This window comes from Chelmon rostratus, chromosome 20, assembly GCF_017976325.1.
Source record: "Chelmon rostratus isolate fCheRos1 chromosome 20, fCheRos1.pri, whole genome shotgun sequence".
NCBI classification, from domain to species: Eukaryota; Metazoa; Chordata; class Actinopteri; order Chaetodontiformes; family Chaetodontidae; genus Chelmon; species Chelmon rostratus.
The window spans coordinates 14,903,718-15,190,014 of NC_055677.1; the positions used below are offsets into that span (position 1 = coordinate 14,903,718).

Genomic DNA, 286,297 nt, shown 5'->3' on the forward strand with positions numbered 1-286,297 from the left:
TTGGTTCAGTTTTCTTCTAGTTGAACGTAAGCCCACACTGACCTCTCCTTTGACTAACACGGCTGGTTTAGCCCCTTGTTTTCATGTCCTCAGTCCATTTTGAGACCCCGACTGCTCCTCTGCTCTTTCTCCTGGTCCTCCACTCTAACTCACCCTCCAACTCCTCGGCGTTATCAGTAGGCTCTCGTTTGCTGCTGTGCCTCTCCTCCTCTGTTTCTCCATCGTGACTTTCGACATGCATACACACACACACACACACTCCACACAAAAACTTTTTTGTATCATCATGGCCAATTTCATTCTCCCTCTAGCTGGTGTGTGCACTCCACCACTGCTGGACTCACAGTCCCTTCCCTGGCTGCAGTTTACACTTTTTAAACCACTTTATCAGTGTATATATACAGTATTATCACTTGACAGCTAGTGCGACCTAACACCAACTTATTTACCTTTATTGGAAAACTGTGTATTATCAGTCAAATACAGATGGATGACACACTAAAGGGAAACCAACTCAAACCAGCCAAATGTCTTAGTAAGGAGTTGGGCCACCAAGCCGTCACAGTGCTCCTAGCTTGTGCTTTTATTTGCGGCTGTACTGGAGGAATAGACACAATTCTTCCATGAGATATTTCTTTTTTTGGTGTTTTTAGAACGCTGTGTAACACATCCATCCGAAGTCTGTAAATCTGATGACCATCTTGTTGAACCCTTCTCTACTTCATACTGTAAATCCAACTATTACATTAACATTAACTAGCGTTTGCTTTTGTTTCCACTTTGCAGTCCAGTTCATTTCCGCCTCGCCTTAAAAATATCTAACCTTTGCGTGTCTCCCTCCTCAGGTACATCTGGGGCGGCCTTCTGGTGGTCTTCGGCATCTTCTTGAATGTTTACAGTAAAAACAGAGAGAAAATGAAGCTTCCCTCCATCAAGGACCTCAGGAGCTGGCTGCTGGCTAGAAGGAAAGTTCGACTTCTCTCACAAAACGTATAGAAGGCACCGATAGTTGTAGCGGAAGTCCTGCGCTGGCAGACCATGCGTCTGATCGGATGTAGAGTTGGCCCACCTGGTTCAAGGGATGTTCTTGAAACCATGTGCCCCGAGCTACAAGCCTCATCGCCACCAACAACGAGCCAAGGATGGGTGTACAGAGTTTGGCCACCAATCAGCCTCAAAAACAGCTGACACATGATTAAGTTTCGATGGGTGATAGAGTCTCTATCTGCCAGTACACCACCGGTGTAGAACTGACTGACATTACTCAAACTCTCTGCAGCAAACTGAAGGAACTCTAACTTTTTTTTTTTTTTTTTTTACAAGGGGATCAATGCTAATGGGCTCTTTTAAAGCAACGCTTCAGAGCTCCACAGAAACAGCCCCAACATGGAGGACAACTGAGGACTTTTAAGACTGTCTAAAGGGAAGCCAGCGCCTTAGCCAACCAAATCGCACAGTTTTGCACTGGAAATTACTTGTACACTTAAACCCTTGAGTGGTTGAGAAAGACTGAAATGTTGGAAGAAAAGATTGTCGTGTCTGAAAATGAATGTCCCCCCCCCCCCATGAAGAAAAAGTAGATCTTGATTTAAAAAGGCATATTTGCCCCCGCATGTGCCAGGAAGACAGAACAACATTTTGTTTTACATAACCATTGTCTTGATGAAAGTGGCTTTTTCATAGTTGATTGGTAATTTATATATCTGACTGTGCCCTGTTTCATCATGTGGGGTAATTTTGGGGAATATGGAGACATTTGCTCTCGTGTAAATCAATAAATCAAAAATGTCAACTGCCATGATTTGCTAACCATGTGTTTGGGTGAAAGGGTACCACTCTTTTTACATTAAAACAAACTGAGACGTTTCTCTTAAAGTCCAGTGTTTTTTGTGTGTGTGTGTGTATGTGTGTCTCACCAGCTACCCCTTATTCTCTCCCCTTGCACCGCTTGAGAGAAGAGTTGAAATGTTGCCAAACTGCGTGTGTGTGTGTGTGTGTGTGTGTTTTATCCATCCAGTGGCCTTAGGCATGTTTGATTAGGAGTCCTAAAAAAAAGATAGCACTGTTAGACAGAAAATAAACAGCAGTCTGCACTGTGCCTAGGCTGTCCTGTTCATTTGCATCCATCCTGTGCTTGTGTGTGTGTCATTCACAAATGCCAGTCTCCATCCGCACTAAATGATGATGCGATGAAGCTCACACCTGGTTCTTCACCAAAACACCACAGTTTCCTCTGCTGGGCCACTCAAGGTTTTTATTTTTCTTCTGTTGGTTGAATTTGTTTCCTCAGTGACAATAGTGTTTCTACCAATAGCACATTTAATTATTGTGTAACAGTAGGTGATTACAAATACTTTATTTTTTCCCCTTGTCTTTCACGCATACACCACCATCGCTGAATCCCTGCTTTTGGTCTAAGTATCACTTTGCATCTGATGTCAGTGGAAAACATGTAATCCAGTGCATATACAGGGCCCAAGAAATCTGTGCTTGTCCAGTCCTGTTCACTATATCATACAGCGTACAGCATAGCCCTTTTGATGAGCAATATAATTATGACTGGTGTCTTGATTATAGTTGTAAATACACATATCCACAGGAAAATCCATAGTAATAGTGTTTTATTATGAGTCGAGTCTATCACCTAACAATGAATAAGCCTCTGGGAGCACCAGCCAATGTTTCTCGGCGATGGACATCTGGGACAAGACTTCCTCTTTTGTGCACCAGCCGTTGTTTACAGTCCTATTAGCAACTTGATTTTCAGACACCAACAACAACCTGACATTTCAGCTAATCTCTACAAACAGATCTACATATGAATGCAGGTAAATTTATAAAAGCTATTAAACAAGATCATTGTCAGACGATAGCCGATTGATACACAGATTTCATTTCAGCCAGTGCACGACGCCTCTTGTGCTCTCCATGTGTTTACCTGCATGCAGCCAAAGCCAGCTCAAATGTAATTGGTCAATACTACTCAGACAGTGCAAACGGAGACCAGGACACTTGTGATACCAAAAACTTGTCCCTTACCTACAGCCTATTCATATATATGTATTCAGATATATGTTTATAGAGATTATTGTGAGCCTAGATATCCACAAAATCTTAATAAATGCTTGTCCTGAGGTAAGTGAGACTTAAACTGCAGGGCCGCCAATCGATTACTGACACTGTCCTTCAATCTGGGACCCAGAATCCTCTGTGTCAAAGCGCCCTGAAGCAGGACTCCAGCGCTGATGTCCTGTCTGCTGACCATGCATTCTGACCTCCTGCATGCAGCCGAATTCTCTTGCTAATGGAGATTCACAGGTAGCAAGAGAATTTCCCTACAGAGGTCAATAAAGTGTCACATTACATCAGCTCACATGTCCGGTGCTGAAAATCTCACAGCCTTTTTTTAATTGGCTTTGTACAAAAAATAACTTAATCTAGAAATATAGAGGAAATGTTTGAGAAGTCTTTTGTCCTTGATGATTGTCTCTGTGTGTGTGTGTCTGTGAGAGAGGGAGAGAGAGTGTGTGTGTGTGTGTGTGTGTGTGTGTGTGTGTGTGTGTGTGTGTGTGTGAGTGTCACTGCTATAGCATGGTGTGAAATGACAGAGACTTGCCAGCTCAGCAGGAGGTAGCTGAGTGTGTCTCTCTCTGTGATCCTAATAGAGGCCCAGATATTACAGTCTCACTTCTAGGCGGGAAACCTAACGCTGGGCCAATTAGTAATTTGGTATTTCATAAAATTTGGCAGCTTGTGTCTGATGACAAACTGACAGAGATCCTCTCTCCTCCAGGGAACCTTTGGCAGTACAGCAGCATACACACACACACACAGAGAGAGAGAGAGAGAGACACACACACACACACTGAGAACTGTTAAGTTTTTCTTCCAAAAAGCAAAGTGGCAACTGCTGAACATACTGGGAGCACGAAACTCAGTTGAAAACAGAAAATGACTTTGGATGCATTCTTGTTTTGGCTGCAGATTCAGGTTTCACACAAGCATGAAGTGGGAAAAAGATTTTCTTCATGAGGCCTTTTTTATGACGTACGGCCGCTCGCTAAACGGCTGTTTGTTATGATTGATGAGCAGCGAAACAGTCCATTAGAGGTTGAGAGGTCATGATGCAGTGTTAAAACATTAGTTTGCCATTATATACACCTGTGATGTGCAGCATACAGTACTCGCTTCATCGCTATGGGAATGGCTGCTCTCTTCCAGCTCCCTGAAAGGTCATTATGGGATGGGAAAGCCCAGTTGACCTAAGGCAAAGTACATCATTTGTCTTTTAGCACCAGGAGAACACACCTAACAAAGCAGGCTGACCCCTGTTAGAACGCTGAGGATTTGGACCATTTTTCAAAGCCACATAGGGATTTGCCATCCAGTGAAGTCAGCTGTTTTTTTATTGTTTTAGACAAACATCTTTCTTTTTTTGAAAATCGTAAGTGACTTTAGGTGTCGCATCTTTGTTCAGGAGAGGAAATGTGAATGTGGAATTGTTTCATTGTATTATTAAAGGATGTCCTTTTTGATATAACAAAATATCTTTAAAGCGATAAAGCTGACATGAAGGAACATTTAAATAAATTCAGATCGGCCTTCAGTACTCTTTTGTCTTTATTATTACCTTTTACTCTGTCTTTCTCCCTTTTCCTTCTGCCTCCTCATCACACACACACACACACACACCTGGTAACCTGGGCCATCCAACCTCTGCTCTCACATGGCTGCAGCCCTTCCTAATAAATAATGGGAGGTGTCCGGAGCTCATCATCCCAGCAAATAGGCTGCTATATAATATGCGGTCCACTTCAGATAGGTTGCTATATAATATGTGGTCCGACCTCGGATGGCCACAGCAGGGAGGGCTGGCAGCCCATTCATTATGGGTGCAATCGGTTCAGTGGGGGCAGCGAGGTGGCGAGGTGAGGGATACGACGGCGCTCTCACGGAGACATGTACGCACACACCTGCTCTCTCTCTCTCTCACACACACACACACACACACACACACACACATCCACAATCCTTGCTGTCGTTGGCTAAACAGGAGGCACACACACAAACACATATAGAGGTACTGCCGTTATCAGTGTTTCAATGAGTTCAGATTCACTTCTTGTATTTTTCTTCAGTGAATGAACATTTTAAATCTGTTTTCATGTTTTTAAGAAATATTTCAACCTTATGGCAAATATGCTAATTTACTTCCTTGCTGATTTAGATGAGAAGATTGTTACCACTTTCACATCTCCAGGATGAATATGAAGCTACGGCTAGCAGCTAGTTAGCTTTGCTTGGCGTAAAGACTGGAAATGGGGAAACAGCCAGCCAGGTTCTGTACAAATGTGACAAAACCAGCATCCGGCACCTTAAGATAACAAATGAACATTATGTCTCTGAATTAAAGCTGTGGTTTTACAGGGAATCGCTTGACCACCAGTGGCCGGGTTTAGTGGCTAGCTAGGCTAGCTGTTTCCCCCTGCCTCAAGTCTTTATGCTTAGTGTGGTGTTAGGTTATGGTACTATGCCAGTCAGCCATGTCAGTATTTTATACGGCTAAATGTGCTAATACTTTAGAAGCGCTGGTAGGTGGAGTTTGTTACCTTTAGACTGAACCAGGCTAGCTGTTTTCCCTTTTTTTCAGTCTTTGTGCTAAGCTAAGCTAATAGGCCCCTAGCTCTAGCTTCATATTTTACAGTAAATACAGAAGAGTGGCATCAATCTTCTCATCTAATTCTCAGCAAGAAAGTGAATATGTGTATTTCCCAAAATGTCGAACTATAAAAGAAATATTACAGATATTGCCAGAGGTACAATAAGAAGGCCTTCTTTCTTTTCCTCCTTATACTTATTTTTCCATTTTTCTTTCTCTGTCCATACATGTAGGTTAATTATTTCTATCCTGTCTTTTCTTCCTGTCCTTCATTCCCTCTCTCCTCCTTTCCTTCCTTCCTTCCCTCTCCACATCAGCCCCCTCCCCACCTCTTCCTCCTCCTCCTACCTCAGACTCATTACACCCCACCCACCCATACCCCTGCCTCAGCGAGAAGCTCTCCTCATATAATATGATGGCCATCTGCTAGGCTGAGCCACGCTTTCCAAAAGCCCCGGGGCTAGATGTTTATCTGTCGTCCCCCTCTCAAACTCCTTTAAGAATGCAAAACATATCAGCGATCATCACCACTACAATTAGCACAGGTGCTGCTGAGCTGTAAAGTGATCAGGAGAAATGGGAGGAAACATAATTGAAGTGGATTAGAGCGGAGAGGTGGGAGGGGGGGAAAAAAATGAAATAAAAATTCTGGAGGCTTGGACAGCGGCCCTTCTCTACACTGCTGTTTAAAATTCACTGCGCTGTGATTAAAACTGGTGCAGAGCGGTGGTGGAAGTCCTGGCAAAGATTTTTGGTTTTTAACAGCTGTCCAATGTTTTTCCCTCCCGCTGTTTCGGTGAATGTGGTCCTGACAGGTTGAAGTTTTAGGGCGCGTGCATTGTACAAGCAAAAATCTTTTATACATTTTCTGCATGTATTTTTGTGTGTGTGTGTGTCTGTGTAGAACCTGTATGTGCTGTGCATGCTTGCCACCATAAAGAATCTAACACATGACAAACCAAATCTTCTTGTAATTCAGCTTGTCAGCATCCCCTGGCAACATGGCAGCAAACATTTGTGCACACGCATGCGAACTCGTATAGATACCGTGCAGACACACACACCTCTTCGGCAGCTCGAGCCGGGCCGAAATATTCTGCAGCAGTCACTCATGAAGAGAAATTCTTAATAATAAATATCCAGCCAATAATGAATGTGCTGCTGGCTGCAGTTGTCTTGGGGGCATAATATCTAATTTCCTCCCAATGTTTCATATCCCTACTCCTGCATGTCGACACAGTCCATCATTACACCCCAATGCAGGTTCCTATCACTTTTATTTATTTTTCAAATCAATATATAAATCAAAGCCTGGACAGATGAGATCCAATAAATTACAGAGTGCCGGACAAATGCAGAATGTTAACTGTGTAGCGGTAGAGAGGATTCCCATGGGTGCTGCCTGCTCTGCACTGTGTGCTAGAGGAAAATCTACTAAATGTCATATTAAATCACAGCTAACTTGAATATTACTTAGTGCTGTTTTTAATACAAGTGGAAAAACTCATCCAAGGCCTGAATAAGTTTTGTAGAATTCATTCTTCTTCTTCACTGATGCTCTTCATGTCTTATGTCTTACTTCTCTGATATTTTGAAAAGAATCAAGACTGACACAAGCAAGCCGATGATGTGTTTGTGAAGACATTAAAGAGGAAATGGAGCCATAAAGCAGCATTTGCATTGAAAATGTCTCCCGTTTTGCATCCCTTCCCACCAGGCATTTATTTTAAATTGAACTGGGGGATGCAAAATAGAGCAGCAGGGCACTGATCCTCTATATACCGTCCACAGTGTGTGAGTCACCCCCTTCTATATCAAGCTCAGCCACATGGAAGAATGGCAGTGTTAGTGGAAGAAGGGGAAGAAACAGGGGCAGGAGGATGGAGAACCAGGTGAAATAGAGCATAGAGAGCAGGAGAGGAGGGTCGACAGTCTCATAAACCTGCAGCTGCCATGTTGAATCCTCGCTGCAGACTCATGTAGGTGCAGGGGGCTAACCAGTCAGCTCGGGTGCAGGCCCATAACGTGAAGGGCGAGCTCAGAGGGCACACGCACACACACACACACACACACACTCAGAGCTATACCTGAGCATGGCAATCATCGCTATCAGCGGGAAATATGCTACCATCAGGCCCCATAACATCAGAGTACACCTTGGTGCTGACACCACATGACATGCATATGTGCGGAGGCAGTGTGAGGCGATGCCAGGCCAGGCAGCAGCAGGGGTTTGAAGGAGATTCCCATTGACAGTGGTCCACTGGTGGGGGGGGCAGGGAGAGGAGACCTCCACTGCAAAGTGAAACAGCAGGCCTTCTTCACTACGTGGTAGGAACACAAAGACAGAGGGAGAGCCACAAGGGCACAGGGAATGACAGAAATGACTAAAGAATAGTAGAGTAGCACAAGTCTTGTTTAAGCCATATTACATATATACAAAGACAGATCCTGTACACTGTATGATTGAACAATGCTTAATATCAAAATGTTATATAACACTAAATTAGCATTAGCCCATGTCATGGAATTTTTGTTTGAAAAATGGCTTCAACAATTAATACATTATCCAAATAGTTAAATGATTAATCTTTTCAGCTCGAGACTAAAAGGCATAAGTAGGGCCTATGATCAAACAGGATGCTTTTTTAGCAAACTGATCTTGCCTTTTCTCATTTTTTCTTACTCTTTTCATTGAGTTTGAAGCTTCTTGGGCAACTTTCAGCTCTGAGCAGAAAGTCGCCTTATGCCAACATTACTTGGTCTCTAAAGTCTGCAAGTCTCATCCAGTGTGCTCGGGCTTGTGCAAGGTTGAATCCTGTTGTTTTGCTCAAGACTTTGGCAGCAGGATTTTGTATAACATCAGGATTAATTACGCTGTCGGCATGTTAGCCTCCTCACCAAAATGTGAGAGGGCAGGGTTGGTGACAAAGCAACACCTCTTGCAGGCAGAATCAGTGTCACATAAAGCATCACACCACCCAATCTTTGTTTTGTCCTTGTCCCACATTCATTAAGGGTGATGTGGAGCACTGAGAGAGCTGTTGGGTTTGCTCTGAACTGCTATTGATGAATTATGACTTCTCTTCATTTTCAGTCTAAAAGTTATCATGCAACTTAAAGCATGATGGCTTCAACCAGCTGGTGCTGCAAACAGACTCTGTGTTACCTTTTCTACTGATACTACATAGATATATGATCCTTTTCAAGCTGCATGCCACTGTTCATCTTATATCTTTCAGTGGTTTATGAAATCCTAAGCCTTTGGCAATCCACCACTTAGATGTTAAACTGGAGGCAAAATTTGGCCTTTTATTTTGCATTTCTATTTTGTATTTGAAATCAATATTTTGGGTCTAATTTCATTCAAAGGCCTTTATTCATAAAATAGGCGAAAGAAACTTCTGATCAAACATCACAAGATAGACTACCAAACCTCCAACCATGTGACGGTTAAGAAAAATTACAGTATCTTTTAACGCTACACTGGGAAACAAGATCTCATTTAAAAACAATAGCAAAGCAGAAGGCAGTTGTTCCAATATGGAGAATATAAAGAATAAATAATCCAGTTGTCTGCAGCGCCCAACGCAAAGCAATTTAACGCATCAGTGGCAGCCGCCTATTAATTTCCTGTAGAAGGAGAGGGGGGGGGAGTGAGGCTGGGAGCACTGATTGGAGGGACAACACAGCCGCATCATGTATCACTTCAGAGCCAAACAAGACGCGCACACACACACGGAAATAAATGCATAAACGTGCACTCACACACACACGCATGAATCCACGCGAGCAAACACATGCATGTCATAGTTGCAAATGTGCTGTTGTTTCCCACACTGTCAGTGGCTGCATGGGAGCGAGGTGGCACTATGTATGTCTGATGATAGCGAATTAAAAAGTGAGCCTGCAGATAGAGAGGCCCATATGTGACTCTTGTCCTTAGGGTGTTGCATCAATAATAGGCCCCCCAGGCAGCACCCTGCTTCTACTATGCATTCACTGGAAATCCCAGTCCACTTTAATTAGGTACCCGGCTTCCGACCCCTCCCCTGCTTCCCAAATAACTAAAGAGGGCGTGGCAGCACCAATATCACTGGCGCTGATCCAAACAACAACACCTCTTTCACCATGGGGGAGGGAGAGGGGGAGAGCACAGTGCTATAAATCCAGAGGTATTTGGACAGGAGCCACCGTCGGTCCCAAACGGCCACTGCGGTGGCAATAAGCATGCAGGGGCCACAGCTAACAAACGTGTGATCTTAAAGACATCGTAGCTGCTGAATGGGTGCTTCTTCAGTTTCACTGCAGAACAATATGTGTTCCCAATCCCACAAGCCAAGTCATCACTTCCCTCGCAGTGGCAGAGTGCTTAAAAGAAGAATTATCTTCACTAAAAGTTTTAAATATTTGCCTACAAATTCTGTTCAGCGGTGACATGCCAATCCCTCATCCCTGATAGAAAACAGCAACACTGGACCGTCTGTCTGCCACTCTGCTAGCTATTCATTTGACCTGTCTCATAGAATCAGTGTTTTGTTTGATGCATGGTTTTTCATTATCACTATGGCCCATCATTACTTTCCTCTTATTATAGTCTTGGGGACATTCGAGACGGTTCAGAAGAGCTGTAGATGAGGGACAACACACACACACACACACACTCATTTCTTTCTTTTGGGGGGAGAAAAAAAAATGTGCCCCACAGACATAATGTCTGTGTTTTCCTGCAATTAATTAATGGGTCCCCAGCTAGTTAGCAGTAGGCAGCACTTGTTTCACCGTGGCGACTGAGAGAGGGCGAAAGGGGTTGGAGCCAGGCTCGCCTCGGTAGCTGCAGGCTTTTAGTTGTGAGCCACTGGATTTGGACTATTTTTAACGAAATCCTTTTATGGATAGATAAATCTGATTTTATGCAAGAAGAGTCTCCTGGGTTTCAATTAACTGGGGGTCACGCTGCAGATCTATCACAAAAAGAAAGAGGGACGGGGAGAGAGAAAGAAGGGGAGAGAGGAAAAGATGGAAAAGAAAGAGAAAAGGAAGAGGAAAGCCTTTAATTAGTATGGTCTAATTAAACATTTGTGAAATGCATTATCTGCACTGTTTTTTTTATCATGAGCCATGGTTGCCTAATTGTCTGCCCCCCCCCAAAAAAAAATAAAAACATAAAAAAGTTGTTTTGTAGTTACATCATGGTTGTTAATAATGCAAAAGATGCTTTGGAGTGCCTTTTAACTGCAGTTTGTCTTTACACAATTGAGGATTCAAAGAAAACTTGTAATTGGGAATACCATGTTTCTCGCCCTTCAAGTCCTCTGGGTTCCTCTTGAAAACATTTGACTAACTGCAAGGATTTGGTGGCAGGGAGTGTGTGTATGTGTGTGTTGGGGGGTGCACTTCTACAGGAGACTCTGGAAACTAATTTGATTCCTAAAACATGCAAGATGACAGCTTCCCGCTGCACGGCGGAGGTAGATTTGACTTTGAATCATGACACACTGTTTAATCACGGGCCACGAGGCATGGCAAGTCGGTAGACCCGAGGAGAGTCACATAAAGAGTGTCAAGCATGCGGGGCGAGAGACAGAGAGAGGGCGAGAAAATCCATAACAGATTAAACAGTGTTTGGTCAAAACACACAGCATGATATGTGCGTCTATCACCTCACCGCTCTCTCTGTCTCATTGCGATGCATATTTCTTCCCAGCCAGCCCGCGCTCTCATTGTTAAACTACCCACAGGGCACTTCTTAATGTGAAGTTGATCTCAGGTTGTAGTCGCTTACATGTGCACACACACACACACACACACACACACACACACCAGTGCCACTCAGCACACTCCACCCCCATTGCTGCCATGACATTTCTCTCCCCATTCAATTCCCAGCATGTGCAGCAGTAGCAAAGCGTATTATGTCCATCTTTTTTTTTTCCTTTTCTTTTTTTTTCTTACTCTCTCTACATAGTGAGGGAATGATTCAGTTCATCAGAGCACAGAAATGCGCTCATGTGGTTTTGGCTGAAATGCACACACATGCCGGACCAGCACAGGTCTGTTTGACGATACAAGGCGCAGAGCTGAGCTAATGCTTATTCACACACGGGTGCTGATTAAGCGGGCAGGTTGAAAAGCATCAGTGACAGATCACCTCTTTCATTATCTGGAGGACGTCACACGTGTACGAACATCCAGCCTGGCTGGCAGTGGCTTTGTTGATATCTAAAGTACGCCACCAAGTCTTCTTTTGAACATCCAAAGAGTCTTCCATGTTGTACCCATTTCAATTTCAGAGTAGCAGTTTTCCGGTCTAGTAGCAGTCACCATCTTCCAATCGTTTTGTTACCCTCCATTAAAAAAACTCCCCAGTGTTTTAGCATGCTTGTGGTTAAATCATTCATTTTACATGAACAACATATATACAAAAAAGGGGTTGCTCATAAAAAAAATCAGCGATTGTGTTTATTTTCCAGAACTAGCTTTACTGTTTCAGTCGAGCAGCCAGATTTTCAATTTAAAAAGAGCTCTAAAAACCAACTGTACACTTCCTGCCCTGCACCAAACGTTGGTACCAAAACAAAACCAAATGCTGTGATGATGCGGGTAAAAGCAGGGGAGCCAGGTGAGTACCTTAACACGCAGTTTGAACAGAAGCGTTTTGCTGCCCATCTGGCCACAACCAACCATAACCACACCACGCTTTGACCTGTGGTCAAAGCGTGTACATGGTACCACACCCTGGAGTACACACATGTACTAGTTAAACCACTGGAGGTCAGCAAAAACGCGATTATTTATCAGATGAGTCCCTATTTAAAACAAAGACACCTGACTCACTCTATGTGTGGCACGGAAAAGCGTCTGCCTGCTCATTGCCTTTCAAATGTTTTATGCAGCTCCCTAATGCTCCCTTCACAAACGTTGCCTCCCCTCTCTCTTCTCTTTTTTCCACCCAGTTCTCACTCTCCACTCCTCCCACCCTCCACCTCTCGCTCCTATATTAAGCTTGTAATCTCTGGTTCAAGGTGCTCTAAGTGGTGACAGTGCTAAGGTGCTAGCAGGGTCTGCACTGAGCATGCCCAAAGAGCCAACCTAGCTAATTAGAGATCCATCCTTGATGAGTGCTCTCTCTCTCACACACACACACATACACACACACACGCGCACGCACACACACACTCACTCTCTCCGTCTCCATAAGCATGTGTATCTGGGCCCAGAAATTACTTAATATGATATATTAACATATTTCTGGCAGGAACGGCAGGAGGAGGGTGCTCGTTGGAGACAAATTATCCAAATTAATTTCTAATTTAAAATCCTATGCCTTTTATTATAAGCTGTGGGCGCCCTTGGTGCCAGACACACAGCAAGGAAGAGGGAATAAAGGCAGATAGAGAGCAGTGAGAGGAGAGTGAAGTCAAGGATGGAAGGATGGAAGGAGGAATGAGAGGATGCTTTAATAACCTAGGCCGCTTTTTGCCCACAAACCTAATGAATAAACGGAGGGGGATATGAAGACACAGGAAGGATTTAACTGTACATGGCCGGCTGAACTCGGCCCAGCTTAATTCAGCCATGAGAGAGCATCCCCAGAGAGGAAGAAGAGAAAAGAGGAAAATTAAAATGGGCCCAAAAGTTTGAGGCACACTTCAATCTCCCCTTTGCCCTAATTAGTGGCCTCATGTCCTCGCTAAGCCTGAGAGGGAGGAGAGGCCGGCGGCCGTGACCATGGGTCAGTCTTTGAGAAATCGTTATGAATCTGCACACAATAGCTCTGGGTGCTTGCGGGAAACGCGGACCCCGAAGCACGTCTACGTTGAATGGTACTGGAGGTTTTCAGAAGCTCAAAATGACCAATTAGTTAGTATCATTTTGGCCAGATATTATTCAGGAATGGGTCAACATCTTCTGTTCATAATTTATGCCTATTACTGAGGATTAGCTGCAACTCATCCTTTCAAGGGCTCAGCAGCTACACACAGTTAAATGATTCATTGAATCACAGGCATGAATAGTAATTACTGCACCGATCTGCAAAGGAATTCTCAGTTAGATTAAAGTGAAAAGTGTAAAAATGTCCACGTGTTATTGTGTAACATATAGGTCAACAGGCACGTGTTACACTTTGATTTTCATAAAACAAAGCTCATCTCTGGAAATCGAGTTAAAGTGGGAAACTGACAGAGCCGTCATGCCTCCGCTGAAGATATTATTAAACATTGTGATATATTTTTCTGAGTCGACCTCCTTCACTGTCACATAAGTGCCAGTGTGTATTTGCTGTGTAGCGTGATTCTAAAATTAAACATGAAACAGGAGCTCTGGATGATGATGTGCTGTCTGAAGTTGTCCCATTCTACATACAAACGTTTTGCTCATTTTAAAGCGGCGTAGCATCACATGACGTATTGTCAAAGCCAAAAGATAACATTTAAGCATCATAATACTGAAAAGAGGTTTCTGCTTCATGTTTTTCTGAAAGCAGTGGCCAAAATTTTAACGGCAAATGCTTCCCTTTAAAGAAGAAATCACAGGCCAACTTTGTTACTGTACAACGAAAGCAGGCACTTCTATAGTGGCTACATCTGTATGTAAATAGTGAGTGTATCAGTCATTATATTCCTTGTTAAGCTATTATCCACTGACGCACCGCGCGACACGCATGGACTTGTAACAGCATGTTTAATCACCAATCTACCCAGGAGCCTACAGCTTGTTTCAACTAATATCAAATAATAGCACAGCTCACCGTGTAATGAACAAACACCCTCTTCTCTACACAAAGACGCACGCACACAGCCCCACTGCTGCACCCTCCGAACATGGCAGCATAGCGGACACGGACATGTGTCTTCTATTTCGGCTCTCGGGGACGAAGGGGTTTGTGGCGCTTGTGTTTCAGCAGGGCTTTTGCTGAAACTCTGGGTGCCGCGTTGGCTCGGGGAGAGGCACAGCGCTGTAATTAAGGACAGAGGGAGGAGGATGTTCGTTAGATGTAGTGTCCTCATTAGTGTAAGTTCCACCCGGAGGTGGTGCTGAGCAACGAACACCTAATGAGACGCATATTGTAATGAAAGCGGGGAACCAACAACCGCCCAGATACAGGCATGGGTTCTCAAATTGGGGTGTGAGGAAAGACTTCTGATATGTACTGCATAATATATATATTTCTTGTTCTGTGGGGTGTATCGTTTGTATTGTATTCATGGGGCAGGTATAAGATGACAACTCTTAGGAATATGCTCAGCTCTAACAGCACTGCACAAGACTTGACCACATTTAAACGTGCACCAGTGCGTCCAGATTGTGTTATGTGATGAGCTGTTTGAGGTAAGTGAGCACAAGAGACTATTCTGTTCTACTTTGTCACTTTTTGTTTTGCTCCAGTCTATTCATTTAGGCCTCAGATGATAAGCACTGCATTAGTATGCCAGGCTACAAATCACTGTTACATACTGTAAGCAGCCAGCCAGCCATACAGACACTGCAGGGGCTCACCTGCCCTGTGGCTAAAGATGACTGTAGCTACTGTATCCCGCACACACACACGCACACACACACAAACACGCGCACAGACGAAATGTCTCACAGCATGCTTCTCGCCACAAGTACTGAACAGGTAATCTCACTTAATCATCTCAGAGGTCACCGCAAAGCGAGGTGGGGCGATAATTGCTGTGCTGAGCAGCAAAGAGTGAAGGATTGCAGCGAGAGAAAGAGGGAGAGGGAGGCAGAGATGAATAGAAGAAAGAAAGAGAGGGAGGGAGGATGAGAGAACAGAACAGAGATGGAGGAAAAGGGAGGAAGTGTGTGAGCGTGTGTGTGTGTGTGTGTGTGTGTGTGTATGTGTGTGAGACTGCTAGAGGGCAGATTCAGAGACAAAGCATACCGGCACTGCAAGGACAACTGTCGGCCCTGATGCTTAGACAGGAAATATACATACAATTATTAAAACTACTTTTTGTTTAGAACGCAGTTAAAAAGGCATAATGAGCTAATATGAAAGTTGTACTTGGGAAAGAAAGAAAGAAAGAAAGAAAGAAAGAAAGAAAGAAAGAAAGAAAGAAAGAAAGAAAGAAAGAAAGAAAGAAAGAAAGAAATGCAACAAGAGGGGAGAGTGATGTGGAGGAATAGGAATGGCAGAGGGAGAAAAGCGGAGGGGGGGAGAGTGACAGCCTCTCTCCCCCGGGGGCTAACAGGGCCTGGCCTCCCTCGGCCTGTGACAGCCAACCAAACAGGTACAGTGTGAGATGATTTAAGGCGATAATAACCTCCACTTTGGCGGATGGATGATGCCTCTCCGGTGGCTGCTGACGCTTAATGAATGAAACATTAGTAAACACCACTAAAAACATGATTAGAGAGCCCCCCTGCCGACAGCAGGCGAAGACGGGAGAAAAGAGATGAGTACGCAAATGTGTCTTCAGCACCAGCAACCACCCACAAACCCACCAGCACCACCCTCCCCTCCCCCCTTGTCACTCTGACTGGATTGTCCGATTCTTTCATTCCTACTCATCACTTTTGAATAAAAGATGAAAGAGAGGGAAGGTGACCTCAGGAGGCAAATATGTATCTGTGTGTGTGTCTGTGTGTGTGTCTGTGTGTGTGCGCGCACGTGTGATTTCCTCTGTCTTCTGGGACTGTCGCCACTAGACCAAATGATATGTGTACAGCAAGGTGTGCCGCCTGCAGATATGCACAAGCCATACAAAGTGGCTTTATATAGGCAAAGAGACAAAGCTCTCCAGATGCGAGGTGAAAAGAGGCAAGGACTCACTAAAATAGATGTGCACTGTCAGTGCCCTAGCTACCATTCAGCCTCAGCTCAGGAGTAACGGAATATCCCCAAGACTGCAGTGATCCACGGGCAAGAAAATTAGAGCTGCAATCTGTAAAAAAAACCAAAAAAACATCTGCATTAACTTTTGCGTTATTAATTCACTCAGGTGCAGAAAAACTAGAGAGTGAAGCAGAATCTCCCACTAGTTCCTAGAGGTGGCAAGCCAGGACACTTTTTAAGGAAAGACACATTGCTATGAACTTTTTAAACGGGAGAATTCAGTGCTTTCAGTGGTGTATATTGAATTTTTAATCCACCTCTCTTATGTTTGGCAGAGAAAGTCACTGTATGCACGGCAGGACAACTGTAGGCGCATGTTGGTGAGTGGATGACTCTACTCTTTAAAGGAAAAAATCAATAATAATAAAAGTAATTACTTAATCTGAACAATCATGCAAGGTGCCTCTTGCAAATCATTTGATGGATATGCATTGCACTGTCAAATGTGATCTGTAAAAGTACCATAAACAAATATCCGTTCTCACGTGTTTGATTTAATTTCATGACGTACACTTTAGTTGCAACCCTATCACCAGACAAGAATGTTACATGAGTCTGCAAAGCCCTTTATTACTGTACACTCAGTGACAACTCCTTTTACGTCCAATGGCAACGTTTCATTCTTTCTACAATATCTTTTGCATGTTAATTATGCTATCGTAAAGGTTAGGGAAAGATCAAGGTTATGCTTAATGAGTAATGACTGTTTATCGCAGGTCAGTGACAGGGGGTGAAATCCAGTCACCTGCATGAAAGTCAGGTATGCTGCATGTCCGTGCTTGCCTTCCACCTTGCCGCAGATATGGCGCACGAGTTCCTGCAGAGGCCCTGAACTTGGCATTGGATGTTAATCATGAGGTGCAGTATTGTAAATTGAATCAAAGAATGGCGTGATTAATGTTTCTCTGCAGACTGACAATATTCATTTGGATGATTTTTTGCCGCACACTCAGTCTTTCCTGTGTCGCGGCATTGTGTGCTCACACGCACAAACGTACAGTCACCTCAACAGCTCCTCTACACAGACACACAGACACAGAAGGCCAAACTATAAACTGCAGCCCGGCTCAGTGCGCAACAAGGTCGGCAGAAACAGCAGTTTACTGTCACCAAGGGGAAACACCAGAGTGATATCGTTGGCTAACAACACTAAATAGGACAACAGCAAGTCAGAGGGGACACGACTAGAGGAAGTGCTCACTCACCTATTTCTAATCATGGACACGTCTTTGGCAGAGATGGAGGGACACACAAGGACACACAAACAGGCCAGACCTATCTTTGACTCTGGAAGGGACGATAAAAACAAACAAGGGCAGAGAGGAGAGAGGGTGCACGGCAGAGTTTGGTACACAAGGAGTGGAAGTGGCGAGAGCGAGAAACTACATTTAGACTCCTTTACTACTGCACTTTTCAATCAAAATGTTAAAAACTTCATTAGATACCGACACATCTTTTAGGTCAGTTATTAGCTGCAGCTCTTATTGGTTTCTGTGTGCATGAGGCTGATGATAATTATCTAATGTGCAGTGGAAGAGTGTCAGTGCACTCATACGGTCTACACATACAGCTAATATGTGATTATTTATGGCTCGAAGGGACTCGCTTCTCGCAGATTCCACCCAAAAATGTCAAGGGGACTTTTTGGTGATACAGACATCCTGGAGAGTGATGTGAAAGTCTCAAGTTAAGCTGAATTAGCATCAAATCCATTAATAACATCAAAGATGAAAGATAAATTTCCACTGAACATTGATGGTTACCATAATGTTCATATGTATAACTCAGTGTGACTTCAGAGTCAAATTAAGTTCACTGGGCTAAATTATGCCAGGCTGAATTTACCCATTTATATGACTCTTTTTATGGCTGATTCAAAGCCGCCAAGCTAATCAACGCTCTATTACAAAGCTTCTCCATGGCGGCAGTTTGATTGGCTTCAATTTACATAATGGTGGAACGCTGAGAAAGTGAGGCCTCAACTGCTTTCCATTTCTCTGCCGAGCCGATTAGATAGGTTTATGGATTTGAAACATGTGCGAGGCATTGATTTTATTTATTTCATTATTCATTCATTGGTCTGTTGCACCCGGGAACAAGCTAGTTGTCGGGCTGTGACAATCATTTCTCCCGTCCTGGACTACGCCTAGTGCCGGAATCCAATTTGTGCGGGGAATGAGAAAACTGTTTCATCTGCAGGTGTGGACGTCTGAAAGTGACACAGATACACAATTCACATTCACACACATCAATATTGGTAACTTGTTACACCCATGTTATTTGTGCATTTAGATTATTTAACAAGTGAATAACTGATAAGGACTATAATTTGAAAAGTTTGCTGCATACATTTCAATGCCATATATCTCATCTATTTTTACATTGTGAATTTTCTTTTGATTTATCTGTTTTGCTGTTGTAAATAGACACAATGTTGCTTTTGAGCTAAATGCTAACATCAACATGCTAACATGCTCATAATGACAATCCTAATGTGCATGATGGTAGGCACGTGATGTTTCCCAGGATCACCATCTTAGCTTGGCATGCTAGCACACTGACATTTGCTAATCGGCACTAAACAGCATACAGCCGAGGATCATGGGAATGTCATTAGCTTTGCAGGTATTTGGGCAGAAACCAATCAAAAGTTACGCCATTGCTCAACCCCCCAGAAGAACAGTTTGCAGCTAAAGCTATTTTAGTAGTCAGAACGGACACAGAGGGGGCTAACAACAGGTTGACTATACTTACAGGTTGTAAAAACCTTTTAAGACATACAGCAATTGAGAAAAAAGACAAGGTGCAGTCGCTCCTGTTGCAGAAGGCCTTTTCATGCAAGATATGAAGTTTCTACACCAGCTGCTCCTACAGTGTATATTATGAACCAGTAAAGAAAACTGGGTTAGAGGGATAATATTTCAACAACACAGTGGTCTGAACATAAAATACAGTGTGTACGCATGTGTGTGTGTGTGCACGTGCGTGTGTGCACGTGCGTGTCACAAGCTGCCAGAGGCTCCCCAGCAGGAATCTCTGCAGTCAAATGATTTCACATTCCCTTTTCTCCTTGGCTGCCCGTGCTGCCATTTACAAAGAGCACCAACAGAGGACGGTCATACGTGCCTAGAACACACACACACACACACACACACACACACACACTTTACATGCACAAAGCAAACTTACACACACATGCAGTGTCCAAGGCAGAAAACGCACAGTAGTCTTTGATTGCATTGTTAGAAGCCTTGTGGCAATCAGTCCACAGGTTCATGAATAAACAAATGACATGAAGCCATATCCAGACACAGTCACAAAATCTTGAAAATCATCACTTTTATCATAATTAATAATCGTCTGTCAAAGGTCACAGCTTCCTCATCCAACAAGAGCATCCAGTATGTGAGCCTATACAACTTTCTCTTTCTATGCAACATCTCTTAGCAACACCTTAACTGTTTGCTTAAATTGTTTAATCTCTTTCATTAGGATCTCCGCATTTCACCGCAGCACACACACATGCACACACAGACACACGTGCACACACAGACACACGTGCACACACAGACACACGTGCACACAAGGCATCAAAGAGGGATGCCCCTAACGCAACACCTCTGCTTTGGTCTCTGTCTCATGAGCGAGCCTGAAAGTCAAGTGATGGAGGATATTAAACCAGGAGAAGAAGAGCGAGAAGATCAAAATTACCAGAGCAGCAGCGAAGCTGGGGGCGCAAAGCCCCGATGCGTTTCCCCCTTTCTCCCTTTCACTCTTCCCCTCTCATCTGACGCCACATGAAGCCTGGCGCAGGTAACTGCACTTTTTAATGATGCCATTTGCCTAATGCCTTCTTGTGGTTGTCAATCTATCTCACATTATCCCTCATCTCGCCTGTCTTGCTGCATCACCCGCACCCCTTGACACCAGCACACCAAAGAGCAGAGAGCCTCGCCTGAAACATCGCTGCAGCGGCCCATTAGGAGCATCCTCCAGACTAATTGGTGGGAGACGCCACGTAAAAGGCAAGGAGGAAACAACAACAAGCAACAACAAAAACAGGGGGGGAGAGGACGGTGATGGGCATATCTTTTATCCTGCTTCTTCCCAAACTTCCCTTTTCTGCTGATCCGGGAGGTTCCACCAGGGCACAAATTGGGATGAGGGAGGGAGTCAAAGGGGAAAATCTGTTCAGCCATAAGTTGACAGCTCATGTTCAAGCTCTCTCTGTAGCTTTCTCTGAGTCTCTCTTTCTGTCAATGCACTGTATCTGTCCTTGTCAATCTCCTCTGTACCCAACACTTTGTCTTAACCTCTCTCCGTCTATCTATCTATCTGCCTTGGACTCTCTACCTCTGTCTCCCACCAATTCTTCCTCATCACATCCCTCTAAGGTGTCTGCTCTCTGTCTGTTGCCTCATATCTACCTTTTACTTGATGCAACACAGAAACAAGTCAGCTGACAGCGTGGGTAGCTTTCCTTAAAACGGGATGATAATTGGGGATTTCTTTGAAAGGGCTGTCTGAAAGCACACGCAGTTATGACACGTGTATCCAAATATTGCCACCGAAGCATGTTTGGCTTTTCTTCAGTGCCACGTGAGCGTTGTCTGTCAAAATGGAGGAGGCCAAATGCTGTAAAGTCAAACGAGAATTTATCGAGAGAGCATACAAGTCTGCTTTCGCCCTCACACATCCGACAGAGCAGGTACACAAAGTTATAGACATAAACAGCAAACATATGCAAACTGACTTATCTTCATTGTTTCTCATACAAATGCACACATGTGCATGCAAAGCCATTGTTTGTGCCATACACAAATGCACAATGGACGTGTGCAGCTACACACACGTACACTCATACCTCTCTATCACAAGCACACACACACACACACATGCGCACCTCTCATCTGCGCAAACACACACGTCTCCAGCACACATATCCTAACAGAGGCTTTTATGACAGGGCCGGGTGACATGAAGTCCGCTGGATGAATAGTTTGATAGCCCCGGGCGGGCGAGGGGGAAAGGATAGGCCGTAAATAGGATTGAAGTTTAAATGGAATAATGCAGCCTGGAAAAGAGCTGGGACCTAGAGTGGGGGCAAACCCAGAGGTAACATAGAGGTGACGAGTTCGCCTGGAGAGCGACTGAAGCAATAATAAGACTTTTTTTTGGATGGATGGAAGTGAGAAGAAAGAGGTGTTTGAGACAAAGTTAGAATGTGGTACAATGGCACAGTCAGGAGTGCTGGTTTAGTTCCAGCAAACAGCTGAACCTCGTGCATTTGACAGATTTCTTCTATGTTCTTCAGGTTTATTGCACAGGGCTCGACATACATGAGAAGAGAGAGGGACAAAGAAAAGTAACTGTAGTAATAACGAACATGTTTTGAAAGGGGAAGGAAAGCTTGTCCTTTGGAACTGATGAGTGGACAGCCTGGTGTTCGAGTATGGGGGTGATCCCAGTAGGCCCACATTAAGAACAGAGCACTGCCTTCGTTACGAGTCATTAGACAGCCTTAGAGCTGATGGCATGGGTAGGGAGAAGATTAATAAGCATCAACGAAGAAGGCCATTTGCAGGATGTTTGTGCAGCATTTGCATGCATTATGCTGTATAGTTGACCAAACAATCAGCTGAACGTCACCTGACTGCACTAATTGTATGTACTTGGATGGATGCATGAATACTTGAAAACATAAGAAAGTTATTATGTACATTTTACAGTGTAGTGAAATATGGTGATAAACAACAAAGATGAGCAACACAATACCATGCAATGACTAAATTAATGTACACAGTATGAGTGTTTATATATATAATATCTGATTATAGCATTTTTTGCAGGTTTTTGCAGCAGTGGTAAACTGGGAGTTGGGACATGACGTCTTTTGCATAACTTTAAATATAGCTAGAAAATGACAAGCCAAATTAATTGCAATTCCAATTTTCCCATAGACTGTAAACATGGACCTTTGCATGTAAAGTCACTAATCTAGATCTTCCCCCTCTTTCCTCTGCTCTCTCCCCTACTTACGTCAATAAATAGCAAGCATAAAAACCATTACGGCTGCTCCCCCAACAAATGCAGCTTGGGATAAGCTTCACAGTAAATTAGCTACAATTAGCGCGGCAGCAGACATCGACAAGACCATCCCCCGAATGCTATTAAATGCCCACCCAATCATATCTGAGTTAGTACAGTCCACTGGATCATTTCTCAAATCAATGATCTCAGTAAGTGCTCGGTAAAAAGGCCTCCTATGCCTGATCAGCTGGATGTGGACAATTAGATCGGAGTTAGGGGACAGCCTTGATTAGCACTTCGCTCCAGGGCAGTGCAAGTCATTTATTATGCAACGCTGCACCACACCACCTTCGTACACAGCGACAGCAGCAACTTCAACTTCACGGTATGCAGGTTAAATGTGTTGTATTTAAGTGATTAGATTACTTTAAGAACTCGGAAAGAACTTTATTTTTTCCCCCACGAACCCTAATTCAGGAGTTATTCTGTCACCTTGTAGCGTAGCTGTTGTGCTCTTCTTACTGAGCATACTTGGTTTTTAACCATAGTGTATTTATGGCAGAGCTGTCAGTTTGATGCTGCAAAAGCAAACAAGCCGAAATTTAACCTGAAATGTCTGGGTCATGCGTTTCAGGCAATATGAAAAGCAATGCAACTTTTGCCATCAGTTATGGCCAACCTCAGCTTTCATTTTACCTTTGTTTTAATAAAGTGAACTCTTTCACCCACATGCCTTTTTCCTCAGATCCTGAGCTTTAGTTCTCACTGTTACCTTGAAATTCCAGTCAATTTAAGCTTGCAATCAAAGAAGACTAAACAAGATGCACCTCTTTTCCACACTGGTATTATTCCTCTACCATTTTAATCACAGAAATGTGCTGTGTCACAAGCAGCACTTAAAAAAAGCTGTGAAAATACTGTGTCACTCGCGTACTGCAGGGTGATGTCTCTGCAGAATAACAACGTGTGTGCAGGTTTAAACCTGCAGTATGCTCACTCACCCATGCCACCCAATGCCACCCACTGCTACCAGGTAATAGCTCCGGTGCCCAGGCAGCATCAGCCAGCCCTCACCTCCATGAAATTAAGCATAAAACATTAATAGAGGCAGATTAGGTTTTAAAACCAGACTAATGTAGCATGAAATGTTGCGGCCATGCTCTAGCGATCAGAAGCTCCGAGAACTGACCTATTTTTTACCAGCTGCATCTGAAGTCTCTTGGTTTTTGATGCCACACACACAAACACATATTCACATGCACAAACAGGACTACACAGCATCTTATGTGTCGTTTATGTATGCAGGCTCACACATACATACACACACACTTGCAAACACACATATGCACACACACACAAATCTAACAGACATCAAAAAAATGTATTTTATGCATGTGACAAAGGAGAAAATGATTATTCATTTGTAGAATATTGAATATTTGGTGTAAGTTTGACACATCTTTACAGTTTTCTATGTACAATATTCCATTCAAATGTACAATTACCCCATTCGAACAAATGTAAATTACAAGAAATGGCAAAAAACATCTCAAATTGTCACATGACTTGGGTCACATAGTTCTTTTCCCCATATACGAGTATGAAAAACAGTTCCCATATAGAGGTCAACAAGGGCAATGCATCAGTCAATTAGTAGACAAGATATATTTGAGGTTTTACTACATTGCTGGAACAGACTACATCTGGCAAATCAATTCAGGGGATAAACTGTCTCGTTCATATGTAAGAACTCATAGTGAAATGAATTGGAAAAGACTCCAAATGCTCTAAAGGGGAACAGCTAGACCGAAAAAGGTCAGGGGTTATTGATTTGGATGTTTTTATTTGTCAAGTGGATGTTTACTATGTTTCACTTTAGAGAGCAGAGTCTGGCCTACGAAAGCAAACTAAACAAAGACAGATAGGCAGTGAAGCAGGCAACAGCACTGTCGGATGTTGCTGTTTATGCTCCCCATCACACACACACCAAACACACACACGCACCGCAAACACGCCAACACACACATGAATGGAATGCACATCTTCTTGACACGCACACACACACACATACACACACATCCTCAGCAGTAGACAGCAGGGCCCTGTCTCCAATCACGACGGAGCATGGATCTGCAGCGTGGTGAGAGCAAACGATTTGAGGCATATGTCAAGTCCTTGTGGATTCAAAACAAAGCACTGTCAAGAACGCTCTGCCTTGGCTGGGCAGCCTGCTCCCTGCTCTGCTGTGCTCTGCATGCGGCAGGCGATACAATCCTCCAAGTCCAAGACGAAACCCATCATCATCCTTTCACATCGTTCTGTTCTTTGCCCCTACAGACTGCTGTAGACTCCGCGTGTGCTGCCCCCATCTGAGCCGCTGCCGCGGATTTGCCTGCGAGGCTAGAGAGGGGGCCACGACACCCAGGAGACTGAGTCCATTCACATTACCCACTGCGGGAGAAGCTGCATGGCGGGCCAGGGAGGGAAGGAGAGAGGAAGACGGGGAGGACAAGGAGGAACAAAATAAAAAGAAAGTGTGTTGGTATGTGTGTGAAGAAAGACTTATAGAACTTAGTGAGGTGCAGCGACTGTGAAAGGTTTCTATAAGAATCAGGTGTCGAGAGGGAAAACGTTCTCTGGTGCAAACATGCGGGATATGCTGCTGAAAACTCAAAACAGAAGCTTTGGTTTGTCTGTTTTGATGACAAAATTAATAGGAATACACTGAATGTGGAGCTACAGCACCTCTAAGATCACTAGTTAGCATGTTGTATTATACGTTCAGTCCATACAAAAAGAAGAGTCTATTACCACTCTTATCTAAATCTCAGAAAGACGGTGAATAATATTAATTTCTCCCAAAATAATAATATGAAAGAAAATCTATTACTTGAAGGTTTCAACTTTCAAGCATTGTTTTATGTGTGTTGTCTTAAAAAAGTGCCTCTTTTCTGCTTCACACTCCATCTAGTTACATTCAGATCATTACAAAATAAGATTAAGAGACACATTAATTCAAAATGTGACAATCACATAATATGGAAAACATAGCATATAGAGAAGATAAAATACAATTTATGGTGCAATTAAAGGCTACAAAAATATAATGGATTAAGAGATGCAGGCCCCACTAATGGCATTCTCTCTCTGTTTGGATCATAATGACAGTTGGCTGCTTAAATTAAAGAGCCCTCTGATAAAAGGGAATTAAATAATCTCTAATTGAAGTATCATAATAGTCTTAAACGTCTAATTCAATTATCAACACAAGTGGTGTAAAAAGTGGTGTGGAGGGGGGAAAGAAATCTTATTGAACATGCAGTGCCATGTCAAATGAGTCTCCCCATTATCCAGAGTCAGAAAGTATTTCCAGCCTGCCCCTGTTAAAAAACAAAATGGTAAAAAGAGCCTCTTTTTTTTGTCCTCTTTGCTCCGGGGCAGTGTTAGACTCTGGAGTTTGCCTTGTATGTAGCATGCTAACCTCGATAATCCTAATCCGACATAAGCAAATAAGCAGTTTCTCTATACGAGACCAAAGATGTTAGTCATAAATTATTTCCCTTATGAAAACAAATCCATCCATGTGTATTTATTCTTATCTGTCACTCCATTTTCCACTGGTATGAACAGATAACAATAGCATTTTGTATGCATGTGACTGACATGCATTGGGAGGGGAAAGAGAGGATATGGAGCATGTAAATATAAAAAAAAATTAGGGGAACAAATAATAATAACTATGCTCATTTTAAAGCATTTACATTATAGTATACATCTAATTGTAGCAGTAAAAAACATTTATATGTTTTTCGATATTATGATGATAAAAAAAAACAGCTTGAAAGCAGGAAAATATTCAAGGATCCTGCTATGACCATTCCTCATTTCCCTCTTTCCTCCAAAACATGATGGATGGTTTTTCTTTGCACCCCACAAGGAGATATATAATGGAGTTAAAACAAGGATTGCTGAGTTCCATATAGACCTCTTCTCAAGACCCTAGAAAATGACTCTCATAATCCTTCACAGCAGGCAGGAGGGATCCACTCAGTATGGACTTGTCGCTCCCTGAACCAATATGGCCGCCCAGACTTCCTCTGTTTATTTATCAGTCTGCAGTTTCCAACAGACTTGTAAATGAGCTTCAAGGATTTCATGTTTGTCAGGCGGATGTATGCACAGACACACACACACACACACAGGCACAGAGACACATGCATACAGACGCTTCGTCCACCATCCAAACCCACGTCGCACGTGCCCGCCCCCCCTCTCTAAACATGCTGCTATTGGAATTGTTCTTCCTTGGTCTTTAGTATGTAAAACTGATATGATAGATGATCACAGGAGACGCAGAGCAGGCTCAGACACAGTGGTGGTGGTGGTGGTGGTAATACACTACGCCCGGTTCACAACAGAGTCGACCCAAGGCCCCGGCTAACGACTCCTTGCCAAGCAAATGATGATAAACACCAGCTCTCCTTCCACCAGTGAGTGCGCATTACCTAATGATGTTCAATGGCAGTGGTGAGCGGTAAAGACAACAAATATATTATACCAATGCATCTTAAATGGGCATCCCTAAGGAAACCCATCTGAATTGTAAATTCATGCGCGGGCCTCATTTTTCATATGCGGCAAGGGTAAAATTCCAAACAACTGTGTACTTAATGTGCAATGTTTTTTGCATTTTTACATTTTTATAAGCACTTACTGGGGTGTGCATGTATTTATTTATATGAAATGTTCAGCACTTACCCATTGTCAGGAGTGGACTAGGTTTAGATTGATGTTTTTATGTAGTAACATGCCACAGGTCAGACTTCTAATAGTTTGTAACCATGAAGTCTAAGAAAAGCGTAGAAATTGAAATGCAGAGCTTATTTGTAATGGATGAATCTGAATATATTCAGGCAATACGACTGTCACACTCTAGATCGCCCAATAAGGAACTTTATTCATTCACAGCTGTGTTTCAAATTGCAACAGCAGCTTCTTTATTCATTTTTCCATTCTTCTATATTATTTTTGACAACTAACTTCAGTGTTGTCATGCCTTTCCAGTTCAGCAGCCTGTGGTTTTGGTATGAATCCCCTTTCTTAGAATCAAAGGTTTAGTCAGGATCCGTTTCAGTGTATTTTGGGGATTTTAAAGATAACTTGTGCACTCAGGTGGCCACAAAGACCCTTTATATACAGAGGCTAGGCTATTAGCCGCAACCAGAGACATCCTTTAGCCTCAATATGAAAGAATAGCTGGCATCAGGTCCTTTACTTAGAAATCAAGCTGCCTTTGAGAGACACAAATTGCAAGGGACGGCAGGCCAGGCAGTGAATGAATGCTGGCTGGACTTAAAATGATCGTGAGATGGATACCTGGCAGCTGCTTTGGTGCTGAGACAGGTATAGCCTGTTGGATGGAAAAGAGTGGGAAGGTGGAAGGACGAAAAACAAGCGTCCAAAAAGTGGAACATGATCTGATAAGCCTGGAAAAGACTCGGGCCTGGTGACATCTGTGCCAAGGACCTTTCAGCAGCTCCAACTTAAACTGCCTGGCCCAGCAGGTCTCCTGGGAGAGCTGGAATGAAGCATATGCACACAAGCACTTGCACAGACCACACACACACACACACACACACACACACACACACACACACACACACACACACACACATGGCAAGTGCACCTATAAACATGTCAATACCAGAGAAAAGATAAACCCCAAATTTCCCATAACTGGCCACTTGATGTCAAAGTAAAAGTATACTTGTGCATTTATATGTAAATAATAAGTCTCTTTAGATCTAAATACTCAAAGGTTCATACATATAGAGTATAAAGTTCTATTTGTACAACACATTTATCAAACTACAGCACCTGAAATAATTTCCCCTGAGGATCTTCCTTCTATTGTAACACATTCAGACAGACTGCTGAGTCGCTGAACTCTGATCATTCACAAGCCGATACTGATCTTCAGTCACTCGCCTCAGATCGAGGAAGAAGAGCAAAAAGGAGACAGAGAGAAAAAGAGAAATGTTTGATTCCCTCTGGGCCCACCCGTACTGTTGTAGGGACTGTGGATAAAAGCGTCCAACAAAGGGCATGTACATCTGCTCTGTGAGTCAAATTTGAGAGAGACTGAACCTATTCTATTTCTGAAATCGTGAACCGCGGGTTGTCTGGGTGGGTGTAGCACTGAGAGCCTCTAATGGGGAGGTTTAAGTGCATCTCACACACACACATTGCCTCATGGCTTAGCAGTCAAACACTGAAAAGTACCTTAGCAAATAAAAGACAGCTGCCAGGGCTGCACAAGAAAGATAAACTTGATCAAACAATCAGCAACTTTCTGCACAATTGTCACCACTTGCAAGGCTCGACTTATTGATTTTTTACAGTACACAAATGGAAATCAATGGTTGTAATTTAAAAAAGGAGAAATTCTGAAAGGCTTGTTTGTTTTCTTATATCTGTAGGCTTATGCTAAATGTGACCTCTGCCTGCCCGTTAGGTTAGTTTAGAATAAAAGCTGGAAGCAGGGTGAAATAGCTCTGACGCATAAGTTGGCTATTGCAGCTTTAATGTTTTTTGATTAAAAAATGAGTTGTGACATTACTAAACTAGATTGGTCAGGTGACCGGAAAGATGACTCCAAATAAATGCTGATATTGCTCCGTATCTCCTGCAGGTGTTAATCTGCAACTGAAAAGTCAGTGAATGTGCTTACAGTTTGGTTCTGCTGCCCCCTAATGGCCAAAAAAATCAGGTTTAACAGATGAGAAAGGTATCGATCTTCTCATCTAACTATTGGCAAGAAAGTGAATGAGCAAATTTCTAAAAGTGTCAAACTATTTCTTTAAGAAGCTAAAGCTTGCAAAAAGCATGGTATTCACAGACACCACTTCTGTATAGAAATAAGTCAGAACTTCAAATTCAATAAAACAATCTAACTGCATTTCCCTTATTCATTTCCCTTTGGTTGAAGAGACACGTAAACATACTCTACACACAGTCACCTCTCCATCTCTTCATCACTCCCTCAGGTTGAATGATGCAGTGTCTCAGTGCTACCGAGGGCATGTCAACAGGGGGGAACTGGTTTGTCCTGTTAGATTCAAGGGCTGCTGCGGGACTGTGGAGGATTTCAGCCACCTTGAAAGTGCTGAACGTCGCCCATCTGACACATGGAATAACATAAAGACACACCTCTGAACTTTTTGCAATCCCCATAGTTGAAGGAGTGTCAAAGCACGACCGAAGGCCTAGCTGCTAGCATGTCACCAGGGTGGACGTTGGCTGTCACACACACACACACACACACAAACTAACACACACGCAGACTGATGCGCCGATGCCCTTTCTGCTTCAATCTGGAGGCTGTATGACAGAGACCTCTACGCCGAGGAACAGGTTTGAATCTTTCTGTCACTGAGATCTTCGTAGCTTGTAGAGAAACCGCTGAGCTACAGAAAGAAACACGCATGCAGGACGTGTGTGTGTGCGTCTGTGTGTGCCTGTATAAAATGCTCCTTTTTCTATTGGTTAAAACACGTATTTTGCAGACTATCAAGTCACCGCATTTTGATTTACATGCGAGCGATAGCGATTTACATCATCATTCAATGATGAAAGCACAATTCTCCAGTGAATAATTGTAATTACCCGTGTCAACATGCAACATGAAATAAAAGGCTTCCAAAGTCAGAGGTGTCTGTACACAAAGATGCCTCAGGTAAAACTAGTAAGCAACATCATGTGAAGGGTAAACAAAGGGTTAATGAGAAGACACCCCACCCCCTTCATGGCCACCAGTTTCCATGCCAACATTTACTCCCTCCACCCACTGAAACATCCCCAGATGATGTCACGTTGCTCCATTTGATGTTTCCATCAATCTTTCTATAACTTCCTTCTTATTTGCATCTCAATGTCTCCCCTTTTTCTTCTTATTTGGACGGCACCAGACCTCGGTTGTCTCGACCCCTTTTACCCAGCCCTCGTGGCCCCTGGGTCTCCTCCGCAGCCCTGCACGGCCCCTTCACACCAGTCAGCCAGCAGCCATCTGTCTGTTCATCCGTCTCCGTGCCCGGCTCATTTGGCCGCTCAGTAGGACTGTGTCGATTCGCCATCGCTGGTGAGCTCTTCTTATCAGACCCATGCGGAGGGCCTAATTAGTCGGTGGGCTTTTGGAAGCGCCTGGCGGGTCCTGGAGCAGCCTGACATACGCCGTAGCTGGGGTTAAGAGGTGGCCAGCAGGGCCTAAGAGGTGGTCCGCTCCATCCCCTCCAGCAAAACAAAATGGGAGTGGAGTAGATTGATATGGGGAGCATGATTATTCCAGTGTTTGATAATGAAAGACACTCGTGTCAAACGAGTTTCCTCTTGTTTGTTAGAGTCTCTTTTTTCACTGTGCTGTAATGGGAGCTGACATTGTCTGCAGCACAAAGAACATGTTTCATTGCCCCGCAGGTAACAACATATTGGAAATTTGTTGTCAAAAGCTGAAAAAAATGTCAGCCAACAGTTTTTCTTTCTTTGGAAAGTTGCTTTTTTGTATCTTTGTAACACCAGTGTCTTTTTATGCAGCTAAGTTCAGCATGTGTGTGTCAGGAATTTCAGCTCTGATTGTCAGCGGGTTTTATCGAGGGGTGCCATCGGGAACCATCTGCATAGAGAAACTTTGGCCCAACATGTTGTTGCCGACAGGTACAGCAGGAAGCTTTGGGCCTGAAAATGAAGGAAAGAGTGGAGTGAGCATCTACAAACTGAATCGGTTATAAGAAAAAACACCATGACTACTAATTTATATAAATACATTTCAAGTTCACAGCAAATAACACAACCAAACAACAAATTGACAAGTTTCTTTTGCCCATTTTGATGTGAAAACTGACAGATCTGTGGGTAAAAACAGGTGAACAAATCAGTTAGTGCTCTGAAGTCAAAGGTCATGAGCTTGGATGAGTGTACACAACAGGTACAAAGACAGCCAACAAGGATAGTTAGATTGTATGTGCATACACACTGAAACACACACACACACACTTTTACCCTGCTGCTTCCTAATGTCACGTACCACAGTTGCAGCAGGGTGAACAATGAACGCTGTGGAAAACGACAAGGTGGCGACAGAGGAGAGGTAGGAAGCGAGTGGGAGAAGCGAAAAGGACGAGAGGAGGGGCTGGGAACAGAGCGAAGGAGCAATTATAGAGACGCAGAGGAAGAAGGGAGGAGGAATTAAGAGTAACAGAAGAAGAAAAGAGGGGTTCAAGGAGGAGGAGGCGGGGAATGAAGACCTCACTCAAACAATTAGGTCACTTTAGTGAAGTGTTATGTGGAAAGGGGTTTTGGGGTCACGTTGTGTGCAACGGCATGCTGTTCATACATCAGAGTGAGTATGAAGTATTGACATTAAAAGGAGTGGGAGGTTATCCCCAACCCAACCACCTCCCCTCCTGCTATTCCTCTCTCATCAGGTCACATTATAGCCTCTGAATGAGACAACCCACACACCCAAACAACCAACCACACCCCTTTCAAGACGTGGGCATAGCCAATCACAGACTGCAGCACTCCATTGCTTTACCTACCTTTCCAAAAGAAACCATGCATTCAATCATTCAATTCAATCGCGCATTTCCTTCCTTCTTTTTTTATTTGACAAAGAAGGTGCAGATCTCTCTCCCATCAGCCCTTTTCAGATCCGTTTTGTAAACAGGCTTTGACACAAATCCAACAGTATCATCATTAGCCTTCAACAGTGATACCTTGTTTAGACAAGATTTTGACAGGCCGTGCCAGCAGACTTTATGGAAAATGATTAGCGTGACAGAACTATATAAATTGGGTTGCTGATTTACAGTAGATAGATTGATAAATGAAATTAATAAAAGGTTGTACATTCCATCCAAGTCCTTTGATCTTCAGCATAAAATGCATGAAACTCTTCATCTTCATCCTCTTTCATCCGAGGTAATTATTTCTAAAACTCTGTGCAGCACTGACAGTATGTAGTGATATGAAACACAACAGATATTAATTCATTATACTTTACCCATCACGTGTAAAGGCACAATATGCCTACAGCAAAACAAACCTGACATAAAAAACAAGTATAAAATAGCATAATAGTATATACATAACATGTTTAATTGTGGATATATGGCGAAGCATGTTATCGACTTCCAGCTCATTGCAGCTCTAACTCACCCACTTAGGCGTGTTGAGAAGGAGCGCCTTATTGGCGATGTGAGCATTTGTCATACATTGAACAAATTATGAGCTACACACACTCACACAGGTAAACACTGTTCCTCCTTCGTTTCAGCCGGTCAGAACTGTGTTTGGCTTCCCACCGACGGGTCCCAGGGTGAAATACGACACTCACAAGCTAAATTAAAGAGATGAATGCGCGCGTTTTGGCTCGCTCAGTGACTTCCCCGTCTCACCGCCACCATTCATGTGGCTTTAGGTGTGTTTGTTCATGCAACGAGGTCGTCCAATTAGCCCGCTCTCGCTCTCTCTCTCTCTCTCCTTCTCCGTATCTGCTTCCATCTCTCTCCCACTTCCTCTCCCTCTCTTCTCCCGAGGCCCGTGGGCAGGTGATTATCAGAGACCAGTTCTTCCTCCAATTCCAGAGATTTGAAATGAAAGATGACTGTGGCTATCAAGCTATAAGTGATTCCTTCATCTCGGGAACAACGGGTGGCGGTTTTATAGGGACTTTGTGTTAGTGGTGATTGAATGATGCCATTGGACACGCTGTAGGGTGAAGGTGCTCATTAACCTTTCCAGGAGCTTTTTGTGTTGTAGCATGGCAAACTAAACAATCACAGTGAATTGCAGTAGTTTATTCTTTTGGCTGAGGCTTTGTGATTGTGTTGCCAAATCAGCACATACATACACCAGCGCTCAAGGCATTTTTCCTAGACTTTACTCATCCTCAACACCCTCTTTTCTCAAATCTTTTCTTTTGCAGTACGTAAAAGTTTGGTTCTTCAGATGTTTAGCGATAAAAGAGTCACGGCGATAGCGAGCTTTAAAGAGACTTGGTAGATTTTACCTGAGGAATGAAAAGATTTCTCACGCCTCAGCTCTGCAAGCTGCAGCTGTGAGAAGGACACGCGGGCACCATGCCGGCGAGGTGGGGATTGATTTGAAGGGAACATCTCCCTTTCAAGCTGTCTTCCACAAACACATGCAAACACACGCACACGCATACAGAAGCTCTCACTTCACACACACACACACACACACACACACACACACACACACACACACACACATACAGTAATCATTCAGCAGAGACGTGTGCAGGTGGCTCAGGAGAGGAGGCAGAGGAGAGAGTCAAAAGCCTGACTTAAATGAGAGAGAATGACCGCTGGCGCTGCTGTATGGTGTCGGGGTTTGACAGCAGCCTGAACAGAGGCCACTCTGACTAATTGGGCTAATTTGGCAGCAAGGGAAGAAAAAGAGTCTCAAAGGACCAAGTGGCTACTCTTTTCATCATCTCTCTCGCCTCATCTGAACCCACTCACACTCTCACCAACTCTCTTTTTTTTCCCCGCTCACTGGCTCGCTGGCTCGCTCTCCATTTCACTTTCCCTTTATCTCGCTTTAATAACCGCCCCTCATCCTCCAATCAAGGGATAGTCGAGCCATCTGAAGTTACCTGGCTGTCAAAGCTGTCGCTATCCATCTCACAGATGTATGTGGAAACACTACTCCCAGGCGCATTAGAGTGGGCCCGCAGTTAGGATATGCTGCTTGCAGTATATAGTTCTTGTCGCTTTGCGCTTATTTATCCTCCCCTGTTTTTTTTTCTCTCCAGAACAAAGCTGCCAGCGTGCCCTGCAAGCTCGGTGTTGAGTGAAAGATTAGCATGGCGAAGCCATCTAGTGAAACATGATACAATACAAAAAAAAAAATAAAAAATTAAACACACACACAGACGCAAACACACACCCTCCTGGAAAGCAGGAGCAAGTCAGAGTACATGCCAAGGAAAAGATAATCTGCTTTGTGAAGGTTCCTCAAGGCAGCGCAAAGACTATTCTCCTCCAATATCAATAAAACATACAGGCAATACATTACAGAGGCATGTTCGGTGGTGGTGGTGGTGGTACTCTGAATTTAATGCATTATGGCTCCTCTTCTGGGTTTTGATAGGGAGGATTCATATTATTTTGCTCCTCACTATGGAGATGAATGATAGTCTATGTGACATGTTTCCAGAACACTCTCTTCTTCCTCCTGCCTTCCCTCTTCGTCCTCAGCCCTTGGCACTGGCAGACTCACTGGTCATCTGCACCAGTGGGATAAGGGGAAGAAGGGTGAGTCTGAGACACAACATATGTTATTCGCTTTTCCAATAGTGTGATGCCTCGCAGGGAAATTTGTGCTATCGCATTATGACACAGAAAATGAAAGAGGCTCCATTGTGCCCCAAGATGGAGTACGGACAGCCAGAAATAATATCTAGAATGTAGACATTGGGGGCGGGTGACAGTCGGACTGCATGGAGACATCACAAACAATATATCTGACTTCAACTTCAAAAACAATCATACCAAAGATAGAGAACGATAAAAAAAAAAAAAAAACTTGCCGAAATATGTGTGTGTCTGCAGTCAAGGAGGGATGGAGAGAAAATTACAAATTGAGTTCTTTTGTTCTTCTTTGCTCTTCTGCGTCTGTCGTTTTGAATTTGTACATGGATAAAAGAAAAAATTACATATCAATATGAGCAGGAGAATAATAGATGATGTAAGGTTTTGAGATAGGGCTGGAAAATGCCTGGAGCGTAATATTCCCAGCCCCAGCCAGTCACAGTTTCTGGCAGATTGTCACTGTTTGCTATTCTTAGTGGTCGCTTCTCTAAAAGGCTAAGGAAGATTAGCCCACTTAACAAACAGACATGGATCTGCAGAAGAACAAATTACTGCATTTAAAGCATTAATTAAAAGCACAGTCCATATATCAAACAAGCATACAAAAATAAATATGTAACTAAATACATCAAGCAAACGCTGTCATGTGCTATTCTCTCTTCTTTGATGCCTCGGCCATAAAAACAAGAGAAAGTTCAGAGTTGAACAAAATGGCAGTGTGCCTATTCACTTAAAATTGCAAAGGCCTACTACAGCACACATGTAATCCGTGTATTTATGCACATATGTAATCACGCAGATACGACATACGTATGCTACATGCGGGGATTTTTCAGGATAATCACTCGTAATCACCCCATTTGCAAAACCTGGGGTGTGATAGTATATATATAACCTGAAATTATTCATGCTCGCGTATCAGAAAGCTCGACACCCGCATTGTGCACGTGTGCTCATAGTAAAACTGTAACACCCATGAATTTACAATCACTTAAACACACGGCACAGCGTGAGGAATGCACGCTGAATTGTTGTATGATCAGCGCAGGAGCATTCACAGCACAAAGGGGGAGGTCAGGAATCACTGACACGCATGCGTATGCACACAGATGCGCAAATGCACGTATACATTGATGACTGCTTGACGAGATACATGCAATGTGTTCTTAAAGATGCTAAAAATGTATATACAACTGTGCAAATGTCAAACAGCCATGCATTTTTCTGACATGGCTATTTAAATGTACAATATTTGTATACTACATACAGTGCCAACTTACATACTGTCAGTTTCCATATGAAATAATAGGCCCTAAAGGATTATTCAAGCCCTTTCAACAGCCCACCTGTCATGTGCATATGCAATACAGCTTTTTTATAATTTTGGCACAATTACAAGTACTGTTCATGTTTGCTGCTGTAACTCACATGCGACTAGGTATCTAGATGGATGTAAAAGGAATAAATAGCGAGAGAAGTGGAATCGGGTGGACCTCAGAGACGCTTCCTGACCCAACACTGAAATAACATGTTTGTACACTTGCAGCACTTGCAGCAGAGAAGGTCAGGCAGGACTGAGAGACACACAGGCACAACAACGCAGAAGCGCGCGCATAAATACACAAGCACAAGAGGCTCAGCAACAACGCAGGTCATCTGCAGCGATCTCGGAGCTGTGCGGCCAGGGTTCTCGCGGCAGGGGATCTGCGGGGCCAGTCAGTCCTCCACAACAGTGCTGCGCTGCCAAAAAGCCTTCGTTTAGTGTCACAGCTCTGAATTTAGCAGAGTCAAACAGGCAGGAGAGGAGGGAAGGAGAGAGTGAGGAGGAGAACCAAAGAGAGAACAAACAGAGTGAAAAGGAACAGAGAGCAGGCAGATTGGTTATAGTCTGGTAGTGAGCTTGTGGTGATAACAGGCACGTAAAGGATCAGTTAAAGCTGCTTTCACTGTGATATTCTCTGGCTCCCACGTTGGTTGTGATGCTTATCTTTTCTTTAGAACATACAGTAACGCCAGACTTGGATGCTCTGTTATCAATAATAACACACAGGAAAGCAATATCTCTCATTGTGTGATATTATTAAAAAATATGTTTATAAGTGATATATCAGCATAAGTGATAAGTGCATAAGGTCTCCCATGACCTATTGAATGCAAAAAGTGTACATTATTTGGCTGATGGGAGATCAAAACCACACATAAATGTTGAGTTGTTTATGTAAAATGACAGAATAATCAGATACTGCTCGGTAAAAAAAACAGACTGGATGTGTAAAAAATGACTTTTCTCCTAACAAAAAGGGCACAAAAAAAGAATTTCCACTTGCCCTGCATGATTTTGGCTGGTGCAAGACAAGAGTGACTGTGCTGTGCTGAAAAGATAAAAAATGGGAAGATCAGGAGACAAAATTTGGAAAGGAAAGGAGGCGAAAAGGCAGGAGAGGGGAAGGGGTGATGACACGGAGAGCAGAGCAAGAAGTCATCTGAGGGGCATCAGTGTATGCCCCTTAATCTGATATTAGTTATCCATTCTGGTATATTTGTCATTGTTCAGACAAATATGAACATGACAAATAAAGCACAGACAGTGTCATACAATAAAATTAAAAGTTAATGTCTTCTGGGGACACCTCCAACACCATGTCTCCTGACTTACCACCCACCCAACCACTAACCATCCGTAGCAACACCACTCCCACCTCTGTGCTGTGAAATCATTAGTAAGAGATAATAACCTGGAGTGTGTCAACTCACGGCAGGCCTGTGTAACCTAATATCAGTAGCAACACACACACACACTCTCGCTCAGTGAAGGCTGCAGTCGGTCCGACGCAGGCAGGTCTGGGTCACCCCCTCGCCTGTCTCTGCAGAGACGAAGGGGACAGATGCAATTGGCTGTGACAGATCCTTGACGAGTAATTGCTCTAATCACTGGACGTCCGCACCCCCCCCCTCGGTCCCCATCCTCGTCTTCCGCACTCCCCCTGTTCGTTTGCTTGTCGGCGTGGTAACAACACCGGGGTGTGGGCGGATCAAGCAGCGCAGGAATGGCTTTTCTGAGCTGCGATTATCAAGGCTTCAGCGTTGACACATTTACGCAAACGTCTACGATAAACGTGATCTCTTGGGGTGTGCTCCCCACTTTTTTCACCCTCCGCCTTCCCCTGTCACTCTCTTTTCTTCTTGGCCCATCTTCTGTTTTCCTACTACATCTTTCCTCCTCTTCTCTGTCAGTCTACACGTCAATTCTTGCTTTATTTCTATGGTGATCTCTGGTGTGTCTCATTCTCTCCGGCCAGTGGAAGCTACTCTAGTTTCACGAAGCACATCACGCAACCACTGGGTTAGCCTCCATCAAAAGGTCTGTAGTATATTGAGATACAGCACATTTATTCCGCTTCTTCCACTGGGCCGGCAACATGAGGTTTCTGACTCTCTCCTGCAGCCCGTTAAGAGACAAGAATGGAGATAGAAACAGGAAGATGGAGAGAAAGAGAAGCAGACTCTGTAGTAACTGTGCCAGCAGAGAACCAGGCCAGGAGAAGAGAGCAAGAGATGTACCAACTGGGGGGATAAAAGGGGGGCGTCTGGATACCCAACCACCCCCCAATCCAAGAACAGCCACCCCAACGCCTCCTCACGCCCACCCAGACCCACCCATCCCGGAATAAGAGACCATCAATTAGGGCCAGTGGGTTCGTGACCGTCCCTCAGCCTCCCCACCGCTCCGCTGAGCTGCTGCTCAACCGGTGCAGAGGAGCTGGAAGAGGAGGAGAAGAGGAGGAGAGGAGCTATAGGTAGGCCTCTTGCTGTCATCTCCACTCATAGGTAGCGCTGCATTCATGGCCCTTAATTATATGTGGGTTGTCAGCACTGGTAGAAAACCCCGGCCAGCGAGTGAGAGAGAGAGAGCCTGGGCCGTGGGAGAGTATAGTTAGTGAGATTGGCGAGCATGGACGAGACAGAGATGACAGGCAGGCTACCCGTTCTCCAACAGCGACGAGTCCTCCATCCTACCCAGCCCCCCCGCCTCCTTAACTCCAGTGCCATTGTCCCTGGCTCGACCGGGGCCAGTTGACTGGGAAGGTGAGGTGGAGGCTCCATGCTCCGTCTCGCCGGGTAATGATGGGGCTGTCCGTTTCGGTCAGTTACCGCTCCCCTTCAAACCAGAAGAGCCCCCCAAAAAGAGAAATCGATATAATGCATCCCCGTTTCATTTTTTTCTCAGATGATTTGTGTGTACTTAGTCACGGCCACTGCACACGTAGTCTGGTTGTCTTCAGACAGGTCGCGAGGGGAAATATGTTGGATTCTCCCACTCAGCTACTGCTTTATTGCTTCTAAAGTGCACAGAGGTTACCATTATTATTTTTTGTTACGCTCTGCCTCATTACATATAATACAACCCTGGATAATATGTGACTCGCACAGTGCACATGCACAGCTGTCACCTCCAAATAAGGAATTCTTAACGTTACGCTAACATGGAGCCCAAGCCAATAGAATAGCAATAGCAGAGCAGGTTAGAAGAATAAGAGCCTGAACTGCCAATTACCATTTTAGCAATAATCCTATCTTCACAAAATAAGCTTAAAACAGTGGTTATTTCCCTATTTTTAAATTGCTAACTTGTTTGATTGAGATGCTAAATTTAAGAAAACACTGTAAGTGAGAGGTTGAATATTCAAAGAGGTTCCTCCTGTACGATTCCCAGTGCACAGTCAACAGTATTACCTTTAAAGACTAAGTGTAATAACAAAGAGCTTGCACTGTATTTGACTTTCATTTCATGAGTGACAAGACTAATAAACAGGACATTCTGGTTCCATGTTTCCAGGAAGTGAATTTATATCTGGGGTGATACACATCTCAGCCACTCGCCTGTCTATAAGTGGATAATGCAGATAGGAAATTAACAGAGGCAGAAAGCCTAAATGCATGTGTGTTTGTGTTTTTAAGCTGTGTCTCTCTGTCTGGACCCCTCAGGGCTCCACCAAAATAGTCACCAAGTTAAGCCCCCAAAGCTGGTGCACCATACTGAATATACTGTATCTCACACTCCCTCTTGTCTGAGGTCAACTACGATCCAAAACACTTGACGTGGTAGTTGTGTTGGTTATTGTGCTTTGTTTTAAATTGTTCATACCAGGATTGATAGAGTGAGGAAGCACAATATTTTTCTAGCAGGTATTTCTATTGTGGTCTTTGTTTACAGACAATATAGCTTTAAATATCACTGAAGCTCAAGCAAAAGTTGATAACAGATGATGAGATACTCAGCTGTCTTAAAGAAACAGCTGGGAAATACAGTATGCTCATTGGCGATCTTACTGAGAGTTAGATGAGAAGATCAATACCACCACCAGAAGACCAAGACCAAGGTTCTATCAAAAGGGGAGAAAAAACAGCAGCACATCTAAAGCGCACTAATTAACATGTTATATCATGTTTGTTTAATCCATATCAAAACCAAAGTGTAAAAACTTCATTAGTGGGTTTTTAGAGGTGCTGATTGGGGAATTTACCTCATGAGCCAGCCAGCTAGCAGTCGCTTCATTTTAGCATACATAAGAGTGGTATCAATCCTTTTATCTAACTCTCAGCAAGATAATAAATCTATGTATTTAACAAAATGCCAAACTATTGCTGCAATGGTTTTTGGACAACACTGTCTACAGCACAAGGAAAGCTATATCAGACTTAAATAGATAATTATCTCCAGACATATCCTTTACAGTTAATCAGGAAATCAAATGTTGTAGGAATCATTTAGGTGGTGACAATGACGGTTTATTTTTATGATTGCTCAAGATTTTGACAGTAGGTAAGAGTCTTGACAACAGAAACAAATGTAATGTAGTCCAAATGTCTTGTTAACTCTGAACAATAATGTAGCGTGCAAAACTAGTTGAGCTTAAGTCCAGGAAAAAGTTAGAAAACCACAAGCACACACAACATCACTGTTTGGATCTGGTTCAGCAAACAGTTTGCCATGTTTTGCCTCAGGTATGTTCGGCAAACACCACAAGATCCTATCGAGAGTGACGAGTGTAGTGATTCCACCTCAGAATAAATCTCGGCGCTCAGCCCCCGAGCCCAAACAAAAGGCCCTCATCATGGCCTTCAGGGGCTTGGTCCCAAATAAAGGAGGAGAGCACCTGGGACCGTGCTCTGTACCCTGACAGCTTACACCCACAACGCTAACCAGGGTCAACACTAACTCACATGTGGGGTGACTGCGTTTCCAGAGTAGGCCACTTTGTTTGTCAAAGTGGTTGTTTATCATCATTTTCTAACAAGTGAGGCTGGTTGGACTGCAGGATGTAGCCATCAGAATTCATCCATCAGGGGTCATTTAAACCCAGCAGTTAGACCAGCCAACCATGTTGTCAGATGCAAATGAATATTCAATAAAACTGTTGAGAATCACTTGACACTATCTTGATTATATCTTACTCTAAATTCATTTGCTTCAAAATCCTGTTCCCAGGGAGGAAAACACCCTTTTAAATCAGAGCAATGAAATAAAATAATGCAGAATATTAGAAAATATGTTAAACAATAGGAAAGACATGTTGAGCGGCAAGCAAATACAAAAAAAACTGTATACTGTACTCTTCATAGCTCATGAAACAGAAACTTTAGATCAATGCAGCACTTTAAATTCTCTCTATTTATAATTTATTAATTATGGTACACCTGTCTATGTGTCCATTTTGGGGCCAATGGTTCAGAATACAGTGGCTGACATTGACCCAGATAGAGTCAAATGAAAGGTGTTAGTGCCGGGTCATTACACCGCTAAACTGGGGTGTCACACAGAGGGCTATAGGGGAGATGACATGGGTGGACATCTCTGCACACTCACTTTACGGCCATATTTATTCTCTGTCTATCTATCTAAAGTATCTATCTACCTCGCTAGAGTAGATAGTTAGCAAGCTAGCTAACATCCTAGCTAGCTACCTTGCTAGGTTGCTTTGTTGTTTTTCCAGTCTGCCTGGATGCTGTTTTTTTCTCAATGCTTGATTATTTCTCTCAATAGTGTCGGCGCTCTATCTATCTATCTATCTATCTATCTATCTATCTATCTATCTATTGTTATCTAGCAAGCTAGCTAGAGTAAATAAAGACATTTTTGTTAGCTAGCAAAAACCCCTGTTAGAAATCTTTTTGTTGTTGTTGCCTGGATGCTGTTTTTCTCTCAATTTGTTGTTTCTTAACAGAGAAATCTAAAAGTAACATGTTTAATGTAAAAAACCTCAGTCTTGTCATGTCATCTGATGCATTTAAACTGACGCTTTTAGTCCTTTTGGTCCATTTTAAATGTGGGTGTTTGGAAATGTTCAAGTCGAGAAGGCAAGGAGAGCTTTGGTACCTAAAAGTCAAGAAGTCATAACCCACTAACTTCACCTTATTGTGAAGTCAGTGATATAACAGCATTTCTCTCTTGGCCATTATATAACAAATAGCTCCCTCTCCGCGAGAAAAGCCTTGGAGTCCTATTAAAAAAAAAATCCCTAAAAACAGAGCGCCAACTTTCTAAGAAGAAGATTCCCCTCATTCTCCTCTCATTGTGTCTCTCCCTTTTTTTTTTTTTTTAGTTCCCCTTATTGCTGTTGTTAGTCTCCTTCGTTTGGTAGCTGTCCCTGTAAAGCCCTCAGCATGTTGGCGCTTCAGAGGCATCCCAGAGTAAATCAAGACCGCTCAAGATTAACGGTGGCAAATTATTCATGAACCCAAGATCTCCTGGCCGGGAATAGCACGGAGTGGCCCGGGCGACATGTCACAAAGCATCGGGGTTAAAGAAAAATGCACGCGCACGCACACAAAACACAAACACATCTCACTGATTCGGCTGCTGCCACCAACACAGCTACCACTTAAATTAAGTGTCTTGGTTATTCAGTGCGCGCACACATTTCATTCCTAACAGCCAGAGGGGAGGCAGGAAGGAGTGACACCAGAGGTCAACAACGCTGAATGCGGTTATACTCACATTTTTACAAGCATTACATCTGCTCACTGATAACCACTCACTGTTTATGTAATCAATAAACCAACGCGATTTCGAATGGTGAGGGATTTCGACAACACGATTACCGGCTGACTGGCTGGCTGGCGGACTTGAGCGGATGTGGGAACAGCAGCCTCAATAATGCAGTCAAGGCAGGGGGAGCTCGGAGGGAGTATCCGTTTAGCAGTGACCAGCTTCGGCCTGCGCTGATTCCCCCGTAATAGGCTTTGGGCCCGGCTCCCACCGGAGAGTTTGGTTGACAATCTGACAAAGTTATCTCAAGATAAATGGGTTACGGGTCGGAGGCGGCAGGAGGGGAGAGAGAGAGAGAGCGACTTGACTTCTCTGTCAGTGATGTTTTGATGGAGGATGTGTATAGCCGCGAGCGCCGGCGCTAGCAGGTCCCCCCAGGTAGATGGGAAGATTGTCTTTGGCTGTATCTGCAAACAGAGCACTGCTGTGTGTGTGTGTGTGTGTGTGTCTGTTTCTCTGTCTATTGGGAAATCTGATAGCTTTATTAAGAGGTATATTTGCAAAGACAGAACACAGCGCATGTGAAGCGCCACCAGCAAGCCGAGAGAAACCTGAGGCAAAGGTCACAAGTTCAACATTTTAGATAGACAATTTTTAGATGGACAACGTTGATAGGCCTAAACAAGCGGACGCTCCGTATCAGCCTATATCATGAGCCATTTAAGTAATAACTGGGCCTGTCTCTCACACTCACTGGAACACACAAACACACACATGCAAGCACAAAAGTTCTCTCTTCAGCCCCCCCCCCCCACACACAAACACACACACACACACACACACACACACATACACACACACACCGTGCAGGAGAGTACCTATCACCAAGCCAGGCCTCCTTTTTACCCTTTAATTCCCCAGATAAACAGACTTTTCTCTGATCCTGTCAGCCCGCGTTATCTGCAACGCTGGTCAGCCAGTCCGCAACTGTGGAGCAAATTAGGCCCCTAAATGTCAAAATTGCTACACTTTATTAAGTTAATTAGATGCCGAATGTACAGGGAGGCCGGGACAGGACGACAAACACAGACAGACAGAATGACAAACACGGAGGAGCGCTGACAGCCAGCGCAGAGTCTACAACACAATGGACACAAGCCAAACACATAGAATCATATACACCACATATAGTAGATTTTAGATGTATCATTGACTTGTATTGTGCATATAAACAGTCCAGCATGTCCCCTGCTGTACCTAAAAGACTGAATAGGCTGACTGCTGATGACTCCCAAAACGACAAATACTGTATGACCATTGGGAAGCAGCAATAGGTGTACCGCACCTTCGTCATCACATATTTAATGTTGTGAAACAGTCACAGTTTCCTTATGTTTAGACACCAGAACTACTTGGTTAACTTTAGGAAAATTGATTTGTGTCATACACGACACAAACAACCGTCTCTTCTCAGTGGAATTCCTGTGTTTGTTTGGCTCATCCATCCACATTTCTCTGGTGAGGACAGGCTAAAGCAGTCACACATACATACAGTGTTGCATACATAGTATTTGTGCAATGAAGCAGACACTCACAGGCACTTACACATTTAAACTTCAGTTGTGTAATATAGCTTATTACCTTCATGCATTCCACTGAAACTAAATGCTATAAGCCTGTGCACCTGCATGGCTGTCATTACTGCAAATAGCAATACACAGAACAGCACGCAGGCGTTTGCAATATGTCATCCATACATGTACAATATGCCACTCAATCAATCAATAAGGTTACGATGACAAGATTCTTAAAACTGCTGAATTGAAATTTCGTCATCACCAACACCACCACGAAACCTTCTTTGTAAGTTTTATTTTTTTACTGCTTTTTGCCTAAAATATTGTTTTTGCACAGCTGGAGCACAGTTGTTTCAATCAGAAGATGAACTTAGGATGAAATTAGGTCAATTGAAAGATGAAAATCCATGACAGTAGCTTCACCTCCTTGTTGTCTGGGGGCCTCACAGATGTCACTGTGGTATTTCTGACAATAATAGTAATTGGTCATTTTTCCCTTTTATATTTGTGTGTGTGTGTGGGTATGTGTGTGTTTTCTCTGACTATAGGTTGAAAAGTATTGTGTTTAAACTGTCCTTTTGCCACAAACTGCAAAATTCATAAAAGTTATAACATAGAGAAATTGACCATAAAGCATTGTTATTATACCAAATATGGACATATTAGTAAAAATAGTTATATGGGCTATGCACCAACAAACATATTCTCCTATTGTTCTCCAAAAAGTCATTTACAGGCAAAGAAATGTAGAGTATGTTATCTTACATTTGTGTTGTTTGTGGCCAATTAGACACCAAAGAGGTCTGACTCCCTGTTACACCTCTGATGAAAAATGGTTATAAAACTCCGATAACAGAAATTCACATAAACTTAATTGAGATTTAGGACTTTGGCAGGGTAGCGCTGGATAAAAATTACTGCAAGTACCAATCTATCTATCAAACTGACATAGAGCAGATCTCATATCGAATATCGGATAGAACAATGTGACATATGTTTGCTAAGTTAAAGGGTTACAGAACATTAAGGGTTAAGGGTTAAGGTAATAAAACTTGTTTTTATTTACACGGACACTACAATTAAGGAGTTAAAGTGTACATATACTATTCAAGCCATAATCTTAATTTTCTCTATTCTCAAAACTCTGTATTTTATTCAGACATTCAGATGGAGATTTTAGTTTCCTTCTTCCCAAACCTGTTCAATACCCTTAAATCTGTATTTTCTGAACCTCTCCACCATCCCAGCACTTGAAAGCAAACCACTGATCAATGCTTTGCAGACTGTACTAATCGATTAGGAGTGAACAGAGAGAGACGGGTCTAATGGCTGGTCCTGACTGAACAGGCCTTCTCATATGAGAGCAATTGTTCATTACAGGGCTATTTCATGGTGTTCGTCGCTTTGCAAGCTTCTGTCTTTCATTCAGCAGCGCGTTGGATGGAGGAATGGCCTCGGGATATATTGTCTGCTCAGAGCTTGAATGTTGTCATGCTAGTTCCCAGTGATTTGCCTCGTGCGATTCAAGACTTTGAAAAATGGGAAATGTGTTTTGCAGACTTGGGAGAGGAGGGCTGAATGTGATATCAGTGTTACCCAGTGCAGGATGTTAAGAAAAGTCTGTGGGAGAATGGAGTTATGTTTCAGTTCAGTCAGAATCTTAAAGTAATGTTTTAGTACTTATGGTGGCTTTAATGTTTTATTACAATCAGCGTTACATCCAGGTTTTAGAATGCTTTTTAATGTTTCTCAGCGCTCAGACAGAACAATATTCCACTCATACAGCACAGAAAGACTTTACATGGTTCACATGCAGTGCAGTATGTGCTTTCTTATGGAATACGCATGTTCCACAGCCGTGTTCCCGGGAAGCCAAAAGCAATAAGTCACTGACAGATTCTTGACTGTTGCTCTGAGTTGAATTATTTACCCTACATTCCAACAATATGTAAAGTATCCAAACCATCTCAATCGAAATCTGCCTGCAACACAGCTCAGTGATTCTCTCCATACTAAACGGAGACCTCTGGGCATGACAGCAGCCATACATTATTGCTACCACACACACACACACACACACACACACACACACACACACACACACACACGGCTCATACATCTACACACCACACATAGCTCCACATATAACCTCTGATGCATTATTTCTCTTGCCTTCAGTGCGAGAGTCACAGGTGAGTCCTGGGCGCTTTCATCATAGTCTGGCTGTCCGGCTGGCTGGCTGCAGTCTCATCTGTCCCTGGGTTGAAATTGCCAATAAAGAGGGTCTCATATAGATCACCCCCGACGGGGGCTGGTGACCTGTCATGCAGACCATGATTCCTGGCTCTCAGAGAGGGGAAGAGGGACAAATAACCCCCTGAATCTCCCTATATCTATCTCTCCACCCTCTCCCCCCCAACTCTCCGTCTTCTTCCTCAGTCGCACACACACATGCGTGTCCCTTCTACCCCTCTCCAGCAGGCCATAAAGTGCCACGCGAAGGGGATATAGTGGACACAGTCATAGGAGAGACAAGTGCCGGCCTGAGCTTTCACTTTCCCGCTCCAGAGGTAGTGAATCAAACTAATGGGTTAAAGACATGAAGACAGATGAGCGGGAGGATTAGGACCTGGGCGGAGGTTTCCCAAATGTGTTCTCATACGCCTGTGATTCTTAAACATTTCAAACATTGCACTCAGAGAGATGGAGTTTCATTTTAACCTTTTGAAAACTGACAAAAAAAGAGAGAATCATTAATGCGCCCCGGAGCACAGAGCTTTAACAAAAGAGGCCCCTGCAAGGTGCTGAACACCACACTTGAACCTGTTCCTCATCTGGTATTGTGGAAGATGATGTTACAAAGCTGCATCTTTTGCACGGCCTAGATATGAGGCCATGTGAGGAACATGCACATTTTCGTGTCAACACACAGATTTAAGTCTTTAAAATAATATTATAAAGTAATTCTAATGTAGAATTCTAATAAAAATGTTTTTAATAGACAGTAAAACTGGTCCATTGTCTTGGTTTCATTATGTTTCAAGATGCAGCTAAAGTGGTTTCAATACTTCTATAAGTTCCACATGAGCCCATCTCTTTTAAATAGTCACCTTCTTATTTCAGATTGAAAAAAGTTGATTTTTACAAGGCAGAGTCCTCTGCATCTGGACCGTGAATAGAACTGGGTGCTGGGATTTTTGAAAGAGCCACAGTGCTCCCTGCTGGTGAAGCACAAAAAAGCAAAATGACTCTGAGGCTGCACACAGAAGCTGCAGCACACAGCCAGCACTTAGCATGTGTATGTGTGTGCGTGCATGCTCAAACCTCACGTGAGCTGCGTGAGTTCAAACCTCCAACAACATGGGAGTCTCCCTCATCAACCTCCCAGCCACAGCATGAGCTCCGTCTCCTCCAAGATTTGGTCTGAATCATGGACGAGAGACACAGCGCGAGAGTGAGACAGAGAGAGAGAGAGAGAGAGATGGAGAGAAACCTGCATGGCCAGTGGGCAACTTCAATAAAAGACAATCTGACTTTTCAGAAGCTATAATAATCAAGATCCTCCCACCGAGGTTGTTTGTCTGAGGGGGACACGGATGGCTACGGGTAAGGAGGAGGAAATTCAGAGCGGTAATTAATAGTCCTAAGTGACTGCTGCTGGATGGGAGGCAGGGACAGGGTTTGTTGTTACTGTGAGCTGGTACTGTGTCCCCCAGCATGTCCCTCAGCCTTGTGGGTTGGCATGTAAGCAGAGGAGGAGGAAATGGAGAAAGTGCCTTTATTACTTGTTCGTTTGTCTGCGGGGCCTCTCCTGATCAGCCAGAGACTCCAACCACCCTCCTTCTGCACAAACACACACACACACACACTTATGAGCATGCCTTCCAATGCTAATCTCGTGTCACAAATGTTAAGGGAAAGACATGAAATGCCACAAAAATGTCACCACTCCACTCCTGTCACTGGCTCATCCAACCCTTCCATCCCCCTTGTAAACATATTCGAACATACACTCATTTGCATGTGTGCGCGTGTTTGTGCGCGATGCAGTGGGGGACCAGCTTGTTGTTTTTAGCCTTTGGGTGCCTGTTTCTGCATGGAGCAGCAGGGTGGTTCATATAATCCCATCACTGTTGTCGTCATGAAGGCCCAAAGGCCCCGCCTGGAGGTGCGACATTTCTGGCATCCTCTGACTCTCCTCCACTACAAGAGCCAGCAGCTCCGGAGCCAAAAGACACACTGTGCGGACTACCACTAGTCATATACTGCACTGGCTGAAAGTGACTTACTGTATAGGAGGTCTTGCTTGGAAATGAATGAGACACATGTCATGGAGATGAGGTTTAGGTACAATAACGAGCATTAAAACTAGAGCCAAAACAACTAAATTAACTATTTTGGTCACTGAATAATCATGTAAATAGATTTTTCTGCTAAAAATGGCAAATGCACTTTGGTGTGAGGATTTTATCCGTTTCATGTGATAGCAAACTCATATCATTGGTTTTTGGACTGCTAGTGAGACAAAAGAAAACATGTAAAGATGCCAAATTTGGCTTTTGGGAAGAAATTTTATAGCTCAAACACTAAACTGGTGATGATGATGTTGTCTGTGAGGATTCTCAGTCATCCAGGTCATGGTTCACCAAGGATGACTTGTGATGCTGATTATTTTCTTCTTCTGTGGCAGATTTTAAAAGCATCATGTAATGAGGACAAACCTCTCAAGAATTTGTATTTCACAGCTATTAGTTTGTAATTCTGTAATCTATTATCCATTTACCAAAATCTATTTTCACGTTAGCTTCCTCAAAAAGTTGACCATGCATGAAGCTCTTAGGACAGGATCAAATCAAAAATAAGACCTGACAGGGGCAGAAGGTGCAGGCAGCACTCTGACCCCCCCCATACATCAGTCTGTCTTCATCTCACAACTCGCTGCCTTCTCCCAAAGTGTCACCCAGCCGCCTGGCGCCCGTCCCCGTGTTCACTCCGCGCCGGGGATCCGACCTAGCACCAATATGCAATTTTACCAATCCGTGCTGACAGCGTTCATGTCGACCACTCAGAAGCAATCCCTTCCCTCTCCTTCTGCGAGCATCTGTGTGGTTAAAATACAGTATTCAGTCAGAGAGCTTTCACAGGTCATGAAAGGTAACAGAGGAGACAGGCGGGGCTGAGGCCCTGCATCCCAGGCCAGACAAATCAGCGTAACAGCATATTGTAAGCTACAGACTAAGCAGAGGGGGATATATCTACCAGGACTGAGGCTGTGTTTATGGCTATGCCTGCCTTGGGAAGCCCCACGGCACAATCGGTGACCCCCACTGTAGATTTCCTTACTAATGTGACCCCAGATTGTGTATCACAATCGGCATGAGAAAACTCCCACAGGCTACAGTTAGTCCTGGGCACTGGGGATCGTTGTCCTCAGCGCGCCTGAGTACAGACAGGATGTGGCAGCTTGGAGGCATTTAGTTAAAGGAGACGCACTTTAACGCTGCAGGCATGCATTTATGGAAGCCCTACTAGGGTAAAAGTGTATGACGTGCTGGAGCCTATAAACAAACAGCAAAAATGGAAGGTTAGATGAAAAAAATATATATACAGAGAATTAGCCTTACCTTGTTTCATGGCATCTAATCATTTGTGATAGTCTGTGTACTCATTCTTATAATTAATTTGCTTTCTGGGACAGTTTTTTCTCAACAAATTGGGTTTAAAAATATCATCTGTTCTTTTATATTAAGTGCACACAGAGAGGGGGAGAGATGTGGATACATGGGTACGTGCAAGGCAATAAACATCAATGAAAGCAGTTCACATGAAGCACGACTGCGTATAAGAATCAAGTGGTCTTACATACTCAGCGTTAATCTGACGAGCAAGAGGATTCATAGTTAATTTATTATTTTATCATATACAGTGAGCTGGATCTTCACAATTGCCTTGCTGTGATAAGTGGCATGACAGCACTGAAATGCTGTGTAATCTGCAGCACCGTAGGAATATTGACTCTACAGTGCGACCGAGCAATCACAATTACTATCTTTTAGAGAATCAGGAGAAAAATAGAGGGACTCTTTGTATTTTTTGTGGCCTTCTTGTAATTTCAAGCTGAACAGAACAGTGTAGCCTTGTGCACTTTGGCCCAAAAACAATTTCAGTTGAATTCCGTGATGTGGAATACGGACACTGTAGTCATCACTTCCCATCTTCTAGTGAAGAATAATGATTCACAAAAGTTCAGAAAGACGGGCAAACAAGGACAAATGGAAAATATTTTGACGTCACAGTAGGAAGAGCACAGGTGTAATTTAAGTACATTTACTCAAGTACAGAACTGTGCTGTATTTTACATGAGTATTTCTATTTTACTCCATTTATCCATTTACTCCACTATATTTATTTGACAGTACAGTAACACAAGATCGATTAAAAAACCAGCTACAATGTTAAGACACTATTTACAAGCTAGTGCATCAGTAGTAATAATCCAATATAAGAATATATAGCAGTGACACAAGCAGTTCTTCATGTGTAATGATTGTGTAGGTTTATTTTACTTTACTTTACTACTACAAATTTGGCTTTCACTTGCAAAGTTTAAATTGTGGCATTCCTACAGTGACTTACCTGAATACATTTTCTACTGTGGCATGAATCTGCCCAGTCACTGTCAGTAAATACTGTTCAAAGTAGTCACAGTAGGCTCAGTTTGGACTCCCCAGCCTCTGTCTCCCTTACTCTGCATCTCTTGTATATTTTATTGCAGTCTGAATAAGGTCAATAAAAATCCAAAATATGAATTTGATTTGTATTTCTACAGACATCACCTCGAGCCTTGTCATCCAGGTGTGCTCTTACAAAGTGAGACCGCTGGGAATGGAAAGGAAGCTTGTAGAGTGACACCTCAGCCCAGCTGTCACTGTCTGTGGTGTCACACATACTTGGACGGTATATATTTAATAAGCCCAGTTTTGACTGACAGGTGACATTTCATTATGGAGAAATCGTAGAGGCATGGCACAAATCCTAACAGACACGGCACACACAATGTCAGAGGCAGACAGACAGACAGGACAGGGAAACTTTGCTGCAGGACTTCAGACTGAAACTCCAGACCTTCCACTGTCATTCTGATTCCGTTTAAACGCAAATCCTCATGAAGAAGTTCTGCAAAAACAGGCATGTACTGCAAACTGGCAGGATTGCATAACACTCATTTTTTTTTATCAGTTCAGCCCACGCTTCTGGTGGGGGATTACAGAGTTGAACCCACCTAAGGAATGCTGGGATACTCGTACGCAATAACAGCATTCTGTCATGATACTGTGCAGTGTGAGCATTTAGTGAAGCCAAATTAAATAAGTAACTGGTGTTTATTTTGGCATATGGTCAAACATTCTCACAAATCACACCAGTCTGGCATATCAAATCAGATGCGGGGGGGGGGGGCGTCATTGTTTATTTGTTTTAATAGTCATAGGTACTTTATGGTAATCTGTGATTATCTTTTTATCTGCCATCCATTACAACCTTTGAAATTACAGCTTTGTAATATTGTGGCTGACATGTGTGAGAGTGATTTCCAGTGTGAACTAGAGATTTCAGGGGACTTCCCTTTAGATACAGGTGATATATTTAAAAAAAAAAGAAAAGAAAAGATGAATTGCATTGACTGCAGTTTATTAGATTTTTGCTTTAAGTTTTCTCCTATATAAAAATGGGTACTAACAAAATAAAAACTCTAGTCCCTGGTCCTATTTTTACTGATATAGCATCAAAAAAGGAAAAAAAATATTAATTTGTAAGTGCCAAAAGTAATAACGTAAATATTCATTACTAATAATTAATTTGCAGTTTCATTTGCCATTTCTATTTCACTGTATTTTTTATTGAACGGATGACAACTCATTCACTGATGCAATATAATGAAAGACGCGCATGCTGTCTTCTTATTGGTTTTCACTGCTGTCACTCAAACTGTACTGGGCGGGAGTTGAGACTTTCACCCAATCAGATCACACACACACTGCACTGCCCCTCCGACTGTCAGAAACATGGCGTTACGGGAGCTATCATCGCTGGAGAAATTTTTAGGATTGAAAAAGGCGAACAAGTACAGCACACAGGGGGACAAAAAGGTGACACGACCGTACATCTTTGCGGCGTCCACTGTTGCCTTCAAACCGCTATTTAGTTTCATAGGAAGCATGTAAGCTATTGTAGTTAACACACAGTAGCTAGCTAGATAATGCTAACACGCTAGCCATGTGTGTTGAAAGTATAGGGTTTGTGCCATATGTACCTTGTGTTATCAGTTGCTCGTCCGTGGTCTTTTTCACCGGTTAGGCTGATATTCAGAGCAAATCCAGGCAGTAACATTTGATGCCAGCTGCCTTATTTCCACAACTCAGCACAATGGAAATAGCTCCATGCTTTGCGCATGCCCATTCATACAAGTAAAGTAAGGGGCGGGGGGCTGTCACTGTCTACTGTTGAGTTATACTGTTAAATGAACTGCACCTGAAGTGTTGATGACTAAAAAGGGGAGAGAGAAGTGCTTTATTTAAGGTTAAAACAGCCTGATCTTTCAGGAAAAGGTTGCAAACAATTATTCCTGTATCCCCATATTGGGCACTATATTCAACCTCATTAATTAATCTATTTTATCAAGACGTTCCTGCAGAGCAAACAGTTTTATTCATGAGTGTGTGTCTCTATTGAGGTTTAAAGCAAATTTGTGTGAGCATGAATCAAAGATGAAATTGACACTTTTTTTCCCCTCTCTGTCTGTCTCACCTCTCCATGCATTGCAGGTACCTGTGCTACAGAATAATAATGGTCCTCCACTGGTGGGGCTGGTGACCATTGCCTGTCACCTGGTACAAGAGGCCAAGCGCCCAGAGCTGCTGGGTGACTCTGCAGAGAGCAGGGCTGTGGTGCAGCAGTGGCTGGAGCACAGAGTCACCAAGCTGGACGGCTGCACAAAGGAAGACATCAAGACCATCCTGAAGGTAGAGATGCTGCTGTCTTTGAAATCTTGTTCGTCCAAACTGCTGTTGTATTGTGTCTGCAGACTCAAGTGCATCTGCGCTTAAAGATTGTCCCAGATTTTAATACAGTTCTTTCTAAGCTTCCTCTGAATTAAGACGTAGCTTCCAGTTTTTTGGGGTTTTTTTCCGTTTTCATTCCCTACCTTTGAGAGGCGCCACAGCATCTCAGTTTTTCCCACATTCCTTTTCTCTTTTCTCTGCCCATCAGCTAGGCCACTCTGTGTGTGTGTGTGTGTGTTTTTCTTGTTAAGGCACAAGCGACAGGAATACAGACTGATGTATGGCCCTTCAGTGACATGGCCCCACACGACAGAGAAAAATGCTTTAATGTGCCTGACGCCAGTCAGCGTGAAATGGATCACCAGCCACTGGTCTTCTGGATGCTAGGCGCCTCTTGGCACTCTCATGTCAGCATGAAGTGTTTGTCTCTGTGTGTGTGTGTGTCTGTGCGCACTTCTCAGCGTGACACAGTGTTGTGGCATGGCTGAGGAGTCATGCTGTGTGGCAGCATGTTATCTGGACAGGCCTCTTAAATATTTTAATGGTGCCACTTACAGAAGGAAGTCGCCCTGAGCAGCTCGGCTCTGGTCCCCGGTGGCCCCCTGTCCTGTCCTGCTGCTTTATCTCTGACTTTAACACTCTTCTTTTCAAGCACACCAGTCATCTCCCATTAAATTATCCAGAGAGCAAAAACTGTCAACTGCAAGGGGTTCTTAAACTTTCTCACCCCGGGATGCAAAAGAGAAATTCATGGTTTTTCAAGCTGAGACTTGTTTCTGAGGTGAACATCTTGTCACTCATGAAATGTGATGATAAACAAGTAAGGCCAATTTGGCTCTGAACCCAAATTTAGCCGAATGTAGAAAATTAAACTAGAGACTTCCTGCTGCCACAGAAGCTGCCACTAGTTTTATGAAGCAAAGCTACAGCCAGTTATGTTTAGGTCAGTTCTCATTTTGTCTCTAGTCTCTCATCTTAAACTCCGTGTTATGCATTACAGGCTTCATGATTTCTGAGTTATGATTTCTCTCTGTTTTGATAGAAAGCTATGCACCATTCATGTGAAAGGCAGATAACATACTTTCGTCTGAGATTATCCTCACACTTTGAAAGGTGGAGGCACCGATTTTGGATAAAGAGTGTTGAGTCTCATTCCGAGGTTGTCAGATATGGAGCCACCAACCCAAAGTGTCGGTATTTGACGACCTGGAATTGAGACTCAACTGTATTTCTCCAGAATCGGTGACACCACCTTTCATGGTATTGGGTCAGTACATTTTTGAGAGTCACCATCACAGTAGTGGTTGTTGGGACGGTATGCTTGCTGTGAGGTCACTGTGTCTGGGTCACATATGTAGAAAGGCAGCAACAATAGTAAATGGTCTCTGGAGTATCCTGACAACAGTCAGCAACTGTTAACAGTAGTTACCAGTACATCGGAAAGAAATGGGCACAATTAACTGCAATATGAATATATCTTGTGTGTTATTCTTGGTTTGTAGTTCCAGTCTAATATACATATGAACAGCAGTGCTTTTCCAGCCTGTACATGACCTACCCACAGGGCAAAAAACAGTTTCTGAAAGTGTTTGCCTCTACCTCTGATGATGTACACCAGTACTCTGTCTGAATTCTGCTACGAACTTTGCTAGCATTGAATTTCCCAATGACAGTGAGTGCACAGTTAAGGCGGGGGCAGGTAGAGAAGAACCCAGGTTTGGAGGTCCATGTGTTGAGGGGGGGGTGGCAGGAGAGCTGCCTCTCCTCTGATGCTCGACTGGGCTTCAGCTCCATGGCTGTAGGCAAAGAAAAGCAAGAATCTGATTGTGGAAGGGGAGGAAGTCTGCAGTCTTCATGCCTTGTTTGGCATCACCCACTCTTGCCGCACAATAACTCCATTTGCCCCCAAGATGCTCTGTGTGCATGGAGTGTTCCCTTTGCACAATGTACAAGTGCTAAAGATGGTCCCTTCCCCTGGGACCAGCACTTCCATGCACGACTTTGCACACACAGACATAGACTGAGAAAAACACATCACGATGCCCAAGTTTAGGACAGCTTCATTAGATCTGCGGCGAGAGTTGCAGTCATTTGGTAGTCGAGTAAACAAATAGCCTGTTCTGTACAGCATCTGTGCTAAGTCGCCAGTCATGGAGAGAGATGCTATACCCCCTCAGGTTACATATTATTCCTATCCACATAGCACAGCACAGGCACACACGCAAGCTAGGATCCAGACTCGTGTACCTCACGCACCTACAGATATATAGGTTAACGAACCTGCCGTTACACCCTTTTAATGTTTATCAAGAGAGTAAAAATTTGTAGGATAAATAAAAAAATGAATTGTATTAATTTTACTTTTTCTTTTGTTTCAGTTTGTTTTTCAGCATAGCACAAAAGAGTCAGTCTTGACAAGTGATAATGGGACCAACAACAACAACACCTCTGTTACAGGAGGCTTCATTAGTGATTTATATCAATATTATATTATTTTCTCCCCTAATGTGTAATGTACTAATCTCTCATGTGAAAACAAGTGTGTTTACATAGAAATTCATGCCATAATGTGTAAATTAATGGCCTCATTTGCAGGTTTTTATGTTTGTTATTATGTTATTATTCTTGCAGGACCTCAACCTCTACCTACAAGACAAGGTCTACTTGGCCGGTAACCAGTTCACCATAGCTGATGCTTTCACATACTTTGGAGTCCATCCACTTATAGTAAGTCACCTTTTCTCTCATTTTGCACCTTTAGCTGTCATGATTTAGATGTCCTAGAGCTTAGTATCACTTGAACTGTAACGTGTCGCTAAAGCATCTGCTGAGTTTTAAGTGATACAACTTAGTGAAAAGAAAAGTGGAGAGATTTAATGATTAATGATTGGATTAGAGTTAATGTTAAAAAAATGTTTAGGTAAGGTTGGGGTCAGCGTTGTTTTTCATAAGTTGTGTCTGAAAAAAGAAAACTCAACTCATTTCTATCTAACATGATCATTCAGATGAACTATCTTTCATTTAGGTGCACTGCTAGGACACATTTAAATATTTTCGTTACTAATAATGACTGAAACTAAAAAATAAGGACATAAAACTTTTGAGAAGAACTTTTAGATTTTTTTTAGAGTTTTCCAAAGATGTGTGGGACTGCATGTTCAGGGCTAAATGTGATTGATTTGTTGCGCCTCAGTACCATTCTCACCACCATTTACGAAGGACTCACTCATCCATCCATCCCTTCATCCGTCCTTTCCCTCCCTATCAGTGCTCACTTCAGTCAAGCCACAACTTTAATAAGCAATTTGTCACAGTGCATAACACACAATTAGACCAGTCATTTGGCCAAAGGGCACCAAGAACAAGTTGGCAATAAACACACAGGTTATAAACATATTCTCACTTCTCTTCAAAGAAATAAAGTGATGTGGCATAAAGTGAAGTCTTTAGCCTCAGACCAGGGACAAGTAAGTTTGTTATGCCTTCCAGGATTCCAAAAAAGTGAGTTGAGAAATGGGAAAGACGGAATGAGACGGAGGGAGGGAGAGATCACATGTTGAGAGATGTCAGTGGTTGTGGCGGAGATGGAAGGTTGCCCCCCGCCACCAGGCAGAGGAGCGTCACTTTGGTTTGCAATCAGTGTGGTTTTTAACCTCGGGGACAAGGGGTCAGCCAGCCCAACCCTTAACCACAGCCTGTCCTGATGTTCAATTCATGGAAAACAACATTACACAAACATTAAACCTGACTGATGCTAGAATGGTTTTAGGTTGGATTGTCGTCTGTGTGGGGAATTTCCACATTCCAGTTAATTAGATAATGGAAAAGCTCACGCCTAATTTTCTCCAAGGACGTCCTGATGCATTCTGGTATTGTGATTCACCACCTGTGCAAGGGCAGGAAAATATGTGTTTGACTTAAACTTGTCAAACAATGGCAGTTTGTAGAGCGCTTTAATAAGCTTTGCCCCATAGTAAATGTATACTCTTTCTAGCATGCACTGCTACAGTCTGAGTGACTGGTGCAGAACCCCACATAGAGTCTGTCAAAAGAATAAGAGTCTGTGGAAGCCTGAGAAATTGTTGTCATCAGTTCAGAGGGTATGACTGGTTAATAGTTGTCATTACTGTCAGCGCCACATATGCATCGTCAGTACTTGTTTTGTAACTTGAAGAGGAGTACACCCTCAAGCTTCAAAAGATCTCAATAAGAGCAACTGTTTCTTTCACCTCCCATCCATTGATTTTTTTATGCCTCCACCCAGGCTACAGCTGTGGCCGGAGGCGTTATGTTTTTGGGTCTTCCGTCCGTCCCTTTCTCGTGAACGTGATATCTCAGGAAGGCCTCGAGGGAATTTCTTCAAATTTGGCACAAATGCTCACTTGGACTCAAGGATGAACCGGTTAGATTTTGGTGGTCAAAGGTCACTGAACTCACCAAATAAGTTTTTGGCCAGAACTCAAGAATTCATACGCTGATTGTGACAAAATTTCACACAAATGATGAAGCGATATCATTTCATATCCATAAGGTCAAAGCTCAGCTTCTCTGTGACATCACAGTGTTCTGCACAAACTGGAATCATACATGTCAATATAGTGATAACTTCCATTTCACAAAAAAATATACTTTATACCTTAAATTCCTGCAAAGTCTTCACTGCATATATTATGTGAGTCTGAACAGGCATTGATGTCAACTGCAACTTGACTGGTTAGTGGATGAACAGTACTCTGAGGCTGTAATTCTGTATACAAGAAAGACAAGAAATACTGGATACTGTGTTTTATAACAGTGGTAGCGTTGCATTTCTGCATTTCTTGCAGAAAAATGGCATTGTAAACAGAAACAGAACAAATCTTTGATAAGCTAAAATGTATTAGCTATGATCTGGTAACAGTGGACAGGACATTGTTCGGCTACGTTACATATTAAAGCTGCTCTTAAAGCTTCTGTCTTTCACAGCGAACAGCCTATACTGTATAAAACAGCTGTACTGTTGTCAACCTCACCTCCTCCTCTCTTACCCAGGTGGACTTGGCCATCCAGGAGAAGGAGCAGTATGTGAATGTGACGCGATGGTTCGACCACATTCAGCACTACCCCGGCATCCGACACCACCTCCCTCCTGTAGCTGTGCTCAGGAACAGAATTTACACCGGCAGACACCACTGAGACCTGACCCCACCCATCCCTGCCTCACTCCTCACAAGCTCGTCTGTCTTTCGAACCAGACCTGGGCAAATTATTTCCTAGAGTATCCAAGAGTACATCATCATCATCATCATCATCATCACAATTTGAGTCCACATAGTCACTTCTATCCAAGACCTCCCTTTTTCCTGGTTTTAGAATCATGATTCCTGCCTTTATGTTTTGTCCTGGTCACATACCTGAACTCTATGTGTTTACAACAACAAAGTGTTTAACCAGGAAAATCAGTAAAGAACAAAAAAAAATCCTAAAACTGTTTTAGTGTATGAGGTGCTGAAACTCCATGAAAGGGTTGCTTGCTAATACAAATCTAGTTCAATTCATATTCCTTAAAGAAATATCATTGTTTTTAATAACTATATTGCCCAGCACCACTGGCTTTTGACTTCATGAAGGGTTGGGAGTGGAAGCAAGAATCTCTGTTGTTCAGTCCTGCTAACACTAAGAAGTTTTATGTCTTAACCCTTATTCCGTAACTTGGGAGCACAGATGAGACATTTATGTCGGTCTCTTATGTTTTTTGGGACTTCTGGAGGTTTGCTTTTGTCTGGTTGTTTTCAAAGGGAATGCAGTACGGGTTGCAATGAAGTGAAGCGCTGCTAGCTTGTTTAAAAGGTGTTTCTATTTATAAATGGTTGTTACGTGGTTATTCTTTGTTTAATCTGAGCCTTAAACATGCAATGACAAGTATTAGAAGATGTTAAGATGTTACTTAACTGGCAGTACATCGTGTCCTTAGGAGAAGCAGCTTCCTTCATGCCATATCAATGCATTTTCAGCAAAAGTTTGTCCAAATAAATGCGTGGTGGATCACAATCATAACCCCATAATGACCACAGTCACTGCTGAGTCCACATTGTTTTGCCATCTATCTGCCCTGATGAGTCTAGTCGGCCTCTCTCAGCTCACATCTCTATCAGAACTCTGGTGTTTATGTTTTTCACATGCAACTTTCAGCCATTTTACTGGACACTTTAGTTTCTGTGTGTGTGTGTGTGTGTGCCCGCGCGTGTGTGTTTTCGATCCTGATTACATCCGCGCGCTCTGTCCCACTTCCTCACCACCAGTCGTGTGGGCAGCAGTGAGCAGTTGAGCGTCAGCCCCAGAGTCAGAGATCAGAGTGAGGCTCCAATCAGTCCCACTACCACCACTGTTGATGCTGCAGGCCAGAGAGAGGGCAACGGGCTCACCAGCTGCCACACAGATCCAGCCAGCCAAGGCCAGAACCCAGGCCCCTGGGCGACAGTCAGCCACTGTGTGTCATTTCAACCCTCACGCTCCCACGGGGCTGCTGGAGAGAGAGGGACGCAGCGAGGGAGGGGAGGGAGGCGGCGGAGAGAGAAAAAGAGCACCCAGAGGCCGAGGGATCTTTTTGTGACATGTGAACAATGATCCGTGTGTCTGAAAGCCTTACTGCTGCTGGCTGGATGTTTGCTATTAGCACCATCAGGTCAGAACCTGCAAATTAACATTATGAAGGTAAAGAGAAATAGACAAAGAGCAGCAGGAAAAGGAGGTAGGATTAGAGAAATATCTATCTCAGCCCTTATTGATCAAATTCCAATTTTCATTTATTTTGCTGGGGTATCAAACCATTATTTGCACGCAGCATAAAATAACACCTGTATGACGCTGCTTTTGTGTTTGCATCAATGCTTCAGTTATTCTTTACATCTGCTTCTGTTAGAATGTTTCCATTTCAGCCACACATTCAATATCCTCCATCCTAGCAGGCTATGCATATCTTCGTGTCTGTTTCTTATAACTTCAGTTCTTTTGTCATCAGATGTAACCATGATGTTGCCTGTGCCAATAAATCAAAGGGATTCACAGCTCATGACCTCTGACTTCCCTGCAGATTTTTCACTGTGTGCTTTCTGGTCTTCTCCAAGAATTTGTTTTTTGCGTAAAATCAGCCAGAAGACAGAGCTGTTGTTCAACGAGGCTTCGTAAGACGGCTCGCTCTATGTTTGTGGCAAGTGTTCTGAAGAATATGTGAAAGATAAAAACAGCTCGCAGTCATCTGAGCCAGCCTTGTGACTGGTGTGGGCAGTTTATGATGTGGTGTACCATTAAAGAAGCCCTTGTCCGCCCGGTTTTGTCAGCGTTTGTTTGGAATGCTGTTTCAAATGTGCAGCGTCAGACATTTGTACTTATTTCTAAGGTGTAAATAATGAAGCTTTGCTGGACAAATAGTTCTAAATTCACTCGTGTTTGTGATGATGCCATGGTTACAGACCAAGCAAAGTTCAAAATACGCTTATTTCTATGGATACCATTGAGCACCTTCTTGTTCTTGTTCTCCTTCAATGCTGTTGAATTTGACACTATTTTCATTAGATCAGGAATACTTTGTCCTGCACAGAGTTTCAAAAAGACGAGAAAGATTAGAAAAGATAGAAAATACATTCATAAAAGTGGACCTGCATTCAAATACACTATTAAACACATCACAACTGAGCCTCATCTAAACTATAAAGTAGATGAACTAATTTTTTCTTTATGTTTCACATCTTCATTCTCATTTATCATTTGTACTTCTGACAATTTTCCAGCAACAATTCATAACTCATCAGCACTTTGTTCGTATTTTTTGAGGCCTTAATCCAAAAAGTTGCTCAAGAAGGATTCCAGCTGTGAAAGATGAAACGGTGATTAGTCGGTCGTTTTGAAACTTTCCTTGTGTGGCTTTGTGCTGACTGTTGGCACAATCTCAAAACGCTGGTGTGGTGCCTCCTCCCTGATCAAACCCGACTGCAGTCAAAGTCGCAGACGCGGTCACGCGGCCACAGCAGGTAACCAGGACGGAGGCACCAATTAGAGGCGACCTTCCCATCGACTTTTGAAGGCGAGGGGAGCAGCGCTCTGCAGGGGTGGCCCTCCCACCTCAAGACCCACCCACTTTACCAACTGTGCCCCCCGGCCCCTGGCAACCCTACTGACCTTCGACCTCTCCCCACCGCCTGGTGAGGAAGAGGTCGAAGGTGTAATAAGGTAGGGTTATCATCAGTATTTACTGGTGACTTCATCTCTCTCCATGGAGCAGTGGCAGGGAGTGGTGCCTCTCCCTCTGTCTTTCCAGCAGAGCATAAAGGGCAGAGGTGGAAAAAAAAGTTATTTTAAAGTTAAGAATATTACACTTTTTTCCAGGATTTTAAAGCTGATATTTAGCAGCTGATAGTTCACGTGTCAATACAGCATCTATTATTGACCTCTATAATAGAGACTTCAAAGAGACACTGAAGATACTGTATCTGCAGAATTCAGGGATATTAGTGCTCTAAAGGCAACATCGCTCTTGGGGCTGTCCCAGGCAACATTTTTATCAAGTTTAACACAATAATAGTAAAAAACACGACAGAGATCTCTGAGATTAATCAGCAACAACACAATATGACGCAATAAGAGGTCACAGCTTTAGGTGGCCCACATCAGCAAGTCATCTGAGCATTACAGAGTCGGGATGAGGGGAAAAAGAAATGAAAGGCAAAAGCCAAAAAATCAAAACATCTAGAGGTGGACTGCAGGATGATACTGAACAATATGTCTATAGGCGGCCAATTTATCAAATAGTGACAGCCAGTTTCAGAGACCAGAGACATTCAGCATGAGGATTTTGAGGGTGTCAGGCAATTACAAACTAGCCAATCAAAGAATGGAATGAAATGAATTCACTGACCAACACAACACTCAAAACACATCATTGAATAAAGTTTAAATGATAAACAGGGTTATGGCCAATGCTTGTTTCTGGTTTTGCTGTGTTTACATTGTTCTTAATCTCTATAAACAGACTCAGCACGTATCAGCATATGACAGCAGAATCTGCAGGCAAGGGACAAGATTTTGGGAGCGTTCTGGTTTTCGTTTGTAGCCCGAGTAGTATTTACCAATCACATATGAGCAGGCTTTGTTTGCACGCAAGTAAACGATCCACGTGGAGAGCAAAAGAGGCAGAAGGCGCTGGCTATTGTTTTTTATTTATCTGCATTCATACTCCTGGTATGAACACCTGGAGCCTGGTTCTGCTCGATGTTTCTGCATGTTAGAAGTTTGTCCTCACCACTGTCGTCAAGTGCTCGCTCATGCAAAGTGTCCGTAGAAAACTGAGATAATCTGAGCTGGACTCACAGGTTCATTGGGAAAAAAAACAAAAAGCAGCAGCAGTCACTGCTCTGCTGCAGGATTTACCTCAAGCGGGTGTCACTGTTTGCACTTCACGATGAGGGAAAAGTGTTCAGGTTTTACCCATGCCGCCTCCACCTCATCTCCCAACACCTTTGTCACCTTGCGTTTACGAACCATATGAGATAGACAGCCCCCGCTCCACCCACGCAGCAACAAACAGCCACGCGGCCGCCACCACCCTTCATTAATTCTTATTAACAACATCAGGGGGAGGGAAAGGCATCGGCTGCGACATCTGCTAAGAGCGGGACTCCTCGTCTCTCGCTGACTGATTCAGTGGAACAATCAACACCGCGTGGTGGTGAGGGGAGCGTTAGCATGTCGTAAGCCCTTTTGACAGGCCCGCGCTTCATCGTGCCCTTACACATTGTGACAGTTGTACCATGCGCCTATAAAGATGGCATCTGATTGTCTATTGCAATTACACGAGTGTGTGAGCAAGGATGCAGCTATGACGGACACGGGGGGGGGGGCATGTGTTGTTCACAACATGTTCTTGCTGTAAAGTTATTCCTGTAGACACAAGGAAGAGAAGGAAATACTCATCATGTCCGCTGTATAACTTTATGGCTTTATATCTAAGAAATGTGAATAAATGAGTGTATCTCATGAGCAAATACACATGATTCTTTGTCAGTTTTTTTTTTTTCTGATGCAATTTGCGCAAGTTTAACACATGTAATGGTGATATGTAGACAGAACAGTCAGCTACTGTTGAACTGGGTGATTCGAAATGTGTGTCCGATGTTGTCAAAGCTATTTCCCTTCACTCATATCTACCTCTGCGATAAGGGGTCACGCCGCACCTGCTGCAGCTACGAAGGTACCACGTGGGGACCCAAGCTACAGCAAGTCTGGATGCCAGTGGAGATCGCTGAGAGTCAAAATAACACGCAGCATGTTTAACACGCAGCTAGCGAAGCCTTTTACTCTGCAAACCCTACACTCACCATGATCACAGTTCCCCATCACAGGCCTGGTCATGTACGACACAGCCATACAGTGTTAGAGTGAAATAAAGTTTGTCTGAACCGTTGGCTTGTTTACAACCTGTCTGGTTGGTCGGTAGTTCGATCCTCAGCTCTTTAATTCTGCATGTCAAAGCATCCTTGTGCAAGATACTGAACATCAAATTGCTTCTTATCTTAAATATGGCATTGATTGTAAAGTGCTTCAAGTGGTCGTTAGACTACAGATTTGCTATATAAACGTCGTCTTTTTACCTCGTGTTTCTGTGTCGGACTTGTCTTAACAATGTTTCCATGTTTGCCGCTTTCAGCAATTAACATGCATTAATTGTTATTTATGACAACAGTGATAGATTGATAGATTTGATGGCCAAAGCAAAGAAAATATGACTCAAGTTGCAATAAAACAGAATCACCCTTTAACATTTTGCAAATACAGATGCATGTACACTCTGATCTTCTCTTTCGTCACCATCTGTGGAAGAGTACATCATTATCTTAACAACTGAATCAGACATCTGTTTGATTGCTTACCTCAGAGGGTTTTATATCACTACTGTGAATCTACAAATACCAGTTTACCATATGTATGCATTTCTGCCAGCCGAACTTCACGAGTTGTTTTTATGCTCTCTATCTCCTGCAAGACACAGCCTCACCTTGGATTGCATAAGGATCCCAGGTGTGCAGCGAGATCAGAGTTTTACGAGACGCAACCACTCAGCTCATCAATCAGAGAGATGGGTGGCTGATTCGGCACGTTGGTGCTAAAGTACATATGTGTGACCCGGGGCAAGGAGATTGCACAAGATTGCACCTTAAGTCTCTCCTTCGCTCTCTCTTTCTCACACACACACACACACAGATAACTGTTGTTGAATTAGACGCCTCGATCGCTCCTCACCCCTTCTGCTGATCTACCTCAGCTGCAGCTTCCTCGCATTTTTCTGTGTGTGTGTGTGTGTGTGTGTGTGTGTGTGTGTGTGTGTGTGTGTGGCCATGCACCCATTCATGGGGTTATGGTTTTGGCCTGAGGGTAAGAGGTGAATTAAGGGTGAGGGAGGCAAAAAAAAAACAAAAAAAAAAAGCGAAGGAGAGGGTCGACCCACTCATCTGAACGAGTTCAGAAAACCGGCCTGTAGCAGTAGTTAAAAAATGTGAAAAATATTCTCCCTCGCACACTTCCACAAAATTGAACAATTTTTAACTCTCCTATTAAAATGATTCCCGGCTATAGTACACTTAGCCTCGGTTGAGTCAAGGACTTCTCATTTGCCATGCCGTCACATTGTGTGGCCCTGTCACAATCCTCATCCCTTTATTCAAATGTTCCACAAATTAGCCATACATTTATCCCCCCCTCCTGCTCCATCCACCCCACAGGTCATGCCACTTAACTTCAGCCTGCCCCCCTGCTGTAATAGGTTCTGATAGGAAGCCTCCAGGGAAGTTGACTTCTCACTGAGAAGTGATACTAAAAGTAATTGCAGCTGAAACCCTGTGACAGGAGGGTGTACTTTGAAAAAAAAAAATGGAGAGTGCAGCAGAGGGGAGGATGGCATTTGAAATAAGCATAGAGGATATTTGGAGGGGCGAGGGGTGAGGGTGGGGGCGAGGAGCAAATAGACAGACTCCTGGGTGGGCAGAGAGCAGAGAGCACTGCCCTCAGCCATTTACTGTAATTTGACCTCCATGGGAAAAAAAAGCAACAGTCTCCTAATTTGCATATTTCTCATCTGCATACGTCACCAGGATGGAGATTTCTTTTTTTTACTCTCCATCTTTTTTTATTATAACAGTTTGGTTTTAATTTGAGATGACTAATTTATTTAAACCTGGAGTTAAATGCCGGGTACTTTCTCTTTTTAACGCATCTCATTTCCCTAATGATTAAAAAAACAGGGGGCTGATGACAATGTAATGGAACATAAACAAGGTTTCATATCATTAACTTTGAATATGAGTTGTTAACTTAATGACCCCCACTCCCTTTATTATTCTTGTGTGAAAACCAGCTAGTTATTTTTAATGAGGACGTGGATGTGGTGCCTGGTGGTTATGGCTGACACAGAGGAATGCCGTGCAGAATGACCTGGCACAATGCTTTCACCATAAAAACAAAGGATTTTATTCAAAAGAGAGAGGAGAGTCCATCTGCAGACAATTTAAGACAAAGCGCTTAAGTTCCAGTAATTTAAATGTAAACTCCCCCTCAAGAATCCCCGGGTCCCCCTGGGCAGGGATTAATCAACCACACAGATAAAAAGTGTTTCTCTTAACTGCTGTGAGCTCCTCTGTTTCCATTTTAAAGATTACTCACCACGATTTGTCGAATTTCTTTCAAACTTTTGGACCATCTTTTCTTGAAACTGCCAACTATGATGCAACATCCCTACCCCACGTCTTCCCTGTTTATTTGTTGTTTTTTTTTAAACACGATTCACCCATTTTTCACTCAAATTGAAAATGTGCGCAGGTATGTTCAGGATAAATGTGAAGTGGCCGTGATCAGCGCATCGCACAGCATGGCCATGTGTTTTTAGCTGTTCCAAACATCCGCGCCATGATGAAGATGAGGGACAATAATCATTCAAATATGCAGATAATTACTGGAGCACACTTTCTTTGCTGGCAGGTATTCCAATTTTGCACTCGTTTGTACAAACAGTAAGTGATGGAAATGGTCGTGTAAAGGATTGAAAAGAGAGCAGAGAGCTTGAGGAAGAAGCTCAAACCCTGCTTACCTGCTCATCTCTGCGCGCCTGACCAACTGCTGCACTGAATTAGCTCGACTGATTGTGGGTTTTGGAGAGTGATATAGTGATATATATAGAGAGTGATATTCCTCGTCCTAATCTGATATTTTCTGTCGCTCTTCTCTCTCTCTCTAACACAACAGAAGCGCATTAAAGATCAATACACGGTTTTACTGTCTTCCATTTAAAATCCAATCGACTTCACACTTGGCTGGTGTATTGCTGAGGACCAAAGGAAGAGCAGCGTCAACTGTGAGCGCTTGAGATCTGCGGGACATGTGTATTAGGGTTGCGTTACGACCACCAGATGCACAAACTGTGTTGTGCACTAACAGAGGAAACATTTCTGAGGGAGCTACTGACTATATTCAAGAGCAGATGAAGAAAAAGACACCAAAGATGTGTGACAGTTTAAGCCAGAATGACTGATGGGACAGCCAGTCAACTGTTCTTTAATTGATTAATCTTAAAGGGACATGATTATGAACCAGAAACATACATTTTTTCTTCTCTCTTCTCTCTCTCTCTGTGTGTGTGTGTGTGTGTGTGTGTGTGTGTGTGTGTGTGTGTGTGTGTGTGTGTTAGAAGGGTGGCTTCACTGCTGACTGGTTATCTACTGGACTGAGGGCATAAAGCCACAATCTGGCACAGACGGTCCCCTACCAACACACACACACGCATGCACGCACACACGCACTCCCACACATACACACACACACACACACACACACACTGAAGCAGACATGCCAACCGTGCTCCTGACCAAGAGTCTGCTCAAATGGCTGCTTCCTTGTTCTCATTTAGTCCCACACACACAAACAGACAGTACATAGAGACGCGCGCATGACGCCGCACAGAAAAACTGGGCCGGACCATTATGACTGGGGGAGAGGAAGGGAGAGACGGGTGAGACATGCAGGAGGAGGAGGATGAAGAGGCAGCACTGAACCAACTGGTCTCCTGTATTCACATCAATGAACTCATTGAATAATGTCACAGACATATTAAGTATTCCTTTACAATAAATATTCAATACACATTGAGAAGAAATCACTGTGATAGTCTCATAATTTGAATCTTTGCATTTTTCACATCGTAGCCGTGGAATGATTTGCATTTATTAGTCAATTACAATGAAATGCTAAAATGGGAACCTATGCAAACTAGAGACTTGTGAGCAAGTCAAACACAATTTTCTCATTACGCCCATAATCCTCTGTTTCACTTTCATAGGATAGATAGATAGATAGATAGATAGATAGATAGATAGATAGATAGATAGATAGATAGATAGATAGATAGATAGATAGATAGATAGATAGATAGATAGATACATGCATCTTTAAAGTACATAATACCATTAGGTAGAGTGATATTTGGATGAATAAACAGTGTCACATCACAATATTGTGACAACCTGATAAGGAAGGATTCGCTTATAGGCAGTTCCTGAATCACTCTGAATCAAGAAATATATAGTAGATAGTTTGTGTTGTTTTATATTCTGCTCTGAAAAACACGGTGTCTTTGTGTTTCCTCTCTGACAAGGCTCAAATATAGTAATCCAAAGCAAAAACCTGATAAATTTCACCAGAGATATGCAAACCCCAACACTCATTAAGAACTCAAACGAGCTCAGCAACATAAATCACTAGAAAATGATTCACATTTTTTTCTTTAAAAAAAAAATCAGGTCAAATGTTGCACTGCAAGTTCAATAACCTTTAGTTTCAGGGTAGGCCAAGCGTTTTGAGCACACGGGCATGCATGTGTGTGTGTGTTGAACAGTGACAGGCATGGATAAGCAGAAGACAAACAGATCGCTCAAAGGTTAAAGGCAAGCTAATTCTCCAATTTGCAGGGCGTGGGCTGTTGAGGGCCGCTTTTATTTTCACTGTCCCATGAAATGAATTACAGCCTCTCCATACAATACAATAGCCAGTGGGCCTTGCCGTCTAAGCGAAGGGCCAGGGGCCTCGATTCACACCCTCGACTGGCACTTGGGTGCCAGCCTCTGAAAAGAAGACAGCCAGTGAGCAGCATGGTAGTTGGATTAAATAAATATAACTGATTAAGCTCAGGAGTATGCCCAAAAAAACAGTTAAGCTCCTTTCCACAGATACTGACCCAGAGGGACAGCGTGTTTTAGCACAGCGTTACTAGCATTTGATCTTGAGGGATGACCAGAAAACACTCCTTATTCAGACTAAATTTAACAGCACATGACAAACAGCTGATCACTGCCCTCTTTGAAAAGCAGCCGCAAATGAAGGCGGTGTGAAATCGACATTTGGACAGGAAAACACAAAGTCATCTCTGTATCTCCTGATCCTCTAATGTTGTGCTGCTGAGGTTTACACACACACACACACACACACAGTGTGCTATCTATCCATCTCAAAAGATGCCTCGCATTTCACAAACTTTGACCCATCCAAAACCACCAGTTTTTGAAGTGAAATCCTGAGGGTACAAACACACGGTCACACACACTGCCTGCCCCAGGGGTGAAGGTGGGAGGGTGAGTTGGCAATGAAAGATGCTGTTGATGCGGCGGAGGGAGGGGCGAGGGGATAAAGGATGTGGGCCACTGATGGAGTGCCGATAGGCTCTACAATAGACTCCAGTGTGTGGCATTTAGCTTCAGGATGAGCCTTGCACATGCAAACCGACACAGAAACGCACACAAATGCATATATATATTCAAAATGTTCTCTGTTTTTAAAATGCATAAACTACATACAGTACGACTATTATAATATATATACAGGGATTTACTGTATATGTCCACACGCTCAGGTCATAGCCAGAGGGAGGGAAACTTTGCCTTCATTACGGCGCCGGCGGACTCCCCTTGTGACTTTCACAGCTGTCATGCTCCCCTTTACAGCCTTCATTCATCCTCTGACCTCAGGGGAAGAGCATGTGATGACGCCTCACACACAAACGCACACGCACACACACACACACACACAAACACATACGTGGATAATGTACACAGATGCATAGATACAAGGGAAAAGTTAAGACACTTGCCAATTTCTGACATGGTGTTAATGTGGAGTGTTATTCATCATTTCACACTGTGTTCTGCCGCTGCAATGCCAATTATATGGACTGTTATCAAGTAGGTGTTCTATGTTAGGGCTTATTATATCATGCCTCTAATTATATTGTTGTTTCAGGGCTAATAAGTCTAGTTTGAAAAGTAAATTTGATCGGGAAACTGTTCCCCCTCTCAATAATCTGCCTGTTACAATGTCAATAATACAAATTAGATTCATTTCTGATGTGACTAAATCAGTCATGTGTGACTGATATGTTTTAGTCACTGCAAATAAAGGGGCTGCGTTCAGCAGAGGGGAGGATTTCATACAATTAAATGAGCCTCAGAAGCTTTCAGCACCACAACATTCTTCATCACGGCACAAAAAGGAGATAATGTCACCTTTCCACAAGGCTTTTATTTAAAAAGAGTCCCCTCCGCGGCTAATGTGACACCACAGTCTTCGCTGCTTCAGTGGTGAGTGTGACACAACAGGAAGACTAAAATGAAAATGTCCCCTCTCTCTACAGCAGCTGTATAGAACAGTTGAGTAGCTTATTTGATTTTTTTTTTTTTTTTTATCTCTGTAGCCAGGAGTGTTATGCACCCTGCCACTTGGCTTTTGTGCTTTTTATAGGTGACACAGTGTGATAGACCCTGCCCGCAAACCCTCCATTACAATCATATTGGTCTTCTCTCAACTGTGTTCCTATGGGGCACCGTCACTGCCAAGACTGGCTGAAGTTTAGTCAAAGACATTAGGAGAGCACCTCCAGGGACAAACATCAGCAGAGAGCAGAGGAGAAGAAGAAGAGCTGAATGATGAAGGTGCCTTAAAGCTGGGATCCGTAACTTTCGGCACGTTCAAAGATGACAGGGCGTCTAGTGTGGCGTTTGTGAAGCTGTTTCAACATGTTGTTGTTAGTGTGCAACGGAAAATACGACCAGGTCATATCAGCGCAGCAGTGGATGCAATGTGGACAGTATGGACACCGTCCACCAATCAAGTTCCAACTGCTTTAATGCTAGTTGATTCACATGAAAGCATGAATTACTCATGATGTTCAATGGAGCCTCTGGTCCGGTGTACGCTGCTTTGATAGGAGGCCGAGGTTCAGACAGAGGAAACGCTCATTTTGTGTTTCTCGTTTTCATTGTGATTGATCATTGCGTATTTTTAGCCATTTTGCAGCATCAGTATCTCTTTTAGTGGTGTTTTATCTGTTTTCTGCTTTTGTAGTGTTTTGTCTGCAACACTATCCAGGACTCCCTAGCAAGAAGCTTTCCAGCCTCAGTGGGGCTTAAATAAAGGTGCAATTAAGGTTAAATATATAAAAAATAAATAAATAAAATGCCTACCAGGAGAAAGCCACGAGGATTCATCCTCTGGGGACCATGAATGTCTGCTCCAGATTTCACAGAGATCCATCCTAATGAGATATTTCAGACCAACATGGCTAAAAATCTTAAATTAAGGTCAACTTACTAACTTTTCCAGGGTTCTCCAGAGACATCTCATAGTCTTCATCAGTGGGTGGAGTTTGCTCAGTTGTCATGATCATACTTTAGTTGACATATATATAGCATATCTGGTTAGTATGATACACATATGTCATAGGCGTTCCTCTTAGGCATAATGAGCAGTAAAAAAGTCCACTTTAACTCTGCTCAAGTGACCAGAAAGACCCCACATATTATCGAAGGAGAGCTGGTGCAACTGGACTTGGTTGCAGAAACCTGAAAACATTTTGCCTGTCATCCAAGAGGCGAACAGCTGCCCTGGATTCAACCCTCCTCGGACGACCATGACACCCCTCCTCATATCCTTTCATGAAAGACGTAACGAGAAACGCTTTTTCAAAACCACAGCCCCTGTGTCATTTTCAACCCACTTTTCCAGCCTGAAGAAGCTCAGCATGTAAGAACAATCACACGCCCACGCTCATGCAAACAAAGTAGAGTGACAGTATCTCCCTCAAGCAGGAGTGCTGCCATCTCTCGCCGTGGTGGTCATCAGCGCTAAACTCCTGTCAGGTCCCATCTTACACCCTAACGCACAAACACACACACTGGTCCGTCTCAGGGCAGGACGGGCTCCCCAAAGGGCTCAACATGTTGTCACACACACCAGGGGAGCAGTGTTGTTGTTGGCAGTCCCCACCTCCTCACTATTGTCCGTGTCACCTCACACACTGAAAACCTGCTGTGGCTATTAGTGTGCCAGCATGGCAGGGACACTCCGGGCCCAGGAGGACGTCACCCTGGCACAAAACTTGGCAGCCATCTTTCATTTATTTATTTATTTGCTTCTGATAAGAATAAGTGAGCAGCTCTTTCTCCCTGCTTAGTTTGCGGGCAGTGCCCTGTGGTGCTAAAAATAGAGTCAAAGAGACAAAATTGAACAAAACCGCTTTTGTGCAAATGAGTTTTTGAGCTAGGCACGTAACAGATGCCATGCCATTTTAATCTAAACTTGGAAGTTTCCTAGAAAGAATTATGCAATCATGTACTAATTATAGCGAAAAGAAGAAATATCTGTGTGAAGAGTTTAAAACCAAAGTAAATGTTAATTCATGATTCCATTACAGTATTATTGTTAAAATAATCTTCCATGCAGGTTAATTGCCTGCCAGCTAGCCTCTGTTTCAGTAAATAATTCACTTTATTTTTTGAAAAGATCACAGTAAGGGACTGCACAAAAAAAAGTTTTTTCAAATAAATTCTTCAAAAAGTCACATAAAAAATTGCTTTTGTCAAGACCACAGGTAACAAATTTGGCAATCGATGGCTACGTGAAAATAATTGTTCCATCAGCACATTAAGGTTTAATGAGGTCATCTTAAATTCTTAATGCTTTTTTCATTGTCAACATAAATATGAACCATTTGTCGGGGATGGTGCGACCGTGGCAAGAGCTCTGACTCGGAGAAGCTGTTTTTTATGATTTTTAATCATCTCTGTCTTCAAGTTGATTTGGTGAGTGATGTCTCCCTTCATGTTGCTGCACTACTCACAAACTAAATGTTTACAGTTTTTCACGCTAACTACATGATCTAATTTTGACTAAATGGACAGCTTCATCCTCGGGGCTTTCAATCATGCCCCCTTTTTGCGCGTTCAACAGTTGTTTCAGATCTCACTTTTCACACAGGCTAATTTCCTGTTATGTAAATGTTCACTGAGGAAACATTTGATGTTTTGTTTAATGCCATTTTTGATCATGCGCCTGACATTCACAGCTGTCTTACAACTGGGACAAGAGGAGGTTAAAAAAAAAAAATCTTGGTGGAAATGCCTTTCCACTCAAACATGGTACATCTCTCCCAGGTGACTGCTTAGCACTGGCAGTAATTGAAAACTTGCCCCTGGCCCTGTGTGTGTGTGTGTGTGTGTGTGTGTGTGTGTGTGTGTGTGTGTGTGAATGAGCACGTAGGGTGTGTACATGTATATGTGTGTAACAGTTTTTTTCTATGTCTGAGCATGTGCATCTGCTAGTATCAGCATGTATGTGCATGCATGTGTGTGTTTCTTGGTGTTGGAACAGTGTGTGTGTCTGTGTGTGTGTGTCTGTGTGTTTGTGTACAAAGCCTAGCCCCGCCACAGGTTCACACTAATAAGTCCACCTTTCCTACTTTTTATGTTGTTGGGAGTTGAACCATTTTTCCCAAAAGGAGGATGAATTAATAACATTTTTTTAATACCACCCTCCCTTCCCCCCTCTTTTTTGCTCTTCCACAACGAGGGGCCAAATCTCTTCAGCATTTCCAGCCCTGTGAGCTAATTTGACAGCTCACGGGGGTGACGCTGATTCCACTTCGCAGAGACAGGTACCCTAGGGCTAGCCAGCTGGATCGCAGCGGATGCTTACAGATTTGGCTTTAGCTTCATGCTGGGTGTCATCTGTCTCTTTGGTCTGGCGCGGGATAATTTTTGTGTATGCGTGCATGTGTGTGTGTGTGTGCATGTGTGTCCGCCCTGACATCATGTGCCTGAGCAGTTTGTGCCTGGCAGGCCTTGTCTGTCCAGGTTGGCCATCAAACACAGCCAGCATGGCCCTAATCTGACGAGGCACTGCTCCAAACATGCCACAGCAGCCTGGAAAGTGTGTGTGTGTGTTTGTGTGTGTGTGTGAGTTTATGTGCATGTGTGCGTGACCCCCAGGGCAGACCCCCTTTTTCCTACTCCTTTCCTTTCTCCTCTGCTCTGTCCCACGTCGAATATCACCGAACACACACACTCACACACACACAAACTGAAGAAAAACTTCAAAAAGCATCAAGTTGAGCTCAGTCGACGCCTCCCCTCCACCTCACAGTCTCAACTCCTCCTCTGCTCAAGTGTGTGTGTGCATGCATGTCCGTGTGTGTGTGTTTGAAATGCTGCAGCCAGGAGACGCCACAAACAGAGAGATCTCCTCGTCCAGCGCTCCCTCCACCCCAACATCTGTCACTTTGATTGCGGGCACTTTGCAGGACGCTCGGCCTCAACAGGTCTGGAGCCTCCCCCAGCCTGTTGCCCTCAGTCGACTTGGACACTGCCTCCTGCAGGAAGAGGCGATCCCTCCCCTCGCTGGGACGGGAGAGGACAGGGGGACAGCCCCCCATGGGAGAAATGACAGTGCTGTTCCCGTTAATCTCCGGGACGAGCCCCGAAATGGCGGCAGGGGCCCGCCGCGAACGCTAATCGTGGCCGACACACTGGTCTCCCCATACACACACACACACACACACACACACACACACACACACACTTCCAGTCCAGTGCCGATCTCAAGCTCAGAGGAAAGGGGCCAGTTCACCGTCATCGCAAGATGAGCCTGACAAGGTTTCATTCTGTTTTGCTGCGAAAGAGAAAAAAAAAATCCTTTGCTTCCCTGAAAAGCGCAGGATGATGAGTACATATGTTGATTTTCAGGCTGTGAGCCATGTACCGCCACTGTGTCTTCCCATCAGGCCTTGGGACAGAGTGACAGCGGGATAGTGTCACGCTACACAGTGACTTCTGAAGTGCCACTACTGAATGGCCTTGAGTGTGTTTATTTGGATCTTTACCGTCTTGTTGAAATCCATTCTACTTTTCTTTTTTTAACAGTCTACCTTTTATTGTATTTTGTACGGTGGTCGACAAGGCCAAGTGCGCTGCTTCCTCCGACGCCACCTCTCCACCCCTGTGCTTTGGAGCATCTTGCCTCCAGCAGGCAGAGGGACAGGAAAGTGGACCAGCGACCCTCTTGCAGCGCAGGGACAGACAGAGAGACAGAGAATGAGACGAGAAACTGGACATAGAGAGAGAGAGAGGAGAGAGGTAGGTGGGTTGCTGGGCAGCAGGTCCTCTCCTACCACCCCCACCTCCCCTCCAGCCCAGAGGCCTTGGCATCCAGTGAGTAACACCCCCCTCCTTCCCTTCCCTTTCCCCCCTTGCATCAGCACCCCCCACCTGTTCAGAGCCGCGGTGTAGTGAGTGGCGTTCAGCGCGCTGTGAACACAAAGCAGCGGCCCCGCGGCCCTCCGCCTGGACCTCAGTGTCAAGACCCAGCCGAGCTGAGAGAGAGAGAGGCAGAAAAAACATGAGAGAGGGAGAGAGAGAGGGGATGGAGAGCAGCAAAATGCAGAATAATTATACCCACTGGGTAATGCGAGCACAGTTACAGGGGCGGTGTGGTCGGGAGCAGAGAGACACGGAGGCAGGAGCGTCACCGGGGCGAGCTCGCAGGGCCAGTGGGCATGTTTGGTAAACCACACTCACAGACCTCCCACTGCACTGCTGAAGCACCGTTTGTGGAAGTGCTGCAGGAGATCATCTGGATGCTGGCGAGCACATACGCACAGGGGGTGAAACACTGCTGCTTTGGTCCTGCACTCTGTGCACTGATCACATGTGGACGTGTAATAAAAAGATGGGGGAGAGAGACTGTTTCTTATGTGACAAGATACAGAATAGACGCACCTGGTGACAGAGTTTGTTCAGGCACACAGCTCACAATAACGATGCATGAAAAAATCTTCAGTTGACTGATTTCAGTACACATCAAAGAGGCTGTAGGAACATGCATATTTATTATGCTTACATACAGTAAGTGATTCAATATGTTTATTGAACATATTGTTAAAAACTTGGATTCGTGATTCAGCTTTATTCATATTTTCCAAACAAGCCAACACCAAACAGTTAAATGGTATAACCTAAAATCTATTAGAAATACTACATGACATGTTTTAAATGATGTTAATACTGTCATTCTCTTTAATAAACTAATGAACTAATGTGTTAAACTGATGCTGAGCTTTAAACCTTAAATAACTAAACAGAATTTAAGTCTGAACAGAATTAAAATGATCTTATCTAATGTAGACAGCGAGTGAAAGGCATGACTGAATTAGGCGACATTTACCATATAAGTTTCTAACTTTTAACTTTGAACATAGCCTTTCTTTTTCTGTGACAATTTTGGAGAGTGTCCCAGAAAAGGCTTTGTGTGCTAGGCAGGGGTGTCAAAATGAAAAGCAGAATTCACTTAATAGACCTGTGGGACAGAAATACAGAGAAACACATGACGTGCTCGCATGCAACGAGCTCTCGCATGCAAACTGCAGCCGAACATGAGGACGCTCGCAGATATTGATGCAGAAGGACAGATTATTTCCTCGTTATGTTGATGTTGGCTTGGCCCTCCAAATTCTTTGGTACTGTGGAAAACGAAACTTTGGATAGATTTTTAGAGCGTTGGAGGTTTGAGCCTCTTTTTCTCCCTTTTCAACATCCCAACTATGTAAAGTCTTTGAAACACAGTATTTCCAACCTCAAGTTATGTGTGAAAAATCTAGTTTGAACTGCTTTTTAAATTTGTGAAATTTAAAAAAAAAATAGATGCTTTAAAACATTTGGTAGAGAAGTTCTGAATATGACTCCAAATGAAAACCATTGTGCTAAAAATGGAACATCAGTTCATTTATTAAAGAATACCAATTAAAGCATCTGTTATTACCGGCGTACAAGGTTTATTCTTTTTTAAATGATTTATAGTTATTTGCAAATATGCAATCTGTTATTACATAGTTTTAATGCTCTACAAAATAAATAATATACGTCAAGTATAAAATAATGCATCAGATGATTTTAATATATCCTTTTTAATTTTTTAGGATTGTTAACCATGAGTTAGATTTTTATGTGTCGCTGCTATGCTTTAAATATGGTAATGAATGCTGCAGTGAAATAGCCCTTCCACCATTCTCAGCGTTGATCTTCATGCTTTTAATTTCACCCTGCAGAGTCATAAATAAACAAAACAACAGGACGCACATTCCTGTCACGGAGGCCTTTGCTGGATCTGACATGTTCTGTTGTCGGAGATCCTCTCGTGCTTCTGCAGACAAACACGAGGCTGCAGCGAAGGGCTTGTTTTTTTGTCCCTCGGCTGTTGATCAATCACTTAATCTCTTTAATAGGCCCAAATCAAAACTAATGGTGCATCTAATAAGTGTTTAACTAAACACTGTGGACAGTGGCGGACTTAAGTGGTGCCTTAATGATTTTCTCTTAACTGAGCATGACAGTCTTAATGAATTTAGGGCTCACAAACAAACTTTTGACAACTAATATGCAACATTTGCCCCAAACAATGCCTCTTCTCACTCTGACTGAATATCTGCATGTACTTTGCTCTTGCCACAAGTGCTGTGTTTATTAATACATTTATGCCAATCTATTTGCATTTCATAAAGTGTAATAAAAGCATTTGCTAATCCAAGATAATTCGGTCACAAGGGTCTTTGCCAACCCTGGATTATAAAAATTAGTGTGAGAGACTTGGTGCCATCTTGTGGTGATTGTGCTGAAGATCATTTTTCAAAGAAACATAACATAAATTTACTGTATATAATATTTTATTCTAGCTAATTTCATTATCATGACATCTTGATAAATGTAAATGTCATATACACAAAACAGTAAATATAAATTTAACTTTCCTTCTTTAGATACGGAGAGGTCAACACTCATACTCATACAGAGATGATTTTTTTTGTGTTTTCTCATATATTAAGCAGTATTATTAAATGTCTTGGTATATTTATCTCCAGTGGCATCACTGCATGCAATAATTCCTTAATTATTCTCAAGGGCACTAATAGGCATGATGGATTTATAGTATTCCGCCACTACTGCATTATTGTAACTTAAATAATCTTTGGGAGTAGGATATCATTTAAAAAATCTTATCAAATGTCATGCACTATGATAAATAATTTCACTGTGTCACACTATATATATGACAAAGCCACTAAACATTAAATCACGCCAATCCCTGTGTAAAGATTAGACTGACATTTAATGATGATTGTAGAAATATGGGCTACCACTTTCTAAGAGGCCACTTTCTGTTAAAGGTTTATAAGTTGAAAGAAATGGCTTTATTAATGTTTAATACATTGTTAGTTATTAACATTGTTAACAGCCATTTTTTAGTTGCCAGATTGTGAAAAATCCCTCTGGCTGGTGTTTATCCTTTTTATTTTGTAATAATGCAGAAATTTGTTAATAAGTATGTGTAGTTTTCACACTTTCTCATAAACCAGGTTGGGTTAATAGCCATGAGCGTGTCAAGAACTAAAAGATCATGTGTCCTGCTGATAAACACCAGTTGCAGGGATGTTTCACAACATGGCAACCCCCAAAGTTATTCTTATAATTTATGTCTAAAGCACGAGTTCTTTTTCTATGAATAAAGTAATTAGTGTAAATGTATAACCCCCGGATTAAAGGTCCACTATTACAAAGTGGTAGGATTTAAATGAACCAGTTTGGGAGAAAGAGTTCAAGCAGAGTGCAGAATCCTATGTTATACCTATATGTATAAGTGGATATTCCCATCATGTTACTATCAGAGTATTTTGAACAGAGTGTGTGGAAACGAGTTTAAAAAGCAGGTTTTGATCTCACTTTGCTCTAGCACAGAGCAAGACTGACATCTGCTGTCCGAAGACACGCAAACCCTCAGTCTGCTACACCGTCTCTCATTCTTTCTCACACACACACAGACACACACACACACACACACACACACACACGCTTGTAGACATTTAAAAGCTCCAGAGTAAACAGTTAGTCAATATACGCCACTTCAAAGACCATAGAATAACGCATTTAATGTATATTGATGAAAAAATCACACCGCGACTGAACCCCTCACTAAACTGAATGTGACACCCCTGTTTCTGTCGTTTGGTTCAGTCCGCGGCCTTGGACCCGGAAGTAGTTGTAAATATTTACATTGGAGTCAGCTGACTTACCTTCATCTGACTGCAGTTAGCATCAAACCACTGCATTTTTCCCCAATGTAGCTGACGTGTATTACTATATTGTTAAAGTATAGGCTACGTTAATGACTGATGGTTTAGTTCTGCTAAGTAGCTCTTTGTTTTTCACAATTAGCTTCCAGTTAGCTTAGCATTTGAAGTATTTAGCAAGTGTTTAGCAGTAGCTAGCTGAGCTAGCTGCTTCGGAGGAGACACAACTTTGAACTGCAGAGTTTGTAAAAATGGAAAAGATTGCTCAAGGTAAGTGAAATTTACCACAGAAAAAATATTGTCTCTGTCCACATTTTAGCATGTTTATTTAGCATGCACAACATTAAAAGCACGCACAGTTCACGAAGGTGTGCATAAATGTTGCTTGAAGACGTGATACTAACTTGTCACAAGGATGTTGTAAAGATGTTCTCGCCTGTGTGTTCTTCCTGTTTAAAGAGATTTAATTTGAGCTCTGTTGGTCCTGCAGATGTTGGTGATATCCAGTCCAGACTGTTAGACCACAGACCAGTCATCAATGCAGAGATCCGCTACTTTGTGAGAGAGTTTGAGGTACTTGACATGAAATTATCATGCAACTCTGTGGCCTAAGCAAGGTGAAAATGACCATGGCCCTACGAACAGCTACACACACACACACACACACACACACACTTTTCACACGTTCACACACTCTGCTGTGGCTGACCCATATTTCAGACAATGGCTTTTGTTTTGTTTTTGTTTTGTTTTCATCATTTTTGTTTACCATTTTTGTTATGAACATGGCATATAAATGGTATATAAAAGGCTGCAAACCATTTTAAAACCATAGAATTACTTATAATTCTGACGCTGATGTAATACTATTCCTAACACAACTTGTGGGTCAGTGCTGCTGACCACAGCTGTTTGGAGTCTGGATTTTTATCCTTCAGCACTGCTGTCACTGTCTAAGTGCCATCACTTTCATGCCAGTATTAGAACAACATCAACTGTGGACATTAAATCTTGTAAGTACAGACATGCCAAAAGACCCACATCAGAACACCTGATATGTATACATACATACATACAGACATTTGGCTAAAGAGGGAGAAAAATGTGTGGGTGGGCATGGGACACAATAGAGGTGCAAACATCAATGTGCCATATTAGCATAAAGCACAGCACACTACATATTGGGTCACAGACACAGTAAAATGAAAAACAGTATTCTGTAATCCTGTACCTCAATAAATGAACTTCAGACTTCATTGTATTGTGTTTATCTCCACTATAAGCAGTTCCATGAAGTTCATAGTTTAGATTGTCTCATGAGTAAAAGAATCTGTCTGTTGTTCTAAGTACACGTTGTCTTGTTTGCTAAGCACTAACAGCAGTGAGCTTTCCTCTGCCGCTGTTTAGGAGAAACGTGGACACAGGGAGAGCAGACTGCTGGAGAACCTCAACAAAATTGTGCTGGAAACAAATGAGCAAATGCCGGACTCAAATTTAGAAGACATAAACCGGCAGCTGTCTGACGTCGCTAAACGGTGTAAGTCTCCTCTCTCAGATTCACGCCTGACACCAGACTTTTGTTGTGATTCGTGCTAAAACAGTGTCATTTCATGCTTGGCCTGACATCTGATCAGACACTTGGATTTGTTGCCGTGTCATCACAAAAAAATGCAATATTGTATTTAGGACTGGTCAGTTTAGAGATGTCACATAAGCCTGTGTCACCATCAAAACATTGTGCTGATACAGCTGGGTATTTGAACCTGGCTTCGTAGTGCTCATATTCAGGAAACAACCTATGTAAACATAGGCCGTCTTAAACATTTTTTTAACATATTTGTGTTGTGTTAGAGAACATGTAAAGTTTGAGTATAAATATTAAGAATGTCTCTTTCACTTTCTCTCCCACAGTGGAGGCTGCAAAACACATGGCAGAGAGAGTCCAGCAGAGGGAGCTAGAGGCACAGCAGGTAAAAACAACTCCAGGTTAAATACTTAACAGCGCAGGTGGACACAATATCAGTGTTGAAAAACAGATTGGATTGCAGATTGTACAGATGTTTATTATATTGTGTCCTCTCTGTGTATATACAGCACGTTTAGGCTGAATGCCAGTGCTCAAATGCCACACTGAGCTACCGTGCACCTTCATACATCATCAGCGCCTCAGTGTAGTGCATGAATGCTATCAAATATGAAAACTTAATCTCTTCCTCCGATCACGCCATGCTGTCAAAAGGAAGTATCTGCCTTTTCTACAGATGCAAATCAAGATGAGTGTGAGACATTTGCATAAGCTTTCTGTCACCGTTATTGCGTGCTCATCTTCTTGTGTCCTTCCAGAGCACCCAGCTGCAGGCGAACATGGAGTGTTTGAAAGATGAGTGGGCAGAGTTTCTGAAGGAGCAGCAGAGATTAAAGGAGGAGGTGGATGAGGAGCACGCCAAGGCTGTAGAACAACTCCGCACTCGCTACTCTGAAATGAAGAAGGACTTGACCAAGTTTACACCCCTCTAATCCGCTGATGCTTGTGAGGCTGTGAGGGGAAAAAACACACACACTCTCTCTGATGACATGAACACTTGTGTTTGAATGTCCGCTCTGCACGTGCAAAATGAAGCTATTGGCTTTGGTTGATGTACTCGCTGGTTGGCATAAAAAAGGTTTTGCTCCTGCACAAGACTTAACATTTTCTAAATCATGAATGCGAAAGTGTGATTAACAATGTGGCATTTTCACAGGCCATCAAACTCACAAGTTTCTGTCTTTAGCGCATGGAATTTTCACGGCACCTAAAAGGTCTGGAACATGTCATTTTTAAACAAGCAATCATTTGATTGCTCCTTGGCTGTGAAGTTTTCAACATTTCAGGATTGTTAATGGATGCCTGCCTGAAGGGTGCTGATGATAAATTTGCATCGGCCTCAAGTTTAAAAGAACCTGGTGTTTGGCACCAAAGCGAGATATTCAAAGCACTTAAAGCGAGATCATTCAGTGTTAGAAAAGCTCTTCTGAGCAGGTGTGTTTAAAGCACAGGTCAAGTGTTGTAGAAACGAGCTGAAACAGAAGAGTTTCCAGAACAAATCATCCCTCACCAGCTCTCCAGTGTTTGGAACATTTGACCTCTGACATTAACTTCAAGTAAACCAACTGTCTGTGAACTAACTTTCATTTTAAAAAGGCCTTTGCTGAAACCAATTTGAATGATCAGAGACAGCTGTTTTGTGTTTGCTGTGCCACCTCAAATCTGATTTTAATGAGTCACAAATCCAATATTTTCGTTGCCGTTTAAACAGACGAAACATAAATCAGATTTTGCTCCTCTGGTTTGAATTTCCTTCTGGATCCTTCTGGCTTTTGGTGGTTGTCGTGCTTTGTGCTTTGAGTGCTTAAAATGCACAGAATGACAAGCCGAAAACGTGTGTGACAAAAAAGAGTGTTGGTTTCTGCTGCTTGTGAGATGAATTGCACACTGAGGCATATGTTTCGGTGTAAAGTCCCATTTTCAGCACAATAATGTATAAAAGTTGTAACATGAAATAGAAAAGAAGTGAAATCACGTGTGTGGGTCTTGACACTGAACCGGAGAACCTCTGAGGGTGATGTTAGACTCCAGCACTTTGCAGTGTTTTGCTTTTGCTCCAGACAATGGTAGGTTGTTGGACAGGTTAATGGATGGGTGGGCACACTGGGTACATTCCTGGCATGGCTTAGAACAAAGTTCATCTCAGACAACGTAATAGAACAAATATGTAAGATACCTCCAGCACCCCTTAACGTCCCTACCACATACTCCTTTAAATTGCCCAGACACCCCAGCTGTCAGGCTTCACCTCATCCATCAGCTGAAGTAAAATAAATTTTCTGTATGAAAAATAAGAATAAAAGAAAACAAGCCAGCTGTGGAGTCCGTCCACTGTGTGACAACACAGCTGAGGTGAACTCAGCTCTGTATCCCCTTTCACAGAAGCTGCAGCTTTTTTCCATTTTGGCTAGCAATGACCTGCCCCCACTGCTCTCATGCGAGACCAGTCTCTGGTTGCTCTGTGTCTGCGCATATTCTACATGTGTGTGTGAGAGAGTCAGCGATGGCTGGCGTCAGAGCAGGACACGGTGGTTGGCATGCCATCAGAGATCAGAGAGGGCACAGACGTGCCTGCACACATACGTCTGCATGTGTGTGTGTTTGTGCGCACGCCTTCCCTCGGTGGCTGCAGCTGTCCAACAAGGAGACAGCCCATCGTCAGCTAACGAGGAGCGACAATACGGAAACGTGGCCCACCTCTGCCAGCAAGGCACCTTTTCATCTGCCCTTGTTTATTTTTTTGGTTTTCGTTGGAAAGAAAGAAAAACAGTCAGAGTACACGAAAGGTCACCGTCAAAGTCATATGAGTGTTAGCTATTCATGAGCAGAGGGACATAAGCTTATACTTAATACATGTTGGGCCAGATAAGTAGAGGATTTATATCTGTTATAATGAAGTTTGACATTGCCGTGTTATGTCAGATTTAGAAAAATTCAAGTCAGCAGATTCCGATAATTTTGTGAACTGATTTGTAAGTCAGCCCAGATTTTACAGGAAGTAAGAATTCCCATAAAGCAAAGGGAGCACAAAGAAGTGGTCTTCCAGGATTTAACACTGGACTGCAGAGGTGCACATGCAGATCAAGGGACGTAACGTTGTTTGTTGCCTAGGCTGCTCTTTGCTGGTTCAAATCCACAAAACCATAAAATACCTACCTAATGACCAGGCTGAGGCAGTGTGGGAAAGCCCCCAGGTCAGAGCAACCTCCCGCCATCCGCAATTTCACTGCAAGACCAATGCTGTCAATAGCAACATGCTCTTTGCCAAACTAAATTGACATTAAGCTGTCTGGGATTTAGATCATTGTCTGTTTGCGGCAGCGGGCTTGCAACAACAACAGGTTTCGACATTCATGGGAATTTTCGTTGTAAGTGAGAGTGCAGGCTGAAAAGTAAGAAAAGCCAGAGATCCCAGCATCTGGTCAAGTAATTGTTGAGTGACTGGTATTGATCAACAACTTTCACAGTGCCTTGTTAAGTGGTATGAAACAGGAAAAGTCAAACTAACATTAAGGGCTGAAGCTATCATACGTTTCAGGATAGGATTTTGTCACTCTGGATAGATATATCCGTCAAACAGGAAACTGTGGAGCATCCCGTGTACGTGGCTGCTGGCGCTGAACCGTTCCCTCTACACAGACCAGTAAGACGACTCCACGCACAGAAAAGGGTTGGTCACCGGCTGAAATCTCCTGTTATCATCGTCCTCAGCCTGCTGCCTCATGCCTCTGGACCCTGGTTGGTTTGCTTTTTGTCTCCAGCGTGCATCAGAGAGCAGTGTGTTCTTCCTGTTTTGCAGGGAGAGCAGTGCTCTCGGGCCAAGGAGCTGCCGTTCCCCGTGCCAACATAAATGGTAAAGGAAACAGGAGCACCCTGCTGGAGCCCCGCTGGGCAGTGGACAAAGATAAGGGGTGTGTTGGTTCATGCAATCTGATGCTCTGTCAGAAAAAGAGCTTTCCACATCCACTGGAAATATATCACAAGGATGAAATGTGCAAATCACACGAAGACATTAGCTAAAAAAGAACAAAAAATCTGATTTGAGTAATTCATGCTGGATTGAGAGTCCGTGGTGAACTGTTGAAGTTTAGCATTAATGACAGCGCCTATGCACAACAATACTCAGCACTAGCTTTCAGCATGCCTGAACCCTCCAAACATCTGCCAGAACTCAATATGTCTTCTCTCCATGTCCACGATCCTCACATGGTGCCATCATCAGCTACACAACCTTTTCCAACCTCACCATCCAAATGATAGAATTCTAAATAACTCTGTCGTATCACTATATCAAATCAGCTGCCAGTCATTATAATATAAGACTAGTTTGCTGCAGGTCGCCTTTATCACAAATGGAGACCAAAAGCAGAGAGCTGAAGAACATTTAAGAGCAGGCTTAAAACTTTCCTTTTTGATAAAGCTTACAGGCTTGCCTTGGACCAGCCCCTAGCTATGCTGCCATAGGATTAGGCTGCCGAGGGACTTCCAATGACACCCAAACCTCTGTTCTTCTCTCCCTTTCCATCTGTATGCGTTCCTGTCCTATCAAGGCATGTTACTGGCCTGGCTTCTTCCCCGGAGTCTTTGTGCTTTCTCGTCTCGCAGGTCCGAAGGGAGAGTGCCTGAGCCTGGACTACTTAGTTCACCTGCCAGACATCCACTGCAACTTTTATTGTTTTTAGCTATGCTCCTATGCTGCTTATTAGATCATTAGTGCCGTACTTTGTTCATATACTATCTGCTATGTTAATACATCACATACATAAACATATCACATAGGCATATACCATGCCATATGTACTTTGTGTACCTATAAATTATTACAGCTGTCAAAACTGTGATTTCTGTCCAACTCCGAACCTCCCTCTATCTCTCTCTGTCTCTGTCTCTCTCTCTCTCTTTCTCTCACTCACCCAACCGGTCGAAGCAGATGTCGACCCACCCAGAGCCTGGTTCTGCTCGAGGCTTCTGCCTCCTAAAAGGAAGTTTTTTCTCGCCGCTGTCGCCAAGTGCTTGCACATGAGGGAATTGTTGGGTCTCTGTAGATAAAGACTTTGGTCTGTCCCTGCTCTATATGTAAAGTGTCCTGAGACAACTTCGGTTGTGATTTGGCGCTATATAAATAAAATTGAATTGAATTGAATGTAACCTGCAGCTCACATCTTATTCTTCCCCATCAGTGATCCATCCGAGCTGAAGAGACAGTGATTGGACTGAACTACAACGGTGTGCTGCGTGGTTACACATTATTTATGCACAGACTCAACTTTATACACTTTACCAGAAACTGTGGCCTCAAGATTTAACATCTTTTGTTGAATCCATAGCTTTCTGATCTTACCAAGCATTGATATGATTATCTTAAAGCTTCATAAACATATGGGTAATTGTCATTCGTGTTCATGATTATGCATCCACTTTTTGTATATGTACCCAATTGCATCCATGTTTCTATCCCCTGAGCTTTGTCCGCAGTTCACTCTTGCATACATTCATAGCTTTGGCGTCTCTATCAGGACAAAAGGTCAAACGTACACCTTTATGAGTGTCAGACAGGTCAAGTGCAGCTCATGTTATGACTTAACATTTAAATGTCTATTCACTCTTCTTTACTGCTGTACTGTTTGGAAACCAATAAAACACCAGCAGAGCTTGAACTTCCTTGAAGAAACAAATAAAACACACATGACCCCAGAGGACTGCTACAGTTTCTACGCAGCTGACAGCAAACTTGGCATTACCAAACATTTTTCTTTTTGGCCTGATCACCTCTCATTTCAGGCGACTGATGAGATAAAGCAGGCCTAACAGAAACACAGTTTCACTATTTTGTGTTGGAACAATAGAAAGCAAGGTGGTGTTCATTCACAGTCGCTTTTCCTGAAAGCTTATGAGAACTTTCAGCCTCTGCATGCTCACTCGCTTTCTTTTGTGCTACTTGATGGGCCCCTGTTACTCAATTACTAAGGGGTCCAAAATGAAAATGCCAATGAACAAAAGCGCCATGCTTCCAAGTTAATAATCCAGCATAAAACCACCTCAGGGAGTCGGGGATGAGTCCTGGGTGGATTGAAATGCAGGTGGTAATATGAATTCTTTGGCAATAGCAAACGTTCACCCAGTGGATCGCTGAATGAGAGCGGGAAAGCTCTCAGAGCTGTAGTAAAACAAATTAAGAAATTGATATTTCTCTGAGGGAAATGCATGCTGGATAGTCTCAGACCATGGCAGTTTAGAAAATGAGCACTGGGTGGCATATAAAAGCAATCACTGGAAAGAAAAGGGATGGAAATTAAACGTCCCGCCTTTCACCATTAATGCCAGCACTCCCTTATTAGCAAGCTCCGATATGCTCCCTGGTGAAGGTTCACGCTGTAACACGTCAGTTTTTATTCTTTACAGTGAACAGAGTCAGTTTCTCAACCAGATGCCGCCATCAGATTATCTCTGCTTGAAAGACACGCACTCCATTGCCATCTTATGTGCAATAGAAGGTCTAATTAGCTGAACTGTACATGACGTTTTGCGTCTGTTCAGTTTCATCAGACAGCCTTGCTAATACAAGCCCAGTGTTCCTGCCAGGTCCAAGAAACACAGATAAGAGTCCAGCAACAACAAACACCTTCCTCAGTCAATCACAGGGCAAACAATAGCCAGAGAGGACGCGGAGGGCGGCCTGTCATCAGCAGTGGCCACCAGCAGCAACAAAGCTTGTTGTCGTCTAGATTCCTGGACCGTGGGGGAACGTCTGGCTTCACTGCCAACCACGTACCCTCTCAATGGACTTGATTATCCCTGTTTTCTGTACCAGACAGGTATTTTCCTGATGGTATCTCTTTTTGACTCTTCTCGCCCTTTCAGTGATACTCAACCCTAACACTACAGAACAGCATTTCTCACGGCATCCAAATAAGAACTTGCTCAAAATGTAGTTAAACCAGCAAGAACTGATTTACAGCCAATTGCGAGCAGCAGAAACACGCTGTAAACCCAACACTGACATATGATTACCTTTTTCAGTTGATGGCGAACTTGTTGGGTAACATAGTTTCCTATGTACTCATCCAGCACATGAAGCAATGTTAGCACACATTTGGAGTTGTGTGTCTGTCCGCCCAGTGAATGTAGGCTAAGTCCAATATTAACTCTCTTTAGCTCTGTTTTTGGTATCCACCAACATTTTCTGGAAATATCTGGCTCTTGAGCAGCTATATGTGCCACCTTGTTGACAAGCTAGTTGCTAATTTTGGTGGACAGGAAGTGTCTGGACCTTTAGACCTTTTTGCACTGAAAATGGCTGCAAATGTCACTATGAGACCTGAGAGAGTGAACCAAAACACAACAACAAAACAACGAAACCAGTGACGCAAAAGAACTTCGTAGAGCTGAGGGACTCTGCAAAGATGGGCAATAACTCTCTGTGGGTTTGTTGCTACGAGTGATCCCTTTCACATACAGGTAGTTATGTGCACACTGTAAATAGAAAAATATTTATTATAGCCTCTATACAGTAGCTTTCTGGAGTTTGAACAAGCTCAAGAGATTTAGCTTGAGTCAATTTACCTGACATTACCGAACTTTCTGCCAACTCATTTCACCCTAGATTTATATCTTCTTCCCTTGAAATGTCCCTGTTTTGACATTGTGAAATAAAGATTATGATTTAAATCTAATCCTCTGGTCATGAGAAAACCATTTGCGCCGAGCCTTTTTGATCATGTTATTTACAACTCATTGTCTGGGTACTGATTTAAGGAAATAAGTCATGGAACAGAGAGGAGAAAGGTAGGCAATATAAAGGATGATTCAAGGCCTTGGTGATTGAAGTAACAGAGATGTTGCAGGATACAGTATGTAAAGAGAAAAGAACTAGAAAACTGAAAATGAAGCGCTCAGAATTTCCATGTTGTTCATCAGCTCAGTGTTCAGTATGTTCCTGAGTGGGACTTACCCACAGGGCTTTTCCAAAGGAATGTTTTGACAGTGTGCATTGTTAGGAATCCGATAAAATAAAACTGATATATCTGTAAAAGTTCAAGCAGTCAATACAATCAGACACCATTGTCAGTGAAAAGGCACAGCAGGTGCTTTTCAGATCTGGGATGGATGGATGGATGGATGGATAGATAGATAGATAGATAGACTTTATTTATCCCAAGCTGGGAAATTGCAGTGCAGCAGCAGCATTATACACAGTGAAATAAGTAAAGAACAAACTATACATAATAAAAATATAAAGATGTCTTTTTGTCTCCAGCGTGCATCAGAGAGAAACAAAATGCGATGTTTGCAGCTGCCATTTCTTCCTGATCAGCCCTAGTTAACCATCAGTGACCTTAAATCTGTAGAAGGAAATGCCCAAAAATAATCTGTCAAATACATTTTCCCTGCAAACCTTGTCATTTTCATTGTCTTTTTTATTAGCTGGTAAAAGAGGTTTTACTTTTTGCTGGTGCTGGTCATGAAGTTTGTAGCAGTATACCCTGAAAATCTAATTACACGCATCAGAGATTATAAAATCATTGATGGTTGTATAAACTAAACAGAGAAAAATGTGAATCAGCTGAAAATAACGACTATAGGATTCTCCTTCCTTCCAGAAGCTTTTTGGATGCCTCTCAGCTCCTTATAAATGATAGCCATCTTCAAAAACAGGATTATCACCAAACATTGAGGCTAAACCAAGTGTAGTGGAAGAAAAAGACAAGCTCCCCAAGCAATGAACATTTCACAAAGCTAACAAAGCATTTCTTTAAAAAGACTTTTGTCCCATTGTCAGTTGGATCCAAGAAAGTGGAATTTCTCCCCTGTTGTTCTCAGAGCAAGCCCTTTGCACTCGCTGAATGATCTCACAATGAGATCTCAGAGGAGCATCTAAAATCCCACCTACCTCAGACCCCAAAACTCAATAAATCAATCGGCTGTGCTTTACAAGCCTGTGTGTGTTACCCATTTGGGAAATAGAGGATCCCTGCAGTGGATCACAGCTGAAAACCATCCTGACTGACAGAACAATGAGGGAGACAGGAGCTGGAGGAACAAGGTGCATGCACGGATGTGCGTGAACGCATGCTGGTTTGTGCCTCTGCGCAAATGTGATTTTTGTGTGTGTTTGCAGCAGCTCCAGCCCATGAACCCCTTGTGCATGTGAGCCAGCCTCTCACCCGGCTTTCTCCAGGGAGGCCCGGGCTCTTGGCAGAGGAATGCATGGGAGTGGGCTCCCCCAATAAAGGCAACTCTCTGTCAGGGCCCAGGAACGGCCCTGGGCTTTACTTTTCATGGTTTCCCTCCCCTGTCTCCCTGAACCCAAGTGGGCTGCTGCTTTTGCTACTGCTGCTGCTTCCTTTCAAACGTAATGGCTTTACCTTGAGGCTGAGAGAGAAAGACACAGAGGAAGGGAGGAGTCCAGACCTAAAATTATGACTCACCTACTGCACACCCATGTTAAGCACTGGGTGTCATGACATCTTTTTAGAGTTCAACATGGTTTTGTCTGCCGTTCAGCAGATAATCACACATTTAACCAGATATTTCAGGACACCCTGGATCAGACAGTGTCTTAAAGGCATAGTTTTGCTTTCTTGTTGAGAGTTAGATGAAAAAAAACTGAGCCCGCCCTCACGTCTTTAAGCCAAATATGAAGCTCCAGTGAGCAGCATGTTAGCTTAGCTGTTAATTAGTGAGCTTTAGAGGCACTGGTAGGTGGATTTTTTTTACTTACAGTTTCCACTTTTTATGCTAAGCTAAGCCATAGGGATGCTGGCTTTAGCTTCACATTTAACACGCAGACACGAGAGAGGTGACGACTTTCTCGCCTAATTCTCGGCATAAGTGAAGCAAATTTCCCAAAAAAAGTCCAACAATTCCTTTTAAAGGTTAGGAAAGACAACAGTTTCACACTTATTATCAAGTTGTTCAGTCTGAAGGAAGTATCTGCATAATTAATGAATCAGCAAAATGCCCCACGTGAGCAAATCCAAGCCTTTCCTACCTCAACGATGTATTGAATGCATAAATTCAAACTTGCATAAATTTAAAAGTGTCCTCATTGCTCTGCACCCAATAGTGTTGTTGAGGCCTGGCAGATGTGTGGCTGGAGGACAGCTAAGCTCTTTGACAGCTATACAGGGAGAGGAGGAAGTGGAAAGGGACACCTGAAAAAGGAAAACCTGAGAAAAATTGAAGGTAAGAAGGGCAGCAGATAAAGCAGAGGAGCAATACTTAAAAAGAGAGACAGACTATGACTAGAACGAATGGATGTAGAGACAACAGTAAGACGAACTGAGAGAGTAGAGGGAGGAAGAGGGGAACAAAGACAAGGAAGGAGGAAGACGAAAAGAGGGGGGAAAGGCACAGAGAAGGGAAGACTGGTCCCTGGCCTGCAGATCAAAGCAGGCAGTGAGCAGCAGCTCCAGGCCGGTCCTCCCAGCACCTGCTGCTGCCCCAACGCCAAGTCAAACACATTATTCCAGCAGACGCACTGCTTAATGGCTTCTGTGGAGAGACCTTTACTGCGCCCATGACTGCCTCTGCAGACGCTCAGAGTTACACACAGAAACACACAAAGGCTGCCTCAAACTCGTCCACACTCACTGCTTACACAGGGTGACACATCTAGGAGAGCGCACGCTCACACACACACACACACACACAGGCACAACTTTCCTACGTGTGATCCATCAGATCATTTTATTGCACATCTGCTTGAGGACGGATATATCCAGACACCTGTCAGAACCATGAACTCACTTGAAGTACCCGCGGACTGATGGAGCATGCGCACAGTAAAAGACTTTTATAATAAAACACAAACACGGGGTTCAAGCATTGTGCCGCCGTGTGCCCACTGTAATGCAGCGCTCCGTTAAAGGGACCTGGGTTGTAGTTGGACCCAATTCAATATTGAGCAGAGAACAAATCATCCTAAGAAAAACAGTAAACATCTGTTTTGTGACTTGGCCACCTCTCACTGGCAATGTCAGCCTGACCTCAACAAGGCTGGGCCCCTTTTACATTTTCCATGAGAGCAAGCGGGAGTACCAGTAAGTGGGTGACAGCATCTGTAATTTCTTTTTTCTTCAAAAAGCGGAGAAAAATAAAAACAAACCTTGACGCAATGAAGGCAGGTACTGGGGCACTCTTAACCTGTCTTGTAGTATGTCCAAAAAGAATAAAACCATGGACAGTCTTCATATACGGCTTCGGCTCAGGCAAAGTGAAGCCTCATTGGTTATTGGTGACGTTTATGGCTCGCCTCATATGAAATAGTGTCTGCTGAAATATCACTTTAGAGCCCGACTTTCCTTGTAGCTTCAAGCCTTCATGGCAGCCTCTTGATTTGTAGGTTGTCAATGATATTTGGAAGGGGCGCTCATGTAAGAGCAACCTCCCGTGTTCTTTTCTTGGACACAAGCTGCATGTCATCCTCCACTGATCTTTGTAGGGAAATTCTGTGTTCTATTTCCGAGGCTGGGCCCGGCTACAAAGCGGCAGCCATGGGGCTGTTGCATTTCATTTCATGTCTTGCTCAAGGACACTTCAGCGGAGTGGATGCTATCCAATGTGGGGGCTTCAAGGAAGTCTCTGCTATTATTTATACCATGATATTAATTTGTGTGGCATAAACCATTTGATAATGCTAAGGGGGTAGATTAATACTTCACTAAACCCGTTTAAAACTGGATTTAAGGGACTTAAAACATCTCAAACATCCGTCCATACATAATTCCTTTTAATGAAGATTAGAAATATCAAAGCTATATGATGTCGAGTTTCAAAAGGCCCTAAATTTGAAAAAAAAAAAAAAAATTGCGAGGTCCATTGCATAATATTCAACTGAGCTAAAAACTTTCCCACAGAGGCACCAGTGGTCGTATATGTTACATAATATAAGTATGGCATATAAGGTGAGGACATCATGTCTCTTCTCTTCTTCTCTCCTTATTCTCTACCTTCTTCTCACTCTCTCTGCCCTACCCCACCCCTCACAATCTGGTCAGTTGATCCTGATGGCTTTACCAGCAGGAAGTGGGGCTTTTACAGTGAGGGCTCTGGACCAAGAAGCGTCTGTGAAAGGCAGAGTCCAAGTCGAGGTGGGTCCTGTCACCACTTGTGATGTCTCACCCCAGGCGACATGTTCGAAAGTTCAACAAATTGCAGTGCTGTGCAACTTCTTTTATTTTTCAGACACTTGTTGACATGGATCAAGAAAATAAATGGCAAGTGTTAGAGTCTCATGACAGGGCTGCTTACAACTTTAGGATGAAACTACTGCACACTGCAAAAAATACTTTGGTGCTGAGGGCACTGTTTTGGTCACCCATTCATAAAAAGAGCACTTCTTCAATTTATTTATTTTTTTGCAAAAATGTCAGTTGAACTTTATTCACCCTTTGCACTGAGAAGATTGACAAAGTTGACAGTCAAGAGGAAATAAAAATGTTTATCATCATTCTCTGTGAGAAAATAATAAGATCTGCAGATCAAAGCCTTGCTACAAATAACTTAAAAATCAGCTTTTAAATTAACAAGACTGTGAGTCCACTTGCACTTACGCACAACATTGCTTTGAGCTAAATGCTAACGTCAGCATGCTAGCATGGTCACAATGTCAATGTCAACATGATGATGTTAGCCAAGTATATCTAGCACTTTCATATCTTAGATTAGACTGTTAGCAGCTAGCGTTTGCTAATTAGCACCAAATACAGTATAAGCGCGGTTGATAGAAATGTCATTTTGCAGGTATGGACACTATTCCTAAATGTTGACCACTGAACACCAGGTCCTGTGATCATGTGTTGCTGCTGTTGTCAGGAAAATGTGTCCTGTATAAAATGTTGATCATTTGCCAATGCTTGCATCAATTAAAACATTATGTAGCCTTTTAGGTGTCAATTCAATTTCATGATGGTTGAAGTCAAAGGTTATTTTTGCAGGAGCATGTTTTATCTCATACAACGGCAATTTCCAGTCACACCTGTCAATATCCAACTTGTTTACAGCTTCTGCGTGGAGTTTCCAGCAGTGGGAAAACAGCGGGACCCTGTAAGTACAGAGGCCTTGTGGAAAATGATGGTAATTCCAATACTGTAGATACCTCAGGAGACTTGGCACAGCTTTAGTCATCCGCCTGGAACCAGCAGAGAGCAGTAGAACATAAAAACACCAGGGATACAGAGGGAGTTGTCATGGTAATCCACAGCCACCATAACAATTTCTCATATCCCTCCTCCCTCATTTATCCAATTTCTCTCTCTGTCCACCCCTTTTTTTCTTTTTCTAAATAATATTTACAATTACCATTTAGTTTTTCGTTCTTTCTTTCTTTCTTTTACTTCTCACTTCCCTTATTTGCTTTCTTTCACTTTTTCTCCCCTCTCACATTCCCTTACTTCCTCCCTGCCTCTTTCAGCCACCCAGATGAAAAGACAAGGTGCTTTCCGACTTCCATCCCTTGACGTTTGCTTCTGGAGCTGGTCCAATCATGTGGGAGAGCCCTTTCCCCAATGTCTTTTCCCAGTACAGGTGCCTGCTGCAGTGGCTCAATGAGCTGTCTGCAAATGACATTGGTTCCCCTTCGTTGGTCACATCCTGTGTCCCGGATATGATACTGCCATGAGTCTCTGGGTTCCTAATGGAAACACGTCTCGCTTTGGATTGCATGATGGGAAGACGGCGCTAAAAGCATTTCTACAGAAAGGCTGAGTGTCCAACAAGGTGATTCCCATATGTTTACATGACAGAATTAGATTTAGTCAGAAATAGCCTTTGAAAGGTTCCAGAAAGTCCTCCTAAAGGTTTTCTCAGTGTGCTCCTTGGCAGTGTTGAAAAGCAGACCCCAGTTTGAAACAGATACTGTTTGTGAGAGGCAGTCGACAGCTGTTAGAGAACCGGGTTGGTATTAATGCCGCTATTTAGTTAAATCTGATGATGATCAAGTTACTTTATGAAGATTTTCATGTTCACTTGTGGCAGTGCTGTGAGAGCGATCAGTTAGAGCAAGATTTAAAACAAGCTTATTCGTCTTCTTGCTGAGAGTTAGGTGAGAACATTGATACCACACTCATATGTGTTTATAATAACGCAGCTGCTGCAGCCAGCAGCCGATTAGCTTAGCTTAGCACAAAGAAAAACAGCTAGCCTGACTCCGTTCAAGGGCTTAAAATCTGCCTACCAGCACCTCTGGCTCGTTTATTAACACTCTCTATTTTATTCATCTCATCGGTTTTAAAAAGTGTAGCAACAAAAACTTGTGGTTTTATTAAGAGGGTGATTTCTTTAAGAAGTGACTACTTCAGACCAAGAAAATAGACTGCCACTGTTAATTAGTAAAATTGTGTGCTAGTAGGTGGATTTTTTTCACTTTTGCACAAAGTATGGTTGGCTGTTTCCCCTGCAGTCTTTAAGCTAAGCTAGGATAATGGCTGCTGGCTGTAGCTTTATATGTACCAACAAGCATGAGAATGCTATCAATCTCTCTCTCCAAACTTTTGGCAAAAATATGAACATGCATGTCCCAAAAGTTTCAAACTATTGCCTTATATGATTATTACTAAACACGTGGGAAAATATTCAGAAATAGCTGACATTGTTCAACAATCCAGACAATAAAAAGGAAAGCAGTTTGGTCTTCTCTATATCTTCCAGCTTGCCAGCCTGAAAGATTTACTTATATCAATTAAATCATAGCGACACATCATGAAGAAAGTCTTACCACCCTGCTTTGAGTTACTGCTCACTTTCTAAACTAAGTGGCCTTGAACAATATCTAACTCTAGCGTGGACTGTTTTTAAATTCACACACTCCTCCTCTCTGCTATTCGCTGCCTCTCAGTTCTCACTTTCACCCTGTTTGCCACCTGCCGACTCTTGCACTCTCAGCTCTAACTTCAGGCAATTAAGAAAATAAACAGAATGTTCTCGGGTCCCCGGGGTCCATTAATCTTTCTTTTTCCTATTACAGCATGCTGTAGCTGGCCTGGCAAGGTGCCTGGCCTTCAACAATGGGTAACCAGTAGACACCCACAACTATGCAGCCTCCACTTCACCAGGCAAAATGTAAAATGTGTCAGCAGCAATTTGGTCATATTTACCACAGCTATATGACATGTTGAGATTAAATAGTGATGTGTGGTTATTGGCTTGCCATGGTAACAATAGAGCCCCTTTGGGAGAGTTGGGCCTGTGTGTAGATGTTATTTATAGTGTGCAAAAGTCAAGGAAAATAATCTCATATATCATTTTTCACCTCCAATTAACTATAAAGGCATTCGTGTTTCAATGAGTGAGCAGCAGCAGGAATGTGAGAGCGCAGCGAGAACTATGGGGCACGAGTGGATGTCGAGGCCAATAGCTCAAATAAACTTCAGTGGGTGGGAGTCCTCGTACTGCCGACACCTCCATGTCAGCCCAGTGGGCTAAATCAGAGCAGGAATATGATCACAGCAGTCATAACAGTCGAGACAAAAATACCTTTGATGTCAAATGGAGAGAGTTCAAGAAGGCAGCCCTCAGTGTACTCTTTCACTTCGTGGCATATGTGTTGAACTTTTTTAAATGAGTAGAAAGTTCGGGGAAGCTAGCCCAGCACTGTGAGAATATCAATCTTTCAGGGTAAAATTTAATGCAATAGTCTGACATTTTCTGAAATATTCTTAGAGAATTAGAAGAGATGATTGATACCACGCACATGTTTGTTGAAAATAAGGCTACAGCCAGAAGCCCATTAGCTTAACATCTTAAATTGTATGAAAATTGAGGTGCAAAATGTCAATTTTGCTATTTTCCTGTGCTGTCTATTTCTTGGAATGGCTCTGACCCCTTTGAAATGGCTAATTGTCCTTCTAAACCTTAAAGTAAACAGCTGCTGGCTAGCTTCATATTTAGCATCCATATAATATGACATAAGACATAAATATGAAGCAATCCTTTAGAATAGTTTAGTGTAAAAACTTGAAATGGGGAAGCAGCTCTGACTCGGTCCGTGAAGTCCACCTACCAGCACCGCTAAAGCTAAGCAATTATCGGTTACGTTTGGTAAGAAAGAGTTTTTGGCATTAACCGCCATGGTTATTAATTGTTCTGCTGAAATACGAGGTAAGTTGGAAAGGATTAATATGGTGCTGGATGCTGCCAGGAGATTCTTGAATGCTGTGGACATATTTGGAGAAAACCTTGATGCTACACTGAGGGAAGGATTTGCACTAACTCAGACCCTGGCTTAAAATATGAACAACGTTGTTAATGGGACCACATTGGGTGGACACTTTCAATAGCTTTAACTGTGAAGCTGCTGCAGTCCAGTGGGTGGGCGTAAGACAATTCATATGGGTGCAATAATAAACCTCAGGCATAGCACACCACAGAAGAAGAAGAAGATCTATGGAGGGAAGTAATACAGTTTTGCTGCGTCTCGTCTGCTGCAAACATTTAAATGGCTTCATATTAACTTATAGACATGAGAGTGCTATAAATCTTATTATCTAACTTTTGGAAAGAAAGTGAATGTGCATATTTCCCAAACTGTCAAACTTTTCTCAACCCTTTTCTGTATTTCTGAAATGCATACCTGCTCTGATGTGGCCAGAAAAATCAGTTTTGCTCCTATCGCACTATTCAAAAGCATTCAGGCATCTGCAGGCTGCTGACCCTTTGTTGCTTTATCCTTGTTCGGTTTCTGCAAGTGAGGTCATGGCCAAAGGGTAAGACATGTCAAGGTCTTCAAAGAGAAAGCACGTTTGAGTTTTTACACCCGAAGGTTAAAGATCGCCTCGTCAGGCTTGAGGTCAATGCAGCATCATCCGCCTCTGTGAGGGAGTCTCTTACAAGTAGATTGCTTCTCCATTGAATGTCTGTACTTCCTGTGGACAGAATGTGTGTGTGCGTGCCTGCATGTGTGTTTAACTGTGGAATTTCAATGGTTGTCAAGGGAACAGAGGGACAATCACCTGACTAAAGTTTCCTCAGAAGTACTGACACACACACAGGACTTCATAAACACCTCAGTCTGGAACGTATATATCTAACTGACTGTGTATGGTAGGATCATTTTCACCCACTTTTAGCATATAGACATTCAAAAAGGCCTGGTTTTATGAAAGAGCTGCAACAATCTGGAATAGTGTTATATACAGTAGTGCCGCTCTGGGCGCCACCTCTGTCTGTTTCCATGCTGTAACCTCTTCCTCTCCTCTTCCCACTCTTCCTGTTGTCCAGATGAAAGGAAAAAGGGGGATGATTAAAGAGAAATACTGTACATGTGAAGGCTGTCTCCATTTGGTTTCATGAAATCACGACTCTGTTCAAAGTGGAGAGGGGAGGAGAGGACTTTCCAAGGAGCTGTCAATCCATGAGGCTGGTAGGCAGTTGCTACTCTGGGAGCAGACACACAAACACACTCCGTTGTGGGAATTGATGCATGATTTATACACACTGTCTCCATTACGCTAGACTACAGCCCCCACGAGAGGCACTATTTATCCAATGTAATAAATTGGATTAATTATATTTGCCTAAAATGTTCTCACTCTCAGACATCGTTTCCATTATTGAGGAGGCAAGTCTGACTCATATCTGACCATCGGTGTAGAAAACCAACATCTGTCATCTAGACCATTATTTTTACAGTTTGAGCAAAATGCTAACTTTGCATTCTCTTAATCCTCAGTCTATTTTCATAATATATCATCTTTTCATGGATGTCTTAATAGATTTTTTACCATTAGTTATTATAAGAACGGCCAATTTGTTCTAGAAAGACAGCCTCAGGTGTGAAGGAAACTTAGACTGTCTGCCAAAGCGGTGCGGTCAACCAGAACTTACGAGACCATTTATATTCAACCAGTCTGGCTTTTCCTCACTCTACCAGAGGTTAATGAACTTTCCTGAACGTCTCTTAAGTTATATCCCAATGACATTCTTCTCACTGATCTTCCTAGTATGACTTCATTGGATTTCCTTCAAGGTTTAACATGATATTTCACCTTTGAAATTGTGCTCACCTCGTATTTGTCATCTTCAATATGTCACTTGTGTAAGTCTGCCTGTCTATTAAGGGTTACATACAATACTCATAATATAAAAGGGGATGTAGGATGTGGCACAGCTATCACCAACTATTTTGAAACGTAATGATGATTCTGTTTAAAACAGAAATGAACACCTATTTTAGAGCAAACTACAGGCTTTCGATTATCTTCTGGGACATGCTGTCTCCACTCAGAATAATGTCAAATCCAGCCAAGTCCACTTTATTTATATCGCCCCAAACCACAAATCATCAATTTTCCTCGAAGGGCTACAATCTGTGCAGCATATGACAACCTCTACTGTTTGATTCTGGGTTCGGATAAAAAAAAAATCTTTAACAGCAAAATGGCAATAAATTATATTATAGTGGCACTACGGTAAATTAAAGGTTAAGTGTACAGTTTTTGGATGTCCATACAGCCTTTGATACTGTAGACCATGGCAATCTCACTAAATGGGTTAGGGGTTAGGGTTAGGGGGTTGGGGGTTATGGGGTTAGGAGTTGGGCTATATTCCTTGGTTGGCATGAACAAAATGGAAACTGTTAGCGATTTCTGTGGACATGCTTCATCATGGTCAATATGGTCTAGACCTTTGTCATCCCCATCTCCAGCATGCAGCAGCTGCTGATTTACTGATGCTGAAGACTTTAGTGATCAATATTAAAGTGTTGGCATGTTTTCTGCATTGAAATCTCTGACCACTTAACTTTCTCAGAGGAATGAGTGACACTGAATGGGCTGCAAATAACCAACACAACACAAAGATTAATATGATTGTCAATGAAGTCGATCGAATAAATATTTTATTGCTGTTTGAGTCTATCATGCAGCAGCAAAAACTACGGGTCATAGCACGCAGGTACACACCATTGAAGGAACAATGCAGTGAATCCTCCCCAAGTAAGACAAGGTATTATGCATAATCTCCCCTCCAGCAAAGTCGCAGTTGCCAAACAGGCTTCCATACTTCTTCTCAGAATGGCATTTGCTTGAACCTGTCAGGTTGGATAGAGTCGCAAAGCGCTCGCGGGCTGCCACAGATCTACAGAACATCCTGTTTGCATCCACAGCTGCACTAACAGGAATCCCCATATGCATGCGTCCCATCCACAGTCCACATTCCACGCTGAAGCTGCCAGAGGGGCGTGCACGTCGAGCGTCTGTCTTTTCACAGCATCAGGGACACTGTTCGCCCACTGAGAGAGATTCACCATGGCCTCAGCACTGAATTGCAAACCTTTCGTGTTGTGTTTTATTTATTTATCGTTACTGTTTGCAAGCGTGTTTTGCGACGCCGATGCAGAAGATGAGCATGCCAAGCACTCGTACACGGTGGAGATGTTCAACGAGGCGGTGCCCACTGCACCCCACTTTGTCATGTTTTACGCCCCATGGTAAGTGAACAGTTAGTTATCAAGTTTTTACAGACGACGCTGAATAAACTGATTGGCACCTCTGTCTGTCTCAACACCTCCGTGTCCACTAAAAGTAGATAAAACGTGGTTGTTGGCGTGGAATTTGAGCTAACCGGCAAGTTAGCAAACAAGCTAGCTAGCCGGCAAGCTAGTTGCCTACCTAGCGTCCTCCTTTTGGTAAACCGTTGTGGTTAGCTTAGCGGCTAACTAGCATAGCCAAACAGTTAGCCGAGTGTAGTTAAGTGGAACACTTTTTATAAGGGCCTCCGTGCTAACAATGCTAGTACTTCGCTGGCCGTTGAAATTCAGTTGAAGACTTTTAAGTGGACGTTGAACGGTGAAGTTCAACAATTGAACACAGTTTATAACAGTGTGCTTTGTCACAGTTGGTGTAGATACAGTAAATCACAGCTCAAAGTTGTCCCGTACTTTGTGGAGCTGCGCTTACGTGGCACGCACTGATTGACTGATGTTATGTCAGCGGTTACAAAAGTGGGGTCTGCGGACCTCCGCAGGTCTTTGAGTGGGTTGCAGGAATTCGCGATATCAGAAGTCATGTAATTTGCCTGTCGCCCAATTTAGTTTAATATATATATATAGAATAACGAGGGAGAGAGATATATACAGATAACACAGAGATAATAATCTTAAAAGAACAGATCACTGTTTCCTCTGTTATGTCCAAGGCCAGACAATTATTCCCCACAAGTATCTGCAGGACCACATTTTTTACATGGACTGTGTGCATTGTCCACAACCCAAAGATATTCGGTTTACTGTCACAGAGGAGTAAAGAAACCAGAAAATATCCACATTTAAGAAGCTTCAATCAGATAATTTTATCTGTTTTTCTTAAAAAAAAATTACCTAACACCCTAACACCCTATTATTTGATTTTTAAAATAGTTGGCAGTGGTTGACAACTGGTTGATTAATCATTGCAGCTCTAATTATTTGTCTGTCTTTTGTTAGGGACAGCATGCTCAATAGTAAGGTCTATTCTTATTCAGTGTTACATGCTTATGTAAATCTAAAGCTCCATTCGTCTGTCAGTGTCAGAAATAACCAAGAGTCTTTTCATTATTCTTGTTGAACATGCAGAGGAGAGTGGAGGTATCAAATGCTTCAGTAGTAGGCCTCCATCTGCGTCATTCGGTTTCTGAGAATACAAGGCCTTAGATACACCACTGTAAACCTTAACGTCATATATGTCACATGAGCCGTAATGGATCTAATTCCACAGTTGTTTTTAAAGTGGGGTCAGCTCAGAGAAGTTGTGTGCAAATGATGCCTTTTTACTAGGTTTGCAGTTTAGTTATGGCCAAAGACGTTTTTGACCCGATCAAAAATGTGAAAGCTTCAAAAATAATGTATGTTGTACACTGACAGTATTTGTACCTCTGTTGTTTCCAGGTGTGGCCATTGTCAGAGGTTACAGCCTGCATGGAATAAGCTGGCAGACAAATACAACAGCATGGACGAGCCCCCGGTGTATGTGGTAAAAGTAGACTGCGTCAAGGATACCAAGTTCTGCTCCAGTGTCCATGGGGTTAGGGGTTACCCCACGTAAGTTACTGCCACATCAACCCTTGAATTCATCGATTCATATTAGTTGGTTGGCATGCATCAGATTGGCCTTGATATTTCAAATTTTCAACAAAAAAAAAAATCAGCAACTGGAACAAATTGCATGAAAAAATATTGCATTGGCTGCATGTAGAATAAAAACAACTTGTACAACATAGAAGTAAACAGTCTCTTTTCTTACTGATTAACAGAGAAGTGACACATTGACCTGCATTTAGTTGAATATTCTGCCCTTATCTTAATGACATCCTCTTAAATCTTGGATGTTGCTGACTGCATACTGTCCCTGCAAAAACAGCAGTCACCGGATAATGATTGACAGAACTTTTATAGCCATGATAGAGCTTGTAGTTTGTAATGATGATTGAATTGGCTAGTTAGAAAATTCTGTGCTCATGCATGGGAGAATGGGTCATTGGGTTTTAGTGCACTTTCTTGTGTAAGCTTGAATCATCGATCTGCCATGCAACAGTTCATTAAAAAATGTGTTCCTGTACAAATAGGTTGAAGTTGTTTAAGCCAGAACAGGAGGCAATTAAATACCAGGGGCCCAGAGATCTACAGTCTCTGGAGACCTGGATGTTGAAGACACTCCAGGAGGAGCCTTCGGTGAGTAGTGTTCCTCTAGTTTATAAATCGGTGACCCTTACAGTGCAAGAAAGGTGGTGTTCATAGATATTTTTGTTTGTCCTAAAGGAACCAGAGACTGAACTGGAGCCTCCTAAAGCCCCAGAGCCCAAACAGGGCATGTATGAAGTCACTGCTCTCAACTTTAAGACCCACATAGCCAAAGGTAAAGATCAATTAGAACATTTCTAATGCTTCATGAAAGTGCTGTTGCACCACTTGACTTAGGCAAGTGAATGGTTAACTTCATCCTGTGTGTTTATGCAGCTGCATCCTGCCTGCTACAGATGAATTGTCTCTGATACTTTCAGTTGTACTTTCAGTTTTCGACCACACTCTATTTCTACATCCCTCAGTAGAGAATGGAAACACCTCATTGCCTTGATTGACATAGCTGACATTTCAGCACGAGTAGCTGAGCCATAATCCACAACGTCAGTCAACCCGGACCAACTGCACAACACTTGTCTCCTCTCACCTCACGTTTCTGGATTTTCAGACAACGACTGCAAAAATAAGCAGTGCTCAGGATAATTGTCTCGTTGAAGCTGTGGCTCTTATGCTGCGCTGAAGTTGACATGTTTTGGTTTTGAAGAAAAATAAATCATTTCTTGTTTGGAGACGAAAAAAGGCAGGATATGACATACGAGGCATTTTTAAAACAGTGTTTATAGGTCCCACTTTCACATCTTGGCAACAGAGCGGCAATAAACGTTGTGTAATTGGTTGCGTGTAACCTCTGTGTAAGAGGTGTATATTTTCATTTACGGCAAGCGGTGCTGAGTTTGTAGCGCAATCAACTTTTTACATTGCCATCAAATCATAAATCTGAACACATAAACCCGCTCAGCCTCCGTTTAGCCCAGAACATCCATGTAGACATCGATATTTACTTATTGTGTGTATTATTTAATGTTTTTTTTTCTTTTCATGCATGTTTAATTTTCTTGGTCGTTATCTGCATCTTCTTTTTTTAATATGACTCTTCTCGTCTTGCTTCAGGTGCGCACTTTGTTAAGTTCTTCGCTCCATGGTGCGGTCACTGCAAAGCCATGGCCCCAACCTGGGAGCAGCTGGCCACCACCTTTGAGCACTCTGATGACGTCAAGATCGGAAAGGTGGGTCCCGCAGATTGTGTGCAGGTTCACGGCACAAATTCTCATTATAATCAATCACATATTAAAACCAAAACGTGCCACGCACTGTGACATGGGTAATAACAGGATGTAGATCAACAAATATTCTTTACAATCATCAGGTTGTCAAAAAAAAAACAGACATGAAATTGTGATGATTAATATTAGATTGTGGGGGGAAAAGCAGCACTGCCGCAGCTTTTCTCATCTGGGCCGCTGCACTGAATGCACGGCATGACAGACAAGAGTCACACAATAGAGCTTCTGTTCTCTGGTAATCGCTAGTCTTTTACAGGGAAAATCTGTTGAAGTTTAACATATTTCAATCTTTCTGGTCATAATGTCCAGTGAAAATATTTCTCAAGGTAGATTTTGAAAGGAGTCTGGCTCTACACACTGTTTCCTCTGCTGATTCTCTGATGTCAGCCCTCTTTCTCGCTCCACTCTTGATATTTTCACATCTGACCTGGTGAATTGACCAAGGTAGGCGGTGATTGTTGAAACAATGACAGACAAACCAAAAAGGTTTTAGTGAGTTTTATTTTGTTTCTGTTGAGTTTGAATGAAGTGTGTTTTACGAAGATAAAATAACCGTTTCTGTAAATGGAGTCTGGTGGCTTTGGTGAGAGCAACATAGCAGCTGTTTCTGGTTAAACAAAAGAGATCTTCTACTTTAAATAAGAGTCTGTCTCTGTAGGGATCCTCTCCATAATGTTGTCAGACAGGTATTATAACAATCTGAGCCTGTCAGTGTCAAAAGCAAGCGCTTTTAGTGGATGTACATTGACTGTGCGCAAACCCTCAGAGGATTACATTGCAGCTTGTTTGTGCCTGCCAGCTGCAGCGCTCTAACTCAATACTGGACCAGTTTCAAAAATTGTTGCCCCCATTGGACACAAAAACATGAGAAAAGAGAGTCTATAAACACAGATAACATTTGACCAGAATTTCCCCCATTTGTCCATGACATTGAAATCTTCCAGGACACCGGTACCAGTTTTTTTTGTGGAGTGGAAACCTCACACACAACGTCACTTTTAGTGGTGGCAGATGAAATGTTAAAAGAATAATTGATCATTTTGGGCCAGTGTTTACAGCCCTACCATCATGGCCATTCTGTTACCCGCTTGACAGAACAGGATGCTGGTCATATAAGAAACCATCTGTTTGCATACTGTGCAAATTTGCTGGCTCAGTGTTTGCAGTGACATTCCATTCTAGCTAATTAACACATGTTCATGTATTTATGACCTAGGTGGACTGCACGCAGCACTATGAGGTGTGCTCTGAGAACGGCGTACGCGGATATCCCACACTGCTTTTCTTCTACAACGGACAGAAGGTACAGAAAAAGTTCTGGACTGTTTCAGCCTGCCTGCCATTGAACTACAACAGCTTCGACGCTATTCCATTATAGTGGCACATTTAAATACATAAACAAATAGTAAAGTACGGGCATGTTAATCTCAAAAGCCAGGATGTGTATACATTGCTGTAGTTTAACAATGATCAATAAGGATCAGGCAGCAGTTTGCTTTTCCTTTGGCTGTTGTTGACTTTTTGTAAGGCACATGTAGTATTTGGTTTTGTTGCTTGTAGCCTTAGTGTATGAAAGTGACTCTCAAATATAGACTTCTCCTAAAGTAGGACCAACCCTTTGGGGTCAATGTTGACTTCCAGAGGTCCAAATTAAAAAAGAATTCATATGACGGTGGCACGATTCAGACTGCCTCCACATCTATGGCCACAGCAGCAAGGTATTTATTAGTGTGTGGGTGTTTTTGTAGACAGACCAGTACAAAGGAAAAAGAGACTTGGACTCTTTCAAAGACTTCGTGGACAACCAGCTGAAGGCCGCCGCCGTAGTCGAAGAGCAAGAACAAGAACCAAGCGAGGAAGAAAAAGCAAATGAGATCCCCACTGATGAGCCGGCCAAAGAGGAGGAGGTAAAGGTGAGTGAAAAACAAAAAGAAAACGGTCAAAACATTTGAAAAACAGTTCTGCAGTTGTTCCAGTGTGTTGAAATGACTCTGCCATGCACTTGAAAGACTTAATGGTACAGTAAAACCACTGATGTTCCACTGGGGTGGACCAAACATATGGCAGTCATCTTTACCTGCATATAAGTAAAGATCTCTGAGCTTAGCACCCACTCAACTATATGCCTCTCAACTAGCAATTATGGTTAGGCTAGCTATTTCCTGCTTTCACATGTCACATTTTTGTGTCACAACGAAATGCCTTTTAACGAGATAATGTGGGCGTGAATGCGGACCAGAAAGTCGGCGTGGCATCCGTACCCTTAGCTGCTCATGTATGCTCGGTCTGATAAGAATCGTCACAATTCAGCACAGTTAAATATCAGTTTGTTTCCTGCCCGCAGTCCGGCGTGTTGACCCTAACAGAGAGCAACTTTGACGAGACCGTGGCCAAGGGCTTCACCTTCATCAAATTCTACGCTCCATGGTAGGATCGTCATTTTTGGTGGCATTTAAGTAGCTTAGATATTACAGTTGAATGCATACATGTTTTATTATTGCCATCTTAAAGATCCTGTTGCTAGTTCAGCTCCAGCATGCAGCACTTGCGTATGAAGTAACCTCTGCTTGAATGTAGCTTTATGCATGACTTTGCTGCATTAGTTGAATGTTTTGTAGAAGTATAAGAGTAGCACAAAGGTGACTCAAATGATTTAAAATCAGTTATTAAGCACCTGCAAAAGACACTTACTAACACTACTTTTCAAATGTGTAAATGTTTACTAACATGACTACTCAGTCACTGTAGGTGATATAATCCCTGTTGTCAACTGTAGGTGTGGCCACTGTAAGAACCTCGCTCCAACATGGGAGGATCTCTCCAAGAAGGAGTTTTCTGGCCTCACTGATGTCAAGATAGCCAAAGTGGACTGCACTGTGGAGCGCACACTCTGCAACAAGTACTCTGTAAGTCTCTGGGTATCATCCACCAGTTATACTGCTACTGAGACACCGTCAAAACCGAACATGGAGCGCTCTGCGTCTCTGTCTTGCACGCACTTCTGTCAGCTTTTTTATGTCTTCAAGATTAAGTGTGTTCTACAGGATGTAATAAAACAAAGATGGCGGTTTTATCACTGAGCCGTAAAACAATATGACTGCCATGTACTCAAATTAGATGCTACAGACTGTAATCCTAAAGCAGATTGAACACATGGGTGAAGGAATGTAGACACACACACACACAATCAGCTTCGATTGGATGTAGTCTGAATGATGTTGAGAGGAAATCCCAGGGCATTATGTAATATATTAACAAGGTTTATGGTTGACCTGTATGATCAATCAGTTTGCATCTTTAACTTCTCATCTCTTCTTCTTCCCATTACAATTTAGATTTGTTTTGCAGTTTTGAAATCAAATGGATAATCATTAAGCCAGTTTGTCACTGTATACAATGTACGTTGCTCTGCACTGGAGAATTGCTGCGTCAGAGTTCAAGATCCACAGTTTCGTTATCTTTCTGAAGAGTGATGATTCACTATGATAAAATATGTTCTGCTTTTGTATACATCTTCACATCTCAAAATCAACCTGGTTTTCCCACTGCCACTGTAATTTTAACTTTAACAAAGTTACTTCTACAAAGAGGTTAATGATTCTGTCTGTAAGTCAGCCTCATACCTCAAAAGCTTGACTGTATTTTCTGTACAGAGGACTGAACAAGGAAGAGCTGAGAGGATTATAGGAGTGATCCAGGATTTCCAACCGGAGATTGCATGCAGCATAACAATTGAGTAGTTTTAGAAGATGACAATAAACCCCTGTTGTTGCTGTTCCCCCAGGTCCGAGGTTACCCCACCTTGATCATCTTCAGGGCAGGGGTGCAGGGTGACGAGCATCATGGTGGGCGGGACCTGGAGAGCCTGTACAACTTCGTGATGAGGCAGGCGAGAGACGAGCTGTAGAAACGGTCTGCACTCAACTCTCCACCACTCTGCTCGCCCACACTGCATACCTGGCCAGTAGGACACCACTCTCTCTCCTACAGTGGCCAAACCTCCCTCTATCTCTCTCTCTCTCTCTCTCCACTCGGGTTCTCTTCAGAAAGGAGTCAGCCCATGACAGACCGATGAAGTCTGTTCTCTCTCTCCAGTGTTCTAGGAGTGTTTTGGATGTGAATGTATTCCTCATTGCTGTTGCCCAACCTTAAATCTTAAACTATCAAATTGGTTGGGTCTACAAATGAAGTAATATGTTTGACAACCACTTTGCAAGCACTGCTCAGTCAATCAAAACCAGAATTCCTCGCACAAATTAAAGCTGTTGTTGATTAAAAGGGTAGCACTGAAGGACAGTCCCGGTTTCTGCCTGTTGGAAAAATAGTTTCAATTCACTTGTTTCTAATGAACTATGTAACCATTTGACTTTTTTGTAAGTGCTAAATTTTATACATGGGATCTGTTGTTAAATCACAAGCCATTAATGTTACGGTACTGTCATTCAGAAGTTTTTAAAGGTTGTGTTGCCCAAATGTGAAGTGGAGTGTTAAGTTGAGGGTACTTTCTATCCATGCCAGTGGCGGCCTATCTGACTTAACTCTCAGGGAAACGCCCACGCAGGCTAGAAGAAGCTGTGATGGAGGCATCGTTGTTAGCACAGGAGTCTGATAATGGCACACGGGACCTGATTATTTCCTGTTAATAATGATGAATTAATTAGGCTAAACATCTCAGTTGTGCATTTTCTGACTCCCTTGCTCTCAATCAGCCATCCCTCTCTGCTCCTCCTAGCATTCAGGGTCTGGACCATGTTGCCCCATCACTGAACATCTTTAGAGTTACTACTGCTTCAGTTTCATTGCTTCCTGTTTGTTCAGAACCACCCATCAGATGCAGCACATTCACTACAGCTTGGTGTGAAAGCTTTCTATAAAACTGGCTCTTTATCCTCAAACATAGTACGAAACGTGTGAATGTATAGCTTTTGTGCTATCTCTCAGGCCTGGATCATGTTCAGAGGATTTGGGAACCTTTAAGTGGAGTAGGAGAGGACACCTGGAGCCAGTGTTGAGGGTAAAACATGCATGAAATCGAGCTCTACTCTCTGGAGCTGTTCTCTGGATCATCTTTTGGAGGAAAGATTAGGTTTTATCAGAGCTTTTCTAAGCTTCCCTGCGTGGTTGGACGTGTTCGTCATAATACTTGTGAGATTGGAACTAAGATGAGCATCACACCACTTCTCTGACTACTACAGTGGAAAACCATGCTGTGAAGTGAACATCTTTAGGCACCAGAAACCATGGACCGAATAGATGGGTGTAGTTGTTACATGGGTAGTGGGGTGATGTGGTTGTAACTTGCAGCTACACCAGCTGCTGGTGTCTGAGTCTCATTAACCAGTAACTGATCGGGAAAAAGTAGCCTCATTTACCAAATAAACCATCATTTGTCTTTTTTTCATTTCCAACTTTGATGATAAACACTGGTGACAATTATTCAGTCTTTGTTAGTCTGCTGTATCACAAACCATCAAATCCACCAGTCACAGGCCAAGAAACCTTCACCTTTCACCGACCTTGTTCTAGTGGTATTTGCAGTTTTGGTAATAAAAGTTGGTCTTTTCAGCGCACTTTTCTGTGAGTCTACTCACCTGTCAGGCCATGCTCCTAACACTGCAAATGCTCTTTGACCCAGGTGATGTGAAAAGTATGTGCTGCATGATGCAGGGCACCGTTTATTGTCAACCCAGGTACAAAAGCAGTCACAGACACAGCAGTTTTTTCTCAGTAAAAGTTTTTATGGATAGCACATGGTCTAAGGAACTCCAGTGACAGAAGTATTTTTTCCTTGTGAGTCATGGGTTGTGACTACCCATGGGTTTTGTACAAAAAAAGAGTGAATAATGGCAAGTTGTAACATGAGATTTCATAATAAAATTTTTTTCAAAAATAAGTTTGTATTTTCATTTTGTTCTTGCATCTGTCTCTGTGAATAAGGTATGTGATTTCTTTTTTTAATAAAAGGTGCAATAAATAAGCTGAGAATGTACAAGTATTTACAAAAAAACAGTCGAAACATGATCACAAATGTAAACAGCAGCTTACCAGAGGTATATTTTGTAATTTATGATTGGTTAGGCACGTAAGGTATTTTGATTCTTGTTGGTATTAGTTTTTCATTAAAATATGTTCTCTAAAAAAAAAAAAAAAAAAAAAAACTCCACATCATTCAAAGCTCACAGTAACATGTTCAATTGGTAAGACGCTGCCACTGGACACATATCTCAACATAAATTTTACCCTCAGGGTTGAAAAAGCAAAGGGCTAATTTCAGAAAGCTGGCACAGGAACTGTTCCGCCGGCTGTTTTTGACTCGCTAAATGTTTTTCCACAATCTCTTGATGGGTTGTCAGGGGTGGAAGCGTTTGTTAACTTTGTGAGTGCAGCAACATGGAAATGGCCATTTGCGGTATGTCGGAGGGATAAGGCTGTATTCTTCGGTTCTTTGGAGAAAAACATCAGTTTAGCCACAACATGCATCATGTTGAACCAGCCTGGTGAATCGCAGCTCAGCGTGAGTCTGGCAAATATTGACACGGAGGGGATATTTGGAGCAGCGCGCTACTAAAATAGCCTGCGGTCACTTTGGTTCAGTCCATATTATATTTTAGGAGGGCAAATATGGCTTGAGAAGAAAATATATTAGGAAAGAGGAAGGAAATATGAATCTACTGACTCCAATGCATCACTAAGTAGTAGATTGAGTTAACATTTGCACTGAAAAGGACACTAGGTTTGTATTTTCCCATCTCACTCAAACCATTTATACACATTTTCTGTCATTTGACCAGGTGTCATCACTGACTACTGTTAGTTTTCAGGACTGAGTCAACTCCCCAGGGTCACGCACTGTTGGGAAGTTGCTCATCACTAAGTGTTCGAGCCTCTTCTGAGAACTGATCCACCGCGGGTTTCTGTCGGAGAGGGGACGGGAAGGAAAGCAGCGCTCGGACTGGTCCCACAACAGTTCAGTTTTGCCCTCGGCCTCTCAGTGAGGGGGAGGGTGCAGTAGCCTCTTAGGCACTCATACACACACATAATATACAAACTTCAACGCTCTGTCCTCCCCACACACACACACAAACACACACACACACAGTCATTCACTCAGTTGCAGACCCATGAACTGACGACTCCACAGCTAACAGAGAAGGTGATAGACAACTCGGCGGCTCAACACTGGAGTGGGATGAAGTTGCCTATAGATGACGCCCATATGGTTTGATGGAGACGAATGTTCACGTTATATGACGGATGTTTTGAATTGTCCAAGATTGTTGGAACAGAACATGGTGATGACCTTTCAGGGTGGCCGTTCCTTGCAGGCTGAGGATTTGGGCAGGAAGCTGGTGTCTAGTCGGAGTCACTGGTGCAGTTTCAGCCCTTTGCCAACCTTTCAATGGAGCGTTGTCAGCCCTCGGCGTCGGTGTCAGTGGCAGCCGCAGGCCCGTACCACCATGTTCTTGTACTTCTTCAGTATGACGTTGGAGTTGTCGTCGAAGTAGAGCACTGAGATGGCGTGGAGCTTGGTGGGGGCGCAGCATGGCTTCGGTACGTTTTCTGGGTTCATCAGGTGCACCTGAATATCAAGGAAATACTTTTTTTACAGTTGGCATACAGCACTGTTTCCATCAAACCACACAGTCCACATTCAAACAGTCTGTATACCTTTTACAGATTGGTTGTGTAAGATTAGAAAACTTGTACAAATTAAAATTAAAGTCGTTATAAGAAATAAGAGAATGTCTTAAAGGGGCCCTCAGGATTTAAGCATCAGATTTTAACAAAACAATAATTAAAATTGGGCTTAAAATGCATTTTAGGACACATGAGACTGTTTGACTGCTGTAGTTATGCCTCGAAGTCATTTCAGATCCCTCAGAGGAACTGTAATGAGCACTATCATCAAAACCTGGCAGGGAGGGGTGGCTTCAACTTAAAATACTTTCTCCTCCACCGTGTTAAGAATATACTGAGCATGGTGAACTCCTGTGGTTTGGTCTTACCAGTGTCTGTACGATGGCGTGGTTGGTGGCGTTCATGTGGGCATTAAGGGGGAAGGAGCACTCTCCATCACAGTAGTTGGCTGCGTAGCCTTCAGGAGCAATGATCCAGTCCTTAGAGAAGCACATGACGGTGAGCGTGAGACGGCACAGTCAGAGCAGATGGGGAGAGTGTAAATAAAGCATCTCAATATATTAATAACTAGTTATCAGAAAGGTAAGACTGCATGTGTTTGTTTTGAAACAGAAGAGAGGCCGTATCTGGTTTCAGCCCACCTGACTGTTGTTGGTAAACTCGCTGTTAACCTCGTCTCTGAGGACACATCCCTGCTCAAGCACTCGGGTCTGCGGAATCGCTCAGGGAAGCAATACTTCTCTCCTCCTTCCTTCCTTCCTCTCTCCTCGTACTGTTTCGCTCTGACAAATTCTCTGCATGTTTCACCTCTTTCTGACTTGTTTTGGTGTTTTTATCTAGTGTGCCTTCCTGTCTGTGTCAATAGTCTCTCTGTCTCTCTTTGCACGTCTCGTCTCGTCTGTCCCTCTCCTTCTGTCCAGCTCCCTTTCCTGTGTGTGTGTGTGGGTGTGCATTACTCACATTGTCAAGACTCACCTTCCTTATGGGGACAAAATGCAAGTCCCCATCATGTAAATGATTAAATTTTAGGGAGACTCCATGAAATGAATGTAAGTCTATGTATTGTCTGTGTCTGTGTCTGTGTGTGTGTGTGTGTGTGTTAGAGAGAGACAGAGCAAGTGCTGGCAGTCTCCCTCTAGATGTCAGTGCTGTGTTAACAGCTTGCTGCTTGTTTGGAAGTGATGTATGTGACTTTGGTCCTTTATATCTTCCACAGTCTATCTCCTCGTAAACACACACACACACACAGAGACTGAGGCTTCAGTCCACTCCCACCCCAAGCTACTTTAGCTGACTTCTTGCCTTATGAGCATCCTTGCATGGCGGTACTGGTGTCATATCAGCCTGACAGTGAGTGATGGGTCAACAGGTCTGCTCACCACATTATCTTTAGGTAAAGTGAGTAGAAACATAATTCACAGACACTAATGAATCAAGGAATCAAACAAACAAACATTTTTGGGGTGACACCGAGTGTAAACATAACTTTTTCAAGAAAACCTTTAAAGTGGAGGTTTTGAGGAAGCAGCTATTAGAGGAAATAGCTATTTGATGCACCTGCTGGAGAAAAAATGATGGACACATGTATCAGGACTTGTTTGGATGTACTGAATAAGAAAATGTTCAGTACCTGCCAGCCGAGCTCCCTGAAGCTGACGTAGAGCTCGTGTCTTCTGCATGCCGTCTTCTGATCGCTGCTGTTGTAATCTGAAACAGACAAACAAGACGGGCATGTTAACACACAGTCAGCAAAAATCTTCCCAGGGTGAATGATTTCTCAAAAATATCCCAACTAAACCTCCAGAAAGTGACGCATTACACTCAGAATCTGCGAGCAGAAGAACAACACAAATTGCTCACGTCATGCACTGGGTGGAGACACATGTGAGGGTGTAGACCAGAGCGGAGGCACAGATGCTCGTGACGGCGGTCGCCGCGCTGCACATGCGCCACATTCATCTGCTGTCTCATGCGTCCGAACGCACGCCTGCGTGAACTCGGCAGCATTCGAACGGTGCATTGCGGGAGTGCGAGTGGTTCGCGGGCTCGCCTGCCCTGCAGTTTGCACTTAATTATCTCTGTTCCACTCCAGGTACAGGTTTAGTTTTCACAGTCGAGGAGGTCATCGCTGGCATCGGTCACCACGATGAAGTCAAGATGGTGACACCGACATTCCATCTAGGGCTCCCGGTCCTTCACTCTCTCTGTCTTGCTTCGCTGATTTTATTGTTGAGACAATGAGAGGGAACAATGCAAGCTATTGCACGTGTTAGAGTCCTGTGTTGCTGTCCCTTAACAGACACGAACGAGCCAGTGAAGTCTGGCATCTCGGTGGCCCCATGATGCTCTAAGCAATACTTCAGCCTTGAAGTGATTTTAATTGTAGTTTGTTGCTGGTCTGCACATTCTCACATTGCAAAGTTAATTATAAAACTGCTAAACTGTTCTGGCAGAAGACCGTCTTCTATTTCTGATTTTTTTTTTTTTTGCATCACGTCACATCATGTTTAGCTAAGCAGAGTTAGCGCTTAAGATAGTTAGGCTACAATACACACAGCTAAAAAAAAATGTTTTGAGTCAATGTGCAACAGGCTCTCGCATCCAAAACTGTCATTTTTTAAGATTTGCTCATTGCACCATCGGCCTGTTTGGTGTTGCCACTTATCCTGTCAAGCGATGCAGACATGGCTGTTTGTCTCTCATAAGCAATGACCACAGAGGATCCGTCTGCCTACAGACATGGTGAGCACATTACTGCAGTCTGCAGCATTCATAAGACATAATTACCATATGATGTATGGACAAGCAAATAATAAATGTATAGATTTATGTCCGTGCATGCAAATCACATCATCTGATTTTTTTTTAAATGTGTGTGTGTGTGTGTGTGTGTGTGTGTGTGTGTGTGTGTGTCAGAGAGAAAAAGAGCCAGTGAGTCAGACTGCAGACGGGGATTTGTCACTCAGTCACAGCCACCACCCAGCCACTCACCTCAGGAACTCGCCAACAGCAGCCATGGTTAGTCAGCTGGAGTTGGAGACACACACACACAAACACGCACACACACACATACACACACACTATATACAAACAATTATGTAAGGGTCATTCATGTCCTTACATCTCTACGTCAATCATTCATTACCATTCATTACATTACATAAACAAATACACACACAAATGACCTGATGTTTATCTGTTTAACAGCCAAATCCACTTAGCCGCTCATTAAAAGGGAGAGTTGTAATTTAAATTCACCAGCGCTAGTTGCATTAAGATTTCATCATCAAATCAAATTTCATTTTGAACAGACGCACTGACCGCACTGCCCAGACCCGTGTGTTTTAGCTGGACTCCTCTCAAATGTACGAGAGAGAGGCAGACAGAGGGAGGGAGGGGGAGCGAGCTGGATTTGTCACTTGGATTCATCTCAGCTTGAAGTAAATGAGGAAAGAGGGAAGGAGGAAATAGACAGGGAGGACTCAGACAGAGCTAAGGAGCGCATGGTGCTAACACTGGCCGAGGCTGGGCTGCAGCTACCTTTGCTAAAAATGTGCAGGTGCTCCACAATAATAGGGCGCTTTGTGTAAGAGCGTCTCCCAGACGGCATCTAAAATTATACAAGTCTAAAGTGGGTTATACAGACTCATAAGGATTACTGACAACTCACTATAATGCCAAATATTCCAGAAAGGTTAATGGAAGTTACAACGATCTGTGCAGCGTGTAAAAATGTTCCCACATGCGGATAAAATTTGCCTTTCAGATGTCATCAAACGAATCACAGACAGATCAAGGGTGATTTAAAAATTTTCCCCGAACAACAATGGAGAGTTTCTTTTGCTTGCAGCAGAACATGAATACCTCATCTGAGTGGACCGGCTTAATTCTGCAAGAGACGGGAAATGAAAGGTGAGTCGCGGTGGTGAGGTCAAATGGTCATCCGTAACCATCAAATACAGTCAGGTGTTTCCCCCGTTTAGGGTTCCTTCCTTTCTAATAGGAAGGCCAGTTCACTGGGTGTCTGCTCATGTGGAAATACACTGTTTATATATATGTGTGTGTGTGTTTGCTGATGTGTACGTTTTTACGGATGCACGTGTACTCTGTGCATTCAGGCACGCGTCTTTGGCTCCATGTACATCTGTGTGTGTCTGAGTGTGTGCGTGTGCAGATGATGCACATGGACGCAGGGTCACATGTGCTCATCCTGCCTCCCTGTGGACAGACTGACCTGCCGTAGCAGAGAGCGTGCGGATTTAACAGATTTACTGTATGGAGACCCTCATAAAATGAGAAAACAGGCTGGTCCTAGACCAGCTACTGCAGGCTTCTGCTGATTTCTTTCCTATAATTTTTACAGCAATTTTTTTTCTAGCATTGTAAGGCACATTTGTAGTTTGTACAGTGTTTATATACAGGAAACATCCAAGGCCGGAGGAAAAGTGCCATTGAAAGAACTGAGCTGATTGGCTGAGTGACTTGGCTGACCTGATATGAACTTGAGGTGATGTTTATAGAAAGAGGAAGTGTGGTATTAAAGCATGCCGAGGCCTTCATACAGTTCATGTATGGACATTTAAGAGTCTGTGTTGGAATATATAACTTTGGGTTGTTGTCTGCATGCCAGTCAACATGTCTGTGTAAGTAACACCACATACCATAACGTACACACTGGCTCTATCTGCACACACCTATATTATATACACACACTCACAGAGACCCCCTGCTCCTTCATCCAGGTCTAGTTGATGGTGCGTGACTTTCAGCTTTGGGTCAAATCACAGCCCGGGGCGGAGGGTGAATGAAGCTGCCTGCACACGAGTCGGGCTCCTGCACCAGCTGCCATTAATATACATAGTTCCTCCTGAGGCATCTGTTTGCAGGCGGGGTGGCAAAACCTGATCATCGTTTGATTAATTTCTCTAGACTGCACACAGCTCCTTGTTTGGCAAGAACAAGATATGCACGCTGAGACGGGAAAAAAAAGCAAAGCTCGACTGTTGGTGTGCATGGAGCAGTAAATAGAGGGATTTTGGACATTTCAATTAGCATGTTGTCGTATTATCAGATGATGTAACTCCTGTAGTTGTCAAAATCTCATTTAACTCATTATGCTGAATGAAAGGTGGATACCACCACGCTGTATGCTGTGCAGCACAAGCTATAGCATTTAGCAACATATTCCCTTTTCCTCTCTTTCTCTTTCTCTCTCTCTCTCACACACACACATACACACACACACACACAGCTACACACAACTCATTTTCCTTGCACCTCGTGGCCTTCAAAGCCACCAGCATTTACAGTCTGTGCGGCTCTTTAAGAGGAATAAAGCTGATATTTACTGTGGGCTTTCATTGAGTGTAAAAGCACAGATTTGTGGTGCCCATAAACCACATCTCCCCTTCCTGCCTGTAAAAATTTAATGCCACACAGCTACCGCTGAGCTCCGGCTCCCATGAGGCTTCTATTCATTTCTTTTTCCTTCCCTCGACAGACCAGAGAGGTGGGAAGGAGAATGTGAAAAAAAAATGACACTGCGTATTATTACTAATTTGTATACTACTACTCACGACTATACCATTTAAAAGTCAGTGCTTACTACATTTCAGTTTCTGTTTTTTTAATTATTATTTTGGTATTTCTGCTTTATTTAGATGGTGACAGCTGGAGAGAAACAGGAAGGGTGGGGGTGAGGGGGTGTTTTATATGTTTTATATTGAGGGATTGTCACATTAGTTTTATATTGGAGTAGTAGGTTTGCACAAAAATAAAAAATTAACATAATTCAGATGGTTTTATGACACTCCTTCATTAATATTCAATCCAATATCAAGCTATGACTAGCAGGCTTTTAGCTTAGCTTAGCATAAAGACAGGAAACAGGGGGGAACAGCTAGCAGGTAACAAAATCCACCAATCAGCACCTTTAAAGGTCACCAAATGATATATTTAACCTGATATTTAATTTAAACAAAAGCCAAAGTGTAAGAACATGTTGTGGTGTTTAGATAAACTAGCTGGCTGTAGCTTCATGTTTAAAGGACAGACGTGAGCTGCATCGATCTTATCTAACGCTCGAAAAAGAAAAGCACAAGGCACATTTCCTAAAACGTCAAACAATTCCTTTAAGCGTCGGCAGCACCTGAAGAGCCGAGCCATGAAGTCTACTTTCACCTGCTTCTCGTACAGCTGTCAGGACCAAATATTTGATTATCGAATGGAGGCAGGATTTCCTTTATTGACACGGCAATGTGGATGGAGCCAGTGGCACTGAGCTGGACTCCCATATTACAGCGGCTTGCCTAACTGTGTTTAGCCTGGAAACGTTTCTCCTGGGCAGACAAGTACCCATTTGACCATGTGACGCTAAAACTCTCCCCTAAAACCCATTCACGTTGAACTGAGTGAGGTGGGGCAGCGGCTGCCGGTTCTCCACCCTGTCTATTCAATAGCAGGGGAAACACGGCTGAGTTTACTGAACTTAATACTGCACTGTATGAGTCCTGGGCTGATATTAACCCTTCACCACACTACCTGCCATTCATTAAGCCCCCGAAACACTTTCACAAGCACCTGTCAGGAGGAAAAGGCTATAAATTATATTTATCGCATGCTGTTGCAAAAATACAAGAATTAAATGGCGCCAATTCAGACGTTATAGCCTGGGCGTAGGAATTACGTGTGTGTGCGTGTGTGTGTGTGAGTGACATTAAAAACGCTTCACTATAATTCAAGAGCGAGAAGAGACTGCAGATTTTACAGTAGCAATTACATGAGCTCCCATAGAGGTGGCGGTGACAGAAACCGTGGGTTATATAGGCCCAATGTTTAAAATAAAATCTGAGTCTGTAGCTCAGCGGTCATGAAGACATGAAAGAAGAATGTCAGTGTTGTCCCTGACGTTTCTCCTCTCTCCTCCCTCCCACCGGCCACTACTACGACTGAAGTTTATCTTTCTTCCTGTCTTTCATCACAGAGGTTATTAAACCCTGCGAGGGAGCTCCGCCACGTCTAATTACTCCAACGGTAAACAAAAGGGGGTCGGGTGGGGAGGGAGCAAGGAGAATGAGGAGGTGGAGGGAGGAGAGGAGGGACAGATGAAAAAACACGGCTGGCCGAGTGCCGTGTTATTATAATTCTTTAAGCGATACTGTTAGCGTGGTCAGTCTTTTAGCTGTGCAGCTAATGACTGGCTAGGCCTAATTACAGGCCGCCTGTGCTGTGCCGGGACGTGATATTCCTTCCCCGGATGGTTGTTAACCTCCCCCCACAGCCAAAGCCCAGCCCGACTCCCATTACCTCCCCGGCCCTCTTCGCCCACAAAACCCCAAATTACCTTTAAAGGTGTCGTATTGTTCTTTTGGCAAGGTACGCAGCAGCGTTTTCCACTGTGCTCACATCAGGCACACCCAGAGGGGGTGGAAGCGTCACGCTAACAAAAATATTCATGCATCCAACTCATCCAACAAGAATTTATGAAAAAATGTAAACTGAAAAGGCCAATTTGCCCAAGACATTAGTCTACTCGGTCAGTCTGCTTTTGAGAGTGTAATGTGAAAAGCAAAGATGATTTATTACACATATAATCTCACCATTATCTCAAATCTAATGCTGCAGAAATTTATTTGGCTGAATTTGTCCTCTTTTGTCATCTGGAAGACATTTAATATCACATGTCGTTTTAAATCCAGCTCGCTAAAATTGTGAAAATGAGAAAATAACACGGCCCAAGGCCTCACAGGGGATACAGAGGGGAAAATAAAGTTTCAGAGTTAAAAGGTTGTTTTATATCCTGAGCAGACTCAGAGAGGCATTTTAGTGCTTTATGACAAAGCACTACAGCCCAATTTATGAAATGTGAATGAAAAGTGACACAAATAGCTCTTAACCAAGTGTTTTCCTTCAAATCGGGACAAAATGGTATCAAACTGATAAAAACCACACAGGTCAGGAGTGGGCGACTTGGGCAGAGGAGGGAAGCTATTTTTAGAAAACACACAGAGCAAAGAAACTCTTGCTGAAAAAAAAAAAAATTAAAAAGCCTCTATGTGGAAGCTTTTGGGCACCAGAGCAATTAAAAACAAACACATTGCTGCCTTCACACCTTAGATCTAATGTTTTTGGGATTTTTTTCTGGAAAATCAGGGTGAATTATCGGTGAAATACCCCTTTTAGCTGGAGCTGCGGTGGCCTAAACTGATGCACTGTAGCTCTGCGCCAGAAAGAAACCGGGGGACAACGTCCACATTTTGTTTCTCCCCATGAACGCTCCACAAGACGGATGCTCTCCCCATCCATCCTGTCCTCCTCCCTGTCTCTGGAGTGAGTGATGCGGTATTGAAACCATATGCCCTCCTGAATTCCTCACGGATCCTCCCATCCCGTCCAATCCCAGCCGTCCTCTGCTGGCCGCGGACACTCGGCTGTCGCGAGGGGGGCCTCCCCGCTTCCTGTGTAGGATCTAAATATTTACACTCCCCGTCGTCCCGAGTGGCGAGGCGGAGAGGTCTTGATGTTTTGGGTTATGTAAAGTCCAATCCTCCAGGACGCATATTTAACAGATTGTCCTTGTTAGAGCAGATTTTTGAGCAGATTCACCTCAGAGAAAGTCCTCTCATCCTCCTGATATAGACTGAGACACAAAAGCAGACAATCTGCCTTGTTCACAGATTGGTTTATAAAAGAAAGAGACAGTCTGTTAGCATCTAACTATTTGAGTACAAGGTGTGCACCCTCTGATTCACTAGTGTACCCCAGTATCACAGCGTCTTCAAAACATCTTGACTTAGGACATCTCAAGCCAAAGACAGCTGGGCAGAAGAAGTCTGGAGCCAGAACTGAACATGTGGTACACTCTCACTCTCCTGTAGCATAACAAATGATGAGTCTTTGTTCTCTGTTATGTCAGCCAAAGCTTTCATCTCATGCAATTACTGAGAAAAAGCCCTGCAGGAATTCAACTGACAACCTCTTGTGTTAACAGCGGCACACTGTTAACCTACTGAGAAAGTGAGACAGATGCACTGAACAAACAGGAAACACGGCCAACCGGTCTCAGCAAGGGCTTTTCAGAGCAGTAGTGAGAACAAACCCAACTTGTCCCACAAATACTTCTGTATACCATGCAGATGGTGGAGCCATTAAACGGGGCAGCAGAAGAAGCAAAGCAGAGGTAAATCCCTCGCCAGGTAGCCAGCCAAGGCGGGTCGTTTGCAGCTGTGCGTCTAAGTGCACTAAGCTGCGTCCTGGCGCCCGAGAACCAAATGTGAGTCGACTCTGGCCCAGATTTGTCTGGTTTTTGGGGTGCAGACTCGAGCCGTTTTGGGCTGAGAATCAGCTCCAGTTAGCGGCAGCCGGGCTACATTTGGGCCTGTCTCAGCCGCTGGATTTAGCACAAGTATACTTGGGCTGATTCTTGCAAGTCATTTATCACAAGGCTGACACGAGTCCAGCACGCAGGTGTGCCGAGCTGAGGCCGCTGTTGGGCCAAGCGGTTTTGGCTACCTGAAGCTCATCAGATACGCAGCCCTATGAGATAATTTAAATACAGAAAAAATATGTGCAATGTAAAGTGTACCACAGCATGTAAACATTACTATACTCAGGTTTACATATCTTTATTTATGGAATCAAGTTTAACCAGGTATTGATAACCTGATATTTCTGACATGAACCCATGGTACAATGGACTATATAAAAGTAGGAATACATGAACAGAGGTGGTTTGCTGGTGGTTATTGTATTGTATTTGCTGCATACAGGGTTCTCCTCTGATACACTGGAGAGTCAAAGCTTTGAGCCGTGAAGGCTTAATATCAACATGATGCTTCATCTGTCAAATTAGCCGAGGATCAGAGCGATATTAACAGCGGGCTCGCTGAGCGCTAGCTTTACGCGCCGCACCAGTCACACAATAGAGCCTCACAGGAGCGGCTCAGCTTTAAATGCTATAAAGTCTGGCCAGAATTACACAGCAGGTGAAAGTTGGGCGGATTAGGGTTTGATTTAATTTGAAAAGCTTGCGGAGCTCATAACATCAGGCTTATACCTGCTCATTACATCATCTGCTGAGTAAGAAGAGAAGCGGCGAGGGCTTGATGAGGAGGTTGAGGATGAGGTCACCTGTCAGGACGGATTCGCCGTCTCTGCGCTAAATCACTGAATATTCACTAGGCCACAATTTGTTGTCTCTTACTGTGCAGCACTGTCTACAATCTCTAGTGAGAATTATTACATAATTTATAGAGTACTCTGAAATATTCTCTTTGTTGAATACACGTTTTCTGTCTCAATTTGACCCCAGATTCTTAAACTCCTGCCTCTTCTGTGCTTTCTCTCTAACGCCACCCATTTATCTCATTCTCTACGCTTCACTCTTTTTAGTTCAAACCTGTAGCCAAATCCTCCATTCAGCTCGCTCGCTCTCCTGTCTGGAGAGGTGCCACTGAAATCCCCTTCATAAATAAGACGTCTTATGCATTGCCCTGAAAAACGCTATATTTCCTGCTCGAGATCTGGGTTTCAGGATCCACTTCACGGCCTTAAATCCATACAGAATAAGTGCAGTAAAAACAGAATTTGGACACCGTCCCTGAGCGAGGATTTTCATCTGACGAGGGCTGATTAGAGAGAGATCCGGATGAAGTCAGCTCCAATTTCTCAAGTGTCTCAAAGAGGAATACTTCAAACACATGCTGCCATCCCCTGATCTGCACAGGTTAGACGTCAGGTACGGATGTACTGAGGTCAGGCTGAGGTCAGTTTTGTGTCTGATTGTGTTCATGGTTTTACTGCTTGATGAGGTCAGTTGAGGTTTAGTGTTTGTGTAGGGGGCATCAGACTGACCTGCTGGGCCCAGGCCTTTGGATCCATCCTGCGGTTGCGTGGACCTGTTGCGGTTCTGCTGGCGACGTTTTCCTCCAGTAGAACGGGCGGTGCGGATGTGCACTTCGCTGACTTTGAAGAACGCCACCATGAAAGGCTGCTTCTCCAGCGCGCCGTCCCGTCCTACGAGCCCCGCCTCCTTGGAGCTGATACTCTGCCCTGTTTCAGAAGACACAGCACTTAAAATCTACATGATTTCCCATCCTGGCGGAGCTGATTTGCACATGTTATTGTTACATTGAACAGCAGAGGAAATCACTTACTTAACCTACTAACAGATGAATTAAAAACAGTTAAAAGTTTCTTTCAAGTATGGATTCATATTGTGAAATTGTGTAACTTTGGTGCTTTAAAACTTAAAACAAAAAACATATATGTGATGTAATCTCTTACCATTGCTGGTCTCCACGCTGACCTGCAGGCCCAGGTTGTGCATCGGGCTCATCACCCACAGGTTGCTGGTGGCAGTGATGTCAAACTCCAGCCAGCCCTCCTCCGCCGCCCACAGCCTGCGAGACTCCAGCAGGAACAGGTCGGCCTCTCTGGGAGAACATGGGAGATGATACAAAAGATGTATCTTAAGGAGACCAAGGGCAACACAAGAGCCATTGGTTTGTATGAGGGCAACATGCCTGAAGATTCCCAGTCATCCAGGTCATGCTTATCCAAGCAGGGTTGAATCAAGGGCAAACTAGACTTGGTCGTGGAAACTTGAAAATGCTTCGCCTCTCATCTGAGGGGCTTCTTCAGTTCTGACTGACTGGTGGGGAGTCCCAGGTATTCAACCTCTGTGGGGTCGTTATCACGGTCAGCGAAAGCACTCGGGTCGTTGGCGTTCCTGGCTCCTTCCTGAAGAAGAATGCTTTTAAGTCACTACAACCAAGTCCAGTTGCCTTTGATTCAATCCTCCTTGGATATGAGGGTAACAGAATCATAACAGAATGACAGAAAGATGGATAGCTGCACTTAACAGAAAATGCTGGGATACACTGTATTGTGCTCCACTGTAGCTTTGACCATACAGTCTACCTCTCTGAGGGACGGGAAAAAAGGAAGGAATTAAATTTTTGGTATCAGGCTACAGGCATGTTAATATCATTTACAATGTTCTGTGCGACGGAAATCAGGCTGCAAGATGGAAGAAAGTGTCAAACGGGGGAAGAAAAAGGCCGACGTAACACAACTGTGAGCTAATGAAGGGAGAGAGAGCAGAGGAGTTGTAAGAAAAAGACAGAGCGTGAGTGATAAGAGGGCCTGTCCTCCCACTGTCCCATTACAGTAGTAATAACACAGCATCGGGTCTGTCGGACCCTCCTCCAGAGCCGACATCAAAGCCTCACAATCATCCAGGTGTTCAGAGAATGCCCCTGCAGTCATGCATCAGCAGCCCCTCTTTATTGGTCATTAATGAGAGTGTTTCTGACAGCTTCCGTATGAGCCTCTATGCCTCGTTTTCCCTCGCACACACACACACACACCACCCCACTGCTAAGTTCACACGTTTGTCGCAGCGTGGGCCAGTGTTCGGATGTTTCCGCCTCATCGTCACAGCCGCTGTCCAGCTGACGAAGGACGGCAGGGGGTCCATCAGAGAGCCGCCTGCAGGGCAAAGGCTACTGAGAGCCTACTGTAAAACTTCTTATTGACTCTCTGCTTAAATGAACTGGAATAATAAGGTCAAAGGTGGGAGCTGTTTTTTTTTTGCTACAATAAATCTCCTTTATAAGTCTTGTCAGAGAGCGTTGTTAAAAATGTATTGCAAGGTGGGAGAGTGTAGCTCACAGCTGGCCCAGTTGTTTCATGTGCTTTCATCTTGTAAACTGCTGAAAAGGCATATTTGTAAAATTGTAAAAGAAATATGTAAGACAGACATCTGGAGGCAAAGGACGCAGAGGCTCTCATTACAGGAAGAAGACCAGTACACCTAAGAAACATTTTAAGAATCTTGATAAAGCCAATATTACTGTCATCGATCAGTGAAATACACATTTAAAGAAAAACAACTACGAAATCATCTGGTTAGGTGCAGTATAATAGCTGGGGAAATGCTGCTGAATGGGTTTTGGTCAGTAAAACCTGCCTTCTCAGCAACCTGCCCTTTCTCAATACGATGTCAGGCCTGCCGCATTTTTGCCATTGTAATCTCTCACATTCCTTGCCTGCTGTTAGCGAAACCTCCCCAATCAAATGAAAAGTACAAAGGGTGTCGGGCTAATTAAGCGCTCTATCATTACGGCTTAGAGTCAAAATAGGAGTCAGGTTTTTACGGGAAGGAGGGGCGCGGGAAAGTTAATAGGCTCCCCGCTGATTTGCCGATTACAGAGGTACAGTTTTGCAAAAGGCGGAAAATGGGCAAAAACAACAACAAAGACTGAACGGCATTTTCTTGCATAAACCGTCACACATCAGGCAATGCTGTCAGCGCTGAGGAGAATGAAGGTGAGGCTGTAAAATCAAAGCAGTTACAGCTTCACTGTCATAGAGACATTCCTGATTTTGTCAGCAGATCAGCGTGTTGCACCGTGAATTCACCCCCACAAAGCACAAACACAGCAGATTTTCCCCATGCGAGAGCACGCCGTCCAGGCTGTAATTTTCTTCAAGGTAAAAAACCTGTCCTACAATAACAGAGAAATTGGAGATATATGGGCCCTTTAATCTCCGAATATCTCCAAAAATAAAAGGCTTTACCACCAGGCTGCAGAGCACAAACCACCCATTGTAGGGATAAAGGAATGCAGCAAATAAGTAGCTCTTGATACCCTGACAAACCTTTTGACAGACAGAAAAATATACTTTGCCAAAATCTATAGCTGACGTTCTTATGCTTTTCCAATCCGTGGACCTCAGAGTGGATCAGCTTTAGTCTAGGACTGCCGTCTGAGAACGTTTGGTGTTACAGACCTCACCTGAAGGCGTTCTGCTTCCTGATGATAATCAACACAAAATATTATATTAATGACTGCTACTTTAATGTGTAATCACTGAGAAGCAAAATATAGCGGGCGACATCAGAGGTTAGCTTAAATATGTGGATCAGAAACCGGGCGGGCTCGATAAAACACAAATATCATTCAGAAATCTGACTGGATGTTTATCTGCCCCTGCAGACGTAATGTAAATGTTTGGCATGTATTAGCTGCGCTCATTTGGGGGACGGCAGGATTTTGAAGCTGTGCTATATCTGAAAGACGTGGTTTTGCTTGATTTTACAATATAAACATTGCAGGGCCCAGAGGCTGCATAACACACAGGGAGAAAGAGCGAGAGAAACACACAAGTAGAGGCAAGTTTGTTTTTTTTTTTAACAATCTTTACCTTTATATATCCAAAAAAAGGTCAACTGAGTATGCTTGCTGTTTTCAGGAACACCCTATCTCTTGTTGAATTGTTGATTCCCAGTGCAACCACAGTGCAACCCCTCTGCAAACTTACAAGATCCACCCAAGTGTGGATTAACATGTTGCATGGCCAAGCCCTGTTCAAATCCACAGAACTTTGTGTTAGCTTCTACTCAATAAGCCAAAGCTTTGTAAGATACCGAACAAGGCAGGTTGAATTACAGGGAAATCTGTATAAAATGATGAACATGGAAAAGTGAGGCCCTCGCCCGGCACAGGCTTGTTGTTGGCATGATTTGTGATTCATAAAGGCATTTCGTTGGCTCTCCGTATGTGTGGTTGGAAAATGAGCTGTGGGACAGGTGTTCCAGCCGTGTCCGGGCATATTCATCACTTTTAAGTGTCCCCTGGAAACACTTTCCGCTGTCGTCTGTCACACTTGCAGTGTTTCTGTATTTGGATGTTTTCTCGCTTTACGGCATTGCGTGCGTGTGTCGTCAAAATGATTGAGATGTTTTCTTCATTAACTTAGCTTGTGTTTGTCTATTTGTTTGTGTTTCCTGAAGCTGCAGCGTGTTGAGCTCTCATAATTATTTGCTGCTTTATCAGGCTATCAGGTATCAGGCTATGTGGTGTGAAATTAGAAATTTAGCACAATGTATGTTATGAAAGTATAAAGAAGTACATATAATGCTGTAACTGCTGGTTTTGTATACATGCTACTGGAAGACGTCTTTCTTGATGATTGACACGTATCGTCTTGTAGGATGATGATGATTGTTGCAGGGATTCAAACTAGTTATCTTCCTGCTCATAGCTTATCACTTCATGTGTGTGTGTTACCTGTCAGGGTGCTCCTTGACCACCTGGTAGACTTTGAGTAGGAAGGTGTCGTTGCGGAAGGCGCGGCTCACACACTCCTTGTAGAGGCGAAACTCTGCCGCGGTGACGGCCTCGCCCTCTGGGATCTGTGAGAGGTTGAACTTAAACTCCTTGTGGTGACGCCGCTGCGGAGAGAGCTCCCTGTCGTACTCCACTGTGGGATGGAAACACACACATAGGATCATGGCATTATGCACAAAGAGGAAGAGACAGGGAACAATGAGATAGAGAGTAGAAAAAATGAACTCTCCCTGAATAAAGTTACTGATATGTATGTCATCAGAAGAAATGAATTAGATTAGATTTGTACTTCAGCAGATCAATGCAGTATCACCTAATTATTGTCTTATGGGCAGAGTTGCCATTTTTGACCTTTACAATGTCTTTTATGTGGCTTGTCTCACGTTCATGATGCCTCCTCTACAAATAGGATCAAATTGCATATTTACAAACCGGGTTTCAGTGTAAATATACAGTAGTGACTGATGAGCGGATATCCTGTTCACAGACACTGTGCGGAGGTCAACCATAGAAGCTTTTAAAACCATCACATGTGATTTATACTTAAGGTCTAATAGGTTTCGTGGCCTCCAGTTTCCCTAAATAAACCCCTGTTATCTTCAGTCCGAAGCAAAAGCCCATGATTTTTTTCGGCGGCAGCAAACTTAGAGAGCCTCTGCAACCACTTCTGACGGCGTGAAATGACAAAAACCAACAAATGCGCTCCCTCCTATGCTTTTAAGTGCAATATGCGCCATAATGATAATGTGCTCTCCGGGGATTCGGTTCCTGTCTCAGCTGGAGGTTTTTCTCCCACAGCGCAGAGCCTGCAGAGTTAGTCTGTCCACGGTCGCACAGAGTGAGACGAGGGAAAATGAATGAAGTCGTGTGCAATTAGAAGGTCGCGTACAGAAATATCTATGCAGACACAAACGCTGAATGCTAAGCCTCAAATATGTGCCATATTCTGCAAAAACACACAAAAAACTAGTGACACACACATCAACACTTTCTTACTATTCTTAAGCCATCATACTCCTACTGATTTAAATACTAGCTGCATGCTACACACATACATCCACGATATCACCACCTCCACTCCAGTTTCCACTCAGTGCTGTGAGGTTGAACCCGCTGTGGTGCTGCCACCACGACTGGAAGTGCAGACTCACTGGGAACCAGAGCTGGATGTATGCTTTCATGTGCAGTGGAACCACACATACAGCCGATGTCCAACATCATGCATTTGCCAACATCTGAGAAGACAGATACGAGTCTGAAGTCTGTACGCTGAATACGAAACTGGAGCCATCAGTCGCTTAGCTTAGCTTAGCTTAGTGTAAAGACTGGAAACAGTGGGAAAAGGCTAGCCTTGGATTTGACGATTTTCTATGGTTAAATGTCAAGTTTGTTCACATAACAGGGGTTCAGCTAGTTTTGTAGAAGCAATAGTTTGACATTTCCCGAAGTTATTACTTTAAAAGTGAGAGCTAACATGAAGATACTTCCTCACTTGATAAATAACAGCAGGCGGTCCACAACAAACATAATGAAGTCTTCCCACATTAATCCAACTCCTGGCTTCAAAGTAGTGTGTGTCCAGAAGCTTCAGACATATTTAGGACAGTACATATCTGTGGTAGTCGTAAAAGTAAAGACCCCCTTTTTATGCCAATATTTTTACTTTTTCAAACAAATACTTCAGCTTGATACTTTTATAGCCCAAAGCTTAGGTAAGAAGAATTTAATTTTGTACCTCAGCCAAGCTTGTTAAAACTTTCTGGTAATTTTATGATGTGGAGACCCACCCAAAGTGGACCAATGACACATTTTGTTCCCCGAGTCACAGCCGAAGAGAAAATTGTGTTGATGTGAGAACACTGGAACCAATCAGACTCTCCCAAAAGTGCCAGCCCCACCTTGTACCCACACCCAGGAAGGTCAAGGCTCCCCTCATCCCCAGACATTTCCAAGTTACATAAATGCCGAATTTGAGTAACAAACTGAGCAGAAAAGGCAGGCAGGGAAGGCCGTCTTTCTAGCTTCACTGCCTGTCCAAGGAAAAGTCCAACCCTGAAGCATGCCGCTGTGACCTGGTCAAAACAAATTACAATAATTGAAGCCTCTCAGAGAGCCAGATCTGCCTCTCCTCAGTTCCAACACGTTCCATCGCAGCAAAGGAAACCACCTATACAGAACGAGATGTTATTCACATCAGCGTCACTGTGACTTCTATCAGATGTGACAGTGACCATTTCATCATCGTACTCCTTAAGCTGCCTGCACACAACACACACACACACAGACGTTGCAGTAACTGTGTGTGATAACGGGTCTGGTCTTGAGTTGTAGGGTGGATAGATCAGGCAGGCTTGTGCATCTGTGTGTGGAGGACTAAAGCAGAGGTCATGGTATTCTAAATGACTTTACAACACTCCCTTCAAGAGCCCTGGGCTTAAAGACCAACAGCTTGAAATTGTATATTCCCTATTTAAGAATTGACTGACTTTCTGGCAAGAAACCTCTTTGATAAACCGTCTGTAGGTGGTGAGAAGGTCAGGGAGAGTTTCATATGTATCAAATATTTATTACATCTGCTGCAATGCACCGCATGTTGAATGCACGAAATATCAGGCACCTGACCGCACGGAGCGGCTCAATGTGTTTGGGAGGCTGCGCCTGCGAGCTAAGCATCATACCAAACAAAGGTAAATCTTTATCAGATTTCTCATTGTGTGGGTTGTTTTGGAAGGGGTGCCTTTCAAACCTTACTGAGCATTCACACAATACGAGCAGAATGGGAGGACTGGGAAAACCGCCTGTTTCTCTGACTGAGTTCACACAGTATTCCAAGATGGTTGTCCCATTGTTAACCTGTTACATATTCACAGTGGGTCATGAGCAAATTAATGTTTTAGTCTTAGAGAAGCACTTTGCCAAATTACAAATAAAGGTGGGTTTACTTGTTATCATGAGTTCTGCTCAGCCTGTGAAAACAGCTGTGCAGTGTCTTCTGTAGCTCTGGGTGAGCTTTGTTAGTTTTGAGAGAATGATATCATGGCAATGTCATCGGGGTTATCTCGGCGTGGGCTTGAAGATTTCACATTTTTAATGAGAAAACCTGCGTTACAAACTGGAAGTGTAGGCTTTGAAAGATTTACCAAGCGGGGGGGGGGGGGGGTGTCTAATGAAAAGATGGTATTGGTTGCATTGTGGGAAACGAAGAATTTACTGTGCTCGCATCTTAACCCCATTTGATTTTTAGATTTTTTTAGCTGTGTATAATTGCCCATTTTTCTGACTTGGAATTGCAACTAGTGAATGATTGATGATGAAGATTAGGCTGCTGTTTGTATGATATGATTTGAATGCAGCATTAATACTAACTACTACTAATACTAATACTAACGTCTTAGCAGCCACTTTGTGTAGCCAGTGTATGATGCACAGATGGAGTTATCCAGTACAGCCGTGGTCTTCCAGGAAGCAATTGTGTTAACATACTGCTCCAAGAATTCAACTGGCAACTTCTTATACTTTGTATTTCCTGAAAAATATGCTGCAAATCTTCGACAATCATACAAGGGAAGAGAAAGAGGTTCTGGCCAAGGAGAAAATCGTTTTCAGTGAAGTGAAAAATGCATCCACTGATTTCATTAGGCTTTAATGAAATTTGCAGGACACATTTCTTGTAACGTTTATTTTCCCGACATCCGAACAGAACTCTCAAGGCACTTCTGAGCTCGCTCAACAACTCACCAGCCTGTCCATGTTCAAATCAATCTTTTTCCCTTATTTCTCGCAGAGAGGGGAGTCGTTCTGAACGGCGTCCAGACAAAGGCAAACAATTAAAACGATGAAATATGAAGACACGTTATCGCGTGCGCTTTATCAACGCAGTCCTCTGCGTTAGTGACCCTGGAGCCACGGCATTAGCAGCTGAGTAGCATTCCAGCTGCTTCTCCACCTTCTCGGCTTGAAATTCAATTGAAATCCGCCGAGGTTTCGCATCTCAAATCAAAGGGAAGTCTTCACACGGCGCGTACAGGGAGCGTAACCTCTGTGCTAATCTACCATGACGTGAGCTTTGAGACAGGAACACACAGAAGGGAAAAGGGATTTAGATCTGGATGATTCAGGGAGGGATACATTTAGAGTGATTCTAAAGATGGGAGCAGAGTGGTTATATTGGTGATTTGGTGCAAACAGTGCTCGATGGTAACCGCAGGAAAGGAGTGTTTATGTGTCGCGTGTGTGCGATTACTAATCCGTAGGTGTATTTTATGGCTTTTTTTTACGACAACACTCCCGTCGCTGGTCACCAGTTCATGAGAAAATAAACACAAACAGAAAAAAAGTTCATTCAAACAGTCGACTGTTTTCGTTTTCAATCTCACTGGACACACACACACACACACACACACACACAGGCAGCCAAGGTTAACCACAAAACCTGACAATAGCGGGGAATTTCTGTGATGATTCACCTAAACGCTGTGGGTGATTTCATCAGCTGCGAGAAACAGAAAGACACAAGAGACTGAAAAAGAAAGAAAAGGGTGATAATGAGTAAGGAGAGAGGAGGAGAAAGGAATAATGGATGACTGCTTGAAGGCTGTTAAAGGTACAGAAAGACAGAGAGCATGAATTAAAGTTTTGAGAGAAAAATATGGAAAGAAAGGAAGACGGTGGACAAAGAAAGACTAAGATTGAGAGAAAAGCAGTAAGAGAGGAAAGGATGTTTTTGTTAATGATGTATCAAACTGAATAACCTGCATGGAAAACAGCAATACAGCAAAAAAAAAAGTATGTCAATAGAAAAGTTTATGTCCTTAAGTCCTCAACACAGGTGAAAAAATAACTGTGGGAGAGGCGGATCAGATGACAAGACCAGATGAAGTAAGACAAAGTCAGTTGTCACAGAGAGACAGATGGAGAGACCAAAGGGACAAAGACGGAGGGAGACGGGAGAAAGAGACGGAGTCTGGGATGCAATGAGAGGAGGAGAGACGGAGACGGTCAGTGACAGAAAGAGAGTGAGACGGACGATTTGCAGATTCACTTGGACGCTTTGATAGAGGCTGTTCTCTCGTTTCCACCTGCGCAACATCTGGCGCCGCTGTCCTCTCCCTGCTGCTGTAGGTATTACGGCAACCCACACACACACGCACACACACACGCACACACGCACGCACACACGCACACACGCACACACGCACACACACCTTGACCCTGCGAATCTTTTGCTATCACATCTATACATATGGTCCTCATATTCACAGCTTGCACATGATGATTGGTTATCCATATACATGTCATAAATCATGGTATAAAACTGCTTTATATCCCTGTTTTGTGCCAATGACCTCAAATTCAGCACTCCATATTTTAAAATGTAGAAAATTACAAACTCAATGTCACAATGTGACAGGAAACAGTCGTAGTAGTAGACAATGTCTAGTTTGATTGTAATGGTATAAAAATTCAAATCAACAGGCTGTTGATCTTCATTAGGGTTGGACTGACGACACCATTTGAAAAGAAAAAAAACCCCAAATCCTCTACAAACCAGCTTTGGAAGCACTGAAATCCCACAGACAGGAGCTGCAGTGTGACAGGTTGGCTTTTTATAAACTGCATGCCCCTTTAAGAAGCAAAGGAAGGAAAAAGGGAAAAGGTGCTGAAAGAAAGACAAGTGAGTGAAAGTTTGAGCCAGAAGGCTGTCTGTGCCGGGGGAGGCGGGCGGATGAGCGCACAAACAGGCGAACAACATAGTCGAAGAGACAAAAATGAATCTGACAGTGATTGATAACCACGACCTCTGGAGTAAAAATAAAGACGAGCAACTGCCAGCAAGATGTTAAAACATATTAAAAGTTTGAGAGGACGCGATCGGCAATTTGATAGGATGGAAAAGTACCTATAAAAAAAAAAAAAAGAGCAGAAAGCGAGGTGAAATCTATAAGTGGAAGAAGGGAGATAAATTTAAAAGATAATCTGGAAATAAACTAGTTGAGAGGAGGAGTGTTCTTCGATGCAAAGCAGAAAAAGCAAGAGTGTGCAGGAAAGGCCCTGGGATGGTTGACAGGCTGAGTTGTCTGTGGTCAGTGGTCAGCGCTTTCGCTCACACTCCTAACGCCGTCCAGCCAATCCCTCGGAGGGACAGCTGGCGAACAGCCGCCTGCATCAAATCCCTCCTGCTTTCTCTCACACGTCCCGCAACCACAGAGCAAAACAACCGACAACCACCGTCCCTCACCAAAATACCTTTTCGCCCTTCATCAACACTCAGCCGGTAAAATTAACTAAAGGGAACATTATGGATGGTTTTCTCAAACCTACTTATGTTGTCAGATATTTCCCCATTTTTAAAGAGGGGATTGTTGAAAGGTTTTAGCCTCAAAGCTGGATGAGTGACTCACTTTTCCGTTGTGTGCTTGAGGCTTGTGCAAGGACCCACTGCAATAGGTGTGTGACACAGTTTTGGCCACAATATTTACAAATTAAGATTCCTAATGAGTTAACAATTAAACGCATCTTCTGAATCTACTTTAATGCTAAAGTATTGTAAGTATTATATGTTATAAGTGTTGTCAATACTGTGGACCTTTCTGTAGTATCCAGTGCTGCAGTGTAGATTATAGAGAACAGAGCACCTGTGACCCAGATAACAGAGTCTTAAGAGAAGTCTTATTAGATCTGTCAGTGAAATTTTTACTAAGTACCAGTCAGATGACAGACAGAGATTTGGTTCATACTGCCATTTTAAACAGTCAGGGGTCTCTGTGGTGACTTTTACAGGATATTGGTACGTTTAGTTTTCCTTCATTTGTTTTCTGTGACGAGCTAAAACATAGACATCATAAAAGATAACACTATCTATTTGAAGCTTGCTAACGTTGATTGACATTAGCTGGCGGAAGCAAGTGGTCCTACCAGACCAAGTATGGCTATGGCTGTGGCTGAAAACCCCCAGAGTGCACTGAAGTGCACTTTGTGAGAGGAGTCTTGTATTTCCTCTCTTAAAAGTTATACAGTATCACTTTAAATACATCAGAGACGTCTAAAAAGTACATCGAGTTCATATACCCATACACCTATATACTGGAGAAAGTATCATGATTGGGTATGAAAGGGGCATCCTGGAAAGGCTCAGTCTCCAGCCTGCTCTAACTTTTTTTTTTTTGGAATTGAAGTTGTAATATGTGAAAATTAGATTTGTGCTGAACATTTGCGCAAACCTCAGGATAAAGCAAAACTATAAATTCTTAACCTGAATACAACACAGTGATGTAATTACTGTATTGTTTCCCTCTAATGGAGAAATGTACTTGCTCTGCTGTCCTCACTGCAACATAAAGCTGCTCTGATGTGATCCATAAAGGTGTACAGATGTATAATGTACCAGGTTATGTAGCAGGCTGCTTTATTGATTCGGCAGCTGCACGCATTGACTGAGACTCAGAGAAAAACTCTACTGGAGCCTGGAGAAACCCAGAATTACATTCAATGCCAACATTTTTTAAAGTTCTCGCTTTCTACAATATCTGCACATTACAGTGTGGTTAAGGTCAGGGGAAGATTGTGGTTATGCTTACTAAAACGTGAACCTTTTTAATTGCAGGTTTGTGACAGGAGGTGGACTCTAATATCCTGCAGGAAAGTCAGACGTGGTGCAAAGCCCTCCACAACCTTTCCAGAAGAATCGGCCACTCCATGCGTTGCATTGGATGTAAAAGTTGCAGAATCGTCTAATAAGGATGGAGCTCCTGGAATACTGGACTGACTTTTCTCACAGCTATATCCCATAATGCACCACACAACCAGAGTAAATGTTGACATTTAGCTCGTGAGACAGGTACGGTTTAAGTGTGATTTAACAGACATCTTCATGCTCTGGCTTACTGTCTTTGCAGCGAGCGATGTTTGGTTTTAGGCTTTCCATTCAGTGTCTCTTGGAAGAAATAGGATGATTGCAGGCAGAAGCTGAACTTGCTGAACTAACATGGGAACAAGACGCCAGTGTAGCTGTGAAACAAGTGTAGCTTTTCTCTGCAGCACAGCAAGGATTCCAGTATCTTCTCAATGACCAAGCTTTGTGGGAGTTTTATGCATAGACCATGCCAAAACTGGATCCCGAAGACCCTCATAAAAATCTCTGCTTTCTAATTAAATCTGTAATTTACTATTTCCTCTGACCCATATTACATCACACTAAAGGAGAGGCTATGAGGGAGAGACAAAAATGAAAGTGAATGAGGGAGAGGAAAGAATAAAAAGAAGACATTTTCACAAAACACCCTTCAATTAAATTTTTGCACACCAAGAACCTGTCAACACTGTTAAAGACTTTGCGGATGGTTAAACCAATGAAAGAATGTTCTGGATGTCCAAGGCATGAGAAGAATCCATCTGTGTTTATGTAATTACAGCCCATAATCTGCCTGGTTTTTCTCTCAGACTTGATGGTTTCTGAGGATAGGTCGGATACGTCCATGTCTTCCATCAATCGTTAATTCCTCCCATCTAATAAGTCTAAGTCCCATCTAATTAAAAGGTTTGGCCTGTCAGATTGACTTTCACAGGGAACTTTTGCAGCTGATACAATCACAGCTCTTTGGCCTCATTGCCACATTTTTTTTTTCATTCAAAAAGAAAAACATCTCATTAAGTGGAAATCTTTATGCTGTAAACACTAGTCTTTCTGAAGAGGCTCAAGCCAGATTTTGTACTTCAAACTCTTTAACCTTTGGCACAGCTGCAGTGCAGAAAGATGAAACAGGGACATTGCGCTTGATTTTTGCAAAGCAGATAATTTCCTGCAGTGGTGTGAACTGTCTAAGGTGGTGCCACTATGCTTGGCTGCCACCGGGAGCTGTTTCCACCACCTGCTGAGTGTTTTGGCTCTTTCTAGTCAGGCAGCTGGCAGGGCAGCTCCTGGGGTCCAGGTACAAACAAAGGGGCTGGGGGTCTGCTGGGAGTCATCATTAACTTTTAGCAAGGATATGTGTGTGTGTGTGTGTGTCTTTGGAGACTCATCCTGTGCTCTGATCTTCTCCCCTGATCCAGCATCAAAGCCAACACACTGAGCGCCACAGGACCAGCCACGGGCCACTGGCGAGAGCGAGAGTTTACGTCCGATGCACGTAGGCATGCACACACACACACACACACACACACACACACACACACACACACACACACACACACACACACACACACACACAAACACACCCCTAGACATTTCATAAAAGTGCTGACACACATGCACGCAGGGTAGCGACACACATACGAGCACCGACATACAAGTGTCAAAGAGAAGATTAAAACACACACTTGCGTTCTCACACAAGTGAGGCAAAAAAAAAAAGAGCTAATGCTAACATTCCCACACACAGTTTGTGATGCACACGCAGTCCTCGAGGTCAGCAGTGTGAGGCAGGAGCACCAATCCATAGCGAGGATATGAGGCAGTAAGACCAGCCCTTTTGACTGTCAAGCCCCATTAGCAAACGCAGAGCAGCAGCCGACAGCTTTACTCTCAGTGTCCAGCAGAAATCAGTACAGTGATTTTAACACATTACTAATGACTGTTGTGTGTTCCTGACAGACACGCGAGAACAGCCAAGAAATGTGTTAAAAGCCCAGCAGGCCGGGCGCCTGTAAAGTCAGTAATATTTCAAGTAACAATGTGCAACAATTTTATATAAGTCAAATCGCTTTTGCCACAAAGGCAGTGATTCAGCCCACAGCAGGTTCATGAAAGCTTTATGTTTGCTGCTCCAAACAGCATGTGCTGGGAAAATTCCTCTGGCGCACAGGCTGCACAGTGAGCATGAACACGACCTTCATCATTGTCATCCTATCAGGCCCTTTTCATGGAAGACATTTCGATATGTCATAGGAAAAGCACACTTGTATAATAATATTAGAATAAAGCTGATTATCCCATTTTCTGCTTGGGTTTCAGGGTCCTGCATGCTGGCTCACAGTCACACTGTCATGGCTTACGAGGACCAGCCCATCACTAACGTTTGCTTTTCCTGCTATGACAAGCGAAAACCGCTGTGAAAAAGGTATGTGGTGAATAAAGATGGACAACAGCTGTGCCGTGCTTGATCGTTCACTGTTTGGACTGATCTTGGCTCTCTGCCACTTTCACACATTATCTTTTACAAAAACTGGCACAGATGACAAAATATGGCATTAAGTTACAGTAACCTTGATTTCTGAGCTGGTTGGATGTGACATTTTTGTGACCTGTTCAAAACGGCTATTTGCCAAACTGGAAACATAACAGCTCAATGACCTACTACAACAAATCAAAGCAATAAATTTAAAATGAGGAGTAAGATTTGTAGTGTTTTATTAACTTTATAAAGCTTTAATGTAATTACAGAAAATAAGTTTTTTCATCATGTCTATTAATAGACTTTTGTTAGCAATTAAATATTTTTAGATTCAATTGCTCAACTAATGTGTTTCCTTTCACATTGCACTCCTGCAAAGCATTAACACCACTGTCAAAGTACTGTTTTATATTATATAGAGCACCTCCTGAGAGCTTGACAGTTTTCTCCTCGTTCACACACACAGACAAACACACATTCATCAGTGGCCTGGATATCCAGCCTGCTCTTCTTGCATTACCTCCCACAGGTTACAGTACATAATGACCTCACTGGAGAGACATCCCCAGGAACAAAGGCCCCATTTGAACCATATAATCACATTTTTCTACAGCCATCATCCTCCGTATAATCCTTGAAAAACCATTTGGGTTTGTCTGCCCCTCCAAAACCATGACACACAATGTCAGGCGCACTGTTCCAGGACACACACAAACTCACACACATCCATTTGGTTTTTGTTCCCAACGTCCCGAGCGCTGTCACCACCGTGCCGCATTCCATACCAGATGATAAAATGAAGTCTGGACACACATCTATCTTTTGACATTTTGAGATTTTTAGCTAGTAGTGCAACACGTGTGGGTTTGTGTGTGCCTAGCCGAGAGGGTAGGCAGCCGGATAATTTGCTGTAATTGCCCCTATGCTGGGTCTTTGCTAACAGATAGATATCCGAAGTATGGCTGTTGGACTGCGCAGTATCAGTATTTTCCATCGACAGACTGACAGCTGAGTGGTAGCAGTCATCAGCTCTCTGCTGAGTCTCTAGTTGGCCTCCGGGTAGTTGGATGTGTCATACCTGTGTGTCAATAGGAGATTTTATTCCATCTCTTCAAGCGCTATTACTTAGGATTAAGATGTGGATCCAATGCAGGGGGCATTTAAGCAATGAGGGTGTGCCAGTGCTTGAATTTATCTGTTGTTCTGCCCCTACTCGTACACAGCAATGTATTGTACCATAAGGTAACATAAAATAACATAAGGTTAGGTAAGGTAACACAACAAGCCTGGTCTTTGCATTCAGTCTGTGTCTGTATGAGACGCACCAAACTTTCAGCTGACTCCAACATAAACCCATCCATGACAATATCAGAGGCTCATAGCAACTAGTTAGTCAAACATTGCTATGTACAACACAGCTTAACATGTTCCCATTGTGAGAGGATTTGCTTTTACCAGTGCCGTTGCTGCGCAGTTTGGCAAGAAGTTGATGTGACTAAGTTTTGGCTCTGCTCAGATCTAAATTACAGGCAAGTTAGGTAAGTCATCATCAAAGTCCACTACAAAAAAAACAAAGTATTGACAAAACCATTGAAATGTGCTTGTTGGGCAAACAACAGCATCCAGGCCCTGTCAAGTATCTAGGGGTGAAGAAAGTGTGTAAACCATGAAAAGGTGTATCAAACATTTAGTAGAATCAGAGAAGCACCACATAACAAATCAGTACAAGGAAAATATTTCAAAACTGAATTGAGATTATACAATCATCAAGGTCTACAACAAGCACTGCAGACAGAAACCACAAAGAAAAGTGGACTGATGCCTTGTTTTGGCTACAGTCATCTTGTATTTACGAAGTGTCCCAGTTTGTAAAAAACAATGGAAACGCAAAAAGCACCAAATGCTGAAACCTAGTCTAGGTTATGGAAAGTCTCGGGTCATGAGTTGTTGCATTTATGTAACTGAAGGCTTTTAGAAAAAAGGCTCTGTTTTTGTAAGAAATGCTAGTTGGGCTTAGTGGTTTAAATAAAGATTAAAATTGAGATTAGATCTTGGGGTTGAATTGAGGTTCAGCATCTAAATTATGAGTCTGGGACACAGTTCACACAAGCGATTTTGCAAGCATTGCTTCCAGATCATCACGGCATTGTTTCACAAAGGATTGCTTCGTGCAAATTGCAGCTAAAGTTGCTGCTAAAGTCCTGCAGGGCTCTTGCATACTGATGCTTGAGCCGCATATATGGCGCTTGTTTTGTGTTTTATTTAGTAAAACACGTCAAAATCTCATGTTTTAAATGCAGATGCATTTTGCATATTTGGTGAGATCCAAGTTTGGAGATAAGGATGTGTGTGTGTGTGTGGGGAGGAGCCTTTTGAGTGCATGTACACATTCGGACTTTACACCCACGTCTATAATCAATCTTTATGCAACATTTGTGTCTGTTCGAACACTTACAGCTCTAAATGGCCACAGAGAAACGCTCATTGACATTAATAGCCAGTTGCAATTTCCCCTAAAGTCCCTGTAAAAACAAGCGTTCGTTTCATTGGACATCAATTCGAGCCAGTGGGCTGTCAACAAAAGACGGTGCAACATCTTTTTCACATTTATAAGGAAATTCCATAAAATCAGGAAATAAATGACTTGGAAAAGAAACGCAGAAAATATTTCTTTCCACTTTATGGGGATGTGAATAAAAATGTAATCCTACAGCGGAGCAGCTGTCACAACAGCCTCTGGTCGGACTGGCGGTGGCCTACACCTCACTTCAACTTAGATCAGTGGTCCTCACCCAAGACTCAAGGCTCTGGGACGGAAGAGCCGGATGACTTCTCAAATCCTCAGTGTGGAAAGAGCACTACACAAGACGGCACGAACCAAAGTCCAGCAAAAAGCCACCTAATTACGGTGAGAGCAGTAAATCTCATTTGTTGTTTCTACTTCTACAATCTTCGGTCCTGCCTTTTTGGTCACGACATGACAACTGAATGGACTCATGCTGCATGTGGGGGTAAAAGCCCGAGATTGTTCCTGCTGGTTTGGTGCGTGAGTCCATTTTGTTCCCTCTCCAACATCTTGTTCTCTTTGGAGGCCGATTTGGCAGAAACACTTCTGGCTGTTTCATTTAGACACGAACAAGAAAATAAACGCAACCAAACACTGCAGTCATAAATAAAAGCCGTGACACAAACACTTCACTTTCTAACGTATGTGACTAACAACAACAACAACAGCCCTCAACCGGGATCATTAATCTCGCAATACGCTGCTGACTATAAGATACATTGTTTAGAATTGGTCAGATTGTCGGGGTTTGATGTCCCTCGGTTGCCACGGGATACAGGGGAAAAACATTTGTGTGGCCAGCGGAGGGGGGTTCGTCTGGGGGGTTCGTCTGGGTCTACGATTCTCTGCCACAAAACAGAAGCTGCCACGAATCTATCAGTGATATTTGGGAATAAAAGGATTTTCAGCTGTTGCTTGGTCACAACATAAAATCAGGACGACAGGTGGACGCGCAATAGTTTTCGATGAAGCCATTAAAGTCAGTATTTATTGGGGAAATCAGTGACCATGGCATACAGGGGTCTGATCATTTGAAAAAGGAAACTTCTGATCTTGTTCCTGTTTCCTGCGTGATTCTCTTGATGTTCGGCTCCATCTCTTCTGCGATTTATATGACAGAGGACGGTTACTTACTGCTTTCCTCTCGGGTCGCGACCACAGAGCCTCTCCGAAACGGCTCCCTCGGCAGCCTTAGAGATTCGCCACCATTCAGAGCTAAGTGAATATTCCGTAAACAGAGATGTACTCCCATGGTTTTTGAGCAAAACAAAACATTTCTGCGGGTGTAGGCCTCATTTTATTTATGCAGTGTCAATACCGGGATGATGGATGTCGAGAATTCCCTTTTATTTGCCTGTCAGGCTTTGTGGGAAACCATCTGACGGCTGATCACACAGGCATGTGTCTGTGTGTGTGGTAGCATTAGTAGGTACAATATGTAGGCTGTTCAGGTTTGCTTTGCTTTGTTTGATGGCATGTATTTGTGTGTCTTCCGTGTCCGTGTGTTTCTAGTGCACAGGCAGTAAAGAGGCCTGCTATAGTGATCTGTGGTTAATGTCTGCTTTTGGGCAGCAGGTGTGCATGTGTGCGAGTGTGTGCGTGTACGTGTGTGCCTGAGCTGAGGCCGGCCTGGTCCCAGATTTAGAGGAGGAAGCTGGTGTCAGGGCCAGGAGATGGATCTCTCCTGAGGGATCCGATAAATAAGGAAAAAATATCTTTGAAAAAGGGAAACGCAGCTGTTTCCAAAGGAGAAGTCAAAATATTGGTGCCGTTGCATTCCACAGCCACAAGGTAGAAGGCCGGCTCACTCTGTGATGCTGCTCGGTACTCCATTTTCCCTCCCTCTCGCTACGAACACTTTCCCCTCCTTCTCTTCCTCTCTGCACATCTTTTCTTCCCCCTCCACCACTATATCTCCCTATCCTCACCTCTCTGTCTGGCTTTCTTTCCCCTCCACTTTCTCTGTCATGAAGACAGTCGAGCCTCGGTGCGAATCCCTTTGGAAAGTCCACGGTGACCACGAGGCATTTCAGCGGCTTAGATGCAGAGCATATGATCCACTGATAAATCAGTCTGGGCCAGCTTCAATCTCCCCCCCGGGGCTGACTTACATGTAAGACCTCCTGCTTGTTTTACACGCAGGCACAGCTCCAAAAACAGCGACAGTAACCAGATACCTGGATATTCAAAAAACAGGTGGGCTTTGAGGAAAATCAGGAGAAAAATAATCAGTGTTTCTAATAATACATCTGTCACGATGTCAACACAGTGTGGGTGAGATGAAAGTGTGGAGAACTCTGTGTTATTTGAGTTTTCGCTGAAAGCCAGAAATGCACATCCAAACTGCCTTTCAGATGACGTGTTAGCTCAGTATGGGGGGCCCCAGTGGGAACTGTTCTTTAAACACTTTTCCCTAAATGTACAATGCAGTGCGCTAACCATGAGATCAGCCTACTGTAAAAAAGCATTCAAGAATAAAAGCGAAAAGTTGCAGCAATTTTAAAAACCACATTCATTAAAGTGTGTTAATCGACTTGATTATGTTTTGCTACTTGATTCATTTTCATTGTCTGTCATAAAGAAACAGTGAACGGTGCCTGATGGAAGATAATTCTGGTTCATTATAATTTGATTCTGATCCAGATGATCAGTAAACAAGCCTGCGGTTCAGCCAGATGTTCTAAACCACAGGACTTGGAGGTGAAACTGAAACTGGGCACACCCAAAATATCAGCGATGATCCTTCCTTTTACGTGCATCTATGGTCATCACGGTAGAACTAAATCAAACCTGGAAGCCTGAAAACTGTGACAGATGATTAAAATGGTCAGATCTGGTAATAATTTTACAAATTCACCTCAGTTTTCTCTTCCAAGAAGGTTTGGTTAACATGATGGTTATTTACAACCTTACAGCTGTCTGACCACACTTGTGTTTCTTGCCCCGTCACGTCTTTTTAGTGATGTTTCCTGATCTCGAAAATCGACTCAGTGAGTACAGTGCTGTTATTCCAGATAGAAATTATAGCCGAAGCTACAAAAATAAGACCCAGCATGTAATAAACACATTATGTTTTAACATGAAACAATCTCAAACCACACACACAGTAATAATGTAAAGAATCTGAACTTTTCTCAGTCTGATAAGGTATCCAGGAGACTGGCTGCTCGGAGGTGTGGAAAGTGTCCGTGCAGGAGGAAGGACTGGGCAGAGTTTCCCCTGCACATCCTTAGTGATAAGATCCTTTTATCCAGAAGGCCTCACGGCACTGGGAGTGGATACATTTTTCTTATGGGTGGCCTCATTGGGAGTCAAACCCCTAACCTCTGGACATATTATTGTGCTGCTGCACCCACTGAGATACAGATACGACAATCTTTCTTCTTACTTCTTTCTCACCTGTTGCTTACCTTTCTTTTCTACATTTGCAGTTTCTCTCAAAGCTCTCCTTCTCCTACTTTCCTCTGTCATCCTGTTTTTCTGTCTCGTTGATGCACTGAATTAGGACAAAAAGTGCAACTGCATGTGTTAGCTAAGCCATAGCATATCTTATGATTTTAACGTAACATGCTTATTATTTGCTGATGAAACCACAGAATATACAACTCTGTTCTCTTTTTCTCATCTCTCTCTTCCTCCCTGCCTCCCTCCATCCCTCCCGTCTCCGACTGTTTTCCTGTCAGTATCGTGTTTGGAAAGTCAGCCCGCGGGTCAGCCTAGGGCTCGTAAATTTGTCAGCGGCAGCGCGGTTGAAAGGGAGGCTACTTGCTCGGGAGGGTCAGGAGCATCTGCGCTCGCATGGGGCCTTTTTCTCACTGTGGACCCATGGTTGTTGTTTCAGGCACGTCCTCTTTAGAGAGCCGACCAGCCTGGGAACATGCGAGGGGCCGAGGGGTGTAGCTTTCTCTGTGACACCAGTATTTGATGAAGACTTCTTGTATAACGAGGTGGGGGCTCTTGTTGTCTAACAAGTACACACGCAGTGAATACACTCGAGTGCAGACATGCACAAGCCAGGTCACATATGTCTGCGTACTTGTAAAGACTTCATATGAGTGAGTGACTACATTCATTCCCTAACCCTTGACCTTGACCTTTGAGGAAAACTCCACCCAAACACACTTATCACTGTCAAATAAACATCCACTGTTGATCAACCTCAAGTTTCTGCGTCCATTGTGTTTTCATTGAGGTGTATTTTCTAATTTGTAAGAATAACTGGCCATAGACAATTCATTCCCAGCACAGGTGCAATAGATTTAGATATTTGCTGACAGTAAAAGTATCCTGGAAAAAAACACTGGACCAGTGTTCAGAGTGCAGTGCAGCCACAAGACACCTCGCACTTGACACCCACAGAAAATACTTTTGCCCTTTTTTCCAACCAATGTCCAAACATCTGACTCAATGCAAGAGATTCACATCTGTGTGTGCGAGGCATTTGGAAAATGGAGGATATCACAACACAGACGTAATTACAAGAGTTCAACACAAGATAACTCCTGGGAGGAATGGATCATCACTGACAGCTGACATGTAACAGCATCAAACATATATATTACATGTCTCACCTTAAAGCCATGTCCTCATGTAAATGACAACAAAACCATGCCATGCTAGCAGCTCTGTGAGGCTATACTTAGCTAAATGTTAATGTCAGCATGCTAAGGTGCTTACATTGACAATGCTAACATGCTCGTGTGAAGGTATAATGTTTACCATGTTCATCATCATGCTAACATTTGCTAATTAGCATTAAAGACAAAGTACAGCTGAGACTTATGAGCATGCACAAGCCAGCAAAGTCAACAAGATTCAACCTCTAAGAACAACAAACGTCTCTGTAAAATGTCTTGGCAATCCATCCAATAGTTGTTGAGATTTTTCAGTCTGGCGGACAGAGCGACCAACAAGCCTCTAGCGTGGCTAAAAAAGGATTTCCATCATGTTCCTACTTGTTCTTGTACCATAAAATATCTTCAAGTTGCACTCATATAAACACAAAGACATTTGTGTACACATAAATGTGTATATGAAGCTCCTAGAACAAACACACACTCACACCCTCCTTCCTCTGCTCCTTCAAGGTCACCAAAGGCTTTAAATCACCTTTCATATGTCCCAGAGTTTCTCAGCCCCCCAGCATCCTCTGGGTGTGCCTTTTTTCTGTCCTTTCTTCCCCTCCTTTCTCTCTCTTCGTCTGCTTTTTTTAGTTACTGGTGATAAATCCCTGCAGGTTTCCCGGTGGCTTCACAGAAGAATGTGACAGCAGGAATGTTTACCGTGACATTTACGCCATTCCTGTCGGCCGCGGTCATCTCCATTACCAGAGCGAGCCTCTGCGGCAGAGCAAACGACGGGCTCATTATGATAATGGATGGAGTTTGCTGGGCACACAAGGACACGCCGATTCGGAGTTCAGCGGTTCATAGGTTCACAACCTTTTTGAACACCGGGGTGGACCAGAAATTCCAAAGACACATACCTTGGTTTACTGAAAAAGCTTGCTTCCTAGGGTCCTCAAACGCATCATCATACAGATTTATACAATGTCAATCAACGAGTCATTTGAAGAGGGAAAATGTGCCAACGTTGATAGAACTTAAAATTAAAATCACTCCTAAAACTCCTGAACTGCTAAAATAACAACACTGAGTCAGGAGTGAAGCAAGTAGCTAGAAACCAGAGAAACAAAAGGTCAGAAAAGGAAGTGATAAGTGTTCCTGTTTAAGGGATTGAAGCACGCGGTGGTTCCCAAACAGATTTAGGCCTGGGCCCAAGGTCACTTTTGCATTAAATGTTGAACTTCAGATTTCTGCAGTGTAATTAAGTGGTGAAAGTCTTTGTTTTTATTAATTAAACATATTAGTAATTTGGTATTGGTGATACTTTGTACTGGGTCAAAACCAAAATTTGTATAATCTTCCATCCTTATCAGTGTTTCATTGAGCTGTGTTTATATACTTTAAATACTTCCATCGCTTTCTCTAACAGCCTGCGTTACTATAACAACTGGCAGGTATGAGCCATTATGTCACTAATCAAAATTCTCAGCTATGCTTCGTTCATATTTTCTTTAAAAACAGAAAATGATGGCCAGCTTCAAACAGATGTGTGTGGTGATTCCCATCTGTTTCGCATCAAAATAACAGCTGCATGTTGATGCGGTCTGCACTCGTGCCACCTACGGCATCAACACGCTCCTCTTTCCTGTAGCATCGTCCATTTCATTCTTACAGTCTCTCCGAACCGAAACTCAAAACGCAGGCAGCAGGTGTTTTTAACTTTCAACAGAATGGATTTTGTGGTTTTGGATGCATCTGTAGTCAGAAACGTAGAAATGGGGGGAAAACGCAGGAGTCAAAACAAAGAGGCACATTTGTTTGCATCGTTGCTTCTCTATTTCACATATACAACCGTCCTATATACAAGCTCAGCCTCGCACAAGCGCACACGCACTAATTCCAGGTTAATGATCTCCTCTGCGTGGCCGCCTCATAGACAGTTAAACACAAGACAAAGGCTGACAGTTTTACAGCACTTTTAGCAGGAAAGAGGGATGCAGCAGTAAAAAAAAACACACTCGCTCTTTGTTTTCAGCACATAGACACACACTCAGACTGTTACAAGGGTTACAACAATAACTTAAGATACCAGATATAACTTTTCACAAGTTCACAAAAGGAGAGACAACAGTGAAAAGTCATGATATATATGACTATTTTTGTATTTTCTACATTTTGCGCCAGATTCAATATCTTTAAATGGTGCTTTTTCACGCCAGAATTCTTTTCTTTTGTGGCTGGAAAAACCTTAAAACTGCACTTGGACCACCAGACTCTCCAGTGAAACCCCTACTATAATCAATATGTTTAATGCAGGGCCAATGGCCTAATATATCATGTGCTGTCTATTTATATGAGTTCCTGAAGGAGGCCATCATATCAACCTGTTTCTGATTAGGGGCTTCTTGTTGCCCAGCATGTGGTCACGACTCCCTCTGAGGTTTCCCAGGCCGATTTGACAAACCAAGTAAATGCAAGATGAAATACAGCAATAATTTGATACGTGTCAAAGACGCATGTAAAGACGGACAGATATGGAGAAAACAACAGATGTGTGAGAGGACAGTGAAGCATGGCAGAACAAACAGTGCAAATTCCTCCATGCCTGCACCCAGAGGTGATAAATGGGAGCAGCGGGCCCTAATCAGATGTTCCGCCTGGGTTATCGGCTCTGTTCGATAGATCGTTACCAGCCGCGAGTGTGCCTCACTTCACCCCCTTATCTCGTCACACTCCTCCATCCCACGGCACTATCGCTCCGACCTGGAATGTCCGACGAAGCCACGAGACTGGACGGGAGATGAAATGAAGACGGGGAGCGAAAACAAGGCAAGAAGTGTAATCTCTTTACTTAGCCCCAATCTCTGCTGCCGTCTCGTCAAGTCGGAGAGTTATGGCGTGAGGGGAAGAGATATCATCAGGGTGGGTGGGCGTGGGGGTGGAGGGGTGTTAAGAGCAGGGTGTGTGACAGGGATGACTTCAAGTGTAAATGGAATGCTCTCTTATAAATGGTTATCTGCTGACCTTAGGTCGACCAACTCCGTGTGTGTGTGTGTGTGTGTGTACACCTCCATCTATGCACCCACCCACAGCAAGAGGTTAGCTGCGTCAGTTCCTCCACCTACTGAAGACAATACTGTCCGGAGACACGCACACACTCGTGCTCAGTGTAAGGTCTGTAGATGGACAATAGAGCTGTCCTGTAACACCTCGTCTTTTACGACAGACATGAAGCTGGACTGGAAAAGACATAACCCGGTTAACCGGAGATGTTTCCCCCATCAACCCTGTTTGTTTCTTGACGCAGCTGTGTGTTTTGCCAAAGAGCTTGACAACCAATACAATCCAAACATCAGAAAAAGGAAGCACTTTAAAACACTGTAACTCAATAAGCAGAATTATTTGTATATCTTGGGCCATTCTTGAACATCACTGCAAGTTCAAGCGAACTTGTAGCGGCAGTGAAATATCTGATACTGTAAACAGATGAAAACAAACACAGAGGTTTGTAGTTTGTTAATGTAATTTTTCTCACCATTGCAGGAAGGCTTCAACTGCCAAGTTTATGTCTCAGAAAATATCCTTTATTCCACTGCAGCATATCTTGAATTCCTCGCTTAACTTCTGGCTAATACTGTTTACGGTATGCTCAAAGTCGAGGTGAAGTGACGGGTGGTCTTGTGTTCTGTTCTGGTCTCTGAGGTTTTGCAGGAAGTGTTTCAAGACGGTTTAGTGAAAAATTTCCAAAGCTCCCTTCTGCATCAAACAATTGACTCTTTGATCGAAGCCAACTAATTATTTGATCATGCTGGGGCTTTGGGACACGTTTCGGTGCAAAGGAAGTGGCTTACCTGGGCTTAGGCGCTGAGAAATGCAGCCAGGCATCATAAGACAAGGAAAACAGCCGTTTAATAAGGGCAGTTCATTTCTGAATAAGCCCAGGGCTGTCTGGACCCGGCTAATCTCCCGAAAACCCACTCCTTAAGGCTTCTGGCTTGTTTGCCTTTAAAGTGTGGGAGGTAGGCTGGTAGAAAGCTTGGCTGTTGACTTAGGTAAGAGGTCTAGTGACAGCTCAGCTATAGCCATGTAATGGGATGCGCAGAGACGGAGAGGAGAGAGGAGAAGAAGAAAGGAGGGTAGTTATGATCACAGACAAGTGCACAAATCATTTTAGAATATTTGTGTGATTCAACTGACACTGGAATGGCCTTAAAACGGGACGCAGTAACTTGGACCGCATCAACACGAAGCCACTATGCATCTTAAATGGACTGGTTTGCTGTCCAACATGAAAACAGCCAAGTGGGAACGCAATCGAAAAACATTCGACAAATTTTAATTTTCTGCCTGATGTGGTGATGATAACAACTGATATGACCCTGAACCCACACTGAAATGAGCTGCCATTCTCCCCGTCACATAAAGCTCTGATCTCTGATGAGTCCAGCAACTGAATGATCCATATGAGAGAACAGTGAGACTAAACCTCAATCCGGCCATGTTAAATAGTCGTAGTGCCAAATTTCACAACTTCAGGTGCAATAAAAGGTGCAAAAAAAACATCACCTGGATTGGAGTAGCACTCACCCTAATCCTATCACGCAGCCAGGGAAAACCAATGCACACAGCAAGTGTAGCTAAGTGTGAACAAAAGTTTGTAAAAACACATCTAAATTTTATCTGACGATGAAATACAATACAAAACAGCTCGCCAATCAAAAGAAAGGCAGGGTCAAGCTCACCTGTCAATCACTGAATTTAAGACAGTCGGAGAAGAAAAAGAAGATCGACTCTGCAGTCGCAGATGGATTTCCTGGATTATTATGGGACCTTCCCTCTGGTAAGACCCAGCAGACAAACAGCGAAGGATGGGAGAGCAAACAAGCACTGGGAGCTTTGGGCTGCGCTCTGAGCCAAGCCAAGCTTAGACAGGACTCCGCACCTGTCCGTCTGGCTGGCACGGGAGAGCACACGGCGATGCAAGCTCATCACAGTTAAATGCAGATGACACAGGAACAACATTTGGAGTTCCTGTTCTGTGACCTGTGAAACCAAAGCCATTTCTGTGCATCCCTGACTCACAATATCCACGAGGTAGCAGCTCAGCCACAAAAACCAAACCCGATCGGAATAGCAAATTTTCCCCTGCTGGCTATTATAGCCCTCACGGCGGCTGCGGGTATTTGTTCAACAATATGTCACCCATCATTAATTGAGCATTGACCTCTTCTATTTGTTTTCCACTGGGATACACCTCACCAACAGTGGCCAGTGTCTTCCCACTCACTCCACAATATATTACCTTGTGAGGGATTTATAGACGGCCTGTGACCAGAGCCCAGCATCTGAAAAGGGTAGGTCATCCTTTTTCCGCTACATGTGTCTCAACTGGAGTTCTCCTAAAATACAGGTATTAAAAAGATGTGACTGTACTATAAAACCTCACACAGCGTCTTCTCAGAGGGACTCATCACAATTTTCTGCACATATACTACTACTAAGTATACATATGTGTCTGCTAATTTATGATTATCTGTTACCTCTGACAAATAAAATGGCAAAATCATTCAATTTCATGTTGCATGTGTAAGCCAAAAAGAAAAAAATCTGCTATCTTTATGTGTTTGTGCATGAGACAAACAAAACGGCAACCCACTCATAAACAAGTGCATAGCTCTACTAGAGGTCTAAAAGTCTTTTAACAGTGACTGTTAGCATTACCCGAGGACCCTGCTGGGCATTAGGACATGTTCGGAGCTGCAGCGTGTCACACAGCGTGAGTCATTCCGCACACAGTGTCACTTCACTAGACCTCAGTGGAAAGCAGGACGTCCGCAGGGCAAACAGTGATGAACGTGCTATTCTAGGAATGAAGATGAAAAGGGAGCTGGAAAATATGCTTCTGGTCCCCCAATTTGAAGTTTTCCACCACTTGCTTGGCTTTTTTTTTTTTAATGGGTCATTCTGAACAAGTGATGAAAGCTAAGGAGAATGGATGACTGAACAAGAGGTCCACATGAATCATGCAGAAAGGGGGGTGGGGGGTGGAAGGCATATGGTTTGCAGAGAGCACACTTGAGACTGGATGTAACGCAGGGGCTCCTAAATCTACCCGAGCCCCAAGAGAGTACCCTCAGAAAATGAGCTCTCTTTCTGCTACTGCTGCAGCTGGCTGTGAAAGACATCAGCTCAGGACAAAGCTTAAATCACTGTCATCTTTTTATTTGGTCACTTTAAAGTCTGAGGTCCTCACATCCACACGCAGGGAGGATCTGCTGACGTAAAAAGGTGAATCGAGTTTTAAATCAGCGCATTGTTCTCCGCCTTGATTTGGTTTCACAAACACAGGTTACGTGGAGAAGGTGCCTTTTAATGAGTAACTCTGCTTCGGGCTCTGTCTGTTAATCCTGCTCTGTATTTTCCAAATCGCTTCAGACAGATTGTTTGGCTTCCCCTCTTTTCTTCCTTTCATTTATCTTGATCCTAATTTGTAGTTTTACTTCGGCCACACGTGATATCCAGATTTTTAGGCCGGTTTTGAAACAAGAAGGACCACCCAGAAGAGTTTCAGCCCACTTTCTACTATAGCTTTCTAAGTCACTCCACACAAACCGCTCCAATCGAGCAAAGAGACGCATTAAAAACCAATCGGATGGCGATGACACACGGTAGTCGTGCAAGGCCTTATTTGCAAAGCAGATGGAAAGCCTTGGCCTGTCCAACATTAATTACAATCACATTCAGGGAGGAAGCTGTCCCTCCTCCAGGGCGGTTAGGACTCTGTGTACGGCTGGAGGAGATGGCAACCTAATCCCCCGGTCACCGCAGAAATCTGAGGGAATCGTCAAAAGATGCACAGGACGCGATTAATCAAAGTGCAGAGCCAGATGTGCAACAACACAGGAGTATAAACCCAAACTTACACAGCACAGGAATACCAAAACCACAGACACACAAACACCACGCCGCCACCATCACACTCCCACACAGAAGCCAACAGAGGGGCTTCGATATATGATACCAAAACGACGGCCTCCTCCTGTCTGAATATCTGGTTTTCATCACTGCATGTTGCAACACCCATACTCACAGGACCAATAAGTAGAGAAACATTTGCTTTTTCTAACTCCAACCCTAATTCTCCTCTACATGTGTGGCACTGGGTGACTATTAAATGGTTTATAAAGGTGAGGGATAAAATATTTGAAGGCCTTCCTGTTTCAAGTGAAGCTGAAAAACATGAGACTACAATCTCCAGCAGTGATACACTCCCGCTGCTCTCATGGCTGGATCATGACAATGCCCTTCGTTCCCAAGGAGAATGACAATCAGTCTGGATTTAAGGCTCCTTGTCCACCAGCGTCTGACTCTGGCAGCGCCTCTGTTTATCTTCAGGCGCTCTGTTTAGAGTCTCCCAGTAAACACTGGAGCTGCTAATGGAAGGAAGGCCTTTTCGCTTTTATGTTCCAAACTCGTTATGATTAAAGTGTCCCTCTTTATCGCCACCGGAGCTAATTAAAGGCAAATCTGCTTGGGTAACACAAACAATGCGACGCAATTTACGCGCAGAAACCACAAATCGCTGCTATGGAGGTCAACGGCAGGAATAGCGCTTTATATACAAATACCCGCGGTGGTGGTTGATGGTTTGTAAGTGTATTTTCCCCGCGAAGACATAAATCATGCACGAGATTGCACAGCAGGACTGACCACAGAATTTCGGTCCGACAAATGAGCGGAGGAGGGCCAATCCACCCGGAGAGGGGACGTGTAACAATAAATTACTCCGAAACAATACATACTTCATCAGCTTTCTTAAACCACAGAAGAGACGAGGGACTATCGGGCCTCTGTGGGGTTCACACAATGAGACAGTTCATGACCCATTGCTGAACGCGCGTAATTGTGCGTCTGTTGTGCTAGTGTTCAGTGGAAATTAAAATGTGGGTCAACTAAGAGCTCCATGTTTTCAATGTAAAAACAAAAAATAAAATCAATAAATTGACATCACTTTGCTGTTCTTCCCAGCGACCCTCCTTTTAAACATTTGCTCGCGCCAAACACCTGTTCACCCTTAATTCAGTCTTGCAAAGAGAGATTTTCTATTTGATTCGTCCATCCAATAAAACCATCTCACAAGAGCTCAATTACGCACAAAATACGGCCGATAAAATGAACTAATTTCAAGTCTTACCTAGATTGACGAAGCTCATCACCATATCTGCGTCATTTAGAAAGGCAGTTTCTTGGTATGTGGCCAGAGGAGGACTCTGGGTCGTCCGCATGGTCTGATACCGGTCCAGCATGCCTTCCACTTGGCTTTTCTCCTCGCTGGATATGGTGTTGTATAAGTCCAACATGAAAAGTGGAGCGGAGTTGTACTTCCCGTGCGACAGATGCGGTCTCGGTCTGTGCGGCAGCCCGAGGATGGACAGGATCTCCTTCTGCATCTCCCTCTTCTCGTGCGTCCGCAGCCGCCGGTGGATGAAACCCGGGTGCACTTCGTTGTTTCCATCCAGTGAATAATTACTCCCTGCGACCAGGAACATGCAATAATAAGCGCTCCACCACAATCCGACCAAGGCAAGCCAGCAGCTGGTCATGGTGTTGTCCCGCTGTGCTCTCCGGAGTCCCAAGTGTGTCTGGCTTGGAGCTTTAGTCGCCTATCCCAATGCAAAATGTGCGTAATGGTAACCAAAGTCCGTCGCTGTTATCTGTCGCAGCCGCAGATCAAAAGCGAGGAAAGACTCGTGTGTCAAGCCATTTGAAATACTTTCTAAAGAGAAATGCGCAAAATAGTGTCGGTCCTGCTTTCATTTCTGATTCCCGTAGCGCGTTGTGCTGCTTCAGGATAAAGTGCACCATGTGAAACTTTATTCTGAGCGCTCCGGTAAACCGGTCAAAAGACGCCGTTTGATACGAAGTCCACCAATAAAAGAGTAACAAGTCCTCTGAACGAAGCCATTTTACTTAAGCGGATGTGTTTGCTCTCCAAAATATAAGATTTTCCAACGTTGCGCACTGACAAAAGCCGCCCTTTAACGGTTGAAGTGGGCTCAGTGACGGTCACCTACTTCTTACAGGCTGTGTGTGAGAGTCTAACAGGAATCCGCAGGTTGCAGTCCATAATATGCGTGCGCGCGCGTGTACGTGTGTGTGCGTCTCTGTGTGTATGCGTGTTCTGAAACCGCCCACTCCGTGCGCACTTAGCCAGAGGTGGAGCTCTTCAGGCTACAAGGACAACTCTAACATCATATTTCCATATTTTGTCCACAGCCTGTCCATTCTCATAAAAACACGAAGTTACTCTACTTTGCATTTATGTTGCTCATAATGTTCCTGCGACGTTTTTACAGTCTCTGTGATAAAATGACTTCATCATAATCCCAGTTTCTGATATTTTTGTTTAACTTGTGTAAGTTATTCCTCGTACTGGGGTGTACGGCTGGACAGTTTTCTGCAGCAGAGTACGTACAATGTGTTGCTAAAACCTCTGTTTTATACGGTTTCAATAGCTGCACTTTAGTTGTAGCTTCTTGCATTTTTTTACTCCTCCAAGCTGAAAAAGTGCGCACTTTAATGAACTCGTCAGATCTGCTGTAATGAAGCATGTGCTCCATCTTGACATCAACAGTCAAGTTGCGTGTCCACTCCGCTGAGGCAGAATAAATGTTGTCCAGTTGAGGCACGACCCCTGACGATGGAGTGAGAAACAGCAAGCCTTGACGCGCAGCACCTCCTGAGGAGGAGCGACCTGATCCCCTTCTTGGAAATAAACGCGCTTCAGTGTTCAAATCAACGGAGTCACACCTGAACTTTAAACCAGCTTCATGATGGGGCTGCGCCGTCAACTCATCACCCTTCCTGCTCAGTGAAAACCATGCACCTCGAAGTTTAGTCATTATGAAACTGACTTTTTTTCTGATGAACTTGGAGAATTAAGTGTTTCTTAACGGGCTGAGAAATGTCTACTTCTTGAGCTAAAAAAAAAAAAAACACTTCAAACTCCTCTTAGATTAGCTAGAAAATGCAAAGTCACAAAGCTCATGAAAACTCTTTGGAGATAGGTGGTTGCCAGAGGACAGCGACCCTACAAACATATGATGATCTTATAGAATATGATGCACTGTTGTAGATTCAAGTACACAACAGTGTACAAAGTAGTTCAAATGAGCTCAACTTCAAACATCTACAGCAGCAAAATGCAACATTCACATGAATGCAGCAGTAATATTAAGACAAAAATATCAGATATAACAATAAAACACAGACAGGCACCATTTTACTGTAAAATTAGAACTTCTTTTGATATTTTAAGTAACTTTTAACTGATAATACTTCAGTACTTTTACTTAAGTAAGGTTTTGAATGCAGGACTTTCACTTTTCACAGCATGGTATTCATACTTTTACTTAAATAAAGGATCTCAACACTTCTTCCGCCACTGATGCCACATAGTAGCAGAGTACAGCTGAATATGTCTCAGAAACCTCGATGTCACCAAAAAAGGAATTCCTTAAAATCCCCATTTCCTTCTCTTCCTCCCATGATGCCTTTCACTCTAACCTGTGTTATGTCTTCGTGGTCCCTTCAGACTGTGATGGTCCTGGTGATAAGGCCCAAAGGTGTCCATATCTCTGTGTCTCTGCTACTGCTGCTGCTGCCAGAGCCTATCTTATCTGCATGTGAAGAGTGAGAACCAGCATCAAAGCTACACATACCACGACCAAACACGCGCACGCGCGCACGCGTGCACACACACACACACACACACATAGACTTTACTGCTGGGTAGGTTTAAAACTAAATACAACATCTCACTCTAATACAGCTGAATTTAAATGTCATATTCTTTAGTCCTTTTACAGCATGTGAAGGACGCTCATGTTCTTGCATGTTATTGCTCATTCACTAAAACTGGTCATGTGGGCATTCATGTCATATTACTGCGACCACTCTGCAGGGCAAACCGAACCAGAGGAGATTTCTAGATTTTAAAACGTTTTTCCTGTCTGCCAAGAAGAAATCCAGTCAGCACACTATGAAGAGGACACACAAAGGCTTAAAACTGTATAAAACTACATGTGTATCTGTGTGCCTGTGTGCGTCTGTTGGAGAGGAAACCGACTGATCAAGCTCTAAAATAACAGAACCAGGGCTGAGGACACCATGCTGGGCTGACAGGGAACCAGTGCTCTCAAGGATGTCATTTATCAGCTTTTTTTTTTCATTTTTCTTGGACTCAAAAGTCCCATTTACTTAAATCCCTGATTTATAATACAGATTCAGTGGTTAAGCTTAGTTTGAGCATAAAAAAAAAAAACCCTCCTTTCACTGGCAATGATCCAGTCAATGGTGAGTTTCCTCAAGATGCTTTTTTGGCTCTATCGTTAAGCACAGAAACAGGGAATAGTCCTTTTGAGTATAAAACTATGAAAGGAAAAGGGTGATTTCAATCGCCTTGTGCGAGTCAGCTCATGGAATTCATGTTTTAAACACTTCACGGGCCATTAACCTCGGGCATGTGTCATATTAAACAAACAAGTCAGCACAAAAGCATTCACAGCTTCTTCCTCGTTGGTGCTTTCCAGTCCTGCCACAACGACCCAGTGATTAAGAAGCTGCTCGCTGTGGGCTGACAATGACTTAAAAAAGCACTTAAATACTTCTATATGTCCTCAACATTTTGCTCGACTTAAGCAAGTGTGTGTGTGTGTGTGTGTCCCCGGAGGCAGAGCAGGTGATGTGTGTGTATGCTGGGTGAACTGGAAGCAGAGGGAGGAGGAGGAAACATTAAACAGAGGTTCTGTGTCCTGTCATCACACTGTCTAGACAGGACACCTCCTAGACCTAATGAGGTCTTTGTCTGAATCTATCTCTTTTACTCACATTTACTGCAAACACACACACGTCACCATACATCTTGGTTTTAGTTAGTTTCGTCCTCAGTCTTCCTGTGAGACATTTTTATTTAAGAGCATTAAAAGGTCACCGGAGAACACAACACACACACATAGAGACTCTTGTATGTGTGTTGTGTTCTCAAGTATGACACACACACGTCCCTCCAACACGCAAAATTAAGGGGAAGTGTGCTCCAAAACCAAAGGAATGCTTACACCTGGCACAGTTCTGACAAAAAGTGCTGAATCCTCTGCAATAATTACAGTATATTGCTTTGGGTACTAGGTCACACTCACACACACACGCGAACACAGGTCTTATCCCAGTAATCAAGTCTTTTTCGAGTCAAAGGAACAATGGCGAGCTGCTGCAGGTTTTGTGCTTTTGATGCCTTTTTAGGCTTTTGTGTTGGATTAGTTTTGTGGTCACAGCCTTCCTATGGATTTGCATCCCCCACCACATAAACATAGCTCGGTGATTCTCCTCAGAGGTTAAAAATTAAGGCGCAAGACCATTGATTTAAACAACACATATATTTATAATTCACAAACAAGAACATCTGACTAATAGGCTGATGTTCAAATGAAAAACAAAACACTGGTTTGCTTTAATCAGCTTGGGTGAACGTTTTAGAGAAGATGGCTTGAGCTTTGTTTGTGTGTGCGTGTGTGTGTGTGTGTGTGTGTGTGTGTGTGTGTGTGTGTGTGTGTGTTTCGCATCAAGAAAATGAAAGTTAAAGCCCCAGTCTATACTTTATGCGGAGCAGCATTCCCTCCCAACCATCGGAGTCCAAACGGCCTTCATTTGAAAACAGCTGTGTACACGCTGCTACATGAAATGTGGCGCTTGGGGACTGAACGTCGGGAGGAAAAGGGTGCAGCACATCAAAGGCAAACTGTGACTCTAAAATACACATTAGACTAACTTTACTTCTGTGTCTTAATCTTTGTGGTATTGCCTCCAAAATCTGGATGTGTAAAAAATGTGTGTTGCTCACAGTCGTCACACCAAACCTAAACAATAACAATTAAAGCTAAAATTACAACAGGGGGGATAAAGTGAGCATTACACAGTGCACTATATTGCAGAATAAAGGCTTTGCAGTTGCACTACTTCAAAAAAAGTCAACTTAGGTCTTGTATTTTACACAACTGCGAGTCACTGTTATCTACTTCTGAAATGAGGGAAGTGTGATGCATAGCTTACAGGTCACGGTTCGGTAATGAGCTCTCATTTTCTGAATACAAAATCAACTGGAAGCAACATATTCTAAACAGAAACTGACTAGGTTTGCTCAGCACTGTTGAAGGGTCTGAAATCTACTGCATGTTTGAAATGTAACCGTTGTCCTTCAAAATGGGTGCAGCGAGATGCAATAGATCACCTGAAAATCACAATTCACGAGGCCTCTGCAAACTAAATTCTAGGAGAATTTTCCTCCTCTCCCTGCTCCAGTGGTGAACCTGGTTGCCCCAGCAACAGATTCTGATTGGATGACAGGAAGTCCGTAGTCCACCTCGTACTGCATGGCCTGAACAGAGGAGGACAGATTAAACCAATCAATAAATGACAAAATGTCAGCAAATCAATGAAAGAATCCACCTGAACTTTGCTAATCTGTTATATGTCATATGAAGCTGACATGTTGGTGTCGTAGATATTTCTCCGTCAGGTGTACCTGCGTGAAGGAGGGAGCGTCGTAGCAGCTGTGCATGGCTGAGGAGCGGTCGGCCCGCAGACACTGCTGAGGGAAGGAGCTGATCTGCTCCGCTAGCTGCAGAGCTTCCTGTAAAGCTGTGGCAGCACCATGAAGTAACACAGATGAACACAGGGAATAACAGGGAATGCGTAACATGACAGTGAGCAAATTAAACTTCATGATCATAATGAAGACGTAATCAAAGTTTCATCAACATGTTTTTAAGTATTCTGACTGGATAAACTCTACTGGAGAGAACAGGGTGGATTTGTCTGCATTAAGGTCACTAAATGTCTCGGGATTCTGTGAAAAATAAGAGGTTTTGTGCACATGTTTCTTCAAATATTACAGCTTAATTCATCTATATTTAACATACTGTAATATGGTCAGGTATTGTTCCAATGTATCTGTACAAAACGGAGCTGCTGCAAAAACAGTTTATTAGATTAGCAACTTTTTCCAAAGCTGCTGTAGCTCTCTTTTTTTAAACTGCAGGTGTGGACCATTTTTGATATCAACATTCTATGAATCTGTACATTTGTATACAGATTTACCTCATGGTTTAGATATTGTTTTGCTAATAATTCACAAGTCCATATTCAGCCAACTGGACTAGCTAACAATCTTCTTTTTCCTTTGTGTAAAACATCCCACCTCTGTCTGTTTTCTATTATTCTATGAGTTCTCTTGTGGGATGAGAATGTACATATAATGGATTCCACTGTGTCATTGTCAATGTACTAAAAGAGAATACATTAAAATGCACTGCACATTTGATTTGGAACAATGATGATCACTATGAAACCATTCATAATACAAATACAGTAAACACTCCTGCTCCTCTGCATTTCTTCGTACCATAATTCTACACTTATTTTACATGTGCAGTTTACCTTTTATATGTCCTTGGGTGTAGTTTTCATACAAGCTATTACAGGTTTCTACCACACCATCACACATACCTTCATATTTCCCTCATGTGTTTTGTGTTTATGTACGCGAAACAAATAAACAAAACCCTTTCTCTTATTACAAAAGCCAAAATCACCAGCCCGTCCACGCTGCCTTTCCCTGCTGCTGTGTCTCCATGAGCTTTACCCGTGCCACTCTGCCTCCTCGCCCACATGAAAGCACTGGACCACATCCAGATCAGTCCTATGGAAAGAGCTACGCCTCGTGATGCCAAGCTTTGATGCCCTGTGTGCGTGTATGTGTTGGTGAGTTGCTACTTCTTGGCTTCCCTCTGATGTTAAACCCTCGCTAAGTGATCATCCCTCAGAGAGGCCAATTAGGCCGAGGCTTGACTGTGGGAAGAGGAACTTCCTAAAAGAATTAAGCTAATCTTCTTCTAACGTCTAAGGAGAGAGGGGAGGGAATCTGAGATTTGCACATGGAACGGCTTTTTTTTGGGGATTTAAGAATACGGGAGTGTTCATGCATTAATATAATACAGGAAATGCCATATTGAAATGCGTGCATAGCTTAATACTCAGACTGCTGCTTGAATGAGTGAGGAGAGGACGGTGCTAATGTTGAGTTATGGCTTCAGCGTGGTGTTGGAGCCAAATAAAGAAAACAGATTCACTGGAACAAATTTAGATTATATATGATTTTTGTCTGATCTTACCTAAAAGACAGGCTCTTAAAAACTACGTTTCCTGAATGAAACTGGGTCACAGGCCTGTTTCTCTGTGGTGTCTACAGGACTGGTCTTCACAGTGAATAACGATTTCTACTTCCCCCCCAACAGACAGAGGACTCTCAGCTTCCCCCATACCTGCTCTTTATATCTCTACCATTTGCCATCAAATGTCCTACAATGCTAACTACAATACACTGTAAACCCACCATTAATCATATACTTATTTATGAATCGCACCATAATTTCCTGAATTTCTTTTCTCATTATCAATGTTGTAGAAAAGTCTGGCTACTACATTCAACTACTACTGGATGAATCTACAAAAGCACTGCAATGGCAGTCATGTTTTAGACTGATGATCATGACATTTTAAATTATATAATATGTACTGTGTTTTTACACAGGACCTCTGATCATAAAACTCATCGAATTATATAAAAACATAAACATTGGTGAGCTGCGTTTTCTCTAAAAACTTTCTCCATCTGCCCTTTTCATGTCACAGCACTGATAAAGACAGGACATAGACGACAATACCTTGGCCATCAGGAACAACTCTGTTAGCCAGTCCGTAGGCGAGAGCCTCCTGTGCTCCGATTGGCCGTCCAGTCAGAATCAGGTCGAGGGCTCGAGACAGACCGATGAGACGAGGGAGCCGCACCGTGCCTCCATCAATCAGGGGAACTCCTGAAAGAAGAGATGCTCAGTATCAGATATGCCTGTGGGTCTACTTGTATGACTGTGATGCGTGTACCAAGATGAGTACTGCAGAGTATCCAAAATATTCCATGCTACATCAGACCAATGCATTTATACTCACTAAAATCCCTCAAGAGCCCCAAATGATTAGTTGATTTATGCCCATTTTCTTGATTTTGTCTAACTGATAAATAAAAAAAAATGACAGACTGATTGATAATGAAAATAATTGTTAGTTGCAGCCCTATCTTAAATGCTAAAAATTAGTCTGTGTTGCAGACTGGTTGAAAATATCTACACCTTCCTGCTGCACTGCTGATCTAACACATTTGGAGATTCCTTTGTGCCAGTACAAAAATATCCAGAATATGGGGGTCTTTAGACAAAAAATATGGATTATTTAACTGTAAAAGGTGAGAGGATATGTGGGCCACTGTGCCAGAGTATTGGGTTCAGCTCACTTCAGCTGTGTGAAAGCAGCCCAAGAGACACATATCAATCTGCTGGCATTAATCTACCTCTACAGCTGTCAGGGGAACAACGTTTTTTAAACAATTTTACTCCTTAACTGTGACTCTGTTTTCTTTCCGACAGTGCGTGAAAACTCAAACTCCTCCTTACTCCCGGTCTCACTGGACACATTTGCATTATTTCTGAGAATGAGGGATGGGAGGGAAGAGAGAAACTAGAGGAGAGAGAGCACACTGCAAGGTACAGTAAGCTTCTGGCATCTGTCCTAATTTCTAAAGAGCACCAGCTGGAACTGGCATACTTTCTACCGTTCAGCGTTCCCAAGATCCTCGCCACAATCCCAACTCCCTAATTCCTCCAAGTCGCTGATTCTATTTGACCGCCCCTTATTGAGAGCACATGTGTCGGACATGTTTTCATAACCCCAAATCATCATGCTAGCTCTCGGTTTTTTCCTCCCTCCTCTGCCATTCGGTAGGGAGTCGTGGAAACACTGTGATTCTATTCATACTCTGCAAGCTACTCTCTTTCTCTGTGTCACTCAAATGAATGAAATTGGAATACATGGAATACCAGTGATAGTACATGTGCCACCAATCCAGGGGCCTGGTTTGGGTTCAGTCACCATATATGGCGTTCTGACAGAAAGGAGACTGTGATTAGGTGGGGGAAGGAGGATGTTACACTGTCTGGAAATACCAGATTTGACTCAAATTTTCAGTCATCCCCCATTACAGGAATATACTCTACTGAAACGTAAATTACAGAGTGTTTGGCTGAGCCAATGAAATGCAACATATGTGACGCCTGAATTCCTTTCTCGGGAGCTCAGTGATAAGAATAGAGCAGATCCTTGCAGCACAGGTGTGTGTGAGGTTCAAGGTCTTTTCAATATTGACTGAGACAACAACCAGGAGTGTCTGAGGCAAGGTTTTGCTCCGTGGAGATCTGTCGTGCAGCACATGTAACTTCACACGCTTACATGCATAAGCACATTCCTATACAAGTACGTCTGTACAGCGCACACACACACACACACATCCTACAGTGCAGTGGCTATAACCCTACATTGTCTGACACACATCCACAGCCCTATTAGCTGAACTCAAACAACCGTCAACACCACCTACACTGTTCCAAACATGTTCATTTAATCTTAAAATCACATTTAACTATTGATAGTATAAAAGCAGTTTGCATGTGTTTCAACCATTTGGCCATTACTTTTTGCTATTTCAGCCATTTTTGCAACACTTTTAGCTTTTTCACCATTTATTTATTATTTTCAGTTATCTATTTCAGTGATCTATGCACTTTAATATATCTGTTTCAACCCTTTATCCATTCCTTTTCACTTTTTCAACCATTTCTGCATTACTTAGAGAAGTATTGGAACTGCTTATCCATTACTTTTAGCTAATTATTTTAATCATTTAATTATCACTTTTAGCTAACTGCTCTCTAACAGTACCTAATGTCCAGGTGTTACAGTTTAATTAATATTTGAAAATAACTTTTAATCAAATTCTGATTTAAATGTATTCATTTATGTAAAATTTGTTGAGCCACTGCAACTGCAGAAGTACCCTCTGGGGTACATGTAGCCCTGGTTAGGAATCATAGTAGTTAGTGACAGGACTATCACAGCACTATCCATCTTGATTACAGCAAAAGACAGAAAGACGAATAAAAATGACAGAGTGATGCGGGAGGCTGGCTAGAAACAGTAAGAGGCACACAGAGGTGGAATGAGGCAGAGGAAGACAGAGCCTCACTCTTCGAGGATAGATAAAGAACCAGGTTGACCTCCAGTCTGTCTGTCTTTGGTGCTGCTGTTGGCACCATCGCTATCAGCAACCGGAAGGATCTCTCTTCTTATCCACGGCACTCGTCTCCAGCACCTCCAACCCTCACCCTTCTCTCTCTGTCTGATAGTCCTGTCTCTGATGTGTCCTGTTTGTGGGAATTTACACAGATCTGTGCTTTGTCCCACATGAATGGGAGCCTGGAGGTTGGGAGCACCTCCTTGAAGTAGTTTTAACTCAAAAGGCATGTTTGGCTTTAAAGAAGATGGTTGAGGCGGCGAGTGGTGGCTTCTGATCCCTTATTCCATGTTTCTTAGAGGAAAATGTTTGGCAGTGATCCTGATACAAGATAATCAGTCAGCGTCCGCAACACAGAAGTGCGGATTTGTCATCGCTGGCATAAACATTTGCAAAGGAGTCCTCAGCCTTCTTGTTCAAAGCAGATAAGCCCATTGTCAAGACTGCGGCTTGTTATTAACAAGGTTGAACATGAGTCAGCAAAGCCTATTGTTTAATAACTAGATAGGTGGTTCTCTTCCTGCATCACAGCTTATCTGACTGATGTGTAGGAGAAGTCTGGAGGAAAAAAAAAAATCTTGTATTTTATCTACTTGCTGCAGGGTTTGGTATGATGTGTCTGCCTGTGATATCAGCACAGCTCCGCTTTTCCCAAATCCTATTTGAGTCATCACAAAAAGTTGCATTTAGAAACTTAAATTTGGTATTTTGATTTTTAGGACCCTCAAATCAGCATTCACTTATTTAAAAAGACCATTTAAAAGTATTTCATCACATTTTTCAGCATAACTTGTTTTGTATAATGTTTGAAAAAAATTCTGACACATTTAATGACACAAAGTTTTTAACTGCTGTAACTTATACTGATCAACAAATGCTAACCAGTACAAGTGCTTTTTCACAGGCTGAAAGGACAGTTAACTACAATGTACAGTGACATTTTAAAAATTGAACTATGCCTTTATTTTATTTTTACAACAAAAGACAAAACATAATGTTCGGAATGGTTCCTTTAACTGTGCTAAAATGATAACAGCGTAAAATGAACATTTGAAAGGTTCATCTACGTTTTAACTGCAACAACAAAATGCTGCAGATCTTCTTAAAATCGTAAGAATCTATTCAGTATAAATTTAAGAAAGAAAGAAAAGGAGCTGGGTTCAACCCACCTGTCAGCTAGTGTTCACCCTGCTGAAATGTCAGATGACACTGAACCAGGTAAAAGACTGCTGATCTACAGCTGACCCCTGAACTCCTTGTGGACTTGGCAACCAAAACAGAAAAGGCATCATTTTTGTACCTGCTATTGGTACCAAGTCTGACAAGATTAGACCACACTCCATGGGGCATCACATCCACCGGCTACAGCTGCTAATAACCTGCGAACAGAGTGTGAAACACCACACACTGCGGTGTTCTGGTTTGCTGCTGGTGCTGCTGGCATCCTCACCACATCAAAGTAAGATCCAGTACAATGGCCTCCCATGAGGGTAATGCGATTAAGTTTGATGTGGATTAACAATTTCCGGACAACGGCACCGTGAATGGACAGAGGGAAAAGAGCAAGCCTTCAATCGGAGGCTCACTTTGAAATACTCACTGGGAATCGAGGAAAATAGCTCCCATTGGGCTGGGTCAAACACGAGTGCCACACAGTTAAGTTGATTTCGTGTATTTAGCCCACAGAGTTAATACCAGGGCTGTGTCTTCTCTAGTTTGTGGGGCACCATTATGTGAGACCACCAAGGCTGCAAACAGGCCTTGAACAATGAAAACGGCAGAAGACGTGTAGCACCTCAGTGCAAGATCACATGAAAGTATAAATATGATCAGATCCTATCACAAACCCCATCTGCCCCAAAGTCACTGAATTTGAGGTACAAAGCTGAACATTATTCTAATTTTTGATAAAGACATTGTTATCATGATTTGTATTTAGATTGCCCATTATTTGCCATCAATTTATCCACATCAAACGACTTCTGTCTGCACACAACTGCTTTGTCCATTCACTCTTTATGGAAAAGAAACCTGAAGTTTCAAAAGCAGTACCGGTTTTGAGGCGAGATGATGTAATCACTGGACTATGTCACTCAGTTTCAAGCTCACTGAGCGGGTGTTTGAATTGGCCGATGTTATGTCAGCTTTGGACTGAGGTTTGACTTGGATTCAACATGTGGCTTCTTCTTCTTTGGCGCTCTTTGTCGGTCCCTCGTCCAGGTATGAGACAGGACTTAAAACTGGGAAGAAGAGAAAGGGACGAGACGCAGACCTGGCCGATTGGTGTATGTGTGTTTGAGGGGTCTCCATTCAGTACTATCCTAACAATCCTTAACAGCCCCCATGCTCGCCTGATTTAGTCTCACCATGTAAAGAAAAATCCTTGAGTGAAACACTAGTGAACTATTTTAAGTTTCCTTTTCCGGTGCCAGCTTCTTTTTTTTTTCTCTCTTGCTTTGTGATGTTCCTCTGGTTTAAGAAACCAAAATAACATCAGGGAATTAAGTAAGCATGGTGGTTTTTCATTCAGGTCTCTCAAAATTCAATGAGCAGTAGACACTAATACCAGACCCTTGTGACGCAACCATCTCCTCCTTCTCATTTCCTCCTCGGCGGGGCAGAGGGGCCCCAGACAGGAAGCCGCAGGTTCGGCAGCCAATCACGTGCCAGAAAGCTGTCAGATCCTTATGGTTGCCATTGGCCCACATCAGAGCGGTGCAGCAAGCCTCTGAGGGTTTTTCGACTCCAAAGCCACCAGGGATTCCCTCCGGCTGCTGCTGCCATCTGTGCCCGACCCCAAAACGGTTACAGAATTCAACCATTAAAAGGAAATAATCGGTAAGAAACACAGAATCTTTAAATAAACTGTGCGTCCCACGGCGCAGTGCTGTGTTTGATGTAAATGGGCAGGGAAGTTTGGTTTTCAATTGTTTAATGTTGGTAATATAACTTAAGTTTAAATGCATGCTGCTGTGCCTTTTTCCACGGTAACGTCTGTTTTTTTCTAAACTTAAGGTCTCATATGGAATGCAGCCCCATTAAATCTTGTTAATGATCCCTCACCCACACCGGGATTTCAACTACACTAACTACAGGCTGAAGATGCTGGTTGTGCAGCATTCAACTACGCAGAGTATGGGTACAAAAAAGCAGTCAAAGTAATAATCACTCTGCTAAATGCACATCTGAATGAGAAACCACAGTGGTTTTAACTAAGCTGGGTTAAACGACGTGAATGTGTTGACAAACAAGCCTGAAGATATGTGGCAATCAAGACGCAGAGAATTAATTACTGGGAGGAAATGTGCAACTTAATGTGTCAAAACCGCAGTAATGCTCATTTCTGCCTCCCAAACATAGTTGTGAGCTGATGGAAGAGGTTTGAGTGCAGGCGTTAAATTAATAACATGCCTACAAACTGAGAGTTTTGAATCTATTGAAAGAAGTTTGCCAGTTTGTGTCCAGAGATGCACTAATAATGTTAAAATTATAACCCTGGCATTAATTTCTCCCACGTCTCTCTCCCCAATCTGAACCTCTGTCTTCACGGGTTTTCCTAATTCTCCTCTTTTTGTGTCTGGCAGACAGCAAAGCCTGTGCTTGAATTTGAACACTAACAATAGTCAACATACAGAATTAATAGTGGCAGACATGATTGTTTCTCTAGGTGCATTTTTAATACTTCGGTGAATCTTTTAACTTTTGGACTCTAATTGCACAATCAATGACAAGCACAGGATATATGCAATTAGATGTGGGGGAAAAAAGCTAGATGTTTACACACAAGCAGCCATAGAAGAGCTTTAACTATATAAACTATAAAAAAAAAATACTGGAAAAACTGACCAACTGATCAAAAGCGAACAAGTTTAACAAGTTGTGAAAAGACATTTCCTACCTAAAAAGTACTCATGTGAAGTCCGATAGCCAGCCCTGGTGGTGAGCTAATTGAACTGACTGAAACAATTAACACTTAACTATTAACATAACATAATTAACATGCTGGTGAAGGCTTGATCCCCATTCCCCATTACTATGGAGCATTAAATTGTGGTGTTTCAAAAATATTAGTAATCAATTATGTTTAGCTATGAGATAAATTATTTCAAAGTAATAATGATGTTGAAATGGCTCTTAAAGTGAAAAGTAACAGTGCAGAGAGACTGGAGCATGGCTTGGCACTGCAGACTTGCAACCAGACAGTCTGGGAGGACGGACAGTCGGACAGACACAAAGACAAGGGCACTGCCAGGATGCTCCCCTGTTAAATTACAGGCCTGAGATGATAAGCCCTGCATGTTTACACTCTAAATCTAGTACTGCCAGTAAATTATAGTACAACAGTTGTATTTATAAACACCATGGATGTATTTTAAACCCTCTGGCAGCATGGGTGAAGCAATGACAGCTATATGAGAGATGCTGCAACGGTCCAACACGAGCCACTTTTACATCGTAAAGCCAACAATGACTTGCTGGGATCAGGATTCGCTTTAAGTGTTTACAGCAGAAGATCCAAAGTACTACTTGTTCTTTTAAAACTACAGCTGAGTCAGCGGGCAAACTGTGCCAGTAAGCTACGAGACGCCAAAAAAGGAAAATGTTGTTTATGAGGAAACTGTGTGACATAAATAATATGTAAGCCCTGTTTGGCCCCGCAGTGGAAACCTGGCAGTCGGTTGCTTCCTCTCCTACTTATCAACACTGCCCAGCAGACTCTGGCTGCGATGCCAAAAGGTCACCGTCAGTGGTGTTATCGCACCATGACTCCGTCGTTACACACAAACAAGAGGAGGCTGGGGTGATAACAGAGGACAGAGTAACAAAGTTGAAAAATAGAAACGGCGTTGACTTCCTGGCATTAGGAGACAAATGATGTATGCTTGGATGCAAAGAAAAACAAGGACACTTTCATGGACAGACAGAAGGACAGTATAAGAGGGAAGAGAGATGGTCTGCTGCATATAGGACCCTTGGCTCTTCTTCAGCATCATTGACAGAACTATTCCTATCACTACTGCCAGTAGAGATAGGACTGTTTCAGCAGTATTAACGGTATAATTTAAAGGAGAAACAGTATGTTCATTAGCATCACTAGCATTAAAAGAGGAACATCAAAAAGCAGTAGCTTTAACTTACAGAAGATGAGTCAAATAGAAGCTACGACATGAGCACTAGCTGAGATTGTACTAGAAACAGGAAGTGGTAGTCATTGTAGGGGGGCTGCCATTTGTTCCCACAGCCCGTTATGCCAAAACCCCAATAGTTTGAAAAACCAAAAGACCCTCCCAATGTCTCTCTGATTGGCTAGTGTTCGTTGCTTGGTTACGTTAGGGTCAAAAATGTCAGGGTCAGAGCCAATCAGAGGCAGAGAAGAGGAGGGTCATAGCGGAGTAAGGATGGGAATAAAACAATGCAGGGAACAAGCAGAGAAAAGTGTTTCAAGTAGTGGTAGCTGCCGAGCAAGTGCTCAGAGGTATCACTGCTACTACTGCTGCTGCTGCAACTACGAGTGACAGCTGCAGGGGTACTAGACATACATGAAGTGGCCACAGTAGTTTAGTAACTCTTGCAGTTTTTAAACTAGTGGTTGTGTTCTCTGTCAGGGTAGTACTGCAGAGTAGCAGTCATAGTATCAATACTATCGATTTAAGGAGTAATATTAGCTGTAATAGTTGAATAATAGTAGTGCGACTAGTAGAAGAGGAGCCTGCAGCAGCAGGAGTAGAAGAGAAGGATTAAATGGATTTAAAATTGATTTCTCCATGAAACAAACTGTGTGAAGGTCGCTGGTTCAATCGCTGGTTTTGCAGGATAAACCCCGAAAGTGAACAAGATTAGATCGTTACCACCATTGGCCTTAAGGCCATAAACCTCCAGTATCTCAGTGAAGCTACCTTGAAAACAGGTTCAAAAGCTCCAGCGGTAATGGCACTTGTAGCATTTTTAAACAAAGAAGTAGTAGCACTGTCCTAACACCACCACTGCTGGTAGAAGGAGAGTGCAACATTACACGGTAGTAGCTGTAGTAGCACTAAAGACAGCTGTAGCATGAGGTGTCAGACGTACCAAACCTGCGACAGAACACCCCCATGATGGCGCTCTCCTCCACCACTCTCAGATCTGCCAGCAGAGCCAGCTCCAGCCCTCCAGCCACAGCAAAGCCACTGACTGCTGCTATCAGCGGCTTTGACAGCTCCAACCGGGATGGACCCTGGGGGGAACAATCGAATTAGTACACATACTATACATGCAAAGCTGTAGGACATGAGCATAGTGAAATCAACACAGAAGGAATAAAAGGCAGCAACACTTCTTCCTGTAGAATATAGAATATAGCATGTCTATGTGAATCTATATTTTCACCATCCATTTCAGGCTTTTTTTGCCTCTCTGATTTCCGTGGTTTATCTCCTAACAGTGTTCTAGATTTTATTTCCAGATTTCTTTCCAAAACTGGTCAAACAAAAGAGTAAGAAATGATCCAGGTTCTGGTTTCTGCTGAACAAATGAAGCTCTGTGAGAGATGCAATGCTGTAATTTTCTTCACAGGAGGTCCACTCAATCCCAAAGAGTTAACATGCAATCCAAACACATTCTATGTAGGATGCCGTTTTTATAGCTTACAGTACTTCATTTGTGCTATGGTCCTTATTCTTTGTGAAGCTTGTTTTGTTTTTGTTTCTATTATGGGTTCCTTTTGTTTGTTGTTTTCTGTGAAGCGTTATTTCTTGATCTTAATACTTGGTTTATATTGCAATTTCAACTTGTACTTTTTGTTTTACCCCAGGGAGACTAGCAACCACTTGGTGGAGGCTAATGGGGATCCATTAAAGAATACATAAACAAGTGATAGCAGAGTGCCAGAGGACTCACAACTATAGTTACTGAGGAATTTCCATGATTCAACCTTCATCCTTCCCTAAATCCAAATCTTCACCACTACCTGTCTTCCCAAATCCTTAAAAATACTCACAATCACTACAGGCCACATCTTCTGGTTTTATATTTTTGTGGAAACCTTTAACCTTCCATTAAGATCATGAGGAAATATAGATATAAGCCTCACCAGCGCACACACACAGACACACACCCCAAACAGAGCTCACCAGCGGACCGGGACCCTTGGTGACATCTTGCTCCAATTTGAGGGAGGCTGTGTGATTGGCCAGCTCTTTCAGATCATAACCAGCGCAGAAATTCCCTCCTGGAGGAGACCACAAAATTACAAAGTATGGCAGCTGGAACGTCAGAGAGGAAGGGAAAATGATGAGGATGAAAAAAACAACAAGTTGAGCTGGAGTCCGAGGGCTGCAATTTGGATAGCAGCTTGCTTTGGGCTGGCTGGCACACAAATGCTTCTCTTCCCTAAAGAGCCCAAATCCAATACATAGTCACAGATCATGCATGACACAATATCCTCATTAATGGAAGACTAACATACTCCGACCACAGCCCCTTCCGTTGGATTCATGTGGTAATTACAACATTACCCAAGAGGCCTACAAACACTATGTCACAGGCTCAGGCAGGGACTCATAAAATCCTCCTCTCTCCTTAATGTAACTGTAATGAAAATGATTATAACAAACACATGTGCCAGCAACACCCATCAACTGGGAGCTTTGATTACAGCTGTGGGTCAGTGCAGGGCAATTACAGAAAAACAGTGCGTCATGCTGTTTATGGGAGCAGCGACGTGACGGAGCTCCCTAAACTCCTTTGTCCTAGTAGGTAAAAAAAAAAAAAAATAGAAAAAGAGCAGAAGTTATGCAGAGCTGGTCCATTCCTTAAGGATGGTAAAGCATTATTGAAACTCTTGAGGTTTGTTAGTGAGAGATATTCTCTTTACTTATAAGTTGAAAATAAGCGGTGCAGTGATACCACAGACGCTGCTGTGAGAGAAAAGCAATGATAGGGAGACGAAGCTGAAGCCTTAAGGGATAATTTCACCTAAATCATGAAAAAAAAAAACACATTTTCAGCACACAGTAAATAGCTTTCTTCTGTAGAAACTATATAATGTGGTCAAAAGTAAGTGGACGGTCATATCTGGCCTCCAGGGGTAACAAGATTAATTTGAGTTGTGGTGAGATGATTAATAAAGAAGTGAAGCAGAAACAAACATGATGTGCTGCACAAAAATACATGAGATTTAGTTGTTTTGCAATTTTTTTGTGTGTGTTGGGGTTTGGGTTCTTGCGAATTACTAGAAAATTTTACCACCTGAAAAGTTTCTAAAAGCAGGACGCATCAATTTAAGGGGATACATGCCATAAACGTTGGGGTCCACTGGTCAAACAAACAGACAACTATGTGTTTAAAGACCCTTTGCTGTTTCAATATGATGACAGGGCTTTTTCACCGTAGAGATTCTGACTTTTATTGTCTGAAAACCAAAAAAGGAATTCATTAGACTAATGATAGCTGAATTCCATTTAGCTGCTTTAGTTTCAGGGTCCTGTTATTTTGCATGTCATTTGAACAGGCTGAACTGACTGTTTATAGTTTAAGTAGTAGTATAGTAGTAGTAGTAGTAGTATAGTTTAAGTTTAAGTTTGTCACATGATGATAATGTCAGAAACACAAATTTTAGGACTGTACAGTGTGTTTTAATAGGACTAGTGAGGCTTTACGGACATTAAAAGTGGTCTCAGCTCAGTTCAGCTGAACATGTGCCTGTAGTGACACAGCTGGGTTGACATCTAGATTGTAGCTGACCACAAACGCCTTCAGAAACCCAAATCCCGAACACTCCAAATATGTGCCAGCACACTCAAAACCTGCGGAAAGCAATTACTCTTAATTTTACAAGTTAAAAAAAAAAACATGCCGACACTGAAAAGTGAGAGCTGAGAGAGTGATCATGTTGGCGCTAATTTGAACAAAATGGATTCCTTATGTTTTCAGAAATACTACATCCAAACTAAAACCACCCTGCTTGTCATCTCACAACACAGACAGGCTGCTAATCACCAGCGAAGTTCAGTCGTCCTGTTGTAGGGGAGCAGCGATACAGGACAACCTGCTGACAGGAATATGTGAAGGGACGATTAAAAGCACATTACAGAAGAGCCACTTTAGCTGGAACGACGTACTGTGCTGCTGCTCCTAGCCCATTTACCACGAGCTAATTACTCTCTAACACACACCGTTTTCTGTTCGCTGAGACTGAGGCTAGTGGCACTCAGCAGCCGTCATCTGGAGAGGCTCCAACCTCTCAAGTACCAAACAAAGTATATACTTGTGTCTCTTGAGGCCACAGTGCACTTCATACAGCAGACAGGTTGATCCAGGTTGAAGACATTATTTCCACAGAGGGAAGGAGTTCATTCAGTGAGTGTGATGATTATTTTTAGAGGTATTAGGAACCGTGGCATGATTCTGGCTTTCGGCAGCTGACACAGTGCAGGCCACCTCACAGGTGTGTGTGTGTGTGTGTGGGTGGGTGTGGGTGTGTGTGTGCGTGCGTGTGTACTAGTCTTGCCTTCCGGCATGTTGGCTAGATGTAAGGACTCAATGGAGCAAAGGCTGGAAAAAAAGATGCAGAGGAGGAAGGTGATGGAGAGTAGGTAGGTCAAGTGCTGAGGACAGAGGAGAGGTGAAGGGCTGAGGAAGGATGAAGGAGTAAAACAAATAGGACATTTCATCGACTATCCCATCACTTTCCATAACTGCATCAGAGCACATCTACAACCCACAATGTTCTCCCTCTCATCACTGCAATGTTGCCACAAGCAACCAGTGGAGACTCCAGGAAGTTACTGCCCCTGGTAGTTTTTTCAAATTTAGCATACACACATACGGATGGTACTAACCTTCTCACATAACTCTCTACAAAAAGGATAGTACACATATTTCTCCCAAAGTCAAACAATTTATTTAAAAGGTCCAGAGTGTAGGATTTAGGGGGATCTATTGGCAGAAATGTATATAATATTCATAAGTGTGTTTTCATTAGTGTATAATCACCTGAAAATAAGGATTGTGTTCTTAAGCCCTTCATGATCTACACAGGGAGCAGGTTCTCTTTCACAGAGCCCGCCATATTGCAATAGCAGGCCGGAAAGGACAAACTAAACGATGGATCTAAAGAAAACACCTATAGCTTTTTTTTACGTTACCTGAAGACCACCACAAGTTCTCCTAAATGCTTGGAAAAGGGTGAGTGGAGGGGACACCCCGAAAACTTGGTATTTCACCCAAATTGGTGTCATTTTGCAGGAAGCAGTAGTAGTGACGTAGGAGTTTGGCGAGCTCTGTGATTTGTATATTTGTTCTCACAAATGCACATGAAAATTGATAGTCTGCATTATAAGCCCATTTGCGCTGTTATAGGAGAAGGTGGCCTTCAGGTCTGTTGGTAAGCCTTTAGGAAGCCAGGTGTCGTCATGTAAAGAAGGACAAAGTCCCTGTGGGTGTAGGGACTAGGTAGTGGTGCATGAACGAGTCAAACACAGGACTGTCACCTAAGAGACTGGAGTTTGAGTTCTGTGTGAAACCAGAAGTCAATGTTGAGTTTTTATTTTTGGTTGACTTATTACTTTCTTTATAAAAATACCAAGTTTTAGTAGATAACAAAATGAGGGGAACATAAATTGAGGAAGAGGAAAAACAGAGGAAAATGACTGATGCAGAGGGCGGCTGGTAGGCCTGTGAGTAGAGACAAAATCCCTCAACAACATTTAAAATCAGAGTTACTCTATGTAGTATGTCTGCCTTTCTCTACATCTGCCTGAATGATGTACCTATGAGCAACAAACTGAACTGAGAAGCAGATTTTCATCCATCCATTTTATCTCTTACCTTTCCCATGCAGGACAGCCACGTTCAAGTCCGGGTCACTGTCGAAGGCCTCCAGGTCTTCGAGCAGACGCCTCGCCGTCTCCTGGTTCACCGCATTACGCACCTCTGGGCGGTTTATCCCCACGGTAACCACAGACCCCCTGCGCACTGTGACCACAGTCTGTCCCGCAGCTAATGACAGAGGATGATCAAGATGCACAGACAGAAACCAACATGGACCACAACACTTAGAGAGAGGCCCACTCAGAGACATTAAGTTGAAACCCCACAATAGGAGGGATGGAGATGGAATGTAAATCGTTTTATGTGGACAGACTTGATAACAGAAACAGTGACAGACAGCGAAACAATGAAAGAGATGGCGTGGGCTGAGGTGAGGGCCTTGGCTCTCGCTCTGTCTCAGTGTGTGTTTATAAGTGTGTGTGTGTGCCAGTGATTGTGGCTTGAGGTTGCAGCAGGCAGTTGACCTGACATTGTTGGGGTCATCCCAGGGAATCCAACTGTCAACCGCAGCCAGAGGCGACTGCATCCAAGACAACAGCAAGCAAAACAAAGCTACTGGATGCATTAACCTCGTTCGCACAGGCTATTCGAAGGAGGAGGGACGGCTAACAAAACCCAGTGAAGTGAGGAAAAAAAAAAGGCAATTTGTCTCAGGCAGCCCTTTCTACTTTGCTACACCCAAAACAAATTATCACAGAGTGCAGTGTGCGCAAGGGAGGGGAACCACGTTTTAACTACCTCTGTGAAGTTATTTTCCATTTTATCTCACAGTTAGATTTTAGGACTTCTGATTGTGAGCGACACGCAGTGAGCCAGCAGGGCAAAGCAGATCAAACATAAGGAACGCATCTTAGAGGTGTAATTGTTTCTGAGGGGTTTCGCTTCATTTCCATGCATTAACAACAAATTTCTACACTGCAAAAACAATTCAGACTAGTTCTGAAATGACTAATCTATTGAAAATTAGTCAAAACCTATACTGATGACTTGCTATATTAATTTATTAAGCAAAGGGCAAAACAATGCTTCAAACATGATCATGTTTTGCTTATAATTAATCGATCATAAAATGAAAATAATAGGAGCAGCCTTCATTGGGAAAGCAATCATTTTCACAGCACACATTTTAACATGGTGGAAAATCTACAGGTGGGCCTAAACACATCAAGAAGGGCTGCATACCATTCAGGTTTACCACGTTCAAAGCGTTTCTGTTGAGTGTGCTGGCTCACTGGGTTACTTACGTGAACTGAGCCCTCATAAGATAATTAAATACACCTGTGCGTGTTCTGTTATGACCTGTCAACATGTATGCTGTGAAAAAGGCCTATTAATCACATAATGAGTGAAACCTAACTGCGAAAAGCGTTTATGTTGTGATGGGACTGAAAAGTTAACCTTCCGCATGTGTTCGTTACACAACAGTGTGAATTTTTTTTTATTAGCTTGTTTTGTAAGATTTGCCCCTTTTTCGTGTTCTGTGTTGACTCTAAATCATGTTATTGGTGACATCAGAGTATGTAGTACAGGTGTGTTATGGCGGTGCTGACAGTATGGCAGCCTCTGCTGCCTCCTACAGTCATCATGAAGTTACTGACCGTTTCCAAACATACCCGTTCCTGTGTCGTCTCCCTCCTTCATAGTACTGTAGGATTTTACTGGTAAAGAAAGACTCGCCTTTATCGACGGTCCGAAGGTTTTGCGTTGATAGGAAGCCCTTAAAATTGGCGTCAACGTCCGAAAAAGTTTCTGCGCCATTGCTAACTATCACTCAAGAAACACCACAAGCTCTAACTCTTAAAACACTCGACCAAGTAAGTGCTATCGCATTTATTATATTGAATGTCTTAAAACAAAAAACTATCAATGTAGAATGTAAACGTATGTTATGCTAGCTGACATAAAAACAAAACTTCGATATGAAGGCGCAACACTTTTATACTCCCCACTGAAACAAGGACAATACACACGGTTCTGGGACACATATTGGTGCATTGCAGTGGTAAAAACTACCACCATACAGCAGAGGGCGACATTGAGCCACTTTGCAGGTCAACCCCTGCAATGCAACGTGGCTCTGTGGTCCAGCAAATGATGACAGCAAACTCCACCACAGATTTTCAGTTTTTTAATAAAAGATTTCTCTTTTTTGTGTTGTTTTTACACATTTTAAGGCATCATGCACAAAAAATAAGCCATACTAAAGGCATTATGCTTACCCTCTACCAAAAATTATATGTTCTAACATTTGAAGATTTGCTGTTAAAAATAAGTTTGTACAAATATGGCATGTAAGCTGGCATGTCAGTGAATCTCGAAGCAGATCGTTCTCTGCTTTCACCGTTTTTGTAAACATGGCTTTGAGCAAAATAGGGCTGAGGAAAAGACAAGAGAAAGGGAAAGCATGCTTCAACGTGGGGCTAAATTTCCCTGAAAAGCATGCAACGCATTTTAAATCATATTTACAATGCATCATTTTTACTCTCAACTGAGTTATTTTTTAAGTGTGTCAATTAAAGTTAAGACATTAAAAACATTGTCGACAAGAACAGACAGACTGACAGACAGACAGACAGACAGGGTGTGTCCATAATATTCCCCAACCCCAACACAGATGTAGCTCAGATTGGTCATCGGACAAAACACTACAAGATTTTTTTTTTTAAATACATCAAGCATTGTAGTTGCACCTTGAGACAAGTACTGTCATATGGGGGGTATTACAACCCTTAAAAAAACACAAAGGTTCCTTTAGGTTTTAATCAATTGATTTTGATAAATTTGTGTGAAACAGCCCAACTGGGACTGAGAATTAGGTTTTGAAAAAATCTTGTAGTGTCCACCATGGCAGACATCCGGGAGGTGCCGGTAGCTTTGGCACAGTTGTGTCCAGTTGTGCTCTTCTGTGGTGATCCGTGTGCGTTATACTATATTGAAGACCATGGATAGATACTGTTCATATGAAACCTGGATCCAGCCATCCTGGTCTGTGTCGTACCGCCTGAACACGTCAGTCAGCCTCTGTGAATAGGAGGGAGAAAGAGTGAATGGAACTTTTCAAGCATAGTTATACCAAACTCTGATTTCTCATTGCTCCACAGTCTGCATTACAAGCAGATTATACAAGCAACAGATTGGGTTTTACATTGAAACATCATTGTTTCAATCACGATTTTACCTCATCATCATATCACATTTCATGCGTTTACTACCATGGTTAACAGACATTCATTACCGGGCCACTGAATAATGTAAGTTTTTGAATTCTTTATCATACACTTCTGTATTACTGCATATCAACACAAGGTCACTCATTCAGATCTAAGTCTGAAGTGGAGGCAGAGCTATTGTGATACCTTGAGCTCGGCACTTCAAAAGCGACTGTTATATTACTCTCCAAGTGTAATGAAAGGTTGCAGCCACACTTTGCACCTTGCGCTAGAGTTGTATGTGTGTGAAATTACTGAAACAGAACATGCAGGCTCAAGTGGAACATAAATAATGTAATAGCGAAGACTGTAATGTGTTTGCATAATTAAAACTCCCCTTTGAATCTTATGAATACAAGAGTAGCCTTGTTGTGATTCAAGTGCTAAACCAAAGGACAACCCATATTCGCATATGTGCATACTTTTGGGGGAAAAAAATCATACTATATGCAGTTTATTTTGATGTAGTGAGAATCTGTTACCTGTAGTACAATACAGCACTGGATGAAGTCATCGAAGGCAACCTGTCCCTTCCTCTGGCGGTCGAACTTGTCTATCAGCGTGCCGTAGAACTGATCTGATAGACGATAGCCTGCACACAACAGCGAATATGACATTAACAATATGCTAGATATACTGTGGCTCTGAGCACCCGAGGATCCTCAGCAATGGGAGGAAACAGCTCTTAGGTGCAATAAAGCCTCACCATCGCTTTACAGTGACGGATATTTACTACATGAACGCTGAGTATAAATTAAGGCTCAAATTCCAAACTATTGCTTTAATAAACAATTTCCAAACATATACAGTGCTACCAAAAACACAAAATCTGACCTTTTTGACCCAGACCGCTATGCCCTCCACCACAGCATTCAAATTTAAACACACAAGCATACTTTGCTGCTCACCGAATCCAGTCAGCGCCTGTCTGAGCTCGTTCTTATCGATGAAGCCAGAGTTGTCCCTGTCGTAGGTCCTGAAGATGTTCTGCCAGTCTGTGATGTACTTCCACACGCCGGCAAACTCGTTGAAGTTCACACCACCTTTATTTTCCCTGTCAAACATGGCTGAGGGGTGGCGGGAGGAGGTAAAAGACATTACTCACTCGCTGTTTCGTACACCTCATTTACACCTAGTATTAAAATGGAACCCGTTTCAGGATGAACCAGATCTTAAATGATCCGATCTTGCCTTGCCATTGAGATCAGATCTCTGCCCTCTAGAGTAAAACCTGCATGTGAGTAATTTGAGGTGGCACCAGATCAGCTCCAGGCTCCCTTAAAAATCACAGAGCTGTTGAGTTCAGGGGAACTTTGTAAACTTTGTGAAACACCATCTACAACACTTAAGTTAACAATTCTTCTATAATTATATTTTATATTATATTCTTCTATAAAACAGATTGTGTCAGTTTGCCCCGGCCACTCTGTGTCTAGATAAATCATAAACCTTGTTAACAGCAGATCAGCTGAACAGATGAGTGCAACATGTCGCACACAGTTATTTCTTACTGTACAGCATTAATTTCACACCCATACTGCTTTAATTTTTCACACAGTTCTGTTGAATAAAACATTTTTATTACAGCTATGTCCCTTTTGGGCTTCTTGTTTGCTCATTCTTGAAATGTGAACAACAACTTATATTTCATGTTATCTTAAAAACAAATATTTGTATTGTTGTTATGCTGTGTGCGGACACCAGCAGGTCATGCCGACAGCATTTACACCTCACTAGATCGGCACGCAATGCCAGTGAGACTCCATCCAGATGTGGTCAGGCAGATCGGATCGCATTCTTATCACAACATATTTACACCTTGCATTAACATGCAGTTTTCCTCATCCATAAAGATGGCATTTTAATACCAGGTGTACATGGGGTTATACACTCACACATATGCACACAACTCTAGATATGCTGGACTCCAGCGCGCAGTTGGGATGAATGCTGTGACATGAAAGGCAAAATTGTAGTTTTAAAGGGCTGTCAGAGACCAGAGAAGTGTAAACTGTGAGTCTCACACTTGACTAACTCCTGCCTCATAGGACTATGTGAAGAAAAGTGCTTCATCCTCCCCATCAATACTCCACTCCTCACCCCCGTGCGGTTCAATCCAATTACCTCCCAACAAAGGGAGTCTTATCACAGGATATGCTTCTTGCTGGGGGACTATTAAACAACGGAATTACTGAGTGTGGTACAGTGGGAAGCGGAGGCGATGGAATTATAGGGATTTAGTCTGCAAGTCGCACAACAAAAATGTGACAAAGTACATATGAGACCTGGGGAAAGATATTCTTTACATATTTTTATCTAAACTGGAAGCAATAGCGTAAAATGTGGCAGCAGTTTGGAGTTTAAAAAAAACAAATCAGCCACATTCTCTAACATTGAAAAGGAGAGGTACATTACAGTACAAAAACATATTTAGCTTTATATGTGCTGTGTCGACCTACAGCAGTACGGTTAAGAAGCTGCCAAACTAGTCCTCAACTACAGAGCAGAGTTTATAGTTTTTAACCCCAGTTGCATATTACAACCTGAGTGTAAATAGATCGATATTTGGAGTCTGAGGCAATCGGCAGCTGCCGTTTGAGACAAGCTTTCCCATTTCCTCCAGATGCTCTCCCCTCCTCCTTTTATTGATGGCTGCAGGTTTCCACTCGAGCAGCAGCAGCAGTAACTGAAGCCAAAGATAAGTTTGTCTCGGCCCTCAGATTGCTCAAAACGTAATGAATTTATCTGGTTGTCATGGAGAGGAGGAAAATAAACACCTTGCATAGTCTGAGAACAACGGGTGGCTGTGTAAAAATGAGTTGGACATGTCTTTGTCAGCAGCTACTTACATATGATGGAGCGCACCGTCACTGGGTTGAAAGGAGTCCATGTGCCTGTGAGACAGAACAACACCAGTTAAAAACATACCAGTCCGGTGAGATTAGTGGGCTGTTTTAGTATCTATTGTAAGAACAACAAAACTAAAAACACTTTTAACAACTCTTTTACATATGGATTCATCGCTTCATTATCTTGGGATAACAAATGAGAGCAATGTTAATCTTTTTGATATTATGTGTGGGATAATCTCTAAACTCTTAGATTTTTGCTGTGTCGGTTGAGGTTAAAAGAATGACACCATAATGTAACTGTTTTGCATAAATAGGCCTTTGTAATAGGCCGCCGCCTCCTCCTGCGATACTGGCTGGCATTTTGGAAGTGAGGTAGTAACAATCTGTGAGGAGACAAATGATGGGCAGGGGTCATGTTCCCACAAGCACCACCCACACATATAATGCACTCAAAAGACAGAGGAGGACAAATGCATTCACCAAATGGCAAAAATCACATTAAAGGAGGAGTGGATGACATATGAATGCATCTTGACATTTCATCCCAACGGTTGCTTCAAAAAAAAAAAAATGCTTATTTTTCATTCGCAGGACAAACTCTTCAATTATATGTGAATCTGCCCGTCACTTATATCGTCAGAAAAAGACTGACTGGGCCTTAGTTCAGCAGGGTGTTTATACTTTATGGCCTAATTCACACTCTCAGCTCTCAAGACGCTGAGATTTATCTGGGTATCTCAATCTTTGCTGACTCACCATCTCACTTTATTACAGAGAGGGCCGACAGTTCAGGACCAGAAACAAAGAGGAGTGAGCGTGGGAGGATGCAGAGAGGAGCGACCGAGAGAACGCATCAAAGAAGAGAGGAGAGATAACCAGATGAGCAACGGCAACAAAAGAGACAAGACCAGAGGAGACGATAAGGAGCAGAAAACATTTGCAGTTTCGTTTTTGTTGCAGTAACCTGAACTCTAGCCTACTTTTGCTGACCTAAGATCGCTCCCTGAAACTCTATCTGCAGACCCTAAAACAGCATCTGCAGGATTTTAACATCTTCTTGGCGTGGTGGGGAGCTTTTTTCACACTGTGCTGCTCCTGCTTGATTCTGATTTCCCTCCACAGTAAAGCTATGCCAGCAGTAAGCAGGTTTGCAGTGAGAGCCATAAGAGCTTAGATAGCAGCTCTTTAAAATAGAGAACCTCATTTAAATAAAAAGGCTGCAAGCAAAACACAACGTAGTAATTTAGTTTCACATTTGATTTATTTACACCTAGATTTCACCTTTGAAAAAGTCCAAATGTTCAAATAACTTAATGAATTTGGGACGTCAAGACCGCAAGATACCAAGCATGCTCTTCAGTGTTCAAAGAAGACACTCGACATTCCCTTCCTCTTCCTTGCTTTGCTTTATTGATAGGTGAGGCTGTCTGGGACTGTGGGTAGAGCTGTTCTGGGACCAGGCCTGAGGCTCTTACTGGAGCTGGGGTTTGGGCCAGAATCTATATTCTTACATTATATCTATTGGAGTCCTGATCTACAGCAACAAACATAAAGTACCATAAGTGTGCTGATGCTGGACCAATTTGTAGAACCAGCCAATGTTATTTCACTAAAACAAAACTGCTCTCTCAGCTGATAACAATATGTTGGAAACTAAAGAGTAGCCATGGAATATGTTTCACTAACTGTGGGTGTTGCATGTCTTCTCAGTGAGATCACACCAGGATGCGTCGCCAGCCAGGTCTTTAAACACTTATTAATTGGCATAAACCCTGCCGACACTTCCACCAACACGGCACTCTTGAGCCCAGATCCCCCTCACAACAGAAGCCACAACAGAACTAATGAGTTCCACAACAATCCACTTGTTTGGTCTTCTCTCTCCACAATGAAATTCACCTGACACGCCACCATTTCTTAATGAGAATAAAAGGCAGGGCCCTTTTTTCGTCCAGACTGAAGTATCTTAACAACTACATGATGGATTGCCGTATCAAGTCAAGTTTCATTTTGATTTCACCAGTACTTTGGTCTATGATTCTAATCAATCTCTGCTGTAGTTTGTGTTTAGTGCTAATTAGCAAATGCTAAAACGCTAACACGCTAACCTAAGAGAACATGGTAAACATTACACCTTATGTTAGGGTGCTGATGTTTGCATTAGCTCAAAGCACTGCTGTTCCTACACATAGCCTCTCATCACAAATCCAGTAAAAACTCAAATGTATCCACAGCTATTATCTTTAAGCTCAGACGAGAAGAGACTTGTTTTCCACAGAAATTACAATCGGAGCAATGTATTGTCTCTGAATTGTTCATATCAAAATGTTCAATGTCAAATTAAATCTGTAAGATGACCAGCCGATCAGACAGGCAAAGACACAGAGACATCAGAGGTCCTTTTGTAATGTCTGTATAAATGTTGCTTCACCATTAGAGCAATCACAAAAATGACCAAAGGCAGAGAAAAGAAGAACAAGCTGTGACCTTTCCAGCCACACTGATTCCTCTACACACACACACACATGCACCTACACGCACACACACACGCACACTTTTCGCACCAGTAGCTAGCTGTGAGGTCACCAATGTATGCCAGACAGACTGCGGCTGCCCAGTGTGAGGTGGCCAGTATGGTTGAGATGTTTGTGTGCGTCTGTGTGTGCGTCTGACGGCCGACTGGCACAATACACCCTCTGTCCGGTCCACACACTGGGCTCTCTCACTGGTGAGCCAAACTGCCAGTGGTGAGGTGGAGAGAGGGAGAGGTGAGGAGGAGGGGAGAGAGGGAATATGGGAGTCGAGAAGGGAGGCAGGCTGGTGGAAAAACAGAGTGAGGTGACCGCAGTGTATACACACGCATACATATAACGGCTGTGTTGGAGCTCAGTGAGACGCTTCAACAAACGCAAGCACAAATGGACGTGAACTTTACACACAAACCCAGAGTATTCGTAAACTTGAACCAAAACACACACATGAGCTGAACTTTGACTTGACAGGTTAGACTTTGAGATGTACAAGAAAAGAAATACAGTTCCCATTAAACATTAAAGCACCATCATCATGATTTGGGTAGGATTTTCACTTATGATGTACAATCTTTCAGAACAGCAGGACTGAGCCGAATCATGCCTTGATGTGTCATAAAAGATTAGAAATAGTCACTAGCCAATGGGTCAGTCAGCAAGTCATTCTCAGTTTCTGTTTGTTTTTACTCTTTATGCCAGCTAGAACTCATGATGTGTGAGACACACACCAGCAGGCTAGGATCAAGGAATCTAGTTACTCATATACAGCACTAGTGCCTCAGAGAATTAGCTCAGAATTACAGGGTGTAGCACAGTCAGTGAGTGCATGAGGCACCTCGCGCACTATTCAGCTATAATAGAAAAGGCTGAGCAATACTGAAGATTGATAACAGGGCAATGATTTCACGGGCTGACAAAAGTCAATGCTCACTGCCTTCCAACTCAACTCCAGTGGATGTATAACTGTAAAGGTGAGAGCAATCTGCACAGCAAGCCCTCCGGATCCCACAAACCTATCAGCAATTTTTTGTGGCTATTACTGCTCCTACACACTTAAATAAATAACCCAAGGAATATGTGTGCGCAGGAGAGTGGAGGAACATGATGGCAAGTTGGTATGATGTCTACTCACTGCTGAGCGAAGGGATGCCAAAAATTCCATATTTATAGCAAATGGCCCAGCTACAAGGCGTACACACAACACAGACATGCACATACACAGCGGCACAGAGCCAATCAGTGTCTCATCAGGGATGGTACATTGTCACACCCAGGATAGATAGAGGGATGGAGAGAGGGACGGCGAACAGAGGGGGGGAGTAGGCAAAGTGGAGAGCATGGGCAAGAAACACAGAGAGAAAGTTAGAGCGAGAGAGGACAAACAGTCAGAGGACACAGCAGGCACTGAGCTGCTTCCACATCCTCCTGAGGAATGTAGGGAGATGAAATAGGAGAGGAGAGGAGAGGAGAGGAGAGGAGAGGAGAGGAGAGGAGAGGAGAGGAGAGGAGAGATGCTGCAAAACAGTCTCAGTCTCTAACTTTGTTAGTGTCTAATTAAAACAAGGAAAAGAATAATCTGCCAGTAGGAGGAAGCAATGTCAAGCTTGTAATGGAGTTTGTAACACCAAAATGTGTGACATCACCTTCACAGTGAGCACAGAGCCTTGCATCAGAACAGTCTTTTCACTTTGAAAAACAAACAGAAACATGGAGCGGGAGGCGGACCGATTTCAGTACTGGAAGGGGAGATGAGGAGAGGAGAGAGCATGTGGTGCAGAAACAGCAGTGGACGGAGGAGTGTAAACAGCAACAGCAAAGCCCCAACAAGCCCTGCCTCGCCTCTCCAGCCTCCAGGGCCTCGGTACTCTCTGCACTCCGCTCCTCTGGGGGAGGAGAAGTAAAAAAAAAAAAAAAAAAGGAGAAAACAAGAGGTAGATGCTAGAAAGAAAGAAGTGGAGAGGACAACAGCAGCATGGCAGACAAAGCTTGGCAGGGCTATACGGGATAATTTAAAGCTTCATAACATTGACATTCAAATTCTAAATCAGCTTTCAAATGCAAAATCAATATTTCAAAATCTGGTGCTTCTGCACAGCTGCAGATAAAGATTAGGCTACACTAATATTATTACTATTACATTGTTTGTTGAATTAGATTCCAGGTGGCCGTGTAGGATCGTTTCTGAATCGTGGGATCCAATTTCCAATCGCTCCAGAGCACCATAAAGTCCATAAGTCAACATTTCTGAATGCGTACATGTAATTACCTATGTTGAGTTGAGTTATATTTATTGAACAATGCTGATTTAATTTTAAGAAATCACGCAATCTGATGAATCACGTTATTCCAATTGAGGGTTTTTTTGGGGGGGTGATGACATGACAGGTATTCAAAGCTTTATTCCAAAATTTCATTTCAAGCTTCAAATGTATGTATACATTGCAATGTATGCCTTGCAGCCCTAAAATTCAGCTGATGGTGTGAGATTGACGTAAATAACAGCAGTATTTGCATGGTCAGTAGAACCGCGACAGACAGACAGACTGACTGACTGACAGACAGACAGAGGCAGGGATGCTGGCTTTATCTTTAATTTCAGGACATAAAGCAGTGCAGTTCGTGTTCAGCCTCACTGGCTCTGTTTCATATCGCAGTGAGCCTAATGAACTGGCGGAGGCTGGACCGGGAAAACCTGTCGCGCACCACACGCACATACACAGCAAGGAGCACATACGCGCAACGCTGGAGAAAATGCACACATGCGCGCCAAGTCAGTGAAAACAAAAAGGTTACTTACTGACCCTTGGAATGAATGCAGACGAAATGAGCAACATTCACACATACTGTAGACGCACACACATTTTCACGCATGCTACACACACACACACACACACACACACACACACACACACACACACACACACACACACACACACACACACACACACACAAACACACTCATGCAGACTAATCGGTATGCTGAGCCAGAGCCACTGCGCAGCCTGATAACAGCTTCTTTCACTGCTGCTGCTGGCTTCAACGCTTCTTTTTCTTCCTCCCTTGGAAGAGCCCAGAAAAATGGGTTTCTGAGGGGACTAATCTGTTCAAAAGCCTTTGAAAAGCTGCCTGAGTGATTCGGCCATAAACTTGATGGGGCGCATATTATATTTTAATGAGAAGACAAACAGCAACCTGTGCTACAGTTCAGTTTCTGGGCAACCTGTGCTCTGTAATACAGGTCTCGTGGATCATTACTGTATTTCAACCACACGATCGCATTGTGAGCAAGGTCAAGAAGCAATGCTGGTGCAGTGTTGCGTGTGGGCATGAAAACAGACATTTTACCAGCCTACTGCTCCCCTTGCAAGAGTAAAACTGACTTCACTTGCCAGGATTCTGAGAGGAGAAGATGACCTGTATCATTTATTCAGCACCGCTCCCCAAACTGCCTTGCAGAATCACAAGTTGGTTATTTTTTGTTGCTGTTGCTGTTTAGAAGTCCCGGTGGGAACTGAACCCTTAATCCCGTTTGAATCCTGCTCCTCCTCTTGAGCTACACAGGACCAAGAGTGAGCACACTTCCATCACTAGCAGCTGTAATTCTCATGTTCCATCCCTGTGTCCTTTTCATGCTGATTCTTTGGAGTTATTTCCTCTCAGCCCTCAATCTTTTGCAGATGGACTCCCATTCTGCAGGACAGAAAACACTCCTCCCTGGATAACAATTTCAATAAGCACTGCTTCCTTAGTTACCGTTACTATGACTGCTAAGCTTTCAATTTTCACACAGTACATATGCAGTACGCAAGGAAAAGGTGGGCAGATTTACTTAAAATTCTTCTTTTTTGATACAAAAGGTCCTTTATTTCAGACACTCGTCTAAAGCAGAGATATCCCGAGCTGGACCTAAGCATTGAAATCAGGGCAGATCAGGGCATCCTTTACTGAACTCTACTGTGTTTTATCCATCTCAGCCAAAATCAAACAGCAGTTGGTGAGGGAGGAACCTCGACTCTGTAACACAGCTGTACATTCAGAGCGGAGGGAGTGTTTCTAACAACTCCAACAGGAGGAGACATCTTCTCCATAGTCAATATTAGGAGTCACTGCAGGTAATCTTTTATTAACATCAAATCAAATAATTGAAGCTTATAAACGTAATAGTTTTAAATCAGGACCTTCAGTATTCAGATCAAGTAGCTTGTGAACAATAAGGTGTGTTGGAGACTCAGTATCAGCAGATATCCAATATTTAAACACTCAAATTGGGACCGGAAAACAATTTCTTAACTGTGTAACAGTAACAAGAAAGCAGCTCTATGACACTTTGGACTGGTGTGGACTGTGAAAAAACAATTTCAACCACCAGCTGTTACAGTGTTGAGTCGGCCGTCGTCGCAGGGACGCTGAGGCATACTGAAGCATTCGCTTTGAAGCTTCACTGATAAACTTTTCACCTACTTCTCTGTTGTACTGTGACGAAAATAAAACTCCATTCATTTTTCATTCAGTTCACCTGCCACTCCGGGATAAAAATAAAATGACAATCCATTTCCTGCTGAGGCTCGGTAGTTGTTTAAATCAAAGAGCAATGGAGAGCGACGGTGTGCTATGAGGAGATGGGAGGGAAGCGGCGAGATCAAAAAGGAGGCAGAGAGGGAGTAATGAAAATGTGAAAAAGGCAGGAGGAAAGAAGACTGAGGGAGGGGAGAGAGATAGGAAGGGAGCACACATGGTCAGAAAGAAACAAAAAACAGGGACTGGAAACAGTCAGACACTGATACATACCATTCGATAAGGCCTGCTGGAGCTCTGAGTCCGAAATCACTCCGCTCCGGTCCTTGTCAACCCTGGGGAGGAAAATACAGATTAGATACCGCCTGCATTAAGCACTTCACACACCCACACGCTCCAACACACAATAGAAGCGGGCATCAACGCTCGCCATCTGAAACTTTATCCTCTCGAGCGCGTGTTAGTATTTCAACACTTCACCAAGAATGAATGGAGTTCTATGATCCCGACACACAAGGCAGCTTGTACGCCATAGCTCCCCTGAGACTGGTCCGACAAGCTCTGAGTGTGTGCGCAAGCTGATCCTGAGACAGCAAAGTGAAACTGAATGTTGGCAACATGCATAAGTAACTTGTAGGGCAACCAGCATAATGTCAGTCTGAAAGAATTTCTGACAGTCTAGCATATCTTTAAAGTGATATGTGAAACCAAAACTAAAAAGCCAACTGTTTCATAGAAGTGTTCCCTAACCGGCACAATTACATCAAAGATGTTACAGGGGTGTCTGATGGCATAACAGTTAACCCCAACTGCAATGTCCCCAGCTCTTTTCTGGCCAGGGACCATTGTTACATTTTGTAACCCCCCCTTTATTTCCTGTCTGTATCCTGCTTCACTATCAATTAAAGACAAAACCTAATAAAAGCAGCTGCAAAAGGGTCAACATAAGGAGACATTCACGAGTGTTTGTCATGATGATAAATAAACTTAAATCTTTACACTGTCCTTCACTTTGTCCAGGTCTGTGGTTTAGATCTAAAGCAATTACTCAATTAATAAAAAATAATCTACAACAATTTCTATTGAAGCAAAAAATGGCAAACATTCTATAGTTTCTGACTGAAATGTCAATATCTGCTGTCAGAAATTGTGATTTTTCATTACTGTGTGCCATTTTATGACCTACATGATCAACGATATTCAGTTTACAATGATAAAACTAACTAGTTTACAGAAAAAAATATTTTTACTTGTGTTATATAAAGGGACCACAACCTGCATTTCATTGTGTAACCCTGTGGGAATGACAAATAAATGTACCCTGAACATTGATATAAAGCAGAGAAAACATTCACTTCACATTAGAGAGGCTAGAACCAGAGGATGCTTAGCATTTGTGCTTGGTAAATTATTTAAATGACTATTCGCGTCTCACAATAATAAAAATAATCAGGATTATTGGTGTGGTGATGATTTGGCGCCGCCTTCATTAAGTGAGTTTTCAATTCTGTGTCAGTATTTTAAGATACAACTGAAAAACACTGAAGTGCACATCTATTCTAGGGAGGGGGTGGCTCACTGGCTCACATCAGAGAAAGGGAGGGAGAGCCACACTTCAGTACATAAAGGTAATGATATGAATAGGCTGTCAAGTTATTATGGAAAAATACTTAGTGGTTTAAAGTGGCTGCCTATGTCTTTGTCTCAAAAGGATCTCTAAACACCTCCTGTATTAATAGGTTGAATACATGCCAATAAACTCACGTAGCGAGATGTTAAACCACTAAAAGTTATGTTTTTTTCTTTTTGTGTTTAATGACGATCAGAGTAAAAGTAGATCTTAGAAATACTTTCTGGACATGTCATCATCTCATGTCCATCATCCAGAGGTTTGGGATCATGAAAAACACATACTGCTAGTTCAGAATGACCAAACATTAGGGAAACCCATTTCCAATTAAAAGGCATTACATGACAAAAATATCTGAAAGCTATAAGGGAATTTTTTTTAATTGATGATTGATACCCCCCCTAACTCCAAGAAAAGAGGCAGAATTCTCTGAGGTGCAGAGACGTTAACAGGCTGGACGATGACACATGTAACGGACCTCAGTTTGAAATGTAGCTTAGTCAAACATCCAGTGACTCCGTTGTTCCTTAGCAACCTGCCTGACCCAACCTGTTGACACAGAGCATGCTTGACAGTCTGAATACCAGCGGAGTGGAGGAGGGAGGGGAGGAGACAGGGGAACCCCCACACAGGACCGGCCCAGTGCTGACTTTGTGGGCTGGGTTTCCGCTCGCAGCCGTGACGCTTTATGTGCGGTCACATCTCCACGTCTGCAGTCGCCATTGCTTTCTACACGGTGATCAGCTATATGTCTGTGTACCCCTCCCCCCCAACCTAAATAAAGAAAAACAAACATAAGGAGACCTGCCTGGTCTCCCTGGGGAGAAAAATCAGCTCTCAGTAAGCCTCCATAAATGAGAGCTTTGTCACAGTGAAGGTGAGGAGTGGTTGGGTTTGGGCAGGCAGGCAGTGAGGGTACCCAGCCTTTACCAAACACTGATACATTAACTCAAATTAGTATGCGTGTGCAGTATGAGCCCCCTTTTCTCCCTCTGTCTTCCTCTACTAACACACTCACTCAGCCTCAGGTAGAGTTACCTCGCCAGACTTTTACGTAAAGCGAGCTGAAAAAGAGAAACATCATTAAAACTCTCTCTCGCCTTCAGCGTAGACAGTCAAACATCTGGCATTTCCATCTTTCACACTGTCAAACACAGAAGTAAAAACAGCCGGACGGCATAAAACATCATGGCTGAGTCGACTACCCTGCTCACATTTTCCCATGTTTCACTGTTTCCTACTAAGCAATCAGGTTGTAATATGGCTTGTGGAACAAAGGCCGCCCTACTTTCCACATAAACGATCCAAATATAAGGCGATGTGAGTGTGGCTCTCATAGCGGAAAAGAGAAACTTCCAAATGAAAGCTGCATTCACAAAATCTTCCAAGGAAATCCTGATGTCCAACAGTCAGTTTCCATTGCTACTTTTTGTATTTGTAAGTTTTTTCAGTGATCAGTGATCACATTTACTGTGTGTGCAAAGAATCATGTGTAAAAAAAAAATCTCACTCACTCCTTTGTTCATTTATTGCAGATGAGCCAAGTTCCCTTCCTACAAGTTCTGATTTGTTACTAACGAGGCTGAATGTGCTGTCGTTCTAAAATGTTCAGTGTTCATCCAGCAGCAGCAGATAGTCGGCGAACATGTTGTTGTGCTTGCCTAGCAACAAATCTGCATTGTTGACCTAAATCCAACACATCTTGACTCTTGAAGGGTTGGGTGCAAACATTTTTGTCATGCTAACATCATTCTTGAGAAAGCAGGCAAAACAAGAGTGACTTCCTTGTGGTTCACTCAATGCCAAGTCATGGAAATTAATACATCTAAAGAACAAATGAGATAAAATTAGACCGCAGTCTGCCGTCACCATTCACTGTGAAACACCTGGAGAATGAGTGACTTCATTTCTTCCTCTGCTATTATCAAACAGGATAAAGAGAGTTTAAAAGCAGGCGGGTGAGTCACAGTGTGTAAGTCACTTAGACTGAGAGGCCTCCCGTGTCAACTATGCTCTATTGACTCAGATCACATGACTGAGGGAATTCCAGCGCCGCTCTGCCAGATATTCACCAAGAGGCAGCAGATGAGGCAGCACAATGCTCATGTGAGCGAGGTCACCTCGTGTTCGTGAAAGCCATACTCGTGTATTTATATGACCTAAAGATATATGCGTACACAGTCATGATGGTCATGAGAAGTGCTGTGAATGAAAGACTACGAATGTGTGAGAGATTTATCGAGAAAGAGATATAGGAGACAAAATGTGTACATCCAACCTGATTTCTAAGGGGTTTTGCGCCATACATAAATAATTTGTTAAGGGTGTTTCAAGCCTTGAAATGCGTGCAGCATGCCAATGTTGTGAGAAAGCAAAGCAGCAGGAAAAAAATCCTCTGCAGTATTACATAACTCTATAGCTTACTACTACCAGGGGCCAAAGCATATCAAGTATTTCCTTCTCTGTCTACTACTGTGACCTTCTTAGCTGCTGACACACTTTTGACTCAGGCTATGGAGAAACTGATGGCTGTCAGTGTTTGAAAGGCGGCATTGACAGTTTAACACCAGTTAATGAGAAAGTAATACAGTTTCGGGTTGTTCTGGACAGGGCTTTCCAACGTATTCACGCCTGAGTCCCATAAATAGACACACGCTGAGTCATATAGACTCACAACTGTCAGACTTGTTTAGGAAACCCCATCCTGAGAGGATTTTTCACTGCTGACCTGGTGCAGATACAGTCAGCAAGAGGCCCATTCATAATTTTCCTCTCGTATCTGTTTTTAAATGAAAAAGATTGAATTGAAGTGTCCCTCTTTTGCTGGGAGGACCCAGAAGAAAAGCCTTCAAGGACTCCTGGAGGTCCTTGGACCCCAGTTTGTAAACTCTCATTGGTGTTGAATGCAGTTCACTGGTTGGGCTAGCTGCTTTCCTGCGATTCATTTCGAGGCAATTTAACGCCAGTAATGAAGCTCAGTAACACGTCTGGGGTGTAATAATATAATGTTTTGTAATGTGAACGGCTGAGTGACGTGTGATAGCTGGTGGCTATATGTTGTTCACTGTGCGGTAGTGTTTCCAGGAAGCTCCGCAAACTGACAGGTACAAGTGACAAATCACTACTTTCACTGCGGGGCACTACCGTAAGACAAAAACAGTTTAAGAGCGCGAGAGTAAAGACAAAACACGGGCTGTAAAGGAAACAGTTAGTGTCACCACCACCACCCTGCCCCACTCTCTTCCTCTCCGCGCCACAAACAGCAGTTTTCACTGCGGAGCGGAGTGAAAGACAGGCAGACAGCAGCGAAACAAACCGCCTCTTTCCACTCACCTCTGAAAGATATTCCACAGAAAACCTTGATCCGGAGGCGCGTTGATATGAGGAGGAGCTTTGTACGGACTGTGGTACGCCATTTTAAAGGGAATGCTTTGACAGAATCGTGCAAGTAACACCGACAGACTGCTCTTCCTCCTGCTGTAATTCCCTCACTGGACGGCTTCAATCGGACTCGGCCACCCGACGTTCACGTTGCTGCCTGCCTGCCCCCTCGCGCACAGAGGCGTGGCCAATCATTCACCACTTCCCATAAGGGGGTGACGTCACACCCCGCTTTCCTTTCAGCGGCGTAAAATTAGAAACCGTATTACTCAAGCTACAAAAATCGATTTTAAAATGAGAAAATAAACATCCAACATGTCCTGTTCCCCCACACGCAAAAGAAGAGTATTTTTAGATAATTACCTAAATGTTTCCATGGCATGAAGTCCCTCACCAGAGTTTAAAGATACTGACTTAAGTTCTGATCTTGTGTGGTTGTGTTAATAGTTCATTTACCTTTTCTTACAAGCTAGATGGTTGTCAAAAACAATGTTTTAGTAGTCTTATATAAAAATCATTCTGTTTGCTCTTCCTGTAAAATGTGATATTATTTATGATGACTCAGCTTAAACTTGAATGTATTATTGAATATAATGTTTGCCCTTTTGTAAAGCTGATCTGTAGTCGTGGAAGGAGTATAGCAATACCATCTTATCAAATTGCCTAACTATACAGTGTATTGATAAATCCATGACTCTGTCCATGGTGTGGCAGACAGATTTGTAATTGCACCTTTTTCTCTCATTTTTGTCTTGGATATATAAAATTCTCTAAACTATGTTTATTTACAATATACCATACATTGTAGCCTACATGTTCTATAGGGTGGTGTCACTTTCAGCTAAATTCAACCACTTTAATATTCTGCCAGGTGTTTTTATTTATAATATTATTTAAAAAAACAAACATACAATCATATTGTTTATGTATCTGAAAAGTGGCAATATCTGTGTTGTGGTGAATGCTGTGGATTTGGATGTGTGAATGTAGTCTAGTAAAAAGTACAATATACTATTAATGTAAGTATGAGCATTAAATGGAAATACTCAAGAGAATAACAAGTACCTCAAAATTGTACTTGAGTAGACAACAGTACTTGAGTAAACATACTTTCCTTGAATAAGATTAAGTTCCACTGATGGACAGCTGTATAAAAGAAAAATCTAGAACAATGCTGTAGTGTATTTCTTACATTATTCACAGGTCTCTCACCAAACCCTAGCTTATTAAACCACTATTACCATCAAACTTCAGCTTTCTAACTTTCTTATAGCGTTTGAATGCATCATGACTGTTCAATTTTCAATGTGATGAATCTGGCAACCTGATTGGTCCGGTGGAATTTGGGGCGGAAAAACCTTGGCGCTGCTTACTAAACTTATTAGTTTACCATTAGCCACATACATTTCCAAGCCCTGAGCTCTTTCCTCAAAGTTTTTTTTAAAGAGAGTCAAAGCCAGTTTTAAACAGAAACACTAAATATGTTTTACTATCCAAACGTCCTCCAGCGCCATAGTGGATGTTTTTCCACAATCTGGTGAGTTTAAAAAAGCTAGCTCATTAGCTTGTACCTAACTTAAAAAGCTAGCAAGCCTGAGTGTTAACTAGCTAGCTAATGTTGCAAATGTTACACCAATTCTTTAGTCAATGACAGATTAGCCAATCAGCTAACTCATAGCTCTAAATTTGATTTTATTTCTTTATTTATTGTTAAATGTGTATTATGTTATGTCAGGTTGGCAGCTACCAGAGGTATCAGAGTCACTCGCAGAGAGCTTCTCAAAGTCAATGTCAAGCTAACATGGTAAGAATATCCACAGGCCAATGGCTATCTTATCTGCCAGGTTTTGTTATTAGCAAGAGTGATAAGTTTGATTATAGTCAGATAATGTTAAGCCTGATAAAAAATGTGTTTAATTTTTGTATTAGCTATATATTTCTAATGTTTTTGTAACCATTAGCTACCCATGTATCTCAGCCAACCTAATAATTTTATCATTGTGCTGATAGCATTACACATCTTCCACAGCTTGCTTTCAAGCAGTCTGTAATGTTAGTGTAATGTTAGTTTGGTATAAAGTTAGCTCACCTGCAAGAGTTTGAAGCTAATAGATAAGATAAGGAGGTAGTAAGGAAATTTGATCTCTTGCTTTACCATCTAAAATATTTCAGTATTAGTATTAGTACCTTATTTAATACCTTAGTGTGATGGGTTATTTGAATTTAAACATTTTGTTTGTTATTGTTAAGTATCTGCAACTTGTTTAAGATAAAATATGATGTAAATGTTTATAATTTATTTTCTTAAATGTTTCACACACAGCAGTGACATTATGGACTATGTGACAGCTCAGGTTCCTCCACCACGACCAAACCTACCAAAGCCTCTGTTCTCTCTCTACTTGTCATCCCAGCTGCAGTATGGGGTGGTTGTAGTCTACCACAGGCAGTGTGGCTTCCTGCTTGGTAAGGGAAAAGACAAGATGGAATAAGCACGAGCACAAACAGAAAATTAAGATCAGCCATAGCTCTCCTTCAAGCGAAATTGTCCTCATACAATACTGTACCATCCTGGCAAGAGGGAAGAAAAGGGAATAAAGTGAGTGGAGGAGATAGAAAATAGAGACTTAAATTCTTTATGCAGTCTAAAACCCACATACTGTATGTTCAGTTAATGTGAGTGCGGTCTCATTTGAGAGCACATACCAGAAATCTGGAAGGAGAATGAGTTAGTTAGATTAAGACAAAGGAATCATTTTCCAGCTGCTTACCTACACAGGACTTGCAGAAAATTCAGGCAGTAAGCAGGATGATTTTCAGTTTAACAGGAAACATTATTTTTTTGTCAGGCAGCCAAGGTAAACTCAGGTGAAATGTGAAAATGCAGTTTGTTCAAATTATGTTAAACACAGCGAATCAATTGTGTCTGTCAGATGCAAAATGTAGTAATCTCAGAAATGTGGTTTTGGTGTAAAACATCACGCATCAAATCACCCTGCAAGTCTGATATAGAAGCCAATATAGGGCTGATGAATGCAGTATCATCAAACACAGCTCAACGGTCTCTATTCATTTGGTCTTAAATTACACCCTGACATTGATATTGCATCTGACAGATTCACAATCATGCTGTCGTCATGGTTGATAAAAACAGTGAAATACAATGCAGGATGATAAGCATAAAGAGCAGCCAAGAACACAACCACTGTCTGTTGTCTGCAGTGGCTCTTGGATTCAGCAGTGGCATTTCATTTCATCTACCAGTATAGAATAGATTAGAATCACAAAGCTGTCACATACAATTGAGAGTGCATAATGTTTATGCTGTATTTTGTAAGCACGGCATGGTGGAATTTGCCTTTGAGGTTTCATAATATGGTCTTTTAAAAACGTGGTACAAATACCTGTCTGTGTTGTTCACAACTTAGCCAATACAATAAATTATCAGTGAATTTCAATAGAAAATCTACAAAAAAAACTGCAACCTGCTGAATTTTCCAATTTTTTTCATTAGTCTAGACCAGGGTGTTGATTTCAATAAAGTCAGAGTTTATGCATAATAAATTACCATAAGACCCATGGTGAAAATACCATGTAATTACTACAATGCCTTGTTCCCTTCATTGCCTCCTCCTCTTGTGTAGAGAGGAGGCACAATGGTCAGATGCTCACCTTCATTGCATTTGTCACTTGATATTTTAGACCTTGACTTAAATGACATCTCTGCTCCTGTTTCTGAGATAACTGCGCTGCAAAGAGTTGTGTGTGAAAGCTTTTAACTGCTTTGTTTTCCAGAGGAGGTTCAACAGACCATTGACCGCTTGCTGCGCTGTAAAAGATGCGTACATATTGACATGGCTGAGCGTGACAGGTCTGCACATACACACACACACACGCCACAATTTGATCATGGGCAGTGGAAAAGGGTTTCGTATCCTGGGGGCCTCAGTGTTAAGCTGACCTGCAGAGGTTGTACGTGTTGGAGAAAGTCTGAGCTCAAAAGCATTCAGTGGAATATTTAGGAAGGAGATTGTTTGGGAGAATGAAGACTGAAGAGGAGATAGTAGTGTTTTATTGAGTGAGTGATGGACAAATCGAACTACTTTAATGTGAATCACTCCGTAACTGTGTAAGAAGCTATGTTGTGGGACACAGTAATGAATGAGCTCTTGTTTCTACAGATGCAATATAGCTTTAGATAAAGTAGATAAAGTATGCATAGTGTTGCATTAGTAAGTACACCACTGAACATGTGTGTGATGTTTTAATATTTTGTGTTGGAACATTTTGTGTCACACTCTGTATTTATTGGTCAGGTTGGCCTTGGATGTGCCTGACAACCTGTGCATGATGGTCCTGGGCGAGGGAGCTGAGGACCCTTTCTTTGGTGTCATGGGATCAGACCAACTGCCCAGCCCCTATAACATACACCAGGTACATTAACAATATATACACCAGCCATGTACTGTGTGTGTTGGTGTGGAAAATCTATGCAGGGATGTAATCTAATGTCTGTCTCTGTGGTGTCACACAACAAACCGCAGCTAATATCAGCTTTATCTGTACACCGTCACCATTCCCAGGTAACCTGCACTTTATATCAAATATTCACTCTGTAAACATGAACAGGCTGGATGAATGTTGTTGTCTGGAGCGGCAGTAGGCACTCAAGTATTGAATACCACTGTTGTAATAATAGTTGTATTTGCCATGACTCATAATAGTTGTAGTTTAAGGCAAACCAGTAAACTATACATAACCCTAACAAATATGACCAAGCATATAATATTAAGTGCACAAGATATATAACCCGTACCCATAATATAATACATTTATAACTGCACATATCTCAGACAAACTGCAGTTTTAGAGGAAAAAACTGGTAAATAATTAGGCCCCTTATGTAAAAACCATGTGACTTCACTTTCAGAAATGCTTTAACATGTGATGTCCAATACAGCAGTAAATTGACTGAAGATTCAACTCACATAACAATAATTGGTTTATCCTCCCACATTCAGCACAAATACTCAGCTGTGATTCTAACCACAGTCCATATATAGAGCTAGCACATGCTCACATGCAGTATGTGCCACACCTGGCTGATGGAAATATACAGTATGTAGCCTTTGCACTTGTCCACATGGTAGGTTTTTTGATAAACACCCCATACATTTTTAAATATCCCAGCTTTTCATGATCACAGTCAAGCACATTCATGTGAATCATTGCTTCACTGCTTTACGTATGCAAGTGTAGGTCACTCCTATTCTAACGTAGCATATGTGCCACTTCCCTCCATACAATCCATTAGTATTCTCAGATAGAGGAAACCAGTTGGTAATTCTTACTCACTCTGTGTGCTGTAAATCTGGCAGATTTAGCTGGACTTTGTCCTCCTCGTAATGTCTCCCTGTGTGTTTACGATGTGTGACTGATCATGAACAGAGCCAACATGTGGGACTACATAACATGGGGACAGTAATATAAAAATATTTTATTAGGTACTAACGTGGAATTTAAAGGATCCCAAAACTGGATCGTGGCTTTCAGAATGCAAATTAGAAACTGCTGTTTATCTCGATTCTGTTTTGTATTTCAATACGCTACACATAATCATAATATTCACATGTCACTCATATGATCCATACACGCCCATAAAATTGACCACAAGTCCACATGAAAACAAAGCAGAAAAGAAAACATACTATTTCTGAATCAGTGTGGTCTTCAACAACCCCAGACTCTTGATTAAACACATTTTCCTCCTGAAAATAAAGTCTTTCGTGAGGTTCAGTTCACACTCTAAAGTCATCCAAGAAATGAAAATGTAAATGAAATGTAAACCTGTTTCAGTTTTATGTCTTCTTACACGATATTTGTATTGTGTATGTCAAGCCCATGTTGGTGATTGAAGAGGCAGGTTCACAGCACTCCCTGGTGCCCAGTCCCCACACCACACTCGACAAAGAGGGTGAGGCTGATATTTTAACATTTGAAAGACTAACTGTGTCCCATTTCAAAGGCTCTTTGAAGTTCATGGTTTGTGTTTGTGTTTATCATCCGAAAATCCATTTCCCACTTCTCACGTGACTCTGTGAGACTAGGACCAGAGATCTCACTTGGGGAGGATATGCTCAGCTCACCATCCTACAGTCCTCTAAAAGCCACACCTTTGTAGACCACTTCCTGCACACAACTTACTGTATAACAATGTTTATAACTCAAATTTGTGAAGGATTCTAAATTGCTTTGTGACACTTTGCATGTGTGTCAAGAAAATCAACCTTCACAGATTTTTGAAATTGGTCAGCTCATTAGCAGGAGTTCAATAGTTAGATTTTCTTTTACATTTTTGCACACAAAGGTCGCAGTTTCCACTCCTGTTTGGGAAGTTGTGAATAAACACTCTTTCACAAGTATATTGATCTTATTTTAATGTGTACATACTGAATCAAAAACACGCTAAGCCCAGGCCCAGGTTTCATTGTCCTGGCTGTTTTTTTCCCCTGAAGCTTATCCACGTGTCACAAACACAGATGAATTTCAACTCATATCACATCCTTCCTGTGCTACAAACACGTCTGACTCCTAGTTCCTCCTGCTTTGTTAAACCAGGTTTCAGGTCACCTCCAGCTGCCATCACCCTGACAGAGAAGGAACAGTTGCTCATGCCCGCTGATGAGGTAAACTCTCTGTCAGAGTCCAGGCACAGGAAGCGTCTCAGTCATCATTTTTAGGTACAGCAGGCATCCTGGTGAATCATTAAGCTGGGATGTGGACGGTGCGCCCCCAACAGCCTTAGTGAGGGCCTTTGTCACAAATTAGCTGCTTGCTTGTTGGTCTTTCCTGTCATACTTTGCAGCACACTATGAGAAGCCTGTGCCGATTCTATTCTGTTCAGTCCATTTGTGACAATGAAGTTTTCTAATTCTAAACTGTAAAGTTTTGTGGGAGGTGTGTGGTTTTCACTTACAAATATTTAAAAATGCCATTAATTTGCTCAATGGTGTGCACAATGCAGCGAAGTTAGCGGTGTAGGGGAATGTGGATGCAAAATACCTGATGCCTAACTGACTGTCCTGAATTCACCTCTCAGTGTCCACGGTGCTTAAAAGAAGGCAAAGCTATATTATCTCAGTCATAAAAAGCAGCCGTGTTTCACTACAGTAAGCCTGAGTCCAGCAGCACCTCCACACACTATTAGCCTCCTCATTCTGTCACTTAGGGACTGATAATGCTCCTCCTAAAGCACGATCAGCTGATGAAGTCCATTTTGGCTTGATAAGATCTGACTTAATTACATCATCCTGCACTCACACTTTGTTTACGGAGATGTGTGGCTCACATTTCTGTTGTCCTCCGCCAGTGTTTGTCCGGCCCTTGCGGTTATTTTTGCTCGGCGTGCAAACATTTAGTCATTTCTTTTTTTATCTCTCTGTTTTTGTTGTTGCCGTGTTTTATATCACTTTCCTTAAATTATTCATCACTGTGGACACGAAGCAGACCAAACCTCATTGCTGTTTGTTTCTTATCAACTTCTCTTTATTTTTAATTCTGCCCTCTTCTGACTTCTGTCTCTCTCTAATTGTCACCCTCTTTCTGTGTCAGTATTTTGAAGGAGATGACTTCCCTGAAGCCACAACCAGGGAGATTGACTTATTGATGGATCAACCAGACCAGTTCCGCAGCGGTGTGTGCTTCTGTCTTTAACATTTGCCCTTGTGTATGATAAGCATTGCATGTGTATCGTTGTGTTTTAGTTGTCTGATATCATACTGTGGGTTTGTACTAAATGTAGGCATCTGGGAAGTGTCTAGTTTTTTAACCCCACAGCGAGTTCCTCTCTTGTAATGTGCCTGCACCAGTCAACCAGGTCAAATCCTTTGTGCCTTCACTATAATTGGAAAAAAAGCAATTCTGACTCTGTGGGTGCCTTTGCTGCTGCCAGAAAGAAAAGGTTTATTTTCAGCAGACCGTTTCGTTTCGGGGGAGAATAGAGAGGGAACATCACGTTTGGGAAAGCCGGTCTTGCTTTCAGAAAAATGAAGAAAGAAAGAAAAAAAGAAACACAACTGACTGCGGTTCTTAGCAAAGACAGCACAAGAACATGTCAGTATGTAACACAGCATGTGTTTAGTTTGAAGTAGAAGCAGAAATTAATCAAGAGGTTTGGTACAACAAGAAAAACTGGTTTCTCTACTGATGTAATGTGATCATCCATATGCTTCTCAGATAAGATCAATATGTGTTTATTTGTTTCCGTGTGTCATGAGTATGTCACATTGTTTCTGTGTGCATTATGTGTGTTAAACAGAAGTGGAGGAGCGGCAGGCTGACAGCAGCAGGGCCATGTCTTCCATTGACCAGTGAGTCTTGACTGACGACTGACAGTCCTCTACAGTAACTGCACGGCTCAGAGAGCGCCTTCATACAAAGAGGCAGATAGTGACAAAAGATTTCATGCCATGTAGTTTCAAGAATATACTGCAGAGACTATTTTGAGAGTATTTTGTCATCAGCAAGTCAGTATATTTAGCTCAGACCTGTGACGACAAACTGTAATGTGGCAGATATATTTGGTGTAGGTTGAAATAGTTTGTATTGTTTCCATGTTGTTTCCAGGCTGAAGGAGACAGCGCTGGGAGCAGAACGGGACAGTGTGTGGCTGCTCGACGAAGAGTCGGGTCAGCCAGTGGAGGTTCCTCTTACAGCTGTTGCCCAAGAGATGACCCCAGCGCAGGTTGCCATGCCAACTCCACCCTCCGGGGCATCTGAGAAAGAGGGAGACAGAGCAACAGAAAGTCCCTATGAAGAGGTGAGACATAGGTGATGCTGTATATTCACTAGTTTGCTACTACAATACTTAATGCCACTAATTGCTGTGCTCGGAACAAGGAACTGAGAGACACTAAACATGTTTGGAGACACCCTGTCATTACATGTTCTCTAACTTAAGTTCATTAATTAAATCTTTGCTTTGTTTTCTAGTGCCTAAATTGAAGAGAAAGACCATTAAACCCAAGTTTAGTCTATTCTTGCATCCATTATGAACCAAAAACAAAAATTCCCTGTACCTTTTTATTCACCTGCTGTTCAAAACCTAATGGAGATGACAGTGACAAGGCATTTTCTGGTGTGACAGCTGTCATCAAGTCAAATGTACATTCCACAAAGTGACTCATGAGCAGCTTGTTTCGTTTTGGAAACAAGTAATGGAAAGCACATGTGGGTGTGTCAACACAGAGATTCATAATTTCCTCTTTGCGTTGGAGTGTGAAGTCCTTTTTATAGTGCTGTAAACATTAAAGCAGTGCGTTCCTCACTCTGCCATCAGATGGTTGTTCCTCCTCTTAAGAAGACCGGTGGAGGCCGCAGGCGTCAGCTGGTCTTTGCAGACCCTGAGGTCCAGATATCTGACAGAGAGATGAAGGAGCAGATCCAAAACCCATTGACCGAGACACTGAACCTGGTACAGAAACACACTGACACACAATTTACATGTTTAAGTGGATTCACTGACTAAAAATGCAATATTGACATTATTCAAATATTCTAGTCTAGTTTAAAGTGGAAGTGAAGTTTGGTGCCCCGGTTCTGCTGCCAGTGCTGACCAACTGAATTTTCAGCCTTTGCCTTTCTGTTATCAAAGTCTTGCCATCAAAGTGTCTATTCACCAGGGTGTCAGTTAATTATACTGCTCTCTAAGCTCACTGGGAGAGTGTTCATCAATTTTATTTCCTTCCTTTTATCTTTCCTTCTCCTTATTTTCAGTGAGATGCTATCATTGGCTTTTCCCCCTCTTTTCCTCTCCACTATGTACTAAAAACCTAAAAATCCTTTTTGAAACTGCATCATTAAACTATTTTGATCTTCCTCTCAGGCCGAGGTGTTGGTGGACTCCTTGACTAAGCGTGCCACTCCTGCTCAGCTCTTCAGCGCCCCCTGTGGATGTCAGTGTCAAGTGCTGCACGTCACCTCTGGCTCTGTTGACTGATCATTAACATTTATGTCTTAGCTTTTCTCTTAAATAATGAAATTCCAGACAGATGTAAGGATTATTAAATATTATTAAGAAGCACACAAGAGGGAAAACAAAAAGAAACAGAAGACTAATCAGTAAATGTTGTGTAAATTTAGAAAAAAATTCAGTGGAAAAGGATTCATGCATAAGCGTGTCAGTGTCGTGGCCAAGGCAGCCATACCTTTTAATTAACTGACAGTAACACCAAAGTCAGTAGCAGTGATAGTAGAAATAATTTAAAAGTTGTGGATAATAATACGACTTGAAAAAACTCCTTAAGAGTTTTTCCCCCTGAGTCAAATTTAATTCTTACCATTACAAGCTGTATCTGGCAATTGGTATATTAGGAAACAAATTCCATGTTTAAGCAAGTGAAATTAATCCCAGTGGCTTCCAGTTTTACAACTGAAAACTTTTAGGCAACAGGCAAACACAGTCAGAGAGAAATTATCCTGCTCAAGGATGTATGCTTATTGTCTGCAACCTCATGGTCTTGTTAGAGCCCGAAGAGTATAAATCATCACAACCTTTGGGCATGTTTTCTAATCAGCAACAACCTTGTAGGGGCCTCTGAAACATTTTATTAGTATTGACCACAGCACTTTACAGCAGGCTGGGAACTCATAACATCAGCTGTGGTGGAGAAAATGCAAAATCCTGACCAAAACCTGCCGTTTGAACCCTCCACAGCCCTCCTCCATGCTGACCTCCAGTCACTATGGAAAGAGCGTGCCTCTCTCACCGTCCTGCCGGGACGTGGGGAGAAACGGAGAGAGGAGGAGGAAGAAGAGGAGGAGGCGAGAGGGGAGTCAGAGCAGTATAGAGAAATACTGAGGACAGAGAGGAAGAGGGGACACTCAAGCCTGAGGGAGGTGGGTCTGTGTCAAGGTACATTTTGAGAGGAGTCCAGGTGTTCTTTTACAGCTCTTCCCCCGGTACCATATAATGATCTAAAGTCAAATATTACCGTGTGTGGGGGGAAACAATTAATACTCTTTACTCCAGTTTCAGGTCGCGCTAAAGTCTGAAAAATGTTCGTGCCTATAATAATAAAGGTTACCCATTAGCCAGCTAGCCTGCAGCTGTAGCCTGCCAACTCAGTGTTCAGTTCAGTGGTGAGACAAATTTGATTATAAAGCTCGTTTCTATTTCATGAGACTCTGCCTCTCTCTCTCTCTCTCTCTCTCAGATATCCAGCGAGTCAGGATTGCAACTGACAGAGGGCTCGTGTAAGAGTCCTTCCTCTCGTTCTCACACACATTATATTCACATGTTTCGTCAACACAGTAAACATCATTTACATAGATCAGCCAGCCATTCATAGTGTTTCTGTGTGTGTGTGTGTTAACAGCTGCATTAGATGTGATCCTGGACATGTCCAAAGAGGACAAGTCAGTAAGCGATGTGATCACTCCTGCCAGCAGATGGTGAGTCTCAGTGGACAGACTGACGGACAGCAAGATGGATAAAGAAATAGATCACTGTGTGTGTGTGTGTGTAGGTCTCTGCATGAGGAGGCCCAGCTAACAATGGAGCCTATAGCGGAGGAGAACATTGAGCTGCCCGAGGCTCAGACCGACACAGAGAGCAGGGACACACTGAGGTACTTCAACCAACATACACATCACACACACTCAGGACACACAGGAAGGCTGAGCATGACTTTTCACACTCTGGATATGAAAGTAAAAAATTGATTCAGGCATTAAAGAATAAGCTGGAAACCTCTCTTTGAGAATTTTGCCCATCATGAATCCTGAGTTTGATATTTCTGGCTCGGTGCTGATGCTGTAAGCCTCCAGTGACCTCCTCTTCACTGCACTGCTCCCCTGTGTCGAAGCTCCAGATTCCACCACTGTTGCCAGACTCATCCTGAGGTGATGAGTGGTTTGTCACATGGCACGTTCCCCTCCACCAAGTGTCCATTTGACTAAAGGTAGACTGGTTATTTTTAGTGATCCTGCGCTCACTGTGGCTGTGTTTCCTTCTTCTGCTGCTGCATCCCCTTCAGGTGTTGACGAGTTGCTGATTCAGTCACGCCCTTCTGCACAACACTGAGCTCTCATTTCCATGCGTGTGACCGTTGATCAGAACATGTTCACTGTCACTTATATCTAACATGTAATGCACATCAAGTAGGTGGCATATTCTAATGTTTACTCAGGCAGTGCCTGAGATTTTCAACCCTGTGTAAATGTGTATAAGATGCAGCCACAGCAAAGTGTATATAAAGTTGTTTTTGTGTTTCACGGTGATGCCTCCAGCACGACAGGTTGTTCCACATCCTAATCTGTCTGACATCTTCTTTGAAATTCAGAATAGAAAGCAACTAGTAAGCCTGAGGGCTGGACCTGAGCCACTGTTCAACCCCTCTACCAGCTTTAGACTTTGAAACTGCTGTATTGAAACAATGAGACTTTGTGTAAATCTCACATGCTGGCCAGTCAGTATCAGTAGATTAGATATGAAGTTTGATTGATTGCACAGTGTTTGGTGTTTAATGTGGCATTTTGACTGGATTCACTCTGTGACTGAGTTGTATTCAGGGCAGCAGTGCTAGTGTTTCTATAATCATTAATTTCACTGGAAAGTTTTACTGTCAAGCACCAGCTTTCTGCTCCATCATCATTTTAACATCTGCATTCAGAAAATCTCAATGAAATTTCAGTTTCAGAAGGTCTTGACATGAAAAGTCATCTCTATTACTATTACTTATTAAAGCAGGCTTAGTATCAGTCCTCCAAGTTGAATCCTACCATGCTCACACTGCTTGTGGCTTCCAGCTGGGTCTCCTCCATCCTGCAGAGGTTTGGAGAAGTCACCTTTGGCTCTCTGGTGCCCCCCGAGGCCGACCGCGCTACTGCAGCTCACACGCTGTACACGCTGCTGGGTGAGGAAACCAAACACTGCTGCTTTCCTAACACTGAACACATAATGTTGCTGCTCTTCACCGACTAACATTGATGACCTGAAACATGATGTCAGATAGTGATCGACTTTAGTTGACGTTTATTGGTTAAAAATGCACTTCAAAGCTGGCTACATCCACTAAAAACACACGTAATACAGTCATCAGGCTGAAGTGTAGTCAGATTTATCCGCTGACCTCCACAGTACCACTGAATGAAATACTGCGTGGTATCAATCAGTGATGTTTCTCTTCTTCAGAGCTGCTGTCTGCTGGCCAGGTGACTGTACAACAGACTGAACCCTTCAGTAACATCACCATAAAGCCTGCAGCCCTCAGGACGACTGCCTGAACACACACACGAACAGTTACTGACACTATAAGGTTTTTATTTGATGGTTAAATCACTCAGCGGTGACACGTTGAACTGCATTTCTTAGCTTTTGCCCAGTGTTTTTAAAGTTTGTCAACATTTCTGACCACTTTAATGTGGTTCTAATTTGTTCATGTGTTTGTGTTTTTAAATGTTTATACCCATAGAATTTATTAGTGTTACATAATTTAGTTACACATACTGTTATATTGAAGTTTTAAACATCTGGACCTAGTACTGTAGGTTACTATACAGTAGTTATACAGTTTTTATCTCCTATATGACTTTTTATCCTTTGAAATCATTTTAAAATGAGATCTTATACAATTTGTATCAGCTGTGTGAATTTTTGTCCCTTTTAATTGCTTTAACTGACACTTTTAATAAAATGTATTTGCTCAGTCAAATTACAAATGATCTTCAATTATTCTTCCAAAGTCTACACATATTCAGGCAGAATAAATTGTGATTTCTGTCAGGATTTGTGAGAATATTATTTAAGTTTGTGATTTTCTTTAGCATAGTATTCTCTAACATTAACTACACAAGAATCAGTGTAAACATATTTTAACACTAGCTTCGTTCTTACCTGACACTGAACATCCTGAGTCAGCATGTTCTTTTATCAGTATTGATCCTCTGACATAAATCCCAGAATAACTGAACTAAACATGTTGTTCTGCTCTAAAAAGCATCAGTGAAGACAAACTCCAGCAGCCAACAAACCCAGCAGTTTATTTTAAATATTCTGAGTTGAGCTTATGTTGCAGAATAAGGTATAGAATCACTGAGATGTGACTTGAAGGCACATCAGCACTTCCCTGCCTCCAACAGGACCATATTGTGCCTCGCTGGCAGAAAACTGTCTGACCTCATGCCTCAATAACTCCACACAATTAAAGTGTTTGCTCGTTAAATGCACAGAGGACTGCTGTGTGTGTGTGTGTGTACATAGGAGTAAGACCATACCCATGTGGCACCTGATTGTGACAGAGAGGCCTGAGCTGAGGTCAGTGCTGCAGTCACAGAACAGAAATCCCACTTCACATCAGCACAGCAGAATGGTCGTTTTGTTGATACGACTTGTGATACATTCAGGTCGCGGTGCTGTGCCAGGAAATATCCCTTCCACTGCCATGTAATGCTTTGAGATAAAAATACATCTAAAGCTGGGGACTTTTTCTCTGTTGGGTTCCCCAGCTTTGACCTCCGTCATACAGGTACAAACCCTCTTAGTTTAGGGCTAAATGCCTTGCTCAAAAGCAGCTTGTTGGCTGGAAAGCTCTGGCACAAACAGAGGTCACAGTGAGCGTCCACCTCCACTACAGCTGCATCACTGGCACTTGAGGAGCGAATGTGAGTGTGACTTCACTGTGTTTACAGACACACAGTGGCACACTGCTGCGAAAGCAGGGTCACAGGCTGATTGTTGAGGCCAAAAAAAATCTACTTGTGTTATTGGCGATCAACATAATCCCTTTGATTAAAATGTATTTTTTGTAAATAAGTATGAAGGTCCAACCTGTCAGTGCGTCGGATTTAGCAACTTACAGTTCAGCAGTTAAACCTGATTTTTTTGTTTGTTTGTTTTATTGCCTTCTGCAGCACTTATTGTGGACTTGTTAGCAAACAGTTGCTTAGTTACACATTCAGCAGACAATGAAGCAATAAGTTTTTTTAAGCTCCGTTTTTTTTAAGCTTTTTTTGCTGAAAATGGTGCAATGAGAGCAGCAAGAGTGAACCACAACAATACAGCTTTGTCAGTTACCTAAAAGACGTTATAAGTCTGATGGAAAGTGAAGAGTCAGATGACAACTCTCTGTGGTTCATCACTAAGAGCGACGACTTTCATACACGAATAGTCATATTATCCATTGTTAATGTTTTTAAAAATCTTACACCATGCCTGCTTTAATGAGCAGAAACCAAAACTACCAAAAACCTGCTGAACGTACAGTCAGCCTCCCTCTGGCTCTATACATTCCCAGGCCTTCACGTCATCTGTAGCCGTCCACAGTGCTGACGTAAGGCTGCTATCTGTATGAGAGGATTCATTGTAGCTGCCCATGGAATGTGACATGCTGAGTCCAGAGTGCTGGTTTGGTGGGAAAAGATCCCTGCAGTACAACACACACACACACATGCTCCACAGCACGGGAGGACACACGTGTCCCATGTTTGTGTCCCCCTCTAAGACAGAGCAGAACACATTTTTCAAAAGCCGAACATGTGACGCTGCACTGTGAAGGGCCCATATATCAACGTGCTGTTCACCTAAACTGTCAGAGAAATGAGAGAGAGGGCACAGAAGGGAGACAAATGGTAAGTGGAGGAGTGGATCATCTCATTACACGCAACCATAAATATGTTGTCCACACTGAACCTGAACTGACCCGTTGGCCTGTTGTTATGTAACCAAATTCATAGATATAATCATAAAGCATTGAGTATTTCTTCACAGCCTGGAAGTACTTTAGGACACACACTTCCTCCAGTTACAGTCAAAACAGGCACAACTCATCAGCGGCTTCACCCAGGCCCGGTCAGACCAACAATCCCCACAGACACCTGGCAGTGCAAACACCACCATCCGTCCATCAGCCCCCTGACAGTCTAATAAACCTAACATCTGAGTGCCACATAACACACATACACACCAGCTGCTTATATCAGCCGGGAGGGCAGAGCACAAGTCTGCACGCATTACACACACACGCTTTCCAGAGGCCTTTATCATCAGAGGAGGCAGAGCTCTGAATCACCAGCCCTGAGAGGAGTAGAGCAGACCAGGCAGCATCTGCAGAGAAAAGGTGCAGATTCCGATCATCAGTCACAGAGATAAAGAAAGCAAGGGCTACAGATACATCACTTTCTTTTTTTTTTTTGAGATAGTGATAAAAAAGTCAAGCTGGCAGCGGACGAGACAAACAGCTTGTTGGAGGAGGGAGAGGTCGATGGAGGACCGAACAGCCCAGCGGGCAGGGGCTCCCCCGGGCCGTGTGGCAAGATGGTGCGCGTTGAGCTGGAGTGGGAGATCCCCATGTCGGTGACACTGCCCATCCAGGTGCAGCCCGACCCGGCGCACCAACCGTTCCCCTTCCTGGACACGACATTGGCCGACCTGGGCATCCAAGAGTGAGTCTGCGCTCGGTGCAAGGGGTCTTCAGAAAGAGCAGTTTTCATGCAGATTTATCACATTTCTGTGCTCATGTGTGTCCAGGTCAGAGGTGAAGGAGCGAGTGGTGTGGGTTGACACCAAGAAGACGCAGGTTAAGAACAAAGCAGGGAAGCTGAAGGAGAAAGAAATCACCATCCTAGAGGTGGGAGGGAACAAAACTTCTTCATCCATTAGAGCTTTTTCTTTTGGTTTGTTTTGATCCACATGGATGCAGAGTAAGTCTGATCTGAGGTGTGGCGGCAGAATGACAAATGACATGTTTCCTCTTGTAGGTGAGAGTGAAAGCCCAGAAGCCTGGAGACAAACAGCTCCAGGAGGTCCTGTACAGCACTGAGGCGCACACTGACCGCTCCTTCTGCCGCACAGGAATGGACATCCTGCCCTGGAAACAGAGAGCTACAGGTCTGGAATCAGTGTCAGTCTATCTGTGCTAAATGCAGTTTTACACCTGTGAACTAGCTCATAGCACATCTTAGAATGGAGGATTTATTTCTGTGTGTGTATCTGCTCGTCGCAGCCTGCAGCGACCTGTCAGACAGCAGGTGAAATGTTGGACTGATGTAGATCACAGCAGTGTGCCAGAGCCTCGGGCCCCGCAATGACATCATCATAAACATTACATCAGTGTTCAGCTAAACCTTGGCCCTGAACAGAAATTTGTGGAAATCTGTTTGTCTTGTCCCAATTACAGATATTTGTTTGCTCCAATGAATGATGGTTGTTATCTGACTGTAAACAGAAATAGACACGAACAATAATCACAGACCTGAGTGGATCCTCTCAGCTGTTTTTTGTGTAAAAAGGGTTTCCATAGCTGCTACAAAGGTGTGGTATTTATCCCTTTCATCATTAGCACAGACTGATATATCTCTGTGGATTAAGTGGCACATGCATTTAAAAGGTCTCTCTCTGTCTGTCAGGGGAGAGTGGACTGACACCGGTGCAGATGACAATGGCGTTGGAAAACCAGCAGCCTGACTTAACCGAGGCCCGGGAACAACGGGAGATCTGAGGAGCGACAAAGACTCATCACCAGTTTTCAGTTCGCAGTTTTCAACTCCACTTTGATTCCAAGATGCAAGTTTGCATTTATTTAGAGGATTCAAAGTCCGTGTCTCTTTGTACAGTGAGGCGAGGGTGAATGGCTTGACACTAACCGCACGTGGAAAAAAGATAACCATTTGTAGGGTTTGTAAAAATCTCTTGCACTCGTCAGATATGTGTTGTAAGATACCGCTGATTAGTTTATAACAGGCTGAACAGAAATGGCACCGCTAGAGAGGTCAAAGGTCAAAGTTCTGCTGCATACAGTCACAAGCCGAGCAGCTGTAAGCATTAAGACTCTACGAGGGATAGTAGGAAGTGCTGGTTGTTGTTTTTTTGTATATACATATAACAAGTGAGTGTGGCCTATTAGCTCAGTATTTCCAGTTATTCAGTGAGCTCTGGGGGTTCTCACTGCAGTACTTCTGCCAGAGTTCACACCCACCCACAGCCCACTGGGAAACCCCACAGTAAGGTAAAGGCAACGCTAGAGGACACAGGGATCAAACGTTTACAGTCCACTGACTTACACTGGGAGATGGGAATGAAGAATTACATTTATCAGGAGGTCAAATTCATTGCTTCACACTCGGATCGCAAAGCCAGAAGTCTGTTCAAACAGTGGCAAAAAGGGGACAGCAGCAATTCATAGTAGCACTTAACAGGAATAACAGGGAAACAAAATACAATGCTAACAACACAGGAAGGTAAACCGGAACCTCTTAAGATAATAAAACATCAACATAGCATGCATATAAGGAAATAAATTAAAAGTGGATACTTGAAGGAGAACTGCTGAATGTGATAATAACTATATCAGAATGGTTTAAGTGCTATATTTAGATGATTTTTGGGGAAATGTCTCAAATAACTGTCCCATTGTTCACCTAAAGTATAAAAATGAATTGTGTTGGCCGGCTTTCACACAAGAGTGGAAGGAAGTGCGTTGGCTACGAGGCAGAGATGGCCGCGCTCAGTCTGGCCTGCTGCTCTCCGGGAAGTGAGGTCACAGCTGCTTGGAAGTCTGCAGAGTGGTGCTGGGCAAACTCTTTCATCAGCATGGCCAAAGTGTTCTGGGTTTCTGTGGAGGAGAGACAGAAGAAGAGTTTAGGGATGAAAGGAAAGATGACGAACACGTCAATGTCAGATCAGAATGCTGATGAAAACACTGTGCGGGGACTGATTGGGGATGCTCAATGAGGGCAAACATTCAGAGTGTGTCAGCTGTTCTGTGTTTTCTTTGTTTTCCAGTAACTTTAGATATTCAGCGAGCTTTGAACTAAAGAGTTTGAGCCTTCAGTTAAAGCAAGCCACTGAAAATGCTGCCTGTTATCCAAGAAATCTTCACCTGTATCAACGTCCTTGTTGCCAAGGACATGACTGGAAGCAGCGACTATGGGCTTCATTAGCTTCACAACCTGAAAGAAGGAAAAAATATTGAAAAAATATGCTAACAACGTTCACTATTGGTGTCCAAGTGGACAATGGACCAAATTCACAGAATGTCTGAGGGAAAAACCAAAAGATTTCAGGACTGTCATCAAAGCATGTGATGTTTGTTACAGCTGATTATTCTGCATCAGATGTTTAGCTTTGTGCATCCTGCTTTCATCTCTATGTCTTGTGAAATTGCTGAGGTTTGTCTAAATTATTTAATATAAAATGTGCTTTATGCATGCATAATTTGTTGTAGTAACACTGCATAAAAGATTAAAAAAAGTAATTAAAAAAATGACTGAACCTTTGGCCTGATCGTGGTTCATGCACAGCATGTGTTGGGAGCATTCGAAACATTTGAACAGCTGCTCCAGCATCAGCTGTGTAGAATTATCGCTCACTTTATGCATGTGTTTGTCACTAAATCTCAACCTCATGAGATATTAGCCCTTTGAGGCATGAGAAGAAGCACTGAAAGGGAAACTAGAATGAATTCACTGTTCTATTCACTGACTATCAGGGATTATTATCACATTCAACCAACACTGCCAGAAGAGTTTTCTGAAAGGCAGGAAAGTCATTTTCCTCAACTACACATGGACACACAGTAGTGTATGTAAGTATTATCAGCAAAATTTCACTTACCCTTACCACATAACCTTCCTGTCATTCACTGGACAGGAAATGTGCTTTAAGCAAATGTTTAAATGAACTTAGTTACTTGAGTAAATGTAATTAGTTACATTCCACCACTGCCTTCTATGCAGGGATTATACTATCAGGTGTAAATGGTGTTTGTACTGTACCAGAGCAGGACTGTTTGTGTAGAGCATAGCCAGGCAGCTGAACACTGTCTTGTTCTCCTCCATGTCCTCTTTCAGGGGAAGACGAGCCACCAGAGCAGGGACAACCTGTTACAAAGCACACCATGTGATCAGAACGTTTTTAAAGAATTTCCTGTTTGTGAAAATGTGTTCAGCCACGGGGACCACTTGTGGTGGCTTAAGTAAAAACCATCACGACAGGGGAAGTTTAAGCTGTAAATGCTGTTTACCTGCTCCAGAGGGACAGCATCCACGTTGCTCATGATCATCCTGCAGAGGGCAGCACACAGGTTGTCAATCACCCTGAGGTCTGACTCTTTGGTCAGCAGGTTGGAAAAAACAGACAGCATCATGGGATAGTCTCTGGAACACTCTTCACTAAGGAACAGCTGCGTGCGATGTTTAGGTTTCAAAACACAACACACACCCACACGGCCAGAAACACACACAAGTAAGAAGGATACGATACAACGATGGGTCCGGCTGCCTGGGCTAGGCATCCCAGTCCGAACACGCTGTTGTTGCGAACCTCGGGATCACTGTCCCTCACTCCAGCTACCAGCACGGGAAGCAAACGATTGGACAGTCGGCCTGCCGCTCCCCGGCCCCCCGACACGCCTACGAGGGCCTGCAGGATTTCTCCAATCGTGCCCACAGCGAAGGATCGGTCTGCCACCGTGCATGAGGATTTCTTGAAGGACAAGGAAAATCAGTTGTTGTGGTACTGATCAAGGCATTCATTTGTGGCAATATACCTTGGCTTCATACCAAAGGTTTGTTATGACACTGTGATCCTCTCCAGGAAACAACTGCATCTTTGCTGAGGTTAAGGATTCAGTCAGCTTGTTTTATAGATGTAAAGAACTTCATGGACACAAAGGGCTGTTGTTCTCTTCAGATTTTCACCTTTTCAAAAAGCCAAATCCCAATTTTTTCTATTTAAGCAATGAATCAATCTTGAAGTCAAAGATTGGTCTTTCTGAAAATGAGCTTGAAGTTGCAAAGACTTCAGAGCAATTCCCTCCTAAGTGCACTTTGTAAGAAATCACAGCTGCAGTTTCAGGAGTTACAGTATCACTAACGGACACAGCTAAGACAATGCGCTTTAACTTCTGTTCAACATGCAATATTGTTGACGTAGACGTAGTTTAAAAAATAAAAACTTTACAAAGACATCTCTTTAGTTTTGTTGACAAAAATAAAAAACAAAATATTTTAGTCAGGGATCGGTGAGTGTGTGCAGACTAAATAATAATAATAAAAAGAAAATAGCTGAAAAAATGAACACCAGTTCGGACTCACCGCTTTGCTCATGATGAGAGGTAGCAGGTCGTTGAGGAAAGGGGTGAAGTGGTCTGCAGACACAGAAGAGGCCAGCAGGGGAATCCCCTCCCCGGCAAACTCCTGGAGCATGGCGTCATACTCCGCCTGAAGCAGAGAACACAGTGACAGGAAGCACACTGAGTAAATGGACAATGGCAGAAAATTGGAAATAATTAATTTCAAAAAAGCAGTTTTTTGATTCAGTTTCTCAAAGAAACTAAACCCTTTGCAGTAACGGTGCTATGTGCTACCCCATGACCACTGTAACTCAGACAGCTAGAGGAACACCAACCTGTTGGTCTTCATCATCAGCATCATCACCACCACTGTCCTGACAAACAGTCTGAACAGACAGGGAGAAAGGAGAGAAAAACAATGATGAAGGGTCACGAGCATAACTTCCACATAGGATATACCATTTATGTGAAACTATGTGAGTGACCTCAGCTATAGCAAATAAAGCTACCTCCTCGCCCCCATCAGTCTCCCCTTTTCTAACCTTTTTCTTCAGCACGTCACGGATGACGTGGCTGATCTCCTTAAGGCGAGAAGGGTTTCTGAAAACCTCCTCCTTGCAGGACTTAATGACATTGTTCATGGTTTCCAGGATGCCCATCACAACCTGGCGTTCATGCTCTGTTCGCACCGTTTCCACAAAGCAAGGAATCACCACATCCAGCAACTTCAGTAGGGCTGGGGGAGGGATACAAGATGTACAGGGATGAACAAGAGTGGAATTCAAGTTAACCTGGAAAGGCTCAGTCGTTCACAAGCAGGGATGGAGCGAGGTTCAACACTTTGTGAACACATGATTGTATAAAGGAGATTACTACATTTGCTCAGGAACACTTCATAAAACTGTTGCTGGCAAACACAGTTGATTTGCAAATGACTGCATTCTGTTTTTATTTATGTTTTTGGGAATCAGAGGTTGTAGCTAGCCTCTATCTTACTGTTTGCAATGATATATTATTACAGTAAATATCTACTTAGAGCCCACTTGATGCTCTTCATTAATAATCCTGACTGCAGCACAGAGCAGCACTGCCCATATCCACACGTCCTAAAAAATAACAAGAGTGGTTTTGAGTTCCTGAAAAGAAAGGCTTTACCCTGGTGGTTGGTCTCAGTGGGATTCTCCTTCCATACTTGGTGCTGAGCTCGACAAAACTGGCCCATGGCTCCAAATGCTGCCCTGCGGACGTCCTCATGAGGAAACTAGGTAGGGACGGAAGTGAGGGAGGATAAAAAAAAAAAAGGATCAAGTTACAGCACAATGGGTAGCGTAAGGTGTAAATATGTACCCACACACATACAAAACGACAGATCAATGGGGTCATGACAAGAGAGACCACCCACCTGCCATTCGACACCAATTCCCTACTCTGACCAGTGGAGCAAATCTAAAGTTGATAATTTTCTAAAAGAACAAACAAGACCTGCCCACTGGAAACAGAGGTTAAGTAATCCAGAGAGGATGATTAACAAATTATTATTTATGTTATACTTCATTAGCACTGGGTGAAAATTTGTCCCAGGAACCACCTCCTGCTCTGAGGAAGGAGCAGGCAGGAGTATTCATCTAACATGCATGTCTCTTGAGGTGGGAGGAAACCTACTCAAACACAAGAAAAGGCCTCAGCTGACTCTAATGTGGTTAAAACCCAGGACCATCTTGCTGTGAGGTGAGAATTCTGGCACTGAACCAGTGTGCCGCTACCAAAACACAAACCTGCAAGCTTCGCTGGGTTAACGCAACAATACAATTTGTTTGACGTCAGCTCATTCTTTACAGTCAGCGTTGGCTCCACAAGGGAGCACCAAGGGACAGTGCCCCCCTCCCACTTCATTCCCTCTGTACCCTTATAGTGCCTAAACACAGATCAGTCTGTCTCTTCGTTACAGAGACTCAAATTTGCAGTGTAGTTCATACACTTCACTGACAAACCACAGAATCGTAGAGTAACATTAGGCTTCATGAAAGTTTTCATAACACATCAACATTTCTCTATATTCTCTCACTCGTCCATGAGCTCTCTCTCTCTGCTCTGAGCCTGCATTACACTTTCTTGTCAATTTAAGGTTTTGTACTGTCTGGTTTTAGGGGGTGCTGCAGGCCCCCCATGTTAAACCTGCTTGTCCTTACAACTGAGTAATTTCTCCATGTGTTTTAGGCAGATTATTATGAAATCACAAGAGAATTCACAGATTTTTTTGTCATTTGTCTCCTGGAGAACATACCACAGACTGGTTTCACTTTCACTGTGCATGACTATGACTAACACTTGCCATTTATTTGATGCCCCTCTGCGATAAAACTTGTGCCCCCCTTGAATATTTGTTCTGACGCAGACACTGCACACAGTTCCACAAATACAAGATTAAACAGAGAAAAAGTGGTCCTGAGCTGCTTCCATATAAACATGTTAAGTTTTGGGTAGGTCTTAAACTTTATTATAAGCTGTTGATGTTAATATGCCAAATCTTATCACCTTCTTCCTCAATCAAGAAAAACTTGAAATAAAATTAGAAATACACATATAAGTGTACTGAGCAGGTTTTAATAGCTGGATAGTTGACTTAAAACAATATTATAAGACATCTTAAGAGTTAAAGACTGGAATTATCAATCTATCTACAGAGGCTTCCGTTTAAAAACAGACACAAATCCACTGAGATACAATGTATGCATAAACACCGACCACAGAGTGCCCTTCACAGCACATTAGACAGAGAGCGATGATTGGGCTGACTGGTCAGCCAGAGTGACTTACATCTCTCATCTCGTAAACCTGCTGGAAGCTGGACTCGAGGAAGGGCTGGAAGGCAGCACTGTCAGTGGAAACACAAGTTAAAACACACACGTACACACAAGAAAGGTCAGACATGCAGTTAGTATGCTAGGTTTTTTAAGAGGATATCTGACAGAATTAGACACAAAATAAATAACTTTTCACCATCAAAATGAACAAAATTATAATTTGAGAGTAGAGTCAGGCCGGAAGAGAAATTCTAGAACCATCATATAAATGTTAAGTCTGTGTCCTCGATAAATGTCTGTTACCCAGTGCTGAAGGCAATCTCTCCCAGTGCATCACAGGCATCCTCCTTCTCATCGATGTAGGCGTTTTCCACACTGAACCTGAGAGATGGACAGTTATGGAATCACACGGAGCCATAGTTGTTTGCTCAACAAAGTGAGTAAATGTATATGTGTTTGCATGTACATGTGTGATGCCTACCCTGCAACATCATGGGCATCTGTCTCAGTCTCATCTTCCAGAAAATCATCCACATCTTTTTCTTCTTCATTGGTGTCGTTGTCGTCATCATCATCATCATCAAGCAGGACAAAGGTCTTGTCCTCCTCAAGGTGTGCCTGAAGACAGGAGGGTGAAAAGTAAAATGCTATATTAGTATTCACATTACAAACAGCCTGTAAGTCAGGCATCTCAAACTGGTTCCATAAAGGGCCGCGTGGCTGCAGGTTTTCATTCCAACCCAGGAGGAGCACATCAGGCCAACCAATCAACATCAAGGGATCACTTAGTTATCAGCTGAAGACTGAGATCAGCTGATTAATTGATTCCAGCCTGGTGTGCTCCTCCTTGGTTGGAATGAAAACTTTATGGAACCGGTTTGAGATGCCTGCTGTAAGTGCTATAGTGTTGTTTCTATGGTTTGTACCGTTATGCCTTCATTGGACTTGAGGGCGAGCAGCATGACAGTCGTAATGGCAGTGAGGTGAGGAGTCAGGCAGTCTGGGCTCACTGTGGATACAGCAGAGTATAGACTGTACCTGCCAGACAGAAACACAGAGAAAGGTGAAGCTAAGGTTACAGAAAACAAAGGATGTTTGGAGTGGATTTTTGCTATTATATACTGTTATTTCTTTTGTTTTCAAACAGTAACAATGACAATGATTAGTCTGTACAGAAATATACATATGTATTCTTATGTTTCAAGTAATGCTTTCAAATAGACTGTGTGTGTGTGTGTGTCGGTGTGTCGGTGTGGTTTAGTAAAAAAATGTATATATATATTCCCACACACTAAGTAACATACGTGCAGCGTCTCAAGTCAGGGTCATCAATGGTGTCAGTGAGGTTGAGGCCCAGCTGAACACACTCTGCAGCAAGAGGACTGAAAACATCTTTGCCGATGGTGCGGGCCAGCACAGAGAGAGTATCTAACAGCAACAAGAAAAGATGATCAGCATTCACTCATTCATGCTGTTGAGTTTGTTGCTAAGTGAGAAGAACTTTTTGTTGCCTGAACAGAGTAAAACTGCCACTACAGCATATGTTAAGCGGAAAAAATGTTTTTTTTGTTCTAAGTGCACCAACATCACAACTTCTTTCTTTTCCTGTGCTTGTCTCTGGGGTTTACCTACCCAAGGACTGAGTTTGCAGAGACCTCATTTCTTCTGCGGTGGTAGTCAGGAATCCCTTCAGGCTTTCAATAACTGGAGGGAAGTAGGGCACCAGCAGCTCCTTGGCAGCATTAGCTGATAAGACAGTGCACATCAGTCACATCATTTTGATCCAAGCAATAACAACATTTCTTTTGCAAGCTTGCGTTATGGTCGACCAAGTGTCTATAGTGGGATGATCAACCCAACTTGATGGTTTTATTGACTAACATCCCATCAGCCAAATATGACCTGGCTAAAATGTATACCTGCTCTCTCTCTCTGCCCTCCATATCAGAAATACTCATCCAAAACCTAGAGACTCACAAGACTGATGCTCAAAGTAATATTATTACGTTGACTACAACAACCTTTTGTGTTTTTTAGTGTTTTGGGAGAAAACTGAAACACTGTTAAACTGAGATAAAATCTGTTATGCTTAACCTTTAGATTACATAGCAAGTCTTTGGACAAATCCTTTGCCAGCCTCTTACCTATGGCACCAATAGCAGACACAGCGAGCTCTTTTATCTTGAGGTTTTCAGTGTTGTTGAGGGCAGACAACATGGTCTCCATCAGGGTGGGCAGGTAGGGCTCAATATCTGCTCCTGTTTAAAATAGAAAGAGGAGATAGAAGCAAATAATTTAGATGTTTCAAGAAACTTTCTTAACTTGACTTAACTTTCACGTCTTAACGGTCTCAACCAATCAAACAATTGTAACACATCTTACCAACTGAACAGCTCTCACACCTCCCTTTCTCTTTCTTCCCCTCTTGTGTGTCCTCTTAGTGGTGCTTCACATTGACACTTTTAATAATCTCCATAGTCTCGGTACATAAGAGACACAATGGTTTTGAGCTGTCCCTGGAAAGAATGAACATATAGAGCCTGTCCATTCTTGATCAAATGCTCTGTCGTCAATTTTTCTCTTTTTAGAGCACTCTGTGTGAAATTACTTTTCTCTGACTTGCGTATTTCAACAGCCGTCGTCTCTCCTTTCATCTCTCAGTAGCTGCACATTCAGAAACCTGATTTGTTCTATGTATGGGCGAAAATGCATAAATGATTGGGGAACAGTTAGAGTTAGAATAACCCATCAGTCAGGCATTAGGACCGGACCGGACCGGCGCACACGCGCACTACTGATCAGGTAGGATGTAACAGTCTTCCTGACACTCACTGAACTGCAACGCTTATTGGAATGCACAGATTTGATTGGCCGAGTAGCATCACAAGATGACTGACAGTGCATCTGAAAATGTACTGGGCCACTAAACCAGTGCCATAAAGGCTTTCAAAAGTTGTGAATTGCAGCAACCACGAGAGGTCCTTGAGCACACTCATAAATATACACAAAAAATATTTGGTTGATGGGTGAGTTGTATGCAAGATTACTTCGGACACACACACACGACCAACAACATGATCTCCTCCAGGTTTACGCCTGGGGGATATAATAATAACTAACATTGCATGAAGGAACCTTTTTAAAAACCAACCAGTTAAAGTGAAACACAAGGTTGAATATTTTGCAGATTATTATTAGTTTTTTACTGGTTAATTGGAAAGTGTGTGTTTTTTTTAATTAATGTCAGGATAGTTAATATCTGTTGAAGGTTTTACGTTTCCTCTTGCAGTGGGCAAAGTGTGCAGGCTCTGCTGTGTCAGTCATTGCATGAACCATTTTTCATTTTTTCTTACCCAGGTTCTCCATGAAGTTCTCCAGGGCATAAAAGGCCTTAGTAACATGGCCCACCTTGGCCTGGTTCAAGGATGAAAGGTAGCCCAGCAGCAAGGGCATCAACTCTGCACAATACTTGCTTACTTCAGGCTGGAAGAATAGGACGGAAACAAAGTGAACAAAGGAAAACAGACAAATTCTTTCTGAAAGAAGTATTCTACCATAACAATAAAAATGATTGTGCTCTGTAAAACTCTAGATTTACAGGTGCACTTACAGTATATTTATATTATATTATATTTATGAACCTATATTAGTAAGCAGAACTTTGTGAGTCGATGCCAAGAGATGATATTGAACTGTACCTTTTATCCACTCCTACATACACAGTCTCACAGTTTGAACTGTGAGCATTTAACCATTTTTTTAAATGGCAAAATATTTGCAAATAATACCAACAATATCTATTTAGAAACATGTTATTTTGCATATCAATTAAAAATTCATTAAGAGTACAATCTCAAAAAAAAACCTAAAAGCAAAGTTTTTAAAGTCTAACCAAAGAAAAGTAAACTGTATATAAGTGTAAAAAGTCTAACGAGTATGTTTCTGTGATGCGTTTTGACTCACTTGTAAATGCTCAGAAAACTGTCCCAGGGCAAAAAGGCTGGCACTGCGCACCACCTGATTACTGTCAGAAAGACTCTGGCACACTGTCTGCAGCATAGATGACAGCATCCTAGCACAGATAGAGACAAAAAGGTGAATCTACTCAAATTCCGCTGATCGTTATTCGTGAGCCAAACAGACCACCATGAACAACACATATGGGTCCTCACTGAAAAACAATTTTAAAAAAGAAAAAAATAGATAAGGAAGTTTTTCCATGTCAACCGGACGCACTTGGTGCGTATGTGGTCAGCGCATCCTTCAGCCAGCACAGCAAGACACATGAGGCCCCCTTTTCTCTGATAAGGGTTTTCACTGGCTAGGCAGGCCTGAGTGAGGGGCATCTAAAACAGAAGACGCAATGAAATGTATTAAAGGGGAAACGACCCGAGTCAGGGCTATTTAAATGCTGAATGCAGTTTTAAATATTAATCAAGACAAAAATAAAAAAAGAAAAGGAAAGTTCACCATAACACACTTGTTATTGTTCACAGTCATCTAGTTGACTTACCAGTTGTTGAAACAGTTTCTCTGGGGGCATATGGAGTGCCATAGTGTCAATAATCTGGAAATACAAAAAAGAAAAGAATTCATCAAGTTTAATTTTCCTTGCAATTCCACAATGAATCAGCTATTGCAATGTACATTTGGCTATACAACAGAAAAGTAATTGTATGTCAACACAAATGAGCACCTGAGCAGCACAGTGTTTGGGGTTGTCATTTTCTGTGCCATCTCCGTTGTCATCCTCCTCATCCTCTGGGTCCTGCTCACCAGGTGGAGGAGCTGCAACCAGCACAGGGAAAATGGCCTGCAGGATGGGGTTCAGCAGCTTCTGCTTCAGCACCGTCTAAAAAGGAGAGAAAAAGCTAAGGATTTTGCTGATTTATTTAGTCAATATAATGTTAGTAAGCCTAGACTTTTCTGGTTAAGCTAGCTGACACTGCATGTAATCAGCCAGAAAAGCAAAGTATAAATCATCAAGAACTTTGACTTGTATAGAAATATTCAAACCTAGGAGGCATTTTTTATTTAAAATTGAGTCGCACCACATTTATGTCAATGCAGTGTGCCTTTTATGTCTTTTATTTCATTGTACGTCTGTATTTCTACAAGTACTCCTGTTTAACACATTGCCCTAACATTCATTACTGGTGGCAGTTATTCTACTCATCGTTGCATCTTGTATGAAAACACTGGGTGGGCATCTCTGACGGCAGGACATGACAGGCATTACTTTCTATTTATTCATAAAGCCTGTGATAGCGACATGCCATCATGCATGATTTCCTTATTCAACAGGTTCCATAGTCATTATTGTTCAAGTGACTGGCTGATGCTCAAAGTCCCATATGCAGACAATGAATCTAGAAAAAGTGCTTTTAGTTTTTGTCCTGCACACACTCAGAACATTTTACCACACACATTAAAACTTAACACACTTGTACCTATAAATCAATTAAAACCATGATTGAGTTTGCTTGTTTTGCTTTTTTTGATTAATTATTCTGTGTGTATTGAATGATTTTTTGAGGTTTTAATTGGAAGTTGAATGAATAAATAAATAAGATATACTGTCACTACTGAACTTTACTACCATCTACTGGAAATTTAAGATGTATGCAATTTATTCCTCCAAGGCCAAATGCCCAATCTCACAATGTTAACGCAAGTGCTGATTAATTTGTGTATCCTCCCTGTGATTTGCATCCACTCCAAAATGTAATGGGTTCTTCCTTGGCCCATGCTACACCCTTTCACCAGGTTTTATGAAAATTGGGCGAGTAGTTTTTTTCTGTAAACCTGCTGACAGACAGATAAACAAACTAGGGGTGTGCTATATGGTACAGTTCATGACAATATTGGTGTATTTTCTAATATGATTTTAAAATTTCATACTGAGATAACGCCAATATTCCGAGTTGTTGGCCGCACACCAACAGCAAGCATGGCTGAAAGTGAACATAACATTACTATCGGTTTCACAGTGAAGGAGTTTGGGCCAAAAAGGGAAGCGACTTCAGTAGTGTGGGAGTGCTTAGTTACAAAAGATCGTATGTACAGCAAAGCATGGTAATATGTAAGAAGTTCAAGAAGCCTGTAACAACAAACGGGGGCAATACAACAAACTTCTTTCACCACCTCAAACAGAAGCTCCCAGTTGAGTTTGAGGAGAGCTAAAAGTCCCACGAGGAGAGCTCAACACCTGTTGTGAGTTCTAAACGAAGCAGACATTGGCTCAGCAAAGCACTGCCGAATCTTCAGCAAGTTGTACATCCTATTTTTGTCATATTGTCAAAAATAACATTATCGCAGAGAACCCCTGAAATATCATGATATTATTTTAAGGTCATATCGCCCAGCCCTAAAACAAACAAACCAAACTGAAAAAAGACCTTGGGAGAGGTTATAAATGTGCCAAGGTGTGCTACAACTATCTGTGCATAAACCTTAACCTTTGTTAAATGCCCATGAAAATCAAGACAAGACTGAGGGACAGCTGCACACTATTTCCTCTGAAGAATAGCAGCCACGACTATATATGTACTGTAGATACATGTTGTTCTATTTTTGATCCTAGTTGCTCATTACAAACTGAGGGACAAATATAGGTCATTTATTTGTAGTAGCTGATGGGTGACTTTACCTTGCTCTTCAGCTTGATGAGGAAGGCAATACAAGAGAGCGCTTTCACCCGCAAAGAGTCACTCATTGTGGTGTCACTGCCCACCTAACACAAACATTAATATTGAACATAAGTTGTTATAAATTTTCATGTACAACCGTTCAAGCATGACAGAAACTATTTGTCATCTTAGAAATTAATATGAAATTCAGAACACAAAACTGGGAAATAAAGACAAGAGTAAAGACCTCCAAGCAGAAGCGGACAATGTCAGCAACATGAGGGACGATGATGGACACCTCACTCTCCATGAGCTCATTAAACACCTCCATGGCCTCGCTGGCTTGGTCCTGAGCAGACACAGACAAGCAAATAACTCAAAAGGTCTGACTTATCCATACCCTCAACACTTCACTGGCAACAGAGACAGCAATACTGTATATATTTCTTTAACATATTACAATTTACCTGATCTGCCTTGATGAGGTGTTTCAAAGCGACAATCAAGCCTGGGATGATAGAACGCATCTGGTTCTGTGGGGAAGCAAAATGACACGACCACGTTTTAGATACAATTTACACTATGGTTCCTTCTATCTCTGAACTATGGTTCCATTAAATTACACTCAGATGTATCAAAAGGTAATGCATCATCAAATATAAAACTATCCTATCTGTAGTGGCTTAAATATATGTATACTCTTTGAAACTATGTGTCTGCCAGAAGCTAAGTCAAACCTAAATGGTAACTTTGCCTCACCATCTCTTCTGAGCCAGTGTATGAAGTAATGGCTGTGAGAGTGAGGATGCAGTAGTACAAGGCTGTTGGGTTGTTGTGGTCCTGCAGTACAGTGTTAAACAGCTGCAGCAGCTGGCAGTAGTGAGGCTTGAAAGGCTCAGGGTTGGACTCCATCACCTTGTTCAGCAGCAGGAGGCCAACCTGTGTGGAAAGAAGAATATTGATATTCTAAGGCTGTTATTGACCACGTAATACAATATAACTGAAGATTTAATTATTTAAATTCTAAACAAAATGTAACTCATAAGTCAAAAAATTACAAACTAAAATTAAAAAAAAGATCACATGCAACTTTAATCAACTGCACCAAAAACATATGCAGTGTTTGGTTTTCATTTGATCATTCAGTTACACATTCTGGCAACTCTGACAAAACCATCTTGTATCACGTCTCTAGAAACATTTATTGTGGTATTCCAGTGGGCTGGAAAATAAACACCAATCTGGAGGCACATCTTATGAATTAGTCCAGAGATATTCAGTCATCAATTTGGAGATTCTAGCACAAAAATACAGATAACATTAAATTAGTAGATAAGAGAACATTATCTAAATTCCAAGGTGTTCTGTGAGTCCTGTACCTGTCTGTCATGAGGGTTGCTGCTCTTGGTTGACTGATTGAGGAGCTCCAGCAATGCAGGCCAGCGATCTGGTGTCTCATGTTTAACCATCACTGCACACAGCTGGGAGAGCGAATGCTGCACTGTGTGCCTGCAAAATAGAGATACATAGACAAGAGTTGAGGCTCATCCTTAAATGATATCTCACAAGCATGTATAGCTATGTATGGCCTTACACACCTGGGTGACATTTTATCTGTTAATGTCATTTACGACAAATAAAATCTGGGTAATTTAAGACAAAGTGAGTTAATACTGGATAGACTAAATAACTTACTCCGATTCCTGCATGAAGGCCTGCAGCACCACTGCCTTGAGACTGCGTGAATGCAAACATCACTGTTACAATTTATTTTCAACTGAATTTCTACTATAGCAACTGGATGTAGTGTTACAATAGTGAGATATTCTCCAGTAAAAAAAAAAAGTAATAAGCAAACCTCTCTCTGTCATTAGGGCTAATCTTCTTCCAGTGTTTCTTCACTCTCAACCTCAGCATCACTGCAGCTGACTGACGAACCTAAGAGGTAAAGTCAGGAAAAGATTACGGGTAGTTTACATAGATGACAAATACAAAGTAGACAAGAAGGCGGCAAGAGCTGACGCACATAAATCTCTCTTTCACACACACAAGTTCTGGGATACTTGGAATTCATAGGATAGCACAATTCCCTCACTGCTCACTCATGCACACAATACCTGAGGGTTTTGGGAGCCACTCATGATGGCACACAGGGCTGGTATAATGGCTGGTTCTTTGAAAGCCTGTTTCAGCTGGGCTGTGGCCTAAAAGGGGACAAAAGAGATCCCACTAGGTTGGCTGGCTGCCAGAAATAACTATATATTCCTGTAGAAATCACATAGCACCAACACATATTACAACTTGCACCCAAATGGCTTAGCTAAGTCATTTGGTTAGTATTTTGAAGCTAGCTATAGCTACTTAAACTAACTGACAGAAGACAGCAAAAACGTTAGTAGTGCTAACCATCATGACCAATTCTTTGACAGTTAGCTAGCCATAAGCTACCAGACAGTCTATCAAACAAACTACTGCTAACTTGAACAAAGTTATTTGTGGCGGCGACGTTACCTGCTGAATAACTGCATTGTCAGGCTGTGTCAGCTGTGAAAGAATTTGCTCAAGTTCCTCTGTCATCTTGACAGCTCAGAGCTATCACCGTCGGGTAATCTGTTGGGATTGTTAACGTTAATATTTCTGATCAATCTGGCCAGATAAACGAATTGTCCTTTCGCGGTGAGGTTACCAACGCTGTGTCAAAGATGCTACACCTGTCAAATGTGTAAACAACGCCTCAGTGGGCAGGTGTAATCGCTAGCAACCGAGTTTGTCGTGAAAATCCACTTTTCAAAAACTCGGACACGCCTGACGTTTTCAAGCCAAAAGGGAGAGCGTGGCTGATTCGAGCCTCGAGCTCGGTCTGGTCCGTCAACGCTTCAACTGCCAGCACGCGGGGCAGAACCGGCCAGCAGTTCCATGTGAGTTGAGTTAAAGGGACCTGCAGCTTTCAGCGTCTCATAGAAACAAACAGCGCCACCAACCAGGGAGGAGGACACGGTGCAACATACTAAAACACTCCGTTAAAACTAATGCAGTCTACAGTTCTGTAACAAATCATACCTTCATGAAGGTCATTATGTTAACTTTTTATCGAAACTGTATCACAGTGGTGTTATTTCATCTGTTTGGTCATTTTGAATGATGTAGTTGGTGGTACTGTTAAACTGCATTGTATGTGTACAATTTTTTATATTTGTTATTTACCCTACCCTCGCTGGTATACATGGGGCAGACAAAGTAATACAAATACCTGTCAGTGATTGCATATGATTAGAGCTAAACCAATAAATCAGTCTGGTTCATACATCAGCCTATATTAACTTTTTGCAGATATATATGTTGCGCTGTATCAGAAGAAAGTCATTGTAGTACAGAAGAGGGCTATAGGTCAGTTATTATGGTCAATGTATTGTGTCATTTAGACTTTCAAATGTCAGTCTTTTTTTAAAAAAAATGCTGTATTTATAAAATTACAATCAGCAAACATATTGTCATCATATTGTTTCTTTAAACTCTCAGAATTCAATATCAGCCTCTATAAACTCCAAATCCAGCATTTGTAAGACTATAACGATCATCTAAAATAAAGTATCTTTCGTGTACGTATAATTTGCATTAAAACTATACTGACACAAATCAGTAATGATAATACAGCATTTTTTTTGGCAGGACTTTTACTTGTAATCAAGAATTTATCTAGTACCACTTTTAGAGTAGAGGACCTGAGCAGTGATTCTCCCACTATCATTTGATTCAAACACATTTACAGATTGAACTACAGAAAAGGATTGCATGAAAAGTCCCTATTGGTTGCAGTCCAAGGTCAGTAAGGGACTCCACCATCTGTGAACTGGTAGTCAAATGAGTTCATTTGCACACTTTTCAGGCAACAAAAGAGAGACTGGTGATCTGCATGTCACACCCAAAAGACCCATTACTGAAGACACAACCTCAGTGACTAATCTGCATTGTTTTAGACTGGAACACAGATGAGCTCATCATGTAACTTGTCACACAATGTTCAAATGTATGTCTACACAGGTCAGTATGCCCTTCTTCACTTCTCACACTTACAGTTACAAAATACAGTGCAGTATACATTGTCATCAAAGGCCAATCTGTCATCGTCGCAACACATACCAATGCTAATGCACTGTTCACCCGCCCCCTATACACACCTACACCATCAACCCCCTCCTGTATGTCTTGGCATACATACGAGATCACACAAACACACCACGTCCAGGCAGAGATCAGTAGAAATGCTAATGTGCCCATTAGGCTCACTGTCCTCACACCATTTAATCGCTAACTGACTCATTACCACGACCATGCAGCCAAAAGGAGGGGAACACAAACAGCCACTTGGAAGGCAATGTGCAGGCTAATCTGATTCATCTTTGTGAAAAGGATTGCAAATGGGAGCAAAGTTTGCGTCAACATGCCTCAGCCCACTGCACAGGAGGGAGGGATATTGGGATTTGAAGCTATAGTGTCTGTTTGTGAACACTCTGCAGAAATGTAAAATGTGCAATAGATGTTTCAAATCATGTTCAAGATCAAATGTATCACTTGTCAGTGACAGCACTTTCAAACAAAATATTCTGTTAAATACATCTTAGTAAGTGGGTCCACTGCCTTACATTTATACGTGGAGTTCTCAATCATCAACAATAACGCTGACTAAGAGGTATTAATGATTCATGAGCTATTCATGATGGAGACCCAGATACTATATTTAGACTATTGATCTGGGACTGGAACTCAGAAAAACATAACTAATCACACCATTGGTGGATTCAACAGATTAAAGCCCAAAGCACTGGATCTTATGTGCTGACAAGGTTGCATGTTTAAGGGTTTTTACAATTTTATTTCATATCTACATTTGGATAACCCCTCTTTGTCACTAAGTTATGTTTAACGTGCTATGCTAATTTTGTTAAGGTGATGTGAGGGGGAACATGTAAAACTATTTGGTACAAAAAAACCCTTTCCATAAAAATGTGATACTTGTCTGAGTGGCAACACTGGCCCTTCCTTACTGTGGAGTGTAAAAGATGCACGTGATACCTGACAGTGGGTTCCTTAAACAAACACAAGCACAAAACAGCACCAGTGGTGACAATCTGTGGCTCAAAAGCCTTAATTCAAGACAAATCTCTGGACTGCAAATACAGAGTTTGGGCCGCACATTTGAAAGGATTCGGGTTTGAGATACCTTCAAACAATGAGCAAACATGATGTTACATGTTTGTTTATTAACTGCATAAATAGAACCTGATGTTTGACATGAAGATCCAGTTAACCTAAAGACTTTGATGTGGTTTATGCGTTTTGTATTGTGTAATTTCTCTGTACTCGTAGCCTATGTCTGCTTAGAGTTTTACCTCCTGTTTTTTTCACAGAAACCCACTGAGATTTCTTACACACCGAGGATCAGTAATCAGCTCTAAACTTTAATGCAAAGGCAGAAACAGGGTGTTAACAGATCTAAAATGCCAATGCATGTTGAATGGTAAACAGCAGGAAACTCCATCGTTGGATTAACTTTGGGCAGGGCCCAGGGCAAAATTTAGGTGCTGGGCCACAAGTAACCTCCTGTTTGCAACATGTACCTTATTCCTACATAGCTCAAAACATGCTGTGTGATCATTTGATTTCACATAACTAATTTATGGAATATGCATCGTATAAGAACAGCATCAGATTAAACAATTAAGGAACTACATTTTCACAGACCAATGCTCTTCAATGCAGGGCTTCAAGATTAAGTAATGAAGCAGGACCCGCCTGTAGGTCATTCTCATGCAAGATGATATTGTTCTTGAGTTTAGCATATTCATATTACTAAAATAAACTACATTCAATGAAATGGCCACAAAACAGCTGCCGCACAGTGATCGTGGGGCTTTGGTTTTGTCTATTTTGGTAATCCAGTTTTGACAAAAGTCCAATCCACTTAAACTCATGTGCAACATTATGTAATACGTTGATCTGTGGTGCTGAGACATCACTAATTAAAATATATTTTACATATTCAGTTTATCTACATTTAATCTGAACGTTTTTAATAAAGTGCAGTACAGTGGTAGTGTTAAAGAAGTGAGGTCTTCAAAAATGGCTGGAATATAGTAACTTTTCTAACTTTACTTTGCTATTTCTCCCCAAATTTGAAAAATACAAATTTAAAAGCAAAGAATTAACAAAGGTGGCCAATGAAACGGCTTCCAGCCAGCCAAACACCCACCTCCACCCCTGTCCACACCCACACACGTGCTCATAAACAGCCTCTGAACGCCTGCGCGCAATTTTTGAACATTGGCCCGGCATGTTGTAACCGGACAGCTCCTTCTTCGGGTCTACGGGGTCGTCCAGCTGGGTTAAGCGATTTTAGCGCCACGACTTGAGCTTTTCTTCTATTTATTTTACACTTTTATCGTAACACACAAACCTGCCAGAGGAATGGCAGACTGGAAGTCGCAGGTCAGTTACAACTACAATCCGTCTTACCATGCCTACGCCTACGGCCTCGTGTACCAACCCGGGCCCGACAAACCCCACGGGAACCTGCCCAGCTGGGGCGAAGCTGGAGTCACGGATTTGAACAACTATAACGGGGTGACACAGGCCTACTACGCCACCACCGCCAGGACCCAAGACCAGTCCCCGCCGGGCAGTCCGGAGCAGCATGTCGTGAACGGCCATTGTCACTACCAGGGCTCCGGGGTTGTGTACCTCGGTGACGCCCATGCAGGCCGTCTGCTCCTCACCGGACCACACCGGGCTGCATATGACGCAGGAGCACACGAGGCCAGACTGGACGGAAGCGATTCAACCAGCGACTCCGAGGCGCACGCCTCACCAGGTACGTAGCTCTAACCTAAGCTAGCATTTTACAAAGAAGCTAGTGATAAAAAAAAGTTTGGTTAAGGTGACATTTCACTATAAGAGGTGTGTCAGCGCTTACATCTCTAAAAGCGCCGGTTTCTTCCTCCAGAATTGACCATGAACTCCAATTCAGCTCCATCTTTGTTAAAATAATAGTAAAAATATCCCGCCACTGCGCCTGGAAAAATTCCAAATCTCGCGACAGAATTTGAGAAATCACGCTATATGCCTATACATAATTTACATTAATGAAAAGAATAAGATGCTATTTTTGTTTCATTGTGCTGTAGTGGCTGCTTCCCTGGGAGCATTATGGGGAAAGATCTCAGTCTCACAAGCTTTGACAAGTGGCTGCATTGAGTCCACCATGTAGATGTGTGCTCACCCTGCTCACCATTTGTTCACCCTCACCCCAGATTCATGGAGTTCTGGCAGTAGCAGAGAAGGACGTCTCCCCCAGGCAGACATGGCCACCTGGGCAAAACACGAGCTTGACGACGAAGCGAGCAGCAGGAGTCCTGATGCCAGCGAGGATATTTCTAGCACTCTTGTGGAGGAGCCGAGGACCTTTGCGCCCACAGGGAATACGGGCATGGACACAAACACCTCTCATCATGTGCCCTTAAGTGCCCCAAAGAAGTCATGCACTACCGCTGCAAACATCCCTAAAGCAAAAGTTCGAGCAGCCTTCTCGGAGAGTCAGATGAATGCTCTTGTGCAGCGCTTCAGTGTGCAGAGGTACCTCACCCCAGCTGAAATGAAGAACCTGGCTGAACTGACAGGGATGACCTACAAACAGGTGAGGGATTTAAGAAGCTTGTTGGATCACAAGCGCTGCAAAATTGAATTTCCTGTACTCTCTCTGACCAGTTGGATCTCCTTCACCTTTCTTGAAGGTTAAGACTTGGTTTCAGAACCGAAGGACAAAGCTAAGAAAGCACCAGAAAGAAACCAGCTGGGTGTCTGAACGCGACACCACAAACAAAGGCAGCCCAATTCACGGAACCATCTTCACCAACGTTCCCTCACACATCCCATCTGTAAGTAGCTTCCATCATCTGCAGTGTGTAACACAATTTGTCAGTGGGGTTGTGTACATGTATATAATCATACTGTATACCCTTATTTTGGGACAAAATATGTATTTCACTGCATTCTGAAGAATGTGTTATCCTGGAGACCAAGAACTCAAAATGGAAAAGACAAAAGTTGGAAGGTAGTAGAAGTGGGATTAGACCATTGTCTTGCCCAGGTTTCCTGTTAACTGATGATGGAGAAACAGTGGCTTTGACATAGAACAAGACGTCCATAATGGAGGCCTAACCATAGTCCGGTTATGGCCTTAAAGGCGAGACGAAACATGATCAAACTATAGGAAAGCATGCACCTTTTTTTTTAATTAGATGCTAATTTGAACTACCATGTTTGCCTTTCAGTATCAAGGAGAAGCCCGGCCCCAGCTCAAGGAGCATTACAACCAGCACATGATGGAGGCAGCCTTCAAGAAGACCGCTCCACAGAACTTGGCCTTCTATCTGGCTGCTATGGGCTCTGCTGCTGGATCTGGTGGCTACCCCTCCTGGTCCCCTGGCCAACCCCAGACTGCAATGCCCAGCAGGCCCCATACGGCTGGCTGGTCCATGCCCCCAGGCATCAGCCCTTATGAATACAATCACAGTGCATTCAACTCAGCCAGCGTTGCCCCTGCAAATAACACGGGCCACGACACAAGCTTTGAATGCAAAGATGTGGAGCCCGTCAACAACCGCACCTCCGTAAACATCGCCATAGCACATAACATCAGCCAGTAGTTGATGTTTAAGCTGTTACCTGACAGCCTTGTTAATATTCTTCTATTCAAGTTTCCTGACTGCAGTTTGGAGTTTTCCATACTTCTGTTCAAAAGCATCTTACCTTTTTATCAAGGTTTTATTTTTATATACAACTATTTAATGTATGTTGGTGTGTTCTTTGCAGTTGGTATACTTGATGTGTCCAAGTTGGATGCATTCTTTGGATTACACTGTTTTTTTTCTTTGGAAGTGCCAATGTGATGTGCATACATTTCAATGCTTTCAATGTTTTTTTTTTTCTTCTATAAATACAGGATCACTTTGGTAACTTGAAATATTGTCTTTGTTTCACTTTGAGTCTTCTAGTGAGGGTGTGATAATATGGTATTTGATTACACTAATTTGTGATTGGATAGTTTGTAGCATGTGATGTGCCAGTTTTGCCAATTGCAGCCAATTAGAAACCCCTGTGGGGACATGGCTAATGTATGTAGGTGTCATGGGGCAGTTGGTCAAACTTACACACCCAAATGCTCAAAAGTACAGGAAGTGTAGCATATTTGGTTTACATAATGAACATCATGATGTCGGTAATAAAGGAAGTTGTACAGTAAATAGGGCCTTACAAAAGAAGAAAATCTACAAACTCTGGGGAAAACTCTACCCAGAGTTCTTTGCTGGCAATAATGTATTAAAAGGCATTTTATTGAAAAGACTATTTACATCAGGACCCAAATCACAGTCAATGGTTACCATAGAATACATCGACAATATTGCCCCCATCACCGACAATTAGCAACAGTTCTTCAATCTACAAGGCATCGCTCCTCGTACCCACTGCAGGGCCATGTGGAGCTTGACAGGGCCAGTGCAAAACATTACTTCTATATCAGAACGGGCTGCCACAATTTTGTGCAGGGGAGTATAATTGCAAGTAGTTGCACTTGCATTGCTGCATAATAATTCATCAAGACTACAGTTAGCTATCTCAGTGGGTAACTGGTATAATGAGGGGAGTACCAAATGTGTTGGTCCTGCCAAGCCTTGACAGACCATGGAGTGGCAACTGGAGCAGATGATGCCACACTGCACCATACAATGATTAAAATCATTCACTCATGTATCTCAGCATACATTTTACCCATTCACTCCTGATGGGACACAACCATCCCTTTTTACTGAAATATCCCATTTTATCCTTAAATACATGATCCCCCTCCCAAGCGCACCCTTCATCTGTCCATTCAGCCAACTATTCCAACAATGACAGCTCCAGTTCAACCACTAGCTCCTGTCAAATCAAGGTAAAAGGCCCCTGTTTCTCCTCCCGTTGACCCCATAGGAGGTGTGTGTGTGTGTATTGTGAAAGCAAGAGAGAATGAGGATTGTCTGTGTGTGCTATGAGGAATGTGTGTTTACAGCTGGCTGTCTGACCCTGTATGCATATTTCATGTCTAGTCCATCTTGAGGCTACGGTAGATGTAGCGAATGAATGCCAGTGAGGCCCAGAACGATACGCTGCCCAGCATCAGTGAGAAGACCATCGCCGTGAGCAGAGAATAGCCGAAGAACTCCGTGCTCTGCACCAGGCCGCTCATAGAGGACCGGTTCCGGTAGTAGAAAACAGAATAGACGAAGATGAAGAGGCCGGTGGAGCCGGTGCTGAGCACGCTCCGCCACCACCATCGGTAGTCCTCGCCAGACAGCAGGAAGTAGGTCAGCGCAACGGAAATGCAGGCGCCCACTGAGAGGAGGATGGCGAAGACGCACAGCAGGATGCCATAGAGGGTGTAATGCTCTCTGCCCCAAACTGTGGCAAAGATGTAGTACAGCTCCACTGAGATGGCACTAAGGGAGAACATATAAAAATACATAAAAAATAAAATACAAAGTAATACAAAAGCTAAATAACAGACTACCAAAAAAGTGTAGAAATACATTCTACACTTAAATCTCTGAGTAATATATTCATTATTTAACAATAAATTCAGTGAAATTATCTCATTGTGGGATGCCCTCTTTAAGCGCTTCCAATAATTCTACTTTTGCAGTAAAACCCTGTAACTGTTTCTGTTTAAAGCCTCAAACGGCTCACCTGAACGGCAGGAATCCGCCGATGGCCATGTGCACGGCCGTGTGTTTGTACCAGGGCTGTGTGGGGATCTGCCGGGCGATGTTGCGAGTGCGGCAGGGCGCCTGGAAGCTGCCGGCTCGGTTCTTTCCCACGATGCCGCCGATGACCGTGAGCGGGAAGCCCACCAGCACCCAGGCCCCAAGCAGGAGGAGCACGGTGGTGGCCGGCAGAGCCTGGGTGGAGCCGCTCCACCAGTGGATCGAGTTGACTACGCTCCATGTCAGGAACAGAGGAGCTGTGGGAAATAATGACCATGTGAATGAAGGACAGTCACTCTAGATTGCTGATAACGGACCTATTATTTCAGTGTTTTCATTGATGAAAATGAATGAGATAAAGCTGCATAATTGCTTAATAAGACCTGAAAGTTTTACGTGACAGAAGATCTTTTTTTTCCTCCCTTCCTGACCTTGAACAAAGGACTCTGCAAAGTATAAATTCTCTGAATATGTTATAGATACTAACAGAGACCACAATCATCATAAAATAATTCATCAGCATCACATTTTCTATCATGCTTTCCCAAAAATCCTTCTTCCACTTGATCTAATTTAACACGCACACATAGAGAATACTGAGAGGACAAATGGGAGACAGGAGGAAACAAAGAGGAAACTCAGCAAGGTTGAAGGATGGATGGAGATAAAAACATCAAGCTCGTGGCAGGCATGGCATTGAGGATGAGGATGAATCCTTCAAGTGTGAAGATACTAATAAATAAATGAAAACGGTTTATTTGAGAAAGGTTTTAAAAAATTTTAGGCTAAATGGATATGAAATTGAGTATACTATATAAAGCCAAGGCATGAAAAGAAGAAATGGTTTGAACACTGATTTTTAGGGATTAGGGAGGCTTTATTGATTGCTGCTCAACAGAGAGGTGGAGGGATACCAAAGCAACGTATCACCTTGCTTGAAGACACAAAGATCTGGACATGTATGAGTGCTCTCACATCAACAGTGTGAAGCGATCCAAAACTCTTCTTAATGGACTCACCGGAGAAGAGCGACGAGGTGAGGATGATGTTCCACGCCCAGCGCTGCCCGTTGATCTGCGTGTAGAAGCTGCACGACACGTAGCCCGACACGCAGCTGGTCAGAGCGTACAGGACGATGGCCGCAGAGTTGATGGCGCCGTGGCGATGCACGTTGAACATACCCAGCAGGGCCATGATGATGATTCCTATCGCAACAAGGAAGACAACAGAGCGGTCAGACTCCTGCAGCTGAGTTCTATGACTATGCTGCCATGGGTCAGCGCTGCTCAGAGAACAATGACCGTGCCCGACTTAACAGACCGCGTTCAGCTGTGTGTGTTGCTGTGTTCGGGTCTATTGGAGAATGGGCGCTCACCTGTGGCCAGAGTAAGGAACTGAGCCCCCACTCCCAGCACGGCACACAGAAGGCTTTTGTACGGGGGAAACCTGAAGACGTCAGTGTGTATGATCTTCCAGCCGTTGTCTCCCTGGTCCAGATCATCACAGCCGCCCTCCTCCTCTACATTGTACCTGCAGACGAGGGGAAAATGCTGTCACCAAGGACGTTATCATGTACCCGAAAAGCAGAAAGATTAAGATTAAGAGAGATTAAAGTTTTTCTATTAGAATTGAGGTCCTTAAGGGCCAGTGTGATTTGTCACAAGAGGGCGTGCAAAGAAATGATACCAATCCAAAAATATTTTGAATTCAATTTGTCTTAAACAAGATACTGTATAACCTTATATCACCTTGCACTCTTTCAGGATAACACCTACCGTATACAAGAACCTTGATATCAGAGGGAAAGATGTCTTAGTTGGCACGTATACATGACCTAAACTAGCCTGTACCTGCACTCCGAGTATTAGGTCCAACAGAGAATATGGAAGTTTTAACACCACAATGTATACATTTAAAGCCCAACTATATAAGACTATTATTTAAATATTTAGGACAATGTAAAAAAATAAAACCGCCTTTAAATTTTCACACAGCCCAATGTGACGTCTTTAAACACTAAAAAAACCCCAAAGATATTTAAATTACAGTGGTATAAAACTGAGAAAAAGCAGCAAATCCCCACATTTCAGAAGGTGGAACCAGCAATTTTTTGTCATTTTTGCTTCATAAATAATGACCTTTGTCAAAATTGCTGTAGATTTATTCTCTGTTGGCTCACTCAACTGTTATTGCATTGTTAAACAAATAAAACCTCAAACAACTGTTTAAGATATTTCAATAATCTTTAGAGCCTTAAGTTTTTTTCCTGAGACTTATTTATTACCCAAAGTGACACTGGGTTATACTGACGTCTTATCAGCCTTTCATATTAAAGATATGAAACATAACGCTTCCAGTACACGAGCCCAGAAACAACCACTTGACCCACCTGGCAAAGTCGTTCTTTAGGACCCGCATGAGGATGATGATGACGAAGCCCAGCAGCAGCACCACCAGCACCAGTGAGTTGATGATGGACAGCCAGTGGATCTCCAGTGTTTTGGGGAAGAACGAGTAGTCTCGGAGGCGCTCCGCTCTCCGGGCGTGAGGCAGGGGGGACTCGAACCAGCGCACGCTGTAGGTGTGTGTGACCGTCAGGCTGCCTCCACCCACCCCGACTCCGCCCACCACTGCGCCCGCCCCCTCCTCCAGGGGAACTGGTTTGACGTCTTTTACTGAGACGTTGGCGAAGATCACGGAGTTGCCGTTGTACTCAATGTTGAAATCTAGGTGAGTCCACAAACCGACCTGTTGGAGGAGAGAGAGGAGGGCAGGGAGAGAGACAAAGACAGAACAAAAAGAAAAAGAGGAGGAGGAAGTGAGGGAGGAGAGCAATGACAGCGAGTGTGGTTCAGCTGAAACAGGAAGTTGGCATTAAGATAAAACCTTTAAAGAACTTACAATCTTTCTGTGTTTGCCTTCATCACCCTCACAAAATCCAATCTGCTCCACATATCCCACAAACCCTCAGAGGCACAACAGGTTTACCTTGTGGCTGTGAGGCAGGAAGCCGCTCTCCTCTATGTATCCCACAAACCCCCAGATCGGAATGTCATCCAGGACGAACTCAAAGTAGAACAGCTCCTCGATGGCCTCACGAAGCTCGTCCACCTGACACACACAAAACATCCACGACTTCAAGGACCACAGCTTGTTGTATTTCAAGTGTTTACTTAACACAACTGGTAGAGAAAAGAACATAAAAGATGGTTTTGTTTATCACTGAGCCTGCTGTTGATTTTCTGGCATTCAACAACACACCTGTGACGAACTCACTCTGCTACATTGCCCTTTTCTCTAGAATCCAAACCAGGTTTTATATACAAAGGTGCCCCACCTTGACAGAACACCTGGCCTGTATTTTCAATGTCAGGTTTATTATTTCTGCAAAGAATGTTACATTTTCAGTTCTATTTGTTTGTTTCTGTATTTGTCAGCAGGATTACAGAAGAACTGCTGGCCTGGTTTTCACAAAACTTGCAGGAAGGGTGTAGCATGGGTCATTGAATTTAGGAGAGGATCCGTATCACAGGCAAATACACAAAGTATTTTTCACTTTGGTTAACTGCGAGAGGGCATTAGGCCCTGGCGGAATCAATGTCACGCATCTTAAAATCCAGCAGATGGTAGTAAAGTTCAACAGTGACATAACAGCCAAATGTAGAAATAGAATGACTCCGTATCACAGTCTACACTCACGGATACCAGTAATCCTCTGAGGTGGCCTACACATTACACACACTCACTCAGATGTTATACAAAAGCAGTTGTTATGAAGACTCTGGGACGGTGGTTTCATAGGAGAACTGGAGCAACTGTAACATGGCCACAACGATAACAACGCTTTTTTTGTCAAGCTAAGGTGTGGCGAAGGAAAAGTAATTTCTGGTTTTCACAAATGTATGTTAAGTATGTGAAATATTTCCAGTTTAGAAATGCATAATAGATACACATCTGAGAAGACGAGGTTTCCGCTTGGCACAACTATATTTTACCATCATTCTAGTAGTTCTGGAAATATTTCCATACACACAGTATATAGTGGTTGTGCTTGCAGATTTCCACATCATAGAAGAGTGGACCATTGGCCTGGGCGGGCCCAGGCTTTTACTTGAGGAAATGTTAAGCCATGGTAATTATCACTTGCAGGAGTCAATTTAAAATCAAGCTACTACATAAATTATTGACCCCCCTTTGAGTCCAGTGAAATTGAAGCTTAACCCACAATGTGTGGTAGTAGACAAAGCATTCAGCATCCTTGATACCTGATGCCTATCCTGGTCTTGTGTCAATAAATACCTGTTTCTCTGAAAGAGTGAGCTGGCAGAGAGTTTTTTTCTCCACGTTCTCTCTGAATCGGATGTGATATAACGACTCTGCCATCCTGTCACCATCCAACACTTCACCCAGACTCAGGGACTTGTGATGCACCTACAGATGAAGTGTTACAATATGAGTAACAGCGTGTAAAAAAAAAAAAAAAACAGTACCACAAAGTATCAGTTGGTAAGAATTCTGTGAGGGAAGCAGCAGATGCAGAGGCAGTTGTAGCAGGCAAATGGAAAATGAAAAAAAATTGCAGCAGGCTACATTCACACTTCATCACTGCCTGCTTGATGTTGAAGTACCACATCCTAAAAAGTGACTGCTATTGTACATTTGGGTTACACTGCCAACAACACAATCACACTTCCAATAATAGCTTTTACAGCAAAATATCACCTCATCCTGTAAAACTTGTGTTTCTGTACTCATCAAAATATGTTTGTGACAATCCAGCCAAGGCCTCTTCAGTAAAGTCCCCCAAAAAAAGAGCCTGAAATAAACTGTGCCACGTCCTGCTCACATGTAAACACATGGACACTGGGGGGGGGGGGGGGGGGGGGGGAGACAAGCAATCCTCAAGCCATTTCATTTTTTCTTCTAATCTTACATGACATTATCATGATTTATGCCCAGAAACAGCACCTTCAGGTGAAAGCAATTTTACAAGCAATGCTGAGACTTGTTATCTCTACATTAGCATGACAAAATAATCTTCACTTTCCCTCTTTGAATTGCAGCAGCCCATTAATACACAGCGAAACAGAACAAAGACTGACCTTCTCCGGCCGGCAAACAGGCAGGGTGTAGTAGTGATACGTCTCCTGGGGGTTATGATAAGGGCCCACTTTGTTGACATACAGAGTCACGTTGTCCCCCTGCTTGTAGCCCACTGCCCAGCCTGAGAACAAGCACAGGATCAAGACGCAGTGCAGGCCCATCGTCCTCTGGCAGCCACCTGGCAGGTGTCCTATTCCACACTGCATAACCCCTGTCGCAAAGATGGACAATTCATTAGTTCATGAGGGACAGGTGTGATTTAAACTAGATTGTCTGTCCTGAGACCTACAGTATGCGTCTCATTTCAAGTGAAGAAATGAGCTCCTGTCCATGCCATTTAGACCCAATATGTGATGATTTATATGCCAAGCGGTTTAAAATTTATGCAGCGTCACTCCCTCATCACTCTAACAAACACAAAATATAGAAACACTCAGGCAGAACTGTGAGACACTGTGTGACCACAAACAATTACAATGTCTTTCATACGTTTTACTGGAAGTGAATGAGCTCTGTCAGTTTCTATCTGTCCGTTATGAGTTTGTGAGAGCGTACATGAAGTGAAATCGCCCACAGACACGATCATAGGTGTCAGCTTTTATTTTTATTGCACTGAACACAGAATTTCTGAGTATGATGTTGCTTTTAATATCAAAAATGTATATGAAAAATATTTTTTACTTAAACTTGCACACTAATATGCACTAATACCACATTGTTTATTTTTGTTTTTTAAAAACCCAGCGATAGCAGCAAGCAGGCATAATTAACTCAAATCTAATGACCTCCCATAGAGTGTATTTAATAACATTAGTTTAGCCATACAAATGTTGTCACTTTCTTATAAATATATATACGTATATACATCACATCACTTCATCAATGCAATGGGTGTGTGAGTTGTCTGTATTTCAGTGCAATTAAAATGTAATTGATTACAATTTCCATTCTGTGTTGGGCATTATTATGCTGATATGCTGATCATCACACTGAAAAGTTAGAGTGCTCTAGTGACAGCAGATTTTATTTCAAATTGGACAGCCCCTGGAGGATAATGTACTGTATGTACTTATTAAGTATTTATACAAACATGTAGTGAATGAAGTAATAGCTAAAATAAACTATTCCTCAATTTGCTGCACTACGAGTAAGAGCAAGGTCAAGTATCAAAAGTGCCACGAAACAAATCCTATTTGTCTTGTAGATTCTGTGATATAAGAGGGCCTGACTGATTTCGTGTAAAACAAACAACTTAATCTACATCACACTGCTTTATTCAAGACAGCATAAGACTACAGACAACAAGCAAGCCAAATCTGCTTTACCGATATCTCTGTTGTGTCACTTCAGTACTGATGCTGCAGATCCAACAAAACCTGTCTGTCCGCCGGATTCCTCGGACTCCAGGCCCCGACAGTCTCCTCACTGCTCCGGTTTGCGCCGACACGGGAGCTCAATGTAAAGATTTACTGCTCAACATCTCGGAAATCCTCGATGCAAAGTCCCAACGTATTATGTATTCATTGCGTTCTAATCCGGGTACGCCAAGTACTTTTACTGACATATGAGACAGTGTAGAAGAGCGGGTCCGACTCCACGTCACCTTAAAAAATAAAAATAACGACGACTCGGCTGAGTTTTCCGGAGTGGGCGGAGAAACAAAAACACACCTCAGACGTTCCCGATTATTCGCACCCGGTGATACATCCCCCCTCACAAGCCATTTGGAATTGAAGTGGATTACTTCCGTGCCTTAACGCCACCGAAAGCCGACATTTAGACCGTTTATGACCCTACCTGAGCGACTCTATTATTTTGCTGTGCTGACCGGATTTCCTTCAACCTCAATGGACCAATCGCATGTCCTTCTAGCGCTTCCTCGTTACAACTCAGACCTGTTTAATCAGACATGCACCGTCGATGCGCAGTTCCCAACTGTCTTTGACAGCACCATGATCGATAGATTGATAGGTGATGTCTGCTATCTGATTTCCCGCGAAAGAGACGCAGTTCCTCGCGCCCGAGACACCGCGACAAGTGGTCAAACTCGAGTCTAAGAGCTAACGGGTAAGTCTGTTGTAAACAATAAAATGGTTTAACATAATTCAGTACGTACAGTGTAGAGACGACACATATTGCTATCCTCTAATAGCATGTGCATTGTGAATAAATGGGACATTATTTATGTTTTAGCCACCGTGCTAGCATTTCGTATGTAGGTTTACCTCTTTGCGGCAAAGCTACTTGCCAGGACGTGTTCCGTCCCCGCACTCCAGACCGCTCTCAAAAAACGACCGATTTAATGTGTCTGTCTTTCATTGCAAGTCCACACTCATAGCTCATAGACCACAGCTTTTGTTATGTGGTAACTATTACCAATTGCTTGGCTTTAATTCGGCATGCATCAGACGAAGAAGCACACGTGTAAACAAAACATAAACTTTTAAAGCCGAGTGCGTAACATTATTGATCTGACGTTTTTTAACCACGTTTTGGGAGATTCAGCTTTATTCTCTTGTTATTGACGCCCATAGACCGTGTAGCTAGGGTGGATGGTTGTTACAATACAAGCAATTAACTTTATTTTATTGTTTTTCAGTTTTTTGACTTTGAGCTTCAGCCCACCGCAATGGGAATACACGGACTTGCTAAGCTGATTGCTGACCAGGCCCCTGGCGCCATTAAAGAGCAAGATATCAAGAACTATTTTGGTAATCATTGCAGGTCTCTTCCCTTTTCCCTTGACTGATTTTGAGCTCTGTGTGAGAAATGAGAATGAGATCTCCATTGGGTGAATTGGATCAATGCTGTATGAGACGGTATGGAGATACAACAAAGATAAAAGATGAATCAAAATAAAGCAGAATTTTCAGAAATGACAGCCACACCAGGTTGCAGGTCTAGTTAATTCAATAAGAATTTATTCACCTCAGGACAATATTGTAGTTACCCAGCAATTTTTCACAGCAGTGTAGTAATGGTTTCAAAGGGGATTCAAAAAGGTTCAAAACTTTATTTTCTTTGTCTTGTGTTAACAAAACAGAGGCAATTTCTCATTATTCAGTCTGCCATGGGATTCTTTATTACAAGTGTAATACATAGCCACTCTTACATAATGCATGCATGCAGTGTGTTTACAATCCCTGTTATTTTATGCAATTTCCAAACTGCTTTTCGGAACTTTTGCAGGCAGGAAAATTGCTATAGATGCTTCGATGTGTATCTACCAGTTCCTGATTGCTGTGCGACAAGATGGGAACGTTCTGCAGAATGAGGATGGAGAGACAACAAGGTGCAACGCCCACAATACAGACACTGACATTCAGACTATAGGAGACATATTTGAGATAAAGTAGTTCTTGTATGGATCCTAGACCAGGTCGTCCAATCTGGGCACAAGGCTGAGATATTTTTGCCAACTGTTTGCTATTTTTCTCAGCCACCTGATGGGAATGTTCTACCGGACAATCCGCATGCTAGAACATGGTATCAAACCGGTGTACGTGTTTGACGGCAAGCCCCCAAAGCTCAAGTCAGCAGAGGTTAGTGTGATTTCCTCTGGTGCTTTTGTCCCTGCATTCTGCCATTGTGTTTGTGGTTATCAGCATGGATCAGATTTATTTTCTTTGTGGTGTAGTGTTGCTTTTGTTTGCACGTCACCTGTAATCTTGATGACCCGCAAGTCAAACAGCGCAGTCAGAACTGTGACATTACTCAACATTTTGTGTTGATTAATGTCATGACTTTATCATGTTTAACCATAGTCTCTATAATCTGGTCGGTTTGTTTGTAAATGGAAAGAGACAAAATATGTTCTATGAATTTTTTACAGCTGTACTTTTGCTCTCACCCTCATTTTTAATTAATGAATTATGTTTTGATTTTTGCAATTTATTATTTTTCATCGAGTTTGTCCTTTTCTTACTCTGTCTTTGCTCTTCTCTTCACGCCCCCCAGCTGGAGAAGAGAGGAGAGAGGAGGGCAGAAGCTGAGAAGCTGTTGGCTCAAGCCCAGGAAATTGGTACAGTTGATGTATTTCAGGCTTTATTTTACAATAGTAATGACTTGTGCCTGTAAGGTGTAAGGTGTTTGTTTTTATGAAGGCCCTGACCCTGTTAATGAGGGCAAACTAATACATTTTTCCTACAAAAAATCAAAATCATTTTGCATTTTTTTTAGCACATTAGCTGGCATGTAAACCAGTGTGATCAGTCTTGATATATTTTATATAAGCTTTATTTACATGGTAGAGATTGTAAAAATCTTTTACGTTGGTTATGTCTGCAATTTTTTTTTGTCTCAATCCAGGGGAACAAGAGAATATTGATAAATTCAGCAAGCGGCTGGTTAAAGTCACCAAGCAGCATAATGATGAGTGCAAGAAGCTGCTGACCCTGATGGGAGTGCCTTACATTGAAGTAAGATCACTCTCGCTTTGTTATAACTCTTGCTGGCTTTATTATATGCTATATTTATATTGACAGTTAACCAGTTTTGATGAGAATCTCAGTGCTCTTTCTTACATTTTTGTCATTATTGCAGTTGCATGTTTATTGTCAGACTAGGCTTTAGGTCATGAAAGACAGAAAATGCATTGTTCAAATAAAGAAAATGTTCTTAAATTGTGCCAACGGTATCGAACGTTCATGACTTGTGATTTACAAAAAGGCATAAGAAGTTCATTTTCCTTGTTGTTTTGACACCTGAACTGGACTGTCCTCACTATCAGTACATTTGGAGAATGATTTTTTTTTCCATGTCAGAGAAATCAATTGCAACAGGACAGGTGTGACTAAATAATTCTGTGAAATGTAATTTAATGTGTTTTTGTGTTGTAGGCTCCATGTGAGGCGGAGGCCAGCTGTGCTGCTCTGGTTAAAGCAGGGAAGGTCTTCGCCACAGCAACAGAGGATATGGATGGGCTGACCTTTGGGACAAATGTCCTGCTCAGACACCTCACAGCCAGTGAAGCAAAGTAATGATGCACCTGTTTCTCACTGTTACCGCATCACTCTTTTCCATTGTTAGCATCTGTAGCAGAGATGCTCAGAGAGATGACGTGATGTTTCCGTTTTGTTTCTGGCACAACTTTTGATGCGAGCCTAATTCCTTGTTATCAAAGTTCACATATTCTGTTTTAATGATTCTTGTGTTGGGTTGTCTTACCAGTTCTGCACTACATGCTACAAGTACAACAGCCAGTTTTGATCATACATCATTTAATATATTTGTTTTAGGAAACTTCCTATACAAGAATTCCACTTCAGTCGAATGCTGCAGGACATCGGCCTGACCAATGAACAGGTGCGGTGCAGTTTTTTTCTGACTTTGAGAAAGGTGCAGCACATTATGCGATCGAGAGTGTAGTTTTCCATCTGTGGTAAAATTGAAGAACCGCTTACTCTTTCTTTATCATGCTGATTGTGCACTCTGCAAACCAAATGCTGAGCAAATTCTCCACAGAAATGTCACAATCTGCTCTAATATTTATGTATAAACGCAGTTGGGAAAGGTAGTGTGTGATATTTCGGTCTTTCTTGCATTAACTCCTCCTTTTCATGGTCCATCCTAGTTCATAGACCTTTGTATTCTGCTGGGCTGTGACTACTGCGCCACCATTAAGGGGATTGGCCCCAAAAGAGCCATCGACCTGATCAAACAGCACGGCTGCATTGAGGAGATCCTAGAAAACATCGACCTCAGTGTAAGTCGATGTCTGCTACAGTCCAGATGTTCAGGCAGTTAAACAAAGCAGGGTTTGGTTCTGATTCAGTGTCTGTCTTGCTTGCCATCATGCAGAAGTACCCTGCACCAGAGAGCTGGCTGTACAAAGAGGCCAGGGATTTGTTTTTGAAGCCAGAAGTGGTGGATTGTTCCACAGTGGAGTTGAAGTGGAATGAGCCGGATGAGGAGGGACTGATCCAGTTCATGTGCAACGAGAAACAGTTCAGGTGAACCGCCAGCAGACTCTCTACAACGCTGTACTGCTTGTTGGGTTTATCTTTTTCTTGCACTGAAGATGGATGATGACAGTTTTGATGTTGGTTGTTGCAGTGATGCTCTGACCAGACCAGCTGCTATTTCAATGTCTGACCTCTAGGCTGCACTGCTGCATGTAGAAGCAGAGTTTATGGTTGTAGCATCACTTGAGCACACAACCTTTTTATATATGACGAGAGGTTTAGTGCACATTGCAGAGTTGGTTCATGTTGGACTCTTTACAGTCAACCTTTTGTCATACAGTGAATTTTTTCAAAATTTAGTTTTAGCTTTACTTTTTGGTATAGGCAGTTGTGTAGTTACTTCCAGTCTTCTAAATGCTGCTTTGAATGCTTGTATTTGTTGCTGAGAAAAAAAAGCATTATGGCAAGTGCTACCAGAAATAACATTGTGTACAGAGTATCATTTTATTGGTTGCTTGATTTGTGTGTCTGTGTGCAGTGAGGAAAGGATGCGTAATGGTTGTAAGAAGATTGTGAAGAGCCGACAGGGCAGCACACAGGGACGACTGGACTCTTTCTTCACTGTCACTGGATCTCTGTCCTCCAAACGGAAGGTACAGTTACATAAGTACAATTGCGTATTTCCAAAATGATTGCACTTAGTCTGTTATTATTTTGACCTTCCACAGCAGTATGTTATGTGTGGATCTTTACTGAATCCTTTCAAACGTAAAGAATAAGCAGAGGTGTCCTGTGCACTGCTTTACTTTGATGTCAGTTTATATTGTAAATTTTTCCAATCCTCTTTTTTTTCTTTTCTTACAAGTTTTTGTTGTATGTGTTCAGATATCTTTTGAGTGTTGGACTGATTTGTTTTGTTTCTTTTGCCTTACATAGGAACCTGATGTTAAAGGTTCAGCAAAAAAGAAGCAGAAGACTGGAGCAACACCGGGCAAATTTAGGAAGGGAAAATAGACTGAACATAGGGCTCCTTAGATGAAGCAATAGTTGTAATGAATGACACATACTAAATAGAGTACAAAAAAGCTCCAGGTTATGCAGGAGGAAGCTGCAACACAGTACAAGGTGGAAAGAACTGTATGAACATGACCAAACATGATGTTGATGTAAAAAAAAAACAATCTTGAGTGTTTTATTGAAGTGTGTTTTCTGTTATTGAATAAAAGTACAAGTGACATTTTTTGTAGAGAAATTTGTCATTAGCCTTTTCATTGACTCATTTGGAATTATCATAATGTGAAAGCCAATATTTGCAGGGGAAAGAACGCAGCCTGCACCATGTTTTCTCTCCACTTCCATAAGAAAGCATTTGGTTTTATATTTGGGCTACATAAAGCTGGATGAGCACTGCTCCACATAGATGAATCTTTGCTAAGGTGCTGGAAGCATATTTGGAGTATCTACACACAGTGCAAACAACACACACAAAGCACTGGGGAAACGCTGGGAGCCTTTAATTTTACAGGGGAAGTTGGTTAGTTGGACTCTTTTATAGGTAATTAAAATTTTGGCATTCATCGTGTGTTTGCAGTGATAACCTTCAGCTTGTGTCTCTTGAGGTAGTCCATTGTGGATTTTGAGGTGTGTTCAGGTCATTGTTATAGAAGCCATCCTCTTTCCATCTGCAGCTTTACAAATTGCAGAATTTGCATCTGCCACTGACTTCAACACTAGGCCAACCCAAAGCATGATGGATCCACCTCCGTGATTTGCCCATACCTTTGCTCATTGCAGCGAAATGTTTCATGTTAACTTCATCAGACCACAGGACTTTTTGTCACTCCCAGATGAGCTATTTTTGTACCACCTGCATCACTCATATGACCTGACTTTCGCACTGCAAGAAGGTGGTGCCAAAACTTAAACAACCATTTTACCCCTCATGTACTTTGTGAAAAACACTGATTAAAAGTAAAAGATTGAAAGACCACCAAAGCACAAAAACGTTTTACAAAAAATGCACTGAATTTCATGATCCTGTTCTGGACTAATTCCATGGGTATTTCTTTTGAAGAACACAGTGAGGCTATATGAACTGAAATCACCTTCCCATGGAGCAGGTAAAGGGATACCACAGGGCTCTATTCTTGGCCCTTTCGTGTTTACAATTTATGTCAGACAAGGTTACAACAAAGTAATTTTCCAACCTTTCCATGTAACATTAGATTTGAACTTTGGACCTTTCTCATCATTGAAGCTGAGACGTTGGGTCTAGACTGATGTAAGTTGAGGTATGTTCAAACAGCGGCGCGGTTAGCCTGGCAGTCTCAGTCTGAGAAGTCCTAAAATGCGATCTATAATCATACACTTAAAAGCAGTTTGATTCAGCTTGTAGTATTACAAATGAAATAGATAAATGAAATTCTGATCATTTTAAGGTATGCTGTGGCCATATTTTTATACGCATGCTGCAGAAGTAATCAGCAACATGCCACATAAATATACTTACATTGCTTTTCAGGTTCTTGATTCAATCAGAAGGTTTTAGTTTACCATTAAATATTGTAATATTTTCTCACCACAAAATTGCTCCATATTCCAACTCTTCCAGGTGTGTCCTCTATTTTCATTTATCTCCTTATTAATATTGTTCTTGTTATTTTAAATTTTCCAATTGATACAACAGACAGACAGGAAGTGAGGGGAGACGCAGAGGTCCCCGGCTGGTGTGTGTCATAATCACTCAGCCACTAGCATGCCCTTCTGAAGATTCTGAAAGGCATTCTGGGAAATGTAGGAAAAATGTAGTTGATTGCAGGACACTTTTTTGACAGTGGACAAATTTTTCCTTTATTATACATTAGAATATTGGTAGATTGTGATTGATCCCGAAATCTTAAAAATAGCTTTTACAATAATCTGTGGCTTACGTCATGATGAGTTTAAGATGTTTCTAGAACTCAGGTTTCAAGTCTCAAGTTTCTTCTTTCTCAAACCTTCTTGTTTGAGTGCACAGTTTCTCTTTTTCCATCATGTGAATCTGTTGTAACAGAGTTGATGTTACATCCACCTCTGTGTTACAGGAAGGTGCAAGAGACAAGTACTGAGATAATAAGTTTTTAGATGCAGCAACAGCTGAGGGCTTTTATTTTGAAAAAACAAAAACAAAAACAAAAAACTCTTAGACTCTTAGTGTGATTGACTTACAACCATCATCAGCCAGGAGGAGTGGAGCCAGATGTCCTTAACTATCACTGGAATGATTTTTTATTTGGTCTTATTTCCTGTTTCTTGTTGTGTTGGTGAGACAAGAAAGTGACACTTTTTTTCCAGGCTAGCAAATATTAAATTATTAAATAGTGCTCCTTTGTGTGAGCTTGGAGCCTCAGTAAATATTTTTTAAATGTGAATTCCTCCTAATATGATATATTTTTCTATTTTTCTCAGGTTGAACTGATTTGTGCCACTTTTCTGCTTTTCTAAAGTATAAAAAACAGCTATTTTTACCCAAGCTCTGTTGGCGTGGATTGTTCAAAAGATGTATTCATTTTCTTTACCACAAGAGTTAAATTTGGACAATATGTGAACATTAAAAAGACAAAAGTATGGCTGAAATTCCAAGTGTCAAAATAATGAGCAAGAAGAGAATCTGAAGGAGAAAAGCATTTTTATATTATAATATATACAAATATATCATACACTGCCTGGCCAAAAAAAAAGTCACCACCAAATAAAAAGGTCATACACTCTAATATTTCATTGGACCACCTTTAGCTTTAATTACGGCACGTATTCGCTGTGGCATTGATTCGATAAGCTCCTGCAGTGTCGCAAGATTTGTTTCCATCCAGTGTTGCATTAATTTTTCACCAAGATCTTGCATTGATGATGGTAGAGTCTGACCGCTGTGCAAAGCCTTCTCCAGCACATCCCAAAGATTCTCAATGGGGTTAAGGTCTGGACCCTGTCAAATATATATATATATGTATTTTTCAGCAACTCTGTAAAATAACTTCTGTGTTTGATTTATATCAGATTAGATGTCATTGCACACAGCGAAATACAGCATTTAAAGAGAAGAGAAGAGAGCACATCACCATTGTGGAAACAACGCGTATGCGAAACACGGAGTTAGCATTTTTATTTTGTGTCTCTTTCTGTGTCACCATCACTGTATTTAATCTAATGCACTTCATATGAAGATGACAGGGGTGAGTCAATGGCTAAATGGGGTAGTTGGTGTGTTGCGTGAATTTCCTGGCATTAGCTGAATCTCCTTTCTTACATCACTTTCTAGTTACAATCAAAAGACCTCATTTCCCCTTTTTGCTCCCGGCTTGTTGGGTAAGGCAAAGAATTTTCCAACTTTCCTACTGCTTTTACTTCATATTCTTTTAAGACACAGAGTTACACTATTTGTCTTGTGATCTACAAATGTGTTTCATTTTTCAGGTCTTTAACATGATGGCAAAATTTAGCTCTGCATTTGTTAATCACTTCCAAAACCTCAGTGAAGTCAGGTTGCATGGGATCTGTGTGTGCATTTTAAATACGAAAGTTACTTGATATTTAGTAAAATCCTGATCACTAACATCACCATAACATACTGAAAGGTAACATCACTGTTGTGTTTGTAAATGCAGGTGAGTGTCAGTGCAGTCCTGTCTGTGAACATGGTGACAGCCGCCGTGTTGCTGAGTGTCTTCTTTGCTTCGGGTGAGCAGTTTGTTCACTCACTTTTCTTTACGGACATCACTTGAATCATCTCCAGTTTGAACTTCATTTAGAAGCAAAGCATGCCGTTATTCCTCTGAATTCATGTGATGATTATGATGTGTGCTTTCTCCCTGAGTGCTTGTGTCACTGTGGCGACACTGACTTGGTCATCTGCCCACGTAAATTATGCTTTTTGAAGAATGTACTAAGGACACTTTGTGCTATTTTAATTCTGCTGTGCTATTCTAAGTAGTCCACTTCCACTTCAACTATGGAGGTGATGCTCAAGTAGTCCTTTCTACAAACTTACAAACAAGCCAGTGAAAATCAGGATTCATGACCAATCACAACACACTTGTAGTGCACTTGCATTATATCATCAATGTTTTAGAAAAATACTTAAAATAAAGTGAAATTAGAAGTCCACTTCAAATATATTATAGTATATAACAAAGGACTTGAAAAAAAATTACTTTTCATAAGTACACTTTATTTCTATTAAAATATTTGTTTTTTACTACAGGTTTTAAAAGTATGCTAATACATGTATTTATAATTATAGTGCATTTATAATGCAATTACAGTAAGGTACACTTTTTGGAAATACTTTAAGTTTTGCAGAATCAGTATTATTTTTAATCTAGTTAGAAGTACACTTTTTAAAAGTATATCAAACGTACTTAAGACAAAGCAAGAAAATAAAAGTGTACGTGTAATGATTTTTCTATACTTTTAAATATACTTAAATTAAATGACCAATACAGTAAAGTATTCTACTTTTTGTCCTGAGTGGAGATCATTTGGTGGGTATAGATGGGTTTGATCACCACTGGGGTCGGGCTTGTGGGGGATTTATGGGAGAGTGCTACTATAATTATATATTGCTGCTGAAGTAAATTTTAGCTTTCTCGTCATACAGATTGTTTTTCGACATTATGTGAAACATGAATCTGATTTCGCAGGGGTTTTGGCTGCTTGTCCAGAGGATTCAGACCTCTTCATTGCTGCACCGCAGGAGATGGAAGCCCTGAGTGGATCTTGCGTGCAGATCCCATGTACCTTTAGAGCCAAATCAGAAGAGCAATTCAACAGCACGAGACCAACCTACGGGGTGTGGTTTAACAGTGACCCCAGATTTTATAAAGGAAATGTGATTTTCAACAGTAGTCAGGCAGTCAACACATACCCAGTAAATCTAACTGGGAGCCTCAGTCAGAAAAACTGCACCACTCTGTTTTCCAATTTAATCATCGATCACACCAACACATATTTCTTCAGAATTGAGAGCCAGCCGTACCAAGCAACAGGATTTTGTGATCCTGTTCAAATAGTAGTTAAAGGTAAGAGAGTTTTTTTTCAGTCGATCTTTAATTAGAATAACAAGGCTGAGAGTCTTAGTTTATCCTATTAGAATGCTAACATTTGCTAATTATTGGCCTGAAACAACAATCCACTGACCCAAACCTTAACTCTGAAAATGTCTGGTTGTAAACTGAGTCAGCGGAGAAACCAGCCTGTGATCGCTGTTGATGTTCTAACGGGCTGGATCCTGCTAAATCTTATCCTCTGCTGTCCACTGCACTGCAACAGCCACACTTAGAAGTCTCCGGCATTCGTTATTATAACTCTTGGACATTTATTGTCAGCGAGCATTAAAATGTCACGATTTTGTCTCAGTTTGCTTCAGTTTTGATACGAACATCTGACATTATTGTATTCACTGATGTTTGCTCAAAGACCTCTGAGAGTCCCACTTAAACACAACGTTAGGAGCCTGTTGTTGTGTTTGACATGGGAGGTTTCTGTATTTTGGTTTGTGACTGTTTTCCTCCTGGTTTGAGGAGGGCTGGGCTCGGCCACATTTGCATCAGAATGTGATGTCACATTTAAGATTTAGAGCAAAGCATAGGGTTTGAATGAAACACAAATACTGTGGCTGCTGTAAAATAACCATATTTGGGAACATTGAAGCAACTTAAGGTTCAAAAAACCACTGGCCTACTGTTTACTGACTATGTCTGGATACTGTATATTCTTTACACTAACTGTGTGTTTGATGTGAAACCACAGATTCTCCTGCGAGCCCCAGAATTGAGATCTCAGGTGATTTAAAGGAGCAGCAGTCTGTCACTATAACCTGCTCGGCTTTCACTCCCTGTCCTCACTCCCCTCCTAAACTCACCTGGAATCTGCAACAAGACTCTCTCAATGAAATAGAACAAAACACAGATGGGACCTTTACAACTAAAATCAAGGAAAGCGTCTCTCTGTCAGACCAACATGATGGATTCAACATCACCTGTTCTGCTGCATATCCTGTGAATGAAGGCAAAGATGTGAAGACAGCGGAGGAGAGGAAGACTCTCAGTGTTTCATGTAAGACAGCTGCGGAGAGACATTTTTGAAAATGACCCACCTTTTTCCAGAGAGTGTTGTGGTCTACAAATAATGATTTCCTTGGTTATTGATTTACCTCAAAGGGTTTTATTTTACTATAAAATATTCATCTTTCTCTCACTTTACAAATCTTTTCTCATCACTCCACAATCGCTCCACTTGCCAATCTTCCAGACGCTCCCAGGAACACGTCAGTGGTCGCTCCCTCTGAGCAATTGTCGGTCGGCAGCGTGGTGAACCTGACCTGCTCCTGCAGAGGAAACCCTCCTGTTGTCCACTTCGTCTGGTTCATGATCAGCGATGGCAGACTGGAGCTGATCAGAGTTGATACGCAGGTTTATGGCTTTAAAGTGACCCCCAGCGATCGAGGCAGATTGTTCTATTGCGGATGCAGAAATGATCTGGACATTCAGCTATCAACAGGACACCAGTTGGTATTTGAAGGTAGGTGCAGGAATAACAATTTGTGGTGCTGTCGCATTTTGGAAGGTGACCATGCTTTGTGTTACAGGCGATCAACCGTTTGACCTGGCTGGCATCCAAGTCATAGTGAGGGTCCTGGGAATCATCATGCTCGTCAGTTCGCTGGTCATCTTTGAGTGGTGAGACGAACTTGACCATGGGACAATTTGCCGCTACGGACAAATTAGTCTAATTTTAAATGAGGTTTGGCTGCATGAGACAGATTTTTTACAGCATGAGCATCAGCAAAAAAAACTTACTGCATTTTGTTCTTCCTCCAGTTGGTTTAGATCAAGACACTCCACCAAACCAGTGAAGGTAAGCTACTAGATGAGTAGACTTGTCTGTCTGCAAGTCTCAAGAGGAAGAAAAAAAAATCCAGCTTAAAATAGCGCTCAAAAATCAATTAGCAAAGGTTTATTGTAGATTTCTGATCTTGGACGTTGATTGCTACGCCAGCTGGTCTCCAATGTGGGTGTTGTGGGGCCGTGTGACACTGACACAACTGCAACACAAAGTACTACCCCGACTCTCTCTTGTTTCAACTCCACAGAAAGCAGCAGAAGCAGACTATGTCAACACTGAGATGTCATTGTGAAGTACAAAGAGAGGATGAAGATGTCACGTTCACTCTCACTGGAATGACCGACTGTTTCGTCTCTTCTTTAATCATTTCTCAGTCTTTGTTCCTACTTCAATAAAGTCCAGGCCACTAAATACCAAATGGTACTCCTTTTTTTAAACATGACCCCAGAATATTAATAAAGAGAATTAGAATAATATTTTTCTGATCTTTTTTTACTGTTCTGTGTTTCTTTGTTAAAGTGAGTCAGACTCTTTTTTTTGTTCCAAAAAGATATTTAGACTGTGTTATTAGTTGTCACAAAAATGAAGCTTTTCAAGCAGCAGAAAGTGTTTGGCAGGAAATCACTTATCCCTTATACTATCATTTGGGTCAGCACGTATGCACATGCTTCACAGTGACTGTGTAGATGACGGCTGATATCATGAAATGTTCACAGAAGCCAGCAAAAACACTGTTGATGCTTGAAATACATAAGCTAAAACCTTCACTTGATCAAATATGTCACCGTCAGTGATTAAATAAAGTGATGTTATGTTAAAAAAAGAAATCCTTGAGGGTGAATTAGTCATTTGAAACCCAAAGCTTTTAGGATGTCACAATCTCTGACTTCCTTGGTCACAGGATGTGAGCAGTCAGGACGAAGCTGCCTGCATCTCTGCAGTGTTTAGTCATGGGCGTCAGGTGACATGTAGCAGCTTCTTCAACCAAACAAGTTTACTGCATTTCTCCATAAAACAACTGCAAGCTTAGGTGTCATTTCACTCTAAACATAATAACACTTAATTTGTTTTATTCCTCAGCTGTGGGCTCCTTTGGTAAGAAAAAAATTTACTGCTTTTATTTCTTAGCCTCTTAAACTAAAACTTAAATTATTATTCTTCATGTACTGCACTGACAGTACTGTTGGTCTACTCTGCAGACGTTGGTAATCTCAGCTGATAAAAAACTGTGAACTTGGTCTAGGGCAGGTTACTGGTGTGCATTTGAAATAGGGAAGTTGCTTGAAAACAACACGAATGCTGTGTGCCATGATTAATGCGGCTGAAAAGAAACTGTCATTTGTGTTTGCCAATCCAGGGAGACGTTTCCGTGTGTGAATATGGTGACAGCCAGCATGTTCCTGACTTTCCTCTTTGTGTCAGGTGAGCTCTTTCTGTTGAGTTATTTGGAGCCGCGACTTGAATTCATTTATCTTCATTCAGAATCAAAGCAGAAGGAGCAGTGCAGACGGAGTGACTCTCTCCAGCTGTTCCTGTCCTGACTGTGCAGTGAAATGTTTTATTTATTCCACAGGTGTTTTGGCTGATTGTCAAAAGTCCTCTGCCCTATTTATTACTGCACCACAGACGATGGAAGCACTGAGTGGATCCTGTTTGCAGATCCCATGTACCTTTAGCGCTGAATCAGAGCAAGAGTTTGACGGCAAAAGAGAAACCTTCGGAGTTTGGATTAAAAGTGACTCCAGATTTAGCAGAGATTCAAGCAATGTGATCTTCAACAGCAGTAAAACAGTGAACAATTATCCAATGAGAATTACAGGAAACCTGATTGAGAAAAACTGCACCACGTCTTTTTCCAGTTTACTCACAGGTTACACAGACAAATACTTCTTTAGAGTTGAGAACAAACCCTTCATGGCAACAGCTTCTTGTGATCCTCTTCAGTTAACAGTTCGAGGTAAGAGAGTTCAACATCTGCTGTAGGATGATCGACAGACTCAGTTGTGGCCAAATGTTGCAGAAATCAGACAAAATATTGTATTACATATCATACAATATGTTCTACTTTTGCATTGCTATTTCAATCATGCACGTTCTTGTGAACAAGCTTGAAAAAGTGTCATGTGGTGACCCTCTGTTACGCCACAAATACAAAATTGACATTTTTCCACACTGATGAAGCTGACTAAAGTTTCATTACAGTTTAACAATAATAATAATAATAATACAAAAAACACACTGCACCAGCTGTACCATATTTTTTAGTGTAAAACGTGTGTTTGGTGTGAAACCACAGATTCTCCTGCGAGCCCCAGAATTGAGATCTCAGGTGATCTGAAGGAGCAGCAGTTGGTCACTATTACCTGCTCGGCTTTCACTCCCTGTCCTCACTCCCCTCCTAAACTCACCTGGACTCTGCAACAAGACTCTCTCAATGAAAAAGAGCAAAACAAAGATGGAACCTTTACAACTAAAATCATGAAGAGCATCACTCTGTCAGACCAACATGATGGATTCAACATCACCTGTTCTGCTGCGTATCCTGTGAATGAAGGCAAAGATGTGAAGACAGCGGAGGAGAGAGAGACTCTCAGTGTTTCATGTAAGACAATCAGAGTTTGTTCCTGGATCCCGTCAGCACGGGAGAGAAATAACACTTCTTATTCAGGCTCTGGTGTTACTCTCATATCTTACATCTCTGTCCCATTCTCCTCAGATGCTCCTAAAAACACCTCAGTGTCCGTCAGTGTATCAGGTAGCTGGGTGAACCTGACCTGCTCCAGCAGAGCCAAGCCTCCCGTCAGCAGCTTCACCTGGTTCAGGAACAGCGAAGATGGAGCCATGAACGTATCTGAAGGACAGTTTTACAGCTTGAATGTGACAGATGGAGGAGTTTATTACTGTGTGGCCAAAAATGGTCTTGGTCAACAAAAGTCATTGGAGGTTGATCTGACTGCTGAAGGTAAACAAGGATCTGTACTGCTTCCAGTAGTGAAATAGGAGCCATTAATGTTGGATTTAGTATTTAATGCATCATGTAAATAAGTGTAGAATTGGAAATAGTGTGTTTAAATTCAATAAGAAGAGATCAATCGGAAGTTCAAAACAGTATCTACAGAGAAATGTGCTCTTGATGCATATAAACAGATGTGTGAATGAGAGTCATGACAGTACAGGAAAGCAGAAATGAAAAGGCTGGTATGAATGAAAATAACAACAGGAAGTGAGAGGAAAGGAGTAAACCGAGAGCAACTGAGGAAAAAAGGAGGAAAAGTGAGAAAAGATTTCCCATAATGAATTTCAATCACAGTCTGCAGACACTGTTTTCACACCCTGATATTATGACACACAGGAAAATTCCATGCATGTCTGCAAACGTATGTGACCCACAGCATTATTGCATCTGGTACGATATATTGATAAAAGAGCGTAATATAGCCAAGCTGAGCTTTACACGACAGCTGCTGATCACAGTGATTCTAACTGACTTTGTCACTTGTGATGATTTTGTGTCTGCAGGAGCAGAACAGCCTGGTAGCTCTTCACACTGGGGGGCAGCTGTTGGAGGGGTTATCGGCAACAGTGTCCTCATATTTGTTGTTGTTGCTGTTTGGTGAGCATCTAAAATCAGTTTTATGCTCAGACTTGCGCACCGAAAACGGTTGTATTTGTGTCCATATTTTCATTTGATTTTTACTGATTGTTTATTACTATTAGCTCTTTTACAACCCAGGTGTGCATTTCATGGCGTTTCTCAGGGTGCTATACTTGGGCCATTACTTTTGTGTCAACATGCAGCCACAACACATACACAACACAGATATTCATTTTTACTTAGATGACATGATTCTTCCTTCCTGAGTCTCTCAATGTGACATCACTTTAGCTGCTAAATTGGTGCTGTTATATGAATGATTGGATGGCCACCTAATGTTGACAGTGTGAGAAACCACATTTATTCATTTGTCACATCACGTATGCACTACTTTAACTCAGTGGATATCTGTCTGATCTATTTGACCTGTCTATAAGTAGTAGGAGTCACAGCCTGACAAGTTTACAGTCATCACTCTGGACCTTTCTGATTTGAAATGTTGGATAACGTAACACACAATGCTGCACATGTGTGTTATGTTATCCAAGCAGGAACACTGTCATTGTCTCAAACAATGGGTGAAAGATAGTGGCGATAAAGGCTGCGCTTTCTCTAAGCTGTGAAATGACTTGCTTTTATGTATTTACTCTTATTGGATCATTAATTGTTGTCTTATCGCACAAACAATTCGGCTGACTGCCTTCTCATGTTTTCCAGGAGGTTAAAGTCAAAACATCCAACTTCACAACAGGCACAGGTAGGTACACACTGAAATGGAAACTGTGTGTTGTAAATATGTTGGTAACAATTCATACTGACTGCACTCATAGGATCTAGACTGAACAGGTTTGTCATAGTGGATAAATATGGAGAAACACAGGAAGTGTGATGAAACATCCTGTTAATAGCCAACATTAACAATTTACTGTGGTATCTGCAAATACATACGGTTGTTTTTCAACTTCTTTTTGGCACAGCAACAATATTTTCCATTGTCGTGTCCAGTAAAAGCACGTTATTGTGATGGTTATCACTTTGGTATAGCAGTGGGAGCTGAGCGAGACAGAAAATGAGGTGACCTAACGAAAGTAGACGAAGGCTAAAACATTTCCCCTGCATACATTTTTCACAGGGCCCGACAGGTGAAGAGCCTGCAGTTCAAGAGCGAGCCAGAGCAACAGAAAAAGAAGACATCCACTATGGAGAGATCGACTTCTCCAGGAGGAGACCTGAAGTGTCCTCTTCCTCAGTGCAGGACAGTGGACAGCAGCAGGACATGCTGTATGCGCAGGTCAAAGCGTCCAAGCCAGCAAACAGCTCAGCACAGACTGCTGACGGGCCGGAGTCCATCTATGCTCAAGTGAAGAAAAAATAAACGTATGGATGTGTCGTTATTTTAAACAAGTTGCTGCATTATGCAAAGAAATGCTCTTCACTGCCTGCAGTTCATTGCATTCTATTTAAAATGTGGCCTTTTGTGTATTTTTTGTCAGTGCACGTGGGGTTTACAGATCTCAGAATCCCTTTTCCTCCAGTACACTGTTCCTGGAACTGTGTGTGAGTACAGTAAGAACAACTCAAAACCGTACTCAAATTGCTTGTATGTGTTCACACACTTGGCCAATAAGGTTCAATATCATTCTGGTTTAGCACACGTAGCTCATTTCCTCAAAACATTAACATTTCTTCATCATACGTGTATTTGTTTTTCAACTGATGATGCAGCTTAAGCAGTTTTTAACCCAGCATTTCACACATTATGTCTACACGTTACCAAAATCATACCATTTCGTCACAAGAAGTTTTAAAAAAGCAAGCGGAATAGTTACTTGACTTCTGACAAACGCTTTTATATCAAGCTAAGACGGAATAATAGCAGCAAAGACTACTGTACAAACAAGCTGTGGCATTTTATTATCATATGAATAAGATGATGACCAATAAAACTGTGAAATATTTGCATGATCTCATTTGGTTGAATATATGATTCCTCCCACTTCTTCCTCTCTCACAGATGTAGTCAGTAAGTGAGAAACTGGTTGTGTTTAACCAGGTTTTATTTCTAAAGGTCATGCGCAATCCAGCACATATCGACATATATACTGGATGGAGGCCTCCAGGCAACGTGGGATGTATCATTTTAATGAGTGTTTTAGGGTTTGTCAAAATGTGTTTACTGGTGCAGTGAAAGCTTTTTAAATGGAATGCGGTGAATTCTATTTCAATTTAAAATGTTCTCCATAAGATGCTTCTTTCTGCTTGAAGAGGAAGTGGGACAGATTTCTTTTCCTGCAGTATGTTCCTTTATTGTTTGCCAGTTCATGTTTTCTCAGGTTCAAAATAAATATTGCGAACTCTCCGATGTTTATTGTAAGTCGCGCGGGTCAGATGACATTCAGCAGAAAGACAAGATAAATAGACAGATAATCAGCTGGACCTACTCTGATGTCTTGAAACACAGGAAGTGGTTCTAAATTGCAACAGCTAAAAAAAGGAAGTTGGATATTTGGTGCATTGCACTTGAGCTGAAATTCATACACTGAAGTATTTCCACAGTAAAACCAAAGGCTCTCTGTCTGACGTGGACACGTCTGGTAAGAAAGCATTATTTTTAGCCAAGACAATTATATTATTTTCACAAACAAACAAACAAACCTGATTTAATATTTTATTTGATGGGTTTTGCTTATCAGAACTAAGACTTAAGGAATGACTGCGTCAACTGAAACCATATACCATATATTTACTACTGCCGTATTATTTCAAATTTCCTTGAAATCTAGTGTTTCAAACTGCATGTCTGAAAATGTTCATTGATCACCACTTAAATAACACAGTCGAGCCTGGTTTCTGGTGTGAATGTGAGCATTACAAGATTTTGTTACGAGCACCTGCATTCTTTATAATGTGTAATGTGTTTGCAGGTGACGAATGTGTTTGCAGTGCTGTGTGTGAATATGGTGACAGCCAGCATCATCCTGAGTGTCCTCTTTGTTTCAGGTGAGCTGCTGTTCGGTCGGTTTTACTTTACTTTACTTTGGAGCAGAAAGAGCAGTGCAGAGTTACTTTTACAAAAAAAAAAAAACATGCTGACATGCATCCTACTGCTGAAGTATATTTTTCTCTTTCCATTCGTAGAGGTTTGCTCCACATTATGTTAATTATGAGTCTGGTTTTGCAGGTGTTTTGGCTGCTTGTCCTGAAGTATCACACCTCTTCATTACTGCACCGCAGGAGATAGAAGGACTGAGTGGATCCTGTTTGCAAATCCCATGTAACTTTAGCGCTAGACCAAACCAAGAGTTTAACACTATGAAAAACTTTGGCGTGTGGATTAAAACTGACCCAGACACTGGCAAGCATCCAGACAATGTGATTTTCAATAGCAGTGGGACAGTTAACACTCATCGAATTAATATTACTGGAAACCTGAGTGAGAAAAGCTGCACCACTCTGTTTTCCAGCTTACTGCTAAGTTACACAGACAAATATTACTTCAGGATGCAGAACCGTGAATTCCGGGCAACAGCTGTTTGTAATCCTCTTCAAATAACAGTTAAAGGTAAGAGAGTTTTTTTATTGGTCCATATTGCTGTAATTATTTATTTTTTTATTTTACAAGGGAATTAGGCAGAAGTTTGGCAAAGAACGCTGACTGTGAGCATGTTTTTAACCACAGATTCTCCTGCCAGCCCCAGAATTGAGATCTCAGGTGATCTGAAGGAACAGCAGTTGGTCACTATTACCTGCTCGGCTTTCACTCCCTGTCCTCACTCCCCTCCTGAACTCACCTGGAATCTGCAACAAGACTCTCTCAATGAAAAAGAGCAAAACAAAGATGGAACCTTTACAACTAAAATCAAGAAGAGCATCACTCTGTCAGACCAACATGATGGATTCAACATCACCTGTTCTGCTGCATATCCTGTGAATGAAGGCAAAGATGTCAAGACAAAGGAGGAGAGAAAGACTCTCAGTGTTTCATGTAAGACAACCGGAGTTTGTTCCTGGATCCCGTCAGCACAGGAGAGAAATAACACTTCTTATTCAGGCTCTGGTGTTACTCTCATATCTCACATCTCTGTCCCATTTTCCTCAGATGCTCCTAAAAACACCGCAGTGTCTGTCAGTGTATCAGGTAGCTGGGTGAACCTGACCTGCAACAGCAGAGCCAAGCCTCCCGTCAGCAGCTTCACCTGGTTCAGGGACACCATTAATGTAGCTGCTGGACAGTTTTACAGCTTGAAAGGGACCGATGGAGGAATTTATCACTGTGTGGCCAAAAATGATCTTGGTCAACAAAAGTCATCGGAGGTTAATCTGAACAGTAACGGTAAATACTGAACAGGACTGAATCCCCTTTTTGATCTTTGATAAATAACACTTCTTCAATGGATACATCAGTGCTGTTACACTTTATATATTTGGTCTGTTTCTCGGAGCAGTCACCAGTGTTGTTGGAGGAATCATTGGAATCGTCCTGCTCATCTGCCTGGTGGTCTGCGTTTTGTAAGTATCACAAATTCAAGCAGCTAATATGACTCAGTTACTGGGAACTTAAGTTTTAGCTACAGCTGCATTCAAGACGAAGGCGCAGGTGATTGAGTGATCTTTACATCTCTGCAGCCACGTCTCAAACAGCAAATTTTCTGCATTCACTTCACGCACTAATCCAAATGTCCCACTGATTGTTTATTTTGCAGCATTCTCCGACGTTTTAGGCGGTCAAAGTCGACAGATTCAAGTCAACAAGAGAGTCAGGTGGGAAAATGCGTTTTCGTCTGTTCACACACAGTGTGCACTGAAAGAGACATGACAAAATATCCTGTTGGCAACCCACTGTACGTGAAGCTTGAAGACGCCACAACCCACCAAAGCGTACATGAATCATTTTTGAGCTCTTTCTTGAAAAGAATGTAAAATATTTGATTGCTGTGTCCAGTAAGAGCTGGATCACGACTCCTAATCCAGGTGACAGTCCACATACAGCCACTCACAGCTCTTCATGTTTTTGCAGACTCAAACAGGTGAAGAGCCAGTAAGAGAAAGACACGACGAGGAGGAACACATCCATTACGGAGAGATCGACTTCTCCAAGCGGAGACCTGAAGCATCCTCTTCCTCAGTGCAGGACAATGGACAGCAGCAGGACACGCTGTATGCACAGGTCAAAGTGTCCAAGACAGCAAACAGCTTAAGAGAGACTGCTGACGGCCCAGAGGATCTCTATGCTGAAGTGAAGAAATAATGAGACTTGCTTTGTTTGTGTCAAGACACAGATTCATATTAAATCTACCCTTATTTTTATCTATATGCTTTTTTTATGCTAGTCAACATAGAAACAGATGCTGGAGCATGCACAGGAGTGTGTCATTTTCATGGTCTGCAGCTCAGTGAGGGGAAACTCACAACAACCTCCTGCAGCTTCTTCATGTCACTCATCAGCATGTTCACATGTGTGTGCTGGCCCTCGCACACAGGAGCTGTTGCTATGTGATATTTGAATATCTGATACGTGCTAATAAAAGCTGCAAAGCTCTAAATAGGGAACAAGTCTAATTTACGCCAGAAGCATTTACACACACATTAGCAATGCAGTGCATGCCAGAATGAACCTCCTAGTAACAACTTATATATTGTGTATACCATTTTTTCTTCAACAACTGAAGCCATTGCTCCTGGATTTAGACATATGTATTCATTGTGCTGCAATAAATGACCTTTTGAACCACCTTCTAAAAGTGCCAATAATCACATTTCAACATGAGCAGTATTCAATAAATGTATCCAGGGTAAATTATTTTTGCATGTAATAAATATAGGGTGGGTGTCTCTCTCTTTTTTTAATTTGTTCTGAATTAAATCCCAGACACACTTCCAGTGATTGTGCATCTTGCAAATAATCACACTGTGGTACAAGCAAGCTATCCTCAATTTAAACCAATCAAGCCAAGTAAGTCTCATCTCATTGCTCATCATTACGACTCTAAATGTTCCATTTATTAAAGATACTTTGTGCAATCAGTAGATCAGTTTATTCTGTGGAGCCCGACACTTTATTTGTTCTGTAGAAGGCCGTCAAAAGACCCTCACTTTTACTTCAAAGTTACAACAAAATGATAAGACTATACTGTATCGTTCATGCCAGTTTCTGTATTTGTATCCTTCTTTGTATGATCTGTCTTTTTATTTATGCCATCTTTCCATGTTCCTTCTGAAGCATAAAACAGAGTGATTCTGGTCTTTGTCTGCTGGCATTCCTCTATATATAACATGCATTTTAAAAGGTTTTGAATACTTCCAACTAGGAAGTCTGAGGAAAGCAGTTTATCACTTATTCTCATGTTTGTGTTAGTACACATGTTTGCAGGCAGTATGTGTGCATGCAATCACTCATTGTGCCATTTATTTAATGACAAAGTAGTAATATGCAAATAATGGCACCGGAAGGGCAGCAAACATCTTCACCACTGATTTTTCATCAGTGCAGTGATGCAGAGCAACAGTGAGTGCGGTCAGGTCAAGGACAATCATCACCTGCATTTGCAGACACAAACAAGTCAAGTGGCAGTTACATGTGAGCAACACAGGATGTTAATGCCCTCATGTGTTTAAATGTCATCATCGTTACCATTGTGGTCATGCAGATGTAAAGATTATACAGACTTGCAGTGAGTCATGTGAATAAAAATATCAGAGGGTGTTAGCAACGCCTTTAACCCCAACTGCTCCAGTTGAGCTGCCCAGCTGCCAATGGTTGAGACTGGTTCCAGTAACTTTACAGTTTTGGTCTTGACTTGACCTTTCTATTTATATTGTGATCTGTTTTCTGCCTGAGTCATTATGTTAATCACATCTGTTAATCAAGCTGGCGTAGAGATACTTTGGCAAAGCTTATTTTGATCACTGCTACAGTAATCTGCTTGCCTATTGACAATAACAAATCTGTTTCTCCCATGATGATTCATTAAAGGCTTTAGTAATCATGCAATCATTTGAAAAGGATAACTCTTATCTTACCTTTGAAAAGGATAACACTTATCTTACCTCAACTGCACTTTGCAAGAAAACGTTTTTTAACATAATGAATTTCTGATAGTGATGATATATGTTTTATATGGAGAGTTTAGTGTTTGATTTGTGTTCAAAAAAGAAATAGAGTGATTTGTACCAATCTTATAGAGTCTTTCCTCTGAAAAAGTTGCTGAGAAAGTCTGTCCTCTGATATGTTTCTATTGTGATGTTATGAATAATCCCTCTTTCGAGCTCCTGTTACTGTAATGACGTGGTGAAGCTCACAGTTTGAGCCCTGTAGTAATGTCTCCATCTTTCGGTTGTACCAGGTACAGTCCTGGTCTAGACCAGATGTTGGTGTGACCCTGAAGGTCAGCTGGTCAGGAAGCTAGCTTGTAGCGGCTAATATCAGTAGCCTGTGTAGCATTCAGCTCAGCTACAGTAACAGGCTGCTACAGGCTTTACAATGAAGTTAGTCCCGCCTAGCTCATTAACATACAGAGACAATAATGCAGAAACAAATGGAATACAGACAGAAATATAGATTTCTGGAAATTAATTAATTTAGACATTTATTCATCTATTTTCTGATTAGCATTTAATAAAAAATCAAAAGTAGACTATGTATATATTGTACATGTGTGTGTGTATTGATCTATTTTCTGATTAGCATTTGATATATTAATTTATAATGCCATTTTTATTCATCGAATTCTGTGTTTGTTTCCGTTTTTATTTATTTGTTCGTGTATTTGTGTTTATGATTGATATCTGTACAATTAATTTTGCCTGTGTATTTAATTTTAAATAGTTTGCAACAATATTCATGACATATTTATTGATGAAGAAATGAATTGAAGCCATCCATAGCCCGACAGAGAGACTGAGAGGCAGAGGACAGTGAGATGTGTGTAAAGTGGAGTCAGTCTCCGCCTTGTTGTCACACAGTTGCATGCTGCTGCACAGATTAGCAGAACTGACTTTATCCTGAACTTCAACTGAAAACGGGATAATGGGAAAATTTACCGATGAAAAATATGTTAACTTGCATTTGAGGTTTTCACAGATCAACAGACGTGTTGATCAGGTGTTGGTTCTATTTTTAACTGATGCCTCAAGCTTTAACTATTGGGCCAGTGATGCAAAACATGACATAAAGTTAATGATAAAGTGAATCTCGGCTCGTTTCTTAACGTCTTCTTTTGCAAAGAGCTGCACTAACACGCTGGATTTAAAGGGTCAAACAATGACAGCGGATGTGAAAAAAGCGCTGCTACAGCAGACGGCTGCGCTGCCTCCGTTCAGACCCGCTGGTGAAGCGAGGTTTAAAGCGACAGTCCGCCGTATTTGGTCGTTTTTCTGGTGAGGATGGGCTTCTTAATGATTTTGTCTCTCTGCACTGCAAACAGTTGCAAGTGTAGTTTTCTTTTAAACAGCATCGGCTGTTACCATGGTAACCATGCTTCCTGTTGATTGGTTGGAACATTGTGTCCATTTTGACGTCATCAATCAAGGAATCTGCCTTGATTGAGACGTCACAAAGGACTGCTTTGAATTATGAATAGGAGCCCAAGAGATCGCCTATTGTTTCAGTACTCAGCATAGACATTGAACACAGAGAATACGTAACCAATATTGTTGACTGAAGTGACACACATCATCATTAGTAAGCACAAAGGAAGGAGAAATGACAAACGCAAACACAGCAAACTTAGACTCTTGTGTGCGGGCCTATGTCAAAGACTGGGAGATGAGCATCTACCAGGGCATAGAGCGCACCAAGGCGAGCCTCCTGCAGTGCGAGGCATGTGAAAAAGACGAGCTGAGAGCCAAAATGGTGACACTGCTCGAAGTCCTTGATCGGCTCCAGGGTAATCGAACGGTGAGCAGTGAGGATACGATCGACTTGAGGGGAGAAATGGCAGATCTCAAGTACAAGATAGAGCAGGTCAAAGCCAGGCATGACCGGGTTCTGGAAGTGAATCGTTTTGGAATTAAAGTAAACCACGACTTAAAAGTCCTGTATCAGCAGGCCCTCAATGTAAAGGTTTCAGAGAGGAAGACTGAAGACCACTGCTGTCAGGTGAAGGAGTCCCAGAGCTCTGCCTTAGCTTTGGCTCTGAAATCTGCCATTGAAATGGATCAGCGTCGCCAGCTGGAAGAGGAAAATATGCAGTCCATGAAGGAGCAGCAGACAAAGGAGGCGCTCCATGCTGCGAGAACATTCGTGGACGTCGGCGTCCAGACCGACAACGAAGGGGACAAATTGATTTGCCTCCAGATCGGTGAATTAGAGAGAATCGTGGCTGATGCGCTCACTGGATATTCTGAGAAGTGCCAGCCTCTGCTGGAGAGCCAGACGGCAGACATTGTCGAATTTGGGGATGCCGTGAAGGAGATCAGGGTGCCGCAAGTCCTGCAAAATAAAAAAAAGAAGACTACGAAGCGGCCCAGGTGGAGGAAATGGTTTCAGAGGTTGTTTTCATGCACTTCTGGACAAGGTATAGAGCAGTAATGGACTTTGGATTCCAAAGAACACCCAGCCGTTCGTGGAGGGGGGATCTCTCTTAGAATTGCCCTTCCCGAGGTTTCTTCCAGTTCTGGCTCGCTGGAAGAACACCCAGCCGTCCGTGGAGGGGGGATCTCTCTTAGAATTGCCCTTCCCGAGGTTTCTTCCAGTTCTGGCTCGCTGGAAGAACACCCAGCCGTCCGTGGAGGGGGGATCTCTCTTAGAATTGCCCTTCCTTCCTGCCCTTTCTTCCAGTTCTGGCTCGCTGGGAGTTTTTCCTCGTCTTCTTGGAGAGCTTGGGCTGGTGGGAAACCACTGTTGATGTGGGCCTGTCGTCAGAGGGTACATTAAACCTGCTATAAACAACTGCGGGTATAAAAAAAATAAAATTGAAAATTAAAATTTGGCAAAATAAAACATGAATTCAGAATAAAATCATTCCTCCTCGGTTTAATTCTTTTTGCATTCCAGTCGATAGTAACATGTTGCAAGTTGAAACGGTTGTACTAAATTTTAAGGTGCAAAGCACAAAAAAAGGGTTGTTGCTCTGCAGTTTTTCCGTTTGCAGAAGAAAACCACGTCAATGTCACCTGAAAAACACTGTGAGACATTTTATAGGGATCTCCCACTTTACATAATCGGCAAACTGTCAGGTCAAAAATCTCTGGGTTAAAAAATATTGCCAATAAAACATCTCTTTAATGTATAGTAATGTGTAGCGTCTGTGTGTGCGCGCCTCTCTTTTTCAAAACTATCCAAACTTTTTGTCGCACCACCTCCACCAGCAGCACAGTCAGCAGCAGTCAGTGCAGCTTCAAACTCAGCAGCTGGTTGAATGGAGTAATTGACAAGAAACGACTTAGAAATCCATCCATCCACCTTCAGTTCTGCACTAATCATTTTATGAAATTCCACTTTGTTTTCTTCTGAATCTTTTAAAAAGTATTTCCTTAAAGTTCAGTTAGTATGAATGTTGAGGAGAGGAACCCTAAGAGGAGCCGCACACAGTGTTTTTGAACAAAGAATATTGTTGATGTTTTTTGGGGGGCTGTGAAATGAAAAATGCACATTTTTCTGCTTGTATTCAGTCCATCCAGTCATCCAGTTTCTAATAATATCAGCATTGCCAACATTTGCAAAGCCTTTCATAAGACTGACTTGAAGCGGGATCCTCCAGATCCTCCAGTCTTAGTGTCTTTACCCTTAGCCAGCAGTTTCTTTTAGTGTATTTAGCAGCAGTATTTTTTAGCGTTTATAGTGTGTCTACTTTTACCAAAGTAAAGGAGTTGAGTAACTGTGGCAGATAGCAGGACAAGTTCTTAACTCCAAGTTTTATTCTGAAATGTACATTTTTGCCCAAATGCTCCATGTAAAATTTTGTACATAGATTGATCGGAGCTTTGTGGGCCCGGTCAGACCAGTCACTCGGTCCGGACCTGGACCGCGGTCCACCATTTGGTGATGCCTGATTTAGTCTAACGTTTGGAGACTGTAATGTGAAGTACCACAGGAATCTGAGAGAGCTGTATTTGTTTTCGCCAACAGATGGCGGCATTGGCCTGTGAAATATTCACTGACACAATGAGAGCATCAGTCTTTTCCTTTCCTGCTAAAAAAGTTTACCTTACAGTTGTGTTTTTCATACATTTACAGCATATAACAGTAAATGTTTATCATGTCCTCATCAAAGACGCTAGATATTAAATAATAGTACACATAACAAATGTCTTGTTTCAAGCAGCATCAGTTGCTGTGAGTGTGTGTGTTGGCAGGTATAAAAGCCTTCACACGAGCACGGGGCCAGTGGACCTGTGGATGTCGGTGTGAAAACGTATTAGAGGAAAAACACATACAGAATGGATGTGTGTGTGTGTGTGTGTGTGTGTGTGTGCGTGCGTGTGTGTGCGTGTGCGTGGGTGTGTGTGTGCGTCCTATAATCTCACCCAGGACTAACAGTGGAATCCTACAAGTCACAATGAGGTCTTTGTGCGGAGTGCAGAGCCAGCAGGTGAAAACTATGCTTCAGACCTCAGAGAGACCATGTGAGGGAGAGTTAGCACAGTGTGTGCCATCTTATCTGCATGTACGCGTGCAGGTGTGTGTTTCTGCTTATGCACAATATGGATGTCCTGTTGCACACATGCTTGAGATAAACCTTCGGGGATTAAGTGATTTTAAATGTTCATTTGGTTAGTTCACCTTAAATGAACCATAAATGTTTGGTTACAATGCAGAAACATCCACCACTGCAACCAAGCCAAAAAAAGAAAAAAATCTAAATTTCAATATCCAAAATTTAAAAAATGCTAAAGGCCAAATGTAGCAGCTTTGGTCACAGTTTCTATTCAAGTTTGCATTGTTCCATCATCACATACAAAAATGGATTCCGAGCAGGGCCCGGTCTGTGACAAAGATGCGTCTGTGTTATGCTGAAGCGGGCCAATGGGACGCAGCAGCCGTGCAGCCCCGGCATGAGAGCAGCACATTCAGACACAATGCTCTGCCATGAAGACACAAAACGAGCAGCTGCACTGACACTGGTAACACTACATATGAGGATTCTGTGTGTCGTGTTCGTACTTACGGTTTCGTTTAAAGGACCATCATGTGGACAGTATCAGAGGTTTCATGCATATTTTACCCAGTCTGTTTATTTTCTCGCACCCACGTTGATATGCTCTGCGACTACGAAGTGTGTTTGTTTACTCTTCGTGTTGTGTGCTTTTGAGAGAGGACTGTGTGCTCATAAAAGCATGTGCATGCAGCATGTGTTTGCATCACTGTATTTTTGCATTTGTGTGCGTGTGCACGTGCAGCATCACTGTGCACACACAGTCCCCTTTTGTTTGACTTGGCAACTGTCGCCTCCTGCTGTTCGCCTGTTAGTGTTACCCTCCACTGGGCTGAGTCTTGGACCTGCAGCACAGCAGGAATGACTAAGAAGGACATGACACATATTCTCTGAGGTGAGTTTCCACACACTTCTTGGCGCTGTCTGGCTCTGGCTGGGGGCCTGTGGGCAGGGATCGATGCCTGGCGGGGAGGTCAGGGGCCTGGACGTGGACCCATCCCTTGAGAGCGGGTGCACTGGTAAATTTCAACTAAGCAGAACCCAACTTGTTCCGAATAAACGGCGTGTGTTCCAGCCGCCATCATGCACAGAAAAACTTACCAAATGAGCTGTACGTCTGAAGTGCATGAAAAGGAAATCAGATTACAGTCAAGGAGAATAACTGATACTCTTTTCAAACTCGCCCTCTGGATGATGAGTAGGAATATTAGAGTGGGAAGTGAAAGCAAAACATGTAGTGAAGTAAAACAACCTGGACTTCATGGTCTTACAACAGAAATACTGCTTATTTACGGATTAAGCAACCCCCAATGTTGCCCTGGAACTGGCTCTGTGTTCAAAATTTGACTTTAGACCCAGGGGATCAGCAGCCCTTCAAACATCATTTTATTACCCTTTCACTTTGAGAAACACAATAAAACAGTTCACAAACATTCAAATAAAAGAAAACAAACCGGAGAAACTTTTGTCACCAGTGGATTTTTCTCTGTCACACTGACAAAAAGCCTCTTTAAAGACTCAGTTTGTGGTTTTAGCTGACTTTCCACTCTGCATGCCACCATGTAGAAGACTGTATGTTGTCATTGGCAATATCTGGGGTCCAGTCTTTTTGCTCAGAGCCTATCCAGTGACAACATGGTGACTGTCATCTCGGCAAGCCAATAATCTGGATCCCTTTAAAACCAATAAACAGCAGAAAATGAGTCCTTTGTGAGTTGCAGCACAGTTTCACAAACACTAGTTGCGCAAATTACAAACAATTTCTCAAAGAATGCATCACACTGATGCATTCGCGGGTGGTCCTTCATGCAGGACATTTTTCACTTTTCCTTCTGTATAATAGCCTTTTCCAAAGAAACCACATTCAATCATTTGTGACATTTTATCAGGACTACCTAAAAACCTCTCAAAAACACACTGTCAGAAACATTTAGCACAGACATGAGTTTGCACAGTGCTGTTAGGTATACCTTTCCACATTCACCACAAAAACCCCATCTGGAGGAGGGTGACAGTAAGCAGCTATTTCATTGTGGTCTACACCAGCAGAGGGACGCTTCTTGAAATCACAGACCCTCTCATCAAGCCACCAGTATGGCTTCCATCTGTGTCACATCACCAACTCCTAACTGCTCTGTGATGTAGGTGTTCCTGCTCTGAGGATGAAGAAATGAGTTGAAGCCATCCATAGCCCGACAGAGAGACTGAGAGGCAGAGGACAGTGAGATGTGTGTAAAGTGGAGTCAGTCTCCGCCTTGTTGTCACACAGTTGCATGCTGCTGCACAGATTAGCAGAACTGACTTTATCCTGAACTTCAACTGAAAACGGGATAATGGGAAAATTTACCGATGAAAAATATGTTAACTTGCATTTGAGGTTTTCACAGATCAACAGACGTGTTGATCAGGTGTTGGTTCTATTTTTAACTGATGCCTCAAGCTTTCACTATTGGGCCAGTGATGCAAAACATGACATAAAGTTAATGATAAAGTGAATCTCGGCTCGTTTCTTAACGTCTTCTTTTGCAAAGAGCTGCACTAACACGCTGGATTTAAAGGGTCAAACAATGACAGCGGATGTGAAAAAAGCGCTGCTACAGCAGACGGCTGCGCTGCCTCCGTTCAGACCCGCTGGTGAAGCGAGGTTTAAAGCGACAGTCCGCCGTATTTGGTCGTTTTTCTGGTGAGGATGGGCAGCTTAATGATTTTGTCTCTCTGCACTGCAAACAGTTGCTAGTGTAGTTTTCTTTTAAACAGCATCGGCTGTTACCATGGTAACCATGCTTCCTGTTGATTGGTTGGAACATTGTGTCCATTTTGACGTCATCAATCAAGGAATCTGCCTTGATTGAGACGTCACAAAGGACTGCTTTGAATTATGAATAGGAGCCCAAGAGATCGCCTATTGTTTCAGTACTCAGCATAGACATTGAACACAGAGAATACGTAACCAATATTGTTGACTGAAGTGACACACATCATCATTAGTAAGCACAAAGGAAGGAGAAATGACAAACGCAAACACAGCAAACTTAGACTCTTGTGTGCGGGCCTATGTCAAAGACTGGGAGATGAGCATCTACCAGGGCATAGAGCGCACCAAGGCGAGCCTCCTGCAGTGCGAGGCATGTGAAAGAGACGAGCTGAGAGCCAAAATGGTGACACTGCTCGAAGTCCTTGATCGGCTCCAGGGTAATCGAACGGTGAGCAGTGAGGATACGATCGACTTGAGGGGAGAAATGGCAGATCTCAAGTACAAGATAGAGCAGGTCAAAGCCAGGCATGACCGGGTTCTGGAAGTGAATCGTTTTGGAATTAAAGTAAACCACGACTTAAAAGTCCTGTATCAGCAGGCCCTCAATGTAAAGGTTTCAGAGAGGAAGACTGAAGACCACTGCTGTCAGGTGAAGGAGTCCCAGAGCTCTGCCTTAGCTTTGGCACTGAAATCTGCCATTGAAATGGATCAGCGTCGCCAGCTGGAAGAGGAAAATATGCAGTCCATGAAGGAGCAGCAGACAAAGGAGGCGCTCCATGCTGCGAGAACATTCGTGGACGTCGGCGTCCAGACCGACAACGAAGGGGACAAATTGATTTGCCTCCAGATCGGTGAATTAGAGAGAATCGTGGCTGATGCGCTCACTGGATATTCTGAGAAGTGCCAGCCTCTGCTGGAGAGCCAGACGGCAGACATTGTCGAATTTGGGGATGCCGTGAAGGAGATCAGGGTGCCGCAAGTCCTGCAAAATAAAAAAAAGAAGACTACGAAGCGGCCCAGGTGGAGGAAATGGTTTCAGAGGTTGTTTTCATGCACTTCTGGACAAGGTATAGAGCAGTAATGGACTTTGGATTCCAAAGAACACCCAGCCGTTCGTGGAGGGGGGATCTCTCTTAGAATTGCCCTTCCCGAGGTTTCTTCCAGTTCTGGCTCGCTGGAAGAACACCCAGCCGTCCGTGGAGGGGGGATCTCTCTTAGAATTGCCCTTCCCGAGGTTTCTTCCAGTTCTGGCTCGCTGGAAGAACACCCAGCCGTCCGTGGAGGGGGGATCTCTCTTAGAATTGCCCTTCCTTCCTGCCCTTTCTTCCAGTTCTGGCTCGCTGGGAGTTTTTCCTCGTCTTCTTGGAGAGCTTGGGCTGGTGGGAAACCACTGTTGATGTGGGCCTGTCGTCAGAGGGTACATTAAACCTGCTATAAACAACTGCGGGTATAAAAAAAATAAAATTGAAAATTAAAATTTGGCAAAATAAAACATGAATTCAGAATAAAATCATTCCTCCTCGGTTTAATTCTTTTTGCATTCCAGTCGATAGTAACATGTTGCAAGTTGAAACGGTTGTACTAAATTTTAAGGTGCAAAGCACAAAAAAAGGGTTGTTGCTCTGCAGTTTTTCCGTTTGCAGAAGAAAACCACGTCAATGTCAGCTGAAAAACACTGTGAGACATTTTATAGGGATCTCCCACTTTACATAATCGGCAAACTGTCAGGTCAAAAATCTCTGGGTTAAAAAATATTGCCAATAAAACATCTCTTTAATGTATAGTAATGTGTAGCGTCTGTGTGTGCGCGCCTCTCTTTTTCAAAACTATCCAAACTTTTTGTCGCACCACCTCCACCAGCAGCACAGTCAGCAGCAGTCAGTGCAGCTTCAAACTCAGCAGCTGGTTGAATGGAGTAATTGACAAGAAACGACTTAGAAATCCATCCATCCACCTTCAGTTCTGCACTAATCATTTTATGAAATTCCACTTTGTTTTCTTCTGAATCTTTTAAAAAGTATTTCCTTAAAGTTCAGTTAGTATGAATGTTGAGGAGAGGAACCCTAAGAGGAGCCGCACACAGTGTTTTTGAACAAAGAATATTGTTGATGTTTTTTGGGGGGCTGTGAAATGAAAAATGCACATTTTTCTGCTTGTATTCAGTCCATCCAGTCATCCAGTTTCTAATAATATCAGCATTGCCAACATTTGCAAAGCCTTTCATAAGACTGACTTGAAGCGGGATCCTCCAGATCCTCCAGTCTTAGTGTCTTTACCCTTAGCCAGCAGTTTCTTTTAGTGTATTTAGCAGCAGTATTTTTTAGCGTTTATAGTGTGTCTACTTTTACCAAAGTAAAGGAGTTGAGTAACTGTGGCAGATAGCAGGACAAGTTCTTAACTCCAAGTTTTATTCTGAAATGTACATTTTTGCCCAAATGCTCCATGTAAAATTTTGTACATAGATTGATCGGAGCTTTGTGGGCCCGGTCAGACCAGTCACTCGGTCCGGACCTGGACCGCGGTCCACCATTTGGTGATGCCTGATTTAGTCTAACGTTTGGAGACTGTAATGTGAAGTACCACAGGAATCTGAGAGAGCTGTATTTGTTTTCGCCAACAGATGGCGGCATTGGCCTGTGAAATATTCACTGACACAATGAGAGCATCAGTCTTTTCCTTTCCTGCTAAAAAAGTTTACCTTACAGTTGTGTTTTTCATACATTTACAGCATATAACAGTAAATGTTTATCATGTCCTCATCAAAGACGCTAGATATTAAATAATAGTACACATAACAAATGTCTTGTTTCAAGCAGCATCAGTTGCTGTGAGTGTGTGTGTTGGCAGGTATAAAAGCCTTCACACGAGCACGGGGCCAGTGGACCTGTGGATGTCGGTGTGAAAACGTATTAGAGGAAAAACACATACAGAATGGATGTGTGTGTGTGTGTGTGTGTGTGTGTGTGCGTGCGTGTGTGTGCGTGTGCGTGGGTGTGTGTGTGCGTCCTATAATCTCACCCAGGACTAACAGTGGAATCCTACAAGTCACAATGAGGTCTTTGTGCGGAGTGCAGAGCCAGCAGGTGAAAACTATGCTTCAGACCTCAGAGAGACCATGTGAGGGAGAGTTAGCACAGTGTGTGCCATCTTATCTGCATGTACGCGTGCAGGTGTGTGTTTCTGCTTATGCACAATATGGATGTCCTGTTGCACACATGCTTGAGATAAACCTTCGGGGATTAAGTGATTTTAAATGTTCATTTGGTTAGTTCACCTTAAATGAACCATAAATGTTTGGTTACAATGCAGAAACATCCACCACTGCAACCAAGCCAAAAAAAGAAAAAAATCTAAATTTCAATATCCAAAATTTAAAAAATGCTAAAGGCCAAATGTAGCAGCTTTGGTCACAGTTTCTATTCAAGTTTGCATTGTTCCATCATCACATACAAAAATGGATTCCGAGCAGGGCCCGGTCTGTGACAAAGATGCGTCTGTGTTATGCTGAAGCGGGCCAATGGGACGCAGCAGCCGTGCAGCCCCGGCATGAGAGCAGCACATTCAGACACAATGCTCTGCCATGAAGACACAAAACGAGCAGCTGCACTGACACTGGTAACACTACATATGAGGATTCTGTGTGTCGTGTTCGTACTTACGGTTTCGTTTAAAGGACCATCATGTGGACAGTATCAGAGGTTTCATGCATATTTTACCCAGTCTGTTTATTTTCTCGCACCCACGTTGATATGCTCTGCGACTACGAAGTGTGTTTGTTTACTCTTCGTGTTGTGTGCTTTTGAGAGAGGACTGTGTGCTCATAAAAGCATGTGCATGCAGCATGTGTTTGCATCACTGTATTTTTGCATTTGTGTGCGTGTGCACGTGCAGCATCACTGTGCACACACAGTCCCCTTTTGTTTGACTTGGCAACTGTCGCCTCCTGCTGTTCGCCTGTTAGTGTTACCCTCCACTGGGCTGAGTCTTGGACCTGCAGCACAGCAGGAATGACTAAGAAGGACATGACACATATTCTCTGAGGTGAGTTTCCACACACTTCTTGGCGCTGTCTGGCTCTGGCTGGGGGCCTGTGGGCAGGGATCGATGCCTGGCGGGGAGGTCAGGGGCCTGGACGTGGACCCATCCCTTGAGAGCGGGTGCACTGGTAAATTTCAACTAAGCAGAACCCAACTTGTTCCGAATAAACGGCGTGTGTTCCAGCCGCCATCATGCACAGAAAAACTTACCAAATGAGCTGTACGTCTGAAGTGCATGAAAAGGAAATCAGATTACAGTCAAGGAGAATAACTGATACTCTTTTCAAACTCGCCCTCTGGATGATGAGTAGGAATATTAGAGTGGGAAGTGAAAGCAAAACATGTAGTGAAGTAAAACAACCTGGACTTCATGGTCTTACAACAGAAATACTGCTTATTTACGGATTAAGCAACCCCCAATGTTGCCCTGGAACTGGCTCTGTGTTCAAAATTTGACTTTAGACCCAGGGGATCAGCAGCCCTTCAAACATCATTTTATTACCCTTTCACTTTGAGAAACACAATAAAACAGTTCACAAACATTCAAATAAAAGAAAACAAACCGGAGAAACTTTTGTCACCAGTGGATTTTTCTCTGTCACACTGACAAAAAGCCTCTTTAAAGACTCAGTTTGTGGTTTTAGCTGACTTTCCACTCTGCATGCCACCATGTAGAAGACTGTATGTTGTCATTGGCAATATCTGGGGTCCAGTCTTTTTGCTCAGAGCCTATCCAGTGACAACATGGTGACTGTCATCTCGGCAAGCCAATAATCTGGATCCCTTTAAAACCAATAAACAGCAGAAAATGAGTCCTTTGTGAGTTGCAGCACAGTTTCACAAACACTAGTTGCGCAAATTACAAACAATTTCTCAAAGAATGCATCACACTGATGCATTCGCGGGTGGTCCTTCATGCAGGACATTTTTCACTTTTCCTTCTGTATAATAGCCTTTTCCAAAGAAACCACATTCAATCATTTGTGACATTTTATCAGGACTACCTAAAAACCTCTCAAAAACACACTGTCAGAAACATTTAGCACAGACATGAGTTTGCACAGTGCTGTTAGGTATACCTTTCCACATTCACCACAAAAACCCCATCTGGAGGAGGGTGACAGTAAGCAGCTATTTCATTGTGGTCTACACCAGCAGAGGGACGCTTCTTGAAATCACAGACCCTCTCATCAAGCCACCAGTATGGCTTCCATCTGTGTCACATCACCAACTCCTAACTGCTCTGTGATGTAGGTGTTCCTGCTCTGAGGATGAAGAAATGAGTTGAAGCCATCCATAGCCCGACAGAGAGACTGAGAGGCAGAGGACAGTGAGATGTGTGTAAAGTGGAGTCAGTCTCCGCCTTGTTGTCACACAGTTGCATGCTGCTGCACAGATTAGCAGAACTGACTTTATCCTGAACTTCAACTGAAAACGGGATAATGGGAAAATTTACCGATGAAAAATATGTTAACTTGCATTTGAGGTTTTCACAGATCAACAGACGTGTTGATCAGGTGTTGGTTCTATTTTTAACTGATGCCTCAAGCTTTAACTATTGGGCCAGTGATGCAAAACATGACATAAAGTTAATGATAAAGTGAATCTCGGCTCGTTTCTTAACGTCTTCTTTTGCAAAGAGCTGCACTAACACGCTGGATTTAAAGGGTCAAACAATGACAGCGGATGTGAAAAAAGCGCTGCTACAGCAGACGGCTGCGCTGCCTCCGTTCAGACCCGCTGGTGAAGCGAGGTTTAAAGCGACAGTCCGCCGTATTTGGTCGTTTTTCTGGTGAGGATGGGCAGCTTAATGATTTTGTCTCTCTGCACTGCAAACAGTTGCTAGTGTAGTTTTCTTTTAAACAGCATCGGCTGTTACCATGGTAACCATGCTTCCTGTTGATTGGTTGGAACATTGTGTCCATTTTGACGTCATCAATCAAGGAATCTGCCTTGATTGAGACGTCACAAAGGACTGCTTTGAATTATGAATAGGAGCCCAAGAGATCGCCTATTGTTTCAGTACTCAGCATAGACATTGAACACAGAGAATACGTAACCAATATTGTTGACTGAAGTGACACACATCATCATTAGTAAGCACAAAGGAAGGAGAAATGACAAACGCAAACACAGCAAACTTAGACTCTTGTGTGCGGGCCTATGTCAAAGACTGGGAGATGAGCATCTACCAGGGCATAGAGCGCACCAAGGCGAGCCTCCTGCAGTGCGAGGCATGTGAAAGAGACGAGCTGAGAGCCAAAATGGTGACACTGCTCGAAGTCCTTGATCGGCTCCAGGGTAATCGAACGGTGAGCAGTGAGGATACGATCGACTTGAGGGGAGAAATGGCAGATCTCAAGTACAAGATAGAGCAGGTCAAAGCCAGGCATGACCGGGTTCTGGAAGTGAATCGTTTTGGAATTAAAGTAAACCACGACTTAAAAGTCCTGTATCAGCAGGCCCTCAATGTAAAGGTTTCAGAGAGGAAGACTGAAGACCACTGCTGTCAGGTGAAGGAGTCCCAGAGCTCTGCCTTAGCTTTGGCACTGAAATCTGCCATTGAAATGGATCAGCGTCGCCAGCTGGAAGAGGAAAATATGCAGTCCATGAAGGAGCAGCAGACAAAGGAGGCGCTCCATGCTGCGAGAACATTCGTGGACGTCGGCGTCCAGACCGACAACGAAGGGGACAAATTGATTTGCCTCCAGATCGGTGAATTAGAGAGAATCGTGGCTGATGCGCTCACTGGATATTCTGAGAAGTGCCAGCCTCTGCTGGAGAGCCAGACGGCAGACATTGTCGAATTTGGGGATGCCGTGAAGGAGATCAGGGTGCCGCAAGTCCTGCAAAATAAAAAAAAGAAGACTACGAAGCGGCCCAGGTGGAGGAAATGGTTTCAGAGGTTGTTTTCATGCACTTCTGGACAAGGTATAGAGCAGTAATGGACTTTGGATTCCAAAGAACACCCAGCCGTTCGTGGAGGGGGGATCTCTCTTAGAATTGCCCTTCCCGAGGTTTCTTCCAGTTCTGGCTCGCTGGAAGAACACCCAGCCGTCCGTGGAGGGGGGATCTCTCTTAGAATTGCCCTTCCCGAGGTTTCTTCCAGTTCTGGCTCGCTGGAAGAACACCCAGCCGTCCGTGGAGGGGGGATCTCTCTTAGAATTGCCCTTCCTTCCTGCCCTTTCTTCCAGTTCTGGCTCGCTGGGAGTTTTTCCTCGTCTTCTTGGAGAGCTTGGGCTGGTGGGAAACCACTGTTGATGTGGGCCTGTCGTCAGAGGGTACATTAAACCTGCTATAAACAACTGCGGGTATAAAAAAAATAAAATTGAAAATTAAAATTTGGCAAAATAAAACATGAATTCAGAATAAAATCATTCCTCCTCGGTTTAATTCTTTTTGCATTCCAGTCGATAGTAACATGTTGCAAGTTGAAACGGTTGTACTAAATTTTAAGGTGCAAAGCACAAAAAAAGGGTTGTTGCTCTGCAGTTTTTCCGTTTGCAGAAGAAAACCACGTCAATGTCAGCTGAAAAACACTGTGAGACATTTTATAGGGATCTCCCACTTTACATAATCGGCAAACTGTCAGGTCAAAAATCTCTGGGTTAAAAAATATTGCCAATAAAACATCTCTTTAATGTATAGTAATGTGTAGCGTCTGTGTGTGCGCGCCTCTCTTTTTCAAAACTATCCAAACTTTTTGTCGCACCACCTCCACCAGGACATTTTTCACTTTTCCTTCTGTATAATAGCCTTTTCCAATGAAACCACATTCAATCATTTGTGACATTTTATCAGGACTACCTAAAAACCTCTCAAAAACACACTGTCAGAAACATTTAGCGCAGACATGAGTTTGCACAGTGCTGTTAGGTATACCTTTCCACACTCACCACAAAAACCCCATCTGGAGGAGGGTGACAGTAAGCAGCTATTTCATTGTGGTCTATACCAGCAGAGGGACGCTTCTTGAAATCACAGACCCTCTCATCAAGCCACCAGTATGGCTTCCATCTGTGTCACATCACCAACTCCTAACTGCTCTGTGATGTAGGTGTTCCTGCTCTGAGGATGGTTTAACATCCCAGAATCCTGGTAAAATCTCCAGAACATCACCCACTCCACTGAGCCCACAGGAACCCCTTCTGAGATGAATATCACACTCACATAAAAGCCAACACAAAGCAGGATCACTACCGTGGCTGGCTACCGGGCCCAGTGGCTCGAATCTTGACGTGAGGCCGATAACCGGTCGAGTTTAGAGGACCATTCAACATCCTGGCTCTGGGAACTGTGGCGTTGTGGAAAGCTGCTGTGGAGGCACGTAGCTTAGTTTGGAGCAAATAACCTAAGCTACGCAAAGGGTCGTTTCATCAGGAGTTAGAGGTATGAGCTACGTTACATTAAAAGACAGAGTAGAAACTCAGAAATACGAGCCGTCTTGGCCACCTGAGATTAAAATGGAGAGAGGTCTACAGGAATTGGTCAAGTTGTAACTGTTCTTTGATGTCAGATGGTATTGGCCATGTGTACATGTACCTGTGGTTGGTACTAGCAGCCATTTTTTCACACGACAACAGAGGATACAGCTTCTTCTCCTTGATGAGGACTACGAAAGTTGAATATTTATTAGACATCATCATAATATGTGGCCAGAAACGCAACTCTAAATGAAAGCTATTGGTGCTTCGGTTTTGTCTGTTGCAAACAGGCGACAGTGCCAGTGTGGGGTTATTAGCTTGTTTCCCTGGCCACAAATGCCAAAAAACAAACAAAGAACTATTTAAGTGAGATTGTTTTGTAAACAGAATGACAATTAATTCCCAAATGCAAATGCTCTGATGAGAAGAGAAAAACCAGTGGATGTGATTCAGTGGCATTACTGGGCCAAACGTCCAGTCATACTTAAACTGCGTCCCTGCGTAGGCTAACTTTGTTTATTTAGCTTTAATCACCCGCTGTCTCATATTAAAGATAGTTAGCTTTATGACTTCCTTTGCGTCCCTTTCTGAAACTCAAACCTTGCAGTTTCCCAACCCCCTTCACTTCTCTACTCCCACGAAAATCTGCAGAGCCGACGTGCCAACTCACTATTTATTCTCCACTGTATGAACTGGAGTGCAAGTCTTGTCTGTGTAAATACAGGTGAAATGAGAGATCTGTCTCAAGGGTGGGAGGGGAGAATATAGATTAAATTTAACAGGACATGCCGTAGTTATTTTACTGTCTCTTTAACCTTAATCTTTATTCCAGAGGACTTGGCACGCATCTAAGCTTTCAAACACTGGCCAACGAATGTTGTTAATATAAGCACTAAATGTCAATTAACAACAAGGAAGCATATTATGTGGCTCCCGAGGAAATTTATCTTCTATGGCGGCCAGACTCTGAGATGGGAGACGACGTATTAGGGAGGATTGAATATGGAGTCTAAACACACTGTGCATGTAACAGCTCATTAAACAGTCACTAGCCACACACACACAGCACCTGTGTTTTTCACTGAATTATCAGTGTGCACTGGTGGTGATACCAACCTGTAGTGCAGGAAAAAAAAAAAAAAATCCTGTCCCCAAACAATGGTTTGCTTTGCACACTTATTTGACTCCAGCAGTGAGTCTTTTTTCAAAAATGTTTTTTTTTCCTCAAACCAAATTGGAAATGGTGAAATATGCAGCACACATGGCATTGTAATGAGTTGACTAAGACTTGTGTAACAGGGTTTTAGTGCACTAAACAGCTTGACTTACTCCGATTGCAAACGATTATGTCAGTACCTGGACTGGGTTGCACCAGCTATTTGCAAATCCATTAGTAAGCTTGTGAGTAAGATTCTTAACTGCAAGCTAGTTTCAAACTGTACTGTGATGTACCAGATTGGGTTGCACCATTAAAATGTAAGACATGTCTTAGTAAAAACTACAATAATGTGTTTTGGACAGATATGCTGTACATCTGTGGCGCTGTACAATCAAAAGCAACAGCACAAGGTGTGCGAACCTGATTCCAAAATCAGCTGGACATAAAACAAAACAGAGTGTGATCATTTGCTGATCCTTTCTGACATAAACTCAACTGAAAACAGCACAAAGTCAGTGTATATATTTTTTTGTCTCATCAATCTCATTGGTTTTTAAAATATCAGCTCATTCTGAATTTGATGCAGCAACACGTTTCAAACAAGTCGGGACAGGAGATACTAAAGACTGGGAAAGTTGTGGATCGCTCCAAAAACCCCTGTTTGGTTCATTGCACAGGTAAACAGGTTGATTGGTAACAGATGATTGGATCATGATTGGGTATGAAAGGAGCATCCTGGAAAGGCTCAGTGGTTCACAAGCAAGGATGGAGCGAGGTTTACCGCTTTGTGAATAAAAGATGTTACTACGTGGGCCCAGGAACACTTTTTAAAGCTGTTGTTGGTTATATAATTATAACCAGGCCAAGTTTGATCTTATGAGCTTGAATAACTGACAGCTGATCTCTGACTTGAATCACTACTAAGCAATGAGCTTTTCACCCTCACCGTCTCCATGTCGGAGATAAATGAGCATTCAGACCTACGCTGACCCTTGACCTCACAGCGAGGTGTTGCCTTTTCATTCTTTTCAGACAGCAAGTGTTCACATGAAGCGGGGAACCAAACACATATGGAGCCGACATTGTTCTCAGGGCAACCCGCTGCCGTCAATCTGATCATCTTCCTCCTCCCAGCAGTATCTCTCTATCCTCCATCCTGCCGTCCTCTGTTCCCTCTGTGAGGACCTCACAAACAGCCGGTTCTCTGAGCTGGAAGCCACCACCTCGACGGAACATACAGGACAAGCGCGACTTCAAAGGTCATAGTGGGCACTTCACTGGGTGTGCTTTTTCACCTGAGGAGCTTAGTGGCTGCAGCTATTTGGATGTGATGGGATTTTTTATTCAGCTCAAACCTTGGTTTGCAGCAACAATATTTAAGACTGCTCTAATCCTTATTTTAATGGAACAGTTGATACAGTGAGTACTGTGCACTGCGGGTGTGTGTCTTTCACAGCTCCCTGTGACCTTCACTTTGTCCTGCCGGCCAACTCGCATTCTCCTTCGCTCGTGGTCTGTTTGCATGGCAAAGGAACTCTTTCATTGGCTCAGCAGAGCGTAAAAGCACGTTTGACCTGCATTGAAAAGAGACGATGAGAAGTGAAGCAGGAGTACGAAATCAAATGAGTAAAAGCCAGGTGGATATACAGTATGTCAGCCTTCCGTCCGTACTTTTCTTGAAGGTGTGTGTATGCCTGTATGGTTTTCTTTGTGCTCACACACTCACATGTAGTGACCGTTTGCATTTGCATGTGTGTGATCCTAATCGGCCTCTCCTGCTCTCGTCTGTCCAGCGTGTTTGCTTTGCGCTGACATATGGTGCCGCGGCCGTTTATCTGCACCTTAACTAGACACACAGGCTGTTAGGAATGTGTGTGGGAGAGGACAGCCCTGAGCTAACAGACTCTTCTTCCACCGTCTCCTCTGTTTACTCGCTATTGTTCATAGCTTCTGTGCAGAGATGAAGAGAAGGGAATGATTTATGTGTGTAGTGACAACAACAAGTGTTTGGGTTGCAGTGGCGCCAATGCGCCTCTTTATCCTGCGGAATCGGCTGAGGCCCAGAGGCGCTGACTCTACAGCGGCGTTTATTTGTGGAAACTTTCACAAAATGCTAAACTGCAAATCAGTGGGAGCTTATTATTCACTGGCATGCTCAATTTCCGAGCATTAAAGCACAGGGAAAATTAAGGACGAGGTGATTTTACAGGCAAATGAGTTATTTTTCTCGTTTAAAAACAACACCCAGAAAGCCAGTGATTCCATGGGTAGAGACAGGCGTCGTTTCTAAATGAAGTCAAGTCGCCCACTAGCCGAGTCCTCCTCCTCCTTTCATCCCCCCTTCCCCTTTCCTCTGCTGCATCTGATATTGTTGATGTTGTTTTTCTTACTTTCTTCCTGAAAAATGAATAGTGGCTCTGTCACGTCAGGGAGCGCGGGGCTCTGGGTTGTCTCCTTCCTGTTGCCTGTCTTATCTCGCACACAGATCCCGGCCTGGCCTGCTGCGGCATCAGGCCTCGGCTCGCTCACCCCCTCTGTGCAGATAGGCAGAGTGGGGGTTCATATTCAGCTCCCTCAGCTCCCTGCAAAGGCAGGAAGTTCCTACCAGCTCCCTCCTCACCCAGACCACACTGGGACTCTGGGTATAGAGAGTTTGGTTAAGATACAAGGCGGGGAGGGATGGATGGGGGGTCGGTGCACGGGGCTTTTACTTGAGGCCCCACCATGAGGTCCTCATTTGTTCCCGGGGCCATTACTGTGACAGACTGTTTACGATCACCGACAGATTAGGTTTACTTAAGGATTTATGTTATTCCTTTAGCTGAAACATATAAACACTGCTGACACTTTTCCACCACCCTGCTGTTATAAATTAATATTGTCTGCCAGGGCTCTGGGGCTTATTTTAAACATGCTGAAAATGTGCGATTTTCTAAACTCTGTGCAGAAAAAAATCTGCTCTAATTCCTTCCCAAAGACGTGGAATGGATGGTCGGGCAGCTCTGATCTGTGGTGCTTCCAGTGGTGGCTTTGCCTCTCACTCACCCACTCTCTCCTCACTACAGAGAACTCAGCACTCCATTAGGACGTGGTACCTGAGTCAGGACAGGTCCACTGCCACTGGGTGGTGCAATATGAAAGGGAAGTTGCTCATATAATTCAATAACAGCAGACCTGTTCCCCTTGCACTCATGTGTCTATGTGCCTCTGTAGTATCTGCAAATGCGAACGAGAAATTTCCTCCTTTTTTTTTGTAAAACCTCCTACATGGTAACCCTTTACTTTAATCCTCACTGTTTATTATTAATAAGCTCTAAAGAAACACTTACCAAACATTTAAATGTATTAAACTGAAACTGAATATCTTTTCAGGAAGAAAAACTAAACTGAAATTAACAAACCTACTCTGGAAACTAAACTGAATTGAAAACAAAAATGAAAAACAAACAAAAAAAAAGAACAATTAAACATACAAAACTATAATAGCTCTGCAGCCTAACTGTAATTATATTCAATCATATATAATTATATACAAACCAATCCTGACAGTGAGTTTTAAAGTATTTATTAATTGTGATTCATAGCTTCGGTTTAAATACTGTTGATTAATGTTGAGTTTGAAAGTTTGAACTCTACCTTGAAAGTAGTAGGAATAGTTAACTCATAGTTAACTATTAAACTATTAATAGTTAAACATTATACATCGCATTACACACTGTCACCACTGCCACAGTAGCTTGGAAGCTAATGTCACATAATGGGCAAATGTCGATGTTATCAAATGAACTTAGGTGAAGTCATCTTTTTTCATAGGTTCATCCATCCATTAATTTTGAGCTGCTTTGCAAGCCATTCTGAACTAAATTGCATTCTATGTGGTATTAAAAGTCTTAAAGTAACTTTGTGAATCCTGCAGAATACCTGAGTTAAGAGTCACAATGAGTTCAAATAAGAAACAAAAATCCAGGTCATGGAGAAGCCTTGAACTCATGGCTGACATTCACGAGCCTTCATCAGGGTGTTATGACACAACAACGCTGATTAAAATCTCCCTATTGGAATTTCCTAAAGCTCTGCACATGTCTCTGTCCTCCTGCCCATCCCGTGCAGTGCTGTCCCTGTCCTGTGCCTCTGCCTGAGGGAAACCACAGCTCTTTAGATCTCTTTAATTACATGTCTGAGCTTCAGTCACAGAAGAGCTGCACAGCAGGGAGACCGCTCAAGCCTTTCAATAATCAAAAGGGAAAATGGCATCGTGCTCCCTCCGCTGCTCCTACAGCAATGATAATAACTAAGAGAAAGGGTACTGTTTTTCCAGGCTTTGTTGCCGCTGAATAATAACTTTCCAAGAGGAAATGATAAACACATGAAGCAATTACGCTATATGACAAATTCAACTCAATTCCGAGTCCCTACTTTCAAGTTTTATGGTGCTGGATCAGTGTTGTCATTTTCAATTTGCAGTCGGGCTAGCATTAGAAGTGAATGTCGTGAGCTGACTCAGTGACAGCAGTGGGAGATAGTCACATTACTATTCTTATGGATTCATTCTGGTGCTCCTCCTCAGTTCTTTGAACTCACATCTTTCATTTTTCATAGCTGCAGTCTGAACCACACGACATGAAGGCCTAAATTCATTAGCAAGCCGGCCTCTGATCCATTCATTTCAAATGTGAAGGACCTCTGGCTGACCTCCGGCCCACCTGCATGTGAACATTTTTAATTAATACATTCCGTTTTTCCATAGGTCTGTTTGTCCTGAAAGAAGGAGAGAGAGCAAAAAACACGCCATCCTGGGCGGGTTGGTATCCGGAGTAAGGTTTGGCATACGGCTCAGTGAAACCACAGATATTCCCCGGCCTTCCATCTCCTCTTCTCTCTCCTCACCAGCGTATCCCTCCTCCTTCAGGCTCTCACACACTCACACACTCCTGGTGGGTCTTCAGCTAATGCTGTGGCACATTCACCACTCTCATGTGCCAGGGTCACGACCTCCCTTGACAATGCTGTGCTCTGCCTTTTCTTTAGGCGCGAGGAGGGTCAGAACAGAGAAGACTGCCTTCCATTCACACTCTCTGGAGACATGCATGCGCACATGTGAGAACACACAGAGCTGTTTGTCTCGTTTAAACAACTGCAGTCTATGCGGAGGCTGTGCATGACCCCTGCATCCCAGCTAGATAGATTTATAGTGTGTTCTTTCCCAGGCAAAACCGTGAAGGTCTTCTTCCTGTCATTCATTCAGTCTCTCAACCAGATCCAGAAATATTTTATTGTAGTTTTGAGTGCCTGAATTAGTTTGCACACTGCCAGCATTAAATCTACTCAGAGCGCAAGGTTTCAATCATAGACTTCTGTCAGACGTCAAACTTAGACAATGAAACAACATGAAAAAAACATCCAATCAACAAGTACTCAAATCACAAACACCCGACGCAATTGCGTTATCAATAATTGATTAAATAATTCATAATTCCTAAGCAATAAATCTTATCGAATACATAAATACTCAATGGGCAGTGCGAAATAGATCACATATATCAACAACTATAAAAGGTTTGCAGGGAAGAAAGATGAACTTTTATCCAAACTGGAAACATTCTTCATAACCTTGAAGGAACAATGAATCATACAGAGAGTTATACTTTTCATAAACCTATTTATGAAGGAGCAAGACCAATAGAATCATTTATTACACAGCAAAGCAGACCAATATTTCAATATACTACTAGTGAGGGAAATTGATAAAAATCATTTAAAACAAGTGCTTTTAAAAAATCTGAAATACATATCACAGCATTAAAATATACAGTATGTGAGTGTTGGATGTTGAAAGCGAAGGTGAAAAAGACTAAGCTACAGCCACGCTAGCCTCAGTTCTGCTGAGCGTCTGTCCAATGCCTTGCCGCCAGCTTCAGGTTAAGCTTGTACACCTGACACTTCATCTCTCTTTAAAGCACAAAAATCAACTCCACAGAGGTGCTAGAGGAGCCAGGGGATCACCAAAGACAGTCAGATAAATCATGGGGACCATGCATGTCTGTACCAAATTCCGTTGGATAGTTGTTGAGCTATTTCAGTGTGGAGCAAAGTGGTGCAGAACCTGACTGACCGACTGACTTTGCCATCCTTAGAGTCATGCCGTGTCATTTGTTTCGCATGCAAACCTTACTTGTTTAACAAATTTTCATCATTTTATGAATCAATAAATGACTACAGATAGCTGTCGGTTGCTGTGTTTTCTATGAACCACAGACCACCACTGCCACATGTGTTAACCAGCCCAGAGTTAACCATCTCAGGGGGTATGTTTTTGTCACTGGTATGTTGAACACATCCTGGGCACGGGACCCAACACACAACCTCTATTGTGCATGCTTAACCCGCACACAGCCAACCTTTACAGCTGGACAGGGTGTCCAGGGTGTGGGGGGTCAGGTCAGAGACAGACACAGTGGTCCTCATTGAGATATTGTGATAAAAATCAGCCTAAAGGCCTTGACGTGGGGGAAAACACAGAATTAATGTTGCTTTTTATCTGCATGGCTACAGGCGGAAATGACCGCCTTGTGTATAACATTATTCAACCACTGTCAATTCCAATAACAGAGCGGAGGTTTCTTTCATAAAGGCTGGTTTATGCATCTCACAGAGGAAGCAGGGGAGAAAGAGGGGCAGGAGACAAGAAAAGGGGCCAGATTCATGAGTGGTGGGGATACACAGAAACAAGCCAAGCTGCCCCTTGTGAGGAAACAGAAAGAGGGAAGGTACTAAAAACATGGCAATCAGGAACTCAACTGACTCACATCCTGAAGGCCAGGCCATTGTGCCGTGAATACAGAGCGGAGGATATATGTATTCTGGGATGCCTCAGTTCCGGTGATCTCCAGTTGGTGGGTTGAGGACAGTAAATGTAGCTTATTTTAGTTTACAGCTCTGAACAGGAGTCCAACCAAAACACACGCCAGAGACAAGGGGACCATCCTACCCCATCCCAGAGTCCCAGCGCTTCCTGTTTTCTTTCAACCAAGGGGCACCAGAGCTCCAAATGTATGTGTGCATGTCTGTGTGTGATTTGAGGAGGATGTTTGGCTTGGTAATGGTTTTTATTAACACTGAGAGGAAACAAGCTTCAATGGCTCTTAGGAAACATGTTTAGACCCAACGAGTGGGCTGCTATTTGAAGATAAAGTCTCTTTGTTTGTAAGACATCGTGGACACATTACTGAGACTGTTAGTAACAACGCTGCTGATTCAGCAACGTGAAGGAAAGGATGTTTAAAGCGCTGAGGTAAGGCGATTGCACAAGAACAGACCCCTTAAAGGATGGGATCAGTATAGGACAGAGCCACATAGTGTTAGCATAGCGGTGGGCTTGCCTGTTTAAAAACAGACGTACACAACTGCTTTAAAGTGACTCAGGTTAGACCTTCAGACCCTGAACAGCCAAAGAGTCTATTACAGTAAAAAGCAACTGAAACTGCCTACATGAGCGCACAGGTTTGTATACGGCATAGGAGTGTGTGCTTCCTTTTGCATTGTTGTGCAGCTTTGTGTGTCTGTTGACATATGCAGAAAAACAAATAATAAGTATATGGAAATATTTTCTAGGAGAAAGGGCAAAATATGCCGACATTGCCTTCTCCACTTTAAGAGGATGGATGAGTTGAATCACCATCAGAGTGGTCCATTTAATTGAGCCTCCACAGACTGCGACTTTTCTCCTTTTAATAGAACTGAAATATGGGCTTTCCAAGAGAAACTAGAAGACGTCCAGCGCATCGTGTCATGTGGCATGTGGCGACCGTAGCACTTTACACATTTGGAAATAAGTAGTCACTGTGCAGTAGCCAAGATGTGCTGATCAGAGAAGAAATGCTGATTTTACTGACAAACCTATCAAGATACCGCTGCTGTGCGGTGTTTTGGCGTGATAAAG

General features: G+C 42.7%; 16 protein-coding genes across 22 annotated transcripts in view; 11 read left to right on the top strand and 5 right to left on the bottom strand.

The window, feature by feature from the left end:
* Positions 1 to 1,866, top strand: part of slc35b3 (solute carrier family 35 member B3) — a 7,397-nt gene extending 5,531 nt beyond the window's left edge. For both annotated transcript variants that reach the window (XM_041961492.1, XM_041961493.1), the window contains exon 10: positions 846 to 1,866. In XM_041961492.1, coding sequence (XP_041817426.1) covers positions 846 to 996 — 151 coding nt within the window. In that variant the 3' untranslated portion in view covers positions 997 to 1,866. The remainder of the gene's footprint in view (positions 1 to 845) is intronic.
* A 50,675-nt stretch (positions 1,867 to 52,541) lies between these two features.
* eef1e1 (eukaryotic translation elongation factor 1 epsilon 1) lies at positions 52,542 to 60,627 on the top strand. The gene is made up of 4 exons (XM_041961655.1): positions 52,542 to 52,641; positions 53,317 to 53,514; positions 56,185 to 56,280; positions 58,585 to 60,627. Exons 1-4 carry the CDS (start codon positions 52,558 to 52,560, stop codon positions 58,726 to 58,728), a joined length of 522 nt encoding a protein of 173 aa, XP_041817589.1. The 5' UTR covers positions 52,542 to 52,557; the 3' UTR covers positions 58,729 to 60,627.
* An 18,384-nt stretch (positions 60,628 to 79,011) lies between these two features.
* On the top strand, positions 79,012 to 85,065 carry bloc1s5 (biogenesis of lysosomal organelles complex-1, subunit 5, muted). Of its 2 annotated transcripts, XM_041961508.1 has the most exons (5): positions 79,012 to 79,282; positions 79,503 to 79,585; positions 80,420 to 80,549; positions 80,924 to 80,982; positions 81,356 to 85,065. In XM_041961508.1, exons 1-5 carry the CDS (start codon positions 79,264 to 79,266, stop codon positions 81,527 to 81,529), a joined length of 465 nt encoding a protein of 154 aa, XP_041817442.1. In that variant the 5' UTR covers positions 79,012 to 79,263; the 3' UTR covers positions 81,530 to 85,065. The 2 variants fall into 2 exon arrangements, with proteins under 2 accessions (XP_041817442.1, XP_041817443.1); XM_041961509.1 differs by lacking the exons at positions 79,012 to 79,282; positions 79,503 to 79,585 and adding an exon at positions 79,674 to 80,025.
* A 14,615-nt stretch (positions 85,066 to 99,680) lies between these two features.
* Positions 99,681 to 109,323, top strand: txndc5 (thioredoxin domain containing 5). The gene is made up of 10 exons (XM_041961141.1): positions 99,681 to 100,023; positions 101,458 to 101,610; positions 102,135 to 102,240; positions 102,328 to 102,424; positions 103,261 to 103,376; positions 104,650 to 104,736; positions 105,182 to 105,346; positions 105,778 to 105,860; positions 106,210 to 106,339; positions 107,218 to 109,323. The coding sequence occupies exons 1-10, from the start codon at positions 99,842 to 99,844 to the stop codon at positions 107,338 to 107,340; spliced, it is 1,242 nt and encodes a 413-aa protein (XP_041817075.1). The 5' UTR covers positions 99,681 to 99,841; the 3' UTR covers positions 107,341 to 109,323.
* Positions 109,162 to 152,538, bottom strand: bmp6 (bone morphogenetic protein 6). Its single transcript, XM_041961140.1, has 7 exons — positions 151,640 to 152,538; positions 126,146 to 126,338; positions 122,355 to 122,503; positions 121,923 to 122,120; positions 112,702 to 112,778; positions 111,440 to 111,550; positions 109,162 to 111,012 (listed from the first exon to the last, which is right to left on the bottom strand). Exons 1-7 carry the CDS (start codon positions 152,046 to 152,048, stop codon positions 110,863 to 110,865), a joined length of 1,287 nt encoding a protein of 428 aa, XP_041817074.1. The 5' UTR covers positions 152,049 to 152,538; the 3' UTR covers positions 109,162 to 110,862.
* A 3,335-nt stretch (positions 152,539 to 155,873) lies between these two features.
* On the bottom strand, positions 155,874 to 174,450 carry zgc:101569 (uncharacterized protein LOC449822 homolog). 3 transcript variants are annotated; one of them, XM_041961411.1, is made up of 7 exons: positions 174,106 to 174,450; positions 172,490 to 172,660; positions 168,793 to 168,890; positions 167,753 to 167,897; positions 159,228 to 159,377; positions 157,028 to 157,143; positions 155,874 to 156,880 (listed from the first exon to the last, which is right to left on the bottom strand). In XM_041961411.1, the coding sequence occupies exons 1-7, from the start codon at positions 174,248 to 174,250 to the stop codon at positions 156,773 to 156,775; spliced, it is 933 nt and encodes a 310-aa protein (XP_041817345.1). In that variant the 5' UTR covers positions 174,251 to 174,450; the 3' UTR covers positions 155,874 to 156,772. The 3 variants fall into 3 exon arrangements, with proteins under 3 accessions (XP_041817345.1, XP_041817344.1, XP_041817343.1); XM_041961410.1 differs by having other exon boundaries at positions 174,091 to 174,450; XM_041961409.1 differs by lacking the exon at positions 174,106 to 174,450 and having other exon boundaries at positions 172,490 to 174,068.
* Positions 174,451 to 174,605: 155 nt separating this feature from the next.
* pdcd6 (programmed cell death 6) lies at positions 174,606 to 190,756 on the bottom strand. Of its 2 annotated transcripts, none has more exons than XM_041961414.1 (6): positions 190,563 to 190,756; positions 185,873 to 185,934; positions 178,551 to 178,595; positions 176,610 to 176,768; positions 176,184 to 176,293; positions 174,606 to 175,513 (listed from the first exon to the last, which is right to left on the bottom strand). In XM_041961414.1, exons 1-6 carry the CDS (start codon positions 190,643 to 190,645, stop codon positions 175,415 to 175,417), a joined length of 558 nt encoding a protein of 185 aa, XP_041817348.1. In that variant the 5' UTR covers positions 190,646 to 190,756; the 3' UTR covers positions 174,606 to 175,414. The 2 variants fall into 2 exon arrangements, with proteins under 2 accessions (XP_041817348.1, XP_041817346.1); XM_041961412.1 differs by having other exon boundaries at positions 176,598 to 176,768.
* A 1,255-nt stretch (positions 190,757 to 192,011) lies between these two features.
* On the top strand, positions 192,012 to 204,263 carry rec8b (REC8 meiotic recombination protein b). Its single transcript, XM_041961787.1, has 18 exons — positions 192,012 to 192,147; positions 192,346 to 192,414; positions 192,934 to 193,076; positions 194,406 to 194,481; positions 194,927 to 195,044; positions 196,509 to 196,584; positions 197,229 to 197,296; positions 198,222 to 198,303; positions 198,928 to 198,979; positions 199,236 to 199,428; positions 199,948 to 200,082; positions 200,494 to 200,563; positions 201,325 to 201,506; positions 201,824 to 201,863; positions 201,986 to 202,061; positions 202,136 to 202,237; positions 203,418 to 203,524; positions 203,803 to 204,263. Exons 1-18 carry the CDS (start codon positions 192,092 to 192,094, stop codon positions 203,892 to 203,894), a joined length of 1,737 nt encoding a protein of 578 aa, XP_041817721.1. The 5' UTR covers positions 192,012 to 192,091; the 3' UTR covers positions 203,895 to 204,263.
* Positions 204,264 to 206,922: 2,659 nt separating this feature from the next.
* si:ch211-196f5.2 (uncharacterized protein LOC556372 homolog) lies at positions 206,923 to 208,105 on the top strand. The gene is made up of 4 exons (XM_041961935.1): positions 206,923 to 207,050; positions 207,136 to 207,235; positions 207,366 to 207,495; positions 208,014 to 208,105. The coding sequence occupies exons 1-4, from the start codon at positions 206,923 to 206,925 to the stop codon at positions 208,103 to 208,105; spliced, it is 450 nt and encodes a 149-aa protein (XP_041817869.1).
* On the bottom strand, positions 207,909 to 223,987 carry ipo4 (importin 4). The gene is made up of 30 exons (XM_041961306.1): positions 223,623 to 223,987; positions 223,229 to 223,315; positions 222,970 to 223,049; positions 222,807 to 222,848; positions 222,491 to 222,620; positions 221,871 to 222,050; positions 221,579 to 221,644; positions 221,359 to 221,460; positions 221,132 to 221,215; positions 219,179 to 219,334; positions 218,996 to 219,049; positions 218,719 to 218,828; positions 218,446 to 218,554; positions 217,836 to 217,965; positions 216,627 to 216,740; positions 216,115 to 216,228; positions 215,787 to 215,910; positions 215,409 to 215,520; positions 214,964 to 215,100; positions 214,786 to 214,863; positions 214,496 to 214,553; positions 212,834 to 212,939; positions 212,221 to 212,414; positions 212,014 to 212,064; positions 211,701 to 211,826; positions 210,863 to 211,089; positions 210,629 to 210,761; positions 210,381 to 210,485; positions 209,486 to 209,555; positions 207,909 to 209,218 (listed from the first exon to the last, which is right to left on the bottom strand). Exons 1-30 carry the CDS (start codon positions 223,686 to 223,688, stop codon positions 209,088 to 209,090), a joined length of 3,276 nt encoding a protein of 1,091 aa, XP_041817240.1. The 5' UTR covers positions 223,689 to 223,987; the 3' UTR covers positions 207,909 to 209,087.
* Positions 223,988 to 227,576: 3,589 nt separating this feature from the next.
* nanog (nanog homeobox) lies at positions 227,577 to 229,813 on the top strand. Its single transcript, XM_041961307.1, has 4 exons — positions 227,577 to 227,979; positions 228,419 to 228,801; positions 228,899 to 229,042; positions 229,439 to 229,813. The coding sequence occupies exons 1-4, from the start codon at positions 227,577 to 227,579 to the stop codon at positions 229,811 to 229,813; spliced, it is 1,305 nt and encodes a 434-aa protein (XP_041817241.1).
* Positions 229,814 to 230,337: 524 nt separating this feature from the next.
* tm9sf1 (transmembrane 9 superfamily member 1) lies at positions 230,338 to 238,842 on the bottom strand. Its single transcript, XM_041961505.1, has 9 exons — positions 238,336 to 238,842; positions 237,010 to 237,221; positions 236,207 to 236,338; positions 234,896 to 235,018; positions 234,297 to 234,655; positions 233,283 to 233,437; positions 232,927 to 233,112; positions 231,891 to 232,164; positions 230,338 to 231,643 (listed from the first exon to the last, which is right to left on the bottom strand). Exons 2-9 carry the CDS (start codon positions 237,214 to 237,216, stop codon positions 231,250 to 231,252), a joined length of 1,830 nt encoding a protein of 609 aa, XP_041817439.1. The 5' UTR covers positions 237,217 to 237,221; positions 238,336 to 238,842; the 3' UTR covers positions 230,338 to 231,249.
* A 172-nt stretch (positions 238,843 to 239,014) lies between these two features.
* Positions 239,015 to 244,151, top strand: fen1 (flap structure-specific endonuclease 1). Its single transcript, XM_041961574.1, has 12 exons — positions 239,015 to 239,077; positions 239,610 to 239,721; positions 240,200 to 240,302; positions 240,450 to 240,552; positions 240,968 to 241,031; positions 241,319 to 241,428; positions 241,849 to 241,985; positions 242,248 to 242,314; positions 242,583 to 242,714; positions 242,810 to 242,961; positions 243,452 to 243,566; positions 243,850 to 244,151. Exons 2-12 carry the CDS (start codon positions 239,640 to 239,642, stop codon positions 243,925 to 243,927), a joined length of 1,143 nt encoding a protein of 380 aa, XP_041817508.1. The 5' UTR covers positions 239,015 to 239,077; positions 239,610 to 239,639; the 3' UTR covers positions 243,928 to 244,151.
* Positions 244,152 to 247,519: 3,368 nt separating this feature from the next.
* LOC121624021 (B-cell receptor CD22-like) lies at positions 247,520 to 251,276 on the top strand. The gene is made up of 7 exons (XM_041961610.1): positions 247,520 to 247,629; positions 248,592 to 248,969; positions 249,700 to 250,005; positions 250,201 to 250,470; positions 250,538 to 250,628; positions 250,770 to 250,806; positions 251,042 to 251,276. Exons 1-7 carry the CDS (start codon positions 247,551 to 247,553, stop codon positions 251,084 to 251,086), a joined length of 1,206 nt encoding a protein of 401 aa, XP_041817544.1. The 5' UTR covers positions 247,520 to 247,550; the 3' UTR covers positions 251,087 to 251,276.
* Positions 251,277 to 251,518: 242 nt separating this feature from the next.
* LOC121624020 (sialic acid-binding Ig-like lectin 7) lies at positions 251,519 to 256,686 on the top strand. 2 transcript variants are annotated; one of them, XM_041961608.1, is made up of 8 exons: positions 251,519 to 251,889; positions 252,152 to 252,216; positions 252,368 to 252,751; positions 253,091 to 253,396; positions 253,511 to 253,756; positions 254,314 to 254,407; positions 255,107 to 255,146; positions 255,522 to 256,686. In XM_041961608.1, exons 2-8 carry the CDS (start codon positions 252,174 to 252,176, stop codon positions 255,762 to 255,764), a joined length of 1,356 nt encoding a protein of 451 aa, XP_041817542.1. In that variant the 5' UTR covers positions 251,519 to 251,889; positions 252,152 to 252,173; the 3' UTR covers positions 255,765 to 256,686. The 2 variants fall into 2 exon arrangements, with proteins under 2 accessions (XP_041817542.1, XP_041817543.1); XM_041961609.1 differs by lacking the exon at positions 251,519 to 251,889 and having other exon boundaries at positions 252,076 to 252,216.
* Positions 256,687 to 256,824: 138 nt separating this feature from the next.
* LOC121624126 (sialoadhesin-like) lies at positions 256,825 to 260,629 on the top strand. Its single transcript, XM_041961742.1, has 8 exons — positions 256,825 to 256,983; positions 257,314 to 257,389; positions 257,571 to 257,951; positions 258,069 to 258,374; positions 258,489 to 258,722; positions 258,835 to 258,898; positions 259,093 to 259,150; positions 259,407 to 260,629. Exons 2-8 carry the CDS (start codon positions 257,347 to 257,349, stop codon positions 259,635 to 259,637), a joined length of 1,317 nt encoding a protein of 438 aa, XP_041817676.1. The 5' UTR covers positions 256,825 to 256,983; positions 257,314 to 257,346; the 3' UTR covers positions 259,638 to 260,629.
* Positions 260,630 to 286,297: the final 25,668 nt, after the last annotated feature.

What these genes read in the sequence shown, in the direction of transcription:
- zgc:101569 (XM_041961409.1), bottom strand. Translation starts at nt 173,057, where the DNA reads ATGCATCCAGTAGCTTTGTTTTGCTTGCTGTTGTCTTGGATGCAGTCG. An exon ending in AGTTGTTCCTGATGGCCAAG is followed by an intron (nt 157,144 to 159,227) that starts GTATTGTCGTCT and finishes GTGCTGCCACAG; the next exon opens with CTTTACAGGAAGCTCTGCAG. An exon ending in ACGCTCCCTCCTTCACGCAG is followed by an intron (nt 156,881 to 157,027) that starts GTACACCTGACG and finishes TCCTCTGTTCAG; the next exon opens with GCCATGCAGTACGAGGTGGA.
- txndc5 (XM_041961141.1), top strand. Translation starts at nt 99,842, where the DNA reads ATGGCCTCAGCACTGAATTGCAAACCTTTCGTGTTGTGTTTTATTTAT. An exon ending in GTCATGTTTTACGCCCCATG is followed by an intron (nt 100,024 to 101,457) that starts GTAAGTGAACAG and finishes TGTTGTTTCCAG; the next exon opens with GTGTGGCCATTGTCAGAGGT. An exon ending in GGGGTTAGGGGTTACCCCAC is followed by an intron (nt 101,611 to 102,134) that starts GTAAGTTACTGC and finishes CTGTACAAATAG; the next exon opens with GTTGAAGTTGTTTAAGCCAG.
- ipo4 (XM_041961306.1), bottom strand. Translation starts at nt 223,688, where the DNA reads ATGACAGAGGAACTTGAGCAAATTCTTTCACAGCTGACACAGCCTGAC. An exon ending in TCATCAAGCTGAAGAGCAAG is followed by an intron (nt 219,335 to 221,131) that starts GTAAAGTCACCC and finishes TCTCCTTTTTAG; the next exon opens with ACGGTGCTGAAGCAGAAGCT. An exon ending in GTCTGCTATTGGTGCCATAG is followed by an intron (nt 216,229 to 216,626) that starts GTAAGAGGCTGG and finishes CTGTCTTATCAG; the next exon opens with CTAATGCTGCCAAGGAGCTG.
- si:ch211-196f5.2 (XM_041961935.1), top strand. Translation starts at nt 206,923, where the DNA reads ATGGTGCGCGTTGAGCTGGAGTGGGAGATCCCCATGTCGGTGACACTG. An exon ending in AAGAAATCACCATCCTAGAG is followed by an intron (nt 207,236 to 207,365) that starts GTGGGAGGGAAC and finishes TTCCTCTTGTAG; the next exon opens with GTGAGAGTGAAAGCCCAGAA. An exon ending in CTGGAAACAGAGAGCTACAG is followed by an intron (nt 207,496 to 208,013) that starts GTCTGGAATCAG and finishes TCTGTCTGTCAG; the next exon opens with GGGAGAGTGGACTGACACCG.
- LOC121624020 (XM_041961608.1), top strand. Translation starts at nt 252,174, where the DNA reads ATGGTGACAGCCAGCATGTTCCTGACTTTCCTCTTTGTGTCAG. An exon ending in AGAGACTCTCAGTGTTTCAT is followed by an intron (nt 253,397 to 253,510) that starts GTAAGACAATCA and finishes CATTCTCCTCAG; the next exon opens with ATGCTCCTAAAAACACCTCA. An exon ending in TTTGTTGTTGTTGCTGTTTG is followed by an intron (nt 254,408 to 255,106) that starts GTGAGCATCTAA and finishes CATGTTTTCCAG; the next exon opens with GAGGTTAAAGTCAAAACATC.
- eef1e1 (XM_041961655.1), top strand. Translation starts at nt 52,558, where the DNA reads ATGGCGTTACGGGAGCTATCATCGCTGGAGAAATTTTTAGGATTGAAA. An exon ending in GCACACAGGGGGACAAAAAG is followed by an intron (nt 52,642 to 53,316) that starts GTGACACGACCG and finishes CATGCATTGCAG; the next exon opens with GTACCTGTGCTACAGAATAA. An exon ending in TTGGAGTCCATCCACTTATA is followed by an intron (nt 56,281 to 58,584) that starts GTAAGTCACCTT and finishes TCTCTTACCCAG; the next exon opens with GTGGACTTGGCCATCCAGGA.
- LOC121624126 (XM_041961742.1), top strand. Translation starts at nt 257,347, where the DNA reads ATGGTGACAGCCAGCATCATCCTGAGTGTCCTCTTTGTTTCAG. An exon ending in GAGTGTCCTCTTTGTTTCAG is followed by an intron (nt 257,390 to 257,570) that starts GTGAGCTGCTGT and finishes CTGGTTTTGCAG; the next exon opens with GTGTTTTGGCTGCTTGTCCT. An exon ending in CAAGTCAACAAGAGAGTCAG is followed by an intron (nt 259,151 to 259,406) that starts GTGGGAAAATGC and finishes ATGTTTTTGCAG; the next exon opens with ACTCAAACAGGTGAAGAGCC.
- nanog (XM_041961307.1), top strand. Translation starts at nt 227,577, where the DNA reads ATGGCAGACTGGAAGTCGCAGGTCAGTTACAACTACAATCCGTCTTAC. An exon ending in CAGGGATGACCTACAAACAG is followed by an intron (nt 228,802 to 228,898) that starts GTGAGGGATTTA and finishes CCTTTCTTGAAG; the next exon opens with GTTAAGACTTGGTTTCAGAA. An exon ending in TTCCCTCACACATCCCATCT is followed by an intron (nt 229,043 to 229,438) that starts GTAAGTAGCTTC and finishes TTTGCCTTTCAG; the next exon opens with TATCAAGGAGAAGCCCGGCC.
- LOC121624021 (XM_041961610.1), top strand. Translation starts at nt 247,551, where the DNA reads ATGCAGGTGAGTGTCAGTGCAGTCCTGTCTGTGAACATGGTGACAGCC. An exon ending in ACACCAGTTGGTATTTGAAG is followed by an intron (nt 250,471 to 250,537) that starts GTAGGTGCAGGA and finishes TTTGTGTTACAG; the next exon opens with GCGATCAACCGTTTGACCTG. An exon ending in ACTCCACCAAACCAGTGAAG is followed by an intron (nt 250,807 to 251,041) that starts GTAAGCTACTAG and finishes TCAACTCCACAG; the next exon opens with AAAGCAGCAGAAGCAGACTA.
- pdcd6 (XM_041961412.1), bottom strand. Translation starts at nt 190,645, where the DNA reads ATGGCGTACCACAGTCCGTACAAAGCTCCTCCTCATATCAACGCGCCT. An exon ending in CCAGCAGGCCTTATCGAATG is followed by an intron (nt 178,596 to 185,872) that starts GTATGTATCAGT and finishes TCTGTCTCACAG; the next exon opens with GCACATGGACTCCTTTCAAC. An exon ending in GACGGTGCGCTCCATCATAT is followed by an intron (nt 176,769 to 178,550) that starts GTAAGTAGCTGC and finishes GCCACCCCTCAG; the next exon opens with CCATGTTTGACAGGGAAAAT.
- tm9sf1 (XM_041961505.1), bottom strand. Translation starts at nt 237,216, where the DNA reads ATGCAGTGTGGAATAGGACACCTGCCAGGTGGCTGCCAGAGGACGATG. An exon ending in CACCTCGTCGCTCTTCTCCG is followed by an intron (nt 232,165 to 232,926) that starts GTGAGTCCATTA and finishes TATTTCCCACAG; the next exon opens with CTCCTCTGTTCCTGACATGG. An exon ending in GGCGGATTCCTGCCGTTCAG is followed by an intron (nt 231,644 to 231,890) that starts GTGAGCCGTTTG and finishes GTTCTCCCTTAG; the next exon opens with TGCCATCTCAGTGGAGCTGT.
- fen1 (XM_041961574.1), top strand. Translation starts at nt 239,640, where the DNA reads ATGGGAATACACGGACTTGCTAAGCTGATTGCTGACCAGGCCCCTGGC. An exon ending in TGGGAGTGCCTTACATTGAA is followed by an intron (nt 241,429 to 241,848) that starts GTAAGATCACTC and finishes TTTGTGTTGTAG; the next exon opens with GCTCCATGTGAGGCGGAGGC. An exon ending in TCGGCCTGACCAATGAACAG is followed by an intron (nt 242,315 to 242,582) that starts GTGCGGTGCAGT and finishes GGTCCATCCTAG; the next exon opens with TTCATAGACCTTTGTATTCT.
- rec8b (XM_041961787.1), top strand. Translation starts at nt 192,092, where the DNA reads ATGTTTTACTATCCAAACGTCCTCCAGCGCCATAGTGGATGTTTTTCC. An exon ending in GTCAATGTCAAGCTAACATG is followed by an intron (nt 192,415 to 192,933) that starts GTAAGAATATCC and finishes TTTCACACACAG; the next exon opens with CAGTGACATTATGGACTATG. An exon ending in GCAACTGACAGAGGGCTCGT is followed by an intron (nt 201,864 to 201,985) that starts GTAAGAGTCCTT and finishes GTGTGTTAACAG; the next exon opens with CTGCATTAGATGTGATCCTG.
- bmp6 (XM_041961140.1), bottom strand. Translation starts at nt 152,048, where the DNA reads ATGACCAGCTGCTGGCTTGCCTTGGTCGGATTGTGGTGGAGCGCTTAT. An exon ending in GATGAGCTTCGTCAATCTAG is followed by an intron (nt 126,339 to 151,639) that starts GTAAGACTTGAA and finishes TCCATCCCACAG; the next exon opens with TGGAGTACGACAGGGAGCTC. An exon ending in CAAAGGCCTGGGCCCAGCAG is followed by an intron (nt 112,779 to 121,922) that starts GTCAGTCTGATG and finishes TGTCTGTTTCAG; the next exon opens with ATTACAACAGCAGCGATCAG.
- bloc1s5 (XM_041961508.1), top strand. An exon ending in ACTTTGTGAGAGAGTTTGAG is followed by an intron (nt 79,586 to 80,419) that starts GTACTTGACATG and finishes GCCGCTGTTTAG; the next exon opens with GAGAAACGTGGACACAGGGA. An exon ending in GGGAGCTAGAGGCACAGCAG is followed by an intron (nt 80,983 to 81,355) that starts GTAAAAACAACT and finishes GTGTCCTTCCAG; the next exon opens with AGCACCCAGCTGCAGGCGAA.